The 288,358-nt window shown below is 40.3% G+C and overlaps 7 protein-coding genes, 1 non-coding gene and 2 pseudogenes across 23 annotated transcripts in view; 4 read left to right on the top strand and 6 right to left on the bottom strand.

The window, feature by feature from the left end:
* Nucleotides 1-32,305, bottom strand: part of LTN1 (listerin E3 ubiquitin protein ligase 1) — a 64,229-nt gene extending 31,924 nt beyond the window's left edge. The window contains 12 exon segments of the mRNA XM_025381042.1: nt 4,691-4,732; nt 5,198-6,004; nt 8,309-8,444; nt 9,374-9,564; nt 10,130-10,303; nt 19,574-19,754; nt 21,078-21,130; nt 24,125-24,355; nt 25,565-25,663; nt 26,154-26,357; nt 32,125-32,283; nt 32,285-32,305. Of these exon segments, the coding sequence (XP_025236827.1) occupies nt 4,691-4,732; nt 5,198-6,004; nt 8,309-8,444; nt 9,374-9,564; nt 10,130-10,303; nt 19,574-19,754; nt 21,078-21,130; nt 24,125-24,355; nt 25,565-25,663; nt 26,154-26,357; nt 32,125-32,283; nt 32,285-32,305 (2,298 nt within the window).
* A 4,370-nt stretch (nt 32,306-36,675) lies between these two features.
* On the bottom strand, nt 36,676-37,244 carry LOC112620074 (ubiquitin-40S ribosomal protein S27a). The gene has a single exon (XM_025378112.1). It carries the CDS (start codon nt 37,198-37,200, stop codon nt 36,730-36,732), a length of 471 nt encoding a protein of 156 aa, XP_025233897.1. The 5' UTR covers nt 37,201-37,244; the 3' UTR covers nt 36,676-36,729.
* Nucleotides 37,245-39,485: 2,241 nt separating this feature from the next.
* LOC112621577 lies at nt 39,486-43,525 on the bottom strand (annotated as a pseudogene). Its single transcript, XR_003118749.1, has 2 exons — nt 43,253-43,525; nt 39,486-39,951 (listed from the first exon to the last, which is right to left on the bottom strand). The product of XR_003118749.1 is annotated as a 60S ribosomal protein L23 pseudogene (transcript).
* A 3,291-nt stretch (nt 43,526-46,816) lies between these two features.
* On the bottom strand, nt 46,817-54,275 carry RWDD2B (RWD domain containing 2B). Of its 3 annotated transcripts, XM_025378111.1 has the most exons (6): nt 54,113-54,258; nt 52,008-52,106; nt 49,450-49,676; nt 49,295-49,362; nt 48,817-49,179; nt 46,817-47,715 (listed from the first exon to the last, which is right to left on the bottom strand). In XM_025378111.1, exons 3-6 carry the CDS (start codon nt 49,654-49,656, stop codon nt 47,481-47,483), a joined length of 873 nt encoding a protein of 290 aa, XP_025233896.1. In that variant the 5' UTR covers nt 49,657-49,676; nt 52,008-52,106; nt 54,113-54,258; the 3' UTR covers nt 46,817-47,480. The 3 variants fall into 3 exon arrangements, with proteins under 3 accessions (XP_025233896.1, XP_025233894.1, XP_025233895.1); XM_025378109.1 differs by lacking the exon at nt 52,008-52,106 and having other exon boundaries at nt 54,113-54,275; XM_025378110.1 differs by lacking the exons at nt 52,008-52,106; nt 54,113-54,258 and adding an exon at nt 49,754-49,874.
* Nucleotides 54,276-60,506: 6,231 nt separating this feature from the next.
* Nucleotides 60,507-91,958, top strand: USP16 (ubiquitin specific peptidase 16). Of its 5 annotated transcripts, none has more exons than XM_025378100.1 (19): nt 60,507-60,667; nt 61,604-61,666; nt 63,732-63,833; nt 66,461-66,639; nt 70,672-70,775; nt 72,103-72,206; nt 73,097-73,284; nt 74,151-74,246; nt 75,150-75,280; nt 75,910-75,997; nt 77,369-77,447; nt 78,774-78,865; nt 79,226-79,282; nt 80,497-80,673; nt 83,745-84,408; nt 85,811-85,905; nt 87,137-87,223; nt 91,276-91,432; nt 91,540-91,958. In XM_025378100.1, the coding sequence occupies exons 3-19, from the start codon at nt 63,773-63,775 to the stop codon at nt 91,659-91,661; spliced, it is 2,481 nt and encodes an 826-aa protein (XP_025233885.1). In that variant the 5' UTR covers nt 60,507-60,667; nt 61,604-61,666; nt 63,732-63,772; the 3' UTR covers nt 91,662-91,958. The 5 variants fall into 5 exon arrangements, with proteins under 5 accessions (XP_025233885.1, XP_025233887.1, XP_025233884.1 ...); XM_025378101.1 differs by lacking the exon at nt 61,604-61,666 and adding an exon at nt 62,397-62,494 and having other exon boundaries at nt 60,521-60,667; XM_025378102.1 differs by lacking the exon at nt 61,604-61,666 and having other exon boundaries at nt 73,100-73,284.
* Nucleotides 91,959-93,420: 1,462 nt separating this feature from the next.
* Nucleotides 93,421-110,948, bottom strand: CCT8 (chaperonin containing TCP1 subunit 8). 4 transcript variants are annotated; one of them, XM_025378105.1, is made up of 16 exons: nt 110,401-110,948; nt 109,096-109,131; nt 107,165-107,255; nt 106,356-106,435; nt 104,471-104,620; nt 103,790-103,970; nt 103,616-103,677; nt 101,873-102,010; nt 100,331-100,509; nt 99,466-99,532; nt 99,304-99,391; nt 99,102-99,217; nt 98,473-98,544; nt 98,230-98,394; nt 97,523-97,642; nt 93,421-93,643 (listed from the first exon to the last, which is right to left on the bottom strand). In XM_025378105.1, exons 2-16 carry the CDS (start codon nt 109,096-109,098, stop codon nt 93,566-93,568), a joined length of 1,590 nt encoding a protein of 529 aa, XP_025233890.1. In that variant the 5' UTR covers nt 109,099-109,131; nt 110,401-110,948; the 3' UTR covers nt 93,421-93,565. The 4 variants fall into 4 exon arrangements, with proteins under 4 accessions (XP_025233890.1, XP_025233891.1, XP_025233889.1 ...); XM_025378106.1 differs by lacking the exon at nt 109,096-109,131 and having other exon boundaries at nt 110,657-110,948; XM_025378104.1 differs by lacking the exon at nt 109,096-109,131 and having other exon boundaries at nt 110,682-110,948.
* Nucleotides 110,949-131,270: 20,322 nt separating this feature from the next.
* On the top strand, nt 131,271-216,331 carry MAP3K7CL (MAP3K7 C-terminal like). 6 transcript variants are annotated; one of them, XM_025379733.1, is made up of 7 exons: nt 131,271-131,610; nt 147,966-148,109; nt 171,417-171,545; nt 173,927-174,035; nt 189,443-189,504; nt 200,258-200,373; nt 215,160-216,331. In XM_025379733.1, the coding sequence occupies exons 4-7, from the start codon at nt 173,966-173,968 to the stop codon at nt 215,338-215,340; spliced, it is 429 nt and encodes a 142-aa protein (XP_025235518.1). In that variant the 5' UTR covers nt 131,271-131,610; nt 147,966-148,109; nt 171,417-171,545; nt 173,927-173,965; the 3' UTR covers nt 215,341-216,331. The 6 variants fall into 6 exon arrangements, with proteins under 6 accessions (XP_025235518.1, XP_025235520.1, XP_025235523.1 ...); XM_025379735.1 differs by lacking the exon at nt 147,966-148,109 and having other exon boundaries at nt 131,511-131,610; XM_025379734.1 differs by lacking the exons at nt 131,271-131,610; nt 147,966-148,109 and adding an exon at nt 171,265-171,289.
* Nucleotides 216,332-220,859: 4,528 nt separating this feature from the next.
* LOC112622013 lies at nt 220,860-221,071 on the bottom strand. The gene has a single exon (XR_003118915.1). It is a non-coding gene; the product is annotated as a small nucleolar RNA U3 (small nucleolar RNA).
* Nucleotides 221,072-233,840: 12,769 nt separating this feature from the next.
* The window catches only part of BACH1 (BTB domain and CNC homolog 1), a 150,174-nt gene continuing 95,656 nt past the window's right edge, over nt 233,841-288,358 (top strand). The window contains exon 1 of the mRNA XM_025379732.1: nt 233,841-234,631. The gene's annotated coding sequence lies outside the window, so the exon portion shown is untranslated. The remainder of the gene's footprint in view (nt 234,632-288,358) is intronic.
* LOC112621574 lies at nt 261,565-262,551 on the top strand (annotated as a pseudogene).

The raw sequence follows: 288,358 nt of genomic DNA, 5'->3' as shown, positions 1-288,358 counted from the left end.
AGTTCCTTGAGAGTAGAGACTGTCTTAAACTTCTTTGATACCTGCTATCAACACTGTAGATATGTTCAATGAATCATGAATCAACTTTGAAGATAGATTTATAAATGCTCTATAAATTTTTGTTCATTAATTTTGCTAAAATTAAAGAACAATTAATGTATAATAATGGTAAATGACTTCAGTATGAACAATGGGATTTATTTCCCCAAATTCTCTGATAGAGTTACTAGGGCCAGATATCTGACAGCAACTTATTTTCATGAGGTGGGGAAGCAAGAAAACAAACTGTAAATCCACCCCTAAAGCATGCTGATCCATGTTCCCAGAGCTGCTTTTGCTTTAAGGGCTGAGAAGAAAGGAATTTGCAACTTGGTTCATTTCAAAGCAATCTGGAAGAAAAAAAAAAATCCAAGTGCAGATTGGGTAGTGCTTGGAAAACTTTATCCTTTTATTTAAAAATTGTAGGTAACCAGAGCTTATATTTTAGTCCAAGCTTTATCACTAACTAGCCTACAACCTTGGACAAATCTTTTAATAAACGTGGGCCTATCTCCTAATTTGAAAGTTGGAAAGATTAACTTAGAAAATCTCTAAGGTCCTTTTATGGTTCCAAAACTCAAATCTGTTTTTTAATTGATTGTTTTTTTAAAAGATGACTTTAAGACCAGCCTGACCAACCAACACGGTGAAATCTTGTCTCTACTAAAAATTCAAAAATTAGCTGGGCATGGTGGCAGGTGCCTATAATCCTAGCTACTCAGGAGGCTGAGGCAGAAGAATCGCTTGAACCTGGGAGGCAGAAGCTGCAGTAAGCCGAGACCGTGAAATTGCACTCCAGCCTGCTGGGCAACAGAGCGAGACTCTGTCTCAAAAAAGATGATTTTAAGACTCTGCTCATAAAGTATTAAGGTTCCATAAAACAAGAAAAACTTTAGAATTTAGATGGCTGTGATACCTGCTTTCCCAGTGTAGTTTGCCAAGTAAAACCAATCTATTCTGCAGAATCCTGGTAAACAAAATAAACTTCTGAATAAAATGCCTCTCGAGTTAGCAAGATAAAAAGTTCAACATAATGTACAGGCATACCTCATTTTATTGGGCTTATATTTATTGTGCTTTGTAAATGCTGCAATTTTAAAACTTGAAGATTTGTGGCAACCCTGCATTGAGCAAGTTTATTAGCACCATTTAACAACAATATATGCTCATTTTGTGTCTCTGTGTCATATTTTGGTAATTCGCACAATATTTCAAACTTTTCATTATTATATCTGTTACAGTGATCTGCAATTAGTGACTTTTCATGTTACGATTGTAATGTTTGGGGGTGCCACAAACCACTGCCATGTAAGAGGGCAAACTTAATTAACAAATGTCGTGTGTGTGTTCTGACTGCCCTGCTGACTGACCGTTACCTAATCTCTCTTCTCTGTCCTTGGGCCTCCCTATTCCCTTAGACATGACAATGCTGAAATTGGGCCAATTAATAACACTACAATGGCCTCTAAATGTTCAAGTGGAAAGAAGAGTCACACATCTCTCACTTTAAATCAAAAGCTGGAAATGATGAAGCTTAGCAAGGACGGCACGTTGCAAGCCAAGAGAGGTGGAAAGCTGGCCTCTTGTGTCAAACAGCCAAGTGGTGAATGCAAAGGAAAAGTTATTGAAGGAAATTAAAAGCGCCACTCCTGTGAGCCCAAGAGTAACAGAAAGTCACACAGACTTACTGCTGATATGGACAAAGTTTTAGTGGTCCAGACAGAAGATCAAACAAGCCACAACATTCTCTTAAGCCAAAACCTAATCCAGAGCAAGGCCCTAATTCTCTTTAATTCTATGAAGGCTGAGAGGTGAGGAAGCTGCAAAAGAAAAGTCTGACGCTAGCAAAGGGTGGTTCATGAGGTTTAAAGGAAGAAACCATCTCCACAATACAAAAGTACAAGGTGAAGCAGCAAGTGCTGATGTAGAAGCTGCAGCATGTTATACAGAAGATCTAGCCAAGATCAATAATGAAGGTGGCTACACTGAACAGATTTTCAGTGGAGGTAAAACAGTCACATATTAGAAGAAGATGCCATCTAGGACTCTCATAGCTAGCAAAAAGTCAATGCCTGGCTTCCAAGTTTCAAAGAACAGGCTGACTCTTGTTAGGGGCTAATACAGCTGGTAACTTTAAGTTGAAGCCAATGCTCATTTCTCATTTTAAAAATCCTAGGGCTCTTAAGCTTATGCTAAATCTACTTTGCCTGTGCTCTGTAAGTGGAATAACAAGGACTAAATTACGGCACATGTTTATAGTGTGGTTGATTGAATATCTTAAGCCCACTGTGGGAAAAACGAAGGAAAAAAAGAAAGAAAAAATCCTTTCAAAGTATTACTGCTCATTGACAATGCACCTGGTTAACCCAAGACCGCTGATAGAGATGTACAAGGAAATTAATGTTGTTTTCATGCCTGCTAACACAACATCCATTCTGTAGCCCATGCATCAAAGAGTAATTTTAACTTTCAAGTCTTATTAATAAGAAATACATTTCATTAAGCTGTAGCAGCCATAGACAGTGATTCCTCTGATGGATCTGGGCAAAGTCCATTGAAAACCTTCTGGAAAAAACTCACCATTTTAGATGTCATTAAGACATTCATGAACCATGGGAAAAGTCTAAAACAGTAACATTAATAGGAGTTGAGAAGTTGATTCCAACCCTCATGGATGACTTTGGGAGGTTCAAGACTTTAGGAAGTAACTGCAGATGTGGAGGAAAGAGGCAAAGAACTAGAATGAGACATGAAGCCTGAAGGTGTGACTGAAATGCTGTAATCTCATAATAAAATGTGGATGGATGAGGAGTTCCCTCTTACAGATAAGAAAGTGGTTTCCTGAGGTGGAATCTACTCCTGGTGAAAAAGCATGAACATCGTTGACATGACCACAAAGGATTTAGAATATTACATAAACTTAGATAATACAGCAGTAGCAGGGTTTGAAAGGATTGACTCCAATTCTGAAAGAAGTTCTTCTTTGGGTAAAATGCTATCAAACAGCATCATATGCTTCAGAGAAATCTTTCATGAAAGGAAGAGTCAATCAATGCAGTAAACTGCACTGTTGTCCTTATTTTAAGAAATTGCCACAGCCACTCCAGCCTTCAGATACCACCACCCTGGTCAGTCAGCAGCCATGAACATCGAGGCAAGACTCTCCATCAGCAAAATGATTACAACTCGCTGAAGGCTTAGATGATCATTAGCACTGTTTAGCAATAAAGTAATTTTAAATTAAGATATGTACATTGGTTTTCAGATATAATGTTATTGCACACTTAATAGACTATAGTGTACACGTAACTTTTATATGCACTGGCAATCCAAAATATTTGTGTAACTTGCTTTATTGCTGCGGTCTGGAACTGAACTTACGACGTCTCTGAGATATGCCAGTATGAACATATCTAATGAAAGCTGCCTAGCTGTAAGGAGATGAGGAGGCTAGTGAGTCATGGAAGCGCAGGCAGCAAACACTGGCTAGGAACTTCCAATCACTGCTCAGGAAGAGGATATTCTTCCACACAGATGTGAGTATTTGCACTTCATGGCAGGTACATTCCTAAGTTGGAAATGGATACATTAGTCTACTCTTATCAAATTATTTACACCCCCTGCTCTGATTCAAGGCTTATCAAGGAGCCTTCTGATAATTTAGCTCTTCATGTAACTTGGCTACAGGGAGAGAAGGCACTAGATAAACTAAGGCAAATAGTGTGCCTGATAAGTCATATTCCTCATTGAAAAATAATAAATATTCTGTATTTATTTTGTAAAAATAAAACCATGGGGAAAATGGGGAGTTCCTGTTTAATGGATACAGGGTTTCAGTTTTGCAAGACGAATTAAGTTATGGAAACTGCACAACAATATAAATATACTTGATGCTACTGAACTGTACATTTAGAAATGGTTAAGATGGTAAATTTCATGCTATGTGTTTTTTTACTACAATTTAAAAAATAGAAAAAAACTTGCAAATTGGAGTTAGCTATGAAAACAGAAAAATAATTTGAAAATGCTTTAAAAAGGAGTACGAATTTTAGGTAGCTAGTCATAACATCTCTACAGCTGGAAAAGTGTTAGTTACAACATTTACATCCTCATTAGGAAAGAATACTTAAGCTATTTTGAAAATTTGTAAATGGTTTGTGTTCTTTCATTTCTTTTCATTATTCTTACCACTAATTTTCTTAGTCAGTGGCAATCATACAAAGACTGGAAGATTTTTATTTACCTACATAGTGTTCCAGAGTAGAGAAAACTTAATTTTCTCATGTGTTCTAGCCAAAGCTAGAACCACCAATCCATTTCTACAGTATAAAAAGTAACTAGGATAAGAGCAGAAAGTTGTAGCCTTAATTAAAAGATAACAAAATGTTTAAATCTGCCTTTGTTACCTTCTAGGAAAGAAACACTGGATTTTCTAGAGCCTGTTCATTTTTCCCTAATATTACTAACCAGAAAAATAATACTACAGGAAAGGAAAAGAACACATATCTTCCCACATTATAGGAAGAAAGGTACAATAATGAGGGAGTTCTCTAACACAGAACCTGACTGATCGTATTTATTGTGTGAATAGGACTATGGTTATAATATTTCTATTCCCATAAGTACAAAAAAAAAAAAATCCCTAAGATACCTTTTCAATAATCTTAAGAAGAGAATTCCATTTCAGGTCCACCTGAAAAAAGAAAAAGAGTTAGAAACAATCTGCTAGAACAACTTTTTGTTTGAGATGGGGTTTTGCTATGTTGCCCAGGCTAGTCTAGAACTCCTGGGCTCAAGCCAATTGTCTCACCTCAACCTCCTGAGTAGCTGGGACTATAGGCATGCACCAACATGCCCAGCTAAAACTTTTAAAAAGTAAATGAAGTACCCATGAAACCAATACAAAACTAAAATGTTCTTATCCAACCTTTTAAATGTATAGATTAAAAGAATTCACCTTTTAATTACAAGTATTTGTTATCCTGATACTGCTGAACATCTACCCAGCAGCCTTAGATACTTCCCAAATCATGATCAAAAATATACTGCTTGTCCTAAAATTGACACTCCCAGTGAAGAAACAACCAGAAAACAATATGCAGGCTCATTCTACTCATCTATTATTAAAATAGTTTGAAAAGATATACAACAGGAATACCTTGGTTAGATCATCCAAGACTTTTTTTCTTTCCATATCATTGTCACAGCACCGGAGAGCACTGTACAAAATGTCCACCAGGAACCCAAAATCCTTCCTTTGATCTTCATTTAGCCAGCCTATCAGTTTCTGGTATAAAAACTGCACCGCAGGATTTTTTTGTGCAAGTTTGGCTATTTCAAGAGGTTTGGCTTGGACAATACTCTGTTTTTCATCACCAAGTAGCATTTTAAATACTCGGCTTGAAGAAAAGGAGTCAAGCAGAGTAGAAAGAAACCTTAGATGTTGCTCTGACTTTTGTTCATTGACATAATTGATACTTATATCTGCGAGTTTACAGACTAAGTCTTCCAAAGGTTTTTTCCTTAGCGGAGACAAAAGGCCTGAAGAATTATGAGTGAGAGAAGGTTCACTTGTTAATTCCCAGCCTTCAGTGTTCTCTCCTGAAGATACACATTTTTCATTCTCCTTATTGCTTTCAGGTATCTCATCAGCAAATCTAACCTTACCATTTCTTTTTTTATTTGACTTCAATGAGCTATTCGGCTTCTGAAGCACCTGTAATAGGTTAGATACACCCAAAACCGACTCAACATCAGCTTCTGGCTCATTGATTTTCACGACACAGATCTCTGACAGTCTTTCCCAGAAATGTATCAGTACGTTCTCCAAGTTGTGAGCTGTTTTTTCATCTTTTTCCGTGTCTGCTTTGGCTTCCCAGGAACTTAGAGTTTCTGCTAAATGGTTAAATAGCTGCCCATGTTGCAACCCTGGGTCTTTGAGAACTGCATCAATAAAAGGGATCAACTGAAAGAAAAGGTATAGTATCATAAAATATATATTTGGTCTTCAACCCCATCTCCTGATACATAGCTCTAAAATCCTTGAATCTCCAAAGTGTTATCATTTTGTAAGCTAATGGGTTGACTGATGGCTGGCAGCACCTATACAGCAGGATGGGGGCTGATCACCAGAAAGACCAAGGCAGGATTAAAGGATTAGAACTTTCAATACCTCCCCAACCTCCAAGGATACAAGGGCAGCTAAAGGTTAAGCTGATCACCAGTGGCAATTACTTAATCATTCATGTCTAGTAATGAAGCCTCCATAAAAATGCAAGAAAGACAGCATTCAGGGAGCTCCCAGATAGCTGAACTTGTGGAGCTTCCTGAAGGGTAGCGCACCCAAGGAGGGTGTGGAAGTTCTTCGCCCCTTCCCGTATCTCACCCTGTGCATTTCTTCATCTGTATCCTTTGTAATATCATTTATAATAAACCGGTAAATTGTTTCTCTGAGTTCTGTGAGCCAGTCTAGCAAATTAAGCAAACCCCAGGAGGGGGTCATGGGATCCCTGATTAAGATGTATAGCCGGTTGGTCAGAAGCTCAGGTAAAACAGCCTGGGGCTTGCGATTGGCATCAGAAGTGGGGAGCGGTCTTGTGGGACTGAGTCCTAAGCCAGTGAGATCTGACACTATCTCCAGGTAGAGAGTCAGAATTGAATTGAAGAACACAGCTGGTGTCTGCTGCAGAACTGACTGCTTGCTGGGTGGGGAGAAATCCCCACATATTTGGTCACAGAAGTCTTCTGTGTTGATTACTATGGTGTGAGAGTAGAGGAAAAACTGTGTTTTTTCCACTCACAGAAGGTACAAAATAGAGAAGTTCAATTTTCAAGAGAAATAAAATTTAAACAAAGTGTTTGTAAAATACTATAAAATTTCATATTTAATAAATGAAAAACATAAATTTTCCCCTAGAACTCTGAAAAAGTTAACCTGAAGATCTCTTTCATATCATAAAAGAGCTGAATGATTTCATCTCAATTATTCCTTTTTCGTGATAAAACTGACTGGGATTCTTGGTCATTAACAATCTAATTTTCTTTGCATCTTCTGGACTTAAGTGTTTTGCTTTTCTGCCTTAACTACAGGTAAATCTAAGATGTGAGACTATAAGCCAATATGAAAGATACCTAGAACCCACAGAGTGTGGTATCCTATTTCCTAAATTACACAAATAAGGGTAGTTAGAGAAATCCTAGGATCTGGACTTCTAAAATCTCATTAATCTCCTACTGTAAAGAACCATATTCCATAACCTTCGCTCATCTCTGGTTCTAAAAGCCAAGCCAAACTTTCACAAAGCATAATTTGAGTATTTTAGAATTAACAAGATGATTGCTTCATGATTTATTTAAACTTACTACAAAAGATCATAAATAGCATCTTCAAAATTCTGCTTTGCATTACATCTTTTTTTTTTTTTTGAGATGGAGTTTCGCTCGTTGCCCAGACTAGAGTGCAATGGCACGATTTTGGCTCACTGCAACCTCCACCTCCCAGGTTCAAGCAATTATCCAGCCTCCTGAGTAGCTGGGATTACAGGCATGCACCACCACGCCCGGCTAATTTTGCATTTTTAGTAGAGATGGGGTTTCTCCATGTTGGTCAGGCTGGTCTTAAAGCCCCAACCTCAAGTGATCCACCCACCTCGGCCTCCCGAAGTGCTGGGATTACAGGCGTGAGCCACAATGCCCAGCCTGCATTACATCTTTCTAAAACAGGGTTTTTACAGGCTGGGCGCAATGGCTCACACCTGTAATTCCAGCACTTTGTGAGGCCGAGGCGGGTGGATCACCTGAGGTCAGGAGTTCTCGACCAGTCTGACCAACATGGTGAAACACCATCTCTACTAAAAATACAAAAATTAGCTGGGTGTAGTGGCAGTTACCTGTAGTCCCAGCTACTTGGGAAGCTGAGGCAGGAGAATTGTTTGAACCCAGGAGGCAGAGGTTGCAGTGAGCCGAGATCATGCCATTGTACTCCAGCCTGGGCAACAAAGAGCGAAACTCCCATCTCAAAAAAAAAAAAAAAAAAAAAATAGGGTTTCTGCATCCAGACACTGATTAGTTTCTTAGGGATCATACTATGCTAGCAACTGAGAGTATGGAATTTTTACTTCTCTGGTCAGAAATACACATTACTCAATTGGTAAATTATAAAAATAAAATTTTTACAAGGAAGGCTTATTACTGAAAATGGCAACAAGACACAATGAGGTTGATCCTATATAATCAGTATGCAAAGACACTGATGACTTTTACTAGATACCTGATCATTGATGAGCATCTGTTCAATTTCTTCCTCACCTAAGTTTTGCTGCATTATAAAACGTAAGCATTCAAAAAAAGCAGATATTACTGCCAAGGACTCTGAAGAGCTGGTTTTAGTTCTCTCTGTTGACAGCCTAAGAAATAATTAATAACTGGATTACTCTTTTGTGAAGAAGAAATAAGAACTCAGAATTATCAAAATAAAGACCTCAAAAAGGCATCATGACAGAAGAAACATTTTTAAAGCAGTTTCTTAAACTACAAATTAAATACCAATGAAAATACATATAGCCCAATGAGAATAGGAACTTAAAAAACTTTGAAAAAGTTTTGCAAAAAATTATCAGTAAAAAATAAGAGAATATTTCCTTTTTCTTCTTCTTCTTCTTCTTTTTTTTTTTTTTTAAGAAATAGGGTCTTACTATCTTGACCAGACTGGTCTTGAATTCCTGGCCTCAAGCAATCCTCCCACTTCGGCTTGTGCTAGCACCACACCCAGCCGAGATATTAATTTTCTATTCATGGAACCAATCCACTTGCAAATTCAAGATAACTTATTAACCAAATAAAGATAATAGTGTAGTAAAAAAATTTGTAATCATTAATAAAATCATGTATCTTCTAAGTTCAACAAATGTACTGAAATGGTTTTTTTAAGTGTGAATTTAAACATCTATAGTAGTTAAATTTGTGGAAGTTTTAAAAATTTCACTGGCTAATTTTCTGCATTTAGGCATTTATATTTATCAATATAAAAAATAAAAAATGGCTACATGTCTCTGTGGTGCAGTTGGTTAGCGCATTCTGCTATTTAAAAAATGGCTAATTTGAAAAACAGCCTAGTTGACCTATTTCTAACTAGGAGCTTTACCATATAACTTTCTGCTGTGTACTACTACGGAAGTCTTGAACGTACTCAAGAAAAAAATACCAACTGTAATTCTCTGAAAACTTTAAAAGTATTTAATGAATAGTAAAACAACTTGGAGAAATTTAAGAAAGAAAATAATGAATATAAAACCAGGAAAATCTGTTTTAAAAATCAAAAATTTAAATTTCTTACCCAGCAACTAGAGACGTGAGGAAATTTTTGAAAAAATCCAACTTTGGATTTGTGATGGACTGAGGGAGCCTGCTGATGAATGGCAGAAGGTAAGGATATATGACAGTAGCTAGACCCCGACCACCTTCACGAATCACAGTTGATAGCTTGGGAAACACACTCTTTTTTGCATTTACATGAAGCCAACAGTCCTAACCAAAGAAAAGATTATAGTAGTAATTAGACATCATAAACATACTTTTCTCAAAAGAGAAAACATATAGGCTCTCAAAAAGAAAAACCCAGTATTTTACCTAAAAAAAGCTAAAATCTCTCACCACCATTAAAAACTAAAACTGAAATTATAAATGTATTACATATAATGATCATATATTTAACATGCATACAAGACACTATTGATTAGAAATAATTATTTAACTTCTATTTCTATAAAAGTTGCTAAAAGGGACAATTATATTTCAATCTTAATTATATTTCATTCTAAATATAAAATTCAGATATGGTGACTGCACTAGGCCACATAAGGTTTAAAGAAATAATACTGGCTAAACAAAATAAAATAAAAACTCTTTGCCATTTTTAGTCACTTTAAGATTTATGCCAAGTTTAGATTATTTTATTTCCAAGAAAGCATTTTCCCAATAAGTTTTAGATATTCTTATCTCATAGGTTTCGGTCATATGATACCCAAGGGTTCTAAAATGCAACTAAAAGACAAGTATTCCTCAGTGTACTAAATGTGCCTCTCTTACATACCTCAATAGTTGTAAGTGTATAGAGTACAGCTTCCCAGAGAGCTGGGCAGACAATTGGGTCACTGTCATCAATGCTAAGTAGAACCGATGGGCTCACTTTGGATGCTTCCTCTTTCATCAGCTGTGGAATGCGCTGGCACAATGCAGAAACTAACTCAAAATAAGCTGAGCGAATCTAAAAGAAAGCAAAGCTGAATTAAATTAAAACCTAGTAAAACTTGATAAGATTTTTAATGTATAGTAATAGATTATTCACACTAACCCTCCCATTAAGAAAACTAAAATAGCTAGAAAAAATACTTTTTAAAATCTTAGAGTATGAAATGGCTGAAAAGGCATAAGGAATTACCAAGGCAAAAGTGAAGGCTGAAAGAATTAATTCAACTTTCTCTTTCTTTGACTGACGCAAACACAAATCCTCTTTAGTAGCAGAAGCCTTCATTTGGGGCCTCCATTATAGCCAAACAAACAGAAAATAAGACACCATGAGCCACAATCAGGATAAATAAAAGATCTGAGACTTTAAATCTTAGAATGATCAGTCACAAATTTTATAATATGATGCTTATTACATTTAAAGGAACAAAAGTTTTTTAAAACTTGTAGGAAAAAGGATCCTGGTAAAAACAGAGCAGATCTGAAAAAGATCAAGCACAATTACTAAACTAAAAATAATTAAAATTTAAAGCTCAACTCATAGTTTAAGAACAGTGCAATGGTCTGAATGTCTCCCTCCAAAATTAATATGTTGAAACTTAATCACCAGTGTGATAGTATTAAGCAGCGAGGACTTTAGGAGATGATTAAGTCTTGAGAGCACTACCCTCATGAATAGGATCAGAGTGCCCTTATAAAAGGGTATGAGAGACCATGTTTACTCCTTCTGCCATGTGAGGACACAGCAAAAAGCAGCCATCTTTGAAACAGAGAAAGCAACCCTCACCAGACACTGAATCTGCTGGCACCTTGATCTTGCAATGTCCAGCCTATAGAACCGTGAGAAATAAATTTTTATTATTTACAAATTACTCAGTCTAAGGTACAGTTCATCCCTTGGTACCTGCAGGGGATTGGTTCAAGGACACCCCACCCTCCCACCCCCACACATATGCCAAATTCCCAGGAATTATATAAAATGTCCCTGACATCAAATGGCGTAATACAGTCGGCCCTCCATAGCCACAGGTTCCTCATCTACAGTTGATTGAATCCACATATGCAGAACCTGCAGATATGGAGGACTGACTGTATTTTGTTAAAGTAGCCTGAATGGACTAAGGCAGCTGGAGGTTAGATACAAATAAGAGAGAATCAGTGAACTAGAAGACTAAGCAAAAGAAATTATCCACAAAGCAGCATGGAGAGACAAAAAAACGAAAAACAACAAAGAAAACAGACATAGAGGATACAGTGAGGTTTAATATCTATTTAATCAGAATCCCAAAACAAGAGAAGAATGAGGCAAAGGAAAAAGATAATAGCTGAGAATTTTACAGAGCCAATGAAATATACCAACTCAAAGATTCAAAAAGCCCAACAAATCCCAAGCAGGATACATAAAGGAAATCCACACAAAGACACATTATGGTGCAAATGGAAAAACACAAGGAGAAAAACTTAAAAGTAGCCCAAAAGGAAAGATAAACTACCTTCAAAAGAAGGACAATAAGACTGATAGTTAATTTTGACAGCAATAATTTAATCAGAAGACATGGAATGGTATCTTCAACACAAAAATAACTACCAACATACAATCCTGTACTCAGCAAATATGTCTTTCAAGAATGAGGGTGAAGGCCAGGCATAGTGGATCATGTCTGTAATCCCAGAACTTTGGGAGGTTGAGATGGGCAGATCACTTGAGGCCAGGAGTTCAAGACCGGGCTGGCCAACAAAGCAAAACCCCATCTCTACTAAAAATACAAAAATTAGCCAGGCATGGTGGCACATGCTTGTAATCCCAGGATTTGGGAGGCTGAGGCACAAAAATTACTTGAATCTGGAAGGCGGAGGTTGCAATGAGCCAAGATTGTACCACTGCACTCCAGCCTGGGTGACAAAGCGAGACTCCGTCTCAAAAAAAAATAATAATAAAAAAAAAAGAATGAGGGCGAAATAAAAACACCTTCTGACACAAAGCAACAAATATATAGGCAAATCTAAACAAAAATTGAGAGTATAATATTTTGTGAGATTTAAAAATATACACATATTTAACCCCACAAAATATTTTATGTATATTTTATATAAAATATTACCAAATCAAAGTTAGCAAAGTATTTTCAAAGACATGACATTTACAAAGACAGCAAACTTCTAGCTATGCTGAAAAACTTTGATCATAAAACATCAGAAAAATCAAGAAAATTTTGCTTTGCTTTTCAAGCACTCATTCATGAAAGAAACAAAAACCATAAGGACTGAGCAGACTGTAAAACATTATTCTAGAATGCAAAAGACCTAAGATAACCAAAAGAATTTTGAAAAAGAACAAAGTTGGAAGTTTTCAACACAGTATAAAACATTAATAATCGAGTGCATGGTATTGGGTGTAAGGATAGATATACAGATCAATGGAGCAGAACAGAGTCTAAAATTAAAGTTGTACATATACGGTCAAGTGAATTCTGACAAAGGTGTCAGAATAAGGATGGGATAGTCTTTCACCAACTGAATACTACATAACCAAACACTTAATTTTGACTCTCACCTTCAGTTTATATGCAAAAAATAACTCTAAATCCACTACATGAAGCTAACCTATAAAACTTCTAAAATAAAACACAGAAAATCTTTGCAAACTTAGGCAAAGATTTCTTAGATAAGACATCAATCTAGTAACTGGCCATTCAAATAATAAAAATAAAAAATAAGACATCAAATGCACAACCATAAAAAAAAAAAAGATCAATTAAACTTCATCGAAATCAAAACATCTACTCTTCAAAAACATGAATGAAATTAAAAGGCAAGCCACATACTGGAAGAAAGCATTCATCCTACTTTTATCTGACAAATACTTCTACTCAGGATAAATACAGCACACTTGCAACTCAAAAATAACCAAACTGCAATTTTAAAATGGACAAAAAAATATGGATGAGTAAGAGCCCAATATATCAATCCTCCTAAAAGGAGGCTCTGTGGATAAAACACACACAAAAAAACAACTACCTGAGGGCTCTGGAGACTGAAATACAGATGCATTTTAGAAGAGAATCAAACTGGGAGTAAGTGATCCATGTAGATTGAGATCCCAATTTTGGCAGCCTTGCCCACACGTGGCTGTGGTCACCATCACAAAGGCACAGGACCAGCTACAACTTCAGTTGAAAGACTGACATCTTTCTGGCCAGAGGAACTAGAAGAACCAGGAAAGAAGGCCAGGATAACACGGGACGATGCAGGAAAGTGATGGGGGACTCTACAAAGGAGAAGACCACAGAAGGGAACCTCTATATTCTGTATTTTAACAGCCTAAATCTACAGCTTATCTCTGAACTATGCATGTGCACTCCACCATGCCCAGCTAATTTTTAAATTTTTTTTAGAGATATGAGTCTAACTATGTTGCACAGGCTGGTCTTGAACTCCTGGCCTCAAGTAAACTAGAAGCAGCTTAAAGCTAAAACAAGAAATGAACTGAGAGCTAAGCCATTTCCCACCACAGGCATAATGGTTTGGAATGGGTCTAATCGAGTTAACTACCTGCTAACAAAAACAATACCCTTTGGATAAATATAAAATAATCCAGTCTCTAAAACATAACATTCACAATGTCCAGTATACAATCTTAAATTACTCAACATACCAAGAGCCAGAAAAATGTGGTCTCATCACAAGGGATAAGACAGTTAGTTAACTGATGCAACCCCAATATGACCCAGATGTTATCAGACATGGATTTTAAAAAGCTATTAAAACTATACTCAATAAAGTAAAGGAAAATACGATGAGGATCAATGGGGAAAACATAGACAATTTCATCTAAGAAACAGAAAATATAAAAAACCAAGTAGAAGTTCTTGAAATAAAAAATAAGCAAAAGATTAAAACAGACACCTCCAAAAAAAGATATACAATTGGCCCATAAACACATTAAAAGATGTTCAACATCATTAGTCATCAGGGAAATGCAAAGTAAAACCACAATGAGAAACCTCTATTCCAGAGGTCAGTAAACATCTTCTACAAAGAGACAGAAATATATTAGGGTTTGTCGGCCATGTTGTCACTGTTGCAACTACTTACCTCTGCTTTGTAGAAGAAGTAAAGGAGCCATAGATAATACATAAAACTATCTACAAAAATAGATGTTTCCCTCGTGTCCATGGGGATGGGGATGAAAAAAACAAAAACAGATATGCCAGATTTGACACACGAGCTATTGCAATCCCTGATCTCATACCCAGGAGAATGACCTAAACTAAAACGGCTGGCAATATGAAACATGAGGATATGGAGCAACTAAAAATCTCACACACTGCTGGTAAGAGTACTACAACTTTAGAAAACATCTTGGTAGCTTCCTATAAAGATATACTTACCATATGACATATCAATTCCCCTCCTTACTCAAGAAAGATAAAAACATATGTTCACATGAAAACTATATTAAACTAAATAATAAAATGGACTGATATATGCAACAACATGAATGAACCTTAAAACATTACACTAAGCAAAAGAAGCTACATAGACAGTAATGTCTAGCTCCATTTATATGAAAGCATAGAAAAGACAAACCTAATCTGTAGTGATGGAAGGCAAATCAATGACTGCCTCGGATAAAGGCAGAGGATGACTTGGATGGACAAAAGGAACGCATTTTGGGTAAAAAAAGAAAGTTCTATTTCTTTATTGTAGTGGTTATATGGGTATATATACATGTAGATGGGTGTATACATCTGTCAAAACCTAACTGTAAAAACGGCTGCATTTTACAGGATTGTGTGCAAATTATACTTCAATAAAGTCGATTTTTTTAGAATTATTGTAGGATATTTTTAAGTACCCAAATAAATTGAGAGGCTGGGCATGGTGGCTCACACCTGTATTCCCAGCACTTTGGGAGGCCAAGGCTGGTGGATCATTTGAGGTCAGGAGTTCAAGATCAGTTTGTCAACACAGTGAGACCCTGTCTCTACTAAAAGTACAAAAATTAGCCGGGCATGGTGGCACATGCTTGTAATTCCAGCTACTTGGGAGGCTGAGGCAGGAGAATCACTTGAACCCAGGAGGCAGAGGTTGCAGTGAGCCAAGATCACACCACGGCACTCCAGCATGGGCAACAGAGTGAGACTGTCTCAAAAAAAAAAATAAAAAAATAAAAATTGAAAGAGATGAGAAGTTCATGGATAGGAAGACTCAATAACATAAAGAAAGCAAGTCTCTCCATATTGGTCTATAAATTGAGTACAACCCCAATTAAAAATCTAGTTAGACTTTTTTTAGAAATTCAATAAATGTACTGGAATTTGTTTTGTTAAGACAGGATCTCACTCTATTGCCTAGGCTGGAGTGCAGTGGCAGCACAATCAAAGCTCACTGCAGCCTCAATCTCCCAGGCCCAAGTGATCCTACCACGACAACTTCCCAAGTACTTAGGACTACCAGCACTCCCCACTGTGCCCAGCTAATTTTTTTACATTTTGTAGATGGAGTCTATGTTGTGCAGGTTGGTCTCAAACTCCTGGCCTCAAGTCATCCTCCCGCCTTGGCCTCCCAAAGGTCTGGAATTACAGGCGTGAGCCACCACTTCCAGCCCAACTTTACTGAAAATTTTATGAAAGAATAAAGTTCTGGCCAGGCACAGTGGCTCATACATGTTATAATCCCAGCACTTTGGGAGGCCAAGGCAGGTGGATCACCTGAGGTCAGGAGTTTGCGACCAGCCTGGCCAAAATGGCGAAACCCTGTCTTTATTAAAAATACAAAAATTAGCTGGGCGTGGTGGCGGGTGCCTGTAATCCCAGCTACTTGAGAGGCTGAGGCAGGAGAATCGCTTGAACCCAGGAGGCGGAGGTTGCAGTGAGCTGAGATCGTGCCACTGCATTCCAGCCTGGGCAACAAAGTGAAACTCCATCTCAAAAAAAAAGAACACAACCCAAAAAATGTGACTAACTTGGGCAGGTATTAGGACATATCACAAGGCCAGGCGCAGTGGCTCATGCCTGTAATCCCATTTGGGAGGCTGAGGTGGGCAGATCACCTGAGGTCAGGAGTTCGAGACCAACCTGACCAACATGGTGAAACTCCATTTCTAGTAAAAATACAAAAATTATCTAGGCATGGTGGCAGGTGCCTCTAATCCCAGCTACTTGGGAGGCTGAGGCAGGAGAACGACTTGAACCTGGGAGGTGGAGGTTCCAGTGAGTCAAGATTGTGCCACTATACTCCAGCCCGACTAACCGAGTAAAACTCCGTCTCAAGAAAACAGCCTGGCCAACAGGCCAAAACCCGTCTCTACTGAAAATACAAAAATTAGTCAGGCAAGGTGGCGGGCACCTATAACCCCAGCTACTTGGGAGGCTGAGGCAGGAGAATGGCTTGAACCTGGGAGGCAGAGGTTGCAGTGAGCTGAGATCATGCCACTGCACTCCAGCCTGGGTGACAGAGTAAGACTCTGTCTCAAAAAAAAAAAAAAAGACATATCATAATGTCATACTGACAGTGGCACCAGTATAAGAAGAAACAGAGACCAATGCATAAGAACATAGTTTAGAGGCAAATTTCTGAATGTATGATTTTTTTTTTTTTAAATAGGTTCTTGCTCTTCCCCAGGCTGGAGTGCACAATCAAGGCTCGTTACAGCCTTGACTTCCTGGGATCAAGTGATCCTCCTGCCTCAGTCTCTGAGTAGCTGGTACAATAGGAGTATGCCGCCACACCTGGCTAACTTTTTAATTATTTTTTTGTAGAGACAGGATCTTGTCATGTTGTCCAGGCTGGTTTGGAACTCCTGGGCTCAAGTGATCCACCTGCCTTGGCCTCCCAAAGTTCTGGGATTACTGGCATAAGCTACCGTGCCCAGCAATATCTAAGAACTTAATGTCTTGTAATGACATGACCACAGATGAACAGGGAATAAACAGTTTACTAGGTAATGTTAGGAAAACTGACTCACCATATATGAAGAAAAATTTCATACTTAACACCAAATGAAAAGGTAGATTACTGATGAAGTAAAGATTTTATTAGAAAGGTAAAACTGCAATATAAAGCCTACAACTATAAAGCTAAAAAAATTAAAAATATAAGAATATCTTTATGACTTAAAGGTGGGAATAGCCTTCATAAGGCAAAAATCAGTGACTTTGATCACATCAAAATTAAGATTTGTTTCTGACATAAGACACATGGCAGAGGTGACAGAATGGGAGCTTTTTTGCATTGCCTAAAAATGACAAAAGATAATCTGTCATGAGATTGGAATTTTTAAAAAAGACAAAAAGACTAATATTTAGATTATAAAAGGAACTCCTGCATAAAAAGAAAAAGAGAACTCCAAAAACGAAAAATGAACAAGAAACCCAAAAATGAAAACACGCTAAAAACTCTTGAAGAGATGCAAAATCACCAATAAGGAAAGTAATTCCAATTAAAGAGAGGTATCACCTGAATTCCTATTAGGCTAATGAAAAATTAAGCAGCTGAATGCTGCCTAGTAAAGGCTAGAAGATAAGATTATGCAGTATAGGAGTCATCATGTATTGATGGTTGAGTCTAGAGTAATGCAGCCATTCAGGAGAGCAATCTGGCACTATTTTAGGAAATTAGGTATGCACACACTTTACTGACTCAGCAATTCCGACAGTTTCTTAAGATCCAAGGACACATGAATGAAGATGTTCACTGTTGCATTACTTGTGAAGGCAAAGAGTTGGAGGCAATCAGGATCAATCACTGGAGGAATGGGCAGGCTGAACACATAGGTACGTGCAAACTTCTGAATACTACGAGGCAGGTAGAAGTCATGGATCAGTTGGACATATAGGAACATGAGGGATCGTTTTTTAAAAGCAATAAATAAAAATAAATGGAAAAAAATATAACACAGTACTATTTATGTGAATTAAAAACTCAAGCACACACAAAAGCACATTTTTCAAAAATACAGTCAATCGTCACAAATCCCGTATTTGCCAATTCACCTACTTGCTAAAATGTATTTGTAACCCCAAAATCAAAACTTGCAGTGTCTTAGGCCGGGTGTGGTGGCCCACGCCTGTAATCCCAGCACTTTGGGGGGCCAAGGTAGGTGGATCATCTGAGGTCAGGAGTTTGAGACCAGCCTGGCCAACAAGGTGAAACTCCGTCTCTACTAAAAATATTAAAAAATTAGCCAGGCATGGTGGCGGGCGCCTGTAATCCCAGCTACTTGGGAGGCTGAAGCAGGAGAATCACTTGAACCCAGGAGGCGGAGGTTGCAGTGAGCCTAGATTGCACCATTGTACTCCAGCCTGGGTGACAAGAGCGAAACTCTGTCTGGAAAAACAAAAACAACAACAAAAACTTGCAGTGTCTTGTAGTCATTTGTGGACAAGCATAGAATGGCAAAAAATCTGAGTCACCCACGTGCACATTCCCAGCTGAGGTTGAACAAGGCAACATTCCCTTATTTCAGTTCTCATACTGTAAAAAAGTGTCCTTTTCACAGTATTTTCTCAAATTTTTGTGCTTTTGATTGGTGATTTCATGTTTTAAATGGCCTCCAAGCAGCAGCACTGAAGTGCTGTCTATTGTATCTAAGCACAAGAATGCTGTGATGTGCCTTCCAAAGAAAATATGTGTTAGATATGCTTTATCCAGGCATGAGTTTTAGTGCTCTTGGCCGTGAGTTCAATGATAATGAATCAATAACAGCTATGAAAAAAGGTGTCTTTAAACAGAAACACACATAAAACAAGGTTACGTACTGGTTATATTCGTTATCAACTGACAAAAATGCTGTGAATAGAGGGTCACAAGAACCTAACCCTGTATTTGCCGTAAGGGCAATGCCTCAGTATTCACTAAGTCAGTATTCATGATGAGTTTATAGAACGTAACTACTACAAAGGATGAGAATCAACTGCACAAACAAAAGCACATATATTAAACATAGTAGAGCAGTCAGCCAGTGAAAGTAGAGAATGGAGAGATGGACAAAAGGGAAAAAATAAATACATTAAATAAGAAGAGACTTGCACACACCAATTTTAAGGTGCTATGAACAAAGGAGTATGGTAATTCATACTGATAATTCTGAATCTGAGGCCCAAACTAAATAAAAAAGTAAAAACAGAGTAACACTCTAGTAAGAGAAGTAATTCAGTAAATGAATGGCCTACCACAGAGATGTGCTTGCAGAGTTCTAAATATAAACAATAAACATAAAACATAAACTAAGAAGATGGGGCTAAGGAATCAGAGAAATGTCTTAAGATAAAAAAGATTAATATACCTGAGGTACGCTGTGTTTTCCATACTTCCAAAACTTATTCTGTGATAAAAGAGACTTAAATTTCTCCTCCAGAGAATCAAGTTCATTATCAGGTAAAAGGCAAAGCAATTTCTTTAATGCCAATAAGGAACAAGTTACAACCCGGTAGAATTTAGCTTCTCTTTCTTCCTCTGGAACAGTTCTTGATATAAAACAAAATAAATATATTAAAAAATTTAGAATAAGCCAAACTATATATCTGGTAGTTCCATTTTAAAACATTTTATCATTAAGTATGTACCAAAGTTGCTTTATTTCTATCTTCTATTTCCCCTGTGCTAATGACCCTCAAAATGTAAACATACAAAGAAATTTAATTGGCCGGGCGCGGTGGCTCAAGCCTGTAATCCCAGCACTTTGGGAGGCCGAGACGGGCGGATCACGAGGTCAGGAGATCGAGACCATCCTGGCTAACATGGTGAAACCCCGTCTCTACTAAAAATACAAAAAAAACTAGCCGGGCGTGGTGGCGGGCGCCTGTAGTCCCAGCTACTCGGAGGCTGAGGCAGGAGAATGGCGTGAACCTGGGAGGCGGAGCTTGCAGTGAGCCGAGATCGCGCCACTGCACTCCAGCCTGGGTGACACAGCGCGAGACTCCGTCTCAAAAAAAAAAAAAAAAAAAAAAAGAAATTTAATCACATACTTTACTACTAATACAAAGTGAAAGCAGATGAAAAGCCAAGGCTTGCGGTAAGTGAGAAAGTATACTGTTCTTAGTAGCATGTACAAGGGTGATCCCAGGGAATGGACATCAAGCCATCTAAGACTATTTTCCCTCAAGGACTCTTAAAACTTTAAATAGAATATAAAAGTAAACAAAATACTTTACTACTCTTTCAACAGAACTATTTATATTCTTCAACTATGTTCAACCAGACCTTAAACTACTTCCTCTTACAACTGTCAAAAAGTAAATGCAGGAAACATATACAAATATCTCTTTCTAATACAACCAAATGTGTAGCTCCCAGATAATTCAAGTTAAATAGCAGGACAGCTTGCAAGTAAAAGCACTTAATACAGCATCTCACATATAGCATTATATTATTTTCATCTCTACATATATTATTCCTTCTTTTTAAAAATGTCACATTGGGCCGGGTCCAGTGGCTCATGCTTGTAATCCCAACACTTTGGGAGGCCAAGGCGGGCAAATCACTTGAGGTCACAAGTACGAGACTAGCCTGACCAACATGGTAAAACCCCGACTCTATGAAAAATACAAAAAAATTAGCGAGGTGCAGTGATGCATGCCTATAATCCCAGCTACTCGGGAGACTGAGGCATGAGAATCACTTGAACCCAGAAGATGGAGGTTGCAGTGAGCTGAGACTGAATCACTGCAATGCAGCCTGGGTGACAGGGTGAGACTCTGTCTCAAAAAAAAAGTCACATTGAAATCATCTGATTACTTATGAGTGAAATAAATCCTTAACATGAGTTACAATGAAATAAAACAACTTACTGCGGGTCACTGAGTGTATCGGGTGTTTCTTTTATAAGATGATCCTGCAGCACCTACAAAGGGGGTAAAATACCAAAGCCTTTGGTTTTATTGAATTGTCAATGGTGAACAGACAGAGCCTAGTTAAATAAAATCCATTTTAAAAATCCCCATAAACCTCATCTTACCTAAGAGAAGAATCAAATAGCAAAACTGAAAGGTATGAATTTTACCAATTTTTCTTTCCCTATCAATTCCCAAGGTTAGCTGCTGTTGGAATAAAAAGGATAGATATTTCTTCCCCACGCAACTATAAATACTCCTGACCACTTGTTCCTCCAATTATCTTGCACACAGCAATGAAGTGAATGTGAATCTGGGAGAGAAATTAGGCTCTGCTTTCCTCTCCCCTCTTTCTGTAAGCCTGCTTGCCCACAAAGAACGCCGTACATTGTGCGCTGCTCCATCACAGAGGAAGGTATGAGGTTTTCAAATGTGGAGAAGTCTGTTTCCTCCTGGGATGTAACGCAAGGGAGTCCACTGTTCCAGGAACTGCTTTATCAGCATAAATAAGTGCAGTAACAATAACTAACACTTACTGAGCTTTTGCATGTGCCAGGTATAGCTTTGAGCACATTTTAGGCATTAACTAAATTAATCCTCTTAACTCCATGAAGTACAAGTTAATTCCTGCTTTATAGATTACAAAATGAAGGCACAGAAACTTGCCCAAGGTCACACACCTAGTTGCTAGCTGATGGCAGAGTGGGACTAGAACTAACGGTGTGACCCAGAGCCCATGTCTTACAGACAGTATGATATACTATCTATAATGCTGACATTTTTATTTTCATTTGCCTAACTCCTCTCTAATACATGGGTTTGGAACTTGAGACAGTTCAACGCCAATAGCCATAATGAACTGTGACATAGCCAACTAAAGGGAAACTAAAATGGAAGAAATAACCCATATGTTGAACAATCAGTTATCCATCCATGACAAAGCCAAGAACAAATTTATTTTTTAAAGCCCATGAAGAGCCAAATTAGTTGTCTCAAAATTCATTTCCTAAAGCTCTTAGTGTCCAAACTCATGACACTTCACTCTTGTAACATTTATGACTTGGCATTTTAAATCAACCAATGATTCTTAAGTTACAGATGGGTTAGAGAACTCCATTTGAGCATATTATTAAAGCTACAAACCATCTCCCTAGAAAAATACACTTGGTACACCTGAGAAATGAAGAATGGAAAAACCTAAATGGAGTACTAGAATTAAGTAATGTGTCGGGAGGCTGGAAGTGGTGGTTCACGTCTGTAATCCCAGCACTTTGGGAGGCCGAGGCGGGTGGATCACGAGGTCAGGAGTTCGAGACCAGCCTGGCCAACGTAGTGAAACCCCGTCTCTACTAAAAATACAAAAATCAGTCGGGCATGGTGGTGGGCGCCTGTAATCCCAGCTACTCAGGAGGCTAAGGCAGGGCAGGAGAATCACTTGAATCCGGGAGGCAGAGGTTGCAGTGAGCCAAGATTGCACCATTGCACTCCAACCTGGGTAGCAGAGAGACTCCATCTCAAAAAAAAAAAAAAAAAAGTAACATGTTGGGGGATGCTGGGTGAAGAGATTAGATAGGTAAGCAGGGACCTGATCATGCAGAGCCTTGTATGTCAAGACAAGAAATCTGAACTTAAATTGTAATGGAGAGCCACAGGGAGGACGGCTAATTGAAAGAAAAAAGGAGAGCAGGGAGAGAGGGTCAGATGGACATGTTTAAGTAGGGTTATACACAGGGTGTTGTGGAAACATAGGAGTACTAAATAAGGGAATAAATGCAAGCAAAGATTTAAAAATTATCAATTCTCTCCTCACTCCTACTTCATCTGCTTTTATTTCTCAATGTAATTCTAACAACTTTGTTGTCTGGTTTTTCTAGTGCATATACCGGGAATAGCAAATGAAGGGGGAAGAAATGAAACACTACTAGAAACGGACACACTGAAAGCCACAAACAGGTATGGCTGATAACTTTTTATGAGAAAGTTATGGCAAAAGCATTGGCCCAGTGTGGAGAAACTTCATCTGATAATGGGAGTATAAATTTACTTGGCCTTGAAGGGCCATTTATCATTATCTATAAAAATTTTTAATGTTCTTATCCTTTGGCCCAACATATGCTTACTAGAAGTTTTAGTAAGTATTACTCCCACAAAGGTATGAAGAGATCTACTTAAAAATGTTTACTGAAGTAGCATTTGTTATGATAAAAATTGGAAAAAAAATCCAAATGTACTTTAATATAAAAAGAGTTAAATAAACTATAGTACATCCATGTATATTAATACCAGAGATCCAATAAAAAGACACTAAGGTAGATCTGTATATATATATTGATCATGGAAACACGAGAGAAAGTAATTTTAGATTTTTAGATATGTTATTTGTTTAGATTATATAAAACATGTCTACTTTTTAAAAATGTAATTAAGACTTCAAAATTAAAATGGAAAATTTAAATACTGTAGAAAGATCCAATCCAAAATGTTAATTTTGTTAAAGATCCAAAATGGTCAATTTTACTAAACAGAATTTTAAAACGGCAATCTTCAGTTGGAAATATTTATTTTATTTTATTTTATTTTATTTTCATTATTTTTTTTGAGATGGAGTCTCGCTCTGTCACCCAGGCTGGATGGAGTGCAGTGGCACGATCTTGGCTCACTACAAGCTCCGCCTCCTGGGTTCACACCATTCTCCTGCCTCAGCCTCCCAAGTAGCTGGGACTACAACCACCACGCCTGGCTAATTTTTTTGTATTTTTAGTAAAGACAGGGTTTCACCATGTTAACCAGGATGGTCTCAATCTCTTGACCTCGTGATCCTCCTGCCTCAGCCTCCCAAAGTGCTGGGATTACAGGCGTGAGCCACTGCGCTCAGCCTTCAGTTGGAAATATTATACTTACTCATTCCCCTACAATCCCAAGTAAAAAAGCTGTCATTATGCTTATAACCGTTAAATACTTAAAATAAAAAAAAAAAAAAGATTCAGAATAATTCCAGAACTTACACTTGTAATTTCATCCTTACAAAATGCTATGGCTTCAGGTTGCTTGCTTGGAGGAAAAGCCGCTTCAAATGCATCTTTTGCTGCAAACGCAGCCGGTGTATAAGTATCACATTGAGCCATTAGCCAATATCCCATTAAACTTTTTAAGTAGGGAGCCAACTGTTTCTTTACTTTAAGGATAAGTTTTTCAAAAGCTTGTTGTGTGGCTTCTCGGACCCGACGGTCATGATCCTATTAAAAATATAAATGTGATTTAAAATAGCTCTAGCCCATAAAAACAATCACAGACACTTCTGGATATGCTATAATGACCCATTACCAAGAATTCACCTATGCATTAAGCTAAACTGAAATCATTTTTTTAAATCAATAACTTCGAGGTTTTTAAATCAGAAACTATATAAAATAATTTATTAATTTTTCTTTCTCCCCTTCTCCCAATGAGACAGGATTGTATTCAAGACAGATTCAAAGTTGGGCCTTGAGGCCGAGCCTGGTGGTTCACGCCTATAATCCCAGTACTTTCGGTGGCCGAGGCAGGTGGATTATTTGCAATCAGGAGTTCAAGACCAGCCTGGCCAACATGGTGAAACCCTGTCCCTACTTAAAATACAAAAAATTAGCAGGGCATGGTGGCACACACCTGTAATCCCAGCTACTCAAGAGCCTGAGGCAGGAGAATCACTTGAACCCAGGAGACAAGGTTGCAGTGAACAGAGATCGCGCCACTGCACTCCAGCCTGAGTTACAGAATGAGACTCCATCTCAATTAAAAAAAAAAAAAAAGGTTGGGTCTTGAATAATTAAGCAACTCACTCTCATTCTTCTGCAGCAAATATACAAGGAATAAAATCATCATCAAAATTTATTAAAACTGGAAAGCACCAGGGTAATTCTCTAGTAACAATCTAATTTCTGAAAACAGACTTCCTAAATGTTCTTCTTAACCTGACACAATCCAATCTTTTTTTTTTTTTTAAAGATGTTGTATTTGCTCTATTGTCCAGGCTGGAGTGCAGTGGTTCAATCTTGGCTCACTGCAACCTCCGCCCCCAGGTTCAAGCGATTCTTCTGCCTCAGCCTCCCAAGTAGCTGGGATTACAGGCATCCACCACCACACTCGGCTAATTTTTGTATTTTTAGTAGAGACAGGGTTTCACCATGTTGGCCAGGCTGGTCTCGAACTCCTGACCTCAAGTGATCTGCCCATCTTAGCCTCCCAAAGTGCTGGGATTACACACATGAGCCACCATACCAGGCCCCAACCTCTTTTTTTATATCCACGCTCTTCTGAAGTGTTAACAATTCAATCTGCAAAACAATGCTGACATAACATTTAATAACCCTCACCAAAAAATCAACATTATAAATTTGAGAGTGTCCATGACTCCAGCCAAAAAATATACAACAGAAATAAACTAGCAAAGTTTTAATACTTACAAGTGAAATTTTGCAAAAAATTCTTGGCCAATATGGAAGAACTCCTTTCACAGTTTCTGTGTCTCTCTCTGTACACATGGTTCCAAATTCCTGCATAGCCTAAAAGTAAGTCATTATTAACATCATTAGGATTAACAACCATAATACTGGCTATTAATTATTCTGTTCCGGAAGCTTTGTCTATTTATGTAATAGGAGAATACACTATTTCTGTTTATGCCATATGAGACTAGTTTGAAGAGCTCCTTCACAGACTACTATGGTAGAAACTCTTCAGTTGTTTTTTAAGAAATAAAACATCTACAAACAAAAAAAACCTCATTTAAAGTTACAAGGTCAAAGTTACATTTCCTAACGGGAAAAATTATACAGCCAAAATTCTAAAGCAGTTTAAAAAAGTTCAGTGTAACAAACTAATTTACTACCTAGAAAATAAATATCAACTAAGTTTAAGACTGTGTGACAGAAAAAACTACAATTATAAAAGAACTTAGCAATTGTTCATTTTTCTTTACATAAAACATGCTAATGACTTTTGTTTTAGCAAAGGGATTTTCTTGATAATTTTTATGAAAACAAGAAAACTTGCTTTTAATTTTGTGGTGACATCTTTCTTTGAAAGCTTCCGCAGCACCATTCGGAAATCAGAATCTACAAGACTGTCAATTTCTTCAGCTCCTTGAATAGCAGGAACATAGCCTAGGTCACTCTGAGATGTTCCAAAACCAATAAATCCAGGCACTGTTCCCTGTTCTTTGGCAAGGAGTTCTGCAGCTCGGCCACTGTTTGACGGCTGATAAGAAAATTACGGAGGAAAAAAGTCAGAGTCCAGAAAGGGTTCAAAACTTAACTTTATAATTCCTTGGCTATTCCCATGGTCAGAATGAGCTTTTATTTTATTTTTTCCTAGCCTAAAATTTCATCTATTGCAAAATTCCCCAAAGATTAATGGTTTTGTTCCCAAGAATCCATCAATACTGATCCTAGAAATTATTCCGTTTCCTAAACATTAGAATGTTTTGTAAACCATAGATACAATCCATTAGTGGCTCATGATATCAATATAATGGACCGTGACAGAATTTTAAAGAAATTGACTAAAACTTTTAAAATCAGAATGTATCACATGTGGCAAAATTTTCATAAATGCTGCTTTATGAATTTTTTTATTTCCAACTTTCATATAAATAGTATGTATACACATATGTATACTATGTAAAGATATAAAATTAACTCATAAATAGAACCCATCCTTTCATTCACCCATTAATTGAACAAATATTTATTAAGCAATCACAATGGCCCAGGTCTAATGATAGCTGCCTCTAGACTGGGAGTTCCTTGAGGGTGGACACACTCATTTCCATATACTCCAAAGCCTAGCCTAACCTCTTTGGGCTAAAATTACATTATTACAACCATAAAAATCAATACAACGGTCAATCTATAATACAGACTCCTTTGTTTTCAATCACAGTCAGTGCTTTGTTTGACTGATACACAATATAGTAGTCTTCTACTAAAAGGAGGTTAGTTGATACAGAGAAAGAAAATATTTGAACTGCTGAAAGAAATTAACTTACTGTCAGCTAAACAGAAAATGCTTCAGTTTGACCACCAAGCTGACATCACAACCCATCTAAACTCATCTATTTCTTATTTCTCTATAAGGATGCTTGCCAATGGTTATCCAAATGTGTGATTCAAATTGCTCATACCAGCCAGGCAAGGTGGCTCATGCCTGTAATCCCAACACTTTGGAAGGCCAAGGCGGGTGGGATCACTTGAGCCCTGGAGTTCAAAACCAGCCTAGGCGATATGGCAAAACCCTGTCTCTACTAAAAACACAAAAATTAGCCAGGCGTGGTAGCGTGTGCCTGTAATCCCAGCACTCAGGAGGCTGAGTCATGAGAATCGCTTGAACCCGGAGACTGAGGTTGCAGTGAGCCAAGATCGTGCCACTGCACTCCACCAAGGGCAACAGAGCAAGACTCTGTCTCAAAAAAAAAAAAAGAGCTGGGCGCGGTGGCTCAAGCCTGTAATCCCAGCACTTTGGGAGGCCGAGATGGGCGGATCACGAGGTCAGGAGATCAAGACCATCCTGGCTAACACAGTGAAACCCCGTCTCTACTAAAAAAATACAAAAAACTAGCCGGGCGAGGTGGCGGGCGCCTGTAGTCCCAGCTACTCCGGAGGCTGAGGCAGGAGAATGGCGTAAACCCGGGAGGTGGAGCTTGCAGTGAGCTGAGATCCGGCCACTGCACTCCAGCCTGGGCAACAGAGCGAGACTCCGTCTCAAAAAAAAAAAAAAAAAAAAAAAATTGCTAATACCTAGCAAAAGTGTGTTTGGAAAACTCACTTGACAAGGAATAATCTGGTCTACTTCCTAAACTGAATTGAGTGAACAAGAAAGAAAATGATGGCCTGCATTACATTTTTTTTCAATCTGTAGCATTTAAGACTAATTCCAAAAAAGGTTCTCTATTTTTTATTTAAAGTGAAAGTAAGTTTACTAAGAAAATAGGTCAGGCATGGTAGTTCATGCCTGTAATCCCAGCACTTTGGGAGGCAGAGGAGGGTAGATCACCTGAGGTCAGGAGTTCAAGACCAGCCTGGCCAACATGGTGAAACCCCGTGTCTACTAAAAATACAATCAGGCGTAGTGGCACATGCCTTTAATCCCAGCTACTTGGGAGGCTGAGGCAGGAGAATTGGTTGAACCCGGGAGGCAGAGGTTGCAGTGAGTCGAGATCGCACCATTGCACTCCAGCCTCAGCAAAAAGAATGAAACTCCATTTAAAAAAAAAAGAAAAGAATAAAAGAATGGCTACTCCATAGGCAAAGCAGCTGTTCTCTATTTTTTCAGTTTATTAAAACGAATTAATTATTCAATTCACCTTTTTCAATATTGGTACATGAATAAAGAGTCACAAAGGAAGTAGTCAGTGAATTATAATTCTAAAAACTAAATATGATGACTCTAGGATATCAGAATTTTCTACAGTCTCATGTGTAAACAGTTTTATTACAAAACACAATAAAAAACTAATTATTGCTAAAATCTAAAGGAGTTGAGGCTGAAATAACAGAATTAAAAGTGATAACTAGGGGCAAAAGAGAAGGTATCAAATTTCCAGTCTCCAATTTAAGTAACTTGTTACTTTTAAATGCACTTTTTTAAATGTCTACTTTAAATTTAAAATATAGTTACTCTTATGATCTTTGTATGTTAAAAGCTACACCCATAGTTCAATAAAAATTAAGAAACAATTCTATTTATGGCACTTTTTTTTTTTTTTGGACTATGCCTACTTTTGTCTACATTCTTTCATGCCTACCTTCTGGAGGTATTTGTGGTGGCAATCCTGAGTCTACAGTTTAAAGACCAAACCAAGGAAGACTTACAAGATCTTTCACCATCTAACCTCAACTTTTCCCAGTCTTATCTCCTGCCGCTCTTTCCTTCCCTTGCCCCACTTCCTTCTCCCTTCTCCAAATTATGCTGTTATCATTCATGCCCTAGTACCAAATCAAATTCGAAGTTCTCTGAGGCAGGGCATGGTGGCTCATACCTGTAATCCCAGCACTTTGGGAGGCTGAGCAGACAGTTGGGCGGATCACTTCAGGCCAGGAGTTCGAGACCAGTCTAGCCAACATGGCAAAACCCTGTCTCTACTAAAAATACAAAAAATTAGCCGGGTGTGATGGTACACACCTGTAATCCCAGCTACTTGAGAGGCTGAGGCAAGAAAATTGCTTGAACCTGGGAAGTGGAGGTTGCAGTGATCCGAGACACTGTCTCAAAAAAAAAAAAGTTATCTATGTGATGGCCTTTCGCAATTCGATCTTTATATAATCTTTTCTCTCTACCTGAAAACTCTTCCTTTCTTTTCATTGCCTGACAAACTCCTACTCATCTTTCAAACTCATGTTTGCAACACTTGCCTTCCTCCAGTCTCTTCCATTCTCCCACATTCTTTCTTCTAATACCTGCATCATAATTCTTTAATATATTATAATATTTGCTTACATATGTGTCTGTATCATCAAACTAATAGTTCAAGAACAGCAGACATCTGTCTATTATCTCTGAACACCTGAAATCCAGTATCAAAGTCTTCTACTGAAGACTTTGCCACATTAAAGTTAACATTCCAACTCCACAACTTCCTGGCTACATGAGCTTAGGCAAGCTAATTTCTCTAAACCTCAGTTTCATCACACTTAAAATGAGATATGAGTAATTAATTCATTACTTGGATTGTTTTCATAATTAAGCATAAGTTTTTAAATCACCATCGTAATAACTGATTCCAGCAAGAATCAAAGGGTGCTCAAACCATTAGGTGAAAGTTTGTGGAAGAACAGGACATTTCACAGTTTCAAACTAACATATTATTTGTTATTGGCCAATGGAAAAAGATAACTTTATAACGGACAACACCTTAACCAAGTAATTAAACAAATACCACCAATAAGGGGACAAATGGGTACGAAGTGCCCCGGTGTGATGCACTGAGAAAGTCTCATCATCTATGAAGAATTCCTTCTAAAAATTGTTTAGCCTGAATCTAATCATAAGGAAACAACTAGATGAATCTGAATTAATCAAACAAATGGCCCAGGCTCTTCCAAATGTTGTTAAAAAAGACACTCCTCTCCCCGCTTAAACAGTACTGAGAAACTGTCCAGATCAAAGAAACCCAAATGGTAACTAAATGGAATGAGTGATCCTTGACTGGATCTCAAATGTTAAAATGGTTTATCTTTTTTAAAAAAAAGTACCAGCCTGGGCAACATGGCGAAACTGTCCCTACAAAAAATACAAAAATTAGCTAGCCATGATGGTCTGTGCCTGTAGTCCTAGCTACTGGAAAGGCTAAGCTACGAGGATCACTTGAACCCGAGAGGCGGAGATTGCAGTGAGCCCAGTTCACGCCTCTGCACTCCAGCCTGGGTAACACAGCGAGACTCCGTCCTGAAAAAAAAAAAAATTAGCCAGGAGTCATAGCTATTAAGGAGGCTGAGGTGGGAGGATCGATCTCTTGGGCCCAAGAAGTTGACACTGCAGTGGGCCGTGATCATACCACCGCACTCCAGGTTTGGAGACAGAGCGACCCTGTCTTACAAAAAAAAAAAAGAAAAGAAAAAAGAGAACATTATTGGGATAACTACAGAAGTCTAAATACAAGGCTGTATCCTGGATTACAGTATTACACAAAAGTCAAAGTTTCTGCATGCTATAACCATTATTATAATTGCTGCAGGCTAGAAAAATGGCATTGTTTTTAGAAGATACATGCTGATGTATTTAGGAGTTAAGAGTCCCGACTTCTGCAGCTAACTCTCATACAGTTCAGCAAAATACATAAATTAACAGAAAGAAAGCAAATGCAACCAAGTATTAGCAACTGGTGAATCTAGGTAGAGTATACGGGATGTCACTCTAACATTCTCGCAACTTTTCCTCGTAAGAACTTTTCAAATATAAAACATTGAGAAAATTTAAATAAAAAATATTAAATGAGGATGCAAGTAAAGTGCTTAGCACAGTAACACAATAGGTTGCTATAATTGCTAATACTGTTATTATCTTCCAAAACAGATTAAGTGACAGATCTAAGAAAATGTGACATTGAAATCACTAGAAATAACTATATCAGAAACAGGAAAAAAAGCATTCTCATAAAATTGGACTGTGCTATAATAAATCCAACACCATAAAAAAATACCATTACAAAACCCCTCATCGTGTAGTTTTACACGAATCCACTTTAAGGTCGTCTTTAAACAAGTACTTAGTGAGCGCCTATCAGGTGCCAGTCTCTGTTCTAGGCTCCGAGGATAAAAACATTTACTTTCAAAATACTTACATCTTAGTGAACTAAGACAATAAATGTCATAAATACAATGGAGTTTAAAACAAAGTAGGAAGAACAGGGAGTGCGGAAGGGCTGCAAGAGTAAAGTTTGGAGCCTCCTAACTGAAGAGCATTGGGAGCCGGCCAGGTAAGGTCAAGGCACAGTGAAGAGATCAGTGTGGCTGGATGAAGTAAGCCAAGAGGAGGGAGTTGAAGATGGGACTGCAGATGGAAAGGGGTAACAGGCAGTCCAGAAACCAAATATACCATCCTAAGAGCTTTAGCTTAGAAGAAGCCCAAAGGAGAGGCACAATCAGCGGTAACGTCCACAGTGGGTTCACTTTAACATCCTCCCAACTCTCCTTCTTCCTAGCGCCGCCCTCCCCCAACCAAGCCTCTACCTCGGCCAGATCACCTTCCAGTGAACCTGACACATTATCATTTCTTCATGAATATTGTGGGTGTGTGCTCGGATGGAGACAGCTCTGGCATGGTACATCTTTTCTCTCACGATTCCCCAATCTGCTCAGAGATAACCCAAACCACCCTCAGGGACGCACACACAACAGAGAGGTCACACTCGACACGCAAAAGCACGCCTCCCCACAGCGGCGCTCCACACACCCTCCAGCAACGCGGTGGGCGGTGCCAGCCGCCTCGAAGCGAGGCTCCCGGGTCGACCGAGCCACCCCCCACTCACCCTCAGGTTCCCTTTAGTTCGCTGCTTGTTCTTCCCGCCCATGGTCGCGGTTGCAGCTGTATTCTGAGCACTCAGACCCCGGTTGACTCGTCCGGGACACAACTTCCGGCCTCTGGCGCCGGAAGAGGACTCCCTGTAATAACTTCCCCCGGGCCCTTTTTCCGCCACCCACCCTGTCCATTTGCTGCCCCACTTCCGCTCCCGCCTCCCGCTGTGTCCCTGACCATCCGCCGCCGGAGACGTCACAGTTAAAGCCACGCCTTTCTGAGTGATGTCATTCCTGGCCAATAGCAAGCCAAGCATTGGACCGGTGGCGCCAAATCCTGTCTTCCCCGCTTCCAGAAGCTAGGTTTGTTCCTTGCTTAGCGGGTAGAAAACTGGCATGAACCACCAGAGGGGCAGTTCACATAAGGGTAGCAATAGAATGTTATGGTAGAGGCTGTGGGAAGATGGGAATGTGTTAGACTTCCAACATGATGCAATCATCAGTATCACCTGGGCGTTTGTTACAAAAGGCCAACTCGGGCCCCTTGGAACTCCTGAATCAGATCCTGAATTTTGACGGTATTCCCAAGTCTTGTTAAAATTTGATTACTGCTCTAGGCAATATTCTCTGTAAATCTACCCCCCGTCCCCTTTTATTCATATTGAAACTGTTATGTGCAGTTTAAAAGAGTATAATGTGGGAGTCTCTATTAAAATTTGAAATGTACGAATCCTGTGACCTAGTGATTGTACGACTCAGAATCGCACTAGAGAAACAAGTAAATGTATGCTGGTTATTGTTTCTTGTCCACGCAGTCACCCTTTTATACTCACTCCATGTTACTGGGGCGCTTCTGCTAGACTTCACCAACAGGGCGAACTAGAGGGAAACAAAGGCAAGAGGAAGAAGGGACTTGCTCCATTCTGTGAGCATCATGCCAGCAGCAGCTGCCTTTTACCGTGGCAGGAGCAATTGCTTTAGCCAGCAGGTGGTTTTAATCTCCATCCTTTTTCCAACAATCACAAATCAGCCTTATTGCCCCCCTTACCGATCACAGCAGCAGTCAGTGCTCTCCTCGGAGATCTGAATTCTACCTTCTTGGAACCCCTCCCTTGAGCTCCTGAGATAGCCAGTGTTTGAGCCACCTCCTCAGGAGTTTGAGCCCCAACACCGTGGGATCCCTTCTTTGAGCTCCAGAGATCCGGCAACAGCCAGCCATCACCCTCTCTACATTCTTCATAGGCCTGAACTAAGGTGTTCAGGGCCCTCCTCCCAGCTTTTAGGTTCTGATGACTCCAACCACTTCTTTTGTTCCATCCTTTCCTAGCTCTAAGAATGGTAGCTGCTACCTCCAGTGATTACCTGTTACCTTTTATAATTCCTTTTGACCAATTTCCCATATTGAAATATTTCTCAGTAACTAATGTGATTTCTGTTTTCCCGACTGGACCCTAATTTTAAAATGCACACAAAAGCCGGGTGTAGAGGCTCACGGGTGTAATCCCAGCACTTTGGGAGGCCGAGGCAGGTGGATCACCTGATGTCAGGTGTTCGAGACCAGCCTGGCCAACATGGCAAAACCCCGTCTCTATTAAAAATACAAAAATTAGCTGGGCCTGATGGCAGGCACCTGTAATCCCAGCTATTTGGGAGGCTGAGGCACAAGAATCTCTCGAACCCGGGAGGCGAATGTTGCAGTGAGCTGAGATTGTGCCACTGCACTCCAGCCTGGGTGACAGAGCAGACTATCTCAAAAAAAAAAAAAAAAAAAAGTCACACAAAGAGATGGATGTTCACAAAAACTTTATAATAGGAAGATAATTGTAAGCAACCTATGCTTATATATTGGAGAATGGCTAAATAAATTATATGTATTCAATAGGCTATTAGGCAGCATTTAAGAAGAATTAGGTTTACCTGTACATATATAGGAAGAATTATAAGACACATTCTTAAGTAAAAAGCAAATACCAAGTAATATATACAGTATGATATCATTTGTGTTTTTAAAACCCACAACACAATAATATATATGTATTTATGCATATATATATTATATAAATACAGAGAATAGGCCGAGTGTGGTGGCTCACGTCTGTAATCGCAGCACTTGGGGAGGCTGAGGTGGGTGGATTACATCAGGAGTTCAAGACCAGCCTGGCCAACATGGTGAAACCCTGTCACAACTAAAATACAAAAATTAGCTGGGCATAGTGGCAGGCGGCTCTAATCCCAGCTACTAGGGAGGCTGAGGCAGGAGAATTGCTTGAACCCAGGAGATAGAGGTTACAGTGAGCCAAGATCGCGCCTCTGCACTTCAGCCTGGGCAACAAAGTGAGATTCCATCTCAAATAATAATAACAATAATACAGAGAATAAAGATCTGCAAGAAAACATACCAGTCTGATCATTGTAGTTAATTTTTGTGGGAAAAAGTGGCAAGAAAAGAGATCAGGGTTATGAGTTACAGTCAAAAGAAATTAAGCCTTATCTGTAAGATTTTATTTTATACAAGGACAACATATTCCTGTATTAATTATATAATTAAAAATCAACTCAGGCTGGGCAAGATGACTGATGCCTATAATCCCAGCACTTTGGGAGGCCAAGGTGGGTGGATCACCTGAGGTCAGGAGTTCAAGACCAGCCTGGCCAACATGGTGAAACCCAGTCTCTACCAAAAATACAAAAACTAGCTAGGCACGATGGTGTGCACCTGTAATCCCAGCTACTCGGGAGGCTGAGGCAGGAGAATCACTTGAACTCAAGAGGTAGAGGTTGTACTGAGCTGAGGTCACACTACTGCACTTCAGCCTGAGCAACAAAGCAAGACACTGTCTCAAAAGAAAAAAAGAAAAAAGAAATGTCAATACTTTTAAGGCCAAGATTAGAAACTCTTCAGAAATCAGGATGGGAGTTAAAAAAAAAAAAAAAAGGCCGGGCGCGGTGGCTCACGCCTGTAATCCCAGCACTTTGGGAGGCCGAGGCGGGCGGATCACAAGGTCAGGAGATCGAGACCACAGTGAAACCCCGTCTCTACTAAAAATACAAAAAATGAGCTGGGCGCGGTGGCGGGCGCCTGTAGTCCCAGCTACTCGGGAGGCTGAGGCAGGAGAATGGCGTGAACCCGGGAGGCGGAGCTTGCAGTGAGCCAGGATCGCGCCACTGCACTCCAGCCTGGGCGACGGAGCAAGACTCTGTCTAAAAAAAAAAAAAAAAAAAAAAAAAAAGATTTGAAACTCTCCCTTCTTCATTCATGATTATTAATATTATAAATTATTGTTTTCACAGATTAAGAGTTATACAACAGAATTATAGCCTTTTTTCCCTAAGTAAATATTGGGTATGACTTACAGATGCCTGATGTTAGAATAATCTTATCCATCCAGACAAGTTTCTGAGGAGGAAAATCAGACATCAAGCACTTAAAAATATATTTCCACATTCTATTTTATTTATTTATTGACCCTCCATACCCAAGTACATTTGAAAAACATCACCATATCCTGTGGCTTTAAAAAATGGCACCGTTGGCTGAAATTCACATGACCTCCTGAGTCCAATCACATCAAATGTTTTTTTCTCAAAATTGAAAATTTTCTTTGCTCTTCTATTTTATCAAGCGTGCCACCAAAAAGAATGTCTTCTTGATGGTGAATTAAAATTTTCTTCCAGGTTATTTGTCTGAGTTGGAAAATAATTTTTTTTTTAATTTTTTGAGATGGAGTCTTGCTGTGTCGCCCAGGCTGGACTGCAGTGGCACGTTCTCAGCTCACTGCAAGCTCCGCCTCCCAGGGTCACGCCATTTTCCTGCCTCAGCCTCCCAAGTAGCTGGGACTACAGGCGCCCGCCACTACGCCTGGCTGATTTTTTGTATTTTTTAGTAGAGACGGGGTTTCACCATGTTAGCCAGGATGGTCTCCATCTCCTGACCTCGTGATCCGCCCACCTTGGCCTCCCAAAGTACTGGGAATTACAGGTGTAAGCCACCGCACCCAGAGGAAAATAAATTTTCAGAGTAGACATTTTAAAAGTAAGATGTGTGGCCGGGCACGATGGCTCAAGCCTGTAATCCCAGCACTTTGGGAGGCCGAGATGGGTGGATCACGAGGTCAGGAGATGGAGACCATCCTGGCTAACACGGTGAAACTCTGTCTCTACTAAAAAATACAAAAAAAAACTAGCCGGGCGAGGTGGCGGGCGCCTGTAGTCCCAGCTACTCAGGAGGCTGTGGCAGGAGAATGGTGGGAACCCGGGAGGCGGAGCTTGCAGTGAGCTGAGATTGCGCCACTGCACTCCAGCCTGGGCGACAGAGCAAGACTCCGTCTCAAAAAAATAAATAAAATAAAATAATAAAAATTAAAAAATAAAAGTAAGATGTGTTCAGAAATATTAAAAGTAGTTTGATTTTTAACCCACCAATGCTAATAAAATAGAAATCTATTTTTATTTCATACAAATACATTTTATTGCCCAATATTATCCAGTTCATATCTCATTCCAGACTCATCTATTTTGTCCTCATTTCCCTCATAAGTTTGGAAGAGTGGAAATGGCTGAACTTCTTTTTTTTTTTTTTTTTTTTTTTTTTAGTTCGTGTCTTTTATTAACTCATACAGTTACTTGTCTTCTGGCTTGTTGAAGCAATAAGTCAGACAACATTTGCCACAATAATGTCTGTCAAAGTGGCTTGCCATAAACACCCCAGCACCACATTCATCAGATGGGCACTCTCGACGAAGGCGACTAATTTTGCCATTCTCATCCACCTTATAATATTTCAGGACAGCCAGCTTAACCTTCTTTCTCTTGTGCTTATTCTTCTTGGGAGTGGTGTAAGACTTCTTCTTCCTTTTCTTAGCACCACCACGAAGTCTCAACACAAGATGAAGAGTAGACTCCTTTTGAATATTGTAGTCAGACAAAGTACGTCCATCTTCCAGTTGCTTGCCAGCAAAGATCAGTCTTTGCTGATCAGGAGGAATTCCTTCCTTATCCTGGATCTTGGCCTTTACATTTTCTATCGTATCCGAGGGTTCAACCTCGAGGGTGATGGTCTTCCCCGTAAGGGTTTTCACGAAAATCTGCATTTTTGTGGCGGCTCCACCGCAGATGGCGGATCGAAAAGATGGCTGAACTTCTTAATCTATCAGTTTCAGGAAAGGAGACCCCAGATTTGTGATGGTTGGGTTGTCACTCTCAATGGGACTTTAACCACAAAACTTCTGGGAAAGTCCCTTTTTATGGGACTCAAAACATAAGCTAAGATGATGAGTCATATTTTGGAATCAAACTATATCTCAGAAACCATCTAGTGGCTTTAGAAATCAATGTAACATTTATCAAACACTTTCCAAGCTCTTGACCTATTAAGAGCCTATGTCTAGAAACAGCTAAGCAACTGGCGTAAGCTCCACAATAACAGTCCTAGAACCAAAAGGCACTGACTCTCAGTCCATTGTTGCCATTACAATGGAAAAATCACTTTTGGCTCCATGGCCTGAACGTATAATCACTTGCTTTCCCATCTATTACAACCTCAGTTTGTACTAAACAGGCTGCATAGTACAGAAAAAGGAAAGAAAATTAAAAAGCAAACCTAATCCACAGAATTGTTCACATATGCTCTGTAAGCCTTCCATGCAAATGACACCAGGTTTCCCACCATGCTACACCCAGATAGGAAAAGCTCCTTTGCTAGTTCCACAATATTCTTTCTTTTTTGTCAGCTAGACCTCCACAGCCTGGTGAGAATGAGATCTGTGTGTTGTGCTGTACTTTCTTTGGAGATAGAAGTTGTGGGATCCCTGCTGATATATTCAGAGGCATGTTCTGTAACCCATCCTCTAGCATTCAGTGTACAGACTTCACCACAACAATCACTCTGCAAGTGCACACTCAAATCTGTGTTCAGTAGGGTCTGCTGGGATTGTTTTAAGGACTGTGACCTGATAAGAACATATTGCTTTCTTAGGTCCTTCAAAAAACACACACAAGTCATTTTTATATACCAAAAAATATAGGTAGGACTGGGCAGAGAACTTCCAACACACTTGACAGTAATTTCTGGTAGAGCTTCATGATATTTAAAAGGGAATGCAGAAGTCAGAGAAAGTGTTACCTGAAAATATAGCAGAATACTCAATAATTTTTCCTCTACACATAATAGATTTGCTTTTTTAAAAACTGCAAAAGAAAGTACCATAGCTATATGTGACATCTCCTGGTTTATAGTCACAGGAAACTTTTGAAGATCTCAGCTCCATGGTCCCCTTTTCAATACAATCTTTCAATTCTTCTGTAGCCACCTTGTCATTCACAGTGAACTCTTTCTAACTGGAGAACATACTAGTCAGAGTTCTAACTCAGACAATCTCAGTCATTCTGTGATAATTCACAAGTTCCTTTCCTTCCTTCCTCCCTCCCTTCCTTCCTTCCTTCCTTCCTTCCTTCCTTCCTTCCTTCCTTCCTTCCTTCCTTCCTTCCTTCCTTCCCTCCTTCCTTCCTTCCTTTCTCCCTCTCTCTCTCTCTCTTTTTTAAGACAGTTTCACTCTTTTTGCCCAGGCTGGAATGAAGTGGGGTGATCTCAGCTCACTCCAACCACCCCCACCCCCAGCACAGGTTGAAGTGATGCTTCTGCCTCAGCCTCCTGTGTAGCTGGGATTATAGGTGCTTGCCACCATGCCCGGCTAATTTTTGTATTTTTAGTAGAGACAGGGTTTCGCCATGTTGGCCAGGCTGGTCTCGAACTCCTGGTCTCAGGTGATCCACTTGCCTCGGCCTTCCAAAGTGCTACAATTACAGGTGTTAGCCACTGTGCCCAGCTATAATTCACAAGTTTCTAGAGAGGCAAGGGCAAGAGAATTCATACCCACAAACTTGAGAGAACCCAATGGGATAGATATATGGCTACTTCCAGCCATATGGCTACTTCCAGCCTGGGAAACACAGCATGGTGGCAGGCATGGTGGCACATGCCTGTGGTCCCAGCTACTCAGGGAGGCTGAGGCAGGAGGATCATTTGAGCCCGGGAGGTCATGGCTGCAGTGAACCGTGATCATACCACTGCACTCCCACCTGGGCGACAGAGTGAGACCCTGTTTCAGAAAAAAAAATAAAGAAATGTGGCTGCTAGAGAAAATGTATCTGATTACCAAAATTAATCACGGATAGGATTTCCCCTTTATTCTACTTTCAGATATACTTTACCAAGATAAGAAATATAGTGAAATCCAGTGACAGTCATAAAAAATGCTGATAAAACTCAGCATTAATTAATCTTTATTAAACTTGGTGGTACTTTACCTTCAACTGTTATTAAGATGTATTTTTTGCGGGGGGGACAAATACTTTTTAATGGCTTTTTTTAACGGCTTTAAAGTTTTTCTTTTTCTTTCTTTTTTTTTTTTTTTTTAATATACTGGAGAATCACGCAATGCACAATCAGGGGCCACAAGTCTGCACTCTCCTTTGCTACTGGTCCTGTAATGGCAGAACCTTTCATTTCACCTTTATTACTCACTATGACCCCTGCATTATCTCTGAAATAAACACACCATCTTTTCTCCGGTATGACTTTCATTGTCGAATGACTGCTGCTGGATGTACCATTTTTCTGAGCTCTGGTTTGCCTTTCTTGACTGTGGCCATCACCATGTCACCGACACCAGCAGTGGAAAGTCTGTTCAGCCATCCCTTGATCTCCTTCACGGAGATGATATACAGGTTTTTGGCTCCTGTGTTATCAGCACAGTTGATCACAGCTCCTACTGGAAGACCCAAAGAAATCCGGAATTTCACACCAGAGGACCTACCACGTCCTCGCTTTGACATCTTGAACACTGGAAAGAAGGAAAAAAGTATTTTCAAATTTTTTAAAGCAAACTTCGTATTTAAATAGCAGCAACACTACATAGGTAGTATATGCCAGGAGAGCATTTGTTTGTCAACTGGGATCCCTAGAGAGTCAATTGAGAAAACAAGATATAATAGTTTGCTAACATTACAAAATAAATGTACAATAAGAATAATTTCAGTATATATCGGCTATAACTCACCACAATTTAACACGAGATTTGGGTGGGGACAAATATCCAAACTATATTAGAGGGATTTAAAAGAAAAGAAGATCGGCTGGGCGTGGTAGCTCAAGCCTGTAACCCCAGCACTTTGGGAGGCCGAGACGGGCGGATCACGAGGTCAGGAGATCGAGACCATCCTGGCGAACACAGTGAAACCCCATCTCTACTAAAAAATACAAAAAAACTAGCCAGGCGAGGTGGCAGGTGCCTGTAGTCCCAGCTACTCAGGAGGCTGAGGCAGGAGAATGGCGTAAACCCGGGAGGCAGAGCTTGCAGTGAGCTGAGATCCAGTCACTGCACTCCAGCCTGGGCGACAGAGCGAGACTCTGTCTCAAAAAAAAAAAAAAAAAAAAAAGAAAATAACCATAATAGTACTAGAGGAATATATAGGTGGATTTCCAGTTCAAAATAGAATCTACTAGCAGCCTCTCCCAAATTCACACACACACACAAACACACACACACACACACACAAATTGATGAAAACATTGAAGAAGACAGAAACAGCATGACTAAAACTAAAACTGATAAAAAACAGATTTTCAGAATCTAGAAGGAAACTGTAATACTGAGTCTGGACTCAGGAAGTCAAGAAGGCAGGAAGGAGATACAGGTACATGTATATATATTTCCCTACCACATAAAACTGTGTAATTTCTTGCTGGTCTAACCCCTACTCCCATCTGCCCTACAAAGCCCTTCCTTCCCACATATTCTTTGGAATTGTAGCTCCGTGATTAGCCAGTATTCACCCTCAACACTTGTTCACAGGTTGGCTAATGACAGTGCTTCCACAGCAGCATCTCATGAGTACTGTTTATCATTTAAAATCCCACCTACCTCAGGGGTCTGCAGATAAGAATAGGATCCTCTTTGCTTCTACTTTCCTTAAAACAATAAATCATTATTTTCAGGCTGCTGTCAACAGAATACACCTTCTGACATCTGTCCTCTTACCAGCCTCCTGGTCATACCCTTGTAGTCTCTAAACACTTAACACTTGGCTCTCCACCCTCATTCCAAACATCATCCTGGACAGTCTTTTTAAAGTCCTGATTAGGTTCATGTGGCATACCTGTCCACTGCTTGGCCGCTCAGTTATAAAAATCTTCATCTCTCATATCCTTTTCCTCTATTCAACTTCATCTGCCACTCCACAGTCACATCCTGATATTACTACTTACATTTTCCCAATTTCACCCCACTCTTGGGTCACGATCCCCTCTTGCCAGATTCCTCATTTAACTGTTTCCACCTAGACATTCTTCAAGGAAATCTTGACCTTGCATTGGCCCTTATATTTTCTCCCTAACACTAAAGACTCTTTTCTCTTTACTCCCTTCATTGTTCACTTTAGATTTCATGATCTTTTATATCAGTCACTCTCTTGCCAATACCACAAAGTCTCTTGTACATCTGCTCCTTCAGCCTATTCATCTGGAGAAACCAAACACTACACAAAGCCAATTATTTGTTTTCAGCTTTTTTTTTTTTCCAGAGAAAAGTTGAACACTGCCTGGAAAACTAACAATGTAGTCAACAGAAGCTTTAGACCACTAAGAATTAATGATCCCACACCTTAGTTGTGTCTTCATTACAGCCCAACAAATGTACCACACTTCTGTAATTTTCTAGGACTCCCAGTAATTATTTGAACACTTCTTCAAAACTCTGACCATTCTACCTTCCTCCTTGACTTCAACAGATGAGTTTTCCTCCAATTTCACAGGACAAGATAATCAGATTATAATCCTTATCTTTCCAACAGCAAACATATAAATTGGACTGATGATTATTATACACCGTTTAACTTAAATGGTTGTTAAAATAGTAAAATTCTCTGATACCCTCTGAAATGTTCTTTCATTGCCCTTGCCATTTCCCTAGGACTTCTCTGACCTTCCCCTGATTCCTGACTAAAGTGTTAATTGTTAATTTATCAGTCTTCCAAAACCCCATTCCAGCCCTAGACATGTGGCTAGTCCAATGGATGGTGATCAGGTCATGTTGGTTGTTAACTACGTTGAATATCATCCCTTCCCATGAACTTTCCTTGCATCTTCAACTATAGTCCTCCATAATTCTGCTAAAAAAAGAAGTATTAAAAGACGGGGGTGGGGGGGGGGGAATGAATGCACAAGGCTAGTCATTGCTGCACCATTTCTTTTCTTTTTCTTTCTTTTCTTTCTTCTTTTTTTTTTTGACAAGGAGTCTCGCTCTGTCACCCAGGCTTCAGTTCAGTGGTGTGAGCTCAGCTCACTGCAACCTCCGCCTTCCGGGTTCAAGCGATTCTCCTGCCTCAGCCTCCTGATTAGCTGGTATTACAGGCGCCTACCACCACACCTGGCTAATTTTTTGTATTTTTAGTAGAGGCAGGGTTTCACCATGTTGGCCAGGCTGGTCTCGAACTCCTGACTTCAGGTGATCCACCCACGTTGGCCTCCCAAAGTGGTGAGATTACAGGCGTGAGCTACCACACCCGGCCTAATTTTTTTATTTTTTAAATTTTAATTAATTAATTTATTATTATTATTATTATTATTATTATGAGATGGAGTCTAGTTCTGTCGCCCAGGCTAGAGTGCAGCGGCGCGATCTCCGCTCACGGCTCCGCCTCGCGGATTCACACCATTCTCCTGCCTCAGCCTCCGGAGTAGCTGGGATTACAGGCGTGAGCTACCACGCCCGGCCCTAATTTTTTTTTTTTTCTTTTTAAAGAAAACCCCACATATACACACATGCAAAAATAGGATACTAGAAAATAAAATGTAAAATCAAAATTTAATATTGTCTTTTTGGACATGGGATTGTGGGTGACTTTAAAATCCAGCTATTTCTACTCTTCCTAGGATATATATTATGTGTAATCATATATGTAATACATATGTTTAATACGTTATATATGACATATAAATAATATATATAATTTGTTGGCGGGAGGAACGAGGGAGAGCAGGTTTTCAAAATCCGAAAAGCCAAATGCTCCAGTGGGGAAAAAAGCCTCGATTTCCGTAATTCCCTGGTTAAAATCGAGGAACACCTTGGACTTCGAAGGCACTACCTGGGTCCCAGGGTGCACCATTCCTCTAATTCCCCGGTTGCAGCAACATCTGGGAAGTCCCGAGAATGGGAATCGATGCCTCTTTTTCCGAAGATAGTAAGCGTCAACAACAAAAAATAAAAAGTCCAACTCGGCCCCAAAGCAGCATCTGGCTGGCCTGCGAGATGCCCACTCAGCAGGCGAGTCCGCAGCTTAGGACTCAAGCCCGGGTTCGGAAGCTATCGCCGAGATCCGAAAGGCAGCGCTCGCAGCTGCAGTGACCCGACCCGCCCATAAGTCCTGGAGCTCACAGAATCCCGGAAACCCACGCCTAGTGCTTCCGGGCCACGTCGACCCAGGAAGGCGCACGCGCGGAGTACGCGGAGCTTCTCTCCGCGCTCTTAGGCTGCCTGTGGGGCCTGCGAGTGCTCGGGAGCTGCAGGGGTCACAAGAGAAAGCCTAGCTGTCGATGACAGCCCCAGAGCGCCTGGGAGCCTTGCGATACCCGGGTGTCTGTAGGCAGCCAGCAGACACTTCCACGCTGATCTGGAATCTTCCCTCGCCCGGCTCTGCCCCTCACAGGGATGGCAAAGGACTTTACGACCTACATCCCTTCCCCGCTCTGATGGCTTCAGATGGGCAGATTGTGTTTAAGTGGAATGCTTGTGGTGCCCCTTTGCTGAGTTTTTATGGACTCAGTTTTCTCAAGTAGTTCTAATAATCGCTGGGGGTAGGGAGGTGGGGCGGGAACGTAATTTCTGCGTCTGCCCTTTCCTTTAAACCTTGGCTGCATTGTCGCTTTTATGGAATTTCACCAATGGTCTGTTATTTTTTAGTTTCCCTGATACACATCTTTCTTTTTTTTTTTTTTTTTTTTTTGAGACGGAGTCTCGCTCTGGCGCCCAGGCTGGAGTGCAGTGGCCGGATCTCAGCTCACTGCAAGCTCCGCCTCCCGGGTTCACGCCATTCTCCTGCCTCAGCCTCCCGAGTAGCTGGGACTACAGGCGCCTGCCACCTCGCCCGGCTAGTTTATTTTTGTATTTTTTAGTAGAGACGGGGTTTCACCGTGTTAGCCAGGATGGTCTCGATCTCCCGACCTCGTGATCCGCCCGTCTCGGCCTCCCAAAGTGCTGGGATTACAGGCTTGAGCCACCGCGCCCGGCCAACATCTTTCTTAATAACAAAATAAAGAGCACTTTGGGAGGCGAAGGCGGACGGATTACCTGAGGTCCGGAGTTCAAGACCAGCCTGGCTAACATGGTGAAACCCCCATCTCTACTAAAAAACAAAAAATTAGCCGGGTGCAGTGGTGCGCGCCTGTAATCCCATCTACTCGGGAGGCTGAGGCAGAATTGCTTGAACCTGGGAGGCAGAGGTTGCGGTGAGCCGAGATCACGCCACTGCACTCACACTCCAGCCTGGGCTACAGAGCGAGACTTCGTCTTCAAACAAACAAAAACAAAATAAAACAAAGCATGTGGCCAATATTCCCTGCCAGTACTTGTTTTCTTTAGAAAATGTAACTTTTGAACATAATTTGACTTGAAACGGTTTCTTTTCAGGATTTATCATTTTTTATAGGTGATTCCAGTTCAAAATAGTTATTACATTAATATGTTGATAAATCGTCATTGCTGAACAAATTTTTTTATGTGCAATCATACAGAACATTTTATATTTAAGGATGTTTATATATCAAGTATATAATCATTGGTAGAAACTGGGCAGGGCGCGGTGGCTCACGCCTGTAATTCCAGCACTTTGAGAGGCTGAGGCAGGTGGATCATCTGAGGTCAAGAGTTCAAGACCAGCATGGCCAACATAGTCAATCCCCGTCTCTACTAAAAATCCAAAAAGTAGCAAGCGTGGTAGCACGCACCTGTAATCTCGGCTACTTGGGAGAACGAGGTGGGAGAATCACTTGAACCCCAGGCGGCGGAGGTTGCAGTAAGCCAGGATTGCGCTACTGCACTCCAGCCAGGGTGACAGATCCAGACAAGTTTGTCTCCAGAAAAAAAAAAAAAAAAAAAAATAGAAATCTAAGAAAGCTATATTGCTTATACTCTTAACATTTCTAACATTTCACTACATTTATCCATTCTCAAAGGAACTTTCTCATCACAAGATTGGAAAATCTGTACTTCCCTGGCTCAGTATGACTTAATCATAAATGTCTAAATTTGACTGATGTCCCAGGAAAGAAAACTTGTAAAACTACTCTGTTGCATTCTATGTGTTTATGTGACATTTGAGATCTGCATATTATGCATAGCAATCTGGTTTTTAATATAATGTACAGAGACTGAAAAAGTTTTAGCGGTTTAGCTGCCACTTTAGCTGCTTAAAGTAATATATGCATCATCTGCCCCCTTTGGTGGTAGGAATGTCAGATTCCATTCTCTGTAGGGTATTTCATACAAATCTGTTAGTCACTGGAGGAATCAGAAACTAGACACACAACTGGTCCATCTGGCTGTCTGGTGGCAGCAGAGGAACTGGGATTTCCAGGGCAACTGACAGGGCAATAGGAATGGGCAGCAGGGAGGAAATCTGGGGAGGTACATAAGGTTTAGGTCCAATACAAGCACTGTGCTTTAAATACCATTCTGACCCTCATTTATGTTTAATAACCTTTATATTTAAGATCTATCCACATTGCCTTCTTCCATTTTATTCCTTCAGATTTCTACATTGTATTACATAATATATGCTATATTTCACTTACTGATTCATTTTGTGATAAGCATAGTTTGCCTCCAACTTTTTACTAACTTAATGCATTGTTTCTCACCCCAACTCCATTCCTCAACCAAGTCTGACTGGTCAAGAAATATCCAACACCTGGAATCAACCTGCGTGCTAGCAAATTAATAAATAATAAATGCTTTTGGAACCAATTTATGGAAGTCCTCAAAAACTGGGTGGTGTGTTTAATGGTAGGTCAAAATTTGGCAAAAAGAAATATACAGAGAGCCATTTCCAGAACAAAAAAATGTCAGAATACAATTTGCCAAACAAATCTTCTAAATTACTAATTTGATGAATTGTTGACGCTTGTTAAAAATGTTTAAGCCCTACTCGTGCCTCAGCCTTGTCTGAGGCAAGCCCAGGAACAGGGGCAGAGTGTGAGTATACAAAACGAGACGAACTGCAAACTCCACTTCAGAAAAACTTCACCTACTTATGTATCAAAAGGCTGGGGTAAATGCAAAACTAAAGCTCTGAAAAACTCTATTTGACAAACTAGCTTTCAACTGCTAGTAAAAAGCCTAGAAATTGGCTGGGCGTGGTGGCTCATGCCTGTAATCCCAGCACATTGGGAGGCCGAGGCGGGCGATCACCTGAGGTCAGGAGTTCGAGACCAGCCTGGCCAACATGGTGAAACCCCGTCTCTACTAAAAACACAAAAATTAGCCAGGCATGGTGGCAGGCCCCTGTAATCTCAGCTACTCAGGAGGCCGAGGCAGGAGAATCGCTTGAACTTGGGAGGTGGAGGTTGCAGTGAGCCGAGATCGCACCATTGCACTCCAGCCTGGGTGACAGAGCAAGACTCCGTCTATTAAAAAAAAAAAAAAAGCCTAGAAATTAAACAAAACCGGTTTTATTTCATAAGACGTCTAGAGATAGGCAGCGGCTGGTGTTGGGTCAGCAGCTCAACAATGTGGCAACTGGCATCTTCGTGGTTCTCTTAGTCCTTCCTTCTGTCATAGTTCAAGTAACTCCTCCAGCTCCAGCCATCACTTTGGCATTTATAAAAGTAAGAGGGGGAGGAGGTGGCCTAGCTGCATATGTTTCTTTAATCAGAAAGCAAAAGTTTTCCCAGATTCCCAAGGCCAAAGCTGTGTCCTGAGGCCACTGAGAGTTGTTAGTTGCAACAGAGGCTGAAAGGGGAGCAATTAGCTTTTCTGGGTTCTTTAGTGAAGGCAGGTAAGGGAGAAGGGGGTTGGGAATGGCTAGCAAATTGGAGCACCAACATCACCTTTGTGGATCATTTCTTTTTCAAAATGGGCAGCTGATATGTGAAGAAATATCTAACAATTTTAAGGTTGTAATTTAAAACTCAGTTCTGCTTTCAATCATGACATTTTTAACAGATGCATTTCAGCTATACTATTTTTTTCTTGTCCCCCACTCCCCAACATTCTAGAATGGAACTAAAATAAAATTACTTACTTAATCTTTCAAGAAAAAGTGGGAAAAAAAAATCAAAAGGCCAACAGTGACAAGATACTTTCAACTACTCTTACTGTCATTGTCCTTCTACACCAAAAAACATCTGGAAAACATCCCCACATCCTTTGGCATTTAAGAACTGATAGAGCTGACCAAAGTCCATGTGGTTTCCCCTGGCTCCATTAACACTGAACACTTTTTCTTCAAAAATGGAAAATTTCCTTTGTCTTTCCATTTCATCATTTGTACCATCAAAAGGAATGTCTTCTCGATGGCGGATTAAAATTCTCTTCCAGTTTAATTTTCTGAGTCTGAAAAGAAATTTCCAAAGTAAACATTTTCAAAATGTATAGAGCACATAAAACAGAAGTTATAAAACAGACTTATCAATGCCTTTCCCTAGAAGTAGTCTACTTTTAAAAATTTTTATAACTTTTGTTTATTTAGTAGAGACAGGTCTTGCTATGTTGCTCATGTTGGTTTCAAACTCCTGGCTGCAATTGATATGCTGCCTCAGCCACCCACAGTGCTGGGATTACAGGTGTGAGTCATCACACCCCACCCAAGAAATCTACTTTTATCTCAGAGGGATTTATTTTAATCAAATATGATTCTGGTCATTATCCCATCCCCAAACTCATTTGTTACCCTTCCTACGGCCTTGTATCAGTAGTTTAGAAATGTAGGAATTACTGAATCCCAAACTATTAATGGATCTTCTCAGAAATTCATTTAGGATATCAATAGAGAAATGAGAAGACTAGTGGCAATTCTAGTGCTTCTAGAAAGCCCCTTACTTCATAGGGCATACAGTTTGCAGCATCACTAAGATAAGGGAAGGATCAGATCCATGGAAGTGGATGGGGTCATAGTGTCTTGGGCAGGAGCTCAATTCATTCAGCGTATATTTACAGAATGTCTCCTACGTGCACTTGTCAGGTGAGGGGGAAAATGCTGACTACATGCGATTTCTGCCATATCCATCAACTTGAGATTGAATCCCCATAAAGATACAACCCCCGGGACATACTTATCTCCACATCTCTAATAGTCATGTGTTGCTTAACAATGGGGATACACTCTGAGAAATATATCTTCAGGTTATTTTGTCATTGTACCACCACGATAGAGTGTACTTACACAAACCTAGGTGGTACTTTTTTGTCTTTATATTTTTTCATATAGAAAAGCAAATGTCCCAGCACGATTACTGAATATCACTCTGATATTCAATAGTGGGAAGATCAAGTGCCATGTATCAGGTTTGTATATGTGCTCCATTATAATCCTATGGCACCACTGTTTTATGTGTGGTCCACTGTTGAGCAAAACATTACTAGGCAGCACATGGCTGTATCTTGTTTACTATTAAAATTTTTGACATGACTTCACATACATATGTGAAAGCAAACCTTGACCAGAATTCTTCACAGGCACTTTGTGGGCCTTCCACACAAACAACACCAGGTTTTCCAGGCATGCTAAACCCAGACAGGGAAAGCTCCTTTGCCCACTCTAGAATATTCTTTCTTTTGCATTTGTTGTAGATATGATGGCTGTAGATCCAGAGTCTCGTGAAGATGAGGTCAACTGACTGGACTGTGCTTCCTGTGGGGGGTGAAGATGAAGTATCTCTGCTGACATAGCCAGACGCGTGTTCTCTAACCCACTCCGTGGCATTCAGTATACAAACATCTCCATGACAATGTTTTTGCAGGAATGCAGTCAGATCTGTGTTCAGCTGAGTCTGCTGGGATCTACTCAATATTACTGATCTAACAGAAAAGATATAAGAAAACAATTGGCTGGGAACAGAAAACAAATTCAAGAGTTGCTTTTATTCTCAGATTAATTTGACCTCCAAAGTTGGCCAGAACTTCTGTAACGTACCTGACAGTAATTTCAGGCAGAACTGCTGGGTATTTAAAAGGAAGAATACAGGCCAGAGAAAACATCGCCTGATTAAAGAGAAGAAGAAAAAGTGCACTAACCAATGTTTTAAGTCTCAACATGTTTCAATCCTTCCAAAAGCAAAACTGAATTACCATTGCTTCCTCAGATACATCCAGGTTCATATTGATAGTAAAGTAAACTTTTGAAGATCGCCCCTCCATTGTCTTCTTTTCAATACAATCTTTCAGTTCTGCTACAGCCAGTTGGTCATTTACTATGAGCTCATTCTCACCAGGGAACATACTGGCTAGCAGGTCTAACTCAGCAAGCTGGGCCTCCGCCTGCTCTATCTCAATCATTTTTGGACATGTGTAAGTTTCTAAGGAGGTAAAGACAAGAGAGACAATTTACATATGCAATCTTAGAAGAAATGAACACATCAACAAGGGTACTTACTAAAATTGTATTTGATTTCTTCGTAAATTGTACAATTTAATGAGTCTCTTCCCCATCACTCTACTTTCAGATATAATATACTAAGTCCTTTGCTAAGACCAGCCTGGGCAACATACTGAGACCATCTATAAAAAAAAAACACAAAAAACTTTTAATAGTAAGTAGACACCACATTATTCTGTGTCTAGATAGTTGAGCAGACATTTTGAGCTACCATAAATGGGCAATTTCATCAAAGTAAACCAATTATGTAGTCAAAAAGCTGTATCAATAATGTAGCCAGAAGAGAGGACATAACTGGTTACAATGGAAACCTAGAATGTACAGAATAAGTCAGAGAGTTTGATTATCCGAATGGTCAGTTTCTTAAGTAAATATTGTTTATTAGTTTTTTTTTGAGACAAGGTCTAGCTCTGTCACCCCAGCTGGAGTGCAGTGGCATGATCCCCGCTCACTGCAACCTCAACCTCCCACGCCCAAGCAATCCTCCCACCTCAGACTTCTGAGTAGCTAGGACCATAGGTATGCACTGCCACGCCTGGCTTCATTTTTTATTTGTAGAAACAAGGTCTTGCTATGTTGCTCAGCCTGGTCTCAACCTCCTGGGCTCAAGCAATCCTCCTGTCTTGGCCTCCCCAAGTGCTAGCATTACAGGTATGAGCCGATGAGCCACTGTGCATGGCATTTATTAGTTTTCCCTATTTTTTTTTTTTTTTGAGACAGAGTCTCGCTCTGTCGCCCAGGCTGGAGTTTAGTGGCACGATCTCGGCTCACTGCAAGCTCCGCCTCCCGGGTTCATGCCATTCTCCTGCCTCAGCCTCCCGAGTAGCTGGGACTACAGGTGCCCGCCACCACGCCCAGCTAATTTTTTGTATTTAATAGAGATGGAGTTTCACCATGGTGGTCAGGCTGGTCTCAAACACCCGACCTCAGGTGATTCACCTGCCCCCTCGGCCTCCGAAAGTGCTGGGATTATAGGTGTGAGCCACCTCACCTGGCCTCATGACAATGTTTTCTTTGCTAACCACTGACTTCGTATAATGTTATATCCCACTTTTGTAACTTGATATCATAACAAACATTTGGTGGTGGTGTGTTTTTGTTTTTTGGTTTTTTTTGAGACAGAGTCTCGCTCTGTCGCCTAAGCTGGAGTGCAGTGGCACCATATCCGCTCACTGCAAATTCTGCGTCCCAGGTACACGCCATTCTCCTGCCTCAGCCTCCCAAGTAGCTGGGACTACAGGTGCCCGCCACCACGGCCAGCTATTTTTTTTTTTATTTTTTGTAGAGACGGGGTTTCACCATGTTAGCCAGGATGGTTGAGATCTCCTGACTTCGTGATCCGCCCACCTCCACCTCCCAAAGTGCTGGAATTACAGGCATGAGCCACCACACCCAGCCCTTTTTTTTTTTTTTTTTTTTTAACAAAATCCTCATACATACTTAAAATCCCTGGACTTATTGGAATTCCATAGACGTATTTGCTAGTCTGTTTTGGAGTTGAGAAACACAGAAAACAACTTCTTGGGTGGTTATTAGAGGAAGTGCATTTACTTTGTTTTTTGTTGGAGTGGCTCTGTTACCAGTGTTTGGATTCTATTACCAGATTGCCAAGGTGCAACTCCAGGCTCTGCCACTTACCAACTGCACGACCTTAGGCAAGTGGCTTAATTTATCTGTGCTTTAGTCTCCCCAACTCCGTAACTGGGATGAGAGGGTTGCTGTGATGATTAGATGAGAATTTGTGGAAAGTGCCTGGCCACAGAGTAAATTTTATGTGTGCTTGCTGCTATTATTATTAATTTAAAAACCTTTTTTTTTTTTTTTGAGACAAGGTCTAGCTCTGTTACCCAGGCCAGAGTGCAGAGTTGGTTCACTACAACCTCTGCTTTCTGGGTTTTTTAGTAGAGATGGGGTTTTACCACATTGGCCAGGCTGGTCTCGAACTCTTGCCCTTGTGATCCACCCGCCTTGGCCTCCCAAAGTGCTGGGATTACAGGCATGAGCCACGGTGTCGGGCCGCTTATTACTATTATTATTATTGGTCATCATTTCTTTTTTTGTTTGTTTTTGAGACGTAGTCTTGCTCTGTCACCCAGGCCGGAGTGCAGTGGCACGATCTCAGCTCACTGCAAGCTCCGCCTCCTGGGTTCACGCCATTCTCCTGGCTCAGCCTCCCAAGTAGCTGGAACTACAGGTGCCCGCTACCATGCCCGGCTAATTTTTTGTAGTTTTGGTAGAGATGGGGTTTCACTGTGTTAGCCAGGATGGTCTCGATCTCCTTTACCTTGTGATCCACCCGTCTCGGCATCCCAAAGTGCTGGGATTACAGGCGTGAGCCACCAAGCCCGGCCTGGTCATCATTTCAACAAATGTTTCTAAAACACTTACGTTCAAGCATTGGCACTAAGATAACAATGAATGAAAGTAATAAAACAACTCTACTGGTGGGAGGATACCATGACATCAAAAACAAATTTATATGCCCAGCCCAGGTGCGGTGGCTCACGCCTGTAATCACAGCACTTCGGGAGGATGAGATGGGCGGATTACCTGAGGTCAGGAGTTTGAGACCAGCCTGGCCAACATGATGAAACCCCATCTCTACTAAAAATGCAAAAATTAGCCAGGTGTGGTCGCACACGCCTGTAGTCCCAGCTACTAGGGAGGCTGAGGCAGGAGAATCACTTGAACTGGGGAGGCAGAGGTTGCAGTGAGCTAAGATCATACTACTGCACTCCAGCCTGGGCAACATGTGAGACTGTTTCAAAAAAAACAAAAAAGAATTTTTATATCCAGTAAATAACTGCTGTGAAGAAACCTGAAGAAAACAAGGACAAGGGAAACAATAAGGCAGCAGGGGGGTGAGACTGCACAAGGGGTCGTCAGGAAAGGCCTTTCTCCTAAGGTGACTGTAGGGAAGAGACTTTAAGGAACTGAAAAAGCATGCCATGTGTTTTTCTTGGCCAAGAGTGTTCGAGGGAAAGTGAACAGCATGTTCAAATGCCTTGAGGTAGGAGGGTGCTAGAGCAGCTGGCCAGCGCACAGTGAGCTGGGGACAGGGGGAATGAAAGAGTTTAGTAAGGAAAGGTGGGGCAGTTTATGTTGGGACTAGTAAAGCATGGCCAGAATTTTGAATTTTATCCCGACTGATACGTAAGAGCTACAAGAGAGGTTTGACTTACGAAGATCCCCACACTTGCTGTTACGGAGAAAAGTGAAAGGAAAAGTGGGGTAACCAGATAGACACCGCAATAACTAGGGAGAGAGGATGGTGGCTTGGATAGGATTATAGTGGTCAAGTTGGTAAACTTCAGGTTCTGGATACATGGAGAGAACAGAGGCAACAGGATTTACAGATGAATTACATGAGACACGGAAGAATGACTCCAAGGCTTTAAGCTACTGAAAGTATGGATGTGCCATTTATTTGGACGGTGTGGTCATGGAGAGCTTCAGGAGAGCTTCATGGAGAGCTGAAGTAATGAAGCGCCTACTAAGACACCTGTTAAATAGAGATGTCTAGCATGCAGTTAGATATACAGTTTCGGAGTCTACGAGAGACTGAGCTACAGATATAATTTTGGGAGTCAACACTTATTTGGAGCTATATATTTGTTTAAAGTCTCCCAGGGAGTGAGCAAAGTCGGGAGAGGGTCCTATCGAATTGCAGGTAGCAAAGATGAAATGGAATAGCGAAGAAGTACGGGACGGAGGGACTCTTGAATGGATAACTACGCGAGTGATGTCACAGGTCATTTATCTGCCAAATTATTTTCGCTTAAGAGATTTCAGTCCTTCCAAAAAACCCTCAAGATAATTTTATGACGCAAGATTTCAGCGAATGCTGTAAGGAAATAGACTGTAGCCGGGCGCAGTGACTCACGCTTGTAATCCCAGCACTTTGGGAGAAAGGGGGATTGCTTAAGCCCAATTGTTCAAGACCAGCCTGGCTAACACAGGGAGACCTCGCCTTTACTATTATTTAAAAATATATATATATATTTAAGAGAACGTAGACTGGAACTTGATATTTCTGAGTGCAATAATATCTTTTCCTTGCAGATTTTTTTTTTTTTTTTTGAAAAACAGAGCACAGTACCCCGCGACCCAAGCCACGAAGCTCTCAGGAAGAATGCCCAGCACGCAGCCACCCTCGCACCCTGATTGCCCTCGGGGCGAGGTCGCCGGCTGGAGCGGGGCTACTGAAGCCGGGAAGCAATGCCGAGGTCCAAACCGACCGATGGGCGCCTGCAGTGAGGGGAAGCGGGCAGCCATGCCGGGAACGTTCCCACCGCCCGGCGCTGCAGCGTGGGAAACCCCCGTGGCGCTCGCCACTGGCGCTGAGGCGAGACTAACCTTGAGTCGCGGCCCCCTCACTGCTGTAACCCGGGTTCCATGGCTGCATGGACAGCTCAATTTTCACCGGAAGGAAACCTCAAAATTCTAGTATACTGCAACCCAAAACTCACAAACCGCCTCACCTAGCGGCCTATCAGAAAAAACAAGGCGCACGGCGCATGCGTGCGCAGGGCCGCGGCCGGAAGCTAGAGCTGGCCTGTCGGGCGCCGGGTCCGCCAGTGTTTGTGTACGCAGCTGGAACGACTAAGGGAATGCTTTGTCCCTGCTAGGTACTTCTCAGTCGCAGAGTTTTCTTCCTCTTCTTCTCCTTTTTTTTTTTTTTTTTTGAGACGGAGTCTCGCTCTGTCCCCCAAGCTGGAGTGCAGTGGCGCGATCTCGGCTCACAGCAGCCTTCACCTCCCGGGTTCGGGTTCAAGCGGTTCTCCTGCCTCGGCCTCCCGAGTAGCAAGGATTACAGGCGCCCACCACCATGCCCAGATAATTTTTGTATTTTTTAGTAGAGACGGGGGTTTCACCATGTTGGCCAGGCTGGTCTCGAACTCCTGACCTCAGGCGATCCGCCACCCCTGGCCTCCCAAAGTGCTGGGATTACAGGCCTGAGCCACCGCGCCCGGCTGGAGTTTTTCTTCTTAATAACTCTCCATGCCAACCCCGTTGTCATTTCCCAGCGGCTGCCACTGTCAGTCTATATAGTGGGCACTTTTCAGGGACAAAGAATTGGTCCGTTAATGCTCCTCAAACTCGAACGTGCCTAGGAATAGTTCGGGAATCCTGTTGAAATGCAGATCAAGATTCGGTAGGTAGGGGCGGGGGTCCAAACTTTGCATTTCTAGTATCTTCCCACACAGTGGTGATCCTCCTTGTCCCTGAATCATGGAGGAGGAGGGCAATTAGGGAGATCTGAGCCTGGATGCATGGTGGCCTTAGCTATCTTAGGTGTTCTCGCCCATTAACCAAGCCGGGAGGAACCGTGTGAATGCATATTTTTCCCTCTTAATAAAAGGGTAGTTTGAAGGAGATGCTGACAGGAGGGTAATTGGAAATGTTTTTCTTCCCAATCCAACTATATGGAATACACCTTATAATATTTATTTTAGAAGTGTCATAGATACGATTTGTAAACACTGACATATAGCAATACTAACTATCACTGCTAGCTCTCCCGCCCCGACCCCTGCCGCTTTTTTTTTTAAACAAAAAGACGACAGTATGTATTGTAGGTGTTCATAAACTACATCTTCTGCATGGTGTTTCATGAGCATTTTTCAATGTCATAATTTATTTTTTTCCTCCAACATTTATTATGAAAAAATTCAAGTGTAAAGCAAAGTCGAGAGAATTTTACAGTGGAGCAGATCTCAAGAGAAGGGGAAGGACGGATTTCCCCTCTATTTAGCAGTGTCTGAAGACATTTTGGGTTGTCACAACTGGAAGGATGCTATTGGCATGGAGTAGGTAGAGCCCAGGGATGCTCCTCAACTTCCTACAATGAACAGGACATCCCCTGACAATAACAAATTTGCTGGTTCAAAATGCTGATAGTGTTGAGGTTGAAAAACACTGACCTGGAGAGTATAGAATTTTACTCTACCAGCTTTGTCACATATCTCATCAATCCATCTGTTTTCATACATTTCAAAGTAAACTGCAGACAGTAGCTTCTAAGTATCTCTAATGTACATCATTCAAATTAGTTTTTGTTTTGTTTTGTTTTGTTTTTGAGACGGAGTCTCGCTCTGTCGCCCAGGCTGGAGTGCAGTGGCGCCATCCCAGCTCACTGCAACCTCTGCCTCCTGGGTTCACGCCATTCTCCTGCCTCAGCCTCCCAAGTAGCTGGGACTACAGGCGCCCGCCACCACGCCCAGCTAATTTTTTGTATTTTTAGTAGAGACAGGGTTTCACGGTGTTAGCCAAGATGGTCTCGATCTCCTGACCTCATGATCCACCCACCTCGGCCTCCCAAAGTGCTGAGATTACAGGCATGAGCCACCACGCCCGGCCCAAATTAAGGATTTTAAAGGTAAAAATGAAATGTATACCTTAAATACACATGAGTTTTTAAATGCATACACCTATGGAACTCAAGCCATATTAACATATAGAACATTACCATCACCCCATAAAGTTCTTTCATGCCCTTTCTTAGTCCCCACCCAGTTCTCCCCAAAGGTAACCACTGTTCTGATTTTTTTTCCCCACCATATTTATTTTTCTTGTTCTAGAACTTCAAATGGTTGGAGTCATGCAATATTTTTGTGTAAGGGTTCTTTCACTCAGGGAAATATTTTCATCTGTTATCATGTGTATCAGTTTCTTTTGATTGCTCAGTAGTATTCCATCATATGAATATACCAGTTCCATTCTTGTTTTGATAGAAACCTGGGCTATCTTCAGTTTCTTGGCTATTATAAATAAAGCAGCTGCGAACATTCTTGTACAGCACTTTATTTCTCATGACTATTTCTTTTCAATCAATATTTATCGAGCACTTACTATATTCCAGGCACTTCCAGGTACTAATTATAGCCATGAACAACACAAAGATGTTGCATCTCTCAAAGACCTTATATTTGCACATTTCTGTGTATGGATGAAGAGGGCTAAACATAAAGGTAAAAATAAAAGAAAATTATGGGCCGGGCACAGTGGCTCACACCTGTAATCCCAGCACTTTGGGAGGCCAAGGCAGGCAGCTCACTTGAGGTTGGGAGTTCGAGACCAGCCTGACCAACATGGAGAAACCCTGTCTCTACTAAAAATACAAAACTTAGCTGGACATGGTGGCACATGCCTGTAATCCCAACTACTGGGGAGGCTGAGGCAGGAGAATCGCTTGAACCCGGGACGCAGAGGTTGCTGTGAACCGAGATCACACCATTGCACTCCAGCCTGGGCATCAAGAGCAAAACTCAGTCTCAAAAAAAAAGAAAAGGCCGGGCGCGGTGGCTCAAGCCTGTAATCCCAGCACTTTGGGAGGCCGAGACGGGCGGATCATGAGGTCAGGAGATCGAGACCATCCTGGCTAACACGGTGAAACCCCGTCTCTATTAAGAAATACAAAAAACTAGCCGGGCGAGGTGGCGGGCGCCTGTAGTCCCAGCTACTCGGGAGGCTGAGGCCGGAGAATGGCATGAACCCGGGAGGCGGAGCTTGCAGTGAGCTGGGATGGCGCCACTGCACTCCAGCCTGGGCGACAGAGCGAGACTCCGTCTCAAAAAAAAAAAAAAAAAAGAAAAGAAAAGAAAATTATGGCCAGGCATAATAGCTCATGCCTATAATCCCAGCACTTTGGGAGACCAAGGAGGATCACTTGAGCCCAGGGTTTGAGACCAGTTTGGGCAATAGAGAGAGACCCCTGTCTCTACAAAAAATACAAAAATTAGCCAGATGTGGGGTCCTGTGCCTATAGGCCTGTAGTCCCAGCTACTCAGGAGGCTGAGGTAGGAGAATTGCTTGAGCCTGGGAGACTGAGGCTACAGTGAGCTGTAACTGCACTACTGCACTCCAGCCTGGGCAACAGAGTGAGACTCTGTTTAAAAAAAAAAAAAAGAAAATTACCAGATAGTGGATAATTGCTGGACAGAGAAGTAAAGTAAGGTGATGTGAGTGATCAGATGACTGTGTTACCTAGATTGCCCTGTAACTGGAAGGAAGTGACTTTTAAGGCATGTATAGAGGCTGGATGCGGTGACTCACACCTGGAATCCTAGTGCTTTGGGAGACTGAGGCTGGAGTATCGCTTGAGGTCAGGAGTTTGAGACCAGCCTGGGTAGCAAGCTTTTGCAGAGACACGGTGACTTCAAAAAATCAAAAAGTTAGCTGATGGGGTGGCACACACTTGCAGTACCAGCTACGGGAGGCTGAGGCGTGAGGATCACTTGAGCACAGGAATTCAAGGTTTTGGTGAACTATGATTGTACTTTAGTCTGGGCTACAAAGCCAGACCCTGTCTCTAAAATAAGTAAATTAAAAATAAGGTGTGAACAGAATGACAATAAGATACCAACCCCGGAAGATGAAGGGGAAGAGCCTTTCAGACAGGAAGCACATGGTACAATGACCTTAAGGCTCTGTTTTAAAATGGGTGGGGGCAAAAAGCCTGCATTTCTGGAGCTTGGAGAATAAAGCTTTAAAAAATTATCTCATCCCACTCCTTTCTTGCATGAGAGCTGGAGCCTATGCCCTACCACACATCCGTGGATATGCCCAGGATTTGACTTGAGCCTTGGAACTTTGCATAATAGCTGCTACTAACTTTTTGAGATAATACATTCGTGGGGGCTCAGTCCTGCCTCATCTAAATCACCAGAGACCAAACAAGGACGAGCCCAATATCTCTTGGACTTTAATGTCATAATGTTGTCAGAATAAAGTGAAAGATGAAACTAAGCTGGGCGCGGTGGCTTACACCTGTAATTCAGCACTTTGGGAGGCTGAGGCAGGTGGATCACTTGAGGCCAGGAGTTCAAGACCAGCCTGGCCAACATGCTGAAACCCCACCTCTACCAAAAACTACAAACGTTAGCTGGGTGCGGTGGGGTGGCATGTGCCTGTAATCCCAGCCACTCAGGAGGCAGAGGCAGGAGAATGGCTTCAACCCGGAAGGTGGAGGTTGCAGTGAGCTGAGATAGTGCCACTGTACTCCAGCCTGGGCAGCAGAGTGCAAGCCAGTCTCAAAACAAAAGAAAACAAACAAACAAACAAATTTATCTCAGCAGTAAAAAGCAAGAGAGCTAGTTTTCCCCCAAATGTAACCAAACGTTACTCTGGTGGTTAGTATGCCACCATCTTAAACTCCTTTCATCTGATTAGTAACAATACACATTTATTTTATGACCAATTTTTTTTTATGGTGAATTACCTGTTTACATTCTTTGGCTATTTTTCTATAGATATCTGCAAGCCCCCCACCCTCGCACCCTTGGTAGGGATTACTATTTTCTCTACTAAACTAAGACTCCAGGGCAGAGAGGCCTATGTTTAATTCATTTGAGGGAAGGCTTGGCACAAAGTGTACCCTTACATATTTTCTTTTTTTGAGACAGAGTTTCACTCTTGTTGCCCACTCAACTCTTGTTGAGTGCAATGGAGTGATCTCGGCTCACTGCAACCTCTGCTTCCAGAGTTCAAGCGACTCTCCTCCCTTAGCCTCCCGAGTAGCTGGGATTACAGGCGCTCGCCGCCATGCCCGACTAATTTTTTGTATTTTTAGTAGAGACGGGACTTCACCATGTTGGCCAGGCTGGTCTCGAACTCCTGACCTCCGGTCATCCACCCGCCTCGGCCTCCCAGTGTTGGGATTACAGGCATGAGCCACCGCGCCCGGCCTCGCACTTACAAATTTTCAAAGAATGAACAGTAAATATTTGAAAATTCCCTCCTCTCCCGCAATTTATGTTTGACACCGTCGTTCAGTTCTGCTTTAAAAATTCACTCTCGGCCGGGCGCGGTGGCTCTAGCCTGTAATCCCAGCACTTTGGGAGGCCGAGACGGGCGGATCATGAGGTCAGGAGATCGAGACCATCCTGGCTAACACGGTGAAACCCCCCCCAACACGGTGAAACCCCGTCTCTATTAAATACAAAAAAACTAGCCGGGCGAGGTGGCGGGCGCCTGTAGTCCCAGCTACTTGGGAGGCTGAGGCCGGAGAATGGCGTGAACCCGGGAGGCGGAGCTTGCAGTGAGCTGAGATCCGGCCACTGCACTCCAGCCTGGGTGACAGAGCGAGACTCCGTCTCAAAAAAAAAAAAAAAAAAAAAAAAATTCACTCTCGCGGCCAGACGCGGTGGCTCACGCCTGTAATCCCAGCACTTTGGGAGGCCGAGAAGGGCGGATCACAAGGTCAGGAGTTCCAGACCAGCCTGGCCAATATGACGAAACCCCGGCTCCACTAAACATACAAAAGTTAGCCGGGTGTAGTGGCGTGCGCCTGTAGTCCCAGCTACTCGGAAGGCTGAGGCAGAAGAATGCCCTCCAGGCTGGGCGACAGAGGGATATTCCGTCTCAAAAAAAAAAAAAAAAAAAATTAACTCGCTGCGTTTTTTATTCTGACATGGCACAGGAAGGTAAATTCAAGACAACTCACGTACTCAGTTTTAGAAGTCGAGAGGACAGAATTATGGAAACAGAAATTTAAGCGCTCCCCTTGTTAGTCTCCAAATGTAATGTGTTCCAGAAAGGTAACCATCTGGGGAACTCCAAGGCTCAGACCACCACCAGATGCCCACACTTCAGAGGCATTTATATAACTTCATGGTTATGTCAGAGACCAGAAAACCCATTGACAACCAAACCCCTAAGCCCGAACTTCCGGCGCAAGCCGCACGCAGGCGCAGATTTACTAGCGTCAGAGCCCATGGTCAAGAGAGGTGGGGGTGGGGAGGTGGTGGCCTAGCCACTTCCCATAATGCCGCGTTCCGGAAGTTGTTGCTTTCCAGGGGTCACTCTGGCTTCTGCTCCGTCGCTCTCAATTCGTCACCAGGAGGAAGACGGAGCTGGCTGCCCAGCCCAAAGGCCCATGAGGGGATGCAGTTATGGGCTCTGTCGCCGTGGGTGAGTTCTGGTCGCAGTGCCTGGCAGTCGTCGCTCGCCTGACTTCCTGCGCTGGGAGAGCCCCTGTTTTCCGCCCCAACTTCGTTCTCTTCTTGAAGGCCCCACTCTTTAAGCACGTAACCCGGCTACTTCCGGTACTGCGATCTCATTGGCTGCGTGTCTTGTCAGTTCCAGAAGCTGGCCAATGAGATGCTGCTGCTGGCGCCCTTCTCGACCCCGTGGACCCCGGGGTTCCCCGGTGGGATCGGAGCAGTTAGAAGAGGAGGAGAGGGGAGGTGTGGCAGGCGCCGAGCAAGTGGGTGGGTGGCGCGTGGCAGGGACTACCCTATGGGTTGGGGCTGGGTTTGCAGCCGTGTTCTTACTGCTGGTAGGAAAAGCAGGATCTGTCACCTATCCAGTTGACTACACCTAGGAGAGGACTGATCTACGCAAAACTTGAAAGCCACGTTAAGACCTGCTGACAAAGTTTTCCACACGCTTACATTTTTAATGGAACCGAGTAGGCAGGGGATGACTGGGAGGGCAGAGAGAGAAGAGACTTGGAATAATATGAGAGCCGGCAACACTATCTTTGATTTAGATTTTGTACGGAGCCCTGCAAAGAGTCATTTCACTAGGACGCTAATACTCATCCGATGACACTACTTGAAAAGTGTAGTAAGCTTATTGATGTTTTAGAGCTGATGGAAGTCACAGTATTCTCTCCTCGTGACTCATTAGTTGCCTTTACAGTTGTCAGAAATTTACTGGGGCTCTTTCCGCAGCACTGGAGTGACGCCTCTATGTCCTCTGCCTGCAGCAATTAACAATTCGTCTTTCAAGTTTCCTATGGAGTCTTGAGCTGCTGCAATCCTAAAACCGGATTTACTAGTGCTGTCTGTCTTCACTGCTGCAGACTTCTGACTTCTTATTCTTCACTCTTTTCTTTTTCACCAGAACTTGTTTGCTTCATTCTTATGTACCTACCTTTGCACCTTGTAATCATCCTTTATGCCTCAGGTACTATTCTATTTTTCTATTTAAATGCAAGAAGTATTTCTTCAGGACCTGCTATGTACTAACATTATGCTAGATATTATAGGCAGTTCCAAAGCTATGCCTGAAACCATTTATTTTTCTAAGAACTTTAGGTTCTGCTTAGAGAAATAAGATAAACCCAGAAAAAAATTTAAGAAATTCACTAGAATATCTGATAAGGGGACAAGATGACTGGAGCATACCATAAATACTGGAGAAGTTCAGTGGAGAGGTTAATTTAGAGTAGAATGATTGTCTAAGGCTTCCTTGAAATGGAGAGCTTGCAAGATTGGTAAGATTTAGATAGATAGAACATTACGGCTAGAAATCAAAGACATCAAGGCGCGGAGGGTACAAAGTGCTTTGGAGTGGAGTACAAGAGACAGACTTGGCCAGGCACGGTGGCTCACGTCTTTAATCCCAGCACTTTGGGAGGCCGAGGCGGGCAGATCACGAGGTCAGGAGTTCAGACCAGCCTGGCCCAGAGTTCAAACCCCCGTCTCTACTAAAAACACAAAAATTAGGCGGGCGTGGTGGTGGGCTCTGTAATCGTAGCTATTCGGGAGTCTGAGGTAGAAGCAGCATTTGAACCTGGGCGGCAGAGCAAGACTCTGTCTCAAAAAAAACCAAAAAGAGACTGACTTGATTGGCAGGTAAAAAGTGGTGGTCTTGAAACCCAAACATCTGCGTTTTACCTTTTTTTTTTTTGTAGAGATAGAGTGTCGCTTTTTTGTTGCCCAGGCTAGTCTTGTACTTCTGGCCTCAAGCGATCCTCCCACCTCGACCTCCGAAAATGTTGGGATTATAGGCGCGAGCCACCGCATCCAGACAACACCTGCCTTTTAGCTCATTTTTGTTACCCTGTGTGATCTTTCACCATTTTTTTTCCTGAGTTTTCTCCTTGAGTGAAATGTCTCTGTTTAAAGTGTTGTTATGGAAATCCGATGTGATAATGTTTGTGAAAGGACTTTGAAGATCAAAAGTACTATATAATTATAATTTTAGTGGGTTTTTTGTTGTTGTTTTTGTTGTCGAGGCATAATAGAGAGTCAGGATTAGCTGAGCACATTGGGGCCAAATTTATAAAGGCCTATGGTCCCTATTTATAAAGGCTAAAGTTTAGGGAGTGTGGTCTGGGAAACTGTTAAATGCTTTCAATCAAGAGAATGATATAATAAAAATGGCATAACTGGAAGATGAATGTAGTACTGAACTCCCACCCCGATTAGAGTGAGTTGGATTCAAAGCAAGAACTTGGGTGCTATATTTTGTATTTATTTCTAAAATCTATAATTCTAGATAGGTAGACCTGTATGTACTTTCAGCACTTTTCTTGTTTTCTAAGTTTGAATTGTTGACTAAAAAGGTGAAGATGTGATGTGCAGCTAGATTTGTCATAGCCTTCCAAAGTGGTTTTGGCAATAATGTAATAATGTAAATAGTCAAGAATGCAGTTGTAATCAATTTCCATTTAGCTGATATGCATAGGAAATCCTGGTGTGGAAAATGCACAACAGTGTATCACTTTTTGTATTTAGCTTTGAAGCTGTTTTGGAAAATTTCTAACTCCCTTCAGGAGGTTGTTGTCCGAATTATTTTTAATTTTTATTAGAGAAAGTATCAATTTAATTTGCATAGACTGCAGAGCTAAGAAAGATAGCTTAGAAGGAAAGGAAATCAGTTTTCTGATTAAAGTGCCACCATTATTTCACATGTACGTAGTGAGAAGTCAGCTTCCTAAGAGTATCAAGTTCTGAGACTGTTCAAGACCTGTGTAAGAAGACCAGGGTTCTCTCCTGACCTTTTACATGTATTGAAAACCTCTTAAGCTTGCTAAGAATCAGTTTCCTACACTGTGAAAAACAGGGGAGATAACTATTCTATCTACTTGAGTTCCTATTGAAAATTAGATGATTGTATGTGATTGGTCTTTATAAATTACAGTGTGATAGACACGCATAATATATATGGCTTCATTATTTTACTGTCTCCTAGAGAAATATAAGACATTCTTTTTTGTTCAAGCTAACTTTATCTTGTTTTCTAGATTATTATTTTGTGTCAGTAAGTAATCCATAAAGTGCCAACATGGGAAAGAAACGGACAAAGGGAAAAACTGTTCCAATCGATGATTCCTCTGAAACTTTAGGTATATTTCATTGACTGAATCTTTAATGTTTATATCTCTAAATGAATATGTTTTAAAATATGAAAATGGTATAAAACTGTACATTATTGTTATCTGCATTTTAATGTAATGTTTATAATCTATATGTCATTTAACAGTCTTCTACTTTTTTTTTTTTTTTTTTTTTGAGAAAGAGTCTCACTCTGTCACCCAGGCTGGAGTGCAGTGGTGCAATCTTAGCTCACCGCAACCTCCGCCTCCCAGGTTCAAACGATTCTCTTGTGCCTCAGCCTCCGAGTAACTGGGATTACAGACATATCCCACCACAGCCAGCTAATTTTTTTTTTTTTTAAATAGAGACGATGTTTCCGTATGTTGGTCAGGCTGGTCTTGAACTCCTGGCCTCAAGTGATCCGCCTGCCTCGGCCTCCAAAAGTGCTGGGACTACACATGAGAGTCACTGTGCCCAACCTTCTACAACATTTTTTTTTTTTTTTTTTTTTTTTCTGAGATGGAGTCTGGGTCTGTTGCCCAGACTGGAGTGCGGTAGCATGATCTCAGCTCACTGCAGCCTCTGCCTCGCGGGTTCAAGTGATTCTCCTGTCTCAGCCTCATGAGTAGTTGGGATTACTGGTGTGTTCCACCACACCCAGCTAATTTTTGTATTTTTAGTAGAGATGGGGTTTCACCATGTTAGCCAGGCTGATCTTGAACTCCTGACCTCAAGTGATCCACTTGCCTCAGCCTCTCAAAGTTCTGGAATTACGGGCATGAGCCACCGTACCAGACCTTCAACAACATTTTTAATGGCATATTATTGCATTGACCAAAGATCATGGGTATTTCATAATTTATTTAGATAATTTTCTACTGTTACAGATTTAGGTAATCTTTAACTTTTTAGTATTATGAATGGCTCAGTAGTAAACAACTTTATAGCTAAATCTCTGTGTATATTTAAATATTTTCCTAATACACATATATAATTTTTTAATAGAAGGGTATCAACATCTTCAAGGCTCTTTTGATTCTGTTGCTAAATTGCCATCCAGGAATGTTTTACTAATTTCCAGGCCCCCTAGCAGCATAGAAAAGTGCCCATTTCCCTGAACCTTCATCAGCACTGGTTAGTATCATCTGTAAAAATCTGTGCTGATTTGATAGTTGAAAAAGGGTACCTTCTTTTTCCAGTTTGTATTTCTTTGAGGACTGAGATTTGGTAGTTTTTCCACATGATCTCAGTTGCATTTATATTTCTTTTCTTGGTGCAAGATCATTGGACATAAAGCTAATTATGCCACTTGACTAGTTTCTAAACCTCCAATGTTCCTGAAACGACTCAGCACTTTAGAGTGATTTGCAAAGCTCTTTACTTATCTTGGCCCCAACAGAGTTTTCAGCCTCAGGTTCAACTGCTCATTTTTACACATTGTGTAACTCCATCATCTGGGGAGACAGCATGCACTTTTACATGTTTTTGTTCTTGGCATTGGCATTTTCAGATTGCCCTTCACTCCCTGAGGTCACAGTTTAAAGTGTGAGCCGTGAAGTCAGAAAGATTTGAGTCTAAATTCTGGCCTAGATACTCAGTAGTTATGTGGGCAGTAAATCTTAGTTTTCTCATTTGTCATTGGGAATAATACTGTCTTCTAGGGTGATTGTAAGGATTAAATGAGATAATGTATGCAAAACATTTAACAAAGTTCATAGAACATATTTAATTAATATCAGCAATTTTTATTACTATTATTATCTTCTAGGATTGCACAGATATTACCTCCCCTGTGACACTTTTGGTGACTTTAGCCTTCTCTTCTTTTGCTGCTACACCATGTTTCAGAGATTTTTATACATTAATTTATTTAGCTGCCTTTCCTTCCGGAATGTGAGCTACTCAAAGGAAAGAGCTGTGACTTGGTCAATTTTGGGCTCCTGAGCGTCTAGCACAGTGCCTGCCCTGTAGTAGGTGTACCATTGACTGAATGAAGGATGTTTTCTACAAATCTTTTTTTTTTTTTTTTTTTTTTTGAGACAGAGTCTCGCGCTGTGTCACCCAGGCTGGAGTGCAGTGGCGCGATCTCGGCTCACTGCAAGCTCCGCCTCTCAGGTTCACGCCATTCTCCTGCCTCAGCCTCCGAGTAGCTGGGACTACAGGCGCCCGCCACCACGCCCGGCTAGTTTTTTGTATTTTTAGTAGAGACGGGGTTTCACCATGTTAGCCAGGATGGTCTCGATCTCCTGACCTCGTGATCCACCCGCCTCGGCCTCCCAAAGTGCTGGGATTACAGGCTTGAGCCACCGCGCCCGGCCTACAAATCTTTAAAGATAAAGAGAATCATAAATATGATAAAGGTCCTTAATTTAAAGGGAATAGCCAAATAAATTGAAATGAATTTGTAGTGGGGGCAGTGGTGGTTATATTTAGGACTTTAAGAAAGCAAAACTTCACAAATTTGTATCAAATCTGTTTCTCACATATTCATCTCGTATTATTCAAACATCAAACAATTTTAAGTTCAGAATATCTAACAGTTACTTTACAGAGTAAATTTCATTTTTGAAATGTGAATCAAGGTTAAGTTTTGAGATTAACTGAAGAAAGTGATTTTTGACCTTATATATTCCTTCTCTATTATTTGTTTTAATAGAACCTATGTGCAGACACATTAGAAAAGGATTGGAACAAGGTAACTTGAAAAAGGCTTTAGTGAATGTGGAATGGAATATTTGCCAAGACTGTAAGACTGACAATAAAGTGAAAGATAAAGCTGAAGAAGAAACAGAAGAAAAGCCTTCAGTTTGGTTATGTCTTAAATGTGGCCATCAGGTATGCTTACTTTTAAGATCAATATGAGATTTTAGAAAACTCTTTGAACTTACTTCAGAAGGTATTACTTGGAAGTACAGTATGGGTAAAAGGATACTAGTAACATAGATCGTGTTCTCTGGGGAACCAGTTCTGAGTCTAAAGTGTGTGTATAGGTGGTAGAGTGTTCTCTGGTACCACACCAGTAGAAGTAAGGGAAGCAAGATTAAGCACAGGGAGAAGTTGAATGAAGAGGCAGTGGCAATGGCGTCTCAGCCAATCCCACAGTGATCTCTGCCTGAATTGAGGCAAGGAGCTAGACCTTTCTATCTGTGTATAGACCAGTCACTGGATATGGCCTGTCCCTAGAGCAGGAAGTAACCTTGGGCAAGGCAGCTCCCTTTTGTTGAGACCAATTCCTGGGGGTGGATGGACTAGACTGTGAGCTCTCAGCCGGCCACATTCTCAGCACCTGGGGGAATGAGTAGTACCTTGATCTTTGGGAGTGAGGGCATGTCTGGCTGGCACATCATAGTGTCTGCTCTGGCAGCTCACAGTTACTACCGGGGTACTAAAGTCAGGGCCTCTCAGTTACCCTTAGTGGTGGCAAGTTAAGCTTATATGTTAGGAAATTGGGCTGCTAGGCAGTAGTCATGAAGTCATAAGGCTTCAAGATGAGGCAGATAGCCAGTTGTTTTGTTTTGTTTTGTTTTTTTGAGATGGGGTCTTACTCTGTCACCCAGGCTGGAGTGCAGTGGTGCAATCTTGGCTCATGGCAGCCTCTACTTCCCAGGTTCAAGCAGCTTTCCTGCCTCAGTCTCCAGGTAGCTGGAATTACAGGTGTGCGCCACCACGCCCGGCTGATTTTTGTATTTTTAGTAGAGACGGGGTTTTGCCGTGTTGGCCAGGCTGGTCTCAAACTCCTGATTTCAAGTGATCCACTAACTTTGGCTTGCTCAAAGTGCTAGGAATACAGGCGTGAGCCACTGCGCCCAGTCAGGATTTTTTTTTTTTTCATTACATGTTTTCGAGTTGAAAATCTTATTGAGGTTATAGATCCATGTGCAGATCTAATAAATAATACAGAGAAATCCCTATGCATTTTGCTCAGATGGTAACATTTTACAAAATGAGTATAATATCACAACCAGGATATTGAGATTGATACAACACACCAGTCTCAATCAGATCTCCTGAGTTTGACTTCTCTTTTGTGCATGTGTATGTGTACATGTGTATTACATTCGGTACACTTTTGTCACCTGTGTAGATTATTCACCACCAAGTCATGATACTAAATAGTTGAACATCACAGGGATCGCTCATACCCACCTCCCTACTGCCACCACTCTCTCCAGCCCCTGGCAACCACCATTCTATTCTGTATTTCTGAATTTAGTCACTTCATCAGAAAGGTTATATATATATTCCTACATACAGTGTGCAACATTTTGGGATTGGCTTTTTCTTTTTTCTTTTTTCGAGACAGGGCCTCACTCTCTCACCCAGGCTGGAGTTCAGTGATATAATCATGGCTCACGGCAGCCTTCACCTCCCAGGCTCAAGTGATCCTCCCATCTCAGCCTCCCGAGTGCAGGGACTACACCTGCATGCCACTACTCATGGCTAATTTTTGTAGTTTTTGTAGAGATGTGGTTTCGGTATACTGCCCAGGCTGGTCTTAAACTCCTGGACTCAAGTGATCCGCCCACCTGGGCCTCCCAAAGTGCTAAGATGATAGGTGTGAGCCACAATGCCCAGCCAGGATTGGCTTTTTCACTCAGCATAATCACCTGAAGATTTATCAAAAAGCTGTGTCTATCAAGTTTATTCTTTTTTTAATCACCGAATGTATTTTATGGTATATATGTACCACAGCTTGTTTTTACTGTTTACCTGTCGAATGACAACATCTGGGCTGATCCCATTTTTTGGTGATTAAATAAAGCCGCTATTAACATTTGTGTACAGGTTTTTATGTGAACTTAGATTTCATTTCTCTAGGATAAATGTGCAAGAGTGCACTTGCTGGGTCCTATGGCAATTTAATGTTTAGTTTTTTAAGAAACTGCCAAACCATTTTTTCACAGTGACACTACTTTTTGTATTCTTACTAGCACTGTATGAATGATTCACTTTTTCTTCATTTTTGCCAGCATTTACAATTGTCACAGTTTTTTATTTTAGCCGTTGTGAGAGTTGTATACTGATATTTCATTGTGGTCAGTTAAAAAAATCTGTATGTTAGAAAAGAATGTTGTTTACTTGTATTTGAAAGGTTTAATTGTAACCTTTTAAATACATATAGTGAGTATGAATATACTTTGCTATTTCAATTTTTTGGAATATATTTTGTGTTACAAAGTTTACTTGCTACCTTTTTAATTCATAAGAGTAAGACAAGTCAGTATTAAGTTTTTTCCCACGAGATACTTTTGGCACTGTTAGCTAATGATTCTTAACTCTTGTGTCAAGACAACTGTATGTTTCAGATGTTCTCAAATGATGTTGTAATTTTCAAAAATAATATCAAATGTTAATTCATTTATTTTGGAATTAAATATTGAGTGGGATAAATTAAGCCAATAGTGTTTGGTATCATAGTTAAGGAATTAGAAACTACCAATGTATATTCCTTCTCCAGAGTATATATCTCGCTGCAGTGGAAACAGGACCGGTTGTTGTACTGTGGTCCAAAAGTTGATAGATTGGTTCCAGTAGATACACAGTGAAGGTATGTTTCTTAGCAGTGATCTGACTAGCTGGAAGCAGGAGTTTTGGTCATGTTCTTTCATGAATAAGCCTATACATCTTCTAGGTAAAAGTCTCCCATTTGCTTGTTTAAATAGTGCTTTTTGACCACCTCCTGTGTTCTAGAATATTTGATAATATATTAAGTCTATTGCTTTGAGCCTTTGGGATTTATAGTTCAGGGGTGAATGGATATAAATATCAGTAACGTTAGTACAAGGTAGAAAATAAGGAATGCCACTAGGAATTTACACCATGTTTTATAGAATTTGTTTAAAGGAAGGAGACAGTATTTTCTCATCTGGAAGATAAGTATAGGCTTCTGGGAGGAGGTGGCTTTTGAGCAAGATCTTCAAGAGTCAGTGGGATTTTGTTAGGTAGCAGTGTTCATAAAGGATTCTGGATAAATAGAATAATGTGAACAAAATTGCATAGTTGTGAAAAGTGCTGAGTGTGTTTTTAGCTAGTCATTGGTATGTGAATAAGAGAATGTGGGAGTTAACACTGGAGAGATGTGTTGGGGTCAGAGAATGTCAGGTTTGTTTATTAGGGGTTTAAGAGAGCAATTCATAATTTTTGAATTGTGTATGAACAGAGCTTTGTTTAAGGAACATTAAACTGAAAAAATATGCGTGTGAAGGAGGAGGCTAAGGTTAGGGGAATGTTTAGGAGACTGTTAAGGAATCCAAACCAGACTTCATGAGTGACTGCATTAGTGTGGTTTAATTTGGGTCGGAAAGTTGGAGAGGAAGAGTACTTTGAATGCATGGTTTTCTTTTTTTTTTTTTTTTTATTTTGAGATAGTGTTTTCGCTCTTGTTGCCCAGGCTGGAGTGCAGTGGTATGATATTGGCTCACTGCAACCTCTGCCTCCTAGGTTCAAGCAATTCTCCTGTCTCAGCCTCCTAATTAGCTGGGATTACAGATGTGTGCCACCATGCCTGGCTAATTTTTGTATTTTTAGTAGAGACAGGGTTTCACCATGTTGGTCAGGCTGGTCTCGAACTCCTGACCTCAGGTGATCCCCCGACCTCAGCCCCCCAAAATACTGGGATTACAGGTATGAGCCACCGCGCCCAGCAAGTGCATGGTTTTCTAAATACTTTTTGATTTAAATGTTCTCAGTTGCCTGTGCATATTTAAGTTTTAACAAAATACTGATTCTGGAGTCTAACATTTTCTTTTCAAGATTGTTAAGAGTGGCAGAGTTTCATGAGCCACTTCCTTGTTTATGATAGATTTTGCATTCTCCCCTCCTGCTGAATTTTTATGACCTTGAGGTTTATGATTATGATTTTTTTAGGGCTGTGGCAGAAATTCTCAGGAGCAGCATGCCTTGAAGCACTATCTCACACCAAGATCTGAACCTCACTGTCTGGTTCTTAGTTTGGACAACTGGAGTGTATGGTGAGTTTCAGTTCCTCTGCCGGTTGGGTGGAAATTATTTGAAATACTGGAGAATAGAAATGTTTAAATATGTTTAAGAAGAAAACAATTTAAAATTTTTGTAGTATGTTTTAAAATACCATCACTTTCACAAAGCTAAGAATGTGGTGTTATCAGAAGCTTCTACTTGGACGTTTGCACAAACAGAAAAATTGTAACATAGAAGACTTAAGAATCTTTACCCCTTCGTTTTTCTCACTTGTGATATTATAAGGCATATAGTGGAGATAGGGACGCTAAGAACAAATTTCAGATAAACAAGATTGTAATAAAATTTTGGCTATTAATTTGCGTGAAAATAAATATCAGGCTTGTATGTTACAGATGCTGCATCGTAACATCATTAAAACAGATTTTTACCTCTTAAAAATCATTTTCACAGTAGTCTTCACTGAATGACATCTTTTTTTTTTTTTTTTTTTGGGATGGAATCTCTTTCTGTCGCCCAGGCTGGAGTGCAGTGGCGCCATCTCAGCTCACCGCAACCTCTGCCTCCCGGGTTCAAGCAATTATCCTGCCTCAGCCTCCCGAGTAGCTGGGACTATAGGCATGTACCACCATGCCCAGCTAATTTTTGTATTTTTAGTAGAGACAGGGTTTCACCATGTTGGTCAGGCTGGTCTCAAACTCCTAACCTTGTGATGCTCTCGTGATTCGCATGCCTCGGCCTCCCAAAGTGCTGGAATTACAGGCATGAGCCACTGTGCCTAGCTTGAATGACATCTTGCAGTTGTAAGTGTTGTTACTTTTGTCTGGCTAACGCAGTGAAACCCCATCTCTACTAAAAATATCAAAAAAAAAATTAGCCGGGCGTGGTGGTGGGCACCTGTAGACCCAGCTATTCAGGAGACTGAAGCAGGAGGGTGGCATGAACCCGGGAGGCAGAGCTTGCAGTGAACGTAGATGGTGCCACTGCACTCCAGCCTGGGCGACAGAGCGAGACTCTGTCTCAAAAAACAAAAAAGAAGTTGTTATTTTTGTTAGTGTAGTTCTGTATTTTAAAATATATGTAGAAAAATCTTTTGACTTCGATGTTATAACCAGTAAAGTAAAATATTTGGGGTATTTCATCGTACTACTTACATGCAGCTGTAATTCTGGCAAATGTTGTTAATAATAAACCAGAGTAAATATGCACTGTCTTCTTCAGGAAAACAGAATTTTTATGTTCAGTTTCTTTAGTAGAATAAGTTGACATTACACACTTTGGATTCCAGGAATTATTATTTATCTCCCCCTTTTTAGTTGTCAGTTTGTCATTTTTCTTTCTGTGATTTTTGGGACACAGGTGTTACATATGTGATAATGAGGTCCAGTATTGTAGTTCAAACCAATTGGGTCAAGTGGTTGATTATGTTAGAAAACAAGCCGGCATTACAACTCCAAAGCCAGGTAAAATAATTTGTTTCTTTAATATATACCAAATGTTGATTTGTGTATCTGCTGATACTTAGATTTGTTATACTACCTAGTGTTACATACAGCTGAGTAACATTAGTTATGGTTGATTTCAAACTATGAAACTTTTTAGTTTCAGGTATTAGAAGGGATGTAATAAATGGTCTAGTCAGATGTGATGAAGGCCATAGACTAAGGTAATGACCAATAGGCCTGTTCCCATAACCCTAGCCAGGCTTACTATAGACCTGCCTTACACTGTTCTTACTGTCGTAATTTTGTAATAGCAAGATTTCTGTCTGTTTGCTGGGATAACATAAAAGTAAAGCATTTGTGATTCCTTCTAATGGTCAGATATTTCTTAGGCTCTTTCCATGCGTAATTAAATTAATTGACTGATATACAGCATTTGCTTTAAGCATGTTTTTTAAGTTTTTATTGTCACAAGTATCTTTGTCAGAGCCAGAATTACTTGTTTTTTACTTTAGGATTGATTTTTGACCCAAGGAATTCATTAAAAAATGTATTTTATGTCCACGTTCTTGATTGTTTTATATTCTTAATTTCACAAGGTAAGATGTGTTCATTTGTAAAGAATTTTTATGCAGTAAAAAAGGGAGATTTATACCAAAGCACATACTGTTTGGTTTCATTTGTCAAACTGTTGCTTACTTTAGGTCTGAGTATTTGTTGTTTATTGGGTTTTTTTTTTTTTTGCATGGCAATTTACCTGCATTTATTTAAAATCAAATGGGTGGGTGGGTAGGAAATAATGTCTTTAGGTAAACTCACAGACTCTAATACTGTTTCCCAAGTATACGTCTGTGTTCGATATGACCGTATTACACATTTTGCTAAATGTTTTCTTCTTCTTTTTTTTAAAGCAGAGAAAGATAATGGAAATATTGAACTTGAAAATAAAAAATTAGAAAAAGAGAGTAAAAATGAACAAGAGAGAGAAAAGAAGGAAAACATGGCTAAAGAGAATCCTCCCATGAATTCTCCTTCCCAGATAACTGTGAAAGGACTCAGTAATTTGGGAAACACGTGTTTCTTCAATGCAGTTATGCAGGTACATTGTCATTTTTTTCCCTTTAAAAAAAAAACACGTCCTTTTCCTTATAGAATCTGCTACTTAATTCCCCCCTAAGTAATTTATTTCTATGTATCCAAAGAAAACTTTTTTTTTTTTTTTTTTTTTGAGACAGGGTCTCACTCTGTCACTCAGCTGGAGTGCAGTGGCACGATCTCGGTTCACTGCAGCCTCTGCTTCTTGGGCTCAAGCAATCCTCCTACCTCAGCCTCCAGAGTAACTAGGACTATAGGCATGCGCCACCACTCCCAGCTAGTTTTTGTATCTTGTAGAGATGGGGTTTCGCCATGTTGCCTAGGCTAGTCTTGAACTTCTGGGCTCAAGCAGTCCACCCACTTTGGCCACCCAAAATGTTTAGATTACAGGCATGAGCCAACTCGCCTGGCCAAAGAAAACTTAAGGAAAGTTTTATTACGTAACAGTAAGACAGTTTGGTGAGCGCTCGGGTGCAGTGGGTTTGAAACAAATATTGCTGCTTCTTTCATGGAGCTTGCACTTGGGTGGTGGAAACACAGGATAACCTCGTACAGAAGCAAATATGTAGCTACAGGTGATGGTAAGTGGTTGTGAGAGAATCATGGTAGAGGATTGGGGATAGCTACTTCTGATTGGGTGGTAGGAGAATGCCCCACTGAGGTGATGAATAAGTTCAGAAATGAAGTAGTTATGACCCAAATAGAGTTGGGAGAGAAGCGTCTGTAACTTTTCATTTTCCGAGTACAGATACAGTAGAGATTTTAGTGTTGGTCATGATTTTCTTTTTTGATAGAATAGATACTTACGAAGTGTTTAAGTTGATTTGCCTTTAAATAATTTTTCTCTTTTTTTTTCACTCTACATGCTAGAACTTGTCACAAACACCAGTGCTTAGAGAACTATTAAAAGAAGTGAAAATGTCTGGAACAATTGTAAAAATTGAACCACCTGATTTGGCATTAACAGTATGTTCTTTAAACTTTTCTAATCTGTAACTTTCCTCTCTGAATGTCTGTTTTCTAAATTATTTTAAATAATTGGCACTCATGTCCACCGTTTTCGTTTTGTTTTAGTTTAGGCTACTAAGTTAAACAGTTTCAGGCTAATAGAAGTTTTAAGGAGCCTTTACATCTGTTTGCTCTGTGTGTGCTCTGATTTTCTGTGCTCGAGTGTTAAGCTTCCTTCTTGGGAACGTGTATATGTTTGTGAAGCCTTAGGCTTACCTTATTATTTTTAACATCTTTAAGGTGACTTAAGAGCTGTGTAATCAAATAAATATTGCTTTATCCATTTTTATTATTTACATTTTGCTTTGGCTCTTTCAATTCTTAGGTAGTAAGTGTTCCGGATAATCTAAAACTAAAATAGTAGAGCTGAATTCTGCATAAGACAGTCTGTGACCAAACAGTTTCTGTATCTTTTGATGTACATTTTTTTTTTTTTTTTTTTTTTTGAGACGGAGTCTCGCGCTGTGTCACCCAGGCTGGAGTGCAGTGGCACGATCTCGGCTCACTGCAAGCTCCGCCTCCCAGGTTCACGCCATTCTCCTGCCTCAGCCTCCGAGTAGCTGGGACTACAGGCGCCCGCCACCTCGCCCGGCTAGTTTTTTGTATTTTTAGTAGAGACGGGGTTTCACCATGTTAGCCAAGATGGTCTCGATCTCCTGACCTCGTGATCCACCCGCCTCGGCCTCCCAAAGTGCTGGGATTACAGGCTTGAGCCACCGCGCCCGGCCTGATGTACATTTTAAACTTAAATGGGGCAGTTCTGTCAGGAACATTGACAGTGTATGTTAACTAATTAGATTTTAGTAAAGTCAATGATTCCAAAATTTGACTGAAGAAAGTAATTTCTTTTCCCATATTCAGGAACCGTTAGAAATAAACCTTGAGCCTCCAGGCCCTCTTACTTTAGCCATGAGCCAGTTTCTTAATGAGATGCAAGAGACCAAAAAGGGGATTGTGACACCTAAAGAACTCTTTTCTCAGGTCTGTAAAAAGTGAGTATCCACTTTGATTGTGCTTTCAGTGCCTCAGATGCCGAGAAATCATATTAATATAAAAATATAAAAATATTAATAGCATTACATTTAGTCAACCCTCTGTATACAAAACGCATAGTTTTTTTTCATTTGGATTTTAAAATATATTTTATGTGATAGTTATATCTCCCAAGGGTGTTAATGGACTAAACAGAAATTTGTAGAAACTAGAACTCCCTGGCCAGTTGCGGTGGCTCACGCCTGTAATCCCAGCATTTTGGGAGGGTGAGGCGGGCGGATCACAAGGTCAGGAGATCAAGACCATCCTGGCTAACACAGTGAAACCCTGTCTCTACTAAAAATACAAAAAATTACCTGGGTGTGGTGGCGGGTGCCTGTAGTCCTAGCTACTCGGGAAGCTGAGGCGGGAGAATGGCGTGAACCCGGGAGTTGGAACTTGCAGTGAGCCGAGATTGCCCCACTGCACTCCAGCCTGGGCAACAGAGCGAGACTCCGTCTCAAAAAAAAAAAAAAGAAAAGAAACTAGAACTCTCTGAGATTTGGAATATGATCCTAAGATTTTCTAAAAATAGCTTCAGATCTTAGTAGACTGAAGATTGCTTTTCTGTCTTTTTGTTTTTCTCCAGAGCAGTGCGGTTTAAAGGCTATCAGCAGCAAGACAGCCAGGAGCTGCTTCGCTATTTATTGGATGGGATGAGAGCAGAAGAACACCAAGTTAGCATGTTACGACCATTGTATTTTATAATCTTATCTTCATAAGCTGTCTGTCTCATTTGATATCTTATGAGTTAAAACAATGAAAGCTAGATATTAAGGCCATGATACTTTTAAATTTTTTCTTACACCAGCTTTTTAAACTAGTATGTTTTCACCATTAGAATGAATCCAGAGAGCCGGGCGCGGTGGCTCAAGCCTGTAATCCCAGCACTTTGGGAGGCCGAGGCGGGCGGATCACGAGGTCAGGAGATCGAGACCATCCTGGCTAACATGGTGAAACCCCGTCTCTACTAAAAATACAAAAAAAAAACTAGCCGGGCGTGGTGGCGGGCGCCTGTAGTCCCAGCTACTCGGAGGCTGAGGCAGGAGAATGGCCTGAACCTGGGAGGCGGAGCTTGCAGTGAGCCGAGATCGCGCCACTGCACTCCAGCCTGGGTGACACAGCGCGAGACTCCGTCTCAAAAAAAAAAAAAAAAAAAAAAAAAAAAGAATGAATCCAGAGAATTAGCAGTGATTCTCTTTCTCATGATGGCTTAAGTTTAGTTGATGTTTACAGCATTAATGTTCTTTAAAGGTTCTGTTGTACTAACCTATGAGAAGAGCTGCCAAATATTGGAAAATGTTTCTCCCAAAATAGTTCCCAGGTGCAGCATACCCTTACTCTTATTCTGAGTCTGATTTAACACTGTTTTTTGAATCTAGAAAGTATTTTCATTTTGTAGGAGTCAGGGAACATTTGTTGCATTTTAAAATTTTTGTGATTTGCCAGGATATAAAATAATGTATTTGGGGATATGAATTAATGAGTACTCATAATAGTGATAATAACTAATATTTATTTTGCACTTATTTTATGCCAATCACTGTTTTCAGTGTTTTGTATTAATTCCCTTACTTCGTTCTCACAAAGTTTCTGCGAGGTGGATACTGTGATTTTTTTCCTATTCCATAGATAGAGAATCTAGGCTGTGAAGAAGTTCAGTACATAGTTTAAGGTCCCCCAGAAATAATGGAGCTGGGCTTTAAGCACTGGAGTCAGCCCCTGTGGCCCTCACGTAATCATTCTGCTTGTAGGACAAGCTATTTCAGTTTCTTTTCAAAGGAGGCAGGCATGTTCTGATAAGCTGTGGTTTGAAAAGGTTTAAGATCTTGAAATGATAAGATAATACCTTTATTCAATGGTTAGTGATGGCTTTGCAGCATAATTCCTTTTTAGGTCCTTGAATTAATTTTGAAAATGTGATTTTGGAATTATTTAGTAAAAATGGGGAGCTGTATCCTGATCACTTTCTTGACTTGATTACATATTTTCTAAGGAAAATAAAATTTAAAATTTAATAGTATATATATTCATTTTATTACTTTTAGAGAGTGAGTAAAGGAATACTTAAAGCATTTGGTAATTCTACTGAAAAATTGGATGAAGAACTAAAAAATAAAGTTAAAGGTAATGTCTGACTTTTTGAACTAAAACACTATAGTTGAAATCCTCTGTATCTTAGGACAAGATTGCTGGCACATGTATTTCCAAGTCCACAATTATTAATGTATAATTTCTCTTTATCAACATTGATTAGTAAAAATTATTCAGTATTCCAAAAGTGGACAATTTTAACCTGTGGTGTATTCTTTTTATGTATTAAAGATAGAGCTAAGATGAATTACAGTTTTACTTTTCAAAAGCTTTAAATTATAATTAGCAGTAATATATGAATTGTATTTGTTACTGTGAGTTGTCAGTAGTTGGTATTAATCATGGAGCCAACTTAGTTCTTATTATGTGGCATGTAAAGATTTAGGACAGATCTGCCCAGTAGAACTTCCTGTGTTGATGGAACTCTTCTGTATCTTTGCTGTCCCGTATAGAAGCAACTAGGCACGTGTGTCGCCTGAAATGTGACTGGTGAAACTGAGGAACTACATTTTTATTTTTATTTAATTGTAATTAAATTTACATAGCCACAAGTGACTAAGGGCTACTGTATTATAAAGCACAGATTTGAATCAACTAATAGCAACTCTTTGCCTCCTTGGTGCCCTTTAGAGCCTGGCCAGTAATGAAGAGAATTATCCCAGCTGGCATTTTCTGTCGTAAAAGTGTGATTCTGCATAAATTGTCATTTGAATAATGTTTATAGGCTTCACGTATTTGGAAAATTGGCTGACCAAGTAGTAAAATTAGGGCTTTTAGTTAGATTAAACTTATCAAGATTATTTCTAGAAACAGGAAAATAAAAGGAAGATTTTGTTTGAAACATTTTCCTGAGGTTTTTCTTTTGTTTTTAAAATATAACAGGAGTTCGGTCTTAAGAGTTCACAAAAGAAGTTACATGCATTTTCTCTCCCAGTTTGCTACTGTGGTATCTTTTATCAGTCTTGAATGTTAGAATGTTAGAGCTAAAACTAAGGAGCTAGACTGTTACTCAGCTTAGTCCGAGCTGTTCATTTTATACTAACAGAGAGAGAGACATAGAAGTCTCACTGACTTGCACAGTTTACTGCCCACTGACTAGGTCTTGGATAAGGACTTTTTTGTCTTATTCCTAAAAGGTGATTGTGTTCAATTATGTTATGCTCAGAGGTGGAATTTATAATACTGACTTCTATCACATAAAAATGAAATAATGGTGATTATGAATGGAGGAAGAAGTCTGTGGGACAGGAAATTTAAAATAAAATTTTAGAGTTAGATAGGTAAGTAGTTTTAGTTTTTCTTATTTAATTAATTATATAAAGGTAATTGGTAATTGATAAATTTTTTTTTTCTCCTTAGACTATGAGAAGAAAAAATCAATACCAAGTTTTGTTGACCGCATCTTTGGTGGTGAACTAACTAGTACGATCATGTGTGATCAATGCAGAACTGTAAGTAGATGTGATGTGTACTGGGTTTATTCACTAATATTCATAGAGTAGTTTATCTATTGTTTATTTCAAAAATAGAAATCTCTACCTTCATAGGATATCTTTTTAAACTATTCAGATGTGCATGGTTCTTTGTGGGAAATGTCAGCACTCCTTAATTCTTGAAGAAGTTAAACATTTTGATTTATTTTCCCCAACCCAAAGTCCTCAGTGTTGTGTAATTTTTCATTTCAAATTTTCTTAAGCCTTTGTTTATTTTAAAACCCTCCCCCTACCCCCCATCCCACAGGGCAGGGAGTAGCTTACTATGTAACATTTACAGTATTTACATTTTTACATTGTCTTTTTTGATTGGTTAAGGTCTCCTTGGTTCATGAATCTTTCCTTGATTTGTCTCTCCCAGTTTTAGATGATCAGGTAAGACTATTGAGTTTATTTTATTCAAGTAGATTTATTTTCCTGTAAGATTTTACTGGGGGAAGCCCTGTTACTCTTTTTAAGTTTGTATATTACTGGCACATGCAGAAATTTTTCTTAATTTGAGGTAGAATAATTTTTAGGATTTGAATAAAGAACAGGGTAACTACTTTTAAAAACAAGGATGAGGGGCTGGGCGCAGTGGCTCAAGCCTGTAATCCCAGCACTTTGGGAGGCCGAGACGGGCGGATCACGAGTTCAGGAGATCGAGACCATCCTGGCTAACACGGTGAAACCCCGTCTCTACTAAAATACAAAAAAAATTAGCCGGGCGAGGTGGCGGGCGCCTGTACTCCCAGCTACTCGGGAGGCTGAGGCAGGAGAATGGCGTGAACCTGGGAGGCGGGGCTTGCAGTGAGCTGAGATCCGGCCACTGCACTCCAGCCTGGGCAACAGAGCCAGACTCCGTCTCAAAAATAAAATAAAATAAAATAAAATAAATAAAAACAAGGATGAGGAAAAGACGATGTATTCAGAATTCTGTACAAGTAATTACTTTGATTGGTTTCCATACAGGGAAGTGTTTTCCTTGTATTAAAATTAATACTTATTTTTGTTATTTAAGACTAACCACGAATCCCTTGCACACCTAAGTTCATAAATGTTAAAGAGTATTATTTCATTTTAATTTGGTTCCTTTTAAGTAGTAGTAGGAAAAAAGAGATGTTATGAGTATTGGATAAATCATTATTCAACTTCGTATGAATTATGAGACCTTTGGCTTGTTACTTGGCAATTAGTCTCACCAAACTTTATTTTCTCTTTTTCTAAAACTGTCATATGCATGCAAAGAAAGAAAAGAATAAAAAAGAATACACTGTGGTGACTTATGTAAGTCACTTAGAAAATGTATTTGGAAATGGACATATTTACAGTGTGACACAGCATGTATCTAATAAAATTCGTTGTATTTCTATTACACTTGCATGTGGCATTGCCTTTTGCTGTTTTGTTGGTTTGCTTGTTTTCTCATTATGTGAAGATTGCTTTCTAGTATATGAGATGAATGAATTTTGTCTCGTCTATTTTCAAATATTGTGGAAAATAAAACCAGTATATAATAGAAGTAGAAAAATATTTACATAGCACGGATTTTTTTCACCAAACGGTAGTTGTAAAATTTTGTTTTTGACCTATGTTATCTATATTTTAAGAGTGGTAAGAAAAGTGTCAATGACAAAAATCTGAAAAAGACAATGGAGGATGAAGATCAAGATAGTGAGGAAGAAAAAGATAACGACAGTTACATAAAAGAGAGAAGTGATATTCCTTCTGGAACAAGTAAGCACTTACAGAAAAAAGCAAAGAAACAAGCCAAAAAGCAAGCCAAGGTGGGTAATTAGTAGGAAAATCATATGCTTCTAATTTTATATTTTGAACTATTGAGTGTGTAGTCTGAATGACGTTGGTTAGACATGTCTGTTATTTTAGATACAGCGCTTTCATTTGGCAGTTGCAGAATTTAGCTCATTTAGTATTCTCTGCAGGGAAATTGCTTTGAGTATATGTGAAGAAAACGTGCTTTTTTAAAAAAATCCTGCATTGCTTGTAACAAGTATTTGTAGTAAATTTAGTTAACTTAATTTTTTGAGTTAGTATATTGATGCTCACAAATTTAAAAATTTATAAAGATAAACAATAAATCCCCCTTCCACCAGTGTTTTTTTCTCCCCCCTGCCACCAAGACGGAGTCTTGCTATCACCCAGGCCAGAGTGCAGTGGCACGATCTGTGCTCACTGCAACCTCTATCTCCCAGGTTCAAGCAATTCTCGTGCCTCAGCCTCCTGAGCAGTCAGGACTACAGGCGCATGCCACCAATCATAGCTAATTTTTATATTTTTAGTAGAGACAGGGTTTCACCATTATTGGCCAGGCTGGTCTCAAACTCCTGACCTCAAGTGATCCGCCCGCCTCGGCCTCCCAAAGTGCTGGGATTACAGGCATGAGCCATTGCACCCTGCCGACCACCACTTTCCTTTTATGACAAAGATAAACATTTTCGTTTCTTCTTACATATCCTTCTGGAGTTTCTTTTGGAAAATATGAGCAAATACAAATATGCAGTCTTGGTTTTCTCCCCCCTTTCTTACCATACACACCATTCTGGATTGTATTGTTTGTTTATACTTAGATTCTTGGAGTCCTTTCCATTTTAGTATATAAAACTTGTTCATTTTTTTTTTTTCTTTTTTGAGATGGAGTCTCACTTTGTCTCGCTTTGTCGCCCAGGCTGGAGTGCACATGGCGAGATCTTGAACTGCCTCCCAGGTTCAAGTAATTCTCCTGCCTCAGCCTCTCAAGTAGCTGGGATTACAGGCATGTGCCACCATGTCTGGCTAATTTTTGTATTTTTAGTAAAGACAGGTTTTGACATGTTCGTCAGGCTGGTCTCTAACTCCTGACCTCAGATAACCTGCCCACTTCAGCCTCCCAAAATGCTGGGATTACAATGTGAGACTCCGTTCCTGGCCCATTCTTTCTTTCTTTCTTTTTTTTTTTTTCCCACAGTTACATGATTCTGTTTTATGGATGTGCCATAATTCATTTAGCCATTTCTCTACTGATTTAGGTTGTTTCTAGTCTTTTGCTGTAATGGTCAATGCTCTAGTGAATAACCCTACACATATGTCAACTGTAGGGTAAATTTTGAGAAGAGAGATTGCATTTGTAGTTTTGGTTGATACTAATTGTCCTTCACAAAGGTTGCTCCTGACCTTTGACAGCTGTGTGTTATCAAACTTCCAGATTTTGATTGGTGTGTTAGATGGGAAATATTATCTCAATGCAGTTTTATTTTGCATTTATTTTAATATAAATTAAGCATATTTTTATGTTTCAGAGCCATTTGTGTTTCATTTTCTTTGAAGTTTTTGCTTGTATTCCTTTCTCATTTTTTATTCATGTGTTCCTCTGTTTTTACGGAAACATCAGAAAATGTTTGGGTCCCATCCTTTTGGCTGCCCTTCGTTCTTCTGGTATTACAGAGTAGCCTCACGCGGGTTGTTCTTTCAGTTACAACCAGAAATGCTAACCCCTTTGCGTTTTTAGGCATTTCAGTAACAGGAATCTTGATGAAATGCCTTCTTTTCTTCTCTGTTTGGAAGTAGGTTGCAAGTGGCAAGAGTGATTTAAAGGGAAAAGTTCTTTACTCTCTCCTGTAAGTGCGGCTACCTTGCTTCTTTGTTAACTTCAGGCCATTTTTTTCTCAGAATACTTTTGTCCATTCCTCTGACCAATCTGCCCTGTACTTGTACATCCTTGAGTTTTCTTTCAGTTTTTTTTTTTTTTTTTTTTTAATCTCAGTGAAACCTTGACCCAATAACTCATATGGATACGTTTATTTCTGTTAGGTGTGTAGTCAGACCCACCATATGGTATAACATTTGACTGCCTGGGTTTAACAGTCTTATTACTCTGCCTGGATTACTTCTCTTAGCAGAGAGACCATGTCTTGCATATTTTATTTCTGCAATAGGGTGCTTTTTTGATGGTTGGTGATGGTTTATACCTGATTTCATTTAAATAACTTTTTCTTTCTTTTTTTTTGGGAAGAGTCACTCTGTTGCCCAGGCTGGAGTACAGTGGTGTGGTCTCGGCTCACTGCAACCCCACCTCCCATGTTCGAGCGATTCTCTTTTCTCAGTCTCCTGAGTAGCTGGGACAACAGGCACGCACCACCCATGCATGCATTACAGGCACGCCTGGCTAATTTTTGTATTTTTAGTAGAGATGGGGTTTCACCATGTAGGCCAGGCTGGTTTCAAACTCCTCACCTCAAGTGAGACGCCCTCTTCAGCCTCCCAAAGTGTTGGGATTACAGGTGTGAGCCACTGCACCTGGCCTAAATAACTTTTCTTCATAATTTATTTATTTATTTTTTTGAGACAGAGTCTTGCTCTGCCACCCAGGCTGGAGTACGGTGTGCATGATCATAGCTCACAGTAACCTTGAACTCCTGGGCTCAAGTGATCCTCCCGCCTCAACCTGCTGAGTAGCTGGGACTACAGGTGCACACCAACGTGCCCAGCTAATTTTTATTTTTATTTTTTTTTAGAGATGGGGTCTCAGTATGTTGCCCAGGCTTGTCCCAAACTCCTCAAGTGGTCTCTTGTGATCCTTTTGCTTTGGCCTTCCACAGTGCTAGGATTACAGGTGTTAGCCACCATGCCCAGCCAGTTTCTTCACAATTTATTCGATCCTTGGTAGTAAAGGAACTTTTTAGGATCAGATTGTGAGAGTGAACTCTTCCTTAGGAAATTATTTTTGATCGACCAGCAACAAAACTGGATATAGTACATGTGTGTGCTTTCTCTTTCTTCCTTTGTCTCTCTTCTTCCTTTTCTCCCTCTCTTTCTTTTTTTTTCTTTCTTTCTTTTTTAATACCTTATACTTTTTACCCAGAACCAACGAAGACAACAAAAAATTCAAGGAAAAGTTCTTCATTTAAATGATATTTGTACTATTGACCATCCTGAAGATAATGAATATGAAGCTGAAATGTCACTTCAAGGAGAAGTAAATATTAAATCCAACCATATTTCACAAGAGGGTGTTATGCATAAAGAATATTGTGTCAACCAGAAAGATTTGAATGGCCAAGAAAAAATGATAGAAAGTGTAACTGACAATCAAAAATCCACAGAGGAAGTCGATATGAAAAATATCAACATGGATAATGATCTGGAGGTTTTAACATCTTCTCCCACTGAATGTACTAGGAATTTAAATGGTGCCTACCTAACGGAAGCGAGCAATGGAGAAGTGGACATTTCCAATGGTTTCAAAAACCTAAATTTGAATGCTGCTCTTCATCCTGATGAAATAAATATAGAGATTCTGAATGACAGTCATACTCCTGGAACAAAGGTGTATGAGGTTGTAAATGAAGATCCAGAAACTGCTTTCTGTACTCTTGCAAACAGGGAAGTTTTCAATACTGATGAGTGTTCAATCCAACATTGTTTATATCAGTTCACCCGTAACGAGAAACTTCGAGATGCGAATAAACTGCTTTGTGAAGTATGCACACGGAGACAGTGTAATGGACCAAAGGCAAATATGAAAGGTACGTTAATGCTCTCACTGTAAGTAAAATTAATATTCAGGGACAGATTTTGCCCTGCATAGGTAGAGTGCTCCTATTCTAATTGTATCGGGATTTGGATGGCATGAATAAGTGCCCTCTTCTGTGTAAATATTTTAATAGAAGGATGGAAGAAGTAGGACTTTATTGAAGTGGCTAATACACTATGACATCCCAGCAGCAGTTAAATGGGACAGTTTTCTCCCTGACATCTCTCCCTGTGGGTAAATTATCCCCTTGGAATACAGTCACCACAGCATCCTGACACACAGTGGCTATTTTTTACTACCCTTACCTCCTTTGCACCCAGTATGCCACATTTGAATTTATCAACGAACTAATGTGACATGCCCAGTGCAAAGCACTGGGAAGACAGTGCTTTCTTACAGTCTTCCTCAAATGGGAAAAAGAAACATACTGACAATTTCCATTATCTCCCCACTGCCTTTTTTTTTTTTGAGTTTGGGTAAATAGGATGTGGAGGGGCCATGGATTCCTAAGGATTTTTACTAGAATTGTTGAAACATTTTAAAATTGTAAGTAAAATTTTATTTATTTATATGTAGAGACAAAAAGGCTGTTTTTGTGTGTGTGTGTATGTGTATATATAAATCTTATATGTGTGTATGTGTATATATATCAGCTCAGAGACCATACATATATATGTGTGTGTGGTGTGTGTGTGTGTGTGTGTGTGTATATATATGTATTTTTTTTTTTTGAGACAGAGTCTTGCCCTGTCTCCCAGGCTAAAGTGCAGTGGCCAATCTCAGCTCACTGCAGTCTCTGCCTCCCGGGTTCAAGAGATTCTCATGCCTCAGCCTCCCAAGTAGCTGGAACTACAGGCGCCCACCACCACACCTGGCTAATTTTCGTATTTTTAGTAGAGATAGGGTTTCGCCACATTGGCCAGCCTGGTCTTGAACTCCTAACCTCAAGTGATTTGCCCGCCTAGGTCTCCCAAAGTCTTGGGATTACAGGCGTGAGCCATCGCACCCAGTCTAAAAAATATTTTTTATAGGTGAACATTTGCAAATTATTTGATATGATGGAATATACTAAATTTGAACCTCATTAACCAAAATATTGTGTCTCTCCACAGTAATTCCACTTTTTTCTTTGATTGTAATCATTCTCAGTTATTACAGTATTTTGATTTCATCAGTAAGAATTTATGGACATTTTTATCTCGTATAAGTACTTATGAAATATCTTTGATTTTGCCTCTTACTCCACAAATTCTACAGTGTTTGTTATCTGGTCCTTCATAGAAAAAGTTTACTGATCCTTGCTTTAGATGTTTGAAATGATTTTATAGCAAACCTGAATGCTGTAGGGGTCCAAAATGATTTTCACCCTGTTAAAAATTTCTTCTTTTCTTTAGGTGAAAGGAAGCATGTTTATACCAATGCCAAAAAGCAGATGCTAATTTCTCTTGCTCCTCCTGTTCTTACTCTTCATTTAAAGAGATTTCAGCAGGTACTCCTTGTTACCCAAAATTTGTTTTAAATATGTAACACCTATTTTGTTTATTACCTATTTTATTCAGTACTGTCTCAACATATTACTATGTTTCTTTGGTTTTCTGTTGTTTCCCAACTCTAATGTCAATGAAGTCAGAAAGGGAAAAAAATAGGGGCTAGGCAGAGGCGCATGTGAAGGTGGAGGCACAATCTCCTCAGATTTCCTAGAATTCATGTTCTTCTTTTTAGTAAGATTGGCATCTTACTTTTATTTCAGGTTAAATAAAATAAAAGACTGGTGTATTACATATATCTCATGCTTAGGAATATTAGCTTATCTTTTCTGTTTTGTGTGTGGCATCTTATTTTTATGGACCCTTGATGAAAAGACAGTGGTGCCTCGGATTGTCATCATTTTGGTGACCTTGTCTTTTCTGGAAAACTTTTGCCATAGCTGTATAACTTCTAAACTGTGTTCCAAATTCCGAAAGTACTTTCAGTATCTTCAGAACGTTTTTCCCCTTGTGGTTGGTATGGGCTTGAGTAATTGGGTGGGCCTTTATTAGCAATTCACTAAGCTTGGTTCGAGCATGAGGCTGAGAGTGCATGTTTCACAGAAAAGTATTATGCTATCGCTGAGTTTTAAGCACTCAGAACCTCTGGTCTAATCTGGCATTTCTGGATGGCTGAAGCAGAAACATTGAGAATTTTCTCACAAGAACAGTTTTTTTTCTTTTTCTTCTTTTTGAAACAGTCTTGTTCTGTCATCCAGGCTGGTATGCAATGACACGATCATGGCTCACTGAAGCTTTGACCTCCCGGTCTCAAGCAATCCTCCCCCCTCAGCCTCTATCGTAGGTGGCTACCACCATGTCCAGCTAATTTTTTAATTTTCTTGTAGAGGCAGAGTCTCACTGTGTTGCTCAGGCTGGTCTCGAACTCCGGGGCTCAAGTGATCCTCCTGCCTCAGCTTCCCAAAGTGCTGGGATTACAGGCATGTGCCATCGTGCCCAGCTGGGAATAGCTTTCTTAATGTGTTGGTGTGTGTTTTTTGTGTGATACATGTGCACTTAGCAAAAGCAAACCAACTTGGAACCAGTTAGTGGTCAGAAAGAATTGAGTCTCCAAAGAAAATTGAACTAGGACTTAATGTTGATATTCTTTTGGACATCAGAGGGGACTTTGGTTTACTTAACCTGTATTGCTTTTCCAGGAAAATAAGTCAATCTGTTATACTTCTCTTTTAGGCTGGCTTTAACCTACGCAAAGTTAACAAACACATAAAGTTTCCGGAAATCTTAGATTTGGCTCCTTTTTGCACCCTTAAATGTAAGGTAAGTGAAAGTGGTCTTTTTCAGGAAAGTCCTTTAAAGTCAAATCATAGCTTACTTACCTAATGCTCCAGTAGCAACTCACTTAAGTATGAAGTTGATAACAGTTACTGAGTAGAGTGGGTCTTTGATCATTGTACCTTTATAATTTGAAGATTAGTGATGAATCATTTTGAAGAATGGGTTATTTCAGTTCAACGTTTAGAATCCCCTTTATTATGGCACACATTGTCTTGTGAGCTGAAGGCATAAAACGAAAGGTGAGCACATCTATTAATGAATAATCTCAGTTTAATGTGGTTGAATATTAAGGCTGGTGAACATAGATCAGCGGTGGTATACACTTAACCCAGCCTGTTGATGGTTCAGGAATGGCTTTTTAAAGTAAACCGTGCCTCAACTATATTTAAAGAAGGAGTAAAAGTATGATGAATCAAGATGAAATGAGTTTTGCAGGCAGAAAGAACAGCAGGAGTAAAGGCAACAGGGTAAAATAGGATGGTGAGTGCCAGAGACTGGTAATGTATGTAGTTCTAGAGCTTACAGTACAAGGTATGGGGGAGTTGAGAAATGAAGCCAGAGAAGTGAGATAGGTATGAAGGTTTGGAGGGTTCCCATGGTGTGGAACTTGGACTTCATTAGGTATACAGTGGGGAGCCCTGAGGAGTTTAAAGCATTGGGTGGCATGGTCAGATCTGCATATGACATAGGTTACTTACTGACATATGGAGGCTGGATTTTAGGAGGGAAAGACTAGAGGTGGGGAAATGAGTTAGGTGGCTGTTGCATTAATTCAGCCAGTAGTTGATGAGGGCTTAAAGTTGGGCAGGAGATGGGGTGATAGAAAGACTACTTTAGGAGGTAGAATTAACCAGACTTAATGACTGATTGGCACTGGAAGGTGAGGCAGATGCCTTTTGTAAATGGATGCTGAGGGTGTCAGAGAAAGGGTTGAGGATGATTCCTGAGGCCTGGCTTGACGGATGGGAGTGCTGTAAATTGAGGTAGGAAATATAGGGAGAAAAGCAGGTAGAAAAAGGATAATAACTTGAGTGTTAGATACATTTGAGTGTCAGATATCTTTGAGAAATTAATGTGCTTAGTCTAGAAAACATTTGGATATACATATCTGAGACCTGCAGCAGAGAGGTTAGGACGGGCCCAGGGCAAAGATTTAGAAATCAGTACATATGTGGTGGTTTAAAATATGAGAAGATGGGATCCCTTGTGTATAGTGTCCGAAGAGAGAAAGAGAAGATGGCCAATGACAGGACCCTCCTAAGTATCTGAGTGGAATAGGCAGGGGTAGAAAGTGAGGACGCCACAAACGATCTCAAAGAATCTCCATGTTGAAGAATTTGGGGCTGGGCGTGATGGCGCACACCTGTAATGCCAACACTTTGGGAGGCCAAGGCAGTTGACTCACTTGAGGTCAGGAGTTCGAGACCAGCCTGGCCAACATGGTGAAACCCTGTCTCTACTGCAAATGTAAAAATTAGCCAGGCATGGTGGTGTGCACCTGTAATCCCAGCTACTCGGGAGGCTGAGGCAGGAGAATCTCTGGAACCCGGGAGGCAGAGCTGCAGTGAGCTGAGATTGCATCACTGCACTCCTGCCTAGGTGACAGAGCAAGAAACTCTCAAAAAAAAAAAAAAAAAAGGCTGGGCCAGTAGCTGTGAAGGGCATAATGGAAGAGGCAGCTAAGGACAATTTATAAGATTATAGTCACATTGAGGACTATGACAACGTACATGATCATATGTTATAGTTTTGTTTCTTAGCAGTAGCGGCTGTCTGGGTTTGGGGGATGGCAGGTACATTATAGGATTCAGGGTGAGGTTTTGTGATGAATTGGATATGGTGGCAAAGCTGGTGGTGAGTATTGGGAGGATATCATTTGTAAGTGATACAGTGGTTGAAGTTCCCAAATTTTAATGTGTATGTAGGAATCATACCTACAAATTTTGATTCTGTAGGTCTGGCATGGGATCAAAAATTCTGCATCTTTTTTTTTTTCTTCGAGACGGAGTCTCGCTCTGTCGCCCAGGCTGGAGTGCAGTGGCCGGATCTCAGCTCACTGCAAGCTCCGCCTCCCGGGTTCATGCCATTCTCCTGCCTCAGCCTCCCAAGCAGCTGGGACTACAGGTGCCCACCACCTCGCCCAGCTAGTTTTTTTTGTATTTTTTAGTAGAGACGGGGTTTCACTGGGTTAGCCAGGATGGTCTCAATCTCCTGACCTCGTGATCCGCCCGCCTCAGCCTCCCAAAGTGCTGAGATTACAGGCTTGAGCCACCGCGTCCGGCCTAAATTCTGCATCTTTACTATAAACTCTCAGGTGATGCTGATACTAGCTGTTCATGGACCACAGTTTGAATAGTGATGGTCTAGACTACATATGGGGAATTGCATTAGTCAGTTTCCATGCTGCTGATAAAGATATACCCAAGACTGGGCAATTTACAAAAGAAAGAGGTTTATTGGACTTACAGTTCCACATGGCTGGGGAGGCCTCACAATCATGACGGAAGGCAAGGAGGAGCAAGTCACTCTTACGTGGATGGCAGCAGGCAAAGCAAGAGCATGTGCAGGGAAACTCCCTCTTATGAAACCATCAGATCTTGTGAGGCTTATTCATTATCAAGAATAAGCATGGGGAAGACCTGCTCCCATGATTCAGTTACCTCCCAACAGGTCCCCCCCCACATGTGGGAATTATGGGAGCTACAACTGAAGATGAGATTTAGGTGGGGACACAGCCAAACCATATCAGGAATGAAGCCAGAAGTCTTCATAAGCAAGGAGAATATGAGCATTGGAGATCCTGTTAGGTTAAAGAGTACAGAATAGGTGAGATGAGAGTTGAATAAATAGAAGACTTGTAGACTAAGACTAAAAATAAGATTTATGTCCCTTGAGCTTAGGACTTTGAGACCAACCTGGGCAATATGCTGAAACCCCGTCTCTACAAAAATTAATTTAGCAGGTCATGGTGGTGTGCACCTGTAGTCCCAGCTATTCCAGAGGCTGAGGCGGGAGGATCACTTGAGCCCAGGAGGCAGAGGTTGCATTGAGCCGAGATCACACCACTGCACTACAGCCTGCGTGATAGAGTGAGACCCTGTCTCAAAAAGGATTTTATGAAGTTGAAGGATCACTTGAGCCCAGGAGGCAGAGGTTGCATTGAGCCGATATCATACCACTGCACTCCAGTCTGGGTGACAGAGTGAGACCCTGTCTCAAAAAAAATTTTATGAAGTTGAACAGTTCTGAGTGATGACAAGCCTAGACTTTAGTCCTGGTTGTGGCTGGCTAAAATGGAATGGCATTTAAAGTCCTGTGAGGATCATAGATGGACGGAGAAGTACTAAGTTCTTCAGTGAATATGGAGGCACAGATTGGGAAGCTGAGTATAGAGACAGTACTACTGAAGGGCAGTGATGCATGTTACGAACTTTTTACATGAGAACATAAATAGTTGTCTGAAAAGTGGCTCCTGGCCCAGAGAATGCCTGTTCCTATTGCCAGCCCTATGGCATATGGAGTCCTGAAAGAATAAGCAAACTGCACTCTCTAGTGGGGAAAGTGAACACTTGAGAGGTTGAATGTGCTGCTCACCAACTCCCTTGGGGACATTTAAAGATGTAAGGGGTAATTTTTGGCACAATCTAAAATGCTGTCCTGTTCCTGTTCAGGGCTTGTCTTTTAAACAGGGTATTCAGGGTTGTTAATAGCTAGGGTTGTTAAGGTATTCTGGAATTATCCTCAGGCTTCTAAAGAAACTGGCAAGTTGAATTAACTTATTTGGTATCTGAGCCAGGTAACTGCATCAAGTGGCCTATGGCTTACGGCTTTTCTAGCAGGGGAACGATGGTAAATTTATAAAACCGGAAGTGTCTCAGGCTGAGAAGAGGTATGGAGAAGACTAGACTCAGGAGTGATTTCCGCACTCTCAAAGTAATGGTTAAAGACCCTTTGCATGGTGTAAACTTGCCTTGCCAATGACATCTGTGTAAACGGAACTAGAACTAACTTTTGGATTCTACTCATTTTTAAAGAATGTTGCAGAAGAAAATACAAGGGTACTCTATTCCTTATATGGAGTTGTTGAACACAGTGGTACTATGAGGTCGGGGCATTACACTGCCTATGCCAAGGCAAGAACTGCAAATAGTCATCTCTCTAATCTTGTTCTTCACGGTGATATTCCACAAGGTAAGATGTCTTGAAAAATTCAGGCACTCAGCAGATTATGGCAAAACCAAAAAGTAACCAACTTGAATCTTTCCATTTATGTTTGATTTTTCATCTCCTCTTGACAGATTTTGAAATGGAATCAAAAGGGCAGTGGTTTCACATCAGCGACACACATGTGCAAGCTGTGCCTACAACTAAAGTACTAAACTCACAAGCATACCTCCTATTTTATGAGAGAATACTGTAATAGTATCAAAAGTACTTTTTCTGGAAACACGTTTACGGCTTTTATAATGGCTGAAATAACAATAAAAAAGTAAAGACTAATTAAAATCATGTTCACTTAACATTAAATACATGCCAGAAGAAATCATGTTTATTTAAATATTGAAGGGAAAAATACCTAAAAATTTACAAAGGTTTTGTATTGTCATGGTGGTTTTAATTCCTGCTTTGTTTCTGGAAAGCAAATCCTGAATTACTTAAGTCCTCTGTGTTTAATGTCTGGGTGATGGATCACAACACATCAATAAACTGACTTACCTAAAATCTTGTTTTATTACTGAGGAGATTTTAACTTCTACTGACTCACTCTACTAGGTAACACTTTAAAAAATGTTTCATCAGATGGGCTAATGAAGCTTCATTACAAGTCTGTTCATTTTATAAGAATCTATACTGACAGCAGAATATAAATGCGAGGAATGTTTCTTTGTAATCCTGATGCCAGTGTGCATAAGCTGGGGTACATAAGGCCTTACTCTGTATTTGCTCTGTGCCAGTGGTCAGCTGATCTGGGACAGATGTAAGACAAACCAGTCTCACTCCTATGAGTATAATTGGGTACCAAACCCCTTAATACCAGCATACCAGAGAAAGCCTGCGAACTGTCCCAAGTCAGCCAGTGTTTGAGTTACATGCAATGCAAAGAGCTTAGGGACACCAAGCCTCTCTTAACTTCTTGAAAGGTTCTATATGAGGATGACTTCGACATACAATGAACACTTCTAACCTGCTGTGGCAGTAATGAGAGTTGTATCATTCCTAGCACCTGTTGAGTTTATGTAAGACCCAGTCAGTCATATTGCTTCTAAAATCTCTTGGAAAGAATACTAAAAACAGGCTGGCATGGTGGCTTATGCTTGTAATAGCACTCTGGGAGGTCAAGGCAGTAGAAACCTGGAGCCGGGAGTTTGAGACCAGCCTGGGTAACACACACAGTGAGACCCTTTTCAGGAGGCTGAGATGGGTGGATTGCCTGAGCCCAAGAGCGGAGGTTGCAGTCAGCTGAGCTTTCACCACTGCACTCCAGCCTGTGCGACAGAGCAACACCCTGTCTCAAGGAAAAATACATACACACACAATTTCAAACAGTATTGAGGACCTTATATAACCAACATGTATAGTAGCACATGTCCTATAAAATTCAGTGTAATTATTTATAATAATTTATTTATAATGTTCTTGGCTTTTTCAACACTCCTTACTGATTGTAACAAAATAGGATCTGCTTTATGAAAACTGACTTAATTTTGTACATGTCAGGAGATCTATTTTCAGTTACAAGCATTTTTTGGTACTTTGCTAAGTAGAGTGTCTTCCATTCAACAAATTATTAATTGCTATTGAAACAAGTCACCTTGAGTAAGGCATTCCAGAGCTGTGACAAAAACACTCTGGAAATCTAGTCCAGGTGTTGACAGACCTTTCCTGTAGAGGGCCAGATAGTAAATATTTTAGGCTTTGTAGGCCCATTTGGTCTCTGTTAAAAATACTTAACTCTGCCACTCCCTTGTTAGAAAGCAACTGCAGACAATATGTAATGGTATGAGCATGGCTGTTTTCCAATAACTTACTTACACAGGCAGTGGACCAGATATACATGGGTAATAGGCCTCTACTTATATAAGTGACTTGCCTTAAGTCCCACAGCTGATGTGATTAACAAGGTTGAGAGGAACACAAGTCATTTAGAGCCAATAACCGTGGTCATTAGACAATAAGGCTTTGACAGTAACAATGTTTATTATAACATCCAGCCAAGAATACAAACACAAAATACCTCTTAATTTAAGAATAAGAAAACATCAGGCGATTCTTAGAGTACTACTACAAATACAGCCTTCACCTACAGTAAAAATTAAGCCAATTTCAATCATTTTGGTCATCATCCCAGTCTTTCTTCCCACTTGGAGGCTTGGGCCCACCAGCTGGTTTTGCCATGATGATCTGCATAAAAAAGAATCACACAAAAGTATGCTTATAAACTCAACCTTTAGAATGAAAAGAATGCTTCTACTAGCATGATTTAAGATTAAGCAGTCTTCTTGATATAATTATGTACTGCATATAAAACACTATAGCAGTTTGCTAGCTCCCTTGTTAGAAATTCAATTGTAATCTTTCAGCAGCATGAGGTTTACTGCTTTTGTGGATAACTGCAACAAGATCCACACAGATTAGTGAATATTCCAAGACATGCACTTCAATAACTCAAAAAGCTGAAAGTGAAAATATGTGCATGCATCACTAGTGTAAGTCGGTCAGTCAGTTTGGCACCTGATTTGCTATTTATATGTGAGATTCATCTTGCCAACCATCTCTGTCCCAATTTCCTTGCGGTTTAGGAGCTTTAGGTCCACCTGCCAGCTTTGCCATTATAATCTAAAGTAGTTGATACATAAATATAAACAAAGTTTAACACTGAAATTTTCTAAAACCTATAAATGAGAACCATTCAAGCATCCAGTTTTCATAAACAAAAATCTAAGCCCTTAGTTCCCAACTTAAAAAAAAGTGCCACAAACCTCACCTTACTTTATCTAAAATAAATGGGTTTTAGTTTTTTTTTTTTTTTTTGAGACAGAGTCTTGCTCTGTTGCCCAAGCTAGAGAGTGCAGTGGCGCAATCTCACCTCAATGCAACCTCTGCCTCCTGGGTTCAAGCAATTCTCCTGCCTCAGCCTCCCAAGTAACTGAGATTACAGGTGCCTGCCACCATGCCCGGCTAATTTTTTATTTTTAATACAGATGGGGTTTCACCATGTTGGCCAGGCTGGTCTCAAACTCCTGCATGATCCACCCGCCTTGGCCTCCCAAAGTATTGGGATTACAGGCCTGAGCCACTGTGCTCGGCCAGAAAACATCTTAATTACCATCTGCAAACATAAGCTGTGTACAGTGGCTCAGGCCTGTAATCCTAACACTTTGGGAGGCCAAGGTTTGAGGCCAGGAGTTTGAGACCAGCCTCGGCAACAAAGAGACCTAGTCTACAAAAACTAAAAAAAAATATGTAAAATATATACACATATATATACACATATAAAATCAGCCAACCGTGACAGCACCTGCCTACAGTCCCAGCTATTCAGGATGCTAAGGCAGGAGAATCACTGGAACTCAGGATTTTGAGGTTGTGGTAAGCTTATTATGATTGTGCCACTGTACTCCAACCTGGGTGATAGAGTAAGATAAGACCTTATCACAACAACAACAACAACAACAACAACAAAGATACCTAAACCTGAAATTCTCAGAGTAACACGTTACTGATTGAGGGTAATTTCAGAAATTTCAGATTGAATTAAAGGCATTAAGCGTAATTTTAGAACCTAAGTGCACCATGATTTTAAAAAGTAACTAAAAGCCAGGTGTGGTGGCTTACACCTGTAATCCCAGCACTTTGGGCAGCTGAGGTGGGCGGATCACGAGGTCAAGAGATCGACATCATCCTGGCCAACATGGTGAAACCCCATCTCTACTAAAATAACAAAAAAAATTAGGTGGGCGTGGTGGCATGCGCCTGTAGTCCCAGCTACTCGGGAGGCTGAGGCAGGAGAATCGCTTGAACCAGGGAGGCGGAGGTTGCAGTGAGCTGAGATCACGCCACTGCACTCCAGCCTGGCAACAGAGCAAGACTCCATCTCAAAATAATAAATAAAAAAAAAATAAATAAAATAACTAAAACAAGTAGTTCACAAATTTTAGTGGGCACCATAATCAGACAGAGTGCTCATTAAAACAGACTGCTAGGCCTCTTCCAGCATTTCTGATATCAGTGGGTCTGTAGTGACATCCGAGAATCTGTATTTCTTCTTTTTTTTGAGACGGAGTCTTGCTCTGTTGCCCAGGCTGGAGTGCAGTGGCGCCATCTATGCTTACTGCAAGCTTTGCCTCCCAGGTTCACGCCATTCTCCTGCCTCAGTCTCCCAAGTAGCTGGGACTACAGGCATCTGCCACCACACCCAGCTAATTTTTTGTTTTTTTAGTAGAGATGGGGTTTCACCATGTTAGCCAGGATGGTCTCGATCTCCTGACCTCGTGATCCGACTGCCTTGGCCTCCCAAAGTGCTGGGATTACAGGCGTCAGCCATCGTGCCCGGCCTCCGAGAATCTATATTTCTTATTTATTTTTAGTTTTTTAAAAGATGGAGTATCACTCTGTCAACCAGGCTGGAGTGCCATGATCTAATCATAGCTCATTGCAGCCTTCAACTCCCAGGCTCAAGTGATCCTCCTACCTCAGCCTCCTGCATAACTGGGATTACAGGTGTGAGCCACCATACCTGGCTGAGAATCTGTCATTCTAACAAGTTCTCAGGTGATGTTGATGCTATTTTGGGACCATACTTTGAGAACTAGTGAAACAGACATTCGAACAAAGATTAATCCAGCCCGTACTACACTATCCAATGCTTAAAGCTTGATGTGCAATTCCTTTTCTAGAATATATACTATACAAATTGAGGTTCATTATACTATACACTATATACACAAACTGGTTAGTATAGTTGGATGGGTTCTTTAGATACATACTTTACACAGAGTGCAAAGACTGGGGGGAACAGATCAACCAACAACTTCCCCTACCATAAGATAAAGCAGAGTTCCTAGTTTAAAGCCAAAATTCAAAGTGCCTTTGTGACCAAGGGTGGTTGTTGTCTTGTTTGGATAACTGACATTCAGTTCCTAACTAACGCAGTTGGAATTTTTGCATACCTTATGCTGCAGTCTACTTAGCTTCTTCCGTCCCTGCTATTTTTGGTTTCCCCTTTTATTCTTAGCCACATTCTAATTTCTAGAAAATATTTCCTTAGGTCTCTATTTATTTAAAAACTTAAACATATTCTTCCATTGAAAACCACCTAATAAGCTGATAGAAAAAACCCTGTTAATCTGGTACCCAAACATCTAGTTTCTGCTTATTTCCAGTGACTTGAAACTAAATATCCAGTTCTTTTTGGTCATCTCTTGCTATCATAGTTCTTCTAATAAATCTGTTATAATTAAAACCAACTGGTCCTTACTGTACTTAAAAGTTGAATTGTCTTTCCACTGATTTCTACTTAGGACTTACTCCAACTTTAATATGACATGACTTTTACCTAATGGATTTATACTGTCCCTCTAGCAAATTAAAATTTTCTATTAAGTACTTATAAATAGTCATTGCTTATTAATTACTTCTGGAATTTTGTGGGGAAATGTATTAAGTTTGCCAGAAAATGCCTTTTGGAAAAATAATTATGATTTCAGGTTTATTTCTATATATGGAACAGTCTACCACAGTTCAAAAAAAAGTAGAAATATGATTTTTAAACACCTTTAACATCTTTTAGTACCTCAAGCTATAATTTGTCATAGCAGAAAAAATTTTCAATGCCCAGTCCTCTTATCTGCAGACAGCTAGAGACTCCATTTTCCTTCAAGTTGGTGGTCTGCAATGTCTGCTCGAGGGCTTTATGGTCCTTCCAAATTCCATGTTTATACATTAAATTTACTCTCTAAATTATTTGTACAAAGGGGTTCTAAGGCTAAAAAGTTTGAAAGTTATATTTAAATTACATTTGTTCCACTGATTCCAACTTAAAATGGCAAAGGATTCTTTCAGTGGAAAGATGTCCATTTTAAATTAGTTGTAATATATTCAATACAATTTATAATAGAAGAAAAAAAATCGGAGGGGGGCACATAGTGTCTCTAATATGTGAGGAGTGAGGACTAAGAATCCTTTGAATTAGAACTATGCTATGTTCTAGTTCTAGGAAAATATACTATTAAACCATATGCAAATGAGTATTTTTAAAGATCAAAATTTCACTTTGCTCACCTGATCCACTCTAAGTACAGTGACTGCAGCATTAGTAGCGAGTTTGATAGCCCAATATTTTCCCAGGTAAGTATCTAGAATACCAGCTTCCAACATGTCCTTTACAGCAGGGACTTCAGCCTGTCAACACACAATTTTCATCCTTTCATTTAAAATCCTCTTATGTGAAAATGTTTATACCTAACAAAAAGCCCCACACAGCTCCTTAAATAGTAATGGAAAGTAACCAAGCACAGTACTACCTTACAGAGTCATCCTTTAGTATGTGAGGATTGGTTCCAGGACCCCCAAGGATGCCAAAATCCGTGGATGCTCAAATCCATTATATAAAATGGCATGGTGTTTGGATATCTATGCGCATCCTCGTATATACTTTAAATCGTCTCCAGATTAAATTATATAACAGTGTAAATAGTTGTTATACTGTATTTTTAAATGTCTTTAGTTTTTCCAAATATTTCAATCTGTGGTTGGTTGAATCAGTGGCTACAGAACTGGGCTGATTACACACTACAGAACAGAAGGCTATCAATAAAACAAGGAAAATGAAACATTCCTCCATCAGACAGACTATGTAGAAACTAAGAAAATAATCTGCTCCCAAATCAGAACACTGTTTCTCGTTGATACTTCTTTTAAACTCACACTATTTTTAGGTTGTGCATTCCCCAAATAAAGCAATTTAAGTTCAGTGTTTTTTCAAATACCTCAATATCTAATCCAACATTTTTATTTCCTTCTTGATGTACTGCATAAAGTTTAGAGATTACTTCATTGGCCTTAACTCCAGAGTTTTCTGCCAGTGCGCGGGGAATAGCTTCAAATGCCTCAGCAAACTTCTTAATAGCGTACTGTTCAAGTCCAGGACATGTCTACAAGAAAAATGTGTTAATTATTGCCTTTTATTCAAGCAATGGAAAGAAAGTCAATTTATACAGAAAAAGCTGTACCTCTCCGTATGATGTGATCTGTTTGGCTAATTCAATTTCTGTTGCTCCACCTCCAGGTACAAGACGTTTATCCTGTACGTAGTCCCCCCACCAAAAAAAAAAAAAAACACACAAAAATTCACTAAAAAGCAGTTCGCAGTTTTCTCATCTTTTCACATTCCAGTAACCCCACCAAACAGGAGTTTTTTTATCAGTCATTGTTACTCAAACACATATTACAAATTTGGTAAAAGTGAGTGGGTGGGGCAGATTTTCTTAGTGCACAGTGTCTGGTGTATGAAAAGGACCAAAGTGAAGAATGGGAATAGCACCGTATCATTTTTGCATATCCATAGATATAGCACTAAGAACTGCTTTAGCGACTCAAAGTACATTACAATGGAAAACTACCATAAACAATGTTTTTAAAAGCTCTGCGTTGCTGTTAACTCCTCTGTGCAATCCTTTTTGGAAACTATCATATTCAATAGCAGTGGACACTTAGGTAAAAACAAAAACAGGTGCTTCATTGCATATAAACCACTCATTCTGAAGTACTCGTGATGTGCATGAGTCTGCCAACTGTACTTTTAAGAACATAACAAAGTACTCAGACCTTACAAACTACTAAGATTATTGCTAATACTGACCCTTGTAAGAACTTTGAAAGTATTAACACCATCGTCTACTGCCCTTTCTATGTCATCCATCAGATTGTCTGTAGAGCCTCGAAGTACTATGGTAGAAATGGCGCCATCTTCCTTTTCTATCAAAAAATTAAATATTTATTTGGTGATTAAATACAAGAAGCTAAAGCCCTGCACTTAAACATGTTTTACCATTCCTACATACCATGCTTAAAAACCACCACCTGAGTATCTCCAACTTCTGAGAGGCAAACACTGTCACAATGTCCCATTTCTTCAAGGACAGGAGGTGTCTGTAAGAAAGTGACTGTTGTAATAAAAATTCCATCATGTTCAACTATCTTTTAGTGTTTTCCAAAATACATACCAATCTAGGAAGAGCTGTAGCACCAACTGTTTTACACAGTCTTCGGAGATCCCATTTTGAGTTTAGCCTTTAAAAAACACAAAGACCTTAATAAAAGTTTTAATCCATTTGATTTTAATTTCAGATAGCATATAAACTTCAAATTAAAGAGGAACCTGTATACCAGCCCCCACGTCACATTCTTTTGACACTGGATTTTAACTCAGAACACGTCTGGATTGCAATGAACACTGAGGCCAGGAAGCTGCTGACTCTGAGTGAATCCAGCTGGCCAATAGTACCACATCTTAAGTCTGTGTTGTATGGCATTGTTCTAGAATTGCTCGAATGGAAATCACATTAGGATGCCAGTGGTTTATAGTTCTAAAACACCAGGGAAACCCTTACAAAACTCAACAGCATATAGAAAATTTTTGCTTTACTTTGTGCAATCAATGTTCTGTGAACAGGAGTGATTTATTTTGCACATTTTATTAGGTACTAGGGATGGTGGTAGGTAGAAATGGGTAAGTTGTCTAGTGTGCACCATAAATGTGTTCATGGATTAAAAGGGATCTTCCTGACTCCACACTCTGATGGGCAATGCACCAAGCTTGTGTCTAGTCTCTTGGACAAGTTGTTCCTTTTGCCTGGAATGCTTTTCCCTCTTCAGATATCTGGTAATTGGTTCTTCAAGCTCTCAGCTTCAATTTATGTTTTCTCAGAGGTGTTTCCTGACCCCTCCCCAAACTAAGTCCTTCTGCTATTTGACCTAATACCTATACTTTTCCTTTATTAACAGTCGTCGTGGTCTATTTTGTTTAGTGTTTTCACCACCAAAAAAAACATTTATGACATAGGTAAAAAGAATTCGGCTTTCTCTTACCTCACTAACATGATATTATATTTGTTTGCATAATGAAGAGCCATGTCTGCCACTTTGCCACCTGTTACTACGACATTTGCACCAGTATCAGCAATAGCTTTGACTTGTGCATCCATGAGATTTTCTTCTCCCTTACTAAAATTCATCAATTCTTCAGCAGTCTTTATCAACACTGTTCCCTGGCAAAACAAGTAAACATTCCCTTTAAAATCATTTCACTACACTGGTGTTCAAAGTTGTAAGATAACAGTTTACTGAATAAATAATTTTAAGGTTTGGCTAAAAAAAAAAAATTGAAGATAAATGTGCATATATTATGAAGCAGCAGAATACTAAATGCTTCTAGAACCTTCTAGATGCATCTGCTTTTGATAAGTACTTAGGTGGAAAAGTACTTCTAGTTATTTCTTTTTGAGACACAGTCTTACTCTGTCGCCATACTGGTGTGCAGTGGCAGGATCTCGGCTCACCGCAACCTCTGACTCCCTGGTTCAAGCGATTCTCCTGCCTCAGCCTCACGAGTAGCTGGGCTTACAGGCAAGCACCTCCATGCCTAGCTAATTTTTGTATTTTTAGTAGAGACAGGGTTTCACCATGTTGGCCAGGATGGTCTCAATCTCCTGACCTCGTGATTTGCCTGCCTTGGCCTGTGCTGGGATTATAGGCGTGAGCCACCGTGCCCAGCTGAGCAGCACTTTTATTTTAAATATGTCAGATAGGTGTCCTGGTGTTTGTCTTTTGACAAAGGTTAACTAGTATTAGCAAAACAACATTGTGGTTCTCAAACTTTTTCTAAAATGTGGACTTGGCGAGGCCGAGGTAGGTGGCTCATTTGCGGTCAGGAGTTGGAGACCAGTCTGGCCAACATGGTGAAACTGTCTCTACTGAAAGTACAGAAATTAGCCAGAGATCACTTGAACCCAGGAGGCAGAGGTTGCAGTGAGCCAAGATCATACCAATTCACTCCAGCCTGGGTGACAAAGCAAGACTCTGTCTCAAAAAAAAAAAAAAAAAAAGAATAAAATAAAATAAAATAAAATGTGGACCAAAAGACCACACCCAGCTCATGCTACAAAATTTAAAAACTGTCAACAACTTGGATTTCAAGAATTCTAGAGATGAAGTCAGTCACTATTGACTGTAAACACAAACTTCAAACTTTTTAACATGTATTTTTAGAAACATACCTACCATTTTCAAATTACATTAGCTTATCTTGTTTCAGGATGCTACAGAATGTCAACTTTATTTAAAGAGCACACAAAGTACTCGCATTCTCATATTCTTTCACTTGCTGAATTTATAAGCTGTACTAGAAGGGCTGTGTGTTAGATTATAAATAATATGGCCACCATCTTTATATTTCAAGTTTAATGTTCAGTAGTTGAATTAGATATTCAAAGAACATAAATCTGGCATAAAAAATAGGTAAGATCCTGCAATGTTCAGTTTTTTAAGAAGTACTTACTGGTTTAAGAGCTAACTTAAACAATATGAAAGTGCAACCCCAATTATTACTTTTAAGGTTTGAAGTCTACATACCTTAGTTTCTGTTATCGTGCCATCAAAAGGACAAGAGTACACTGCTATTTTTGCATCTTTGACAGATGTTACATCACCTTCGGTTTCCTTCTTAAAAACCATGCCATGCAATACTGAAGAGGAACTGATACCAGAGCCCTAAGGAATTGAATACCAAAACCATCAGTGATCTCATGAAAATAACATTACGGTCAAACTGTTGATTCTCCATATACCAAAAATCTCCCTTTCTAAAATAAAGTCATAAACCAAGACAGTGACTCCTGGGATAAGGGGTGGGGTGGTGGACATAAAGCACGCCCTTCTGCTCTAGTCAGAAATCACTGAGGGAATGAGCTACTGTTAGAGAGGAGAGGTCCGTCAGCGTACTGGGAAGAACCAAAGGCAGAGAACTGCTCTTAGCCATTCAGTTACCTAGTACTTGGTGCCAATATACTAGCCACAGCTGTCAGTACTGCGAATACAACACAGAACAAGGCAAAGATTCTGTCCTCACAAGGTTACAATTTAATGGGGAAAGCTGGCAGTACGTGGAGGGAGACAGCAAACATAGAACACATGAGGATCTTCAGGGAAAGCATATGTACTTATGTTAAGCTAAATTCACATTAACAATCAGAATGCCAAATGTGCAAAACCAAAACCACTCCACTGATAGGTTTTACTCGATCAAGCACATTTTATAAAAAATAAACTTTAATATTTCAATACTAACATTAAAGTGTGAATGCTATCATTGAAGAGGGATAGGGCAATTTCCACCCCACTCAAAATGGTCTTCTAAGCTTATTATAATTCAGAGTATTATGAAGAACACAAAAAAATTAGTATTTTGGGCTGGGCATGGTGGCTCACACCCGTAATCTCAGCACTTTGGAAGGCCAAGGTGGGCGGATCATGAGGTCAGGAGTTCGAGACCAGCCAGGCCAACACGGCGAAAACTCTGCCTCTACTAAAAAACACAAAAATTAGCTGGGCTTGGTGACTCACACCTATAATCCCAGCTACTCGGGAGGTTGAGGCAGGAGAATCGCTTGAAACTGGGAGGCGGGGGTTGCAGTGAGCCAAGGTCGCGGCACTGCACTCCAACCTGGGCGACAGAGCCAGACTATCTCAAAAAAAAAAAAAAATTAGCATTTTGTTTATACATTGTTCCTAAACCCACAAGACATCACAGAAAATGACTTCATAAGGAGATAGTATGTCAATATCCTTTTAAACTTAAATAGGTAGTAGTAGTATTACAACTTAGCAATATCAAAATGTTATAAAATAATGCCTCGAAGGCCAGGCACAGTGGCTGACGCCTGTTAATCCCAGCACTTTGGGAGGCCGAGGCGGGCGGATCACCTGAGGTTGGGACTTCGAGACCAGCCTCGCCAACATGGAGAAACCCCGTCTCTACTAAAAATACAAAATTAGCCAGTGTGGTGGCGCATGCCTGTAATCCCAGCTACTTGGGAGACTGAGACTGGAGAATCGCTTGAACCAAGAGGCAGAGGTTGTGGTGAGCCGAGATCGCGCCATTACACTCCAGCCTGGGCAACAAGAGCAAGACTCCATCTCAAAAAATAAAATAAATAAATAAAAAATAATAATGCTTCGAAAAAAGTCCTAAGTGTCCAAAATCATGAAGTAACATTTAGGTTTTGATGAACACAATTTTTTTTTTTTTGCACAAAAAACAAAAACAACACAAAAAAACTGATCTAGATATGTAGCATTAATGCATTTTCTACTTACCAGAATTTTACAGACTCTGATGTTATCAACATTGAAATGGCCGGAATCAGGAAAAATAGATACTGTTAAGAAATGAGACATATCAAAAGATTATTTTGGGACAACAGAGAAAATACCTAGTCATGTTAAAGACATTTTTATTTTGGATCTTTTCATTTACTGATATTTACTTACCGCATGCCTGAGCAATAAGCTTGGCCAGAAATACTTCATTACCATATTGTTTACTCATTATGGAGGTACGAAGTAGAGATGAGACTTCATCAACATCTCGAAGGTTTTTTGCAGAACAACATACCAAATTAGGAAGAATCTCATGAGCTTTTCTGCAGGCTATTTCATAACCTTCTATGACCTGAAATATAAACAACAACATTTCCTATTCTAACATGACTTAAAGTAGCTTACTTAGGTAACCGAATGCATACGGATGTTTATTTTTGATATAAAATGACAAAGAATATACTTTGGAATAATACATATAGTAGACTCTACTAGTTATGAATGGAGGCTTAGATGACAGCCCAAATTTGAATCTTAACCCTACCTAACTCACTAGCTATGAGATCTTGGGCAAGATTTTTCTAATTTTAATCTCTTTTCTCATCTAAAATAAAGTGGGAAAAAAGAAAAAGAAAAAATAGATAAAATGGGATTATAAGGCCTCAATAATAGGGTTTTTGTGAGACTAAAATGATACTGCATGTGAAGCATATGTACTATAACGGCTGCTGGTACAGAGAAACTGCTCAGTACATGTTAGCTACTACTATAATAATGATTTTAGTTTATGTTTTAAGCAGGTGTACATGTAAGCAAAAATTAAGTAGGAGTAAATTATAAATGAACACTTGCCTCTGAAACTGACAGGCCAATCCTCAGAAGTTCTTCAGCTAACTCCAGGAGAGCTCCAGCAAATACCAGAACAAAGTTTGTGCCATCTCCAACTTCTTGCTCTTGCATATGAGAAGCCATTACAATCATTTTTGCAGCAGGATGCTGTACCTAGTAGGAAAGGTAATATCAAGTTAAACATCTGATTCTTAAAGCAACATAAAATTGTTCATTTCCATTTCTTAGACTCCAATTTTCCTGTAGATTAGGTAACTCCATTTGATCACACCGCTATACGCTACTTATAGTGTGGTCACAAGAAAAAATCCAAGTCCCTTTATGCCGATCAGCACAAATGTATCACTATAAATAAGAATTTCAAAGTGCATCCTCTTATGATGGCCTGTACATACAGTGCCACACATATGGTTCAGCATATCATTATATCTCACTAAATTAAAAAACAAAGTAATTACAACCACCAAACCTAAATATTTTTTAAAAATCCTTCAGGAGAACTAAAATAGATACCACTTAACTGGGTCATGAGTCTCAGTATCTATTTTACCATATATGCTTGTTCTAAGGGCTATCATTTGTGATTTAAAGAAAGGGGGGAGTATAAAAGTTTTCTTAAAATGTAACATAATTTTACGTGGATTTTATTCTTAAGATTTAATTTTAGATACCTTTACAGAAACAAGCCAAGGAGTAAGAACTGAAAGCAGGGAGTAAACTATAAAAGTCAGCCCTGTGATTTTATTATTTTGACAGTATCACCACTATACTTTAATAACTCCTGATGTTAACTCCCGAGATCATCAGTGTGCAACATTAACATTCACAATGACAAATCCTTGTACAAGTGTTTCGTGGAGTTAAAATTTAACTTTAAACTTAAAAAAAATTATATATATACATATATATACACACACACACATATATATATATGTATATATATTTTTAAGTTGGAGTCTTGCTCTGTTGCCCAGACTGGAGTGCAGTGGCGTGATCTTGGCTCACTGCAACCTCGGCCTCCCAGGTTCAAGCGATTCTTCAGCCCCAGCCTCCTGAGTAGCTGGAATTACAGGTGTGCACCACCACGCCCGGCTAATTTTTTTTTCTGTATTTTTAGTAGAGATGGGGTTTCACCATGTTGTCCAGGCTAGTCTAGAACTCCTGACCTCAGGCGATCTGCCTGCCTCGACCTCCCAAAGTGGTGGGATTACAGGCGTGAGCTACCGCGTCCAGCCAAAAATATTTTAAGAGGTTAGAGAAATGCTGATTCTTCTATAGTTTCATTTAAAACAAAAGATTAAGTTCTAGCGCTTTCAAGGGCTAAGCTGCAGGAAAATTCCCTGAGGCTGAATATGTTATCCTTTAATTACAAGGCGGGAATGAGGAATGGCTCTCTCTGCCTGTTCAGGTGCCAGATCTTCCTTACAACCCTGCTGGCAGGCAGTATCTATTTTACAGACTCTAATAGCAAAACTGGAGCTGAACAAAGTAGATTGCCATAAACTGACTGTTTTTATTTTCATAAAACCAAGTGGTTGGATCTTTTTAAAAACCACTGTTTTATGTATACGTTTTTGCATTGTGGAATAATTCACTTCAGAGTCACTCTATCGAATGAAGATAATGGTAATCAATTTCATATCCCAATTAGCAATGTATCACAACCAATCCCTCCACAAATTAATAACTTAAGAAATTTTTAAGATTTCAGTGGTTACAATGTTCAATCTAAAGAGGACTCTCTATAATTAGAACAACCTGTATAATAAATTTTCAAGTTGGAAAAACAGTCCCTTATCCAATCTGAAATAAGAGATTTCTTCTAGTTAAAGTCTACTTAATTTTGATGTCACCAAAATATTTCTTGACTTTTAAAGAAACAACTTACTTCTAGTTCTCTTAAAATAGTCGCTGCATCATTTGTCACAAACAACTTCTCCAAGTGGTTGATAACCATTTTGTTCATTCCTCAAAAGTAACAGTTAAAAAAAGAAAAAGAAAGCCATTATTAATCAAATCCTAACCCAAATACCCACGAAAATCTAGTAAAAAAATATAAATTTGTATATTTAAAAAATAGCTTTGTAAGAAAACACATACTATCTATTCTTCAAGTTTATCTTATAGCCCCATGGGCATTCTCTGACCGCAGACCCATATTCTTTCTTTCCTTTTTAATGTCCTACAATATGTAACATGCCAAATCTCACATTTTTGCCAATTTCTGTCTTCTCTTGCAACATGATTGTCATGCAACAAGTGCTCAACAGATGTTAATATGTAAAAAGGCCAAAATAATCTATTTAGTATATTTAGTTGTATGTTTATTCCATGAAACTGTATCAATTAAATTTAATTGGCGGTAGAAGGCAAGAAGAAGGAGGGAATTTTCTTCCTTAAACTATGTCACTTTTATATTCAGTGTTTGTCACAATGAACATTAGGTACTATCTTACTAGTCAAAGTGTTATAATTTTTCTACCCTCTCAACAGGATAAAAAGCAATATATTGATCCCTATTTTTCTAGAGATCTGAGTTGATTGAAACTTAGAAATAACTAAAAACTTGAACTGTTAATTGAGCTATCAAATTAACTTCCAAAGCCATACTATAACATCCTCAGAACAAGTTTGAAAGAAGAGGTAGTACACAAAATTCTACTACTGTATCTTTACAAATATTAATTTAGAAATTACCATTTGGTCCATATGCTGTACGAGTGGTTTGGGCAAGCTCCTTGCAAGCTTGTATATTTCTATACACAGCCTCTTCTAATCCTGAAAAGTGCTGTTAAAACAAACAAACAAAAAACCCCGCTAATTAGACAGGACAGTGAAACAAGAATTTTCACACAGAAGATATCTTCGCTTATATCTTGCTTCTAATAAAGAGGGAGCATAGCTGAGGTATTCAGCACAAGAGGGCTGGTTACAAATCTTAGCTTGCTGGCTCTTTTTTAATTTGGGCAATTTTCTTAATATTTCTTCATTATAAAATGAGGTAATTATAATAGTACCTACCTCATAGGATTGTTGAGACAATCAAACAAGATTTATGTAAAACACGGCATTTGATATTCATAAAAGATGCATACATTTCCTCTCTAGCTGAATGAATAAAAGTATAACATTTTGGGGGACTGCAGGTACCTACTTACACATCAAATCGTAAGACTTACAATTTTTTTATTAAAAGTAGTGAAAAGTACAGGGAACCATGCTAAGGCTAATTAGAGAATGGGAATGAGGTACTTCAAGTCGAATACCTTTCCAGAGTTTATTGGTATTTTCTAATGTTGAAATGTGGAATATTTTTCTCATTGTGTTAGAATCTGGGCTTTTGTAAAGCCAGAAGTTCTTTAAGTATGTGCCACTGAAGTGTTTAGGGACTGAAGTACCCAGACTGTTGAATACTTTTTTTGAATTGCAACATTATCCCAATGTATACGTATTGAAAAAGTGAACTGTTCACAGTACTAAAAACTCTCACAAATTCCACACTAGATTTTTTAGAGTTGAGGTTTACTTGGGTCCTCAGATATATTTCACTAATCTACAGTGCATGAGAACATTTCTTTAGAGCTGTGCTGCCCAATACAGTAGCCACTAGCTACATGGGGCTAGTGAAAGCAATTAAAATAAATTTTCAAGTAATTAAAATTTAAAAATTCAGTTCCTCAATTGCAGGAGCCACACACAGTTCAAATGCCCAGTAGCTACATGTGGCTTGTGAATATCACATTGGACAGGCTGATACAGCATATGTCCAACACTGCAAAAAGTTCTATTACACAGTACTGCTTTACAATACAAGCCATGATTTTGTGATCCAAAACCAAGGTTAATAGCTGTTACATTTTTTTGAGAGAGAGAGAGTCTCTATCGCTCAGGCTGGAGTGCGGTGGCACGATCTCAGCTCACTGCAACCTGGGCTTCCCAGTTCAAGCAATTCTGGAGGCTCAGCCTCCTGAGAAGCTGGGACTAGAGGCGCGCGCCACCACACGAGGCTAAGTTTTTTTGTATTTTACCCCTGCCAATAGCCACTACTCTAAAAGCATCTTCAGCAATAAGAACTGTATTCCAGCAATAACACTTAAGTCTGAACTCCTGGCTTCCACTCTTCCTTCTTCCCCTCACTCCCCATTCTGTGAGAAACTACCATCTGATCAGATCCCATCATTCCCATACTTAAGACCTTCAAGGCCGGGCGCGGTGGCTCACGCCTGTAATCCCAGCACTTTGGGAGGCCTAGGCGAGCGGATCACGAGGTCAGGAGTTTGAGACCAGGCTGGCCAACATAGTGAACCCTTGTCTCTACTAAAAATACACAAAAAATTAGCCAGGTGTGCGCCTGTAATCCCAGCTACTCCGGAGGCTGAGGCAGGAGAATCGCGTGAACCCGGCAGGCGGAGGGTGGAGAGAGCGCCACTGCATCCCAGCCTGGGCGACAGAACGCAACCTCGTCTCAAAAAACAAAACAAAACAAAACAAAACCCCACAAACAACAAAAAAACCCCTTCAATAGTTTCCCATCCCGCTTAGGATAAAATGCAAATCCCTCTTCAGGGAAACAAGGCCCTACATATCCTGGCCCGTGTATCCTTGTATAGCTCCTCCTCTAAATTTACCATTTTCTTTTCTTTGGTAAGCTTCAGCCCTATAACCTGTTTTCTGTTTTTTGTTTTTTTTTTTGAAGAAGAAGAAGAAAAAAAACAGGTTCAAATCATTCCTTCCTCAGGGTCTTTGTACTAGTTAACTACACCTAAATACGAGGTGGGGGGAAACAGCCCAGGCTCAGGGGCTTCTCTCACTAAGCACGGAACTAAGAGTTCTTTCCTAAATATCTAAGTGTTCTGTCTATTCCTGATCCTTCTTTTAGAGATATTTTAACCTCCTGTCATCCTCTACTATAGTACAGTTTCTTTCATCATTATTTGGAATTCTCCTTTTATTTAATCATTATATCTGCCTTAGAAGCACATAAACTCTACAAGAAGTGGGACTTGTGTCTTTCACTGCAGTTCCTTCAGTACCTATTTATTGAATGAAATAGCTCAGTGTTCTGTAAAAATCTACTAGCATTGGAAATACAAATAATGTTTTGTGATACACGAGTTTTCCAAAACTGTATTAGTGAAAAAAACCCAAATTGGAAGCTAATATCTCAGCCTGATTTTTTTAAGGAAATCAGCCCATATTATTTTCAAAAGACGATGCCACCAACATTTACATTAAACCCTGACATTTACTTACTATAATGACATTATTTGAAAAGTGAATGCTACAAACATGAACCTAGTTCTATTAAACTGTTAATGCTCCCTGTACCTCGCATAACCTTAAATTCGACCACACTGATCTATTTCTTGAATTAACAAAATCTGGAGGACATACAGAGGAACCCAATTTGAATAGCACAAGAGACAAATTTATCAACAGTGCAGTAAGATATTTTTTAAAACTATGCTACTGAAATAACGTTCAAGACAAAGCCATTAAACAAAACAGTGTCATCTGTATCACTTATCCTGCAGATTACACGGTCAGAACTCAAAGACACCACCCTCTTGGTCCAATCTCCATAATTTAAAGATCAAGAAAACAAAACCCAAGAGAGTTAGGTTTTAGATTAAGCCAGCTAACATAAGTTGGGACTGGAACTCATCTGGCTACAACGCATGGCTTCTGTCAACCAAGCTGAAAGCCCTGTTTCTCACTGGGAAGGAAGCAACCACGACTCGGCCCTTTTTCCCACACTCTCTTCTCTGGATCGCCTAGTTCTCCTTCTTCCCCATCCTATAACTTGCGAGCTATGTGTCAATCGGCGTCGCAGTTCCCAAGACAATTTCACCTACGTTATTCAATTTCACCCTCACAACCCCTTTTAAGCGTGACAGGCCTTAGCCCCATTTATGGATGGAGGCAAAACGCACGCGCGGCTTCACGTCCGTCCACCTTCAAGGTGTACAATGTCGATCGTGCCGCCGACCCCTCAGCCTTCTCCCGGTCGCGGAAGAAGAGAAGTGCCTGCAGGCCCCGGGACACCTGGAAGGCCGAGTCCTTCCAAGATCACCTCCCTTTCTGGAATCTTCTCTTCCCCCGGCCGCTGTGCCAGGGCAGCACGCTCAGCCCGTTAGTAGGCCCTCCTACTTCGCCGCGGCCGCCGCAGCCCTATGCTGACTCTCCCACCTCATTCCTTTCCTTCAGCCCTTACTTTCGCTCCCTCCTTGAGCATCTGGGCAAAGCCCGGAGCCTTGGGAACGTGAAGCGCCATGGCCAGGCTGCAGGGAGCCGTTCACGCGACCACTCGGAAGAAAGCGGAGGAAGCAAGGAGCACGCACAGCCTTCTGGGAAAGCAGCGTGCTGCTGTGTCTCGTTCTTCAGCGCTCTCCAGTTAGCCCGCCCTTTCCCCGCCGCCAGAGGTGAAGCATCGCGAGAAGAGCAACTTCTGTGACCAGAACCAAGCTGACGATCCCCGATCGGGTCGATCGATAGGGCGGGCCCAGGGAGCGCCTCGGGTTTCCGGCTCACGCACGCGCAGACGGCCCAAGCCGTGGGCGCTTCATCCAGTCTGTCCTCCCTGATCGGACTCAGTAGTCGCGGTGTTAGATTTTTGCGGTTTTTGATGTGGAAGGCACACATCCTTAGCTTAATTTCCACGTAATCTTCCAGACCCAGCCACCAACATCAGGGCAGGGGTGTGTGTGTGTTTTTTTTTTCCCCGAGGCAGAGCATCTGCCCCATCCCCCAAAATTGCCTTTGGGCGTGCGCTCTGTGTTGGGCACCATAAGAAGCGCTGGGAATGCGCATGATAATTAAAGTCGTCACCAAGGGTAGCGTAGCACACATCAAATGCTCACGTGTGCCAGGTTCTGTGTGATCTGCTTTACATGCGCCAGGTTCTGTATGATCCGCTTTCCATGGAGTATCTCTGTTAATGGTCAATCTTAAAAATTAATGAATTGTCGATTAAAATAGCATTTAGTTTTCCTTCTACAAAATGGAGACAATACCATTTGATTTTTAATGGTATTGTTTCCATTTTATGGAAGGGAAACTGAAGTTCACAAACGGTAAATAATTTTCCCAAGATCACAGAGCTAGTAAATATTACAGCTAGAATTCCTACCCAGGTCAGACTGATTGCAAAATGTATACATTTTATATAAATATATCTGATTTATATATAAATTTATAGATAAATATAAATCCCTTCGGCTTGGTGGCATGCACCTGTAGTCTCAGCTGCTCAGGAGGCTAAGGTTGGAGGATCTGCTTGAGCCTGGGAGGTTGAGGCTGCAGTGAACTGAGATCATGCCACTGCACTCCAGCCTGGGCAACAGAGTGAGGCCCTGTCTCAAAAAAAAATCTTTTTTTGCAAAAATGTAAATGCCACTGATATGGTTTGGATTTGTGTCCCTGCCCAAATATGATGTGGAATTATAATCCCCAGTGTTGGAGGTGTGGCCTGGTGGGAGGTGATTTGATCAAGGGGGCGAACGTCCCCCTTGCTGTTCTTGTGATAGTGAGTGAGTTCTCATGAGACCTAGTTGTTTAAAAGCGTGTGGCACCTCCCTACTCTGTCTCTTCCTCCTCCTCCAGCCTTGTAGGACTTTCCGGCTTCCCCTTCACCTTCCACCTTGATTGTAAGCTTCCCGAGGCTTCCCCAGCCATGCTTCCTGTATCGCCTGTGGAACTGTGAGCCAATTAAACCTGTTTTCTTTATAAATTACCCACTCTCAAGTAGTTCTTTATAGCGATTAGAGAACGGACTAATACAGCCACCTTTTTCATTCTTGGAAAATAGGGATAGTTTTAATAAAATCATACATATTATTGTGTGATAGGGTTATTGTTATTTTTTAAATAATGTTTACAAATTTATCAGTTTTAATTTCTCATACAGCAAATATTGATACCTATAACCCACATAAACCAAAGGCCTTTGGGGAAGTCAATACTTTTTTTAGGAGTCTAAAGGTGTTCTGAGACTAGTACGTTAGAGAACTACTACAATGATCAGGCCGGAACAACAGAACGATCCAAGATTTTTCCCTCGATTAGCTAAGAAATAAATAAAAGCACATTCCTCTGACTCAGAGATAATGTTGCTTATAAAAATAGCTAACACAAAATAAAACTGGAAGGAGCTAAAATGACACCTGATTAATTTTATTAATTAAAAATGGAGGAATCAAATCTTGAGAAAATGTATAACTAGACCATGGAAAATAGAACTTGAGGAAAAAGCCATTGATGGATCAAATTTTTGTTGAAAATTTATAGTAAAAAATTGATCTTTAATTTTAACAAATAGGAAATGGGAAGAATTAAAATCAATTTAAATCTGTATGGTAATTTATCAATGAATGAAATGGACTTAACTGCTAAGAATACTTTCTAGATGAAAATTAGAAACTTTATATAATTTGGATTAAACTGCATTCATAATGATAGAGTCAAAACAAGGGCCAAATATTCGCTGAGTCCAAAAGGTCAAATATTCCTTGCCCAGAAAAGAAACACAAATATTTAAAGTGACTTCGAGGCCTGGGTTCTGGTCCTTGTTTATCTCACTGGTATCTTCTCCATTTTGGCATTAATGTCCTGTATTCTGGCCCCAGTACCTGGAATAGTTCATGCTGTCTGCTTTACCACTTCTGCCTCAGGGTCTTTACCTCTGCTGTTCTTCCTACCTAAAATGCTCTTCTCTTCCCTTTTGGCTGAGTTAATTCTACCTCAGTATGCAGACACTTTCATTAGAACGTCTTTGATGACTCCCAAGACATTCCCTGTTTGTCATTCTCATAGCTTCTGTGTTTCTCCTTCATAGCACTTAACACAGTTGTAATGATGGAATTACTTGTCTTCTTTCTCCACCAGCAGGTAGATGCTGAATCACCAGCACTTATAGTGTAATTAGACAATGCACAGAGTAAGGATTCAATAAATAGTCGTCAAATGAACTACTGGGTGACCAAATGGGTATCCAGAAGAGGAGATCGAAAAATTGAGGTGCTGTGGTCTCAATGTTTGTGTCACTCCAAAATTCGTATGTTAAAATCCTAAGCCCCGAAATGATGGTATTACATAGGGCCTTTTGGGAGATGATTAGTTCATTAGGTCTCCCCCCTTATAAAAGATTAGTGCCCTTATGAAAGATGCCCAAGGGAGCTTAATTTGCCTTTCCACCATGTGATGACACAGCTAGAAGGTGCTATCTATGAACCAGGAAGCAGGCCCTCACCAGTCTCTGTATCTGCTAGCACCTTGATCTTGGACTTCCAGCCTCCAGAACTGTGAGTAACACATTTCTCTTGTTTCTAAGCCACCTAGTTTATGGTATTTTGTTATACCACCCCAAACAGATTAAGACATGGGAGGCATGGTCTGTATTCTTCCCATCCAGACGTATATAAAGTAAAACCAGAGAACAACACAAAGCAATCGAGAGGATTTTTCCTCCAGAGTTTGCAAAAGGCCAAGGAGACTGCAGGTTTCTGTTATATTGATTCAAAAGCCTGAGATCCTCATGTTAGGTGCCGACTGAAAACATGGCCTCCAGCCTCCAGGAGAGCTAAAAGCCATGAGGATTGGGGATTGGGGATGTCTGAGCCATCTTAGGATTCTGATAAGGACTCAGTTCACTGTTTGTTTCTAGTTACTTTGTTTCAATTTTTTCTTTTTTTTCATTTTTTATTTGTTTGCCTTAAAGTTTTCACCCCTGTACATCAGAATTGTTTAACGTTTTTGGCTTGTCTGTGTGTTTTGATTTTTTTTGTATTATTATTTAATTTTCCCAACTCCCATTAAATCCTTAACCTCCTGACTTTTCTTTTTCTTCCTCCATTTGTATTGTTTACTTCATGTTACTATATCATCTTATGTTTCAATATTTTTCTTTTGTTTGGCTTTGGAGTCTATGACTCATTTTGTGTTGGCTCATTATTTTGCTTCAGGATTTTTTTCTTGTTGTTAAAATCTTTTAATATTCCTTTATAAATTTAAATTTTTTCTCTTTTAATCAAATTTATTTGGGTTTAAGAGGGCATAATAATTTATACCCGTATTCCTTTTCTGATCTTGGAAACAACCAAGAAAATACTTAGAGGGGTCAGGAGGCTGGAATTCAGAGTCTCGCTGGACTATGGAGAACGTGGCTTAGGGTGAAAGCACAGGCATACTATGCATCATTGCTGCTTTGCACTGAATTCAGAGAAGGACGGACTTTAAATGGTTTAACTCCATGTAATCAAGAAAGGTAGCCCCATGTTAATCCCGTACCAGTGAGGTAACTTCCAATGTGGGTCAGAAGGAGTGGATTGAGAGGCTGAGAATTGGGGGGAACCAAAAGAGTAAGACTAAACAACACTCTCCTCTCAATATAATTGTTACTATTGTTAATCTCCCTGTAAACCTCCCTCCCACTCTTCTGCCTTTTATCTGTGGAGTGGGGATGAGGTTGAGGGGAGACTGGGCCTAGGACTACCATGTTGGTCCCACAGCTCCACTTAGCTTCTGTCAAGCACACATGAGACAAGGCATGGCCAAGATAAAGTCCTGACTGATTCAACTGGTGAAGATACAAGGACACTTTTTAAGAATCAGACAATTTGTTAGTCATATAGATGACGAAAGGAAGACTAGCCAAATGTGCCAACTCCTTGAGGTCATTGTTCTGCTCATCAAAAAGAATGACACTGAAACCAAAGCAACTTGCAGATTGCAATGCAAGTTGGGTAATACAGCTCGGTGGTTTTATATTCTGCCATTCTATTAAGAGAGGGTGAAGCAGGAAGACCCGTGTCTCATCAGAACACTGGAGGTGATGAGAAACTGCTTCACGACAGCTTCCCAGGTGAGATCAGGAGGTGAAAGGAAGATGGTCTCGGAGAAGCTCTTTGCAGGCCTCCATCTTCTTGTGTTGCAGGTGGATCACAAGGCATTTGGACAAGACTCAGATTAGCTTGGGCCTTTGCCTGCATGCCCTTTGTGGATACACCAGGGCAGAGCCACTTCTTCCTGTCTCTTGGCACTGTTTCTCCTGTGGCCCTCCTCAGAGGGCTCACCCCCATGAAGATTCTTGTCTTCAGTGAGGCTCGTCTTGCACTTCCACAATTTTGGTGCTTACTCTTCCTGCCCATCCTTCTGAAGGTTCACATCTCTAGCTCCCTCCTGCAAGACATCTGATACCCTCTAGTTACCCATAATTATTTTCTGACTCCTACAGAATACTGGCTCCCTAAAATATCACTGGGACAATATGTTGATGAGACAAAGCTGAGTTTATTCTTACTGCAGTCATAGAGAACACTACCTTGACGGAGACTTAGTAGCAACTCAGTGAGGGGCAAAATTGGGATATTTAAGAGTTTTTAAAGTCTGGTTAAAGCAGGTCCTTCAATGCAGGGGCGTGGGTAGGTTTGTGTAAGGATCATGATATGGGATCGGTGGGCACAGCAAGGTAAAGATTTTGAAGCAAAAATTCAAAGAGTCTTGGTGTGTAAACCGTCACTTGATGCTTTTTATTAAAAGATAATGGATTTTTCAGGAAGTTTCTGGAATGAACAATAAAGTTACTTGCAGTTTTTATCCTTCTCTGCCATTGTTTCTGGGAATAAAGTTATGTTAATGAGGACACTGGAATAGTAAAGTCATGCCAATGTGGACCTCAAGTTTTGTGGGTGTAGATGGTTTCAGTTGTCATTCTGACACTTTTTCTGGTGATAGTCAAAGGGGATCTTCTCTAGGTGATTGAATCTCTTGTGGACTCAGTATCAGGGCTGGTGTCTTGGTCCAGACAGTCTGTACATTTCCTTTGTTCCAAATTCTCAGGTGGAAGGGCATGTCTGGATTCAGATGAGAGAGCTAGATGGAGGCTGAGCTCATAGAGATAGTTGCAGCATTTGCTGATATCAGTCTTTATGTCATAACCAACATGTCTATTCTGTATTAATAATTTCTGGTTGTTTAGGTAGAGGTTGTTTTCCTTCCAATGAACAAGATTCCTCTACTAGAATGTGGCATAGTTGGGGCCCTAAGATAAGGTTCCTAAACTACCTTATTTTAGAAACCTCAAGCAAAGTTACACTATCTATTTTAGATGTATTAATATTTTGACTGCAGGTATCTATAAATGCCAGATTTTAGGTTCCTCTTTTCCTAGTAATAGAAGAAAAAAATCTTTCACAGAGATAAAAATAGGCTAATTATGCTCTTTTTTTTTTTTTTTTCCCAAGCTTGTGGTGGGGAAAGGGATGATGGCTATCAAACTCTTTGTCTTAGTCAGCTCAGGCTGCCATAACAAAATACCACAGACTGGGTGGCTTAAATAACAGACATTTGTTTTCTCCTAGTTCTGGAGGCTAGAAAGTCTACGATCAAGGTCCCAGGCCTCTTCTCTTAGCTTATAGGCAGACATCATCTCACTGTGTGCTCTTATGGCCTCGTTGTGGGTACATGACAGGAGATAGAGCAACTCTTTGATGTCTCTTCTTATAAGGACATTAACCTTATGGTATTAGGACTTCACCCTTATGAACTTGTTTAACCTTAATTGCTTCCTTGTAGGCCCTACCTCCAAATGTAGCCAAGTTAGGGGGTTAGGGCTTCAATATATGAATTTATTTATTTTTTTTTATTTTTTGAGACAGAGTCTCTTGTCACCCAGGCTGGAGTGCAGTGGCATGATCTAGGCTCACTGCAACCTCTGCTTCCATGCCTCGGACTCCCAAGTAGCTGGGATTACAGGGAGACTAATTTTAGTATTTTTAGTAGAGATGAGGTTTCGCCATGTTGCCTCGGCTGGTCTCAAACTCCTGACCTTAAGCGGTCCACCTGCCTTGGCCTCCCAAAGTGCTGGGATTACAGGCGTGAGCCGCTGCGCCTGGCCCAATATGTGAATTTTGGGGGATAAAATTCAGTTTATAACATTCTGTATTCTTATGAAAATTTTTTTTGTTCCTATTAATTTCACTAATAAATCAATCAGATGAGATTTGCCTCGGTGCACATATTTCCGTATCAGACCACCCACTCTCTGCCTAGGTATTGGGTCACAATCCTGTGATCTTTGGACTTTCAACTGTTCTATTAATCCCCATAGGAGGATGAAACATTTACATTTCCAGCTTGGTAAAGAACCAATGGATACCTGCCTGAAACCACTGAGAGAAAGATTCCCATGAGCCACTTCTATGAGCATCACAGGGAAGTGTTGAATGGCACATTTCCCACCAACCTCATTTGCGTATATAGTCTGCTCAATCTGAATAAGTTACATGTGAAATAAACTTGGATATAATTTTTCTCTGTTCTGTGAGCTTTAGTGTGTAGGTTAGGCTCTTTGAGGTTGGAAGGAAAGGAAATCTACATGCTGAGACTATTAAAGAGTTTGGTTTATTAAGAATTACAGAAAAGTAAGAAAGAACAAAACTGTCCTGGAAGTCAGATGACATTTTGTGTCTATCACCATAGATTGAATGGCTCTGACCTACCATTCTCATACCTTAGCTTGTCTGGTTTTATGCTGTTTACCAAGGTGGTTTCTGCATCTCTTCATCTCTGTCAACTGCGGATCTCTTTTTTTTCCTATGTCTTAGCTTTGACTTGCTTCCTTTTCTCTTTGGGTCTCTCAGCTTCCCCATACGTCTCTCCACCCCCCGCCCAAGGAAGGTCTCTACTAGTTTCACATTCAGACATCCCAAGAGGGAGCATCTGATTGGTTCAGTTTATTGCTTTGCCACAAAAAGCCCCCAGGTTCTGCTAAATTTTCAAGTCAAGCAACTTCAGAAAATACAAGTTTCCATGGTTGCTTTGGCCTAAGCAAGAATTGGTGGTGCACTCAATGGCAAATGGGGGCCAGGGTCATCTGGGTCATCTGTAACCTTGGTGTGAGTATGCTCTGTGGCTGTTTTGTTCCTACGTGGGCTCTGTGTGTGGCCCACATTCAGAGTTTCAAGAATAGTCCAGTCAATCTACTTGAGGCTGTACTACAGTGAGTATCTCCCTTAAAGCCTCTCCAGGTTAGGGCAAAGTCACAAGAAATGAAATGTATTATAATCACTCCCTGTTTATTACCATTCTAAGAGGGAAGATCTTGAACTGGATGAAAGTGATTGATTCTTTTCTTAAATGTTGGTTTAGCTGTCCTGGTGTCTTTTGTGCCTAGGTGTGATTGAGCTGGTTAGATTAATGGGAATGAGAAGGGTGAAATGGAGTGAGATGCATTTAAATCCTGTTGGTGATACCTTAGATATCTAGAGATGAAATCTTTATTTCAGGTGACTTAAGAGAGAAGGTTCTCTTGAGCTTTTATGAATCAACTATTGATGAACTAAAACTGTGTTTATCAGTCTTTCAGTAAAGATAGAGGTTACTGTCATAGTTCCCCTGATCAGTGTGCTAGACTGGCACACATGGGGTCTTGTACTGCAAGGCTGGAAAGCAGAAACTGTGTTTCTTGGGTTCTGTTGCAGTTATGGCTGTGGATACAAATAAGCCTCCACCAATTAGATACCTTCATGCCAGGATTGGAAGGTGGTAGGAAAACAAAGTCTATTTTCATGCTGCTTTGACATTTCTGCCATAAGCCCCCATGGCTGCTGTGGTTTCAACAAGAATTCCTGGTGCATTCATGGATGTCCAGGGACCAGGGTCTTTTGTAACCTTGGTGTAAAGAATGTGATGAGATGATGCATTTTTGGCACCTCTTTGCCAAAAATACACTTTGCTCTCCAGGCTTACAGATGTGCAAGGGCAGCCGTGGGGCTGGCGACAGCTTCGTAATCCTGGCTTCCCGCTTTCTGGGTCACAGTCCTGGTGGTGTGTTCTTGATCTCAGTCCATCCAGTGGCATTGTTTGATTCCTCCTACCTTGCTGGTCATTCGTAGTGTAGCTCCCAAGGTGAGTCACTTTGTTACATCTGGGACCTATTCTTGGAAGCCCATTTTAGAGCTTGCTTCTCCAGCCCATCAAGAGTTTTTTGAAGGATCTGATTCCTGTATTAAAGCCCTTCTGCTTGAGTGGTTTTGTTTCCTACATGCTGTATGACATAATTCCTGTGTTTATGATTGTTACAAAGCTAAAAACAGCCACGGCCAGGCTTGTGAGCTCACATTGGAAATGAAATTCAGAAGTCATTCAGAATCTTATCAAATTCAGGTTTTACCCTTGATTTAAAAATATTTTACTTTTTAAAATTAATTTTAAATTAATTACATTTATTAAATAAATTAAATTTAACTGCCCAGACCTGGCAGTTAGAACTGAGTATCAGGAATGGTTTTAAGACAAACTTGAGGAGGAAGGTTGAAGTAGTCACAATATCTAGAAATACAAGAGGGCCTCTTTTCTCAGGCTTATACTTTGAGATAAATTTCCTCTTTTTAGTACATGCAGGGAACATTTCATTTCATAGTTTTGCTGATTGAAAAGGCCAAATTATATAAATTACTTGGAGGAGGTTTTCTGCTATTAAAATTGTTTGTGGTCTGTTAGTATCTGGCCTTCCCAACTTGGTTCTGATGGACCAAAATATAGTATATTTCCCATCTCTCCCTTTGTAAAGAAAGGTAAATTTACTCTTTTTTAAAATTATGAATTCATCAGTTTGCTGGTTATTCTTTTTTTGTATTTTAGCCAGTTTCCCACCACAGATTGCAAGTTTGGGCTTCTCAGACCATTGTTCTATGCAAGAGGCAGGCTTTCGGCAAGGTTCTTCCACATCAAATTATTTTTCCTTTCTGTATATTTTGTGCAGAAATCTTTCAATAACAAGATAAGATTGCAGCTTTTATTGATCTTTACTCAATATTTGATTCTGTGCATAGGAACCAGTTGTAGGCGAGCCTGCCTAAGTACAATATTGAACCCAGTCCTGATTCTTATATAGAATTTGCATCTTAACACCGGTGCAAAGACCTGGGTTTGGAAGAACAGTCTCCTGATAAGTTAAATGATTATTTCAAAATGAATAAAACAGGGATGTTTTGAGTACCTTGTTTCTTTTTGTTTCATAATATAATATTACTTTTGGATGAACTAACTGAATCTGTCCCTCTTTCCACTGAGAGTAAAAATAATAAGTATTATCTACTAATATTTTTAAGTTCCATAGATGACTCTAGCAGCTCTTGGTCCTATTTCCTAATATTACATGAAGAAATGGCTTAAGTTCAGGCACTGCATTAGTTAGCGATTGTTGTGTAACAAACCACTCCAAATCTCAGTGGCTTAAAACAACAGCTACTTATTATTTCTCCCATGCCTAGGACTGGTTGGGCGGTTTGGCTGATCTGACCAAGCTTTACTGTATTAGGCAGGGATTGCTTATGTATCTGCAGTCAGCTGGTGGGTGGGCTTGGGGCTGGGGAGCAGTGTTGGCAGGCTTGGAAGTCTCAGCTGGAACAATTCAGCTGTGCCTCATGTGATCTCAGCCTCCAGTAGGTTACCTGGGCTTGCTCTCATGAAAGTAAAAGGAGCCAAGGGAGCAAGCAGAAATGTGTAAGCACCTTGTTAAATTTGCTACTAGCCCATTGGCTGAAGTAGGTCACGTGGCCACACCCAGGCTCAGTGTGGCAGGGCAGTATCAAAGACTGTAGATACATGGAGGCATGTAAGTTGAGGACAATAGTGCAGTCAATCTACTACGGCCACTCTAAAACCCCAGTCCCTGTTTTTGGCAAGAGTTTTCCAACGTTCATTTACTTTGTGTTCAACAACTTAATTCAACAAGTTTCTTAAGAAAATACTGGGATCGGCCGGGCGTGGTGGCTCACGCCTGTAATCCCAGCACTTTGGGAGGCCGAGGCGGGCGGATCATGAGGTCAGGAGATGGAGACCATCCTGGCTAACTCGGCAAAACCCCGTCTCTACTTAAAATACAAAAAAATTAGCCGGGTGTGGTGGCGGGCACCTCTAGTCCCAGCTGCTTGGGAGGCTGAGGCAGGAGAATGGCGGGAACCCGGGAGGCAGAGCTTGTAGTGAACCGAGATCGCGCCACTGCACTCCAGTCTGGGTGACAGAGCAAGACTCCATCTCAAAAAGAAAAAAAAAGAAAATATTGGAATCAATTTACCTTGCAGGATTCACTAGAAAGCAATATTGCTTAAATTAAGGTGTCATTTTGATGTTTTACTGAGCTTGTTTTTTTCTTGAGCCACCACAGCTGGTGACTATTAATATCTGTATTGAAAAAGCTCTGGCTAAACATTAGTGTCATCACTCTTTGTGTCATAGAACGTTGGTGTCTTACTTTCCCATTTAATTATATTTTGAAATGAATTCAGAAATGTTTGGAGGGCATGATATTGGTCCTTTCTAATGGTACTTGGGTGTTTGCCTTGCGCGGTACCTCAGTTTTCTTTGCCTTACTCTATTACACAGAAGTCTGCACCCTGGACTCTAGTTTGAGAAGATAATTTCTAACCATTCTTTATCCAATCCTTCTCAAATGCCTAATTGCAAAAATTTATGTTTGAGCAAAATTCCCTCAATGCCATGCAGTACATTCTCATTTAGATAATTAATTTTGCCCTTGGATGAAGCCAGACCGTTAAAATTTTAGTCCTTTGGAGAACTGAGTTTGATAAATTGCGTTTTGGTATCATACCATTGTCTTATAATAAGGAAAATTAAAAGGAAAGGCCAACTATCATAGACTGTTATCTCTACTCGATGCCTGTTTTTAATGGCTGTCAATCATTTCATTACATGGTATCCTTTTTATATGACCTGTGGGAAAAATTTATCCCAGCGTTCAACCTGGTTTTTATTTTATGGCCGCTATGAATCTTCCACTGTTTTTGTTTCTTTAACTGCTGGAAACTTAGAGCCGAATGTGTAACCCATCTCTACCAACTCTATGGGGCTCTGGTGCAACATTTCTGTCTACTACTCTTAACATTTGGTTTTACTCTTTTCCTGATTGTTCTTTCTTTTTTGCTCAGACTATCTCAACTTAAAAAAATCCTTAGTGATCTTATTTGTTTTTATAAGCCACGTCAAGTTATTTATGGAACCAGCTGGGGTGTGTGTGTGTGTGTGTGTGTGTGTATGTAATATATATAATATATAATATTACATCTCTGTGTATGTAACACATACGTCTCTGTTTTACTCATTCTGAAATAATCATTTAATATTATAACATATAATATATAATTATATATAACATGTATATACACATGTATAATATGTATATATTTTATATGATACATAATAGATGTAATGTAATTATATATTATATGTATATATACATGTATAATATGTATATTTTGTTTTCCAAAATTGCTAGTTTACGAATTCAGAGATCCTTTGGGATGACTAAAAGGATTAGTAGTTTCACTTTAGAATGATTTTGTTTTTTACTTAGAAGGAAGAATTTATAATTTGTGGCTTAAACTAGAAACACTACCACATCATAAGCAGCACAACACTAAAGCATAAAAAGCAATCTTGAGACCTTTTTACATTACTATATATAGATTCTATTAAAAATAATAATGGGAACTAGAGGGTCATTGTAGAATATTTTTTCTTAAGGTCTGCACACTAATTGATTCATATAAGATGGTCCCTGATTTCTTTTAGGTACTTAGCCCATGAGCCAGTATTTATTTTTGTAGTGGGATTAGTAAGGATGCTTGATGGTTCAAATGCGTATCAGCCATCATCATTCTCACTTGCCCTGTTCTTAATGTTTTGGCTATTTTTATTACAATGATTTCCTCTGGGATTTTCATTAGGGTCAGTCATTAGCCTCAGGGGAATAAAATCAAGAAAGGATCTATGTGTCTATTTATGTAGCAGTCTGCTAGGGAAATTACATTTTCTCATTGCTATTTGATTAGGTTGTTTTCTTTCTCACCAGATATTCAGACTCTTCTGACTCCATGCCAAATGCACCACCGAGGTGAAAGTTAAATCATGTCAGGAATCTCAATGAAGAAGGAGGGTAATGGTTACCAAAAATCCCTTCCAAAAGATCTTTTCATTCCCTGACATCATCACACAGCGATTTTTGACAACTTAGGCAAACATAGTCTAAGAGCAATTAGAAATTAACTTTCTGAGATGAATAAGAAAGTTTATTTAGGAAATGGAAGTGAGAAATGAGAAGTAGAAGAGAATATGTTTAGGAAATGTAATAATACACAGTGACTTATCTCAAGATGATTCTCAAACTTTGCCAAAAATTCACAAAGGAAAAAAACAGTCAGCAAGGAAAATGCCTGTATCTAAGCCCATATTTTCTCTCATTTGAGGTATGGAATAATTCTTTTTTTTTTTTTTTTTTTTTTGAAATGGAGTATCACTCTGTCGCCCAGGCTGGAGTGCAGTGGTGTGATCTCAGCTCACTGCAGCCTCTTCCTCCCAGGTTCACGCCATTCTCCTGCCTCAGACTCCTGAGTAGCTGGGACTACAGGCGCCTGCCACCACCTACGGCTAATTTTTGTATTTTTAGTAGGGACAGGGTCTCACCATGTTAGCCAGGATGGTCTCCATCTCCTGACCTCATGATCCGCCCGCCTCGGCCTCCCAAAGAGCTGGGATTACAGGCATGAGCCACCGTGCCCAGCCGAGGTATGGAAAAACTCTTAAGCTCTTCCTGGGGTCCTCTGGACTGAGAATTGTTGTAAAGTGATACTGCTCAGGTTCGTAAGTTTTATAATCTTGTTTCTCACACAGAGCAAATGTGAATGGGGTGGGAATGCTCAAGCCAAGAGCAGTCAAACCTGCTAATAGTAGCAAAAGCGACAGCTAGACCAACAAGGGCTTGACATGCTTCAAGGAGAGTTGCTCACCAGAACTTGAGAAACGTAACTGAAGCTTTTAGGCGAAACCACTGCATTGCATGTAGCCACGTATTACGCTTAAAGTGATCATTGGCTATGAATAAACAAAATAAAGATCCCTGCGCCTTATTTAAGTGGTCGTTGGGCATTAAAAGTGCATTTAAATTCTATCAAAAATGTTTCAAAATTTACTAATATCTTTTGGTTCTTGTTGGGGTGAACTTTGTTTGTCTGCAAAATTCATTTGTGTAGAAAACCTCATTCTCCCCAATATTATGTGTGAATGAAATATTACTGTATTTAACATTAATTGAATGCCAATGGCATGGTTAGTATGTTGTTTGAAGGAATGTTGTGATGGCTTTGATGCAGAATCATAACTCTCTATCCCCCGCAGGTGAAAGACAACTTGAGTGGTTAAATTACTGTCTTGCCAAGCGACTAGATGGTTTCAGCTGATTGCACTTTTAGAAGTTATGTGGAATGAGGCAGCAGATCTTAAGTTATGTCCGCCTTCCCCCAACCCCTTCCTATAAAACTGTCGACTATAATCCTGTTTTCAGTGAAAACAGGGTGGGAAAAATGTAGGAAAGAAGCAGAGAGAAATGGACCTTGGAAGTCTCAGCTAACCATTACTGTTGGCAATCTGTGGGAGGTCGGCAGTCTATTTGTTAAAGTGCTGATTGAAACTCTGGGACACCGGTTCTTTCCCTTAATACAAAACCAATTTTGAGCCAAGTCATTTAAGACCTTTTGAAAACTGATTCTAAAATAGCAGGTGATATCCTGTGGAAAAAATAAACCATGATTTAGTAAACTAAATGATCCATGGAGTAAGGACTGCTTTATTTGGTGTTCTTAGAGAAAGAGCAGGCACAGATGATAAAACATGGCCAGGAAAAATCCTTGGCACATCTATGTGAGTTCCAGCTTGAAATGACCTTCTCGAGGTTCACAGCCCCGTGTTTGCTGCCCACCAGCTCTGGAAAATGGGTGGAAGGAGTCCCACCCAGCTTGGAAAACAGAAAGTTTGCTTACCTGATGATGCTCTGGGGGAAATTAAGGAATGTTGGTGTCATTTCATAGTGACCACAGCATTGAGTATTGCTCCTTCAGATTCATTTTGCTGTAGGCTGATCAACATTTCACTTCAGTAATGAACAGTGCTGGCCTAAGATTTTACTTCAGTTACATTGATAATAAAGCTCATGGTGGAAATGATAATGATGACAAGAAATATAGTAAAGCCTGCCCCACAATAGTGAGAATTTGGCCAGGTGGTGATTGGCAATAGACTCCTATCCTCTGCTCAGGCCGTGTTCTTTCTTCATTAATCTTGCAATAACTTGGCCCTGAGTTTTAAAATAATACATATTTTGGACTTCACATATTGTGTGTTAGGGTTTTATCATATATCAACAGTGATTATAATGACGTCCCCCTTTCCTAAGTATTCACTCTGCACATTGTGCTGAGCGCTTTATACATGTTATCTCAGTCTTCACGACCATCCTGATGAAAGTCCTCTAATGCCTTTGAACTGTACTTAAAATAAAAACCAAACTCTAAACCAGTTCCTCTAAGGAGTGGCCTGATCTAGCCCCTGCCTACTTCATGTCCTGTGTCTTTTCCACTCGCTCTGCCCCAGCCACACTACCTTCTTTTTGTTCTTGTGACATGCCACACTCATTCTCTCTGTTGGATTTTTTCACCAGCTTTTCCTTCTGCCTGGACCTCTCTTCTCCCAGACCTTGGTGTGGATGACACCTCCTTGTCATTCAGGCCCCAGATTGAATCTCATCTCCCTAGAGAGGGTTTCCTTGACAACTCTGTCTTCAGGAACTTCCTCCATATTCCTTTTACATCACCCTATTTCATTTTTATCCTAAGAGCTAATACTTCCTAAACATTTTCACATTAATTAATTTAAAAAACTCTCTATCTCTGCCAATTTGGATGCAATCTTCCTGAGAATTTGGACCAAATATGTTCTTTAATTATGTTCCCAGTTCTCAGAACAGTGCTTGGCACATGTTAAGTATTCAATAAATGAATGAACCCCAGTTTTTGGATGAAGAAGCTAAAGAACAGAGAGGTTAAGCTATGTCTTAGGTAATATATCTCCTAAATGGTTTATGCAGGATTTAACTGTAAATCTAATGCTCATTTTCTTTTTCTTTTTTTTTTTTGAAATGGAGTCTTGCTCTGTCTCCCAGGCTGAAGTGCAGTGGTGTGATCTCAGCTCACTGCAAGCTCCACCTCCAGAGTTCAAAGGATTCTCCTGCCTCAGCCTCCCCAGTAGCTGGGACCACAGGCGCCCACCACCACGCCTGGCTAATTTTTGTGTTTTTAGTAGGGACGGGGTTTCACTGAGTTAGCCAGAATGTTCTGGATCTCCTGACCTCATGATCCACCTGCCTCGGCCTCCCAAAGTACTGAGATTACAGGCGTGAGCCACCATGCCCAGCCGTGCTCATTTTAATGATCATGCTATATAATACTATGAGATTTCTATACATCACAACTGGAGTCACATAAAGATTATAGCTGAAAACTAAATTTAGCTTCCCAAAGAGGAAATTCCGATTGTATTTTAATCTACTCACTAAGTTAAGTGAGTAAGAGCTTCTTCATTGAATCACTGTGCATTAGATAGGGACCATATTTCTCAAAAGCTCCAAATTTTATGTCTCTGCACTCAAGAGAGAGCAGAGCTGCAAAAACATTTCACTTGTGTTCTCATAACTCTGATCAAGACAGATGCTTTTATTTTTTTCCAGCATTTTAACTATGAGAGGTGAAGCTTTGGTAGGCACACAATTTAGGCTGTTATATATATTCTGGATTAAAAAGTTTAAATGTAAGCATAAGAAAAAGCAAATAATAAATGCTGTCACCTTTTTTTGTGTTTTCCTGCAAGTGTTTATTTTAAAATATATAATCTGACAAAAACACAAGTTTACAGATTGCATTACATTTTCGCACTGTTTTGAATTATGTGTAAGCAATAAATATAATTTCTGGGTTATTCCAAATTCCCTTTCATAAGCTCTCCTTAAGTTATTTCACATACTGCAAAGTTTAATTTCACCATGCTAGTTTTGTTTAATAGGTTAAAAGGAATTAAATTGGTCTTAAAATAAATTATGCTGTGAATAATAAAAATGCTAATAGGAAATATATTCCATAACACTAGTGCCATATTTCTTAAGGCTATTGAAGCCTGGTTAGCATTACAGGCAGTCTTAACCTATAGATGCCTAATCTATGAAATGAGTGTTGGTGACACAGGAAAGTGTGTGTGCGTGTGTGTGTGTTGAAGAAAGCAGAGGGAATTCACCTTTTGGGTGTTGCTTTCTCTGATGATGATATTAATTTTTCTTTGTTCTCCAGTTCAGAAATCTTGGGATGTGACTGTACCAGTGAGTTAGCGTCCTTGTTTTGCACTAAAGAGTGCTAACGAGATACTGGCCGGGAGCGGTGGCTCATGCCTGTAATCCCAGCACTTTGGGAGGCCGAGGTGGGTGGATCACGAGGTCAGGAGTTCGAGACCAGCCTGGCCACATGGTGAAACCCTGTCTCTATTAAAAATACAAAAATTAGCCGGGCGTGGTGGCGGGCACCTGTAGTCCCAGCTACCTGGGAGACTGAGGCAGGAGAATCACTTGTACCCGGGAGGCAGAGGTTGCAGTGAGCTAAGATTGTACCACTATACTCTAGCCTGGTGACAGAGCAAGAATCCGTCTCAAAAAAAAAAGACACTAGTCTTGGGGTTGTCTGGCATGAATCTCCCAGAGGTAACCCTCATCTCTAAATCAAGAAACTGGGGGAAGACTGCTCGTACCACCTGGAGAAAGAAGGATAATCTCCTGAGAGCCCAAATGGGGCCTTATATTTGTCTTTTTCCATAAAAATACTGTTATATATTACTATTTGATAAAGTAAAAATAATGATGTCATTATTATCTATCTCAGATACATTATAGGTTAATATGTGTTTGTGTCCTTGTGAACTGGCCCAGAAAAAATGAGAAAAAGATTTCTCATTCCAAACAACTAAAATATAAACTGCCTTTGGGAAGGTAACCCTTTCCTAAGTTAGGCGCTGCTTATAATCACATACTTGACACCATTAAGTTTGTGACTGGTGATGTTTGTGGCCTTGTTATCTCTTTACTTTATCTGCCAGACTGAATTTAGAAACATGAATGAAGCATTAACCTCATAAAGAAACTGTACCGAAATCAACAGCATAAATCTCTAGGCTGAGTTTGGCCTTTTGCCATCTGTCTTTATATAGGATTTCCAAAAAAGATGTGTCTAAGCTGTTCAAAGAGTGAAAGCAAGAAAAAAGAGGAAAGAAGGAAGGAAGGAAGGAAGGAAGGAAGGGATAGAGGAAGGGAGGGAAGAAGGAAGGAGGGAAGGATGAGAGGGAGGGAGGGGGAAGAAAAGAAGAAAGGGAGGGAGTAAAGAGAAAAAGAAGGAGGAAAGACAGGAAGGAGGGAAAGAAGGCAGAAGGGAAGGAAAAAAGAAAGGGTTGACATAACCTAATAATAATTTTTATACTATCCGACCCATTTCCTTGCCTTTATTTTCATCATTATTGAATCAATGATGACAGCAGTAGATGCAGTAATGTGAATTGTAACTCATCCATTCATTTATTCATTCTGCAGTATTTTTTACAGAACTTCACTGTTCAATATTGCTATATTACTAAGTAACCTGCAGAGGGTGCACTTTCCTTATTTTTATGTCTTTCTACCTGCTTGTGACCAAAAGAGGGCCCCGTGTTTTATATGATTAAAAGAGATTATTCAGGCCGGGCGCGGTGGCTCAAGCCTGTAATCCCAGCACTTTGGGAGGCCGAGACGGGCGGATCACGAGGTCAGGAGATCGAGACCATCCTGGCTAACACGGTGAAACCCCGTCTCTACTAAAAATACAAAAAAACTTAGCCGAGCGTGGCGGCGGGCGCCTGTAGTCCCAGCTACTCGGGAGGCTGAGGCAGGAGAATGGCGTGAACCCGGGAGGCGGAGCTTGCAGTGAGCTGAGATCCGGCCACTGCACTCCAGCCTGGGTGACAGAGCGAGACTCCGTCTCAAAAAAAAAAAAAAAAAAAAAAAGATTATTCAGTGAAAGAGGTGAGGAAGGCGCAACTTCTGTTTTCTTTCTTCTACCAAATGTTACAAAATGAAATACGTAAAAGGCATAGGGAATGCAATCTCGATTAGCTTCTTTGTTAATAGAAAAATCAATTTTGTGACTTTCTTTGCATGGAACAAGGATCATCAAGCCTGTGGCCTTCTTCACTTTTTTTTTTTTTTTTTTAATTGCTACATCCCCGGGACTTCCTTTTTTTCTTGCTCTTTATGTATGTATGTTCTTATTTTTCCTCTCTATACTGCATTGGTCAATAGAAATATAATGCAAGCCATATATGTAATTTAAAATTGCTTAACAGTCACATTAAAAAACTAAAAAGGAGGTAAAATTCATTTAAAAATGTTTTATTTACTCCAACTTACCAATTTTATCATTTTACCATATAATCAATATAAACACATTATTGAATATTTTACTTTTTTTGGTACCAAATCTTTGAAATCTGCTGTGAATTTTGTATTTACAGCACATCTCAGCTTGAACTGGTCACATTTTAAGCTGTGAATAGACACATGGTACCAGTGGCTACTGTGCTGGACAAAACATCTATATACCTTCCTTTTTCATTCACAGTTTGTCCATCCCTAACCAAACTAGTAGAAAACAGTGTATTACAAAATGGTGCTGTTTACTCAGAAAATCTTTATGACTAATTATCCACCAATTTGAATCATGCAGGAAACATGAGACATGGCCTGTGTTCCTTATCAGAGACTGTCATTTACCAGTTTTGAGATTTTAAAAAATAGAATGTTTTTAGCTAGTTGATTTTTAAGTCACTCTGGCTCCCTCCATCACAAAATGAAGTATAGCTCTTAATAAAAGTCCTTCAATTTTATTTTCCTGAGTTTACATTTTCTTTTCTTTCTTTCTCTTTTTTTTTTTTTTTCCAAGATAGCCCCTTGCTCTGTCACCCAGGCTGGAGTGCAGTGGTGCAATCATGGCTTACTGCAGCCTGCAGCCCTGACCGCCTGGGCCCAGGTGATTGTCCCACCTCAGCCTCTCAAGTAGCTGGGAACACAGGCATGCACCACCACATCCAGCTAAGTCTCTCTTTCTTCCTTCCTTCCTTCCTTCCTTCCTTCCTTCCTTCCTTCCTTCCTTCCTTCCTTTCTTTCTTTCTTTCTTTCTTTCTTTCTTTCTTTCTTTCTTTCTTTCTTTCTTTCTTTCTTTCTTTTTCCTTCTTTCTTTCTTTCCTTCCTTCCTTTCTTCCTTCCTTCCTTCCTTCCTTCTTTCTTTCTTTCCTTCTTTCTTTCTTTCTTTTCTTTCTCTAGCTATTTTGACCAGGTTGGTCTCAAACACCTGGCCTCAAGTAATCCTCCTGCCTTGGCTTCTTGAAGTGCTTGGATTACAGGTATCAGCCACTGCACCTGGCCTGTCCATTCTCAAATACATATTAGTAACTCACATCTACTGAGTACTTCCTATGTACCAGGTACTATGTATTGTTTTTACATATAATTCCATTTAATATTCACAAAAGTCCTTTTGAGTTAAATACTGTTGTTATCACCTGTGTTTTAAAGATGAAGAAACTAGCATGGGGAGGGCTAGGGGAGTTGTCTAACATGATCCAGCTAGAACACTGCAGAGCTGGGATTGCAAGCTGGGCCTGGATGACTCCAAATCCTGCCTTCTGTAATTTTATGCCTGGTGTCTCCCAAGTGGGGAGTATATTAAATGCAAATTTCAGATGTTGGTAAAGGGTAGAATTCTAGAAGTGGTACAAATCCTAGAGTTCTTGTAATCAGCTCTCTTTGTTTTTATAAGAAAAATCTGAGGCAGAGTGAGGTTGAGTGGTTTCTTTGTTGAACATCCAGGACTGGAACCCAGGATTCTGAGTCCAAGCCCAGTGCTCTTTCCCCTGATGAGAAACGTTTCCAGATTTAAACTCCAGTTTATAGGTCCATTAACAACCCTCTCTAAAGAGGAGGCAAGAGGTTTCAAGTTCTCAGGGAAAAAAAGAACTGACATCAAAAGGTCTGTATGGGGTCATTTGTCTCATCATGACTTTGATTTGGCCTTGATCTTTATTTAGTATGTCAGTTTTATGCTCTGCAACAAGTTTGGCCATGTTGGAGGACCATCCAAAGGTCAGCAAGTTGGCTACTGGCGATTGGATGCTCACTGTGAAGCCAAAGTCTATTACTGTGCCCGTGGAAATCCCCAGCTCACCTCTGGGTGAGTATTCCATCCACGTTCTGGAAGTCTCAGGCTCTGAAGGCTTTTTACACACTGCTCCATGGGAGCCTAAGGCTGGTTGAGCAGCACCTCATTCTGCAGGGATCCTGGTCAGAGGAGGACAGCGGCTCTACGATGTGCTGGGTGTTCTTCTTCTATCTCCTTCAGCCAGTGTGCTAGGATTGTGATTTCACTTTCTCACCAGGCAGGGGCTGCAGTTTACAGGAGAAAGACTATTCCTGAATTTGTCTGATTGTGCTGTTTTTTTACTCCTCTTAACTGATTACAAATCTCTCCAACATCTCTGACTGAGGCTCACTATTGACTTTTTTGTTTTTGTTTTTGAGAAGGAGTCTCGCTCTGTCACCCAGGCTGGAGTGCAGTGGCACGATCTCAGCTCTCTGCAACCTTCACCTCCTGGGTTCAAGCGATTCTCCTGCCTCAGCCTCCTGAGTAGCTGGGATTACAGGCATGCACCATCATGCCCAGCTATGTTTTGTATTTTTAGTAGAGATGGGGTTTCACCATGTTGGCCAGGCTAGTCTCAAACTCCTGACTTCAAGTGATCCGCCCGCCTCCTCCTCCCAAAATGCTGGGACTACAGGCGTGAGCCCCTGCACCCAGCTGACTATCATAAGACTTCTATTTCCAAATAATAGCTCACATAATAACTTGTGTAAATATCTATAGATAGGCTTCCCTTATTTTGGATGCACAATCCGTTTTTCATATTGAATAATCTGTTAGAGTATCCCTACAACTATTATTTCTCAGCTAATACTGAATTTTTTCCAAGAGCAATAATATTGTTAAAGACTAGAAATAACCCCTCCATAACTCATTTAATAAGGTAATTCTCTTTATGAAAAAGAAAGACCTAAGTTTAAGTTCCCTCTCTGCCACTTAGCAGGCAGTAACCTTGGTCATATCAAGTAACTTGTATGAATGTCAGTTTCCTTACCACTAAGATGAGAATGATGATAATCACCCTCCTTCTAGGATTACTGTGGGGAACAAATGACCTATATGTGAAAGTGCTTTGTAAACTGTAAACTATTTAGAGGTTAGTTTATGTCACATTGTCATGTATCTGTGAATACTTAAGTGCATGTATGTTATCATTTTTGTGTGTTTTTATGTTATGTTTTAGGCTTGGACCAATCTAGGTCATAGTTATTACTCGAGGGCAGTGGTTCTCAACTGGGGGCAATTTTGTCCCCCAGGGGATATTTGGCAATGGCTGGAGATATTTTGGGGTGTCACAACCAGGGATATGGTACAAGAATCTAGTAGCTAGAGGCCAGAGGCTTGTCTAAACATCCCACAATCCACAGAACAGCTTCCCGCAACAACAATTATCTGGCCTCAAATGTCCATAGTGCTGAATTTGAGAAACCCCGCTACAGAGCAGTGGGTTCTCAAATGTTAGAATCTGTCAGAGTCACCCAGGGGAAGTATCAAAACACAGATGGCTGGACTCCATCCCGACATTTTCTGATTCAGAAAGTCTAGGGTGGGGCCCAAGAATTTGAAGTTTTAGGAAGTTCCCAGGTGATGCTAATGTTGCTGGTCCAGACATTGCCCTTTGAGAACCATTTCTGGAGACAAATCCTTCAATACGCACGGGTCGCTTTGATAGACTACTTTGCTTAGCCTACTGAGCAAAGTAGTATCTTATTAAATGGTGCAAAATTTATATCAACTAGTTGAGAAGTTTGACTCTAGGCCAAAATCCTTTGTGTGATCCATGTGTGATTTGAGATAATGACAAGGCTTTGCCTGGCAAGCTCCATGGAAGGAAGAAGCTGCCCTTCCCACAGCAGACTCAGTGCACAGCCAGTGCCTTACAGTTTCCTCTAGGGAGTTGCATTCAAGGATTCAGGCGGGTATCTTTCTTCTCACACCTGTAATCCCAGCACTTTGGGAGGCCGAGGCGGGAGCATTGCTTGAGCCCAGGAGTTCAAGACCAGCCTGGGCAACGTGGCAAAACCCCATCTCTACCAAAAATACAAATACATGCACCTGCAGTCCCAGCTACTTGGGAGGCTGATGTGGGAGGATGGTTTGAGCCTGGGAGGCAGAGGTTGCAGTGAGCTGAGATTTTGCCACTGTACTCCAGCCTGGGTGATAGAGCCAGACCCTGTCTCAAAAATGAAAGGAAAGGGAAGGGGAGGGGAATGGAGCAGAGGAGAGGGGAGGGGAGGGGAAGGGAAGGTTAGGCTCATACATTAAATAAAAAAAAAAAATTCAGTTCCACCACCCCTCCCTCACACCCCTGCACTGCATGTGTGCATGTCTGTATGCCTAGCCCAGGTGTCTCTATTCAGAGGCTGCCTGTTGGGGGCCTTGGCTGAGGCACTTTCCTCCACTTTGACTCCGCACCTTTCTACTCCTAGCCCTTTCCCCTTTCCCAGCCTGTGGGCTATAAAGAGGCAGGAGCCTTTCGTGTGGGGCCTGGGCTCATTTTTCTTGTCTGTTCTCCACGTCATCTGATCCTCACCTAGAGCTGTTCCATGGGGATAAGGGGAACGTGGGGGAGCTGGAGGCGTCCTCTTTTGCCTCTTGCCCACACTGTTGTAGTAGAGAAGAAAGGTCTGATTGTTACTCTCAGTTTGGCTCATAGAATTAACTGACCACCTCAACATCTGATTCCTCAAAAGCTGGTATTAAGTATTTTCCTTCACCTGCAGTCTCCCAACCTATGTGCTGTGAATACAAATGGTATGGCACAAAAACATCTGCTGTGACTGACTATTCCAGAGCAGTGGTTGAGAACTGTACATGGTGTTATCTGGGGATCTTGTTAAAATGTTTCTAATTCTATAGGTTCTGGGATGGGGCTTGAGATTCTGCATGTCTGAAAAGCTCCTGGAGGGATATTGATTTTACTGGTCCAGGGACCACACTTTGAGTAGCAAGACTAAAGTGTCAAGGAATTAACGATTTCATTAAAAGAATTAGAATTAATATACAGAGAAACACAAAGCAATTAGGGCAATGCCACTTGATAGTATCAGCAGTTTCAAAGAGGAAAAATAAGGTGATTTTGAAACAGTGGTACTTAACCCTGGCTGCAACTGAGAAGCTTATTATTTATTTTTTGTGTGAAAAATATTTTTAGAAGTAGATGTTTATAGTGAGAAGTAGGCTGGATTAAGAGTTGAAAGTCATATTTTCAGCCTGGTAATTGGCCTTCTGAGCTGTGGAATCTTAGGAAATTTAGTGTCTACCAGCTTAGTTCTGCTAGGAAGTAGGGTTGAAAATGTATACTAGGCCAGGCGTGGTGGCTCACACCTGTAATCCCAGCACTTTGGGAGGCCGAGGCTGGTGGATCACGAGGTCAGGAGTTCAAGACCACCCTGGCCAATATGGTGAAACCCTGTCTCTACTAAAAATACAAAAATTAGCCTGGTGTGGTGGCAGGCGTCTGTAGTCCCAGCTACTCGGGAGGCTAAGGCGGGAGAATTGCTTGAACCAGGAAGTGGAGGTTGCAGTGAGCCGAGATCACACCACTGCACTCCAGCCTGGGTGACAGAGCAAGACTCTGTCTCAACAACAAAAAAAGAAAAAAAAAAAAAAAGAAAATGTATACTAAGTTTTGAAAATATATTAACGATATGCATAGAAAACACCATTCATGTATTCCTTAGGTGTGTACTTTGGGCCAAGCACTATTCTAGGTGCTGGTGAATATATCAGTGAATAAGACAGATGCAGTTCCCTGATCTCACAAAGCTCAGAGTCTAGTGGTAAAGAGAAACATCAAAGAGGCAATAATAATAACTACGGTGAGGTTGATGATAGGGAAAGCACAAAGTGCACAAAGAGTTTATAGCTGGTGAATGACCTACATCTAAAAGTCAGGTAGGCCCTCCTTAAGACAGTAATGTTTCAGCTGAGATCTGAAGCCTGTGGCTCCAGGCAGAGGGATGATATATTCCAAGGCCCAGGCATGAAAGAGCACAGTGACCAGAGAGTATTCAAGTATGGCTGAGCATGGAGAGTGAAGGGGAGCATGGCTATGAGTTTGGAGAGGCACTATATTCAACCGGACACATTTGATTACAGATGCCAGAAGCCGACTCATAGAAGCTTATGTATAAAAGGGAAATTGTTAGTTTACTGAACTGGGAAGTCCATTGGGTGGAGCTGGCCTCAGGCAAAGAAATGAAATCATCCGATCATCTCTTTGCTCTCTTCCTCTCTTCTACTTCCCTCCATGCGCGGCTCTTATTCTTCCCCATTTCAGGAGTGCTTCCTTCATATGGTTGGGAAATGGCAGAGGATGATTACAGATAGCTCAAGGTTTACAGCAACCCAGTTTAGCAACTGAAAAGAAAAAAGGTCACCTTTCTTTCAGAATAGGTATAAAATCTCGGCTAAGAACTCTGATAGGAACTTGGAAGGGCACCACGTTTAATCCCAGGCTAACGATTGTGGCTGGGGGATGAGAGGAGTATTGTGATTGGCTGTCCCACCAAAATCACAAGTAGGGGTAAAGGATACTACCTTCGGGGGAAAGGAGTTGCAGTTATCAGGAAAAGAGGGACACATAATACTGGGCAGGCAGAACCCAAAAGTATTCACTCAGAGTATCTAGTAGGAATTTGGAGGGAGTATGCATACTATGGTAAGCATGGTTTTTCCTAACTGCAGCATAGATGGTAAGTTTAGTTTTGAAGACACTGATGAAATATCTATAAACTATAGGGTAGCAGATAGATATTTAGAACTTATTATCTGAAGGAAAATAAGAAGAGAGGGGAAGAAAAGAGAAAAGAGCTTTTATAAATTAAAAATATTACTATTGTTCATAAAACATAGGAGGTAGAACAAAATGAAAATTTATTTTAAATTTTATTTTTGTCACTGCAATTCCCCTTACGTCAACCTTGATATGCCTTTTAAATATCTAAGGTGTAATGACTACTTCAGTTCCTAGGCTAATAGATAGTCAGATTTGCTACATAGTCTTCCTTATAAGTTTTTTTTTTTTAATGAGTCATTTCCCCTGTAGACATTATGGTCAAATAACACGATATGTAGTTATCATAGCAATTGATTTCACATAAATTAGGCCAAGGAGCAACATAATGAAAACGTGCAAAGATACAATTTATATGATGTTTTTAATTGGTCAAAAATGGCTTACTGATTAATGGTATAATATTGGGATTAATAGAAGTAGAAAGAATGTTGATTTCTCCCCCCCCACCCAGATTTTAGCTCAATTAACATAAACTGGTTGAACAGTTAAGGTTGGACAACATCATAAAAAATGTATGTGGGAGCAAACTGTACATTCTATAAACCGTTGTGTCTGTATCATTTGAAGGAATTATAGGGAAAAAAATCTAGGTTGTATATTACCTAGATTTGCACTGTCTAATATGATAGCTATATGACTTTGAATTAATTATAATGAAATAAAATTAAAAATTTAGTTTCTTGGTCATACTAGCTATACTTCAAGTGCCAAGAGGCACAGGAGGCTCATGTCTACCATATTAGACAACAACCATCTAGGACATTTCCATTATCACAAAAAGTTCTGTTGGAGAGCAGCAATCTACACAGCACCAATGAGTCAGTCCTCTTTCTTTGGAATGAAATAAGCTAAATAAAATTTTTCAGAGGGATTTTTCTCTCCATGTGCTCCACAGTGAGCACGGTCAACTCTATCTTTAAGATACATCCCAAATCTCCTCACTTCTCTTTTTTTCTACTGTTACTCTCTGAGCCTGAGCCATTTTTATCTCCCATCTGGACTTCAATAGTCTCCTGACTCACCTCTCTATTTCCATTCTTTCAATTTATATATGATCTCCATGGAGCAGTTAGAATGACTTTTTTTAAAAACATATACTGGTTTTAAATTTCTTGAGGAAAAAAAAGGAATGTGAAAGAAGGACACAATATTTTTTGAATTTCTATTATTTGCGCCACTGTGCACCGTTCTTTCAAAAAAGTGATCTTCTTTAATCCTTACAATAATAAAGGAAAAGGAAGGTATTATCATTCCTTTTTGCAAAGGTGGAAATTAAGACTCAGAGAGGGCAAATAACTAGCCTGTGTTCACCTAGGCAGTAAGTGGCAAACCCTTTGAAGAAATGAATGGATGATTAAACAGCCAAGTCCTAAGCTTTCAACGAGTCTACCTCGCCAAACATTATTAAGCACCGAAGGAGATTTGTTACTGGGCTTCTTTCCTTTGAGGAAGAGAGAAATTCATTGTCTTTCTCTACCTTATCTGCTCATTTATCTGGACTTTGCCTCCTCAGTTATGAGTATAGCAGTCCCCTCAGGGTGAAGTTGAAGGTCTCTATTCTTTTAATTCTGAAAGGTGCCAAAGTGGCAGGTAGAGTTTTGACCCCATATGGAAAGGGTCTCCTCCCAACCAAGTTCGGCTTGGTATTCCACGATTTAAGGCAGTAGTTCACTCATTTTTAGATCTGAGGCACAGTTTAAAATACTAGCTTTCTTTTCTTTCTTTCTTTCTTTTTTTTTTTTGAGACAGGGCCTGCTCTTTCGCCCAGGCTGGAGTCACGGCTCATGGCAGCTTCGACTTTCTGGGCTCAGGCAATCCTCCTACCCCAGCTTCCCAGGTAGCGGGGACTACATGTGTGCACCACTGTACCCAGTTACCAGCTAATTTTTTTTTTTTTTTTTGTAGAGACGGGATCTTGCCATGTTGCCCAAGCTGGTCTTGAGCTTCCGGGTTCAAGCCATTTTCCCACTTTAGTCTCCCAAAGTGCTGAGATTACAGGCATGAGCCACTGCACCCAGCTAAAATACTAGATTTTGAAAGCGTTTAAAGGAGTTGAAAGATTCAAAACAGCTCACACACAAAAAGCCAGTATAATAATAACAAATTATAATAAAATAGAACATCTCAATATATATGAGTACAGCCACGGTTATCGTGGTTGTTATTACGCCCTTTCCCTGCTTTGCTCCACATGTTCCATCTGCCTGGCCTCACTGTATTTAAGAGTCTTTGTACTGAGTTATAGCTAAAGTATGTTGTATTCCTTTTACTACGTTTATTGCTGCTGGAAGGCTCTCTGTGAAGATATTGCAACGTAACAGTTGGTCAGAGTAGATTAGAAACCTCTTCTTCCTTTCCTCTTAAGAAACAGATCTCCATCTTCTGTGACAGACTAATTAAAAAAAAAAAAAAAAGAAATGGATCTCCTCCTCCCACCTTTATCCTCTGAGTGGCATCCCCAGGATTAATAGGAAGCTGTCAGCATCAGCCACGTATGCCCTGGAGAGTCACTAGCCTCGCTGGTTTTCTGCATGGCCGCATTTCTTCATCTCAGTTGAGTAATCTTCAAATCCTTGTTTCCCCACTCCACATTTTTTAGTATAAATATCATTTCAATTTGCTTGTTGGGCTGTGGATAAAGCAGAGGAGGGGTATGAAATTTTAGAAAAATAGAGATGAATACTTTGTTTCAGTCCCTAATTTTACTGATGAGGAAACTGACTACCAAGAGGTTGCAGTAACTTGCCCAAAGTCATACAGCTAGTTAGAGTGTGGATTTCAGAGCTACACTGGATTTAAATTCCAGTGCTGTCATTTACTAGCTGTTTTGAATTTGGGAAAGTCGTGTAAATATTCCGAGTCTCCGTTTTCTCTGTAAAATGAAGTTGATAGTAGTTAGATCACAGAGTTGTTGGTTATTGCAATCGATTAAGCCTCACCTGGAAGAATGTAGTAGTTATCTATTACCGTGTTACAGATAACCCCAACATTAGCAGCTTAAAACCGCAAACTTTTTTTTTTTTGAGACGGAGTCTCTTGCTCTTGTCGCCCTTGGGGGAGTGCAGTGGCGCGATCTCGGCTCACTGCCAAGTTCCGCCTCCCGGGTTCACGCCATTCCCGAGTAGCTGGGACTACAGGCGCCTGTCACCACGCTCGGCTAATTTTTTGTATTTTTAGTAGAGACGGGGTTTCACCGCGTAGCCAGGATGGTCTCGATCTCCTGACCTCGTGATCTGCCCGCCTCGGCCTCCCAAAGTGCTGGGATTACAGGCGTGAACCACCACGCCCGGCCGCGAACATTTTTTATCTCACGATTTCTGTGGGTCAGGAATCTGGGTGTGGCTTAGCTGGATACCTCAGGCCCAGGATCTACTACAAAGCTGCGTGATAGGTCATGCAAAATGCCATTTACGTGGGTGTGAAAAGTAAGAGGTGGAATCATTGGGGACCATTTTCCAGGCTGCCTAGCACAGAGTATCTGCTCCATAATGATTGATTTGGGATTAGATGCTGGGTCAAGTGGTAATGTCACCAAAACAGATTATTGCATCAGTGTTCACCTGAAAGCTCTGTTCTCAGCCTGGTCTCATTTAACATTTTTGTTGTTTTTTGAGATGGAGTCTCGCGCTGTCGCCCACGCTGGAGTGCAGTGGCGCGATCTCGGCTCACTGCAAGCTCCGCCTCCCGGGTTCCCGCCATTCTCCTGCCTCAGCCTCCCGAGTAGCTGGGACCACAGGCGCCCACCACCACGCCCGGCTAATTTTTTGTATTTTTAGTAGACACTGGGTTTCACCGTGTTAGCCAGGATGGTCTGGATCTCCAGACCTCGTGATCCGCTCACCTCGGCCTCCCAAAGTGCTGGGATTACAGGCTTGAGCCACCGCGCCCGGCCACATTTCACATTTTTATCAGTGACTTAGATGATGATATAAAACGATAGTCTCTAATATTTCTTGATTATGTGTCAGTAAAAACTTCTAAGTGTTCACGTCAAATACATATATTTATTTATAAGTTAATACATATGCCAGTGTTAATCTATTAACTAATAGTGAGGCTTACTTTCATTCCTGCTTTAGATCTAAAAAGTTACAAATAGAAGTTCCATTATTTTTTCATCTGAACCCCAAAGGATTCTTATATACTCTCTGGGTGTGCAAAACCCACCAACAGAGAAAGTGACTGAGAGATAGAGAATGTGGTGGATGTCACAGTCAGGATCTAAAGAAAGTACCAAGATTGGGGCTGAATCATGTAAACAATCAACATCCCAGGGGCATTGCTGGCACATGAATCACATTGTGGGGATTTCTGCAGAGGCGCCCTCTCTGGGCAGAAGAAAGACAAAGATTAGCTGGGCACAGTGGCTCACGCCTGTAATCCCAGCACTTTGGGAGGCCGAGGCGGGTGGATCATGAGGTCAGGGCTTTGAGACCAGCCTGACCAACATGGTGAAACCCCATCTCTACTAAAAATACAAAAATTAGCTGGGTGTGGCGGCAGGCGCCAGTAATCCCAGCTACTCAGGAGGCTGAGGCAGGAGAATTACTTGAACCTGGGAGGCAGAGGTTGCAGTGAGCCAAGATGTCGCCACTGCACTCCAGCCTGGGCGGCAGAGCGAGACTCCATCTCAAAAAAAAAAAAAAAAAAAAAGAGAAAGACAAAGATTATCTCCTTCTTTTGGGAACAAAGTGTGGTGAGCTGAGTGCAGGTTGGATTTTAGTCACTTCTCATCTGTGCCTCTGCTTGTGCAGTGCACAAAAGGTACAATGATCCATGGCAGACCTGTGGCTTCCCATTAACAAAGAGGCTGTTTTTTGGAATTTCAAGTCAGTTGACTTAACCAAGGCTCAAGAAACAGAAAAATTAAGTATATGGTGGAAACAAGCCTCAGAAATAAGGCTAAATCTCAGCTTTTTAAGACATAGATCACACATTTGGTCAAGACATCAAGACTGACTTTATTCTCTCTCTCTCTTTTTTTTTTTTTTTTTTTAAGAGACAGGGTCTTGCTATGTTGCCCAGGCTGGTCTGGTACTCCTGAGCTCAAGAGATACTCCCTACTCGGCCTCTCAAAGTACTGGGATTATAGCCCTGAGCCACTGTGCCTGGCTGAAATTGAATTGATTCTATGACCTTCTTGTTTTCATCTTTTTAGCCCCAAAAGCGGGGAGACTAAGTTCCCTTTTTTAAAGTGTGGACTGGATAAATGACTCAGTTCTAAAGAATAAGATATGACAGAATATGTATGAGTCAGTCATAAAATGCCTCATGGCTTCTTTCTTATTCTCTCTTGGATTATATACTCTGGCGGAATCTGCCATGTGGTGAGGGCATTCAAGCAGCCCTATAGAGGGGTCCATGTAATGAGGAACTGAGGTCACCTGCTAACAGCCATAGAAGTGAGTCATCTTAGAAGCAGATCCTCTAGCCTTGGTCAAGCCTTCAGAGGACTGCTGCCCCCAGCTAACAGATCTATTGCAACTGCAGGACAGACTCTGAGCCAGAACCACCTAGCTAAGCTGCTCCCAGATTCTTGACCCATAGAAACTGTGAGAGGTAATAGGTATTTGTTATTTTAAGCCAGGGGTTGGCAAAGTACTGCTCCAAGGCCAAATCCAGTCTGCAGCCTGTTTTTGTAAATAACGTTTTATTGGAACAAAGCCATGTCTGTTGGTTTATATAGTGTCTATGGCTACTTTCCTATTACAACAGCACAGTTGAGTAATTGTGATAGTAGCTACGTGACCGACAAAGCTGAAAATGTTTACCATTTGGCCGTATGTTACAGAAGGAAGTTTGTGGCTGGGCACGGTGGCTCACATCTGTAATCCCAGCACTTTGGGAGGCTGAGGCAGGTGGATCACGGGAGCCCAGAAGTTCCAGACCAGCCTGGGCAACATGATAAGACCCATCTCTACAGAAAAAATTAAAAATTGCAACCAGATGCAGTGGCTCATGCCTGTAATCCCAGCACTTTGGGAGGCCAAAGCAGGCAGATCACTTGAGGTCAGGAGTTCGAGACCAGCCTGGCCAACGTGATGAAACCCTTAATCTCTACTAAAAGTACAGAAGAATTAGCCAGGCGTGGTGGCATGCTCCTGTAGTCCAAGCTACTTGGGAGGCTGAGGCAGGAGAGTTGCTTGAACCTGGGAGGCGGAGGTTATAGTGAGCCGGGATCGTGCCACTGCACTGCAGCCTGGGTGACAGAGTGAGACTTTGTCTCAAAAAAAAAAAAAAAAAAAAAAAAAATTAGCCAGGCATGGTGGTATGCACCTGTAGTCCCAGCTACTCAGGGAGGCTAAGGTGGGAGGATCACTTGAGCCCAGAAGGTTGAGGCTGCAGTGAGCCAAGCTGTGATTGCTCCACTGCACTCCAGCCAGGGTGACAGACTGAGACCCTGTCTCAAAACTAAACTAAACGGAAATAAAAAGTTTGGCAATTCCTGTTTTAAGCTTTTGGGGTAATTTTTTTTCTCCTTGCACAGCAGTACATATTTAATATGGAGGAAACTGACAATGGTTTAATTTGTGTTGAGAGCACCAAGTAACACAAACTCTTGCCATGATGTTGTTTACTTTTTCCCCTTCTTGATACATATTTGTTTTGTTGTAGTTTGTGTGTTTTTTGTTTGGTTGGGTTTTTGCAAATCAGTATCAGGCCTTGTGTCCTATGAGGCTCTGCTGCTCAAAAGGTGGTCCTTGGTCCCAGCAGCATCAGCACCAGCACAGACAACCCTCTAAAAACAACACACATTTTTTTTCCTCAGGGTTTTTTTCTGTTCTCATTTCAAAACTATTCTCCATTTCTCCTCTCAGCAAGAGCTGTGGTTTACATGTGAACTACTGCTGTCTCTGCAGAAAAAAAGTCACTTTCCCTGCCTTGAAAAGAGTTGACTTCTCATCCCATAGTTCGTGGCCTGGGTTGGTGATGCCTGCAGTAGTTGTTTCATTTCCAGTTGCATGGTGGGCAGAACAATAAGCAAATCCTCCACGTGGAGGCAAGCTTTGCTGTTTTCAATTCTGCGCTAACCAGCCTTACGCACATGCCGTGAATTTGAGAACCTCTTTTGCCGAAGCCGGGAAAGCTTGTCTGGATTAGAAAAGTCCTCCATAGAAACCTGACACTGTCCTGAGCTGGAGTATTTGGAATCACACACAGGAAAGGCTGCGTGTTTGCTGACCTGCCTGAACGGCAGAATGTGTGTGCGGTTGTCTCCAGTTACAGCACTCCAGGAAGCATCACCCCAAAAGTGCGCTTGCTATGAACCGCAGCGTGTCCTTCGGCTAATCCTCATTAGCTGAGGTGGATTCTCTTTCTACATGTACCCTCTTTTCGAAATGGTATCCTTCCTGCGGTCTTTTCATGCCTTGGCCTAAGACTCTGGACACACAGGCCAGCTTTGTCCCCACCAGATCCATTCGATAGTTTTTCATGAATCACCAGCTCTCCTGGAGAAACGCAGGGTTCTAATTATTGAAGAACCATGCATAGGGAACTGGAGATAAGCCACGGGTAAGAGTTTCTTAAGAAGGGAAGAAAGTCTCATTGGAAGCCCCCGAACATTCAAATGACAGGAACTATCTGATTTCCACCCGAGAATCCAGCTCTGAGTTAGTGGAGGGACCGAATCACTGATCACTGATCATTTTCTGGGCAGTTCCTCATTTTTTGCTTTCCATCTACAATGACCCCATCACTGGAAGTGGAGCTTGCCCTGGGAAATGCTATATTGAAGGAAGACCTTGCTCTCTGATCTTTCTCAGTCCTCCTACAGGTGATCGTTCATTCTCTTCCTCCCCTTTCGCATGCCATGCTGATGATTAACCTTCAACAGATCTGATTCTGCCCTGCCTTCATCCTGTTCCTCATTCCCCTGAGCCTCTCGAGCTCTGAACTGAAAACCAAGATGATAAGAATGAGGTCTTTGGCCTCGGGGAGGAGCTTTCTGCTTAGTTATCCAGTTATACCTATAAAGGAATAATCCTAGTACTGTGTGATTAATGATCTAAAGGACATTCAAGAGCTATGGGATCCTTGAGGAAGGAGCATGTAATTATTTATCTAGAGAAGTGGGATGGGGGCAAGAGATTCTAGGCAGTAGGAAAAAACATACCAGATAGAGGCACAGGGCCATGAAACCATATGGAGAAGAGCTTATAAGCAGTTTCTTCAGAGAAACGGTCTTTTCATAAATCTCATCCTAGAAGCTCTGTGTGGAAGGGCCAGTGGGGGAGGAGGGACAGTGACATTCAAGAGCATTTTAAATATCCTCCCCACATTGCATGGGACTAAGGTGGGTCCTGTCTGGAGTTGCTGCTTGGATAGAAAAAAATGCATGTGGTCCTGTACTCTGACTGTTGGAAGAGGGCTACATAGAGGGAGACAGAAAAAAGTTCTACTCCTTATGAATTCTTTTTCTTAAAATGTTGCTGAAGGTAGCTCTACAAAATTAAGCCCTGGCCAGGTCTTGCATGGTTCCTGGCCTTTTCTTCGCAAAATTGAGACCCCATGAACCTCCCTGTCTTCTCATCTGTAGGCTCACACTAATCCCCAGGCTCTAAGATCAAGCCAGACTGGGGTATAAGTAACCTATATGGAATTTCCACACGAATCAGGAAAAGACATCTTCTGTGTGGTCCAGGGCATGGTAAGGATAAGGCTCCTTTGAGAGTACTAAGAAAACAGCACTTTTTTTTTTTTTTGAGACGGAGTGTTGCTCTATCGCCTAGGCTGGAGTGCAGCAGCATGATCTCAGCTCATCACAACCTCTGCCTCCCGGGTTCAAGCTATTCTGCCTCAGCCTCTGGAGTAGCTGGGACTACAGGCATGCACCACCACACCCGGCTAATTTTGTATTTTTAGTAGAGACAGAATTTCACATGTTGGCCAGGCTGGTCTCGAACCCCTGACCTCAGGTGATCTGCCCAAAAAAGGCAGCACTTCTGAAGAAAGAGGCACCTACTTCTTTAGGAAGATGGAATCCGCTAATGGGTTATGGCTTGGAGAGCATTGCTGAGCTGGGTTTTATCCCCATCCACTTCTCTCAGTCTGGGGCCCTTGCACTGATCACAATCTGTACAACCATGTGTGGCAGCTCGGGAACATGACCTCTGGGCAGAGAGTTTTAAGGATCAGACATGAGTTCAGTATTGCAAGGTTTAGAATTGAGTCACTGCTGCCACTAGTCCCTCTCTGGCCTGATGTCCCAGCTCTGAGCAGTGGGCTTTATCTCTGCGTCCCAGACTAGTTTCTGCCTTGTTGTGGTTCTGAGCACAGAGCATCATGTGGCCAAGCTGTTGGAGCAGACCTCTGCCCTGCTCTCCACCCCGAGCTCCATCATGAAAACTCGTCTATTCTGCCAGTCCTTTAAGCACAGGATCTTGCCCTGATAGCTTTGTCCAATTCTGTCCAAGATGCAATTCTGTCCAATTCTTTTGTTGGGGAAGAAAGAAGGCAGGCCTGTGTAGAGCTTTAGGGCTGACTGCTAAGAGAAGAAAGGTGGCTGGCATTCAAAGCCTGGGGTGTATTAAAGTCTGACTTAGGCCAGGTGCCGTGGCTCACGCCTGTAATCTCAGAACTTTGGGAGGCCAAGGCGGGTGGATCATGAGGTCAGGAGTTCAAGACCAACCTGGCCAAGATGGTGAATCCCCGTCTCTACTAAAAATACAAAAATTAGCCAGGCATGGTAGCGGACGCCTGTAGTCCCAGCTACTCGGGAGGCTGAGGCAGAGAATTGCCTGAACCCAGGAGGCGAAGGTTGCAGTGAGCCAAGATCTCGCCGCTGCACTCTAGCCTGGGTGACAAAGCGAGACTCCATCTAAAAGAAAGAAAGAAAGAAAGAAAAAGTCTGACTTATAAAGAAAATTGATCTAAGATGGAGGATGAACTCTCAGGAACAGAAAGCAACAGTATAGAGACTGCTGGCAGCCCACCCAAGAGTGATTTCCCTTTTGTGTTCTTATTTTGTTTCGGTAGGAAAAGTGGTGTAAGTGAATCATGATAATCCTATTTCTTTCTGTAATGATTTAGGGTAGGCCTGTGCCCTAGTTATAGGGAAGTCTAATGAGAGCTTCTGGGAAAGATTTTCTTCCCTCGCCACCCCCACCTGCCTTTGGAAGTTGTCACGTGGGGATGTGATACCTGGAGCTGCAGCAGCCACGTTGAGACCATGAGCAAACAAAGTTATGAAAAAATAGGGACACTAAAACAAAATGTTGACTTTATTGAACTGCTACATTAATCAATCCTGTCTCTGGACTTCTTGTTATGTGAGAGGACAAATGTCCATTGGTTAAACTATTGTTGTTGAGTATTCTATTAATGGTTAGTGAAAATAACTGATATGGAAATTATTGTTTGCTAGGCATTGTGCTGCAACTTCATAATATTCATGACAACTCTATGCAATATATATTCCTGTTATCTCTCTTTTTGTATATGAATAAACTGAAGTTCAGAAATGTAAAGTATTTTGCCCAAAAACATTGCAAGGAACATACTTGTTTACATATATTTTGATAAATGGGATTATTTTATTGAGTTAATTTCTTAGGAGAGAAACTACAAGCTTAAAGAGTATGCATGTTGTTATTGATTAAATGTCTGTCTCCCCCCAGAATTCATATGTTGAAGTTCTTACCCTCATTGTAACTGTATTTTGAGACAAGGTCTTTAAGACCTAATTAAATAAAGCTGTAAGAGTGGGGTCCTGATCAGATAGGATTAGTGTCCTTGTAAGAAGAGATACCAGATAGCCCCATCTCCATGCGCACATAAAAAAGAGGTCATGTGAGGACATAGCAAGAAGGTGGTTGTCTGCAAGCTACGAAGAGGGCCCTCACCAGGAATGGAATCAGCTAGCACCGTGATCTTGGACTTCCCAGCCTAGAACTGTGAGAAATAAATAAATTCCTGTTGTTTAAGCCCTCTAATCTATAGTATTTTCTTGTGGCAGCCTAAGCTGACTAAAAGACTTTTGATACCTACTGCCAAATTGTCCTCCAGAAACATTATACCAGTGGCACTCCCACCAGTAGCATATAAAAAATACATATTTCCCTGTGCTTATACCAGTACTGAATGTAACCTTAGAGGAACTGAATTTAAATTGCAGTATACCTTACAACATTGGGTATGCTTGGACAAACCACTCCCCTCTCTGAGCCCCAGTATCCTCATTTGTCAAATTAGCATCATGATAATCCCTGTCTTGTTGGTGCCATCTCAAAGCGCTGTTGGGAGTTCCAATGAGATGAAGTATGAGAAGATGTTTTGCAACTGTAAAGGAAAACATAAGTATTGGTGGTGGTGTTATTCATCTCACTGCCTCAGTAGAATAAACTGTAGAATGTTTAGGAGGTCAAATGAAACAGTCAAAAATAATTTTGCAGTGTTCAGTCAACTCCAACGGTGTGAAAATTAGTCAAACTGAGAAATGCATGAATGCTTTGGTTACAGCCTCGAAGGTCAACTTGAATCCAAATTCAATGTCGGCTGGACCCAAGTAATGTTCTGATTCTAGAAAAGTAGCTCCAAAGAGTCTATGCACTTCCCTTTCCTCATTGCAGAATTATCTTCCCACTAGGTTGACATTCTTAACCTTCCTGGATCCTATCAGAGAAACCTCATTCATCATTTCATTTCCAAATTATGAAGACCATCTGGGCCTGAGTGGAGATGCTTGTTTCTTCCTCTTCCCTAATGCCCTTTCCACCAGTGTGGACTGCAGGTATGGACACAGGGCAGGATGGGTAAGTGTTAAGTGCTATGAGCTCCGAGGAAGAAGAAATTCCGTGTGTACAACCAGATAGTGCATATGTGGGTAATGCTTATTTTATGCCCATTTAATTAATGCCATGATCACTATTGCTTCTAGTAATTAATTTGATTTTCATTAGTAGTGGAAAAATAGACCAACTCCTTGAAATCAGAGAGAGCTTTAAAAAATGCTCAGCCAGGAGGTGTTAAGTATTTCACTAAGTGTGAAACTTCTGGCAAAACCCCCATCTCAGCATTCAATTGTCTTTGTTAAGAGTTGTTGACATAGATACAGGAATAACTTTTGACCAGCAATTCCATAAGTATTTTACTCTACTGAAATCCATTTTTTGATTTATAAACTGCACATTTAATGTAAATAGCACATTATTCCCCCTGTCACAGAGCTGATATAGTAATGATTGTCTATAAGTGATGATTATTCCGCATTTAGGGTTCTCTGCATGATCTCGGCTCACTGTAACCTTATACAAACCTTATACAAACAGTTATATCTCGAGCTGACCCTAGGCAAAATTATAAAATGGTCTAATAAATTATCTTTTACTTATATCTTATGTTCTGCTTCTTCTTCTTCTTCTTTTTTTTTAAATAGTGTAGACTCCCAGGAGTGGGATTTCTGGGTCAAAAGGTATGTCAAATTTGTCTTCTATTATTGTCCGATTGTTCTCCAAGAAGACATTAATCTAGCAATCTAGCAATGTGTAGTAAGTTTCTCCTGCAAACCCGCCAACAAGAGATGCTATCTATCTTTAGAAGGTTATGAGTACAATGCTGTATAAAGTGATATGATACTGTGTACTTACTTGCATTTCTTTGACTATTAGTAAATTTGAGCATATTTTTACTTCAAGCCTTGTAAAACTTTTTTTTTTTTTTTTTGAGACGGAGTCTGGCTCTGTCGCCCAGGCTGGAGTACAGTGGCCGGATCTCAGCTCACTGCAAGCTCCGCCTCCCAGGTTCACGCCATTCTCCTGCCTCAGCCTCCCAAGTAGCTGGGACTACAGGCGCCCGCCACCTTGCCCGGCTAATTTTTTGTACTTTTTAGTAGAGACGGGGTTTCACTGGGTTAGCCAGGATGGTCTCGATCTCCTGACCTCATGATCCACCCGTCTCAGCCTCCCAAAGTGCTGGGATTACAGGCTTGAGCCACCGCGCCCGGCCGCCTTGTAAAACTTTTAACCGTTCAAGTTTTTTCTTTTACTATCTTCCATTACATCATACAGTAACCAGCCATTTTACTTTAAACACAAAATTAATCTATTTTCCATAAATAAAAAACACATCCACTATCATAACATATATTCATATTTCTTTGCCACTGTATCCCTCCATCACTCACATCAATTACAATTTTGACTAAAGTCATTATCTTTGAGGTACATCTACTTTTTCACTTTCTGGAATTTCTATATTCAGATGCTTGGGGGACTAATGATCTAAAGTTCTTATCATCCTGTTGCTCCATTTTTTATCTCTGTATCTTTTTTTTTTTTTTTTGAGACAAGGTCTCTGTTGCCCAGGCTGCAGTGCAGTGGCATGATCTCAGCTCACTGCAACCTCCACCTCCCCAGTTCAAGTGATCCTCTTGCCTCAGTCTCCCCAGTAGCTGGGATTACAGGTGTGTGCCCCTAGGCCCAGCTAATTCTTGTATTTTTAGTACAGATGGAATTTTGCCATGTTGGCCAGGCTAGTCTCAAACTCCTGACCTCAAATGATCCACTCCCCCTCAGTCTCCCAGAGTGCTGGGATTACAGGCATGAGCCACCACGCTCGGCCATCTCTGTACCTTTTTGTTCTATTTGCTAGTAGCTCCTAAACTTCATGTCCCACCCCTTCTATTGAAGTTTTAGTTTCTGCTTTCATGTTCTTAATTGTGAAGAACTTCTTTTTGTTCTCTGAATATTTCTTTTAAAAATGCTATTCTATTCTTATTTCATGGATGCAGTATCTTAAATCTGAATGTGTATATTTTAAAAAGAGTTCTCTTACTCTCAGCAGTCTCTCTAATTGCTGTTTTTGGTCCCTGTCTTCCATGTGAGAAACGTTCCTTGGGGGCCGGGGGCCGTGGCTCACGCCTGTAATCCCAGCACTTTGGGAGGCCGAGGCGGGCGGATCATGAGGCCAGGAGATCAAGACCATCCTGGCTAACATGGTGAGACCCCGTCTCTACTAAAAATACAAAAACTTAGCCGGGCGTGGTGGCGGGCACCTGTAGTCCCAGCTACTCGGGAGGCTGAGGCAGGGGAATCGCTTGAACCCGGAAGTTGGAGGTTGCAGTGAGCTGAGACCACACCACTACACTCCAGCCTGAGGGACAGAGTGAGGCTCCTTCTCAAAACAAAAACAAAACAAACAAACAAAAAACACAAAACACAAACAAAAAACGTTCCTTGGATGTCTCGTCATCCTTAGTTGTCTGTTCTTATTTAAGAGTGGGGAGCTAAGAGGCTGGCTGGTGTTCTGGGTGTGTTAGGTGGGCTTGTGGAGTGCAGAGTGACCGCACTGTTCAGATTTGTGAGGAGCTCTATTCCCTACCCCTCCACTGTCCCCCTTCCCACCGCACCACATCCACATGTTTAGATCTATCTTCTTGTCCAAGTCCCCTGAGAAGAGTCTTCAGTCTCTTGCCTGGAGGGTAAGAGCTTGACTGTTTGAATTGTGGATGTTGAGAAGGACTGGAAATCTACGTGTTTTCACTTAATCCCATTTAAGTCCAGGCTGGTGTAGGGAGACAGCCTTTCTTCCCCCTTCCCCAAAGAATAAAGCCTAACTCTGGGGTGAGGAAAGGAGTGTGGAGTAGAAAGGGACTGAAGAGTCTGACTGTGTCTTACACAGATTTCAACCCATCCTTATTTTAGTTTCTCACTTTGCCCCCACTTCCAGAGGTACCTAGTGCCTCCCATTCCTGAGCTTTTGGAGAATACTGTGTTGCAAATCAAGCTGATTCTTCACCTTTCCCATGGATGACTTAAACCGTCTGATGTGCTAAGCCAGCTCTCATTCTTATGCCTGTCCAGACCCCGACTTTGTGTTGCCTCCTCTCCAATTCTCCATGTCCTTAAAGCTCTGTCTTCTTTCATTGCAAAATCTTTTGTTAGGTCTGGTGCAGTGGCTCACACCTGTAATCCCAGCACTTTGGGAGGCTGAGGCGGGAGGATCACCTGAGGTCAGGAGATCGAGACCATCCTGGTCAACATGGTGAAACCCCATCTCTACTAAAATACAAAAAATTAGCCAGGCGTGGTGGCAGGCGCCTGTAGTCCCAGCTACTCGGGAGGCTGAGGCAGGGGAATCACTTGAACCCATGAGGCAGAGGTTGCAGTGAGCTGAGATCATGCCACTGCACTCCAACCTGGTGACAGAGCAAGACTGTCTCAGAAAAATAAAATAAAATAAAATAAAACATAAAAAAACTTTCATTATAGTTTTTGGAAGGATTGAAATTACATGCACTCTTCAATCCTTATAGCAGCAAATTTTTCTTTATCATTTTGTTTTATGTGTCTTCCTTGCAATTAGTATTAACCTAGGATTTTTTTTAAAACCCAGTCTCTGCTTTGTAGTTTAATGATTGATGTATTAGATTTTTTCATATATCTTTATATTTGCTACTTATTTTATACATTTTTATATGCTATTTTCTTTTTCCCTTTGGTAGGTTTGATCAAGTTCAATTGGTTTCTTTTCCCTTGATAATTACTATATTTTTCCATTCTGTGTTCCCTTCTTGTCTCTCATAATTACATAGACATTTCTTTATGATTTTTGAAAACAAGATTCCAATGATTTCCGTAATCCAGATGTCCTTTAAGCTTCATGCTTTCTCCCTCCGTCAGAATACATTTCCTCGTTCTTCCGCCTTCCCTCCCAGCAAACGAGGCCTTTGGAACTTTTTTTTTTTGAGACGGAGTCTCTCTCTGTCTCTCAGGCTAGAGTGCAGTGGCGGAATCTCAGCTCATGGCAACCTCCGCCTCCCAGGCTCAAGCGATTCTCCTGCCTCAGCGTCCCAAATAACTGGGACTACAGGCGCCCCCACCACGCCTGGCCAATTTTTTGTATTTTTAGTAGAGACAGGGTTTCATCGTGTTAGCCAGGATGGTCTCTATCTCTTGACCTCGTGATCCACCCGCCTCAGCCTCCCAAAGTGCTGGGATTACAGGCGTGAGTCACCGCGCCCGGCTGACCTTTGGAACTTTTATGCTACATCTTTCTCACCCCTACATTCGACTCTCATCTCCAATACCTCGACAAAATAGTTGAGAGCATTCGATCCTGTACTCCCATTAGAATTTCTTCTTCTGGGATGCTTCTTCTTTAAGGGTTCCTATTTGAAAATAATCCTTGGATAGTGTGTTTAGAAACGTTGTATCTGGAACCAGACTGCTTGGATTTGAATCCTGACTCTGCCATTTCCTAATTTTGTGACTATGGATCAGTTATTTAATCACTCTGTGCCCCCGTTTTCACCTTGGGGAAATGGAGTTAACACTAGTACCATCTTCATAGAATTTTTATTTATTTATTTGTTTGTTTATTTATTTATTTATTTTTGAGACAGGGTCTCACTCGTATGATCACGGCTCACTGAAGCCTCAATCTTCTGGGCTCAAGTGATCCTCCCACTTCAGCCTCCCAAGTAGCTGGGACTACAGGTACACACTACCACACCCAGATAATTTTTTGTAATTTTTATAGAGACAGGGTTTTACCATGTTGCCCAAGCTGGTCTCAAACTCCTGGGCTCAAATGATCTGGCTGCCTTGGCCTCCCAAAGTGCTGGGATTATAGGTGCAAGCCACCACACCTGGCCCCTGACAGCAATTTTGTGAGAGTTAAATTAGTCACTTTATGAAAAATATTTAAAACAGTACTTAGTTCACAGTTCAATAAGTGTTAACTTATTAACATTTAAAAACACATTCATAAATATTATATCATTATTCTATGATATATTATTAAGATATATTTATGTGTCTCTGTGCATATATATTATCTATTGATGTATCCATCTATCTGTATCTTTTTTTTTTTTTTGAGATGGAGTTTTGCTCTTGTTGCCCAGGCTGGAGTGCAATGGCGCAGTCTCGGCTCACCGCAGCCTCTGCCTCCCAGGTTCAAGCAATTCTCCTGCCTCAGCCTCCCCTGTAGCGGGGATTACAGGTGTGCCACAAAGCCCAGCTAATTTTTGTAGTTTGGTAGAGATGGGATTTCACCATGTTGGTCAGGGTGGTCTTGATCTCCTGACCTCAGGTGATGATCCGCCCACCTTGGTCACCACACCTGGCCATATAATGCCTACTTAAGCATCAGTTGCTGGCCTGTTCAGTGTTGCTTACATGGCTCTGGTCTGCACTGGGCAAGGGCGTTTGGCAATGAGGAAGGAGTGTGCTTGGTTTAGAATAGCAGCTTCTGTGGTTCTTTTTAGAGGCATCATTTCTGCCCAAATCTGGGGTGCCTTTTCATTGATCTACATTTGGGAGTTAACTCAAATAAAAGGAGAGTTTTATTCTAATTAATTTAATTTAATTAATTTATTTATTTATTTTTGAGAGAGTCTTGCTGTGTTGCCCAGGCTGGAGTGCAGTGGCACAATCTCAGCTTTTTGCCACCTCTACTTCCTGGGTTCAAGAGATTCTCACGTCTCAGCCTCCCAAGTAGCTGGGACTACAGGCGTGCACTACCATGCCTAGCTAAATTTTGTATTATTAGTAGACAGGGTTTCACCATGTTGACCAGGCTGGTCTCGAACTCTTGGTCAAAATTGATCTGCCTGCCTTGGCCTCCCAAAGTGCTGGGATTATAGGTGTGTGCCACTGCGCCAGGCCTTATTTTGTTTTTATATTTATTTATTTATTTATTTATTTATTTATTTATTTATTTATTTTTGAGACAGGGTCTTGCTCTGCCACCCAGGCTGGAGGGCAGTGGTGCAGTCATGGCTCACTGCAACCTCGGCCTCCCGAACTCAATTGATCCTCCCACCTCAGCCTCTCAAGTAGCTGAGGCTACTCAGGTAGCTGAGTCTACAGGTGTGAGCCACCACACCTTGCTAAGCTGTGTATTTTTTGTGGAGACAGGTTCTTGCTATGTTGCCCAGGCTGGTCTCAAACTTCTGGGCTCAAAAGATCCACCTGCCTTGGCTTCCCAAAGTGCTGGGATTACAGGCATGAGCCACTGCAGCCGGCTATGATTTTTAAAATTCTAAAGCAGAGTGTAGATGGGACCCTAAATGATGGCAAATAATAATAATAATAAACTCTCAGAGACTGTATGGTGTAGACCAGGCCCTGGATTAATGGGAATGTCTACATTCCATCCCCTTGAGCTCAAATATTCTAGTCAAAGTGAGTCACCCAAGGTTACTTTCGATAGAAGGCGGGTGTGGAAAGACTTGGACAAGAAAATCTAGGAGCCACAGGAGGCCAGATGCTTCTCTCTACAGGAGACTTGACCTGTGACACAGAGCCCTGAGGAAATCTTGACTGTTTTCTTTAGTATTTGATCCTCAGCTGATGCAAGCCATTTATTTATGTTTGCCCATTGGACAGCAGGGGGATTGGGCTGTTTTCACATCTATAAAAGGCAGTGCAGAGTGCTTCCTTTGATGTGTCCCGCCTCTGCTGTGGCCTCACCATGCCGGGCTAACTTGGTCTTCCCCATGTAGGGCTCTGGATCCCACTCCTAAAAACTCTAATTTGAGGATCAGAGTCTGAAATAGCCCAAAAGGTATCCTGTTTAGCTTGTCATTTAAATAGCTAAGCCCCTGCCACGACCATTTAAAACCATCTCACCTTTCATTTAGCTAAGCAGTTCTTTTTTCAAATTTGGCTTGTTTGTGTTTTTCTCTATTCACTGCAATTCTGCATCTATAAAAAGCATTGATGGAAGGAGGAACGAGTGAAATCAACATGCTTTTTAGTAGAGGGCCTTCGTTGGAATTGCAGAAATATCAGGGAACTTAGCAATAAAGGCCTCCAGAGTTATCCCTCAGTGCAGGGGGCCAGAGTGGTCACAGCCATGGCCTGGATGTGAAACTTGACTTAAAAAATGACTAGCTTTTTGACCTTAGGTAGGTTATTTGACCTCCCTTTACCTCCATTTCCCCATCTGTAAAACTGGGGTGATAATAGTTCTTGCCTCATAGGTGGGACTGGTTACATAGCTTCCAGAGACTCTTGTTTGAATTTCAATGAAATGAAAATGCTAGGCCCCTTGTTCAGCTTTCAAGATGGCAGCAGCATAACATCAAACCAAGTGTGGGACCCCTCTGAGCGTGGGCCCTGTGACACTTGCCAGGACGCTGGCCCTGCTCACAGGATCATTGTGAGAACTAAATTAATTATTGTATTTAAAGCCCTTAATGTACTGCCTGGCACATATGCAATCTATATAAACATTAATGAAATCTAAAAAATGACAGAGGAGTAATCTGGGAAGCAGAGAAATTGTTACTAGCTCAGAGTATAACACAGTGAATTGGTGGTAAAGGAAGCCTTGGATTCCATCTGTTCCATGGCTTTCTGCGTAGTTTATTTACGTATACTCTAGTGGTTTCTTCAGTGAAGCTCTTCCATTCAATCAGCATTTTTGAATGCTTTTCTGTATCCCATGTGCAACAGTAAACAGTGGCAATGGGTAGTTCATGAGTTTTGTTTTTATTTGTTATTTCTTTGTATTTCCAGTGCTGTAGCAGGCTAGAATAAATCTTAAGCTATACTAACTCTGTCACTGAACAAGCCATGAGATTCTTACCTTATTAAGTCACATGAATTTAGAAGAGTCAAGTAAATGACATTCGGGATCTTGGTATCAACACATGAAGAAAACTTGTAAGTACAAATATGTAAAAAATATAAATGTAAATATAAATGATGGATGAGCTTTCTTGTGTAAAATCAGAGGATGATTTAGATGATCTGAAAGAAGTCTTCTAGCTCTAACATTAGTAACAGAATCACATGAGCCTCCATTCTTTCCTACTGCCCATGTAGCCACAAATGGAAATATCTCGTTAAAATGACTACTTTTTTTGTTCCTAATGTGTCCTTAAAGAAAATTATTAAAAATATCTCAGGTCAATGGCAGATAAAATTTTCCTAAAGTCTTCCTTTAAGAAACCCAAAGAGAGTACAAACTTCTGTCTGTATTCTGATTCATCTTCGGTTACTTTTTCTTGATAAACAGGGAATGTCATTCTTGTTCATTCTGAATTTCAGAATCTAAATTTGGAAAAAGAATACTAAAAGCATGCTAATTAGGCTCTTCAAAGAGTTCTTTAAAAATTTGAATATATAAATAATTTTATCATTCAGGGTGTGAATCAGCTATAGTTAGTCCGAAAAGCTTTTTAAAGCAATATACTTTTTCATGTTCAGGAATGATTTCCTGACATATAAATAACTTCCATTTTCATGGTACTCAGGCCATAAAGGGCCCTGCAGAACACACTTGTCTAATTTGAATTGTTCAGATTAATTTGGCAACCTGTGAAATATCACTTTGATCCTAATATTGTCATGCTCACCTTAAGTAAGGCTTTTTGTGGTTTAATAATGCATACTCTTATTTCAGACACAAAAGCATCTGTGAAATCTGTCTTAACTATCAATATATTTCTTCTATTTGACATAATTTAATTTAATTAATGTAAATTATAAGATCCTAAAATCTCAAAAGAAGATAATCTCCTGTCCTTCACTAGAATTTTTCTGTTCCAGGAAAATGTCATATTCTATTTGTGGACTCTTCTAGGAAATCTTCATTCCCATTTAGCTGGAGCGGCGATGGAAAGCTATTCCTTCTCTGATGGACTTAACAATGCTATTTCTGTGTCTCATTTGTGAGGCTGGGCAGCCATTCATTTGTGGTTAATACTGTAATTCTTAAAATGTATTTTTAAGAAGTGGATAGAAATATCTGATGCTCCATTTTAGTCTGAATGCTATCACCACTGAAGAACACACAAAACTGTCAGCAAAATGCTGTTTGTATTGGACAACTCCTATGAATTGAAAGTAGCTAAGCTAAAAAAAGGAAAATTGACAGGTGTCTTATTAGGCCCCAGCGATTAGTCATTTTTGTGTGTGCACAAGTAATTGACACTCACTTCTAAACAAGGATTGTGCATTTGCATGCTTTCAGGAAGAAGTCCTGCTGGGTGATTTTAATCTACTATTTTAGGATGTGATGGCTTAATTTGAAAGATGTTTTTATGAACAAAACATGATCTCTTTCTTGTGACTTTTCTGAATGTCCTCAGGTTTCACAGTGTGATCAGGGACTGAATGGATTTTACTCGGGTACCAAATATCTCATGACTAAATGGGTTTGGCAGTAAAATTGAGGGTTGTGTTGGTAACTGCCTTCCACAGGGAGAGGAAGAGATTATCTTTATTCTGCTCTTTTCTCGACTACTGCTGTAAAATGTATTTTTGGTTGGTTACAAACCAGTTGACTCTGTACAGAATCAAAACCAGAGAAGAAATTCTGTGGATAATTATTTTTTTATTCAGGGGCTGGCTCCACCTACTAAAATTAAGGAATTTAGAATTATAGGAAACTTTAGAGAGTATTAATTTAATTTGATTTTTTAAATTAAAAAAAATTTTTTTGAGACGGAGTCTTGCACTGTCGCCCAGGCTGGAATGCAGTGGCATGATCTCAGATCACTGCAACCTCCGCCTCCCGGGTTCACGCCATTCTCCTGCCTCAGCCTCCCGAGTAGCTGGGATTACAGGCGCCCGCCATCACACCTGGCTAATTTTTTGTGTTTTTAGTAGAGATGGGGTTTCACCGTGTTAGCCAGGATGGTCTCGACCTCCTAACTTTAGGATCCGCCCACCTCAGCTTCCCAAAGTGCTGGGATTACAGGCGTGAGCCACTGCGCCTGGCCACCTCACACAGCTTTTAAAATCCCCTTTATTATCTGTAGCCACTCGGCTGTGGCCTGAAGAATGTATGTTCCCCCACCTCCCACCAGCAAAACAATAGCCTGTGGTAAACTATGAGCATGCGTGTTCTTATTACATGCCTTTTGGGGGCAAGGATGCCTCGATTCACTTGGCCATACCTGTGGGTTTGGGATATTGATTCTTCACAAAAACAGATCTAAAGTTAAAAGGTTAACTTGGACCTGGTCTGGCAGTAGACAAAACTACAGATATTGCCAAACTAAACCAGGATGTCTAAACTTTTCTTTTCCTTTTTTTGAAATAGAGTCTCTCTGTGTTGCTCAGGCTGGAGTGCAGTGGTGCGATCTTGGCTCACTGCAACATCTGCCTCCCGGGTTCAAGCGATTCTCCTGCCTCAATCCCCTGAGTAGCTGGGATTACAGGTGTGCACCCCCACACTTGGCTAATTTTTGTATTTTTAGTAGAGACAGTGTTTCACCAAGTGGACCAGGCTGGTCTTGAACTCCTCACCTCAGGTGATCTGCCTGCCCTGGCCTCCCAAAGTGTCTTAATTTTTCTCCATGTGTCTTAACTTTTCTCTATGTTTCCCTGATTTTATGGGTTCCTTCACTATTAGGCATTTGCATCCCAGGTTCAATTTAGTTCCAGAAATATTTATTGAGGCCCTGCTAAGGGCAAGGCACTGAACATGTGTCTTTGATTGAATTAGGGGTGACAGTGGGGTGGGTAAATGGAAGCAACACAATGTGGTACTCAGTGCGTTAGCAGGAGAATGATCAAAGGGTTTTGGGAGGACAGGGGTTGAAATGACTACACAGAGGAGGTGACAGGAGTGAGGGCCTTGATCTGTGAAGGCACAAAGTTGACAACGTGGCCATAGTATCGAAAACACTGAGAGAAGTTCAGTGTGACCCCATTGTAGGGAGGGTGGGAGCATGAGATGGGTATGGAGGAAAGGAGGACAAATTATGAAGGGCTTTGGATGCCAAACTAAAGACGTGATTCTTTAGGCAAGAGTGAGCCAACAAATGGATCTTTAAACCTTTTAATTTTTGTTTAGGTTTTGCATGCACATATGTTAAAGAGTCAAATAGTTCTGCAAGATTTATTACAAAAAACCCAAGAGGGTTCAGCCCTCCTTCTTCCTGTTTTCCCCATTCCAGAGGTAAACATTGTCTAGATGATGGTGCTGGTCTTTACCTCCCACTTCTATGACATGTGTTTGCATGACTATTTCTTGCTTTTTCCAGTCTCGGCCATTATCTACTGGCTTCTCCCCATGCAGGCTGAGGATCTGGCTCTCTCCCTGCATCCCCACACCACCGCACACACAAACACCCTTTCTATGCCACCTCCTTTCCACAGTGTAATTTTTGTTAGATCAACATTCAATATTGACAATATGAGGCTGCTGTAAATGTATTCACAGCTGAGGCAAATAGTCAACAGTGGTTATTTTTACTTTGCAGTACAGTTTCAGCCCTGTCCCTGGAGGGCAGGCTAAATTTTTTGTTTGTTTGTTTGCTTACCTTTTTATTCCATGTACTCATCACTGATTCAATCCTAAAGGTCTTTGGGCTTCTGCCAGTTGCCTAAATGTCTTCTCAATATGGCATCAATCAAGTAGTCTAACCATTTCCTATTCCTAATGGAGCCATTCCTGTGGCTTTCAGACCTGCTTCTGTGAGGTCTGGCACACAGGGTCACTGTGATTCCCTTTTATTGCCGTCCCGAAGGGCCATTTTACCCAGTGTGGTGTTGGGCCTTTGTGTTTCCTGTGTTCCAGGCTTTCTCTTTCCTTGTTTACACCAGTAGCTTTTTGAAAAATGCGCATGGGATATAAAAATTTTGTTGAAGACCTTAATCCTAAAACTTTTTTTTTTTTTTGAGATGGAAGTTTCACTCTTGTTGCCCAGGCTGGAGTGCAGTGACGTGATCTCGGCTCACTGCAACCTCCGCCTTATGGGTTCAAGGGATTCTCCGGCCTCAGCCTTTTAAGTAGCTGGGATCACAGGCACCTGCCATCCCTGGCTAATTTTTTTGTATTTTTAATAGAGATGGGGTTTCACCATGTTGGCCAGGCTGGTCTTGAACTTCTGACCTTAGGTCATCCACTCGCCTCGGAATCCCAGAGTGCTGGGATTACAGGCATGCGCCACCATGCCTGGACTTTAATCTTAAAACTTGATTGATAGTTTGGTCAGATACGGAACTTTAGGTTGGAAATACTTTTTCCTTTAGCATATTGAAGATTAGTTCCATTTCCTACTGGTTTCCAGCATTGTTATGGAGAAATATGAAAACATTTCTGGTAACTGATTTTTTTATGAGATCTTATGTTTTTCCTCCTTGGAAGCTTGATCTTTTGTTTCCAGTTTGGGGAATTTTCTTTTTTTTTTTTTTTTTTGAGATGGAGTCTCCCAATCTATTAGTATCTTTGTGTCTTTGTTTATTTGTGTATTTGTATCGTTGTGTATTTGTATCTTTGGCACCAATGAAAAGGTATCTCCTACAAAGGCAATTTGAGCCACATACCATAAACAGGATTTTGGTGTGTCAATGAAGAGATTTAATTTTGGCAAACAAATTGGCTCTTACACTTTATGAGCTCTGGAACTTTGGGCAAATCATTGAAACTTTGTAAGTCTCAGTTCCTGTATAAAGCAGGAATTACAGTAGCTATCTTAAAGGGGTGTTTTGTGCATTAAATTACAACATGGGTATGAAAAGGGCTTAGCTGAGTGTCTGGCACATAGTATTTGCCCCACATAATTCATTTCTCGTCACCTTAAAATGAGAATATTTCATGGGACTTTGACGTATTCTACTCATGAAGGTATTAGCATAGAATGTTTGAGTCTTCTTTCTTTCTCTTTCTTTCTTTCTCTTTCTTTCTTTCTTTTCTTCCTTCCTTTTCTTTTCCCTTCCTTCCTTCCTTTTCTTTTCCCTTCCTTCCTTCCCTCCCTCCCTCCCTTTCTTTCTTTCTCTCTCTCTCTTTCTTTCTTTCTCTTTCTTTCTTTTTCTTTCTTTCTTTTCTTTCTTTCTCTCTCTCTCTCCCCCTCTCTCTCTCTTTCCCTCTTTTCCTCCCTTCCTTCCTTCCTTCCTTCCTTCCTTTTCTTTCTTTAATCAATTTGAGAAATAGGCTGGGCATAATGGCTCATGCCTGTAATCCCAGCACTTTGGGAGGCCAAGGTGGGTGGATTGCTTTAGCCCAGGAGTTCGAGACCAGCCTGGGCAACATGGTGAAACCCCATTTCTACAAAAAATACAAAAATTAGCTGGGCATGGTGACATACACCTGTAGTTCCGGCTACTTGGGAGTCTGAGGTGGGAAAATCACTTGAGCCTGGGAGGTTGAGGCATTAGTGAGCTGTGATTGTGCCACTGCACTTCAGCCTGAGCAACAGAAGTGCAGCAACAGAGTCAGACCCTGTATCAAAATATATATATATATATATATATTTTTTTTTTTTGGGCAAATCATTGAAACTTTATAAGTCTCAGTTAGTTCCTATGTAAATTCAGTAGCTATCATATATATATGAGGAATAATGCCTTCCCTACCCAACTTCATTCATGAGCCCCTATTGCAGGCTTCACCTGTTCAAGTACTACCCATTATCTACGGTGAGGGAAATGGCACTCCTGTTTGGGCAATGACTGTCTTCCCTGGGAATTCTGAGGGAAAAGGTCTTCTCTTCATGGGTTGGTAAAGCTGGTAGGACATAAATGTAGGCAGCTGGTGGCCAACTCATGGGAAAACTCCATCTGAGAATGAAGCTAATGTAAAGAAAGCTGACCATGAAGTGGAGTAAGTTAGTTCCCTATCACTATCAGTTGTGCCTTTGGGTAAATCAATGTCTAAAAAAAATAGGCCCCTGGATTTCCTAGTTTTGTGAACCAATAATTACCTGTTGGTATTCAAGCTAATGTTAAGTTGGTTCTTGACTCCTGCAACTAAAAGAATATAGGTTCATTCAGAGCTAAACTTCTTTTTTCTTTTCTCACATTCACATGGGAGGTTTGTTGGCATTTGGTCCTTTCTTGCAGTAGGAGGGTTTCCAAGTAAAGACATAAACCGAAAAGATAGTGAACCAGATCTTTAATAAGCCATGCAGTTCAGTGTTTGGGATTTTTAGAAATACTTCAATGAGTTTGCTTTATAATTTCAGTAAATATATGACCTTAACACTGAAGCTTATTTGAGAAATGTCTGAAGCATACTTAGGCTACATCTCGTAGGCCTTCTGATTTTAAGAGGGTTGTGTTCATGGGTAAATGTAGCTGTGGTTGGGGAAAAAAAGAGAGACCAACATTTCCGAACACCAGGCACTCAGCACTTTCCTCACAATGTGTTCTTGCTGCATGAAGACCAAGGATGTCACAGGCACCAGTCAAATTTAAGTTGCAAAGCAGGCCACAGAGGGAAAGTCCTACGAGCACTCAGTCATCAGCATGGGGAGGAGGAACTCAAACCAAATGTACACTACAGAATGTGTCCCATGTTCACGTTTGTGCACCTGTTTTGTTTCTGGAACGTGCTCCCTCATGTTAAATTTATGTAGTTGAGTTGTAAAACAGCAAATCTTCCTTGACGCCTTAGCGGGACTTGTGAAAGGGGTGGCTTGTTTACTTAGCCCACAGCATTCAACCCCTCATGGGACAGGGAGCATGCAGGTAAGTGGGTACAGGGGCCAGGATGAGTGCTTCTGGGTGTCAGCAGGAGCAGAATTTTGTGCGGCTCTGTGGCAGCATCTGGGGGCGCACCCATGACCCCTGGAGCCCTAGAGGGCATGTGTTACACTGCAGTCTTAGCTTTGCTATGCACGGGTGACTTAAGTGTTTAACAGCTCAATGTGACAGCCCTCTGTATCCTGAGCTCTCATTCAGTGTTCAGGAAGAATCACGTTGTATGAACGAATTGAAGATGATAAATGTGGGTGATTTTCTTGCCAATGAAACTGGCTCTTAGTGGAATAGAGAGCTGGAAAGGGGATGGAGTGGGAAGGTGGTCTTCCCCCGGAGTTTGGCCATCCACTGCTGAACTCTTCTTTGAGGTCCCACCATCAAGCCGTCCCTCTTAAGTTAAGCTGCTTTTCACTGACGTCCAGCTGCTGCTTCTTTTCTCTACTTCTCTGCCACTCTGCTGCCAGCGGAGGCTGGGGTTTTTCTGGGTACAGGATGGGGTACAGGGCAGGCCAGGGTGATTTTGGAAAAGGCAACATTCAAGTAGGAAAAGAGGAATGCGTGTTCTTACTTTGGGCCATGGGTCCAGGCTTGAGGGTGGCACCCTCACTGGGGACTGCCCTCTTCTACCCAGTATTTTCCTGCCTCCTGTCCTTATCAATTGTATTTTAAATTTGTCACTTCATTTGAATTTAAATTATAAAATTGGTTTATAAGAGCTTTGTAGATTTGATTTTATAAGAGTTTTATAAAAAGATTATATATAGTTTTATGCTTATACTTAAGTAATGTTATTTTCAAAATGAAGTCAATACTGGAGAATATTTTATCTTTTTTTTTTTTTTTTTTTTTGAAATAGAGTTTTGCTCTTGTTGCCCAGGCTGGAGTGCAATGGCGTGATCTTGGCTCACTGCAACCTCTGCCTCCCGGGTACAAGCGATTCCCCTGCCTCAGCCTCTGGAGCAGCTGGGATTACAGGTGCCCACCACCATGCCTGGCTAGTTTTGTATATTTTTAATAAAGATGAGGTTTCACTATGTTGGCCAGGCTGGTCTCAAATTCCTGACCTCAGGTGACCCACGTGCCTTGGCCTCCCAAAGTCCTGGGATTACAGGTGTGAGCCACCACACCTGACCGATCTTTTAAATAAATGTTATTCACTGTCTTTGAAGTAGTCCTGCAAAAATAAAAAATACAAAAAAATAGTCACATCTGAATCTGACCAAGTTTCTAGATCCAATGGCTAATTTATGATGGACAAAGATAACAGAGAAGCATATTAAAAAACGTTATAGAGGTTGCAACTTTGGGAGCTCTATAGTTTCTTTAACAAATAAATTTGCAAAAAAAGAGGGAGGAAGAGTAATTATAGATTTATAAATATAAAAACTTAGCAGTCCATCATGTGTCCAGACTTTGGATCTTGATTAAACATTTAAAAATTAATGGAGAAAACAATTGAAAATGTTTGTGATAAAACTGGAGGTTTGAATGCTGTCTGATGATGGGTAATGTTGGGGAATTATTGTGGTGGTGGTGGTTGGTGTGATGGTGCTATTTGGTTGTGTTAAAGAAGAGAGTGCACTTCCTTTTTGGAGTACACACTGGGATATTTACAGATGATGAGAAATTTATGTTTTCCTTAGGATGACATCAAGAAGGTAAAGTAAATCTATCTATACTATAATAACAAGCTTTAAAATTTGGTGCTGTTAGCCTTTCTAGGTTATATTCTTGGAAAAGATATAAATACTAAAATATAAGATAAACATTATTTTCTCATACAGTCAAAAATATTAAAGGAAATTTATTCTTTCTCCAAGAGTCTGCTGTCTAGGTATTTATAGAAAAAGGAACACAAGCCAGGAGCAGTGGCTCACACCTATAATCCCAGCACTTTGGGAGGCTGAGGTGGGTGGATCATGAGGTCAGGAGTTCAAGACCCACCTGGTGAAGGTGGTGAAACCCCATCTCTACTAAAAAATACACAAATTAGCCGGGTGTGGTGGCGGGCACCTGTAATCCCAGCTACTCAGGAGGCTGAGGCAGGAGAATCACTTGAACCTAGGAGGCGGAAGTTGTGGTGAGCCAATATCGCACCACTGCACTCTAGCCTGGGCAACAGAGCGAGACTCCGTCTCAAACAACAAACAAACAAACAAACAAACACATATGTCACATTTAATTAACTTTATATGGTAAACTGAAATAGTATAAAACCATTTAAGTTTTTATGAATAAAATATTTGATAAAAGATTAATCCATTTAGATAAATAGATAGCTAAATCAAGTTAAAAAGGCAAAACAGTGGCTACACACACATCACGTTATTCCCATCTGGGGAAACCCTGAGTTAGTCCATGCTTGCTTGCTGGCTATACAAATCAAGGGTCCAAAAACTCTGGGCATCAGGTAAAATCTGTCTCACAGCCTGTTTTGGTATGGCCCAGGAGCTAAGAATGGTTTTAATATTTTAAAATATTTGACAAATATCAAAAGGAGAATAATCTTTGGTGACATTTGGAAATCATATGAAATTCTAATATCAGTGTCTGTAGTTTTACTGGAATACAGCTATGCACATTTATTTACTGATTTTGTAAATAAAGTTTTATTGGAGTCACCCATCATTTGCATATAGTCTATGGCTACTTTCAACTTAGAACAGCAGAGATGAGTAATTGTAACAGAAAGTGTATGGCCTGAAAAACCTAAAATATTTATCTCCTGGCCCTCTACAAAAAAAGTTTGTTAACCTTGATGAAAAAACTGAGTCCTGGAGGTATGAAGTGTCCGATCTAAACTTCCACAGCTTTTGAAGGCAGCATCACCATGCAAACCTAGGTCTTCTAAATCTAGGTATCCTTTGGGTGTGGTTTTTTTCCTATGTTTTTGCCCCTTGAAAAAATGATTTCTATTTACATAGTGCCTGTTTTATTTCTGGCATTGTTGCACATACTTGTATTATTCTTTTAATTGTCATAACAACCTGTAGGACAGGTACTATAATTATCCCCCATTTTATATGTGGGGAAGTTGTGGCATATAATTTATTAAGGAATTTAACCAAAGACCTATATGAGTAAGAGACAGAGCTGGGTTGGGGACCCAGGTGGCCTGACTTAAATGTTGCACACTGCTCTGTCTCCTTCAGTAAGGGAACCACAAAGCTAGTGAAAGAGAAACCATTGAGTGGTTCAGTGGCTCTAACCCCTGTCATTCCTCTTTTGAGCTTTGGGGGCACAATGATACAGAGTTGATCATTCTGCTATCTTAAGCCTGAAGTGAACTTGGATTAGGAAAAGCGGCTCCCAGTTACCCTTAAAATCAAAGACTGTGACAGTATATGATCAGAAATCCTTACACTAGAAACATACAATTTTTATTTGTCAATTAAAATAGAAAGAAGTTCCTGGGGGAGGTGCTGTCTTGTTTTTGTCATTGAGCCTTGATCCTTGCTTTGTGGTTTTTCATTGCATTGCCCTACAAGAAGGTTTGAGAAGGAGTAACAACATTACTGCAAGTTAGCACTGCAAGAAGGCTTCTTTGGGAACCTGGGAAACCTTACCTGACGTTTCACTGGGGTCAGGAGCAGAGGAACAGGCTCCTCCAAAGAACAACGGCACAAGACTAGCTCACAATATGCAACAGGTCCCTGTGGCACTTTCTCACCGTGGCCTGCACATGCAGTCTCATGAACCAATTGGAAGAGGTGTTTATTCACTGTTTTTTTTCCAAACAGACGTATCAGTGCTTTATAGAAAAGCAGGGTTAATACGTAACTTTGGGACTTTTGCTTTACTAACTGAGAAATCTGACAAAATTTTTTTTTATGGGGATGGAGTTGGGAAGAATGAATTGAAGAAAGTGGCAGCAAAAGAAGAGTTACTTTTCTCCCAGAGACTCTGCCCGTGCCATACAGCACTGTGCGGGGAGCTGCGCCTTGGCTGTCCAATGGACGTTCAATCAGGGTAAGGCTGTCCACTGGATGTTCAATCAGGGTAAGGCTGTCCACTGGATGTTCAATCAGGATAAGGCTGTCCAATGGACGTTCAATCAGGGTAAGGCTGTCCACTGGATGTTCAATCAGGAGGGGTTGGCAAATTATAGTCTGCAGGCCAAATCCAGGCTGCTCTCTCTTTGTAAATAAAATGTTTTTGGAACACAGCCATGTACATTTGTTTCCTGTTTTTGTCAATAAAGTCAGAGCCCATCCATTCCTATACATGTTGTCTATGGCCGCCTTTATGCTACAGAGGCAGAGATGAGTAGTTGTGACAGAGATCCTTAAGACCTCACAAGTGTAAAATATTTCTTTCTTTTTTTCTTTTTTTTTTTTTTTTTTTTTGAGATGGAGTTTTGCTCTTGTTGCCCTGGCTGGAGTACAATGGTGCGGTCTCGGCTCACTCCAACCTCCACCTCCCGGGTTCAAGTGATTCTCCTGCCTCAGCCTCTGGAGTAGCTGGGATTACAGGCGCCTGCCACCATGCCTCGCTAATTTTTGTATTTTTAGTAGAGATGGGGTCTTACCATGTTGGCCAGGCTGGTCTCAAATTCCTGACCTTAGGTGATCCACCCGCCTCGGCCTCCCAAAATGCTGGGATTACAGATGTGAGCCACCACGCCTGGCTCACAAGTGTAAAATATTTCTAATATGGCCCTTTAGGGAAGAATTTTGCTGACTTCTGGATATAATGGAAGACTGATTTGCCATCATGGAATATTTCTTTGTTGGAGACTACCGGCTGCATATGTCACATAGCAATACAGAGCTGACTTTATAATGTTGGGGAAAATGTCTTCTCAACTATTCTCTAAATGCTATGAATAGCCATTAAAGTTTCTTTTTTAAAATTTGCAGAATGAGAGTCTACCCAGACTACTGAGTCACTATGGCAAAGCCTGGGAATGGGTATTTTTTAAAGGCACCTAGTAATCAGGTACTTTGGAGAAACACTAGCCTGGAACACACCAAGCCTTCACAACATACATATTGAGTTGTACTGAGAAATCGGTATTACATAATTGTGACAATAGTCTGTGGTAGGAGTGTATTACTGATCATAATTCAGAAGCAAGGCTAGAGCTCAGTATGTGAAAAACTCTTTGAATATTATTGAGAATAACTTTCCAAATAACTGTAAAAATACATTTGTTGCTGAAAAGAATAAAATAAAAATTATACATTATTGCCACCCCCAAGAAACATACTGTTAATCTGTTTATATATTGATGCAGAAACACATCCTTTCTGGATTGAATTTATATAATTCTATTAAATTCTTAAAATACCATGTAGTTATTTTGGGTTTAGTTATGGGAAGGGATTTCACTTGGATTTCAGATTTGTTACTCTCTTGAAAGTGTTTGGATAAAGAGCCAAGAAACACATCGTTGCTCATATGGGAACAGAGGAGCTGGTAAATATTAATTGTGACTATGAAAACCTTGAATTTATGTTATCAGATTCAGAAAGAGAACATTTAGACAATTTAGACATATTCTTTTTGTTCCTTTCTCATTGTTGTCAAATTATCTTTTAATGAAATCTTTGTCTTTGTAGCCCTTTACCAACTGGGCATCTACCACACCTCTCTTGATGTCATTTTTAATGTCATGAGGATGTAGCTGTCAATGCTGCAGCTCGCACAGTGGGCAATTCCAAGGTTCACTTTAATGATTCCAGAGAGTTCTGTGGATAAAGATCTATGCTGTGTTGGTCAGGAGCTGTTGACAGTATCATAGAAGGCAGTATTTCCATTGTGTTTAACATGTAACTGTCTCTTTCTATCTCTGTATGGTTCCTTGAGAGCCTGATGGTCAGTGCAGAAAAGGAAGGTGCTACTTCATCCCTATCCATTCTAACTGTCAGTTTCACTAGAATTCGGCCACTTCCAGTCACCAATTGCTTTGGCAATGTCAGTGTCACCACAAGCTTTTCTGAAGGCAGACCCGGGGGGCCAATTTGAGAGACAGCACAGATGTGGTATCTGCTTTCCCATCAGCACACATAAGATGCAGAACTTTTATTTTCTTGGGGTGGAACTTGGGTGTCATGATAAAGATGGCTGGTGTCAGATGAACCTGGATGCTGGACCACTGAAGAAAGTGATACTTTTGTCTCCTCCAAACAAAAGCTGAGAGTCGGACTTATTCTTAACTGAAAATTTCAATTAAAATTTTTTTTTTGAGACGGAATCTCACTCTGTCGCCCAGGCTGGAGTGCAGTAGGGCGCAATCTCGGCTCACTGCAAGCTCCGCCTCCCCGGTTCACGCCATTCTCTTGTCTCAGCCTCCCAAGTAACTGGGATTACAGGCACCCGCCACCATGCCCAGCTAATTTTTTGTATTTTTAGTAGAGACTGAGTTTCACCGTGTTAGCTTGGATGGTCTCGATCTCCTGACCTCGTGATCTGCCTGCCTCGGCCTTCCAAAGTGCTGGGATTACAGGCGTGAGCCACCACGCCCGGCCAATTAAATCTTTGATATAGAGTGCATCCTGGTGTAGTGGAAGCAGCTTGAACTAATAATTAGAAAATCTGGATTGTATCTGGGTTCTTAATTCTCTTATGGTCATTCATCCTCAAGCCTGTTATTTGAATTGTCTGTGCTTCAGTTTGCTCATCTGTCAAATTGGGATGGCAATACTGACCATGACTATTGTGTAGGATCTTCTGGAAGATTAAAATGAGATCGTGAATAAGAAATTCACTTTGATAAATTATAATACATTAGTAAGTTTTATTATAACATAAAATAATATTAAAACAGTAATATTAATTCCTGAAAAGAATAATCTTATATGTGAATGTTTTAATTATCTGAGTCTATACAGCTGTATTGTTTATATATCGTAACAAATTAGCCTTCCATTCATTAGATTAAGAAAACCTGCTGAGTCCTTTTACTACTGTATTTAATACCTTTTGAGCAGTTTTAGATTTACAGAAAAAAACAGAGTGAAATGTACGTAATTCCCATGTATTTCCTCATCTCTCTAACCCCTAATTAACATCTTTGCTACAATTAGTGAACCAATATTGATACATTATTATTCATTATTAGTCCATAGTTTGCATTAGGGTTCACTCTGTGTTGTACATTCTATGAGTTTTGACAATTGTGTAATGACGTGTATCTACCATTACAGTCTCATACAGAATAGTTTCATTGCCCTAAAAATCCCCAAGCTCCACCTATTTATCCTTCCTTTTTCTCTTCCTGAATCCCTGGCAACCACTGATCTTTTTACAGTATCTACAATTTTGCCTTTTCTAGAATGTCATGTTGTTGGAATTATACAGCATGTAGCCTTTTAAGATTAGCTTCTTTCATTTAGTAATATGCACTTAAGATACTTCCATATCTTTTTGTGGCTTGATAGTTTTTCTTTTTATCCCTGAATGATATTCCATTGTCAGGATATGCCAGGATTTATTTACCTGTTGAAGAACAACTTGGTTGCTTCTAAGTTTTGGCAATTATGGATAAACCTGCTATAAACATCTGTATGCGGGCTTTGGGGAAATAACAAGGAGTGTGATTTGTGAGTCACGTGGTAAAAGCATGTTTGCTTTTGTAAGAAGCTGCCCAACTGTTTACCAAAGTGGGATGTACTCTTATGTTTTCATTCCCACCAGCATGGAATGAAAGTTCCTGTTGCTCCATAGCCTCACCAACATTTGATGTTGTCAGTATTTTGAATTTGGGTTATTCTAATAGGTGTATAGTGGTATTTCATTGTTGTCTTAGTTTGCAATTCCCTAATGACATATGCTGTTGATCATCTTTTCATATGCTTACTTGCCATCTGTATATTTTCTGTAGTGAGATATCTTTCAGATCTTTTGCCCATTTTTTGATTGAGTTGTTTTTCTGTTGTTGAATTTTAAGAGTTCATTGTATATTTTGGATGCCAGTCCTTCATCTGATATGTGTTTCGCAGATTTTCTTCCAGTCTGTGGCTGTCTTTGCCTTCTCCTAATATTTATTTTACTTATTTAACCTCAAAATCACAATCCAATTATTTTTAAGTACCAATGACATCCAGGTTTACAGTTTTTAAAAAGGTTGACAAATCCTAATGCTCCATTCTTATTTACCATTGACTCCTTTTGTGGTTGGTTGCATTTGAAGAATGAATCAAGTCATCAAGCCCAACACGGGCTCAACCTCAAACCTCACATTCTTAACCAGGATCATCGCTGCTATCATCTGAGAGTCAGCTTGTGGCCTGTCCAAGTTGGCTGGGTCTGGCTGAGCTGATTGGAGCGGCCGACATTTTTGCTGACTGGAGTCATGCTATCTTTGCCAGTTTGCTGGAATAGACACAGACACTGATTGGGTCACGCTGAAGACATTCCTGTCTTGTGAAGCAAGTCTGTTTGTATTTTAAGTTTGCCAGGACTAATGAATTAAAACATTTGGACTCTCCACAACTTGCTGTTTATCAATGCCTCTGACAGGAGGAGGGTTTTCTTTTGCTCTTGCTTTTTCTAGAAACATGACAACATCCTGGCTGTTAGAGAGGCAAGGAAAGGAGAGAGGGGTTGTGGAGGGAAGCAGAAGGGAAGGGAAGGGAGGTCCCGTGGGACGCTGGGGTCTGGGGCAGAGCAGGTAGCAGCGTGCTGCCCTGACAGCTGTCTCCACTCCTCAGATTGTCAGTGGCTGCTATGCAGCAGGTGCAGCCTGGTCTCTCACTGAGTCTCTACTCCACAAAGGCAACGACTGGCCAAGGCAGTGGCTGGCTCTGGGTTACACAAGTGCAGACACTCAACTAAGTGAGGTAAGCCAACAGGTGTGAAAACTGAACTAAATGCTCGGATCACCAGCAACTTAACCAAAGCTCTGTTACAGCTTGTAGCCGAGAGAAGGAACCTGTGGTTCATTTCCCCAGACGGTGTGATGAAAAGGCAAGTTGGTGTAGGGGTTCTTGTGGTCAATGTTGTGTGGAACTCAAAGTCTACTCAGTCTTGCCACCATCCTTTCACAGGTAGACAGATGTTCTCCATTGAGCAGACGGGAGGGACTCTAATTAGCTGTGTTTATTAATTCCATTTCCTGTAGCTGGAAACCATACCAGAGGACTATTTACAAAATCCTTGAGGTAAATTTCTACCTCTTGTGCTTGATTTCTTGGTGCGGGAAAGTGTTGGGAGATTTAGCCTAAAGAGGAGTACAACTTTCCATCTTTAGATGTTATGCTAAAGTGATTCGGTGATTGTACAACACATAACAGTAAAACTTTTCTTTTTAGCTAAAATGTTAAGGGAATTTTAATGGTTTCTTCTGCTGAATTTGAGATAATCCATGCCATTCCCTAAGTGGCTAACAAAATGCTTGATTCTAAGCAGATAAGACTGGACAGAAGAGTGGCAGAGTTAAGATAAAACAAATCCTGAATCAAATAACAGATATTTTATATTACCCTTTTTTAAAATTAGATGTTTCATGTTACTATTTCTTTCTAACTTAGAATTACATGATATGGACAGTGGAGAGCTTTTTGGTGCATTGCTACTTGTAGTGCTAAATAAATGGGTCAAATTATGATTCTAACTAGATGATAAACAGTTGCTGGTTTTTCTCCAAAGCTATACTAGGGTTTTAGTATAAGCCTGATCTTTTTTCATATGCTGGGTAAGATGATTCCATATGTATGTATGTCTAAATATACATGTATATATATATGTATTGGCTTTGGCTCTATAAATACTTTTAAAAACAAAATTCAGTGTTCTGGACACTATTTTTAGATAGAGGAAAGTTATGGGAAAAAGTCAGAAACCGTGCTGTGAGAAAATGTCCTGCTAAGCATTTCCCAGAATCTCTTTAAGGATGGCTAAAGAGATTATTTATACTTTGCCATTTTTAGAGATATTTCCCTTAAAATATCATTCAGGTTTTTTGGTTTACTGTCTACATGAGAAGGAAAGTAGAGGGTTTAGGGGAGGCAGGACTAAAAATAGAAAAGTTAAATATATGTTTTTAAATAACAGAGATATCATGTATTTGTAACTATCTTTTCCTAGTTCCCTGTAGACATCAAATTATCAAATATCTTGGTTAAAATATATTTGGGCTAAATTCTCTGATTATAATCAGAAATATTCATGTGTTTTTGCCTATTCCATTTTATCTGCAGGATTTTTTTTCCCTTCATTCTACCTTAGTTAATTAATTAAATGATGATTTGATAGATGGAGTAGAATATCTATAGGATATTTTTGAGTCTTGTCTTTTGCTTTTATAGATTAAGATGTGCAACCTTAGAAATGTTTGATAGACTTACAGGTAATCAGATATTTAAAGCACATGATATTCGTAATATAACAGATATTTTAAAGTGGCTTTTGGTATTCTTTATTTACTTATTTTTTTTTTAGACAAGTCTCACTCTGTCGCCCAGGCAGGAGTGCAGTGGTGTGATCTCGGTTAACTGCAACCTCTGCCTGCTGGGTTCAACCGATTTTCTTGCCTCAACCTCCCAAGTAGCTGGGATTACAGCTGCCTGCCACCACACCCCACTAATTTTTATATTTTTAGTAGAGACGGGGTTTCCTCATGTTGGCCAAGTGAGTCTTGAACTCCTGACCTCAAGTGATCCTCCCGCCTCGGCCTCCCAAAGTGTTGGGATTACAGGCGTGAGACACCACACCCAGCGACTTTTGGTATTCTTTAAATGATTCCATGAAACTCATTCTTTACCACCCTCAGATTAATAATTCAGATTTAATTTGGGCTTTTGAACATGAAAAGCTAGTCTAATTTGAAGCCATCTGATACCTTATTAAGACTATATCTCTTTTTATCCTCCTCAGTTGAAAGTAAAATACTTTATATGACCTTCATGGGGCAGGATTGAACTGGTCAGTATGAAAGGATTCTGAGCAAGTAAGGCAGGTAGAGATATTTCCAATATTTCATTCATTCTAGATGTATATTGCAAAAGCAATTTTTTCTTGAGCCAAGAAAAAAAAAAGATTTAAATGGGGCAGGCAAATACTTTTGACGTAGAAAAAGAAAGCTCAAAACTAGGAGTATCTTTAGAATAAGCAGATAATGCTTACTAAGCTTAATAACTTCACCTGTAATTTCCAAGGGCCTCTGAGTATTTAGGGGGATGATGCTGGATAAAGTGACAATGGCTCTCTCTTGCTGTCACAGCTGGAAGACCCAGGAGAAGGCAGAGGCTCAGGTGCCCACATGATCAGCACAGCCAGGGTACCTGCCGACAAGCCTGTACGCATCGCCTTTAGCCTCAATGACGCCTCAGGTATACTCTGCTCTGGAAGAAGCGTTATCTCCCTTGTACCCCACCTTTCCAGCATCTTTTCCAATACCACGCCTCTGTGGGAAATTTAAAGTTGCATGCTCGCATGACCTGATGATGGGGAATGTGATATTTCATCATGCGTCGTTAGATGGTGGCTTCCAGAAATGCCTCTAGTGATGCTTTCCTCCATCTTGAATCCTTGGGTCATTTAAACTCATTTTTTTTCTCCTCCCTCCTCATTCTAGCTTTCTTTTGGAATAAAATTCATTGAGCTATAACAATTTCTAACAATAGCAAAGTGTGTTATTAAAACTGCATGAGGAAACATTTATTAGGAGCTGGCAGTTGGTTAGGTAATATGAAAATATCACTGTTCCGTTTCCAGCAACATTTGCTGAAGCCTAAGTTTGAAATGCTGGTTTCTCACTGGTGCTCCCACACTTCTGGCTAAATCAACAGACTTCAGCAGGAATGATGAATGGGACAGGTGAGGAGGAGCCTCTCTAAATAGTAAGGTCTGAGGTGAAACTGCCATTCTTAGAGCCCTTCGTCATGGCTCCCCTCAGTGACCTCTTAACACACATATTGAATTGCACCACTTTTGAACAAAGGACCTCATGTGGCGGGAGGTCACAGTGCTCAGGAAAGGAAGGCTTGGCTCTCTTCCACTGGCGCCCACCATTGCTCTTAGCTTAATGTCATCTGCTAAAATCACATGCTTAAACAACATTACCATTTAAACTTTGGGTCTTTTGAGGACTCTGTCTCTCTCTCTGTTCCTATAACGCCCATATAGGGATGATGCTTTAAAAAGTAGTGATTGGCCCAGCACGGTGGCTAACGACTGTAATCCCAGCACTTTGGGAGGCCAAGGCAGGAGGATCCCTTGAGCCCAGGATTTTTGAGACTAGCCTGGGCAACACAGGGAGACCTCATTTCTATTTAAAAAAAGTAATAATTGAAAAGGGACAGGATCACTCCAAAATAATGCAAAGTAAGGAGCTCTGTGAAATCTGATGTCACACAACCATTGCAGGCTTGGGGTTACTATGCCAGGCGACACATTTAACCTGGTGTTTCCTAGACTGTTAGCCTCCAATGGAGATGTATTCCATAGTAGGAAGAGGTGAAGGCTTGACTCTTCATAATCTATTTTTCTAAACGTCTTTCCATGATCTGCCGTTATACTGTGTCCCCACTCAGGGTCACTCTGAAAGACAGTGGTAAGAAGAAATCCTCCCAACAGGCAAATCAATCTACCCCAACATAGAAATGACAACTGCCATTAACTATACTTCTCTGTCATAATAAGCATTCACCTATATTATCTCTCATCCTTAGAACAACCATGCTGCCGGGCACAGTGGCTCACGCCTATAATCCCAGCACTTTGGGAGGTCGAGGTAGGTGGATCACGAGGTCAGGAGATCAAGACCATCCTGGCTAACATGGTGAAACCCTGTCTCTACTAAAATTACAAAAAAAATTAGCTGGGCATGGTGGCGGGCACCTGTAGTCCCAGCTACTCGGGAAGCTGAGGCAGGAGAATGGTGTGAACCCGGGAGGTGGAGCTTGCAGTGAGCGGAGATCATGCCACTGCACTCCAGCCTGGGTGACAGAGCAGGACTCCGTCTCAAAAACAAACAAAACAAAACAAAACAAAACAAAAAGAAACGTGCAACGTAGGCATTAGTATTAGTATTCCTTATGTACAGAGACAGAGATTGCCGCCCAGAGACCACACTGTAAGTAATGGAGTTATGTTCTGAACTCAGGGCCCTAGGCTTGAAGTCTGAACTTTCTCTGTTTTTCCATGCTGCTTCTCCAAAAGGAAAAATGAAAGCCCTTTCTGTTTTTATGCATTTCATGAACGCAAGATTTCAAGGAATAGTCAGTGCTTTTCATGGCATCTTGAGTGGCTAGCTCTCAAGACACATGCATGCAAGCCCAAAATCCAGAGGGAAGGAAAATGTATAATTTCCTTTCTTTTTCGGTCATGCTGCATGTGAGCAGAACAAGCCCTGTTACAATCAACAGCCTCACAAAGAAAATTTCAGTATATAAAGCTTATTTATCTCAAGCAGTATTATTACATTATAATTTTGGACCAAATGTACTGTTCCCTTGTCAACATTGTAACAAAACTTAATTTATTTACAGAAAAGAGCCATGGAGAGGTGAAATCTCCATCTTTGGTTTGCCTGAACAACCTTTCTTGAAGTACGAGATGTACAACTTGCAATTAATTTGTCACCATTGTTGGAACTCTCTTGGTCTCTGAGTAGGAGCTCGCAGATGTTTCTCATCCATCAATTTATATTGGTTTGTTCCAGTCTCTTTCTCTTCTCTTTCAAATGACTCCAGAATGCCCACTTTCAAAATTCATGGTTTTTAATAGGTAGCCTCCAGAAGGGATTATAATTTATTTTAAATAATTCCTACCCTCAAACCCCACCAAAAGATGCTTATGAAAAAAACTCCCCAAATTAAGTATTTTAATCTTATGGTCAGTGTGTCCCCATATCTCTAGAAAGGGCACCTACCTGGAGAACCTAGGGCAGGAGCTGAGGTTCAGTGTTTCTCAACCTTGCCTGATTAAAATCATCACCTGAGAGCACTCATTGAAAACACATGTTCTAAGGCCCCCACTCCTATATATTCTGATTCAGGAGACCCATTATTGTTGTAAGAAAGAAAAGAAAACCCCCTCCTATGTTTTATGCATATCACAAATGCAAGATTTCAAAGAATAGTCAGGGCCAAGGACTCTGTATTCTTGCACATACATGTGGCTCTGAGTGCCCAAAAAGATGCTTTGCAGATATTTGGGACACTCCCTTTGAATTCTTGAATAAGGAACATGTGGAGTGTCACACAGGAAAACACTTGCCATCAAGCGAGCTGTGCATGCCTTTTGAATTCCAGTGCATGTGGCCTGCAAACCACACATTTAGGGGGAAACAAAGGAAAACCCCCTAGACTTTCATAGTAAATGAGGGCACTAGGTGGACTTTTTGGGAGTGATTCTATATTGTTGGATTTATTGTTGATGAATAAGCAGAGTCCATGAGAAAAGGAGACATCTTTGCTTGTGAATATTGACATGTTCATTTCTTTCTTTTCTTTTTTTTTTTGTTTTTTTTTTGTTTTTGAGAGAGAGTCTCTGTCGCCCAGGCTGGCATGCAGTGGTGTGATATTGGCTCACTGCGACCTCTGCCTCCCTGAGGCGATTCTCCTGCCTCAGCCTCCCGAGTAGCTGGGATTACACGCACCCACCACCACGCCTGCCTAATTTTTGTATTTTCAGTAGAGATGGGGTTTCACCACATTGGCCAGGCTGGTCTCAAACTCTTGACCTCAGTCGATCTGCCCGCCTCAGCCTCCCGAAGTGCTGGGATTATAGGCGTGAGCCACTGCGCCCGGCCCAACATGTTGATTTCTGATAAGCCTAGTCTAGTGCTCATTTCATCTGGTCATTTCAGGACTATATATTCCTGAGATGATTTAGTGTAGAGGTTAAGGACATAGGCTTTACAGCCAGAGAGGCATGATTTCTAGACCTACCTCCAACACTATTTGTATGATCATTCCACCTTGCTGAAATTCAGTTTCCTATAAGATGGGAATAGTAGTATTAATTCACAGGGTTGTAATAAGAAGCCAATGACACCTTATAGGTAAGGTATTTAGCAGAGTGCTTGATACAAATTAAGCATTCAACTTATCCCTGAAATTATAACTGACTGTGGAGTATCAAGGGAAATGTATACCACTGAGTAGTTGTGTCTCACCTACATCTCACACTTCTGCTTGACATCAAGGTAGATTTTATAGCATTATTGACTGGCAGTTATTTGGGGACTAGTTATGCAGTTAGTAGATTGTTCATGTCCTATTTTTCCTCTGGTCAATTGGCTGAATTTATTTGGTTTCAGTGTTTCCAGCACTCTGCCAAAGGTGAGTGGGATGTGCAAAAGAGAACAGTATGACCTCCCATGGGCTTTGGAAGGCAGAGGTGTTTGGAGAAAAGTCTGTGTCACCCAGAGCAGTTAGTAATAGCTTCTTGGAAGAGTTGATAGTCAAACTGGGCTTGAGGGCAGGTAGAGTATAGAAGAGCAGTACAGGACAGATGCCATTCCTGGGTACTAGATACAAAAAAGGGGGCTACATATCTTGTAACCAGTTTTCTTTCTTTTCCCTCTAAACAGAAAGCAGGAGCAAAACTTAAGAGTCAGGAAGAACATGGTGTGTTCAAAAAAGACTAAAACTAGTCGTTTGGAGCAGAGGTCTGAACTGTGGAAGAGTAACATGTCTACGTGCCCTGCTTGAGCCGGGCATTGTTTTAGATACTTACATAGGGTACCTGTTTAGATAGCAATAGACTAGGGTTACCAAGTCAATCTTCAAAGTTCAGCAAAAGGGTTTGGACTTGATCAAAAGTGATGAAATGTCAAAAGTCCTTAGAAAAGGGAATAATATGATGAAAATGGTAAATGTTTGGTGGAATAGTCTGGAATGTGGAGAGATGGGAGAATGGAAGAGGCTTTTTATAATGGTACCAAGTGATGAGAGCCTGCATTAGATACTGTAATGGGATGACTGAATTCAGAGTCCATTTTGAAAGAAGGGTTGAAAGGACTTGGTGACAGACTGGCCCTGGTAGATGAGGAGTTGGTCATTGTTCAGTGATAGCAGAATGAGCCATAAGACTTTGAATAGAACATGGACCTCCAGGGGTCCTTAAATAAAGGAAGCAAGGTTTTGGAGCATATATATATATATGGCTAGTCAAGTATATATATATTTTATATATATATATTTTATATATATATATATTAGTTTTTAAAGTAATACTTAGCTAATGGTAATTTCCAGAGGCAGTGATGCCTGTCTTTAATGAGCTAATGATATTAATGATAATCAGTATGATTTCTAAACTGGGAACTTCAAAGAGTTAAAACTTCCTAAACTGGAAACTTCATGGAATTAATTCTCTTAATAGAAAAAAGTGCAGAAGAAAAATATGAATCCTACCTCTTGGGTTATTCAAGAATCACTGGCCCTTCTCCAGCTAGAGGGAATTTAGAGTTGGACAGACATTAGGATTTCTTGTTAATTATTTGAGACTTTTCTTCATCTTCAGCTAAGCTAAAATCTGTCATGCTCCTTGTAAATTTAGACCCTGGCTTTGGAATTCTCTCTATCTTTTGCACTTTTTAGAGCAGTTTTTTGTTTTATTTAGAAAGAGTCAAGAATACTAGTATCAGCTCAAGCTGGTAGCTTTTAATATTTTGTTTTTAAAATTCTTTCTGGCCAGGCACGGTGGCTCATGCCTATAATCCCAACACTTTGGGAAGCTGAGCCAGGAGGATCACTTGAGGCCAGGGAAGACCAGCCTGGGCAACATAATGAGACCTATTTCTGTAAAAAAATAAAAAAATAAGCTGGGCGTGGTGGTGCATGTCTGTAGTCCCAACTACCGGGACACTTGCTTGAGTCTTGGGGATTGAGGCTGCAATGAGCCATGATTCCACCACTGCACTCCAGCCTGGGTGACATAGCAAGACCCTATCTCAAAAACAATTCTTTCAGGCTATTAGAAATTTTTTATATCTGGATATGAATTAATTGTATGACATTTAGTTTTTTTTCTTTTTTTGAGACGGAGTCTCGCTCTGTCGCCCAGGCTGGAGTGCAGTGGCCGGATCTTGGCTCACTGCAAGCTCCACCTCCCGAGTTCACGCCATTCTCCTGGCTCAGCCTCCTGAGTAGCTGGGACTACAGGCGCCCGCCACCACGCCCGGCTAGGTTTTTTTTTTTTGTATTTTTTAGTAGAGACGGGGTTTCACCGTGTTAGCCAGGATGGTCTCGATCTCCTGACCTTGTGATCTGCCTGTCTCGGCCTCCCAAACTGCTGGGATTACAGGCTTGAGCCACTGCGCCCGGCCTTTTTTTTTTTTTAATCCAGAACCTATACCATTGGTGTCTCTTTTAAATAATACAATTTTCTCCTCAAATATCAGGATGTTTTGTGTGGTAAGGAGAATTACATGGAGTGGTTGCAATAGCTACCTTTGAATCTAATGCAACAAGTTGGGTGTTATGTGAAATCTTTTTGTGTACACTCCTAAAACTGGCTCTCAGCAAAATTGCGGTGCAGGTGAAGTGTCTTTTTATTTATTGTTATTTTTTAATGCTAGTCAAGTAAAGCACTGAGAGAAAAGAAGGAACAAAGAAATCTGTAGCTGGTTGTGATTAATTAATTGTAAACACCATTGTACTCGGACCAGCCACCAAGTGTCTTTTGTCGCTGTCCTCTTCCTTCAACCTTTTCCACCTTCAGTATTATTCTCCTTGTCCGCCTCAGGATCCTAAGGGTTTCTAGTACTTTCTTCTCTCCATACTTTTAATCATTGTTCTCTGGAATGACTCTAGAAAACCTCATCCACGCTAAGCTATAAATGAATATTGAGTTTACCATTTTCTCCTCTCTTCTTTTTTTTTTGAGATGGAGTCTCACTCTGTCACCCAGGCTGGAGTGCAGTGGTGTGATCTTGGTTCACTGCAACCTTCACCTCCTGGGTTCAAGCCACTCTCCTGCCTCAGCCTCCTGAGTAGCTGGGATAACAGGCGCCCGCTACCACATCCAGCTAATTTTTGTATTTTTAATAGACATGGGATTTCCCCATGTTGGCCAGTCTGGTCTCAAACTCCTGACCTCAGGTGACCGCCCACCTTGGCCTCCCAAAGTGCTGGACTTACAGGCGTGAGCCACGGCACCCAGGCCCCCTCTCTGGCTTTTTTTTTTTTTTTCCATATTCACAGGGAACTCTGTAGGAAGTTAAGGGGTAAAGTTCCCACTAGGATTTTAGACACCAGGAACCAGGAATTTGCAGGAAACCGAGGCTCAGACAGTCACTCTGAACTCTCTCGAATCACCTTCTGTCCCAACATGAGCTTACTTTAAAGCTGTCTCAGCATGCAGTGACAACATTCAGTCAAAAGTGCCTTAAGGGCAGGGTGGAAGGTGGGTGTCTCCTATATTTACATTTCTGATGGCGCGCAGAGTTGAGAACTATAGTAGAAACGTAATTATGAAACACTTATGAAATCAGTAATGCACTATCTGTAACCACTTGGGGTTCATTATCCTGGTGTCTGATGAAAAGTCTGAGATCCTATGGGATTTATTGGTTGGAATGTATTACTTAAAGTTGTGAAGAAAGGCCAGAAAGGAAGTGAATGTTTACTGAATACTTAGGAGTAGTGCTTTTACTGGCATCTTCTCATCAATTTAATATTGGCTGCAGCCCCACAGGAAGGTGCTATTCCACTCGCTGTCACAGAAGTGGAAATGAATGTTTGCTAAGTGAGATGAAGTGACTTGCTTCAAATCATGTAATTAATAAATAGAAGGAGGGTTCAAAGCCAGGTCCTCAGGACTGTTACTTAATTGCCCATTTAGAGGCAGAGTTCATGTTATGAGAGAAAGCTCAAAGCTTCCTGACAACGAATAGCTTCCCAAGGGCCATGGGGTTGATGGAGGAAGGTTACTTCTGGTATGTTGTGGTAGGAGAGAAGAAAAAAAGGAGTAAATTTTATTTGGTGGTGTGCTAAAGGATAAATATACTTCCAGTAGGTTCTTGTTTGTTTGCTTATTTATTTCTTTATTTAGGCACGGTCTCACTCTGTTGCCCAGGCTGGAGTGCAGTGGTGCAGTCTTGGCTCACTGCAGCCTCAACCTCCTGGTCTCAAGCTATCCTCCCACTTCAGCCTCCCAAGTAGCTAGGACTGCAGGCATGCACCACGATACCCAGTTTCTTGTTTATTTTTGGTCGAGACAGCATCTCACTATGTTGCTCAGGCTAGGCTTGGACTCCTGAGTTCAAGCAATCCACTCATGTCGGCCTCCCAAAGTGCTGAGATAACAGGCATAAGCCACTGAACCTGGCCCCGATAAGCTCTTCTTGAGGCAGGTGCTTTTCAGACAGTGAGTATGTTATAACCTAAGCCAGTCAAAATATTCTAACAACAGGATAAATCAATGACATTCACAAAATGATAGCTACAATAATTGTGAATAGGTGTTTCCAAGAAACATAAAATTTGTCCTTGGCTGGGCGCGGTGGCTCACGCTTGTAATCCCAGCACTTTGGGAGGCGGAGGTGGGGGGATCATGAGGTCAGGAGATGGAGACCATCCTGGCTAACATGGTGAAACCCCATATCTACTAAAAATACAAAAAATTAGCTGGGCATGGTGGCAGGTGCCTGTAGTCCCAGCTACTCGGGAGGCTGAGGCAGGAGGATTGCTTGAACCCAGGAGGCGGAGGTTGCAGGGAGCCGAAATCGCATCACTGCACTCCAGCCTGGGTGACAGAGTGAGACTCTGTCTCAAAAAAAAAAAAAAGAAATTGTCCTTAACTAAATCAAGTCTCTTTTTGCTGAGCAAAACCAGTCTACTGATGCATGGTCTTATTAGTCTGACAATTTTAGGTCCTGGTTAAGATACCATCATGTTTATTAATTTATAAAGAACTGAAAATCTGCTTTGCCATACCAAATCTCTACCTTTATCCATATCTGCGTTAATATTCACATTCATCTCTGTAGCTATACTTGTAATTTTATGGGTCCTGAAAATCCGATGTATATTAAAGGATTCACATCTCTAGCGTTTAATAAGCAGGAAGCAAAGTTTTAAAAAGCTTTTGATGTGTCTTAAAACTATGTGATACTCTAACAAGGACTTAGGTATCTAGAAATTAAACTTTTTGGATATATTAGGAATGTGCATTGGTTACCTTTTGTCACATATTTTATTCCTAAAAATAAAATATTAATTTATATTTAGATTTAAAATGACAGTACTCAAAGACCTTTCATGCATAAATTTTTTTTTTACAGTCTTTCATATGAAAAGTGTTTGTAAGTAAATTCTTTTTTTTTGAGACAAGGTTCTTACTCTGTCACTGAGGCTCAAGTGTAGTAGCATGACCTCTGCTCACTGCATCCTTCACCTCCCATTCTCAAGCAATCGTCCTGCCTCAGCCTCTCAAGTAGCTGGGACTTCAGGTGTGTGCCACCACGCCTGGCTAATTGTTTTGTATTTTTTATAGAGATGGGGTTTTGCCGTGTTACCTAGGCTGGTCTCAAACTCTTGAACTGGAGCAATCCTCTCACCTCAGCCTCCCAAAGTGCTGGAATTACAGGCATGAGCCACTGTGCCTAGACAGGAGATCCTTAAATTCACATTTAAATGAAGAGAGTAAATCCGCAAGACCTGAGGTTATAGCTGCATCAGGGAAATCTCCCTTAAGTGGCAGAGGGAGAACTCAGTAATTAGAGTCAGTGACCTTAACCCTGTGTGTTGCCTTTATATTATTCAGATGATGAAGAATAATAATTTCCCATCTCCTGCCACTACTCACATATCTACACACACAGCTGCCCTGTCTCCACATTACCCCTTTGGTCAGGTTGATGGTGAAAAAGAATGAAAAGTGAACTTAATTATATTAAGCATTCATTATTATTACTGGTTATTTTCTGGGTGCTGGGCTTTAGGATAGTGATTGACATACACATTCCTTTATCAATAGCAAGTTTCAGAGACAGGTAATACCCTTGCCATTTTGCAGAGCAGGAAACTGAGTCTCAAGAAGATTATGCCAATTGTTTACATTCACCAATTAAAAAGTGGCCAACCTGAGATTCAAATTCAAGTCTGTGTCCTACTGAACATTGTACTGACCTGCTGTGTTCTTAGTGGTTAGGAGCCTTCGTAGGCAAACAGTTCCCAGGAAAGTTTCTGTATGAGCCTCAGCACTTAAGCCACTACCCAGATTCACCTGCCTTGTAAGTGTCAGTTTGTCCCTGGTGACCTGCAGGACAATTTACAGGACACCAGCACTCAGAGATCATACTGCAGGTAGAATTAACTTCATAATTTACAGGGCATGGTGCAAAATGAAAATTCAGCGTTCCTCATTCAAAAATTATTAAGAAATTCAAGACACTCTAGCAGAGTATTAAATTAAGCGTGGGGCCCATCTGGAGGGAGGGCTCTGTGTGATCACATAGGTCCAGTGCCCATGAAGCCAGCTGTAACTGCAAGAAATGTCAACAAATTCAGTGGATCCTGGGCAAGGCTTCCCCTTGTGTTCTGCTTGGGGAGTGCAGTGGGCTTGGGAATGTCCTCTGGGCATGGCTTCCCCTCTCCTGAGGTCTTCTCCATGTGGCAGCCTAAACACTTTTTAACAAGGATTTAGGGCTTCTCAACTTACACCCCAGTTATGTCTACAATGGTGAGCACAGTGGGAAGGAGAGATGATTGACTGCAAAACACAGTGAAGATGTTGTTTAGAACAGTGTTCTCAAAACCCAGTCTGGCTTTGATGAAGTTTTCACCCCTCTGATATAAAGAAAGAAAGAAGGGTACGACAGTGAGGTGTTTTGGGTATATGTTTATTTTCATCTGTAAAGCTAAATATAATGGCCACTCCTTTACTCTATGATTGCCTTATGATTTTGGTGTTGAAATGTTCTCTCTATCATAAAGGGATACTAATGATATTCGGTGGTCATTTTTGAATCATCTTCACTAGCCAAAGAAATAGTTGGATGCTCTTAAGATGTAATTCCCAATATTTTAGGGATTTTTTTTTTTTTTTTTTTTTTTGACATGGAGTCTAGCTCTGTTGCCCAGGCTGGAGTGCAGGGGCTTGATCTTGGCTCACTGCAACCTCCGGTTCTCACTGCAGCCTCCTGGGTTCAAGTGATTCTCCTGTCTCAGCCTCCCGAGTAGCTGGGACTACAGGGACACACCACCATGCCAGGGTGATTTTTGAATTTTTAGTGGAGATGGACTTTCACTGTGTTGGCCAGGCTGGTCTCGAACTCCTGACCTGAAGTGATCCTCCTGCCTGGGCCTCTCAAAGTGCTAGGATTACAAGTATGAGTCACTGTGCCTGGCCAGAATATTTTAGGGAAAATTTTACTGGTTCATGAAATACAAGTCTGAGAACCTGTGGACTAGTAAGTGCAGAAAAGCGGAGTGGGATGGTGGAAAGAGCCCAGGGCTGGGGGACACCCCTTAATCTTACATGGCCACGAATCACAGAGTCTTGGGTAGCTTCTTTCCCTTTTTGGGGTCCTTGTGTTTAGCTCTACTCTGAGGGGGCTGGACCAGACGGTTGCCTAGTCCTTTCCAGTTTCAATATTCTCTGCTAACTGATTGCTAGCTCTCATTGCTAAATAACAGGGAGGATTTGGATTACAGACCCAATGTGTCCTATTTGTTCAAGTTATGGAGAAACACAGAGAAGACAATTGAAGGGAATCTACAAACAAAAGAATCCTGAAACCAACACAACAGCTGCTCAATAGATGTTGAAAAGAGCCCATCGTCAAATGTACCATGGTACATCACAACGGTTGGGTGGTCAATAGGAAAGTTCTATCTTAAGGACATTGGCTTCGTCACATTGTATTTGCCAAACAAGCAGTGAACATCTGTTTATATAAAAAATTTTCCTCTTCTCTCCTTTATATTTCATCCTTTAAAAACTTTCTTAGGATACATTTTGCTTGGTCTGGTAAGTCTACAGTGCCATTTTGAAGAGGAAGCCTTCAAATTACTTCCTTAATGCATTAAAAATATGATAAAGTGATTTGCTCATTTTGCATAAGTCTCAGCCCCAGTCTTGCACAATAAATATTTGGTAAATAGATTTTAATAAAAGTATACTCGTGCTGTGATTTTGTCCCATTATAAACATATCTAGCAACTATTTTCTTTTGAAAAAAGCTAAATTTGCTGGAGGGTCTCTTGTACAGCTACTGTACAGTCTACTTTATGCTTCTGGAATTGTCAAAACAAACTTAACTGCTGTCAGGAACTCCGATCCGGTATCACTGTCAAAATGTTTTACAACGATTCAGCCAAATGTTTTTGGAACAGCTGTGCTACTAGTCAGCCTGAGTCATTTTCCTTCTTTCCTTTTGGCCCAATCCAGTGATTCATCATCCTGCTTTTAGAATATTTGCCTATTTTTAAAACCAGTCAAAGAAGGCAGCCACTGTTTAAAAGTAAACACACCACACATCAACTTGGGGCAGCTTTGTAAGCAGCTTCGCAAGCCCTGAAATTTCTGGCTGCTAGGGATGCCAGCTAAACCAGATGGCATCAAACAGTGAAATACAGGCCTGGCTTTCAGACTTGGTAGGCTTCGTACATCTGTCTTTGGTCTTCTTGTTTCCGCTGCTATTTCCTGCTTGGGTTAATCCAGCTTGATCCATTCTTTAACAAAAGCCTTACTTTTTATTTTGCTCGACTCTCTAAAACATCCATATGTATGTTGATTTCTATGTTAATCAATTAGACTTTTATTTCAACTCAAGGAGTCCAATTTGAAGCTACTTTATTTATCTGTAAAATTATCAGTATGGTCACATATGTTTGACTGGACATGGTGTGACTATAAATAAGGATGTAGATTTCCACAGTGGGCCTCATTAATTCTGTTGATACCAGGTGTTTGCTATTTACATTACTGTAGTAAAGTAAATGAAGAATTTTTTTTTTTTTTTTTTAAATAGTTAAGCAGGAAGGAGTGTGACTTCACAGGAGGCAAGGCGGATTAAGTCTCAGGAAGCCTTGAGGTTCATTGCTGGCTGTCTTCTAGAATTCTAGACTGTCTTAGCTGCTCTCATACTTTGCAGAAGTGGTTTCTCCTTCCAACAAGTGCCTGCTTGTCTATGATTATTAGGGTTGGGATGCACAAGTAGAATATGTTCCCATTTACCTTTGCCAAATCATTCTGGCCTTGGACCCAGTGAGCTAAAATGATTGTGATGTCTAGGTTATTAAACTTGTACTGCAGTGAATGTAAATACAGTTAAGACCAAAATCAGTTTCACAAAGCATAGGTTTTATAATGAAGCCTACCTCTAAAGGGTCAGTGGTGACAAGTGCATTATTTCTGCCTTTTGTCCAATTCTTTGCAAATGTTGGGGTGGATTTAACAAGGCACAGTAATGGGCAGAATTTATCACTTCTAGTCTAAGTAGAGCATTCAAAGGGCCTGGGGACTGAATCCCAATTCCTCTGAAGACTGTCTTCTAACCTGCAGCAAGGGGCTTGGGAAATTTCTCAGTTTCTGCTTGTTCTGTGAGCTAAAGTTAAGTGATATCACTGAATCTGAGGACAGCCATTGTCTAGCATAGGTGCAGATACAAAACAGATTCAAATGTGGTGGTGCACTGTCATTATTTTAAACTACTTTTATATGGAAGTATTGTTATACTACTCTTGACTAAAATATACCAGAGACTATTAAGTGATATGACCCTTGAGGGCTTTGGTCAAAGTGAATACCGTGCTTGTTTAAATTATCTTTCTGGTGATTATCTTCGATGCCTTCAATGCCTTAGATGCCAGAAATGCCTTGTGTACTACATTTTATTCTGGACTGTACTATCAGCGCATTGGGAGAGGATACTTGTTTCTGTGTTGTGTGTGGCCCATACCACTCCCTGTAGTTCAAAAAGAACATCAGCCAGTTTTTAATCAAGAAATTTGGTGATGACTATGAAAACATAAAAACTATTATCTTTTCTTGCTTTATTATAATTTAAAATAGCTTTGGTTTTTAAATCATTTTTTCACCTTATATTTTGCATACATACCGTATATGTACAGTATATGTAGATGTATGTGTACTGTATATGTGTATGTACACTGTATATGTATATATGCATATGTACTATGTATATGTACTGTATATGTATGTGTACTATATGTATAAGTGTACTGTATATATAGTATATGCACTGTATCTGTACTGTATATGTATCTGCACTGTATATGTGTACTGTGTGTATGTACTGTATATGTATATGTACTGTACTGCACATATGTATATGTACTGCATATGTATCCATACTGTATCTGTATGTGTACTGTGTATATCTTACTGTACCTGTACTGTACATATATGTATACTGTATATGTATCTGTACTGTCTCTATTATATATATGTGTACTGTATGTGTATATGTATGTGTACCATGTATGTATGTATCTGTACTGTATCTGTATGTGTACTGTATATAACTGTATGTGTATTGTACATATGTGTACTGTATATGTATCTGTACTGTATCTCTATTATATGTGTATGTGTACTATATCTGTATTGTATATGTGTACTGTATATGTATCTGTATTGTACCTGTACTGTATGTATATGTGTACTCTGTATGTATCTGTACTGTATCTCTATTACATATGCATGTGTATGTGTATCTGTATTGTATGTGTATGTGTACTGTATATGTATCTACTGTACCTGTACTGTATGTATATGTGTACTCTGTATGTATCTGTACTGTATCTCTATTATATATGCATGTGTATGTGTATCTGTATTGTATGTGTATGTGTACTGTATATGTATCTGTATGTGTATCTGTACTGTATGTATATGTGTACTGTATATATACTGGGGTAGGGATTGGAAATGAGTGGCCAATGAACCCTTAGAGCCGGAGAGTACCTGGAGATACCAGAGGTTCTGCTTTCTAGCACCAAGGCTGGGTCAGCACTATGTTCTTGAAGAGATTTGGGGATGACTTGGATATTCTGACCTATATTTTGTTCAGATTTCCTCAAATGCTTCTTAGAACTTTATCTTCCGATCCAGCAACAGCTGCTTATTGCCAACCAGTCAACGTAAGCATGAGTTAGGAGGTCTTTTGGGACTCTCTGGGCTCTGGTGCTCTCTAACAAAGCTGTGAATTCTGTCGCAGGGTAGGAGTGCTGCCTGGTGTATTGGAAAGAAATGCCCCATTTGGGTTGCTGCCTGTTTCTCACTGTAACCCAGAACGAGTTTCTGGTTAACTGCCTGTTAGTGTGGTTTGTGGTAGGAGCAGACAGCAATACTGTCACAGCTTGCGGTACTTGGAGTCATTCAGAGCAGAACGAACGCCTCTACTTTTCACTAACATGTTCTCCTGTCCCATTAAAGTCCTTCTGGCCACCTCATTAGCACCTTATTAAAGCATTTTGTTTCATATCATATTTTTTGGTTTTGGCCAATGTAAGAGTATTGAAAGACAAGCAGTCCTTCTTAATTGGAGAGCTACCAGCCTGGACATTTGAGGATTCTGATATTTGCTTGCAAAATTTTGTTCGGGCCAACTAAGCTCTCCACGCATCTGTGTGTACAGAAAACGAGCAAAATTGTCCTTTACACTCTGTCTGTCCCCAACTGAAGTGATGAAAATGACTGAAACAGTGTACACTGATGGTCTAACTATGGGGGAGTCCAAGGACGGCCCCAACAGGGCACCTCTCCTACAAGAAAGAGCTCCATAGTGAAGAATCATTTCATGTTCTTGTTTCAGATGATACACCCCCTGAAGACTCCACTCCTTTGGAATTTCCAGAATTAGACCAGCAGCTACAGGTAAGGATTTTTCTAAAGTCTCTCTTCTTTCCTCCTTAGTGTCATAAAGTATAGCGAGCTGGGCAGAGAGTGGCCTGACTAGGGGAGACTGACTTGGACACAGAATGTGGGGCTTTGAAGTCATCAAGGATTACATTTCTAGAGCTCCAAAGTCAGGCTGAAGCCCTCATGGAATGCCCCTGTCTGGTTATCTGGCTATGGCACCAGGACATCAAGTGCTTATAGTGTAAATTGCCTCCTATTTTTAAGGAGTTCTGGAGCCTGGGAAAAGGACGGGTCCGTGCTCTACTTTGGTATGGCTGTCTCTATACCATTGCAGTTTTGGCTGTGTTTGGGGTTAGTGGTTTAGTGATAAACTCCGCAGAGAAAACTTACCATGTTTGCCAAGACTTTGGAATAACCTTCCTTTCTCCGTTCCCTGCCCCTTCCCCAGTTCTCTGACAACTTTTAATGGAATATAATTATTTTAACTTAAACCTTCTGAAACTTGACTTGTTGGACCCATGAAAAATTATTTTGTATATGTAGTTTCTGAGTGATCTGTCGAAAGATATTTTAATACACCAGAATTATTTGAAAGGAGCTCATTTATCACATTTTAATTTTCTTTAGATTATCTGTGGTGATTCCAGGCAAAAATGGCTTTCGGAAGAGGTTCTGTCTAAAATACCTGGATACTGGCCTTGGGCCAGCCATTGACTTGAATACTTAACTTTGTAGTCACATTTGGACAAGTCCAGTAGGGGTCTTGAATCCTGTACACAGACATTTCTTGGTCACCACTTTTTTCTCCTAAATATTGATTTTGAAAGCCTTTAGAAGGGATTTGTAACCTCCAGTTCCCAACAGGCCCTGACATACCCTATTATCTTACACACAGCAGCTTTTCCCATTTGTGGGTGTGCCTTGTGTCCTAAGGTCATTTGAGTTTGGGATTCTTATTCCTGGACAGTCCTCAACGGAGGTGGAAGAAGAACCAAGAATGAGCCCTTCCACAAGCCAAGATAGTGTTCCCTTTTGTTTGCTTCTGTTCTTACCTCAGTACACAGGCACTGTGTTAAAAACCTGGGTCAGGTTTGAAAAGCTGGTGTTCTACTGCCAGGGTGCTCTCTAAAAACCAACTGAGGGCGACTCAGGTGTGACCTGGCCGCTTGGAGGAGTCCTCATTCTCACCTTTGCAGCAGTCCTGGGTATTGTCTCAGCTTTCCAACAGAAAGCTGCTCAACAAAGCAGTATAGCTATGTAGGTATTACTGAAAATAGTATAGGAGATTGGAGGGTTACGCTGATCACCACACAGCTGTCAAAAGAGCTCTGTCATCCCTAAAATCTCCTCTCTAGCTATTAGCCATCATGTCTCCTTTTTTTCTGTCCTCCATGCAGGGTTCTCAACCCAGCTCTCCTGGCTTCTAATATCTAATTATGGTCTCTCCTCCCCTGCCCCCACCAATATCTCTTCTTTTCAGCATGAAGAAGAACAATTCAGACCTCCCTCTGCCTTTCCTTTGAGACAGAGTCTCCCCCTGTCACCTAGGCTGGAGTACAGTGGGGTGATCTCAGCTCACGGCAAACTCCACCTCCTGAGTTCAAGCGATTCTCCCATCTCAGCCTCCCTAGTAGCTGGAATTACAGGCGTGTGCCACCACACCTGGCTAATTTTTGTATTTTTAGTAGAGATGGGATTTTGCCATGTTGGCCAGACTGGTCTCAAACTCCTGACCTCAAGCAATCCGCCCGCCTCAGCCTCCCAAAGTGCTGGGATTGCAGGCGTGAGCCACCGCGCCTGGCCTGCATTTTCTTCTGATGTGCTCACATTGCAAATGATGGTTCTTGCTTAGGTTCTGTTCTCACACAGGGGCTGTCTATGTGCTACTGGTGGTGTAATTGGGATTGCCATTGAAAGTAATGCCATTGGCCAGGTGCCGTGCGTCACGCCTGTAATCCCAGCACTTTGGGAGGCTGAGGCAGGTGGATAAGACCAACCTGGTCAATATGGTGAAACCCCATCTCTACTAAAAATACAAAAATTAGCCAGGTGTGGTGGCACGCGCCTATAGTCACAGCTACTAGGGAGGCTGAGGCAGGAGAATCACTTGAAACTGGGAGGCGGAGGTTGCAGTGAGCTGAAGGTTGCTGTGAGCCAAAATTATACCACTGCACTCCAGCCTGGGCAACAGAGCAAGACTCCGTCTCAAAAAAATAAAAAAGAAAGTAATGGCAAAAACTACAACTTCTTTTACACCAACCTAGTAGCTATTTTTTCCCCTAGTCACATTTTTTTCCTCTTTATTCTATGGTCACATCAAAGCTATTTTATTATCATAGAAATTAGGTGAAAATAAGGAGTAAACATGTTTTGGAAATAAAACACTAAAAGCATATTCAGGTTCTTGTTCTCTCCTCAAATTATAGATCATTAATTCTACTTTTTTTGTGTTGGAACAAAATTTTTTCCTTTGGGAACTTTAATGGTCTTCTCTGGCTCATGGATCATTCTCCACAAGACTCACAGTAGCCCTGGCAATTATCCAGATAATTTTTTCTGTTAAAGCATTGCCAGGTCCATTTGAATTTTATAGCTTTAATTCCACTTGACATATATTAGAAATTAAGTCTATTTAATTATTTTACTCCAATGAAACTATTTCATCTTCATTGATCTTTAATGAATTAGGCAGTTGAGAGGGTAGTTTCTGGCTCAGGGTTTTGATTTTTTTCCCCTTAAAGTATGATAGTGCTTTATCTCTTTGTGAATGGAGAGAGCGTTACCAGCAATACAACTAAACACATTTCAGTAAGTGCTTGTTTGTTGAGTGAAGGATAGGAGTGAGTGTTACAAACATTTACCAGTTGTCAAGGCATTTGGGTAGGGTTGCCTCTGTCTAGAGCTGTTGCCTGTTATCTTTATTCTGTACTCCAGGGCGTGAGTGACTAAAGAGCAAGGCGGTGATGGTTGGGAGGAGAAATCTAACAGAAAATGACATCTGAAAGCAAATGTTTATTTCTATGCTTAGCATAAGCATATACATTTAAGCCTTCTGTAGCAGGAAGTCTCTGTATTGAAAGCAATGCAAATGCTTCATGTACAAAAGGAACAATCTATTACATGGAGCGGGCCACCTTTACAGTCAGTCTCGTGTGCTTTCATCACACAGTAATGGCTCTTGGAATTTTGTCGACTATCATCATCCACTATGGAAGAGTAAAAGTTGGGTTACAAAGGCATATGAAGTGCTTTGTGGTTGCAACTATATGCTTAAGAACGAACTGAGTCTTCATGACCTCTATCAGAGATTTAAACATTTTCTTGGTGGAAAATAAATGATGCCAGGTATTGCCAGCCCCATTCTCTGCAAAACCTCGGATTTAAATCCCACCAAAGCACACTGAGTACCTATTAGGCGAGGGATGTTTCCCTACATATGATCTCATTTGATCCTTACAATAATTAGTAAACTATTATGTCTCCGCTTTACAGATGAGAAACTTGAGGCCAAATTTTGGTTTAAATACATTTACTATTCCCTTCTTTCCCTTACGCTTTTTAAGGAACATACAGGCTGCTTAAATTACTTTGATAGGTGGAAACTTTTTTTGTTTGTTTGTTTCTGTTTTGCAAGGTTGCCATAATGTTGTTATAGAATAACCTTGTAAAATCTGTTCTGACTTTCTGATATCCATTACACATGCGTCGGTAGTTTATAAAATGCTGCTATAAAATAGCTATTTGGTAGATACTCGATCACTAATTTGACCCCCAGCATTTTTTCTGTTGTTTTGCCAAGAATGTGGACATGTTTGAGCATGTAATTCGCAGTGCTGCTATTTTCACAGAAGCCAAAAAAAGCCTTGTGCAAGAATAGCAGTGACAAACATTTCTCTTGATGTCTCTATTAATGCAAAATATTGAGCAAGAGAGCGCAGGAGAAGGTAGGTGTTAAAATGAACATCTCTTTATAATGTTCATTTGTGGGCCTTAGGCCTCCATCCAGGGGTAGGTGGAAGGTCAATTCTATTTGTGCAGATTCCTTTCTTGGGACTAGATTTCTAAATTTCCCATGGCCATCAGGGACAGTATTTGAGTAGAGCTAGTGTAGATGATACAGTCAGAAGAAAGGAGGCCCAATTCTATGTCCATTTCTAAGAATGAATGAAAAATCACTATTCTCTTTCGTTTTTATTTTTTGAGACAAAGTCTTGCTCTGTCACCCAGGCTGGAGTGCAGTGGCATGATCATGGCTCACTGCAGCCTCGACCTCCCTGAGCTCAGGTGATCCTCCCACCCCAGCCTCCTGAGTAGCTGGGACCACAGGTGCATGCCACTACACCTGGCTAATTTTTGTATTTTTCATAGAGATAGGGTTTTGCCATGTTGCCCAGACTAGTCTCAAACTCCTGGGCTCAAGGGATCTACCCACCTCAGGCTCCCAAAGTGCTGAGATTACAGATGTGAACCAACGCACCTAGCCATTACTTTTCTTCAGGTCTCAGCTTCTTTCTGTTTGACCTGTCTCTCTCTGTTCTAAAAGATGGTGGAATCCTTTCATGGTCCCAGGGTTTGGGTCAAGACCAAGCCTGTCTTACTGCTTAAGCATGTTATGTTTTTGGAACCATGATTTAACTTACACATGATCCAAAACTATGCTACAACGTGGTCTTAACTGCATTGGAATGAGAAATATGTTCTATTGTCAGGTAGAGGACATGATGACTAGTAGATTGTAATTAAAAACATCCTAATGAGAATGACAATGACCAAAGCATGGGCATTAGCATTGGGTTGGCCTGGATTTGGATCTCAGCTAAATTTGTGATTTCCGGCTTGTTATTTACTCTCTTGAAAGCTCACTTCTCAACTGCAAAGTGGAGATAACAATATCAATCTCACATTGTTGTGGGAATTAAATATGGTAATGAGTAGATCTAGCACAGACCTTGACAAAATCATTGCTCAATTAATGTGAATTTCATTCTCTGGTGAAATTATTTATTGAATGAAGTACTTAAGAATAAGTAATTTATTTTTATTCATGTAAAATGAAATAAAAGCATCTCCTTGGGATTTTAAGTTAGGGATAGAAGTTCTGATACCCTCTTCTTTTCATTAAGCCAAGGTGCTTTGAAAACAATATGACTTTTTTTAACCAAATTGAGCAATAGCTTCAATCCCTCCTTAAAGTCCTCCTATCTAATCTGACAGTGACAGGTGTCTCTGTGGTACACACTGAACTAACAGAGTCTGATAAGTCCAGAAACTGATGTCACCTCCACAAATAAACAATTTCGTAGCTTCAGTTGTGTACCATAATATCCTGTTATCCGAGCAGCCTCTCCGGAAACTTCTGTTAGGTTTTGCATCAATATATCGCTTGACATCTGGGAAATGAAAATGATAGAAAATGAAGAAGTCTAGCCTTCCAGGATTCTGCTACACTGGTCTTTAACATCCATCTGGAAATGTGGTTAGGCTGTATTCTCATAGAAAGCACCAGACATAGCCGACATTTTCTGTCATACACACATTGAAAAGTATCTTATACTGCAATTTTTCTTTGACTGCTGTGCCCACACAGAAAACATATATAGATATGTTGGAGCTTTTCAATAATGCTTTTAATTTTTTTGTTTGTTTGTTTGTTTTGAGAAGCTCAGTTGTCATTTGGGTATGGCTTGTTCAAAAAGTTTGCTACTCTTGTGTTCTTTCTCCTTTTGATATTATGTCAACAGAAATGACGTAAATATACTTTACTCCAATGTAACATGATATATAAGTTCTGTAGTATAATTGATAGTGCTTAACGTGTACTGTAATGTAGATACTATATAAATGTCAGTTCTTAAAATATTTAAAGTTCTAAGATAATAGAGTTCTTAAATATCGAAATCAGCATGGACTGTGTTTTTCCTCTCAGTTTTAACAAACGATGCTTGTTAATTGTAAGACATTACAATGTAATGTAAATTTAAATCAGACACCCCCATCTTTCCCCAAAGTAGGTAACCCTGAGAATCAAGGAATAAATACAAAGACTGTTCAGCGAGTGTAGAATGTTTAGCTTCCTAAATATCTCTTCTGTGTGGGAAGCTGGGATAGGAAAATTAAATTCTTACATTTTTGAAGAGGATGGGGCCAGTAGCATTCGCAGAAGCCAAGTAGAAAACGGAAACGCCTGAGCCGGCTTTGCTCCTAGCCCAGGGTGGCTTGGCTGCGTCCTTCCCCATGGGGCCTGTTTCACGGAGTGTAATCCACTTCGGGAGGAGCTTGCTATGAACCGGCGGCTCAGGCAGAGAGCAGAATAGCACCTTGTGGCTCAAGCCGGCATTCTTGGAACGGGACCCTGCGGTTTCTCTCTTACTTCATCTTGTTAAATCGGTCCTGATAATTGGGGCGGATACCAGAGATAGTAGCAGCTCCTTCACACTGCACTGCCATGAAATATTAAGCCCTTGCGAGTTCCATCCTCAGGCGGCAGCGGGAGGAGGCGGAGATGGAGGAAAAGCGGGTGAGGAGGAAGTATCTCCTCCTGGGCTGTGACCTCACCCTAGCCCCAATCTGTGTCTTGGAAACATGTGTTTCAAAGTTGGCTTGAGGCACTGTTAGGAGAATGTCTTAATTTCACCTCCTTAGAACTGGCTGTGTTGTTTAGTAAACCAGATACGATGGCAGGGAGTGCATCTGAAAAGCTGCTGCTGTGACCACACAGAATTTGTGCTCCAGTACATCAGTGGTATCTTTTTCTTCAACTTGTCAACTGAACTATTTTTTGATTCCTTTTCTTTGAAGTGCAATATTTCATTCTTTAAGCAGGAAGGTGGTCTAAGTGTATCCAAAATGGGAGGATGTAGCATCATTATGCAGAAAATAACAAGGGAATTTTTTTCCTCTGGATCTGAAAAAAAAATTATTTAACAACATTAAGAGTTTATTTATCGTACATCCGTTCCCAGCATGGGCTTAGAACTATGAAAATCTCTCTGACAAGAACAGTCAAAATCAAGCAATGAGAACTGAAATAGTGTCACTTTTATTCCAAGAAGTTAATAGATGTTTTTTCATCTAGTTACCCACAGGTATTCTTTTAAGTTATTTTTCAGTTTTTAATTTGAGCATGTGTTACATAAACCCACGTAGAGTCAATTAATTCATGAGTGCCAGTGTTCTACATGTCGTGTTACTTAAGCGTACTGGTCCTCCATTTTTAAACTGAAAACCTGATTCTTGAATTCTAGGAATCGATTTCCTCAGGCAGAAGTTTATGTTTGATTAATATTGTTGGCCATATATTGTCTCTTATTTTGAGGGATTACCTCTCAAAAGGTAAGGTAAGAGAGGATTGCCCTCAGTCAGGACCTGATGATACAACACACATACACACATTATATCACAAAGCAATGAGAGTTACTCTGTCCCCCACAGAACAACACATCAGATTATTCTACAGTGCCACTTTTGATATTAGGTATAAAACCTGACTATCTTGATACTTGTATTCACTAGCCTGGTGGGACGAGAACCATATATATTTAAGCAAATTCTTTGGTCAGTTTCCTGGGCTGGGGTAAATGGCTAATGATGTCAACTGCCTTCTAAGAACAGTGGATTCTGTTGACCCAAGAGCACTTTGATTTGCCAAACAATGGCAATAATATCCATTATTATTTGGCTGCTGGAATATCCAATATCCTAGCAGCAAAAAACGTGTTTGGGGTTACCAGTGAATGGCTTGAGATTATAAAGGGGTGAGAAATTTGAAGTCCTCTGGGGAGAAATTTGGGAAAGTGAGGAAGATTGACTACAAGTGGAGTCAGATTCTCCTAGGTAACCCTGGCAGCACTGCTTAGAAGACGATGGGCTAGAGACAGCAGAAAGGTTTAATGAAATAATTTTTTGCATTAATTTTTTTCTTATTATGGGTAAAAATGCATATGATAAAATTTATCATCTTAACCATTTCTAAGTGTACAGTTTGGTAGTGTTGAGTATGTTCACATTGTTGTGCAACCAATCTCCAGAACTTTTTCATCTTGCAAAATAGAAAGTCTGTTCCCATTAAACAACAATTCCTTATTTCCCTCTTCCTCTGGCAACTAATGAGAGAATTTTACAATGTTTTGGTGGGTTATGCAATATAACCTTCCTCTTTGCTTAAAAAAGAGAAATCGATATTACTCTTTAATGTTTTCATACAAACCGGGAGCATTTGAAGTGTTGCTGAGTTATATGTCAAGTTAAAGGCTTCGTTTTCAGGATCCAGAGGCTGAAATGACCCCTGGAATCTTTGTACTCTCTGAAAACTGGATACAAAGTATTATAGGCTTATTCTTTTTTGATTGTCCCTTCTTTATGATGGGAAGTCTTGAAAATATTATTATGTATAGATAGCATGATCGTGCTGCTGAAAGCACATGTATCTTGAAATATGTATCATTACATACCGTTAGTGGCACAATCACACTACCTACAGATAATAACATCTTTGAATTTCCTACAATTAAGAGGTGCCAATAATAAAAAAAGAACAAATGACAACATTTCCCACTTAGTGAAAAGCATTACAGGTGGCAAGCTGGGGGTGAGGAAGGGAAGGCCTCTGTCTTCTTAAGAAAGTTATTAATGTACTTTTCAGTTTTCCTTTTAAATTATAGCAGCAAAAGACATACCTCCCTTTACATGGCTATTCTCTATGTTCTCTTAAAGCTGTGAATCCTTCATGCAGAGTTCTAGAACTTTTTGGCTGTCACATAGTTAACTGTACTGAATTCATGGTTCAGGTACCTACATGTACTGAGCTCTTGTTTCAACTGAGTATAGCCCCGTGTGGTGTTTGTAAGGACAGGATCTGATGTGTAGTCTTAGGACCTTCCAGGAGACAAATCCTTTAACAGGGCACAGATGATTTAACAGCTTGGCTATGGTGCCCAGAATAAATTGCTTTCATTCCCCTTACTGTTATACCTGGTAAGTTGCCAGTGTAACAGGTGAAAATTGATGAGTGGGTAGCGATTTCTGGGGCACAGACTGGAGGAGCCAGGAGTTCTGAATTCCTTTGGCAACAGCTTTATCTCATGGGGAGAGTTATACTGTAGTACTACTGTGCATTATTTTTCAATTTAATCCCGTATAGAAAGGGATAATGGTTCCAACAGGCTGAGTTTATCCTGTGAATGTGTTCATGGGCAGTAGAGAAAGATGCTGCCTAATATGATTACTATTAGATTTTCCATGAACTAGGATGTAACAGATGTTCCAGGTGAAGGTAAATTTGATCAAAATCTATTTAGAATTTTATTTCCTTTAAACATCTCTACTCAGAGCCTCATGATAAATAGGGAAGGTCATCTTATCTATCAATCAGACAGTAAAGTTTATTGAATTTCTATTATATCGTGGGAAGGATCACTAAATATGACACCCACAGAAATCTGTGTCCTTGAAGAATATAATGAGAGGAACAAATAGTAAAAACTTCATTAGTTCTCAATTTCCTTATATAAAATTAGTGACAATATGACCTTGTCAGATACTACATATATATATATATGTGTGTGTGTGTGTATATATATATACACACACACATACATATACATACACCATTTTGAAGAAAGGATAAGATTGAAGAACCTATTTCACAATAAACTGATATTTCTCAGATTTTATATACATTTTTTTTCTACATATAATTGAAAAGGGTGATTTAAAAAACTCTTAACTAGTATTCCTAATAGTAGTACTTTTTTTTTTTCCTTTTGGGATGGAGTCTTACTCTGTCACCCAGGCTGGATGCAGTGGCATGATCTCGGCTCACTGCAACCTCCACCTCCTGGGTTCAAGCAATTCTCCTGCCTCAGTCTCCCAAGTAGCTGGGACTACAGGTGCATGCCGCCATGCCTGGCTAATTTTTGTATTTTTAGTAGAGATCGGTTTTCATCATGTTGGCCAGGCTGGTCTTGAACACCTGGCCTCAAGCAATCCACCTGGCCTAAAAGTAGTACTTTTAATCACGCATTGCTAAACAAGAAATTAGAATAATACACTTGGGGGAAACTCGTTCTTTAAAAATAATTCCTAGAAGTAGGGTTTTCACCATGTTGCAGTCAGAAAGGTTTGCCGCGCTGGCCTTTGTTTCTTCCATGGATGGGAGAAAAAGAGAGACATGAATCTTACACGGATGGTTTTTTTTTTTTAGGGGGAGGGAGATCTGGCCTTTCTTAGAGGTTTGTTAATCCTTGCAAGCATTATTTCTGGCTCAGCATCTTTCTTTAGGTCAGATGCATTTCTCAGAAGAGAGCTTTTCTTCTCTACTCTGCAAGATGAGATTATACCTCCTGACTACAGGAACAGAAAGCAAGGGGTAATTGAACAGACAACTGAACTGTTTCCCCACCACTGCTCTTCTCTAAAGCAGAGTCTAAGATTTCCAGGGAGTGCTGTAGAATCCTTGAGAGACTTATTTTTACTCCATCACGTGGCAGGTAACTGACACGTAATGGATTTCAGGGCTCTGGCTTAGGCCAGAGATGTCCATGAATGACACTGGGAGACGAATGTGGGGACTATCTGTCCACCTCTCTATTTTCAGTCAAATAGAATCAGCTGAACTCTGTTGAATGGTGACTAACAATGCTGTTCTCATGTTAAAAAAAAAAAAAAAGAAAGAAAAAACCTTCCTTTAAAGAACATCAGCAGAGCAAAATGGTTGGTAATTTATCCTGATGCAAAGAAATGGACTAATTTCTTCTTGTTGTTTGTGAAGCCCCTGCCACCTTGTCATGACTCCGCGGAATCCATGGAGGTGTTCAAACAGCACTGCCAAATAGCAGAAGAATACCATGAGGTCAAAAAGGAAATCGCCCTGCTTGAGCAAAGAAAGTAAGTACCTACCCCCACCCCCCACACTCTACATCTGAGTAGGTCCTGCCTACTGGGCAAGGACCAAGGGCGGTGGGCAGGGGACAGGCTGAGTGTGAGGATGAGACGGAGGCAAGGGGATTATAGCAATGATTCAAGTGGTGCTATTGGAGATTAAGTGCTTTACTTTATGGAGTAGCAAAAGGAATACCAGGAATGCTTCCTACTCAAAACTTAAATTTTTAAATAAGAAATATTATTTCGGGAGATTAAAAATGCCAAAATACCACCCAAAACCACACTATGTTTTCCGTAAATGTGCCCAGAGGCCGCAGAACACTGTGGCTTGGTGTCAATTTTAATTTCTGCTTAAATGATGGTGTTCCCACATCACGCGAAGAAGCCACTGGGACAGCTCTTCGAAATGACGTAATTGTATTAGTTGACTGACTACATTTTATAGTTGGGTAAGTTTTTATCTTGATAGCTTTTATTACTATTACAGTTCTGCGGTAGGGAATTATACCGTTCTATTAATTCAAGCACTCTGATTTTACTCACTCATAACTGTTTGTTTCCGAATCCTTCTTTTTAACTGCACTTGATTCCGCCAGTGCCTAACCCAGTGAATCCCATTCTTTTATACTTGCAAAGCGTCAGAGTAGACACCTTGCCTTCACAGTACTGGCTGGTTGGGATTTCCCATTTATTAATGAGATATTTTGATTACTAGGATCTTTTGATTAGATCTCCTTTTGATTACATCTCCTACTAGGTGGTAAGTGCCATAAAACACAGGTAGTCAGGTGTTGTCACCATCAGATTCCTGGAGCCTGGTATGATATGTGGCACCTAGAGGCTGAGTAAATTATTGTTGAATGTGTGAAACAGAACACAAACATATTGTGATTGTTTATTTCTTATATATCACCTGTCACCCCAATAAAAGGAGGGGGAGAAGAAATAAACATGCTACCATGCTCAGCTAATTAAAAAATATTTTGTGGGGGCCAGGCACAGAGGTCCACACCCGTAATCCCAGCACTTTGGGAGGCTGAGGCAGGTAGATCACTTGAGGTCACGAATTCGAGACCAGCCTGGCCAACGTGGTGAAACCCTGTCTCTACTAAAAATACAAAAATTAGCCAGGCATGGTGGCGGGCACCTGTAATCCCAGCTACTCGGGAAACTGAGGCAAGAGAATTACTTGAACCTGGGAGGCAGAGATTGCAGTAAGCTGAGATCACGTGCCAGTATACTTCAGCCTGGGCAACAGAGTGAGACTCTTATCTCAAAAAAAATTTTTTTTTTTTTTTTAATAGATGGGATCTTGTTATCTTGCCCAGGCTTGTCTCAAACTTCTGGCCTCAAGCAGTCCTTCCACCTTGGCCTCCCAAAGTGCTGGGATTACAGAGTCAATATCAGCAATAAAGGGCTGCTAAGATGAATTGTTAAATTAGGAAATATGGTTATATCTTATATTTATAAATACATGAGCTTGGTTTTCCAAGGTTATTAATGATTATTATTTTCATTAATATAGATATGAAATTTCATAAAAGAATTGATGATTATTAATAATGTGACCAGTATTGAAGTCAAAGGAAGACTTATATGATCAATAGCCTGTAAATAAATGTATCTTCTGGTGCGTGTATGTGAAGTGTGGTGGTATAATAAAAATACACACACACACACACACGAAATTTAATTTTTACAAGAAAGCGAATGAAATATATTCTGTGTTGAGAAGTTTGTGAAATCCTTAGAATTTTTGAGACTCCCAGAATGGTGGTCAGACAGTATAGCATGATGGTGGACAGTATGGGTTTTGGAGCCAGACTTCTGTAAGACCTCAGTTAGTACCTTACAAACCCTTCCTTCCTTCCTTGCTTTGCCATGCTTCAAACATAAAATCATATCTAAACTTTCGGCTATAGGGGATTAAAAGATGTTTATTAGGAGGTCACAAATAAAACTTTTCTCTCCTATGTCTGACTATTTTCTTTTTGTTCTAAGAGTTTTGATAAAGTTGCTTGGAATACTCAGATTGCATGGTAGCACATGGTTGGAGTCCTACAAAAAATTTCATGAAGGAATTGAAGATTATTAATCACGTGACCTGTATTGAAGTCAAAGAAGACTAGTTGTATGACAAATAGCCTGTAAACGTATCTTCTGGTGTGTGTATGTGTGTGAAGTGTGGTGGTATGATAGAAAAATCTCCAGTAATTATGTCTCTATTTGTAAACTCTTCAGACTGAAGGTACTGGAGGACTTTGTTATTTAAATTAAATTTATGTGTAGCTTTTTTTCTTTTTTTGGAAATGCAATACTCATCCCCTAAATTACATGCTCTGTAAGTTTTTTTATGTTGCATTAAAAAAAATATGGTAGGACCAGACGCGGTGACTCACACCTGTAATCCCAGCACTTTGGGAGGCTGAGGCAGGTAGATCACCTGACGTCAGGAGTTCGAGACCAGCCTGGCCAACATGGCAAAACCCTGTCTCTACTAAAAATACAAAAGTTAGCCCAGTGTGGTGGCAGGTGCATGTAATCCCAGCTACTTGGGAGGCTGAGGCAGGAGAATCACCTGAACCCAGGAGGTGGAGGTTACAGTGAGCTGAGATTGCAACATTGCACTCCAGCCTGGGCAGTAAGAGCAAAACTCCATCTCAAAAAAAAAAAAAAAGATATGGTAGGATAATGACATGAGAGTGACTCCTATCTAATGTTTGAAACACATCCTTGCTGTTTGCATTGAAAGCAATGATAACTCTGGGTACCACTACAACAATATTAAAATGAAAAAAGGGACCAGGAACAGAGGCTCACACCTGTAATCCCAGCACTTTGGGAGGCAAGGCAGGCGGATCACCTGAGGTCAGGAGTTCGAGACCAGCCTGGCCAACATGGTGAAACCCCATCTCTACTAAAAATACCAAAAAATTAGTTGAAAGTGGTAGGTAGCACACGCCTGTAATCCCAGCCACTCAGGAAGCTGAGTCACGAGAATTGCTTGAATCCAGTAGGCGGAGGTTGCGGTGAGCTGCTTGAACCCAGTAGGCGGAGGTTGCAGTGAGCAGAGATCATGCCACTGCATTCCAGCCTGGGTGACGGAGTGAGACTCTGTCTCAAAAAAATAAAAGTAAAAAATAAAAAATGAAAAGTCAACTTCTAGAAATAACATGGCTAGCAGGCTAGTGGAGGTATTTTATACAAACTTCCAGACCACACACAAGTGGGCCAGACCCCCTCGTTAATTACTGATATGCCTGTGTGTGTTTCTGTAGAACTCATCTTGTTCCCTTCCCCAAAGTACTTGAAGTTTCTCCCTAAATAATTGGCTAGATATAGGGCCAAGGCCAAATTCTTTCATTATATATATTTTTTCTTTTTCATAAAGTTTCTAGTTCCTTTTTCTTCATTCTCACTTCTACCATTTGGGCTTGGGACTTATTACTTGAGATCTCGGTTGATGCAATATTGTAACTAGTTTCCCTGCCTAGGGTTTCTTGTTGCTAGAAAATGACAGCCAGTTCTGGGCATAGATTTCAAGACCTACCTGGGGATGCCTTGGAACCTCTGTAGAACTTCCAATCTCATATCTCAACTTCAGCTACATTGGCCTCCTCACTTCTCCCGGGGCAGGAGGTGGGTCCTCCAGTCACTAAGCCCCTGTTCACACCAAGCTCTTGGCCTAACCTACCAGGGCTCTTTCTTCCTTTTTTTGTTTTTTTTTGAGACAAAGGCTTGCCCTGTCACCCAGGCTGGAGTGCAGTGCTGCAATCATAGCTCACTGCAGCCTCAACCTCCTGAGCTCAAGCAACTCTCCTACCTCAGCCTTCTGAATAGCTGGGACCACAGGCGCATGCAAGCATGCCCAGTTAATTAAAAATTTTTTTTAAAGAGATGGTGTCTTGCTATGTTGCCCAGGCTGGTCTCAAACTCCTGACCTACAGCAATCCTTCCACCTCAGCCACCCAAAGTGCTGGTATTACAGAGTCAATATCAGCAATGAAGGACTGCTAGGAGGAAAATTGCTCGAACCCGGGAGGTGGAGGTTGCAGTGAGCCTAGATCACACCATTGCACTCCAGCCCAGGCGACAGTGTGAGACTCCATCTCAAAAAAACAAAAAAAACAAAAAAAAACCAAAAAAAAACAGCTAGGATAAATTGTTAAATTGGGAAATATGGTAATATCTTATATTTATAAATACAAGAGCTTGGTTTTCCTAGGATTATTAATGATTGTTATTTTTGTTAAGACTTTACTGAGGCCGGGCGCGGTGGCTCAAGCCTGTAATCCTAGCACTTTGGGAGGCCGAGACGGGTGGATCACAAGGTCAGGAGATCGAGACCATCCTGGCTAACCCAGTGAAACCCCGTCTCTACTAAAAAATACAAAAAACTAGCCGGGCGAGGTGGCGGGCCCCTGTAGTCCCAGCTACTCGGGAGGCTGAGGCAGGAGAATGGCGTAAACCCGGGAGGCGGAGCTTGCAGTGAGCTGAGATCCGGCCACTGCACTCCCGCCTGGGCGACAGAGCGAGACTCCGTCTCAAAAAAAAAAAAAAAAAAAAGACTTTACTGAAGTGGAAATTCATTTTCAGACAGATCTTTTCCTGAACAGTCTTTATTTTCAAGCAAGATATATTGGGCCAAATGAATTTCACCCAAGTAGTTAGCTCTCCATTTTTTGATGATTCTGTTGAGAATTTCTTTCCTATCATTTCATAAAGTGTAGCTGATTGTGTTGCCTCTACCTTGGCTGGCATAAGCTAGATGCAAAGAGACGCTAACTAAGGTATTTTAAGAGAGAGTTTTTCTTTATTGGAGTCATTCAGACACTGCTTAAGGTTTGAACTCCAAACTGAACTTCTCTCTCATCTCCAGAGGAGGTCTCCCTGGATCCAGTTTGAGAGAATTTGAAGAGGCATGATGAGAAGAGTTGCTGAAACTGTTATTTTAAATCATATCTGTTGGATGGAGAAAGAGAGTCAAACATTTTCTAGGATTATAAACTCAGCATTGGCTGAATCCAATTTAAAGAATGACTTCTGGCTTGTGACCAATGATGTATGAGAGGTTTGTTATATTTTTACTGATTTTTTTTCTTCTCAGTGTAAAAAAAGATGGGAAAGACTTTCTTGAAAGCTTTGAAAAATTACCAGGAATTCTGATATCTTTAAAGAACTGCATCATTTTAATCTAATTATTTCGAGGCCTTTTGCATGTGAAGAGACATTTTAATATAATTGCATATATACTAACATGGAATGTATAAAATGATTTTTTTTCTGTAAATATTATAAGCATTTTTCTACAACATACATAGCTTTTTGTGTATGTAATATGAAACTCATCGAAGTGAGATATAGACATTTTATGGCTTTTGAAATCTATCACCAAATTTAGAAAAAAAATTAAAAAATGAAATTTATTACCAAATTGTTTGACAGAAAAATTTTAAAGTATATTATTAAACTACAATCAACTGTAAAGTTTGCTTTGTTCCAGATAAAGCATTTTATCTTGTCCAGTAGAGAAACCACTTATTTATTTATTTTTTTTTTGGTATGAAATATTGTATTGGGTACTTTGGTGTTTAGAAGATTAACTTAAATGTCAGAAAAAGAGACAGACTCTCAGAAAAGTCAGATTGAAGAATGTTTTATGTATTCATTTTGATTTTTTTTATCGATATGTTTTTGGGGCACAGGTGGTGATTGGTTACATGAGTAAGTTCTTTAGTGATGATTTCTGAGATTTTGGTGCACCTGCCACCCAATGTGTAGTCTTTTATTCCTCACCCCTCTCCCACCCTTTCCCGAGTCCCTAAAGTCAATTGTATCATCCTTATGTCTTTGCATCCTCATGTTATGTATTTTTTATAAACTATTTTATTTTATTTTATTTTTCTGAGACAGTCTTGCTCAGTCTCCCAGGCTGGAGTGCAGTGGTGCCATCTTGGCTCACTGCAACCTCTGCCTCCCAGGTTCAAGCGATCCTCCCACCTCAGCCCCCTGAGTAGCTAGGATTACAGGTGTGTGTCCCATCTCTGGGCTAATTTTTATATTTTTAGTAGAGTCAGGGTTTCACCATGTTGGCCAGGCTGCTCTCAAACTCCTGGCCTCAAGTGATCAGCCTCCTAAAGTGCTGGAATTAGAGGCGTGAGCCATGCACCTGGCCAGTTTTATTTTGTTTTTAATTGACACGTAGTACTTGTACTTAGTTATGGGGTCGAGTGTAATGTTTTCATACATTGTGTAATGATCAAACCAGTGTGATTAGCATATTCATCACCTCGAACATTTGTCATTTCTTTGTGATGAGAACATTCAAAATCTTCTCTTTTAGCTGTTTTGAAGTGTACATCATTGTTAACTACAGTCACCCTACTGTACAGGAGAATATCAGACGTTATTCCTCCTGTTTAACTGTAACTGTGTACCCATTGAATAACCCCATCCCATGCCCCTCTCCCTACCACCCTCCCCAGCCTCTGGTAATCACTATTCTACTCTCTACATCAATGAGATCAGATCAACTTTTTAAGATTCCACATAGAAGTGAGATCGTGTGGTCTTTGTCCTTCTGTGCCTGGCTTATTTCATTTAACATAATGTCCTCCAGGTTCATCCATGTTGTTGCAAATGACAAGATTTCATTTTTTAAAATGGCTGAATAGTATTCCATTGTATAGATATATCACATTAAAAAAATCTATTCTTCTACTGATGGACACTTGGACACTTAGGTTGATCCTATATCCTGGCTATTACAATTCGGTGGTTTTCAGTATATTCACAAAGTTGTGCAACCATCACCAACTTTACAACATTTCCTTCACTGCAGAAATAAATCTGGCACCCTTTGGCAGTTACTCCCCATTGACCCTTGATTTCTGGACTTTGGCAAACAATAATCTACTTTCTGTCTCTATGGATTTGCTTATTCTGGACATTTCATACAAATGGAATCATATAATATGCAATCTTTTGGGATTGGCTTTTTTCACTTAGCATAATGTTTTTAAGGTTCACCCACATTGTATCATGCATCAGTACTTTATTCTTTTATTGCTGAATAATATTCCATTGTATGAATATACAATATTTTATTCTTTTATAGGCTAATGGACATTTAATGGGTTGGTTTGCACTTCTTGGCTATCGTGAATAATGCTGCTATGAACCTTTGTGTGCAATTTTTGAGGTAGACATATGTTTTCAATTCTCTTGAATAGGTTCCTAGCAGTAGAATTGTTGGCTTATATGATAACTCCATGTGTAACCTTTTGAGAAACTGCCAGACTGTTTTCAAAGGGGTTGACATTTTATATTCTTGCCAGCAGTGTATCAAGGTTCCAATTTTTCCACATCTTTGCCAACACTTCCTGTGCCTTTTAGATTCTAGCCATCTCTAGTGGGTGTGAAACAATGTGCCATTGTGGTTTGATTTACAGTTGTCTGATGGCTAATGATGTTGCACGGGTTCTCCTGTGCTTCATTGGCCGTTTCTATGTCTTCTTGGAGAAATAACTCTAAAGATCTTTTGCCTGTTTTTTAATTTGGTTGTCTTTTTGTTTCTGAGGTGAAAAATGTTACGTAATTTTAGTGTGTTCAGGCAAAATGTTAGAAAGGGGTTTTCATATGAGGCCATCAAAATCAATGTGTGACTTATATTCTCATGTCTTTTTAAAAAGTATAAAATGATGATTGGGGAGTAACAGCTCATCTAGGGGAACATATCAGGATGGGGCAAAAGGGTGCATATGTAATTTGCAAAGGCATAAACTAAAATTAGTGCAATTTTGATTTGTTTTTTGTCATGATATTTATCTGAGATTTCTAATAACAGGAGATTTTAACTTTTTAAAAAATGTTTAACCAGAAGCATTTATTTCTTAAGGATATTCCCAAAGGCAGAAGCTTTTAAAGTGTATTCTGAGGAGTCCCTCACAGATTCAGGAGGGAGAGCGTGTCAGGCAGGGGACTGTACCCAGATCAACCAGAGAAGGACCAATTTTATCTGTTTTATTTGCATCCCTTCAGGGTGTGACTTTCTTTGAAAAAGGATTCCACAGGAAGGTGACACTGAAAACCAAACCTCACTTTTATATACCTAAGATATTTTTCTTAAATATTTACTCAGCCTCCAGAAATTACATTTTCATTATCATAAATATAAGGTACATGGAGATATTTCTCCACGAGTGTTTGCAGGATATATAGTAATGTGGAGACAAGTTCTATCTTCTCTTTCCTACGACGTCTGATACGAGTAAGATGCCTTCTGGGTAAGATATGAGATTTGAGTTCATTTTCCAGCTGTGGAGATGCGCTTCCCAAGACTGACCAAGAATAGAAGACGGTGGCTGGCTTGTAACAGACTTTCAATAAATACTTGCTGAGCAAATGAGTAGAAGAGTAAAGGACCACCTCAGTTCTTTACTTTGTTTATGGAGACAGAGATGTAGCCAAAGGTATTCTTTCATTTTAGTATTTAGTTTTTTGTGAAATTTCAATATCCCAGATGCCATCAGGCTGTGAGATTACGCTTTCTGTTAATGCCCCAATCATAATGATTTGGGTATTTTACACCGCATAATTACGTGCAGCCCAGTCATTTAATGGGTATTTCATTCCCAAGGATTTCTACACCTGATTTTCTGCCCGAAACTATATTAAACTTATGCCTAGTGTTCCATTATTGGAACACTAAATGTGCGAGTCATTTATATCTTACTGCTCAAGGTCATTGCCAAGGTCTGATTTTTCCAATTCAAAAAATTGCAACCTTAGGCATTAGGTGCGTTAAAAGGGACAGCGTATTTACTCTTCTCAGTGAGAGCTCCTTTAAGTAGGTTTCCCTTGCTGAGGAAAGAGGCTTCAATCCAATGTCTGGGGAAGCAGAGTGAGGAGACCTTTTGCCGTCCACTTTCTTCCTGTCCCAGGATTAATTCTTTTTAGGGTGATTGATAGTGGGAATCTCCATTTCCTTTAGAGCGGTGGTTCTTCACCGGGAAATTCTCCACACCTGCCCCACCCTACATTGGCAATACTTAGAGATATTTTTGGCTGGAATGACTGGGGGTGAGGGTGGGTTTGCTATTGACATCTAGTGAGTAGAGGCTAAGGTTACTGCTAGACTTCCTACAATGCCAGTGTATACGTAGTGCCCAACAACAAAGAATTGCCTGGCCCACAATGTCAGTTGTACCAAGGATGAGAAATCCTGCTTTGGAGCAAGTCTGACTTCCTCCTGCAAGGGTGCCTATTGCCCTTTGCTTCCCAATAGATATTAGTACATTTGTTCATGCATTAAGCATTTGTGTGGCTTCAACAACATAGTCTAGACTGAGCTTTGGAAATCTCAGTTCAATATCATTTATTATTCCTCCACCTGGATAAAATGAAGGTCGACTTTGGCATCCTTTCTGTCATCTTGAGGCACTGACTCCTTCTCTCCTGTGTATGAATGCTTTTACTTGGACATAAATCTCTCAAGATCCACCAACAGTACAGTCTAAATCCCTATTTAAAAATAAAATTCTCCCTATGATAAAGATATTTTATTATATTATTGCCCCAAATTCTTGAGCTCACTGGGGCCAAACTGTCTAGAATTTTGCCTTTCCCAAATAAAAGTCCTTAGTTGACTTTGACAGTGCCAAGATCCCTAGCAGTGGTCTCCTTAGCACAGAGAAATATTTCTTCCAGTGATGAATCCACATCTCAGACTCCTGCAACATAAAGAATCTCCTTAATTTTGGAATTAATTTCCACAAAGTTTGAAAGTTTTCTTAACCAATTCACTTGGACTTTCTCTTCCCCTGTTTGTTTTAGCAACTAAAAACCTTTCCAGGCATGTGGCTTAGGATGGGGACAACAGATGAACTGTGGTGAACTCCAAAGTTATGACCTTTTAGGCTATTGAATGGCATCATGTGGAAAGCTATGTTACAGATTCGTGGCTGCAGAAATACGGTCTCTCTAACTATTGTCTTCTACCCCCATATTACATTACATTCAAGGAAACGATACAAATAGAACCAATACATCAAAGGCAGAACCACATTCTAGCCTATAATAAATATTGATTTGTTCTTCAGATCATCTATTTATAAGATTGTTTTTGTAGCTTGATGTGCCGAGGTTTAATTATGAATTGCTAATGGATGAGCATAAATATGTCTATATAAATAGGTCCTGGACAGGAAGCAACAGACGTTGTGACAGTTTTCATTGGATGTCTGTATAATTGCTTATCAAATACATGAAACTAATTTGGAAACATATCCACTGAGTCTTCTGGGTTCCAGTAAAGAAGAAATTATTATTGACTTTCTCCAATGCAAGAAGATCAGACCAGACAATTTAGACTATTCTTTCAAATTGTAAAAATCTATGATTTTGTGATTTATTACCTCCGTCAGTCAAAATTAATGACAGGTAGCTTCAGGAGTTTTACATGAGGTTAGATAGGAGCCAGGGAAATAGCCATTGTTATCCCCATTAGCACCACCTCCCAGACCGTGATTTGAAAGCAAAACTCTATCTCCACCTAAATCATTTATACGACACAAGCAATTTGAAGGGAAAAATAGAACCGGAATAGATGATCTGTTTGATGGATAGGGGATTTAAAGCATGTCTCTCTCTCTCTTTTTTCTTTTTCTTTTTCTTTTTTTTGAGATGGAGTCTCACTCTGTTGCCCAGGCAGGAGTACAGCGATGCGATCTCGGCTCACTGCATCTCCACCTCCCAGGTTCCAGCGATTCTCCTACCTCAGCCTCCCGAGTAGCTGGAATTACAGGCACACACCACCATGCCTGGCTAATTTTTGTATTTTCATTAGACACAGGGTTTCACCATGTTGGCCAGGCTGGTCTCAAACTCCTGACCTCAAGTGATCCACCCGCCTCGGCCTCTCAAAGTGCTGGGATTACAGGTGTGAGCCTCTGAGCCTGGCCTCTTTTTTTTTTTTTTTTAAATAGGTTTTACTCATTAATGTTTTAAAAATAATTACATGAGGAATTTTACTAATCAATATTTAATTATTGACATTTACTACCTAAGCTATGCTTAGGGACACAAAACTAAACATTTAATCAGAAGATAGGCTTGATTTCTGGCTCTTTCTTATTAGCTGTGTGACTTTTTCCATTAAATGGAACACTTTCAGTTTCTATTTCCTCATTTTTAAAACATAAATTACTGTATTTATCTCTGAGTTACATTTTTCTTCAATTATTTATTCAGTAAGTATTTATTGCGAGCCTATTCTATTCTAAATAGTGTGGAAGATTTAAAAATCAGTAAGAGCCCGAAGGAACTTTGTTTATATGTGTATCAGTGATGTACATTATCTTCCAGTTTTCCCTGATTGGACACTTTCTAATGTCTGGTTTTGCTCAGTGGACACCAAAGTGGGTATCCAAGGCAGGCCACTGGGCGCAGGAAGAAAATACTAGAACTTTTGTCCTTATTTACTCCTTGTCTTTTTTTCAGGATAACTGCATTTTGATAGTTTCAAACCTAGAGAAAAATTGCAAAAGTAGTATAAAGAACTCCTGGCTGGGCACAGTGGCTCACGCCTATAAACCCAGTACTTTGGGAGGCTGAGGCAGGCAGATCACCTGAGGTCAGGACCAGCCCAGCCAACGTGGTAAAACCCCGTCTATACTAAAAATACAAAAATGAGCCAAGCGTGGTGGCACACACCTGCGGTCCCAGCTACTTGGGAGGCTGAGGCAGGAGAATCGCTTGATCCCAGGAGGCAGAGGTTGCAGTGAGCCGAGATCACACCACTGCACTCCGGCCTGGGTGACAGACCTAGACTCCATCTCAAAAAAAAAGAAACAAAAACAGAACAAAACAAAAAAACACATTCCCATATATCCTTTACTGGATTCAACAGTTACTAAAACTTTCCCCAGTTGTGCCTTATTCTTCCTCATGACAGTACTGGGGTTTCCTTTCTTTCTCTCTCCCTGTCTCTCATATACACACACACGCATATATACATATGTGTATGTATACATGTGTGCAAATACATATATGTATGCGTATGCATATATGTGTGTATATACATATGCGTACTTACACACACCATCATGTTCCACATTGCCCTAAACACTTCAATAAGTATATTCTGAAACAATAGCATTCTCTCTTTTAACCATGGTATAATAATTAAAATCAAGAAATTTAGCATTGATACAGTATTATTATGTAATTCACAGTTCATATTCAAATTACATCAGTTTCCCAATAATGTTCTTCAAAACTTTTTTTTCAGTTCAGAATAGCACATTGCCTGTCTTGTCATTTGTTTTTGGTTTCTTTAAATACGGAGGAGTTCTTAACATTTTTTAAGATACAGGTTAGCAATTTTGTAGAATTTCCCTGAATTTAATTTTGTCTGTATGATTAGATATAGATTGTACATTTTTGGCAGGAATACCACAGAAATGATGTGTGTTTCACAGTGCGTGTGATATCCATTATCTCATGACTAGCAGTGTCAACTTTGGTCATTTGATGAAAGTGGCCTTCCATTTTTTGTCACTGATTTCACTTTTCAATTAAGTAATTTGTGGGATACGCTGAGGTTATGTAAATATTTTGTTCCTCATCAGACTTTCACCCCCTAGGTTTAGCATCCAGTCTTATCCTGTTATATATCCATATTTGGGTATGCTTTATAATGTATGTAATATATTGGCAGGTATATAATTTATGAATGAATATGCAGATATATGTAGAAGTAGTCTGGGTTTGTGTTCAATTTTTTTTTTTAACTAATAGTATTCTATAATAAAACATGTTTGGAAACCCAATTGAATGAGATGGTCAGGCTGTTTTCTAGCTCTGGATTATTGAAACATTACAGGCTGTGTTTTGATGAGCAACCCCCACTGCCCCTTGTTCCCAGTGGCCACAGGCCTATTTCCAATATAAACTTGAATATTATTGCTTTTCGGGAATGTATGTACTTTCCTTTCTTCTTTTCATATTATGTTGTGTCAGATCAGTATCTGATCAGTGGAAGAAGGAAGAGGAGAGGCTTTTAGAAATGTGGCCAACTGTAGTGATGAAAGAATGTAAGGAAGATAGTATTTGCATGTATTTTATGCTAAGGCAATGTTATTACTACTTTAAAACAAGGGTTCAAAACCATTTCCTAGGAACACAACCGTAAAACCTCAGGAGCTTTGCAGGGTAGGGGGAGCCTAGGAGGAGAAGGCTTGGGACTGAGACTGGTGGCAGTGTGTCCCAAGCTTTGGTCATTTGGGTACAACTTCTGTGAATGATCATGAAGTAACTTCCAGATACTTCCACATCTACATTATTATTGACTCCAACTTTTTTTGTGAGTCATCTTTACGTAGATCTTCTTCTAATTAGCCTCCTTTTAGGGCATAAGATCTTTGAAGTCATGGGTTAGATGTGTTGGTTTGTATTTAAAAATACACATTTATTTAATTTAATTCAAAAATCTAATAAAGCTTTCAGTACAACCTACAGTCATCTAACGTTAACACCAGCAGTGCAAAACCTTCCCTTTGGAAAACCCATCTAGAAAACTCTGTGTCTGAACATTTACCAACTGTTTTTTGCCCTACAGAGGAGGAAGAAATATGAGGCAAAGGAGAATTCAGTTAGATTTTGTCTAGGTTAGGATTACCTGACCTCCATACGGGAGACAGACCTGGTATCCTTTGGGTTGTCATGTTTATTAAATCTACACACGGACTGAAGATCTTTAACTCATTACTTTGCTTATTTATTTACTTTTTTGAGACAGGATCTCACTCTTTTGCCCAGGCTGGAGTATAGTGGCACAATTATAGCTCACTGCAGCCTCAACCTCCCAGGCTCAAGTGATCCTCCTGCCACAGCCTCCCGAGTAGCTGGAACTACGGTTGTCAGCCATCATACCCAGCTGATTTCCTAATTTTTTGTAGAGACGGTGTCTCGCTATGTTGCCAAGGATGGTCTCAAACTCCGGGACTCAAGCAATCCGTCTGCCTAGGTCTCTCAAAGTGCTGGGATTACAGACATGAACCGCTGTGCCCAGCCTTTTAGTTCCTTTTTGTGTGTATTTACATCAATGAATTATTTACAAATATTAACTAAGAACTGAGTTTCTTTAAAGTGTTGTCATTACAGTTTTCCTAGAGTACCTTCAGCCTGCTTCCTCAATTTTAGAGTCAGGCCAGCATCAAATGTGGACACATTGGTTTGTTAATTTGGGCTGCAACATGTGTGTAAGGATTAGGGAAAGACATAGGAGGTAATATCTACAAGGACAGAGTTGGGATTCTGTAGTTCAAAGTAGTCTATTGGAGATTTGTTCAACTCCGATATAGGAAACAAAGGAAGATAACAACGAATTTGGGGGACAAAGACTCAGCCGGGAGAAAACTATAGTTGTCCTCCCTATGGGACAATAGGCAGCATCTTAAATTATGAAAAATTATACACAGATTTTTTTCTAAATTATTATTTTTACAATTTTTTTTGTATTCTTAAAATGATCATGTTTTTGACTATTAACCTATAGGACTTTTGGTGTATAGTTAGTATTTTGGAAGTGTCTAGTAGAGATGCTAGAATAAATGGGACATAAAACTTGCAAAGCTGGACAAATGAAAGTCGTTGGAGGCAAGTAGAGATGGGAAACAATTCAGAAGAACAGAATGAATCATTCTACTTCCGTCATGCTATTACTGAGTAATTTAATTTGTTTGCGTTGAATTCTGTGCTTCTTCCTGCCTTGTACCCTGAATCTTCAGGAAGGAGCTCATTGCCAAGTTGGATCAGGCGGAAAAGGAGAAGGTGGATGCTGCTGAGCTGGTTCGGGAATTCGAGGCTCTGACGGAGGAGAATCGGACGTTGAGGTTGGCCCAGTCTCAATGTGTGGAACAACTGGAGAAACTTCGAATACAGTATCAGAAGAGGCAGGGCTCATCCTAACTTTCAATTTTTCAGTGTGAGCATACGAGGTTGATGACTGCCCTGTGCTGGCCAAAAGATTTTTATTTTAAACGAATAATGAGTCAGATCTATTGCTTCTCTGTATTACCCACATGGCAACTGTCTATGATGAATTTACTGCTTGCCAGCTTCTAGCTTGAGAGAAGGGATATTTTAAATGAGATCATTAATGTGAAACTATTACCAGTACATGTTTTTGGAGATCAGAATTCTTTTCCAAAGATACATATTTTTTTCTTTTTTAGGAAGATATGATCATGCCGTACAACAGGGTAGAAAACGATAAAAATAGAATATTGACTGACCCAGCTAAGCATCATGGGCTGAGCAGAGTTAAGCCACGCAACAAACCCGTAACATGTTCACTGTAGTTTCACATGTGAATTTTTAAAATTTCATGCCTTTAATATTTCAAATATGCTCAAATTTAAACTCTCAGAAACTTCTCTGCATGTATTTATATTCACCAGAGTATAAGCTTTTATACTCTGATTTTTATTCTTCAATGATTGATTGTACTAAGAATAAATGGTCACATATCCTAAAAGCTTCTTCGTGAAATTATTAGCAGAAACTGTGTTTGTAACCAAAGCACATTTGCCAATGCTAACTAGCTGTTGTAATAATAGACAGATAAGGTTGCATTTGCTTCATGCCATGTGACCTTACAGTAAACATCTCTGCCTTTGCCTGTGTGTGTTCTGGGGGGAGGGGGGACATGGAAAAAGATTGTTTGGACATTATTTGGGTGAGTGCCCATGAAAACATCAGTGAACTTGTAACTATTGTTTTGGATTTAAGGAGATGTTTTAGATCAGTAACAGCTAATAGGAATATGCGAGTAAATTCAGAATTAAAACGATTTCTCCTTGTTCTACCTATCACCACATTTTCTCAAATTGAATTCTTTGTTTTATGTCCATTTCTATTCATGTAACTTCTTTTTCATTAAACATGGATCAAAACTGACGGTTTCTTGTTTGCTCTTTTCTTCACCTCCTTTGTGCTAGATGTTGGGATGACCTAGCCCTGGTCCGAAACTGGTTCTTAGCTGTATTTGCATATACCAAAAAAAAGAAGCGAAGTTCCATTTCTTCCTTCCTTCCTTCCTTCCCTCCGTCCCTCCCTCCCTCCCTCCCTCCGTCCGTCCCTCCCTCCCTCCCTTCCTTCCTTCCTTCCTTCCTTCCTTCCTTCCTTCCTTCCTTCCTTCCTTCCTTCNCCTCCCTCCCTTCCTTCCTTCCTTCCTTCCTTCCTTCCTTCCTTCCTTCCTTCCTTCTTTCTTTTCATTCTTTTCTTTCTTTCTTTCATGGAGTCTCGCTCTGTTGCCCAGGCTGGAATGCAGTGGCAAGATCTCAGCTCACTGCAACCTCTGCCTCCCAGGTTCAAGCGATTCTCCTGCCTCAGCCTCCCAATTAGCTGGGATTATGGGTGCCCGCCACCACGCCTGGCTAATTTTTGTATTTGTGGTAGAGATGGGGTTTCACGATGTTGGCCAGGCTGGTCTCGAACTCCTGATCTTGGATGATCTGCCCACCTCGGCCTCCCAAAGTGTTGGGACTCCAGGCGTGAGCCACCGTACCTGGCCTAAAGTCCCATTTCTTAGAAAGACTGTGATTTCTCATATAAATAACTCAGAGCTTCAATACTGAATGTGATGCATTTGTATCTTGCGATACTTGCCCAAAAAACAGAAAAAAGGAATAATTCATTAAAACAGGATGACCTCAGATAAACCAGTGGTTTTCAGACGAGGTGATTTTGCCCCCAGGGGACCTTTGACAGTGTCTGGAAAAAAGTTTTTGTTGCCAGAGCTAGCATGAGGGGGTGCTACCGGTATCTAGAGGACCGAGTCCAGGATACTGCTAACCATCCTGCCCAGAACAGCACCTGCAACAAAGAGTTGTACACCTCAATGTGACAATAGTGCTGAGATTGATGTGCTCTGGGATAGACAAGTCTCGGGACAGTTTGGTCAAATGTGAAGGGAGGCACGGTGCAGGGCCACAAGTTTTTTGCCACGTGGTGCAGAGCTGGGAGGCCCTTATGCATGTTGTTCTTCAATTTCCTCATTTGTGAAATGAAGCTTTTTGATAGACCTCAAAGTTTTCAGGTTATGTGAGCCTATTCACCCTTATGCTGCTTTAACATTTGACCAAAGGTGTTGTTCTGGAAGAACCTGCTGTTTCAGTAACCTGCCTCTTCTTTTTAGTATAACGCTAATAAACACCAGTATAAGGGAGGATTTGTTCACTAAGTTAATACAAATACAAAGTTAGCAGAATGGGAGGAAGAAAGGTAAATTACTCATCTTTAACATAAGATTAGTTTTTGGACGCTGCTCATCTGAAGACAGTTGCATATATTTACAGAATTCAAGCAGTCACAGTCCCTTCTAGAAAATGGGAAGCCGGGAAATATGGCTCCAAAATCTCTTTGCTTTACCAGAATGAAAATAGTTTAACAAAGTAAAAATATTTGAGCACAACTATTATTACATTAAGGAGTCACTGATAGTTTTCTTATTTTTGCTGGTGTTAGCTTGCCTTTTTACTGTTTCCAAAAGATATATGTTTGTGACTCAAAAGCAAGCATTTCCCTAGGTGTATATATTTTAAGCAGATTTTTATTCATTGGAACATGAAAATATCATCTGCTTTTGTAGCATGTCAGAGAAATCTTATGTCAGAAGGTGGAATTTCTTATGTTATCTGTCTTTTTTTTTCATTAATTTGACAAATTTCCACTAATCTTATTTACCAGTGCATATTATCTATATAATGCAGACCATTTAAGAATTTTCTATCTTCAATTATATTTGCGATATTCTTGCTATTAGCAATAATGACAATATTATAGAGCATAAAAATGAGCACAGAAGTATTATGGTGTTAGTAGTAGTATAGTATTAGGATGAAGGTGCTTGCTTTAGAGATAGAATTAAGAGAAAATGTAACTCACATTATGTTCTGTAATCGCTCTACTAAAGAATTTGCCATTTATGGGCCATTTCTTTTGTGTAGACATGAAAAGAATGTGGCTACACGTAGCTAGAAAATTTATGACCTTTGGTATGGGCAGGGCATGTATCTCTATCTCATCCTGGTACCTGGGTTTGAGTGTATGATTAACTCAGTGCAAGTAAGGAACTAAATAAAAGAGATGTGGAACTGAAATTCGATTCAACAAAAATTTATTGTACACTTAGCTAGTGTGGGGCAGAGCAACAGCAATAGAAGATGTAAAAATGACAAAGATGATGTGGTCCTAGCACATTTAGGGATGGATTGCACCAGACAGAGAATAGAGGCACAGGCAACTGATAGAAGGCTAATAGAAAAGCATGTGCAAGGCAAGTCTAAGAGCAGCAGCAATTGAAAGGGAGTAACAGACTAAGAGGGATGGGAAAGACATAAGGGAAAGTAGGCTCCGCAGGGCTTCGGATGGATTGCACGTGTGATTGAGGCAAGGAAGAGGAAGAGAAAGAACGGCCCCCTTCTGTGCCAGACTATACTAGGTGCTTTGTACAGGCTGTATTATTTTAACCACCCGAGAGACAGCTGTGATTATTCCTTTTCTCCAAAACTGGAAACTAATGTATAATTTGTAGAAAGTTCTCAGAGCTGGGATTCAAGTGCAAAGTTTCATTCATTCATTAATTCATATAGTCAATATTTATTGAATGTCCACACTCTGCCAGGCATCCTGGAAGATACCAGGGACACAAAAGTGAACACTAGAAACAAGGGTTCTATTGGGTTCTCAAGGAACCCTTAGTCTAGCAAGCGAGGTAGCTATTTATCTAAATACCCAAATGGGGTAGTTTTAAAACATATCAAAAAATTCCCATAAGAGGTAGAACCTCATTTCTCTCCCCTTTAATGTCAGTTGGACTTAAAGACATGTTTTTGACAAATGGAGTAAAGCAGCAGTGACAACATGTGACTTCTGAGTCCAGGTCATGAAAGACATTGGAGCTTCCTTCCCACCTGCTCTCTCTTGGATCACTTGCCCTGGGGTGAGCCCGCTGCCATGGAGAAGCCCACAGGGTAAGGAACTGACACCTTCGGCCAACAGCCACATAAGTGAACTTGGAAGGAGACCTGCCAGTCCCAGGCAAGACTTCAAACGTGCAGTCTGGCTGACATCTTGAGTGCAGCCTCATGAAAGTCTCTGAGTCAGAACCACCCAGCTAAACTGCCCCTGGTTCCCGATTCTCAGGAACTTTGAGGCAATACTACTGGTTTTAAGCTGCTAAGTTTGGGGTGATTTGTTTTGCAGCAAGAGATAATGAAGACAACCACATAAGTGAGATAAGTGACAAAATGTAGTTGATGAATGCACCTTAAAAACAGAATCTTGCTGGGCGCAGTGGCTCACATCTGTAATCCCAGCACTTTGGGAGGCTGAGGCAGGTGGATCACCTGAGGTCAGGAGTTCAAGACCAGCCTGGCCAACATGGTGAAACCCTGTCTCTACTAAATATACAAAAATTAGCCGGGCGTGGTGGTGGGCCTGTAATCCCAGCTACTTGGGAGGCTGAGGCAGAATCAGTTGAACCCGGGAGGCAGAGGTTGCAGTGAGCCGAGATCACGCCATTGCACTCCAGCCTGGGCAAAAACAGTGAAACTTCATCTCAAACAAACAAACAAACAAACACGGAATCTTACTGAGATGAGGGAGTCTGGGATGGCTTCTTAATGTAGTGTCTACTGAGCTAAGATCTAATGGATGAGTAAGAACTAAAGAGGCAAAGAAGGCAGGTGGAGGAAGACAATGTAGACAGAGTGAAAACACGTGCAAAGGCCCTGGGGCATGCTCAGAGACCTGAAGGAAGGCCAGGATGGCTGAGCATGAAGTGGTAGGGAGAATGTAGTATAAGGTACAGTTGTAGAATAGGGCAAGAACTTGAAGATCACATTAAGAATGTTGGCCTAAAAGCAAAGAGAAGCCATTGGAGAATTTTAAGCATATTACAGGGGTAACATGTTTTTTGATAGGATAGCATGTTTTAAGAGTTTTCTGGCTGGGCACAGTGGCTCACACCTGTAATCCCAGCACTTCATGAGGCCAAGGTGCACAGATCACCTGAGGTCAGGAGTTTGAGACCAGCCTGGCCAATATGGTGAAACCTCATCTCTACTAAAAAAAATGTAGCCGGGCATGGTGGTGTGCCTGTAATTCCAGCTACTTGGGAGACTGAGATGGGAGAATCACTTGAACCCAGGAGGTGGAGGTTGCAGTGAGTCGAGATCACGCCGCTGCACTTCAGCCTGGGCAGGACAGAGTAAGACTCAGTCTCAAAAGGAAAAAAAAAAAAAAGGGTTTTCTAAGTTACCTAACTTAAGTTGATTAGAGTGCTATCTAGGGTTATTCATACTATACATATTTGGGTAGACCGATAGTAGAAAGATGATAGGGTTGTTTAAATGGGGTTGTTACACACATTTTACTTGCGATGTCCTCAATGGTTGTTATTATTTTGTATTACAAGAAGGGAACCCCCTCAGACTGCATCCTCTCTCTCTTACTTTCCCAGAGGAAGAGCGAAACGGTTCTCAATGGCAAATGGAGTTGCAGTGAAGCAGCACCCAGAGCCAGTGTCAGCCTCCGGAGAGCGCCGCGCGGCCGCCTGTGGTTTCTGGTGTTCCACATGTTCAGGGAAACTTCTGTAGCAGTGGGCTATAGAAATGATCCCTGCAAGCATTGTCTTTGTAAGGTCATTTTAATGACTATTTTTCTCCTCAGGAAATAGGTAAGCCCTCAGCAGTATCAAATAGCTTGGCAGAATAAAAGGCAGATTGAGTCGGCCTCCGCTGTGACCATTAACATATTTAATTGGGTGACACCAAATAATCCTGCTTTTTATGAAAATGTCTACAATCCGTCTTGTTTTTTACCGCTTTAGAGCTGACAAACTCCATATGGGAACAGAATACTCTTAAACAGAACTCTTAAAACCGTATTTTTCACCTCTCCGTTTTATTTATTTATTTATCTATCTATTGAGACAGGGCCTTGCTCTGTCACCCAGGCTGGAATGCAGTCGTGTGATCCCGGTTCTCTGCAGCCTCGACCTCCTGGGCTCTAGCTATCCTCCCAAGTAGCTCAGATTGCAGGAATGCACCACCAGGCCCAGTTATTTTAAAAAATATTTTGTAAAGATGGGGGTCTCACTTTGTTGGCCCAGGCTGGTCTTGAACTCCTGGGCTCAAGCAATCCTCCCACCTTATCCTTCCAAAGTGCTGGAATTATAGGCATGAGCCACCACACCTGGCCTATCATTATTATTTTTTTATTTTTTATTTTTTTAATTTGAGATGGAGTCTCCCTCTGTCGCGCAGGCTGGAGTGCAATGGCACGTTCTCAGCTCACTGCAACCTCCCCCTCCCGGGTTCAAGCAATTCTCCTGCCTCAGCCTCCCGAGTAGCTGGGATTACAGACACACACCACCATGCCCAGTTAGTTTGTTGTAGTTTTAGTGGAGACGGGGTTTCTCCATGTTGGTCAGTCTGGTCTTGGACTCCCCACCTCTGGTGATCCGCTCGCCTCGGCCTCCCAAAGTGCTGGGATTACAAGCATGAGCCATCGCGCCCAGCGCCTCTTATTTTTAAAGAATGAGAATAATCGGAGCTGGGAATGCAGCTCGCATCAAACATGAACATAGAAAAGGAAATGTACAAAGTGAGAGATGAAATCACTCACAAAGCAGATAGCATGAACTTCTAGATTCCCTGAATACCCTTCCAGTTCTAATCTCCTATGTTTTAATTCACTGGGAATATATTCCTTAATTTCTCATAATTACAAACAAATCCTCCTTAGAAGAAAAATTCATGCTTAAGAGAGTATTCAGTTCCAGTGTTAAAATCGTATCTTTTCATTTTTCTCTGAAACTTGGAAAATGTCTCTGCTCGGTCGTTTGTGTGTACTTCTCAGGCAGTGCTGAAGACAGAGATAAAAGGGGCGGTGCTGACACGTAGATGACTAGGGCTGTGACAAGGACCATGCGCTGATGATCTGAGTCACACAAACTGGAAAACAAAGTTTTTCCCTAAGGAGATGGACTTTTAAAAACTTCTTATTGGCTGCTTTTGGATTAAGGCGTTTAGGACCAGCCTTATGAGCAGAAGGACTCAGTGTGTATGAAGGAGAAACCAAGCTTTTCTACAGCAAAAGAGGAGGAATTTGCTTTTGCAAAATATTTTACTGTTGTATCTGTCACTGAACATGTCTGGGCAGTGACTGTTCTCTCAGGTCTGAGTCCTGAAAAGTGGAAGGGAAAGAGATTGTAGGACAAGGTGAAATGATACACGAAACAGCATTTCCCCCAGCTTCTTCTTTGCCTGCACATTTCTCATAAATGGAGTAAATGCTGAACAAGCTGACTTTCTCCCATCATTCCTGTAAATAAGGATATGACTCACAGACCTTGCAATCTCTAAAATGCCATAGATACTACAGTGATTTGATTATTTAAAAATAGCTGGGAAAATAACAGCAAGAAATTGGTCCTGGGTAAGTTAGGATGGATTCTTTTTTGTTTGTTTCTGTTTATCATTTAAATGGTTATTGTATCTCACCCTAAGTATTCTGACAACATCTAGTTTGCCAAATAAATCTTAGGGATTTGTGAGTGCTGGAAACTAACAGTATGAACGTGCTGGTCAGATCTCAGATCCCAGGCAAAGAAACCCAAAAAACGAGAAACAAAAGACAGCAAGACACAAGGCTCACCATAGAGTCACTGTGATCTGCGGGCAAATACGGATTTGGTTATATGATCTCCTTTTCTATAAAGTAGAGAGAGGTAAGTGTCAACAGCACTTAAGTATGCTGACTCCCACCTCCAAATAACACAAGTGCTGGTAATAACAATAGTTTATATTAAGCCTACTGAATGGCTTTTGTTGATCTTTAAGTAGCCTATCTAGAAATGGGAATCGAACGACCTCTTTATTATTAGTCAAGTGTTAAAACTCCCCAAGTAGGACTGTTTGTCAAAACTAGGTGTGAGTTTGAGATTCAGGATTAAGGTTCAAGTAGGGAATCTCCATTTACCCTGCATCTCAGTCTTACGCTGTATTAGTCAGGATCTTGGGAGGAAAGAGGAGCACCCTTAAGAAGGGGTGATAAAAAGAGAAAGTAATGAAGGGATTATTATAAAGTTAGAGGAAGAGTTAAGGGAAATAAGAAGGGTTGATGAGGTCCTTGGGGTGACTACTTCAGGAATTCTTCCCTAGGCTTTCAAGGGCAAGCAAAGGACCACTGACATCCTCACAAACTTGTATTTTGGTGAGGGAGCTGGGCCACAGCTGACCTAGGGCTTAGCAGAAAATTTCTCTCTCCTTCTGTCCTTCCATCCTCTCCTGGTGGCTCCCACTGGCCAAGCCCAAGTACAAACCAGAGAACAAGGGAGCTTGGTTGCTGGGGTCCATACAACCAGTCTTTCAGAGTACAGAGCAGAGTGAAAGGGTGGAGAATGGATCTGCAGGGGAACATGGATAGTGTTGGGTACAGACCATGAACAAACGAAAGAGATGGAAATGCTTCAGAAAAGAAAGCAGGATGGCCAGGTCGGTGACTTTTTTTTTTTTGGAGATGGAGTCTTTCTCTGTCACCCAGGTTGGAATGCACTGGCGCAGTGGTGGCTCACTGCAACCTCCTGGGTCCAAGCAATTCTCCTGCCTTAGCCTCCCTAGTAGCTGGGATTACAGGCGTGCACCATCACGCCCAGATAATTTTTTGTATTTTTTTCTAGTAGAGATGGGGTTTCACCATGTTGGCCAGGCTGGTCTTGAACTCCTGACCTCAGATGATCCACCCACCTCGACCTCCCAAAGTGTTGGGATTACAGGTGTGAACGACCGCACCTGGCCAGGCCTGTGATGTTAATAATGGGATCTTGTCTAGTAAAGCCCCATTAAATGTCTGGAAATCTGAATCAGAAGGACTAGCAACTGTTTGTCCCTAGGAATGGATCAAAGGTAGGTCCTATGGATATGGCTTGTCTGTCCCCACCAAAACTCATGTTGAAATTCGATCATGAATATGGTGGTGTTGAGAGGCGGGGCCTAGTGGGAGGTGTTTGGGCCAGGGGCATGGCCTTATGAATAATGCAGTTTTCTAGGTAGTGGGTTCTTGCTCTCATGAGACTGCATTAGTTCTTGTGGGAATGGATTAGTTCCCTAAAGTGTGAGTTATTATAAAGCAAGGTTCCTGTTCTTGTTTGATCCTCTCTCTTCTCACTTGTCTGCTTCCCCTTTGACCTTCTCTGTCCTGCAATGTTACGACACAGAAGAACACTCTCACCAGAAGCCATGGCCATACTTTTGAACTTCCCACCCTGTAGAACCGTGGACTAAATACACTTCTTTCCTTTGTAAATTACCCAGTCTCATGTATTCTATCATAGCAGGACAAAATGGACTAAGGCAGTAGGGTTGCCAGAGAAAAGACAGGCACCCAGTTAAAATTGAATTTCAGAAGTTAGACAAACTTTTTTTTTTAGTATAAGTATATCCCATGCAATATTTGGGATATAAAGAACAACAATTCTTTAAGTATAATTATATCCCAAATATTGCTCAGGATATACTTATGCTTAAAGAGTTGTTCATTTGAAATTCAGTTTTAACTGGGCAACCTGTATTTTTATAGATACGGTAATTCCTTCTCACTAAAGATATTAGAATTAGAATTTGAATATGGTATAGCATTTCTGAAACCTTGTTCTTTCAACACAAATGTTTGAAGTGTTAAGTATTTCCAAACAAACAAACAAAGATAAACACTGTTTCATAGTCAAAGAAGTTTTAAAAACACTGGATTAAAAGAAAGTCAAATAGTTCTCACAGCTTTAGGATTTCTCCTGGGACTTAATGCTAACATGCATTGTGACAACAATAATAGTGTTTCTCCTTGCTTTATTTAAAAACCATCACAACAAAGAAACGGCCCAATATTCTGTTTCACTGTGACCATAAGTTTCCATTGAAATGCAGTTTAAATTTTAAAAAGTCATTTTGGTGTCAATCATGTTAAAGTGAAATTTTACTATTACTTCATAATCTGGCTTTAAGACTAAATTTATATTTGTAAAGATGTTTTAAAGCTCTCTGTAAATGTTTGTAAAGTAATAGCATTGTATTTAATAAGCTATTACATTGTTCACTTGATACTGGTTTTGCTTAGCTTAATATGAAGAATCAATTAAAACCAAATTATCATCTAAGCAGGGACAATCCTAGATTATTCAGAGAGAAAAATGAGGATAAAAACATTAGCTCTGTCTGCTTCTCAAGGTTATTTTTGGCAAGAAATGAAGTAATGTTGTGAAAGACTGTGCAAATACTACCGTGAGGATACAAATTACCCTCCCTGTAGAGTTGATGGGCTTTTCACAATTTTCTCCCTTTCTGGTCATAGGTATTTTATCTAATTTATTGTGCAGTCTGTAATTCCACCCTGTTGTGTGCAGTGGGGGGTGAAAGGGAGTTACATGAGTTAGGATTAGAATTACTTGTGACGGACAAAAACCTGCCAAATAATGGTGACTTAAACAAGGTGGAAGTTTCCTTTTCTCTCATGCAAAAGACTGGGATGTGTAGTCCTGGGCTGAAATAGAGGCTCTTCTCCATAAAATCTCCAGGGCCTCAAGCTTCTTTGCCGTGATTGAGCAATGTTCCTTAATCTCATGGTCCAAGATGGCGGCATATATGTTCCAGGCAACTGGAGGAGGAAGGAACAAAGAAGGGGCTGAAGCAGTGGGGTGGCTGTCTGTCTTGGAAGCTGGCACAAGATACTTTCAGTTACATGCTTGAAATGGTTAATTTTATGTATTAACTTGACCAGGCCGCAGGATGCCCAGATTTTTGGTCAACCAGTATTCTGCATGTGTCTGTGAGAGTATTTTTAGATGCGAATAACAATTGAATTGGCAGACTGAGAAAAGCATATTTTACATCCTAATGTGAGTGGGCCTCATCCAGTCTACTGAAGACCTGAAGAGAACAAAAGGTTGACCCTCCTACAAGTAAGAGAGAACTCTTCCTGCCTGACTGCCTTGACCCTGTGACATGGACTCTTCCTTGCCTTCTGTCCCAAACTAAAATACTGGTCTCCTCCTGGATCTTGCGCCTGCTGGTCTTTGCATTGGAACTACACCATGGCTCTTCTAGGTCTCCTGCTTGCTGGCTGCAGATTTTGGTACTTGTCAGCCTTCATAATCTCATGAGTCAATTCCTTGTTATATATTGATAACTATCTATCTATCTATCTATCTATCTACCTACCTACCTACCTACCTACCTATCTATCTAATCTATCTATCTATATCAGTCAGTCATCAGTCACCTCTCTATCTGTTGGTTCTGTTTCTCTGGACAACACTGACTAACACAATCCTATTGTCTGGACCTTAGTATGGAAGAAAGAGTGAGTATACAGGGTGAAATGTATGGGAGTGGAGCTAAAAGACTTTGCTGCAGGAGTGGAGTTCAAGTCATTCAGGGCAGTTGTGAGTCAGCAGTAATGCTGGTGCAGTATTTTATTTCAGGAGCTGATCAAGAGTATTGTCATTTTAGCAGTTTAGGTCTTCCATTTATCAAATTGAGTATAGTGCCTTCCTCTGTCCTCTCAGATGAAAGCTTATGAAAGATACTAATCATTTCCAAATTCCTTCATTTTTACTATCTATCCAGATTATTTTAAATACAATATCTCTATAAATAGCACTTTGTCCATTGATACATGTTTGTGTTTATATGATTGTGTGTGTGTGCGCGCGCACATGCGCAAAACATGGAAACAGGCTATTTGGTCTACCTTAATCCCTGGAGTAATGGTGATTACTTTTGTACAGCAAGTAATAAACTCCCAAATTGTTGGCATTTCCTTTTTCTTATACTAGACAGAGTCAAGGGTGAAGGATGATAAAGAAAAGTTTTGACAATAGTGCCAAATTACCTTCCTCAGCTCCTAGATTGGGGATTTTCAGTCTAGTGGTAATGTCACTGTAATATAAGAGGTCTAGTCCTTGATTTCAGAAGCAGCTATCCAAGCTCTTATAAGAACTGATGATAGGAACTTGCCTCTCTTCTCAAGTTCTGTACAAGAACCGCTTATCCAAAGCTCTTGATGGTTATTGCTCAGCCATCTCTTGCCAACTGTTCTTTCCATGTGCAGGGAGAGCATGGGAGTATGGAGCCTCAGTCTGGTTTGCTATTGTTAGGACATCAAAGTAATCATTAGGTAGAAAGTTGAATAAACATTTACTTTTGACTTTTAATTGGTTACTAAACTTAAGAAAGTTTTACTTAGCAGCAAGACCAACTACATAATTTGTGGGGCCCAGTGCAATGTGAAAATTTGGGGTCCTTTGTTTCAAAAAATATTAAGAATCTCAAGATAGTGACAGAGCTTTAAGGCCAATTCAGGGTCCTCCTGAGTGCAGGACTCTGTGTAACTGCACAGGTAACAGAGCTAGGATGCAGATGCTGCTCAACATCATACATTTAGTACTTTGATGTCCCTGAATTCCTTACAAAACTGTTACTTCCTCCCCTCCCCACCCGAGTCCCCAACTCTTCTGTTTTTTTCCAAAACTTTACTTATGTACAACACTATGAAACATGACAGGGTCTGATGAGAAAGAATTAATTGGCTTTAACCTAAGTCTTTTTCATTTTTATTTCTGAATATCAGCACTCACAGCCCCTTTCCCTATTTTCTGACTTAACCTAATACAACCCCATATCATACAAAGCTTCATAGTCCTGTATATGCATGTGGTGAACATTTGTGTGGCTATTTGCAGCCAATGGATTAGTATCAATAAATTGAGAGTATTCTTCAAAGATCCTAAGATTGAATATGAAAAAATGACCTGTAAGAATTAAGTCATTCACATGTAGCACAGATGAACTAATTACCAAGGGAGATGGTATATATCTGGATCGTAAAAGATTTATAAGGCAAATTAAAGGCATGTATTCGAATCAAAGTACCTTCTGATTGCTTTATTTCCTGCATTACTCTATTATCAGTGTCAGGGTTCTCCAGAGAAACAAAATCAATAGGATGTATATAAATTTCCTACATGGAATATGGTTTGGTTATGTAGGAAATGCAGAAGGATGAGTGAGTGGAATTACATGTGAGGAACTGGCTCCCATGATTATGAAAGTGAGCAAGTTCAAAGATCTGGAGGTGAGTCAGCAAGCCTGGCTAGAGACCCACGCTGGCAGGCTCAAGACCGAGGAGGAGCTGATGTCCCAATTTGAAGGTAGCCAGGCAGCCAGAATTCTTTCTTACTTAGGGGACAGTAGTCTTTTTGTTTTATTCAGGCCTTCAAATGATTGGATGAGGCCCGCCCACACTGGAAAGGGCAATCTGTTTTATTCAGTCTGCCTGTTAAAATGCCAATCTCACTCAACAATACCCCCAAGAAACACTCACAATGTTTGACCAAATACCTGGCGACCCCGTGGCCCAGTCAAGTTGACACATGAAATTAAGATATCACAGATCTCCTGTTGTTACAACTCTGTAGAGCACTTAAAATTTCTGGTTTCATACTTGGTACAGAAAGTTAGCTACTGTTCATCGTTTGTTTAATTCTACACCTGGCCATAACTTAAGATTAATTAGAACAAAGTTTAATTAGAACGAAAGATTTAATTAGATGTAAATTCTTGCATTAGGTGGTTGCTTCATGCTAGGCACAGGTTAGGACTGCAAAGATGACTACAAATGACTGATTACTACAAAGGACATTGTAGTATTTTTATTTTTATTATTTTTTTGAAATGGAGTTTTGCTCTTTTGCCCCGGCTGGAGTGCAATGGCGCGATCTTGGCTCACTGCAACCTCCGCCTCCTGGTTCAAGTGAGTTTCCTCTCTCAGCTTCCCTAGTAGCTGGGATTACAGGCACTCACCACCGTGCCCAGCTATTATTTTGTATTTTTAGCAGAGACAGGGTTTCAACATATTGGTCAGGCTGGTCTTGAACTCCTGACCTCAGGTGATCCACCTGCCTCAGCCCACCAAAGTGTTGGGATTACAGGCGTGAGCCAGTGCCCCTGGCAGGACATTGGTTTAGAAGCAACTTTTTAAAGTGGATTTCACCTGAGAGTTTCTTCCTATACTTTTAGTCCTTCTTGTCAGAGATGTGATTTATTTTCTCTTGTGATTGCACTTTTAAAGTTGGAAGCCTATGAATGCCATCAGCACTACTATGTGGAATATGGTTTGGTCATGTAGGAAATGCAGAAGACTGAGTGAGTGGAATTACACAAGAGTGGATCAGAAAGCAGCAATGGTCATAGACATCAGCCTCAGTGAGGCAACAGGAGTTGGAAGGAGTAAACTGAGGAAAAAATCAGAAGAATACTGGATGGAGCAGACAGAGTGAGACTGAATAGGAGAAGGGTGAGGTGGGCCCAGACAGCTGGTCACATTCAGCTCTAAATTCTTGAAGAAGTAGTTTAGACTACACCACGGATGGGGGATAAAAACCAGCCTAGAGCTTAGAGAACGTAGATGTGGCAAGGGAAATAAGAACTGTCATTGGTGAATTCCTTGAGAAAAAAATGTGAAGAAGAGGCTTGTGGCCTCAAAGACATTGCATGCATGAGTCAGAACAAGCTTGAGCTAAAAGGAAGATTTGATTAATGAATCAAATATTAATGCCACATTTTCTATTTCAAGTGTTTTTTTCCCAACTATTCTGTGTGGAATGTCTTCGCTCTCTGCCATCACCTTATTATTAATAACTCCTGTTAACTCTTAGGTCTCCGTCTTGCTGTTACTTCCTCCCCAGAAGTCTCCTTTAACCCCTAAAGACTGGGCTTGGTGCTTTTCCCCTGTGTTCTCATGTCACCCTACTCTAGAACTTATGTCACTGATTTAAATTGCTTTCTGGCCAGGCGCGGTGGCTGACACCTGTAATCCCAGCACTTTAGGAGGCCGACGCGGGCGGATCACGAGGTCAGGAGTTCGAGACCAGCCTGATCAACATGGTGAAACCCCGTCTCTACTTAAAATACAAAAATTAGCCGGGCATGATGGTGGGGGCCTGTAGTTCCAGCTACTTGGGAGGCTGAGGCAGGAGAATTGCTTGAACCCAGGAGGCGGAGGTTGCAGCAAGCCAAGATCGCGCCATTGCACTGCAGCCTGGGCGACAGAGTGAGGCTCCATAAAACGAAATTGCTTTCTGACATGTCTGTTTTCCTGAATGAGTTGGGAGCTCCTTCATGACAATAGCTGTTTCTTGTTTAAAGTCATATCCCCAGAAACTACAAGCTTAGTAGATATTTGCTACGTGAAAGAGAGAATGAAAGAATGAATGAGGACTTGATTCCTGTACTCCCAACAACATTTAAGACACTGAGCTGAGTATTCGGTAAGAGGGCATCACAAAGGGTGAGGTAGAGGTTGTGGTGAAACCAAAAAATTGAACACTGTTCCTGGCTTCAGAGAACGTGTAGTCTAGTAACAATTGTGAATGACGGTGTAATACAAGACATGTGACATAATAGAGTACTACAACACAAGACAAGAGAATAGGATTGCCATATTTAGCAAATAAAAATACAGGATGCCCAGTTAAATTTGAATTTCAGGCAGAACACACAACAAATAGTATGTATATATCTCATGGACTATTTGGGAGATACTAATACTAAAAAAATATTCATTGCTTATTAAAATTCAAATTTGATTGGATATCCTGTATTTTATCAACCCTGAATGAGAAGAACTGGGGCCGTAAGAGATTGCTTTTGTTTTTGTGTTTTCATTTTTTCAGGGATAGAATGGAGGTATTAGAGAAAGATAAATGGTTTGGGAAATGTTTTCTGGAAAAGATAGAAACTGAGTTGAGTTGCAAAGATCACAAGACAAAATGTGAGGAGGTGCAGTTCTGGTAGGAGAAACCTCAAATGGAAAGGTGAGACTGTGGCAGGATCAGAGACTGGCTGATGTCTGGTTTGGCCAGAGTGTGAAAGGGTGGTGAGAAACCCAACTAGAGGGTTGGGCAGGGCTTGGTGACTCCATATGTTCCAAAGCCTCAGTCTCCTGGGCACCCTGCCCCCTTTGCCTTGGCCACACTTTGTGAACAAGCAGAACTAGATCTTTCTGCCTGGGCCAACATTTTATCCTTACCTAGTTAATTAGGCTTGAACGTTAGTCTCTCTCTGGAAATAGTGAAGGAGAAACACCAGGAGCATTTTGCAAGGGTCATACATTGCTCAATGTTTGCATTTTTTAAAAAAACACTGGTGTCAAAACAGCATGTCTAGCGAAGTTGAGGGAAAAGTGAAAACTAATGATGACTTATCAAAACAAGATGTGATGGTGTGGGAAATGTTATTAACTTCTACGGCATTTGTAATTTTCATCTTTCTCTTCTGTTATAACATATGTTTAGCATTATATAGTAAATATGGAATAAAACAGATATAAATAGCTTATTTGTAATCTAAGAAGAGGGGGAAATGTTTATATAATAAAGTTGGGCACCTACTGTGTTCCAGGTGGCAACATATGTTATTTCTCTTAATTTTCACAACAATACTATAATACTATGGTATATACCATGATGATTTTAATGTGCCTCTTGCTGAATTTCACAATGTTTATTTGCTCATCTATGATCACTCAACTAGCAATTGGTTATTTTGAAATTCAAATCTGGTTTGACTTCAACATCTATTTTGTTTCCATTTACCACACCTATAGATAGGTACTCACAGATAAACAATAGTTATGATGCAGTTATGGCAGATTCACTGTGGGAACAGACAGGAGGGAGCATCTAATTCGGTCTTGTGGACATCAAGGGTGGCTTTGGAAGGAGATGATGCTTGAGTGGTGATTGATGAAAATGATCGCATTTTCTAATAAGGTTAATAACAGGCAATGCATGAAACATATTCACAAGTAAGAGAAATATTAATAGTTTGTAAAACACACGTATTTCATCCTAATAAGCCCTCATTAGGTTTCTGTAACCTTTTATTAAATGTTCCACACTAATCACATTGATAACAAACAAATTTTTTTTTTTTTTTTTTTGAGACAGAGTTTTGCCCTTGTTGCCCAGGCTGGAGTGCAATGGCACCATCTTGGCTCACAGCAACCTCTGCCTCCTGGGTTCAAGCGATTCTCCTGCCTCAGCCTCCTGAGTAGCGGGGATTATAGGTATGCACCACCACGCCCAGCTAATTTTGTATTTTTAGTAGAGACGGGGTTTCTCCATGTTGGTCAGGCTTGTCTCGAACTCCTGACCTCAGGTGATCCACCCACCTCGGCCTCCCAAAGTGCTGGGATTATAGGCGTGAGCCACCGCACCCGGCCAACAAACACAAATTCTTATACTTGCTACCACAAACATCATTAGTCATATTTATTAAATGGTGATTATTTATTAAATTAAATTAAATAATTAAATCTTCATTAAATCATTAAAACCTTCAGCTACTTACATGATTATAGTTTGGTGCTGTTTTTGCCAAAACACTACACATTCACATAGAAATACGTCTAAAACTTTTTTTATCATTCTATAAACTACATGAATGGTTATACAGTTGAATTGACTAAATTCCTCCCACATAATTATTTCAATTACATAAAATATTACTTACATAACTGGAATGGTATTATAGCTATAAAATACTAAAGTCTGTAATTACATAAAATTAAATTCAGTCAAAAGAAAGGCCTAAAATTTTAGCAACATACTCTCTAGAGAAAAGCTGCTGAACAGTTGTGTTCCTATAATTTTTAAAATACAATTGTAAAAATAAAAACTAAAAACTAAAATTTTCAAAATTTTGCTGTCTCAAAAGACATTAGTCAAATTTTAATAAAAACATTGAAGAGTTTGTTTTGCATACACTCTGATGAGGTGAACTAATATTATCCTCTTTTAAACCAAATTTTGTTGGCAAGTCTTCTCTCCAAGAAGCCCCCTAAACAGATCTCACTTTCCTTTTGGTAATGCTTACTTACGAAGTGTTAGCAACTTACTTGTATTGTTACAGGTAGTTAGATCGGCATAAGTGGGGCAGGAGAGGGCTCTTCCCCCACCCACTAGGAATGTCCGGGGATGGTTTGACAATTATCACACTGACTCTCTAGCAATGATAATTCAGCAGCCAGTGCCAGGGAGGCACAAGCTCCTGATGATCCACAGTTGTTAACATTAAAGTGTTAATTGAATGCAGATGCCAGGGAAAGCAGCTTCCTGGGCCTGTACACAAAGAGACAAGTTGGCGGAGTATGACCTTCCGGGGACACTCCACCAGAAAAAAAGGAAGGCAGGATCAGAAGGGCCTGGATACAACTTCCTAAACTCCCTGTGCGCTCAGTTCCCAGCCGTAAGGAGGCCACTGCGCATGCGGGAAGCCCACCCTAAGGGAAGAATTACGGGAAAGAGGCAAGCCTGTAAAGCTCTAGGATCAAGGTTAAAGCTCTCTTTTTGACCTTCAGGCACCTTCTTGGGTCTTTTACAAGTGAACTTTCTTTTCTGTTTTAAAGACTTTTAAATGAACTTCCACTTCTGTGCCGAAACTTGCCTTGGGTCTATTTCTCTGCTTTATGCCCCTCAGTCGAATTCTTTCTTCTCTGGAGGCAAGAATTGAAGTTGCTGCAGACGCCTATGGATTCACCACCAGTAAATCGGAGTAACCACTGGGAACAACAGGTTGCCTTAGAAGCTTGGCAGGTTGTTTTTGTTTTTTTGTTTTTGTTTTTTTGTTTTTGATACGGGGGTCTCACTTTGTCACCCAGGCTGGAGTGCAGTGGTGCAATCTCGGCTGTCTGCAACCTCTGCCTCCCGGGCTCAAGTGATCCTCCCACCTCAGCCTCCCGAGTACCTGGGACTGCAGGCGTGCACCACCACACTCGGCTAATTTTTATTTTTATTTTGTATTTTTGGTAGAGTTGGGGTTTCACCATGTTCCCAGCTGGTCTTGAACTCTTGAGGTGAAGCAATCCACCCACCTCAGCCTCCCACAGTGCTGAGATTACAGACGTCAGCCATCGTGCCTAGGCTTGCAAGTCGTTTTTGGCTGAACAGAAAAAGCTATTCAAAAATGTCCAGGACTCTGTTATTTACTCAGCAAGCTCACAAAGCCATCTTTGATTGACTGATTCTTTGACAATGACTATATGGATGACACAGGAAGGATGCAATTCTGGCCTTGGAGAGAAAACTTGCAAGGAAAGGAACATGTTTGAATTTCGGATGTGTTCCTCAATGAATCATGTAAGTTTGCTGTTTATATTCATTAAAGAATATGTTTTAAATGAGGATAAAATTACAACTTTCATGCAATATAAAATAAACAGGTGTCAAAGATTTTATTTAACACAGGAATTAATACGGTGATAAATAGATGTTGCAAGGAGTTCAAAAGAGAACCACACATTTATGGTCAAATAAGGAATGTGAAATGCATTTACAAACACATGCAAAACTGGCAAAACTGGTCAATATCCACACAAACCCAATTTGCATTTTCATGGACAGAGATTATTTGCATTCCAATCAATTTTCTCCAACGTAACTTCTGTGTCTAAAGAGTTGTGAAATAGACCAGTCAGAGGCAAACAAAGGCACAGATAACCCAGATGGATGAGTGAGACAAAGTCTTTCACCCTTTTTCTCTACATGTTCTTTCTCTATCAGGGTGATTTTGGTGCATCTGGCACCTTTTTAATGATTAATAAATCAAGATCCAGAAATTAGTGAATAAAATTAAGTACTGGGGGCTGTAGGGGGAAACATTTCTCTCTACTCTGCATATCTTTTAGCTGGGGCAGATTCCTGCAACAAAAGACTGATTAACGAGGGAAAAACCAATGTTTCATAACATGTATATCTTCTGTATACCTGGGAGAAACTTAGAGAAATGAGCAAATCTCAAAGACATGGCTTGGAATTCAGGTTTAAATTCTATCTTCCACTGAAACAAAGACAGAAGGGTGAGGGGAAGGCCATTTATGGTGAGATGCCCAGGAGAACACAGTAAGCAAAGGTAAAGTTTGTTATGCAGATCTAAATTGGTACCTTCTCCACTGAGTCTCTGATGATTTAGTCATCCTTCTCATCCTGGTACAGAGAGGAAGACACTTACAAATGGAGATTTCCTTTACAGATATAAATTTTTCTCACATAAGGGTAACTTTTACTCTGTTTTCAGAGCTTCTCCTGTGTCTGCAGTTTCTCAAAATCATCAGTTCAAAATAATCTTTATGCCAAACAGACATATTTTTATCTCCTACAGGTCAAAGATTCAAGAGTTTGGCAATGAAATTCATTTTGGATAATAACATAAAAATCCAGGTTTCTTTTGAGGGCATGGCATTAACTAATTACAATTTGACACAAAAACGGTACTGTCATTCTATTTTCTGTACATGGTCCATGAAATACAATATAAGCATTTGGAATGATTTGGGTAAATTATCCAACTACCAGCAATCTCTTTATAACTCACAGATACCCCTCTATAATAATCACAATGATAATAACAGCAATAATAATAAAAACTGTGACACCTGAGTCTTTTTTTTATCCCTTAACAGATGCCAGACACTGGGCTAGATGTTTTAACTATAATTTCTTAAATTTAATTTTCATAATACCATATACGGTGGATATAATTATGCTAATTTGTGAAATAACAATTCATGTCTTTCTTCCTCTCAGCCCCTCTTTTCAATAAGAAAAAAAAAATTTAAGCAAACAAGTTTCACTGAATGATCTCAATTATAGTATTTCAAAAGCATGGTTCAGGGAACTAAACAGCTGTCCTTCTTTGGCTATGGTTTCCTCAATAACTTGACTTCTTTCCCCTCAGTTTGAAAAGTTATATATAGCTTTATGTAATCACTGATGTTCGATTTCTGTGAAATGCTTTAAAAAGCTCACAAGGTATAAAACTCTCATGTATTCCCCTTTTTATAAGTGGAAAGACTTGAAGAGGACTTGAGTCCTTTGCTTTTACAGAGTTAGGGTCTAGAACTGTTGATTTCTAGTCGTTCAGAGAGAAAACATCTGAAAGAGTCGTGCAATGAAATCACAAAGCAAACATTGTTTGGGGAACTAAGATAGTATCTAGACTACCCACACTGAAAAACTAATTTATGTCTACACTTATTTTCTTCTTTGCACTCCTCTCTCTTCTTTCTTCTTCTTTGTCTTTGTTCGCTTTATCCACTTCATATGCTGCAAGAGTCATTTAGTACCTGACTACACAAAAAGAAATGTGCTGAATTTGACTTTCTTTTTTGCATACACTAGGGAACTAATGTTAGTGTATGTTGCATTATTTTATAAATGACTTTTTTTTTGGCTGTCCTATAGTTAGAGTTCTAAACTCTCGTTCTCTTGCTGTGCGTTTTTATTTCCCCGCTTTGCATTGTGGCAAAAAGAAAGCAAAAAGCCATCACGACACTAGAGGCATCCTCTAAATAAAGACGGCTTTCCCCAGGTCGGACTGTGACTTTCCCCCACCCCACTAATGGAAGGGGTTAGAAAAAGGAAGTAGCATGAGTCATTGCTATTGCCACACCCTCAGGAAAACCCCTGCTCCATCTTCCTCTTGTGCTACGATGACTCTTTCTAGCCAAGGTCCTGGGTCACAGGAGCGAAGTTTTCAAAACATACTCACCGGTTTCTGGAGGAATGCAGCGTTGATTTGATTGACAACGACAAGAATAGAAACAAGGTTAGATACCAAAAAATAAAAAATTATTTGACTGAAAAACAGAAGAATGGGTCTGATCCAAACATTCATTTATGAGCTGGTTGTTTGAAAGTGAAACCGTTTCCATTTTTTACGTATACATCCTCGATGATTGTTAGGACTGCTAGACTATCCACTCAAGCATATCCTACACCCAAATGGCTGAGGTGTGTGTAATATTGTTTCTGTGGGGAAGGTTCAGCTGACTTTCCTGTTTGGTTACCAGGGACATGTTTTCCCATCCTTCACCAGGGTTCTAACAGCTGGTGGAGTGATGTTCCTTTAGCCATTTGGCTGGGCAATGAGAATAGGACTTCTGGAGAGAAAAATACTTGCTGCAGAGATAAGTCTGGGAAGGAAGAGGGGAAAACCCTGATTTCTGTTGTGGAGGAGAGAAGGTGATTTTGATATGGGCAGAAGACAGGGAAATACTGGGTAGAAGAGGGTGGTTCCCCGGCAAAGTCCCCACCCTCAAGCCTGGAGACCCATGGCCCTAAGTGGGAACAGGCATTACGTGCCCCAAAAGTTGCCTTTTGGCTCACTGTGCCCCCCTATCCTGTACCCATATAAACCCTGAACCCCAGGCTCCAGAAGCAGATGAGCAGATGAGGAGACAAGCAGACAAACAGCACAACAGAGAAAGACAGAAGAGAAGGAACATCTGAACACTGAGAGGAGCTCAGCTGGGGGTGGTTAGAGGGGAGTTCGGCTGCTGGACAGCCAAACTGCAGGAAAGATCATCTTCCCAGTCCATCCCCCTCCCAGCTCCCCATCCATCCTGCTGAGAGCCACCTCCATCACTCAATAAAACCCCACATTCATCCTTCAAGCCCATGTGTCACCTGATTCTTCTGGGATGCTGAGCAAGAGCTCAGATACAGAAAGCTGCCATACTGGTCCTCTGTCCTTGCAGAAAGGGGCCGCAGGGACGCACCCCTAGATACTACCGGGCGGCTGGAGCCCAAATTACTCGCTCCGGCTCCTACACCTGTCAGTCTGTGTGTTTCCCTTCCCATCAGGGTTTTGAGCAGTGGTGTTGACTGAACAGGCGAGCCACACCTCTGTTGCATGTCCTGCAAGGGGAATCAGGAAACTTTCCCGTTTCAATTTCCAGCAACTGCCTGGGTCATTCCTATCACCAGGGATGGGAAAACAGAGGAGAGGCAGGGGAAAATGTGGAGCAGTGGGAAGTGATGGTCTTGGTGAGGAACAGAATGAAAAGTCATACCTCCTAGGAGAGTGAGGACTGGTTGCTGTCCTCACTTGTGGGTGTCAAGTGGTGTCGCATTGTGATTTTTATTTGTATTTCCCTAATGACTAATGATGAGCATTTTTTTATGTACTCATTGGCCATTTGGACATATTTGAAGAAATGTCTATCAAATTCTTTATTTCTTAATTGGGTTGTCTTTTTATTGTTGATCTCTAAGAGTTCTTCATATATTCTGCATTGTGTGTTCAGTCTTTTATTACATATATGATTTGCAAATATATTTTTCCCATTCTTCGGTTGTCTTTTTGTTTTATTGATTATGTCCTTAGAAATGGGGTTTTTAAGCCAGGTGCGGTGGGTCACACCTGTAATCTCAGCACTTTGGGAGGCCGAGGCGGGTGGATCATGAGGTCAGGTGATCGAGACCATCCTGGCTAACACAGTGAAACCCCGTCTCTACTAAAAATACAAAAAAATTAGCCGGGCGTGGTAGGCGCCTGTAGTCCCAGCTACTCGGGAGGCTGAGGCAGGAGAATGGCATGAACCCAGGGGAGCGGAGCTTGCAGTGAGCAGACATTATGCCACTGCACTCTAGCCTGGGCAACAAAGCAAGACTCTGTCTCAAAAAACAAAAACAAACAAACAGACAAAAGAAATGGGGTTTTAAATTTCTATGAAATCCAATTTATCTACTTTTTCTTTTGTTGTTTATACATTTGGTGTTATATCTGTGTATTAGTCTCTTTTCATACCACTGATAAAGACATACCCATGACCGGGCATGGTAGCTTGCACCTATAATCCCAGCACTTTGGGAGGCCAAGGGTGTATGAATCATTTGAGGTCAGGAGTTCAAGACCAGCTTGACCTAGATGGTGAAACCCCATCTCTACTAAAAATACACACAAACACGCAAAATTAGCTGGACATTGTGGCGCATGCCTGTAATCCCAGTTACTTGGAAGGCTGAGCCAGGAGAATAGCCTGAACCCAGGAGGTGGAGGTTGTAGTGAGCTGAGATTGCACCACTGCATTCCAGCCTGGGCAACAGAGCTAGACTCCATCTCAAAAAACAAACAAAAACAAAAGCAAAAGCAAAACAAAACAAAACAAAAAAGACATACCTGAGACCTGGCAATTTACAAAAGAAAGAGGTTTATTGGACTCAAAAGTTCCGTGTGGCTAGGGAGGCCTTACAATTATTGTAGAAGGTGAAAGTCACATCTCACATGGTGGCAGACAAGAGAAGAGTGAGAGCCAAGCAAAAGGGGTTTCCAAGCAAAAGGGGTTTCCCCTTATAGAATCATCAGCTCTCATGAGACTTATTCACTACTGTGAGAACAGTATGGGGGAAACTCCCCCCATGATTCAGTTGTCTCCCACTGGGTCCCTCCCACAACACAACGGAATTATGGGAGCTGCAATTCAAGATGAGATTTGGCTGGCGACACAGCCAAACAGTATCAGTCTGTAAACCAAAAATAAAATTCTAAGCCCTTCAACCATCTGAACGAATCCCTCCTCTTGGCCAAGGGCATTCCAAAGTTAACCTGAAAAACTAGTTCAGGGCATGATGGGAAGGGAGAGTCAGAAGTGCCTCATTATATCCTCTTCCCTTTTGGAATTCAGGAAAAGCCTTCCAGCATTAACATCAACACAGACCTTAAGTCTTATAAGAAACATTTACAATCTATTCTCTCTGAAGCCTCCTAACTGGAGGTTTCATCTGCAAGATAAAACTGGTTTCCACAACCCCTTATCTTAACCTAGACATTCCATTCTATTGATTTCAGGTCTTTAGATAATAACTTAACTCTTTCAACCAATTGCCAATCAGAAAATCTTTAAAATCTACCTGTGAGCTGGAAGCCCCACTTCAAGTTGTCCTACCTTTCTAGATGGAAACAATGTGCATCTTACATGTATTGATTGATATATTATGTCTCCCTAAAATGTATAAAAGCAAGCTGTACTCGACCACCTTGAGCACATGCCATCAGGACCTCCTGAGGCTGTGTCATAGGTGCATCCTTAACCTTGGCAAAATCAACTTCCTCAATTGATTGAGACCTGTCTCAGGTACCTTTGGATTCACAAATCTAAGAAACCATTGCCTAACCCAATGTCATGAAGATTTACTCTTATGCTTTCTGCTAAGACTTTTTTTTTGAGACAGAGTCTCACTCTGTCACCCAGGCTGGAGTGCAGTGGCACCGTGTTGGCTCACTGGAACTTCCATCTCCTGAGTTCAAGCAATTCCCCTGCCTCAGCCTATTGCGTAGTTGGGATTACAGGTGCCCACCACCACGCCTGGCTAGTTTTTATATTTTTAGTAAAGAAGGGGTTTCACCATGTTGGCCAGGCTGGTCTTGAACTCCTGACCTTAGGTGATCCACTCGCCTTGGCTTCCCAAAGTGTTGGGATTACAGGCGTGAACCACTGCTCCCGGCCTCTTCTAAGACTTTTATAGTTTTACCTGTTGTATTTAGGTCTATGGCTGACGTTGATAGTTTTACCGCTTATGTTTAGGTCTATGAATTTTTGTATATGGTGTGAAGTAGGGCTTACTTTATTCTTTTGCATATGGATATTTAGTTGTCCCAGCACCATTTGTTGAAAAGACTACTGTTTCTTCATTAAATTTTCTTGACATCTTTGCTGAAAAATAATTTGACCTATAAATGTAAGAGTTTATTTCTGAATCCAATTCTATTCTGTTGATCTATATGTCTATACTTATGCCAGTACTACATTGTCTTAATCACGGCAGTTTTGTAATAAGTTTTGAAACTGATAAGCCTAAGTCCTACAATTCAAGGTTGTTTTGGTTATTGTGGTTCCTTTGAGTTTTCATACAAATTTTAGGATTGGCTTGTCAATTTCTGAAAATACATAGCTGAGATTTTGAGAAGTACTGAGTTGAGTATGTGGATTAATTTGTGAAATATTGCCACCTTAACACAAGTAAGTCTTCTCATCCATGAACATGAGATATCTTCCCATTTATTTAGATCTTCTTTAATTTCTTTCAATCATCTTTTACAGATTTTCACTGTACAAGTCTTTTACTTTAAAAAAATTACTCCCGAGCTTTTCTTTTATACTTTTGCAAACAAAATTTTTTATTGTATTTTTTATTGTTTATGGCTATTTTATAGAAATAAAATTCATTTCCATATATTAATCTTGTGTTCTGCAACCTTATTATGCTTGTTTATTAGAATCTCATAGTTTTTTGGTAGATTTTCCTTAGGATTTTATTTATACAAGATTACATCATCTGCAAATAGAAATAATTTTACCTCTTCCTTTGTAATCTGTCAAGTCTGTGTTCTTTTTTATGTGCAGCCACTGAAGTGTCTGCCTGATCTGATTAGCAGTCAGCTAATTATTAGACAGAGATTTTCTTAAATGCTTTGAACTACTAAGTTTCCCAGTCTTTGCTGATGGGATATGTGTGTGCTTACCTTTTCTTTCTTTCTTTCTGCTTAGCTGCTCTGGCTAGACCTTCAATATGATGTTGACTAGAAGTGGTGAGAGCAGACATCCTTATCTTGTTGCTGAACTGTCTTTCACTATTAAACATGATGTTAGCTAGAGGTTTTTCATAGATGCCCTTTATTGGGTTGAGAAACTTCTCTTCTATGCTTAGTTTGCTGTGGGGGTGGGGGGTGGATTTCATCAATTGCTTTAAGAAAATCTATTGAGATGATTATGTGGGTTTATCTTTAATTCTACTAATATGGTATATTACACTGATAGTTTCTTATATTGAGCCAACCCTGCATTCCTGGGATAATCTTACTTAGTCATGGTGTATAATCCATTTTATATGTTGTTCATTATGGCCTGCTACACTTTTGTTGAGGATTTTTGCATCTATATTTATAAGATATATTAGTCTGTGTTTTTTTCTCTTTTCATATCTATATCTGATTATGGTATTACGGTGATATGGCCTCCATAGAATTAATTGGGAAATGCTCCTTTCTCTTCCACTTTTTCAGAAAAGTCTGTGAGTGATCTTCATTCTTTCTAAATTATTCAGTGGAATTCATCATTGAAATCACTTGAGCCTGGACTTTTTGTGATAAGTTTTTGGATTACTAATTCAATCTCTTTACTTAGTATAGGTCCATTTGGATATTCAGTTTCTTTTTGAGTCAGTTTTGGTAGTTTGTTTCTTTCTAGGAATTTGACTACGTCATCTGGGTTATTTAATTTGTTAACACACAATTGTTTGTAGTATTTTCTTATAATCCTTGTATTTCTTTAAACATTCTAATGTTGTTCTTTATCATTTCTGATTTTAGTAATTGGAGTGATTTGTATTTCTTATATGGCATGTCTGCTAGTGATGAATTATTTTAGTTTTTGTTTATCTGGGAATATCTTACTTTTTCCTTCATTTTTGAAAGACATTTTTGCTTAATATAGAATTCTCGGCTGATAATCTTTTTCTTTCAGCACTTTGAATATATTAACTCCCATTTCCTTCTGATCTCAATGGTTTCTGATGAAAAGCCAACAGTTAATCTTACTAAGAATCCTTTGTATATGGTAAGCCATTTCTCTCTTGCTGCTTTCAAGATTCTTGCTTTGTCTTTGTCTTTTTACAGTCAGATTGCAATGTAACTGACTGTGGATCTCTTTGAGTTTATCCTACTTGAATTTATTTAGATTCTTGACTATGTATATGTTTGACCAAATTTGGAAAATTGTTGGCCATTATTTTTTCAAATGATATTTCTGTCTTTTTTATCAATCTTTTCTCCTCTCGGACTGCCATATGTTGGTATACTTGATAGTGTCCCACAGGTTTCTGAAGCTTGTTATTATTTTTTTAAATCTTTTTTCTTTCTGGTCCTGGATAATCACAGTTGGTCTATCTTCAAGTTCACTGATTCTTTCTTCTATGAGTTCAAATTTGTTGTTAATCCTTTCTAGTGAATTTTAATTTCAGTTATACTTTTCAACTTCAGAATTTCTGTTCTCTTAAAACAATAATTTATATCTTTTTATAGATAGTTTTGTTTGAGGAGACATTGTTCTCACACTTTGCTTTAATTCTTAAATGTGATTTCCTTTAGTTCATTAGATGATTAAAAGTCATTGTTTATTGAGTACTCATGGACACACATATGGCAAAAATAGACACTGGGGACTACTAGAAGAGGAAGGGAGGGAGGGGGCAAGGGTTAAAAAAACAACTATTGGGTACTGTACTCACTATCTGGGTTACAGGAGCATTCATACCCCAAACCTCAGTGTCACACAGTATACCTATGCAACAAAATTGCACGTGTACCCATTGAATCTAAAATGAAACATCAAATTATAAAACAAAAAGCAAAATAAAAATCTTTGTTTGCTAAATCCAAAGTCTGGACTTTGTCAAGGAGAATTTACTGCTTGTTTTCTATTGCATGGGACATTCTTTGTGTGTGTGTGTGTGTCTGTTTTTGTTAAAAACTGGACATTTTAAATAATATGTCTACTTGGGAAATCAGATGCTCTCTTCTCCCCAAAGTTTGTTGTTATTGTTGCTATTTTTTCTTACTATTATTATTTTTTATTCATTTGTTTAGTGACTTTCCTGCACTAATTCTGTAAAGTCTATATTCTTCTTTCATATGCAGCCATTGAAGTCTCTGCCTGGTTAGATTGGTAGTCAGCTAACGATTAGACAGAGATTTCCTTACATTCCTTGAACCAATAAGTTTCGCAGTTTTGGGTGATGGGATACATGTGTGGGTTGGGGTATATCTTTAATATTCCTACAGGCAGTTTACAACTTTGCCTTAAGCTTTCTTCCTGTTTGTGTGGAATCTTAAGGTAAGACAGAGGTGAGGAATTAGGATCTTCTCAGGTCTTTCCTGTGCAGACACATAGCCCTGCACATGTGAGTGACCTTCTGTATTTGCAGGAATATGTGTTTGCTTTCCAAAGTCGTTTATCGACATCTTAATTTCTTGGTTGTTGTATTTTGGTCAGTTTCCTGTTAGTTCCAACCAGTAACATTGTCTCAGGCAGCTGCAATGTGAAATAATTGGCACCTTTTTTTTTTTTTTTTTTTAAACAAATGCCCTAGGGATAGGGCTGTTGGCACAGAGCAAATTCTGGGTTAGGTCAAACATAGAAAAGCCCCGAGAATGGATATTTTCAGTGAATTGCCACACAGGTCAAGTCTTAACAATTAAGAGATTTGGGGGAAGTTTTATATCCACATCCATTTGACCCTCTCCAGTGGCTGCCAGCCTGCTGGTTTTCATAGCTACCATAGTTGCGAGGCTGTTGGTTTTCAATGTTACCATGGCATTGGGGTAGGGGAGTGGGATTAGGTCAAGTTAAAATGCCACAAAACAGCTCACTGGTCTTACCAAGATTCAGCCATTTTTCCTGACTAAACACTCCTTGACATTTTGCAATCTTTTAGTTAACTTCCAGAATTCTGAAAAAGTTAATTTTGACAATTTGTGCCACTGATTTCATTACTTTTATGGATGAGCAGATTTTTGATGGTCCTTATTGTACCGTTCAAGAAGTACTCCCTTTTTTAGGATATTAAAAGATAAGTTTTTTAAAAAACATAAACCATGATACAAAAGTTATAAAAATAGTAAATGAACACACGCCAAAGACTTTATTTAACTCTTTATTTATTGTGAAGCATATTAAGATATTATACATTCAAAAGAGAATTAAATACACATACACACAGAGGGAATTGAGAATGCTGAAATCATTTTACAGGCATATTGGGTTAATACCTACAGCCCAATGATCAATTGTATTTCACAGGGCCCAATTCACTTTCATTTCTTCAGGCAAGCATCATTTGTGTTATTATCAGTTTCTGACAATATAGAGAGTAGTGAAGTAGCTGAAAGAGAGTAAAAGGCAAAGATACACTAGAAGGATAGATAGACAGAGTCTTGGTAATCTTTTTGACCACAGTAAAGTTTTCACAGTTTTTCCTGATAAGGGAATGGAGAGGAGAGTGTAGGGAGAAGCAGTATAACATTTTGAGACCCTGGACACGTGACTGAAACAGTGGAAAAGGACAGAGAAGAGTGCAGGGGTGTTCAAGGTAGCTGTTGCCGGCCTTGCCTTCAGTGATAAATTCTTCTCTATGCCCTGCTTCCTCATCTGTAAGGTAAAGATATGGAACAGCTGATTGCTAAGGCTCATCCCATTCCAGCTGTATTCAATTGTGGCCCTCAGACCTGCAGCATCAGTATCACCTGAGACTTGTTAGAAATGCAGCTCTTTAGGCCCCATCCTAGTTTTACTGAATCAGAAACTCCAGGGTAGATCCCAGCAAGCTCTCTAGGTGATTTTGATGCAGTTGAATTTTGAGAACCATTGCATACCAATTTTCTATGAGATGGAACTTTGATATTGATATGATATGGTTCAGCTGTGTTCCCACTCAACTCTCACCTTAAATTGTAAGAACCCCTGCCAGGTGCCAGGTGGAGATAGTTGAATCATAGGGCCAGTTTCCCCGCTACTGTACTTGCGGTAGTGAATAAGTCTCACGAGATCTGACGGTTTTATAAATGGGAGTTCCCCTGCACAAGCTGTCCTGCCTGTCGCCGTGTAAGATGTGACTTTGCTCCTCACTGGCCTTCCACCATGATTGTGAGACCTCCCTAGCCACGTGGAACCGTGAGTCAATTAAGCCTCTTTCCTTTATAAATTGCCCAGTGTCGTGTACCTCTTTATTAGCAGCGTGGGAATAGACTAATACAGATATCAAGGAAACTCATTAGCTGTCATGACAGCATATTTAGAATTTTCTCCTAAACTTTGAAAGCATCAGTTATTTCTGTGTGTAAAAGGAGAAAGTCAGTTTGGTTAACACTCTTTTTATTTTTTATATTAAAAAAGGAGTTCGGCCAGGAGCAGTGGCTCACGCCTGTAATCCCAGCACTTTGGGAGGCTGAGGAGGGTGGATCACGAGACCAGGAGATCGAGACCATCCTGGCTAACACGGTGAAACCCCGTGTCTACTAAAAATACAAAAAATTAGCCAGGCACGGTGGCGGGCGCCTGTAGTCCCAGCTACTCATGGCGTGAACCCGGGAGGTGGAGCTTGCAGTGAGCTGAGATCTGGCCACTGCACTCCAGCCTGGGCCACAGAGCAAGACTCCGTCTCAAAAAAAAATAAAATAGAAAAAAACCCGCAAAAAACAAAAAGGAGTTCATTTCTGCTTACTCAGAATTCATTATAGAGAGTAGCTTGTCATTGCTCTATGTCCATTTGTTGTAGGCAAAACCTCAATTCACAATTTATTTTAACAAAACCAGTCCAAAGAAAGGTCAGAGAGGTATGTTTTGTAGCTTTGAGTTTTATATATTTTATATAGTTAGAAACTTTTCTCCTAGTCATCATAGTGGGGAAGGGCGAGGTCAGACTTCCTAAGTCTTGTGCTGGAAAGTTTTTGGTCCTTCTCTTCACTCACAAAGGCAGTCATTACAGGACACTATGGGTTGTGCTCGGAAAACTTCTGTATCAACCTCAGTCTTGGGTTGGGCACTTCTCTGCTTGCTTATGATGAGCTATTCCGTTTGTTTGGTGCAAAGTAGACTGGTCCTGTTTGTCAATATCATTTTCTTACGGTTTACAGCTATGGTGCACCATTTAAAATGATGGTTTTCAATATCCTAATTGTATTATATGTCCTTTGTACATTCTCAGCATGATGCTTTTTCCAGCGTTTTCTACAGTAGCTGTTCTTTGCTCAACCCCATCTAATCGACTGGTGCAAAGGTGATCACTGTTTCTAACTGGATGCCCTGGCCAGCTTTGAAAACTCTCTTAGCAATGACTTATATTTAAGCATAGGTCACTGATTACATTGGTCAAAGTAGTATCTATGAAGTTAAGAACAATGAGACCTCAGAACTAGTAGTCAAAACCTCACTGTTCATGATGTAGGGAAGTTTCTCCAGCAGGTGTTAATCGGTTTACTACAAAGAAAGCATTATGTCTGTGGTCAAATCTCTCAAAGACTTCTGATGTACATTCCTATCAAATACTCTGAGAGTCTTATAGTAAAGAAACATCTAACTGTGTTTAACTCACATTTTCAAACTTACTTGAGCATGAAACATTTTTATCACTGGCATATCTAATCACATCCAGTTTGGGAAAGGCAAGTGTAGAACATTTGAGATGATCTTTAGAACTTGTTAAAAGGAGGATTTCTTAAAAATCCAGGAATGTGGTGCGATGCTGAGTCCTCAAAGCCTCCCTGTGTTTCCATAACATAGATAAAATAAGACTGGACATTTCACAGAATCCTGTTTTACTCATCTAGTGATCGAAAGAGGTAAATTATGTGAGGGACCGTCCTATGCAACAAAGGAGCAACACAAATGCGAGTTATTCAGTGATTATGGTAACCAAGTTGACTGCAGCTTTGTTACTCAAAATGTGGCCCATGAAAGCAGAGCATTGCAATCACCTGAGTACCTGTTAGAACTGCAGTCTCAGGCCCTAATCCAGACTCATTTTATCTAAAGCTGCATTGTAGCAAAATGTGATTCCTATGCAGGTTCAAGTCTGAAAAGCATTGATTGCAGCCTTTTGCATTCTTCCTCTTCCTGACATATCTTAAGCTCATTTCTTCTACCTCCTTTCTCTTGCTGCCTACCCCAACTGGAATTCTTTGCAATACTTCTCTTCCTGAAAATTCATAATCTTTACCATTCACTTCCATCGAAATTTTGTTCCTCTTTTCCTTCTCTGAATTCTAACATTATATGTGGTTTATTTTATGCCAATATTATGCCTGGACCTCGGAAATTTCTCAGAAGACCACAGTAAACTTTAGAAAAATTTTAAAATTCCATAAATTGTTCAACAGTTGTTTTCGTCTGTTTCCTGCTGTACCAAAATGGATAATTTATAAAGAAAAGTTTATTTAGATCATGGTTCCGGAGGTTAGGAAGTCCAAATGGCACTGGCATCTGGCAAGTGGCATCCCATGGTGGAAGGTGGGATTGAGCCCATGAGATAGAGACAGAAATAGGGGCCAAACTTAGGCTTTTATCAGAAGCCCACTCTTGTGATAATTGACCCACTTCCAATATACTGGCATTAATCCATTCATGACGGCAGAGCCATTATATTTTCTTTATAGTGTTAACTTCTTAAATAAAGGCTCCATCTTCCAATACCCTTGCAATGGCAATTAAATTTCAACATGAGTTTTTGTGGGGACATTCAAAACACAGGAACTGTCAATTAGTTTTCCAAAGTCAGTCTCTCTAGGTCTTTCTTTAGTTATAGGAAGGGACAGGGTATGGGGCTGGGTGTGTTAATAATCCCTTTCCATTTAATAAAGTTGCTAAGAGTTAAAAATCTAAGTTCTGCCTATACAAAAAATGACATTCATTATCACAATAGTTTAATTTCGGATGAGATTGGGCACGTGCAGAGTGGTGTGGCTGTAGACACAATAGTTTCAGATATCAGACTGTCAGAACCATACAGTGATAGCCGAAATAAGCACCGAAGACCCCATGTACAGTAGCAAAGACGCTTCCTTAACGGCGCCACTGCTCCAGGATGGGGTTGAGGTGTTGCTGGGGTTTGGTAGCCACATTGCTTGTAAAGACACTGTACCTGCTCCTTCCAGTCTCCCTAGGATAAAGTTGTAAGAATATCATAATGAGAAATTTTAGGCTACATATAGATTTTTCCACTGTAGGTAGATGAAATCGTGTATTCTGGTTAGACATTACATAAAACTTCTGAGATTTGAACATGCTTTCTTTAGACAAATGAATGTAATTTTTGATGATCTAATATTCTGCATGTTTCTGGAGGAAGCAGTTAAAGACAAATTTAAATTCTGACAAAGATTTATTCAACTTGTTCTTTGGTGGGAAAGGGGAGCTGAACGATAAAATTGCAATGATTCAAAACTCATAATATTCCTTGTTCCAAGTAAGTAATAAGTTTCTAGATAACAGAATTCAAAAAAAGTTCCTGTAAATTTTCCCTTCTTCAATACTGTCACAAATATCTATGCATGGCCAGTAAATAATGTAGCCTTAATACATTAAAAGATGAATCATGTAAAAGGGAAGTGAAAATGACAAATATGGGGAAAAATGTGATACAAAGAAGTGCATTATGTGTTTAGTCGAGAAACCATGAAAACTTCAGTGAAAAAACTAAGGGCATGAGGTCACTAACTCAACATTTTAAATCCCTCTGCTGAATTTTCATGGTTTGTAAGCAATCTGAAGGGCATTCAGGCTTCTAGGAAGAAGTTTTGCAACTTTGAATTGTTGCCTGTCTCTTGGCCTTAATACAGCAATTTAAAAATAAAGTATCAAGGGAACTCAGCCTGCCTCTAAATTGAGGATTAATATTCTGCCTTTACAAGCCTGTGACATCACATAGCTTCTTACTTTACAAAAGCTGAAATTCACTGAGCATTAAGATATTAAGAACCTAGTCATGCACAGAAAACATGAGTTATTTTCTAATTTCCCAAAGTGGCTGTGAAACTCCAGAACAGCGTTGTCCAAAACAACTTTCTGTAATAGGCTGGGCACAGTGGCTCATGCTTGTAATCCCAGCACTTTGGGAGGCCAAGATGGGTGGATCACCTGAGGTCAGGAGTTCGAGACCAGCCTGGCCAACATGGGGAAACCCTGTCTCTACTAAAAATACAGATATTAACTGGGGTTGGTGGTGTATCCCTGTAGTTCTAACTATTCGGGAGGCTGAAGCAGGAGAATCGCTTGAACTCAGGAGGCAGAGGTTGCAGTGAGCCAAGATTATGAAACTGCACTCCAGCCTGGGCAACAGAGTGAGACTGTCTCAAAAAAAAACAAAAAAAAAAACCAAAAAAAACCAACCTTTTCTGTAATGATGAACATTTTCTATGTATGTGCTGTCCAACGTGGTGGCCACTACCAAATGATGTTTATTTTTTTAAAACTTTAATTAATTAAAATTTAAGTTTAAATAGCTACATGTGGCTAAACATAAAATTTAAAGCATTATTTTTTATGTCTTAATACTATTTTCTAATTTATGTATATAGAAAAAAACCCTTTAATACCTTAGATGAGAACGAATTTTTAGTGCCATTTCTTAGAGATTATTTTCTCGGAAATAATGATGTAAGTGGTCCATTAGATGATGTTATATGAGTCATAGAAATGCTTGATATAAAGTCCAAAATATCCTCACACATGTGGTCTGTGAGGCAGGTTTCTACATAGAAAAAAGATGGAGGAAATTATGAGCACAGGGAAGGAGGTGAAATCATTGCTGGTGCCATACGTCTAGATCTTCTCTTTTCTTCTATTGTGATTTATGTTCTTTCTAAATGACTTTACTGAGCCCTTTGATTTATTTTGTGGTAAATAAAAAGATGAAATATTTTATCCTTTTCTGATGTTTAAAATCTGAAATTAGTCTAAATAAGGAGACCCATTTTTTTGAGGCACACGCTGCCTACCTGTCATCATACCACTGGCCAAGCCTTTAGATAATGAACTAGTACATGTGATAGCCTCCACAATACTCCCTTTGAGCTCTTTCTTTCTTTTTTAAATGTCTTGCTAATGGAGTTTCTTAAAACTATTTTTTCTTGAAGTATTTCCTTCAGGATTGGTTTATATACCACACAGGAAACCAGTTTCATTACTTGATAATTGTGCTTTGGTTATATAACCAATTTTTTGAATGGGCTGGACTTAGGAGGCCAAGTAGAAATCAGTCTCGTTCTTTCAAACCCCCTTTCGGATTTCTTTCATGTCTATGGATAAATTCATCTTAAAGATCCTATTTTCAGATATTAAACAGTCCAGCCCATGGGAAAACAATATTCACATGTAAAATAATGAAGTTGGATCTTTACTTAACATCATATATAAAAATTAACTCAAGGTGGATCAAAGATCCATATGTAAAACCTAAAATTATGTAAATCTTAGAAAAAACAGAGGGCAAAAGCTTCAAAACATTGGATTTGAAAATGATCTTTTGGTGGCTATTATACCTAAGGCAAAGGCTGTAAAAGGAGAAATAAACGAATTGGGCTTCATGAAAAAATTTTAAAATTGGACATCAAAGAAAATATCAACTGGCTAAAAAGACACCCCACGGAATGGGAGAAAACAATTGCACTCATAGAAGAGATTGATTAGTATCCAGAATATATAGAGAACTCCTAAAACTCAACAACAACAAATGACCTGATTCAAATGGGCAAAGAACTTGAATAGGCATTTCTTCAAAGAAGATATATAAATGGTCAATAAGCATGTGAAAAGATGTTGAACATTACCAGTCACTAGAGAGATGCAAATCAAAACTAAAAGGAGATATCACTCGAGTAAGTAAGCTATGTGATCAGATGACTGCTTATGAGCTTTGCTTAGCGACCTCATCTGATGGAGAGTCTCCTATAGCCTCTCCTTTAGGGGTTGCTTTGCCCTGTCAGGCAGATGCCTTCTATATGGTCCTTTCAAGTCTTCCCAACCTGGTTACCTTCCATAGTCTCCATTTAACCCCTAGAGCACTCAGCACCTGGCCTCAGACAGAGTCTGAGGGTGTAGGCAGCTTCTCTTCACTTTGCTTAGAAGGGAGCTCTAGCCAGCCTCTCATTAGACTTTGTCAGGTGAGAATCGGGCACCTGTCCTGTGTCCCTGTAAGTCCAGGAAACTCTAGTTCCTCTCAGGGCCCATGCTGTTGCTGAGGCCCAGAACCAGCACCAGCTGGCTAGGCGTGGGGGATGATGGGAAGGGTGTGGAAGTCTAAGCTGTCTTACTCCCTTCCTGCCAGACACCGCAATCTCTATAAGCAGTTATTCTGAAGACTCTCATTTGGCATGTACTATGGACTGAACGCGTGTCCCCCGCCCCACCTACATTCATATGCTGAAACTGTAATCTCCAAGATGATGGTATTAGGAGGTGGAGACTTTGGGAGGTAATTAGGTGGAGCCCTCATGATGGGACTGGTGCCCTTTTAAGAGACACGAGAGAGCTTGTTTCCTCTCTCTCCACCATGTGAGGACATAACCAAGAACTGACAGCCTGCACCTGGGTCTTGCACTTCCAGCCTCCAGAACTGGAAGAAATACATTTCTGTTGCTTAAGCCACTCAGCTGATGATATTTTAGCAGTCTGAACTAAGGCAATATAAGAATGGGAGAGAAGCGCTCCAGCTGTTCTCCCGGGGCGGGGGAACAAACATACAAATAAATCCCTATTAATCTTCGTACTCCTCCTGAATGGAAACTGAAGGAAGGTGAAGTAGATGAGGTTCAAGTCACCTCTTAGCAAATCATGCACAGATATTCTAACACTCTCTTTAGGTTTTGAAACATGGTACACCACGATAATTCCACCGAACTAATTGTCTCTGGTTGGAGAAATCTCAAAATTGTGAGGTACATGATTTAGAAAGAACAAGGAATATAAATACATTTAAAATATTTTTCCTAAACTCTCCGTACTAAAATGCAAAAAAAAAAAAAAAAAAAAATTCATCTTCTCTTAAGCATGAATCACCTCAGAATAGCCCATGATGCACACTAATATGTGGAAATACCTTCATGGGATTTAGATATATTTACATTTCAATTATAGAATTAAGATGATTTTGGAAAACAGATAAAGAGACATTGAAATGTGGAAAAGTTGATCTCTCATGCACTCATGCAAAAGAGTTGATCTCCTCTCTTTGGCAATATCCCACCTACCTTTCCCCGTAACCCTCTGCATTCTTGCTCTTGCCACACATGGAGGCATAGATACGTGCTCGCAGAAATACAGAAACACAGACACAGACACATAGACATATACACATACACACATACAGACACATATGTATACACACAGACACACATACACATCAGGCGCACACACACACACAGATACTTAGACACACCTGTGTATGGGAAAACAAGCCTTTAGTCTTTCCACTTCCTATTTGTCCTGTGATCCTTCTTCTATACCATATGCTCCATTTCAATCTTCCAATGCCATTTACCATGTTCTGGATCTCCCGTGCCTTGTATATCCTGACAACATTTGTGTGTCTTTCGTCCCAGGCCTTTGGGCTTTACTTTCTACTCACTGCCAAGAAAAATTCCCGATAGTGTTCTCGGTGGCGGAAAAAAAAAGACATTCTTATGTGATATCTCTCAGGCACCAAATGTACACCTAACAGGCAAGTGGCCTTTGGAAATTTACTGTGTGAATCCACAAGATTGCCTCTAATGCCCATAGAAGAGGTACTTAGGGAATGTCAGAACCTTCTTTGCTCTCTTCAGTTCACACCACATAGACAAGCTTATAAAGAATTCCTTCTAGGAGGTTATTTGACATCTATTGAATTAGTTTTGGGGGTTCAGCCAAAAATAAGGTAACGGAAACATTTTCACACCCTATTATATAGTAGATACTGTCCAGATTTAATATACGATGTTTCTACTATTTGCAAGTAGAATTATTTATCAGTAAGTCCTAAGTGGCTTTTTAAAAATGATGAGAGTTTCATGGAGACTAAAGCTTTCACACAAGTTTAATTTTGAAGTTTTTCATTATTTTCTTTGTCTTCATTAGTCTTTAAGCAGCAAGTTCTCATTGTAAACTAAACTATGCAAAGCGTGTAATATACAAGACACTCCTCCCACTCCCTTGCAGCCGGGGGCATCCATGAACTTAGTAAAGATTGTTTCAGCAGAAATGCAAAAAGAGTCAACTTTTGGCCTTAGGCTGCAAAAAAGTCCCTTGATTCCTCCCAATTTTTGTTCAGCACTTTCATTGGTTAATTCCTACTCATTAAAAAAAAATCACTTAATTGAGGTAAGACTGCTATACAAAAAGCCATACCTAATTAAAACGTACAACTTAATGAGTTTGGAGATTAGTATATACCCATGAAACCATCACCACAGTCTATGGCACAAACCTATTCATCACCTCCGAAAGTTTCCATCTATCCTCTTCATTTATTGTATTTTTGGTGATAAGAATCCTTAACATAAAATCTATTTAGTAGGTTTGTAAGTATACAATACAATATTGTTAGGTTATGCAACATAAAAAATACCACTCATTCTTTATCACTTGGCTCTGGTCTCATCTCTCCATAATACCTTTGCCAGTTTCTACTAAGTTCTCGTATTTTGACTTGATAGTGTTAATGCATACCCTTATCTCAGTACTTCATATGCACCTTGAAATTATCCATGTTACCTCTTAGTCCTTACAATGTTCTCGGAAGAAACTATGTCTTATTCATCTTTGTTACCCCTCTTCCAAACTGCCTGTTACATAGTAGGTGCTCAATATATTTTTATTGAATAGAGAGAAATAGGTAAGATTAGGATCTATTTCTGATCACATTTTACAGGCAAGAAAACTAACGCTATCCAGGAATGGGCAAACTATTTCAGTAAAGGGCCAGAGAGAAAATATTTTATGCTTTTTTGGCCATCTGGACTCTTTCACAATTACTTAACTCTGCTGTTGTAGCGGGACAGCAGCCATAGACAATCTGTAAATGACTGGGTGTGGCTGCGTTCCAATGAAACTTTATTTACAAAAACAGATGGCACACAGATTTGTGTCTAGGGTGCTAGTTTGCAGCTTCTCCTGTACTAAACTAAGAGTGATTTACTGACTTAGTTTCATATCTAGAGTGTATTTGTGTATGGCAGAACTCAGTCTTTTTACATAGTTGAATGATAGTATATTGTGGTGGAATAGTAATCTTCTCAATAGTTTGCTAGTGGTCTAAAGATCTGATGTTCAATCAAAGATGTGTAATTTACTACTAAGAGGAAGCAAGTTAAGCCTCTCTAATTCTAATATACTTGTGAGTGGGAAGATACAATGAATATCAGCTGTTCAACAAAATAGTGCATGCTTAAGAACAATCTGTTCCCCATGGTCTCCTAGGTCATCAAGAGAATGGACTCTTTAATGGACAAGAATTATGTGCTCAATAAAATGGTAATATTGGCTCTGCCTGTCAAAGGAAGTGTTCATTATTCACAGGTGTATATTTATCAGCCTCCTCCTGAGTTGATGCCTGTTTCCCCACCATTTCTTGGCATTAAAGACTTCCTCTGGTAGGTCTATCTCCTCACAGGGCTCCATGTGGTCCGGGCTGGATCTTTGAGTATATTGCTCTTCCCAAAAGGATGTAGGGGTGTTAGAGGATAGATTCCAAGATCTCCAAGGTCCCAAGCAGTCCTCAAATTTATTAGCTTTTATCTCCTTTCAAATGCATCTTTTCCATGCAAGCCCCTTCTGACTTGGAACGTTTTCTAAGTTTAAATTAGCTCTTTCTTCTCTGACCTCAAGTTGCTGGGGCACATATGGCAGGATTATCTTGGCTATTAATCTGTTCTCTGTGTAATTCCCTCTCCTTCTGTTTCTTACCTTCAGTGAACCCAGGGGCACCCGTAGACTAATTACACATTGATCTAAGCATTTCAGATGCTTGCTTGTAAGGACTACCTGAACCTGAGGCTGAGACCATGAGAAGATGGAAGGGGGGTGATTGGGATATGAGAGAAAAGTGTGGAGGCAACAGACTTTTCAGAGTGAAGCCAGGAAGTGGAAGGAGGGCCAGGAAGTGGAAGGAGGGCCAGGAAGTGGAAGGAGGGCCAGGAAGTGGAAGGAGTCAATGCCACACTGTGCTTGAAATCAACTTGCCCTCAGTGACTCAGTGCCTGTGGACAACATACCATCTAAAAGTGTTGGATCCTTATTTGTCCCCTGAACAGAAAGTAGGCTTCTTGGTTGCCTTGTCAGGGCAGAAAGCGTGAAAGAAAAACATGGTGTCCTGGCCTAGATGCAACTGATTGGAACAGCTGGGAATTTCCCTGTGCGATTGAACAACTCTGGACCTACCACTGCTGTTACACACTGCTTCACCTCTAATGGTTGTTATTTCTCATGGGTTAGTCTTGTTTTTAGTTACTATTTTATGAAGAAATTCCTTCCTCTCAAAGTGGATAGAATAAGATCAACCTCACGGAGTTATTGTGGGGATTAAATAAGAGGATGTGTGGGCCGGGCGCAGTGGGCTCATGTCTGTAATCCCAGTACTTTGGGAGGCTGAGGGGGTGGAGCCCTTGAGGTCAGGAGTTTGAGACCAGCCTGGCCAACATGGCGAAACCTCATCTCTACTAAAAATACAAAAATTAGCTGGGCATGGTGGTGCACACCAATAATCCCAGCTATTCAGGAGGCTAAGGCAGGGGAATCATTTGAACCTAGAAGGCAGAGGCTGCAGTGAGCCAAGATTGAGCCATTGCACTCCAGCCTGGGTAACAGAGTAAGACTGTCTCAAAAAAAAAAAAAAAAAAAGCATACATGAAATGCCTCTGCGGCCGGGCGCGGTGGCTCAAGCCTGTAATCCCAGCACTTTGGGAGGCCGAGACGGGTGGATCACGAGGTCAGGAGATCAAGACCATCCTGGCTAACACGGTGAAACCCCATCTCTACTAAAAAAAAATACCAAAAAACCTAGCCGGGCGAGGTGGCGGGCGCCTGTAGTCCCAGCTACTCGGGAGGCTGAGGCAGGAGAATGGCGTAAACCCGGGAGGCGGAGCTTGCAGTGAGCTGAGATCCGGCCACTGCACTCCAGCCTGGGCGACAGAGCCAGACTCCCTCTCAGAAAAAAAAAAAAAAAAAAAAGAAATGCCTCTGAAATTATTATGATAATCCAAAATAAAGAATTGTTATATGTTAAAAGCTCCCTGAGGATCAAGTTTTGGACTCCTCTCATTTCACATAATGACTCATATGACAGCATATCATCAAGATATGGTTTATGAGATTTTCCTGGAATTACATCGTATTGATGACACAGTTATGCATCTTTGCAATTACAAAATTCCTCCTACATTGAATGTTGTTATTCTCCCTTCATGATTCAGTTCAAATGCCTTCTCTGTAACGCCTTTGTCAACATCCCACTTCCTCCAGTCTCCCCACTGTTCTGCTCATAATTCTCCTATCCACATCACATTGTGTAATGATTGTTTATTTACATGTCTGATTATCCTGCTAGTTTGTGAGCACTTGGAGACGAGAAAACACACAACCCATATTTTATTCATGTCTGTATGCCCGACGTGTGCACCAGCTGACAGCATAAATGCTCCATGTATATTCAATATTTCCTAACTGTAAAGTTGAGAATAGCCCTTCAGCTTTGGGGTTTTGCTGATGTGCTCAGTGAAACCCAAGTTTGGAACTCTAATAAATATATTCGACTATTTCTTGGGCCTATAAATGCGGCTTGGAACTAAAGACATATGGTCTACTATAAAAATCTTCTGAATGGTCTCTATTCCTCTATTCATGTTTCCTTTCAATCATTCTCCAATTCCTGCCAAAGAGAATGTTCCAAAACAAATCTGTTTATTACTTTCTTAATTAAAAGTCTTCAAAGTCTTCCCCTTGCTAAGGGATTAAAATTTTTTTAGGATGGCATCCAAGACCTTACTTAACTTGATCCTTTTGGCCTTCCATGACTTATCTCTTGATGCATCTTCTCCATTCTCCCCTCAGTCCGCCACCAATACACACAACTACCCCATACCCCTGCACTTTTCCACCCCACCTACCTGCTTTATAGATGCTGAATTACAAGTAATTATCTAAATGGACCACACTGCAGGAACTTCTGTAGCCATTTTCCATCATCATCCTGTTCTTTCATTGTTGTTTCTATTTTCTTTTTTTATCTCCCTGATTTTTTAAACCATATTTTACAGTCAGGTGAATTCTCTACTTGTTAACATTTACTGACTCTCATGGTGGTAGAGATGGATTTTTTCCTAGTGTGCCTGTGTGTGGGTGAGTTTTGTTTTATTTGCTTATTTTATTGTGAGATCATTTTCAGCAGGGGTTGATTCGCTTCCCATTCCCAGGTAGTAGAAGTACCAGTTTTGCTAGTTTCCTAGTGGCTTTATGGGTCCTAGACAAACTCTATGTTAATGTCCCAACTTGGGATTTTGATAGCATGGGGACGATATAAATTGGAGCCTTACATGCTTGTGTGCCTTAGGTTTGGAATTCCTCATTTTTTCCCTACTGAGTCGCGAGTAGATGGCAAACTTCCTTGCTACTTCTCTAGGCTTTTGGGTGGAGTATTTCTAGTTTCCTTTTCACAGATGGGCCTGGTTAAATGTAAAGGTTTCAGCTCTAGCTCTCCACTTCACATCTCACGTGGGTCAGTGTCCTTACCCTCTTCCTGCCGGGACATGAAAACTCAGCTGTATTGCTAAGGAGGCCTGACAGCCCCGTGAGAGGCTGCTGCACCAGCTCCATTTCCTAGCATGTATTTAATTTCCCTCTTCCTTGCTTAAACCTATGGGTTTGTTTCCATTTTCTTTTTTCAAGCTCAACCATTTTTCCTTATGCTGTTTTATCTAGCACGTGGGAGAATTGGTGTCAGTGTAGTCTAATAGATTGTTGGAGGGCCTCTGTGTTACCTGCTGTGGTTATACCCATGTCCTCCTTTACATGGAACACTCTGTCGTCAAACCAACCAGACTGCAGGGCAACCTTGCTCATCTTTCATACTCAGCCAAGCATCCCCTTCTCTATTGAACTTTTTAAAACCTTTCTCCAGATTAGAATTAGTCTTTTCCTCACTGGTACTTCCACACACTGTTTAGTTTTAAACCATAAGACCCGTGACACTAGTGTGCTTACATTGTGTTCATGAGTCCTTTTTCCTTCCTGAAGATTATATTTTATCTTTGCGTCCTTAGGGTCCTGCACTTTGCAGGGTCCATAACAGGCATTTAATACAAGCCAAATAATGAATGAATGAGTGAATACATAAAATGGGTGGATAATAAGAAATACCATAATAGTAGGAATCATAGAATTTCACAGTTCCCCTGGGTCAGGCATGGTGGTATGCACCTGTAGTCCTTGCCACCCAGTAGGCTGAGGCAGGAGAATCACATGCATCCAGGAGTGCCAGCCCGGAATAAAGTGTGATTACGCCACTGCACTCCAGCCTGACAACAGAGTAAGACCCGAAAAAAAGAAAAGTTCCTCTCTCTCTGTCTTTGTGCTGTGTTTCTAGGCCACATCTATAAATTAATTAAGAAAGTCAAATTTAAACAAATATCCTGATAAGAAGTGAAATGTAAGATGTTTATTGAAACTAGCAGCAATCACATCTTGTGCCCCCCATGTGCCAGGCACATTAAATTCACAAATCTACTTTTTATAGCAACCTTTTGATGTAGGTGCTATGAATATTCTTTTTACACATGAGGGAATTGAGTCACCGAAAGGTTGAATAATTTGACCAAACTCAAAACTGGTCGAGCTAGGATTTGAGCTCAGGTAGTTTGGCTCTAGAGTCTGTATTTTTAACCATAATATTAGATAACCTATCAATACTAATGAAGGAGACAGATGGAAGTTTCTGGGTCCATTTTTTTAAAGCAATTATTTGTGAGTTTAAAGTAAATCATTATTTTCTAATGAATACTCAGGTTCTTCTTAGAACCCTGCCATGTGGGAAGATAAAAGTCTCACTCAGTAAAATACCTCTAAATTTAACTGATAGGTCTAAAAATCCTTCCAGAATTGAATCTAGATCTCAGATGTTGTTATTTAAACACCTTTCTTTCTGTTTTCCTTCCTTATTCACAGAAAAAAAAAAAAAAAACAAATACAGCCACCTCCTTCTGGTCTTCCTAGAAATATAAGTTGAAGCTTTATTAGAAATCATTTGGTATACACCCCTTTTCCTTAAAATCTGGAAAGCACCACCAATATTTTGAATTTATTTTATTTTATTTTATTTTTATTTTTGGGATGTAATCTCACTCTGTCACCCAGGCTGGAGTGCAGTGGCATGATTTTGGCCCACTGCAACCTCCACCTCTCAGGTTCAAGCAATTCTCTCACCTCAGCCTCCCAAGTAGCTGAGACTACAGGCGCCCACCACCATGCCCAGCTAATTTTTGTATTTTTAGTAGAGGCAAGGTTTCACCATGTTGGTCAGGGCAGTCTTGAACTCCTGACCTCAAGTGCTCTGCCTGCCTGGGTCTCCCTAAGTGCTGGGATTGCAGGCGTGAGCCACTGGGCCAGGCCATTTTGGATATACTGATACAAAGTCACCCTGCTCATTCATTCTCCTTATCACCAACCAAGAAGTAAGAATCAAGACATACTGGATGGAACAAAACAACAGGCTCCATCTGCCCAGTCGTTTTGACTGACATACCTTCTGCGGGTGGTAACCACAATGCTTATACTTGTGGATGCAGAGGCCCAGTGATTCCTGCATTGCAAATATGATCTCATCTCTTATCAAAGCTCCTGTATTGGAATTTTGTGGGGAAGTGATAATCTTCCCTGAATGTAAGAGTGGGCGAAAGAATCTCAAACCACAAGACTCATTGACCATGAGCAAAATGGGAATGTGTTTTTGGAGCAGCAGAAGCTTTTTACTTAGGATTATTAAAGAATATGCTAAAGAAAGATAAGCAACTTGAACGGTTACTAAATATACCAAGCATGCATGGGGCTGAGATATGTGGGGTTATGTGCAGCTGAACAAACAAAATGACTATTTCTGTAGGGACCCTGAGTGTGTGGCGCTTTGGGTTTGATGACGCATCATACTATTTAAGGAAAGCTGGAGATTTATCCTATCTGAGGTCCAGAATAGATTTTTCTCTTCAAGAGAAAATTAGTTTTTTAATGTTTGAATGGACTTTGAGTAAAATGTATCTGTCATGAAAATATCCAATAATTTACCATGCCACCAAGACGGCACAGCCTAAGAGCCATGCTGAGATCAGAAGAAAATTGATATAATTGTTAGAGTACAAAGGGCTTCATTTTTTCTTTTCCTTTTTGGCAATAAACTGACTCCATTACAGTGTTAGTGAGTTTCAGAAAACAGATGGTTATTGACATGAGATTACTTGTGAAGCATAGTGTAGATCATTCAGGTGAAAAAGATTGTGTTTTTTTCTTTTTAAGTCCAAAGTACTATATTTAGATCAATATTTAAACACATGGTAGAACTTATTAAAAGTAGCAAAACTGAAATGTTTGTCATTTAATGAATGATTGGCAACCTGCTTAAGGTATCTTAGCCACACAGGTATTTAAAAGGAAATTAGGGTCTCTGCTCCTCTGGTTTGACAGCCATATTTTCTCGTGCAGTGTCAGCCATGTCCCTGAGACACCATGGTGGAAGTGCAGGTCAGACTAAATGGATTTGGCCATATTGAGTGCCTGGTCACCAAGGCTGCTTTTAACTTTGGGAAGTAGTTATTGTTGTCATCAATGACCCTTTCATTGACCTCAACTACGTGCTCTGCATATTCCAGTATGATTCCATGGCATTGTCAAGGCTGAGAATGGGAAACTTGTCATCAGTGGAAATCTTATCACCATGTTCCTGGAGGAAGATCCCACCAAAAGCAAATGGGGTGATGCCAGTGCTCATTATATTGTGGAGCCCACTGGCATCTTACTCCCACTGCCATGGAGAAGGCTGGGGCGTACTGAGAGTGGGGAGTCTAAATGGTCATCATCTCTGCCCTCTCTGTTGATGACCCCATGTTCATGATGGGGGTGAACCATGAGAAGTTCAAAAACAGCCTCAAAGTCATCAGCAATGCCTCCTGTACCACCAACTTCTTTGCCCCCCTGGCCAAGGTCATCCATGCCAACTTTGGCATCATGGAGGGACTCGTGACCACAGTCCATGCCATCACTGCCACCTACAAGACCAGGGAATGGTCCCTCTGGGAAACAGTGGTGTGACAGCCATGGGACTCTCCAGAACATCATCTGTGCATCTATTGGTGCTGCATCTACGAAGCTGAACAAGAAGCTCACTGGCATGTCCTTCTGTGTCCCCACCACCAATGTGTCGATCATGGACCTGATCTTCTATCTGGAGAAACCTGCCAAATATGATTACATCAAGAAGGTGGTGATGCAAGCATTGGAGGGCCCCTTCAAGGGCCTCTTGGGCTATACTGAGCACCAGGCTCTCTCCTCCAACTTTAACAGTGACACTTATTCTTCCACTTTCCATGCTGGATCAGCATTGCGCCCAAGAACCACTTTGTCAAGCTCATATCCTGATATGACAATGAATTTGGCTACAGCAATAGGGTGGTAGGCCTCAAAGGAGTAAGGCACCCAGACTGCCAGCCCCAGTGAGGGCACGAGAGGGAAAAGAGAGGCCCTCAGCTGCTGGGGAGTCCGTGCCACACTCAGTCCCCCACCACAGTGAGAATCTCCTCTCCTCACTGGTTCCATGGCAAACACCCTGAAGTGGGAGGGGTCTAGGGAGCCCCACCTTGTATACCATCAATAAAGTCTCCTGTATCCAAAAAAAAAAAAAAAAAATACTGAAAGATAGTATTTAATAAAGAGTTAAGATGGTTTGTGCTCATATGTGAATCAGTATCAGGCAGCGGATTTATCATTTTGGAAATTAAGTTCCTTTGTAAAAAATATCTGCGTTGTTTGTGAGTTACTGGCACTTTCTTATAAAGCTTTTCTCAGATAACTGGGAAGCCTCTTTCAATTTTGTTGTGTTCTGTGGACAGCTTTCCACCCCAAAGACTGGAAAATCTCTTTTCTAACCATGGGAGAAAAACTGAAGCAGAAATAGCAAGAAATACAGGTACTTTGACAAAAGGATTTTCTCACCCCAGTGCTTTCTTACTGCCTGAAATTCTAGCAGTTACAATTCTTCAAGAGTCAGATACTTGTCACAATGTGATATGGCTTGGATCTGTGTCCCCACACGAATCTTATCTTGAATTATAATCTGAATTGTAATCCCCACGTGTTGAAGGAGGGAGCTAGTGGGAGATGATTGGATTATGGGGGTGCTTTCCACCATGCTGTACTCATGATAGTAAGTTCTCATGAGATCTGATGGTTTTATAAGTGGCAATATCCCCTGCGTGCTCATCTCTTTCCTGCTACCATGTAATACATATCTTGCTTCCACTTCCCCTTCCGCCATGATTGTAAGTTTCCCGAGGCCTTCCCAACCATGCAGAACTGTGAGTCAATTCAACCTCTTTTGTTTATAAATTACCCAGTCTCAGGTAGTGTCTTTGTAGCACTGTGAGAACGGACTAATATACAATGACTCAGAAAGAAAAAGACATCCTTTGACTTTGGAGGGATATATTTTTAGGGTGAGATGATATAAATGAGGATCTCACGGTATCAGGATAGTTGACCTCAGTTGACCGAAGAGCCTAAGCTGAAAAACAAAAATAGCTTATTTTTTAAAATAGCTAATGCTGTAGAGGAAAGCAGTAGGTAACTTGGAGAAAAGGCAGAGATAGCATGAACAGGGTCAAAATCTGGAGAAGCTCAAACCTCATATGGTAGATCATAATTGTAACATAATTGCTTATTTTATACCCTGAAAATTTTCAGTTCTAAATGAAATCTTGCTGGGTAAGAATATTTTTCAATGACTATTTTAAAGAAAAGCAATCTTGCCAGTTTTGTGGTATATGGTTATAAAAGAGTTAAAGAGCAAAACTTAAGTCATATTGTTAATACCGTGGCATAGAAAATAATCTTGTCCTTTGCCCATTTCTAAATTGGATTAATTTTACTAATATATTTTATTTAACCCAATATATATAAATATTTCATCATGTAATCAACATAATATGTTGATGAGATTTTTACCTTTTTATTCATTCATAATGTCTTCAAAATTCAGGATGTATTTTACACTCAGAATGAATCTCAGTTTGAACTGGTCACATTTCAAGTGCTCAGAAGCACAGATGTAGCTGTCATATTGAACAGTACACTGCAGATAGTTCTCGTTTATAGCTGGCCATTTGGCTTTGCAGAAGTCTGAGGTCCGCATGTTTTTTTTTTTTTTTTTTCTCCTTGTAGGTGATTAGCTTTCTGATACCTGAACAATTGTTTTTTCATTCTTATAATTCAATAACTTAACAAAGATATATATATAAATGTAAAGCATTCCATACTTAATTTTCATGTTTTTTCACTGTGCCAATTGAGTTCTCATTTCAGGACTGTTATTTATTTTGTGATACATCTTTGTAATACTTTTCTTATTCCACTGTTGAATTATTTTTTTCTTCTGAGACATCAATTAACATTTGTTGGGCTCTCTATTTTTGTCCTCCATATCTAGCAGTTTCTCTATGATTCTTTAAGCACCTCATGTTTATTTGCATTACTGTGTAATTATCACAATCTTTTTTCTAAATGTAAGTATATTGATTTTGTTTTCTGCTCTTTTGATCTTATTCATTTTTAACTTGTGATTTAAGCTTGCTTATTTTTGATGACATTATTTTGGTTCTTATTTTGTTTTCTAAGCGTAGTGTTTTCCTGTTTCATACTACAGCATTCTTTATATTCTAATTTTTGTGCTCTCATTTTTGTCAAATTCGAGTGGCTATTGTAAGCTTGTCCTATTACTCAAAGCCCTTTTGAAAATGTTCCTTCTTTACTGCAGTTGAGTCATATAAAAGAATAAACAACAAAAATATAAAAGATTTTTTTAAAAAAAGAAAACTAAAGAAAATGTTCCTTCTGTTTCTTGTTTGCATTAGTTTTTTTCTCCTTAAGATTAGGTTGTTTATTTGGTATCTAGCTAATGTTGGTCTTATAAAATAAAGTGGGAAGTGTTTCCTCCTCTTCTAAGGAAGAGGTTATGTGGAATTTGTGCTATTTCTTTTTTAAATGTTTGGTAGAACTGATTGGTGAAATAATTTGTCCAGGAGATATCTTTTACAGATGTTTTAAACTATCAATTCAATTTCTTTAATAGCTTTAGGACTACCCAGATTATCTATTTCATCTTAGGTAAGCTTTGGTATTTATTGATTTTGGAGAAATTGTTCCATTTTATCTCAGTTGTCAAATGTATGTGTATAGAGTTATTTGTAGCCTTTACATATTATCTTTTTTTCACATCCATGGGGTTTGTAGTCATGTATTCTTTCATTCCTGATCTTGGTAAATCAAGTCAGTCCTAAATAATAGAAATTTTCAGTTGATAGAATTCCAAGAAAATTAGATTTTATCTCAAAGTAATACAATAAGACCTCTAGATCTTGAAATCGATGTATCTCAAATTAATATGTTCAAAAGGAATTTCATCATCTGTCTTCCAATTCCTTTTCCTGTTACATATCATTCTTTTTCAAATGTCACTTATCCAAGACAAAAACTGGGGTACTTCACTACCCCCTTTCCTTAACCCCCAAACTGGTGCCTTAGTTTTGTAACTTTGCCTTTTTAATATCTCTAGGAGGCATTCCATTTTCTCCAACCTATCTGCACTGCACTGGTTCAGATTCCACTTACTTCTGTCCAGGATTATTTCAGAAACCTCTAAATGATTTTTCTGCCTTTGGCTTTAGCTTCCTTGTAAAATATTCTCTATGTTGTAACCAAGCCATATTTTAAAAGTATGATTCTAGGAATATTATCTTCCCCTCACTCTCATGAAAATCCTTTAGAGTTTGCCTTAGTCTTTTAGGCTGCTATAACAAAAAATCCATAAACTAGGTGGCTTATAAACAACAAACATTTGTTTCACACAGTTCTGGAGCCTGAGAAGTCGACGATCAAGATGACAGCACATTCAGTGTGCGGTGAGGGTCTGTTTCTGGTTCACAGAAGACGTCATCTAGCTGTGTCCTCACATGGTGGAAGGCTCAAGCTAGCTCTCTGAAGCATCTTTTACAAGGGCATTCATCCCATAATGAAGTCTCTACCCTCATGACCTAATCACTCCACAAAAGGTCACACTTCCTAATACCATCATGTTGGGGGTTAGGATTTCACCATATGAATTTTGGGGGAAACAAACAGCATAGCAGAGGCCTTCTGCAGTAGTTGAGATAGAGAATAAACTCCCAGGCACATTTGCTGTTACTGTTGTTTGTTTGTGATCAGACCCCTGCCAGTGTCTATTTTCACATCTTGCCACTCTCTTGTTTTTGTACTCCAGCCATACTGACCCATTGCGTTTATTTTACCAAGACTTTATTCATCTCTGTGCCTTTGCACAAATTGTTCTTTAGGCTCAGGGTATTCTCCCTTGTCACAGTTCCTCTCCTGAACAAGACATGCTTAAAAGATCCAAGAGTAAGCTCCTTTAGTGGCCTCTCTGACCTTCCTCATCTCAGTCCCCTGTGTACTCTCAAAATATCCTGTGTACACTGTTTGACACTTCTTATATTTTACTTGTCTAAGCCTGCTTCAGGCACAGACTGTATCTTTTTCATAATTATCTTGGTACATAGTACTCAATAATTATGGAGTGAAGATGAAATCTTCTGCATTAAGGGATATGATATTCCAACTGGAAAAGTTAAAAATTGTAATGTGAGAATAATATCTTCAATTAATTTTGTTTGATTGCATATTTTCATTTTGCCCTTATGGTAACTGTGAATTAACAGGAATCCTCAACTTAATAGAGAAACAAAATGAGGCTTGGGAGGGTTGATAATTTTCCCAAAGTAACTCAGCTAATAAGTGGCTGAACCAGGAGTCTGGTATGTGGTTGTCTTAATTTAAAGCTGTTTTCTTCCCACTCTAACATCAAGCTCAGTATTGGAGAATAAAGAGTAAGAGAACCTGAAGATATTTTAAATGTGCTCATACCCCCAGTATTAGGTAAATTACTTTTCAGGGTATAAAGGTCTCCTGGATGTGTTGTCAGAGACAGTAGGGAACTGCAGAGATGAAAGAAGCCTGGAAATGTGCAAATATTTAAAAAGTGTATCTGAGAAATCCTTTTCTCAGAATTTTTTATTAGCTAGATCATTGTTGCACATTTGGAATAGAAGATGGCAATCAATCAGGACTGACATATATTTCCTTCGAATAGATCAGGTAAAGTAAACTCTGATTTTCTTTCTATTCTAAGTTTCCTAGATTGTCTGATCACAATAAAGTAGCAGACAAAATGTTCACTTATTTGTTCTGGGACCACCCCTCCCCCACCCACCAGTTGTCATCATTGGGCCAAAATCCACATGGAATAAGATAAAGTAACCAACAAATTCAAATGAATTAGCAAGGACCGGTCTCAAGACTATCTACAAAAAGAATGGTCAGATCTCAACTCTAAGTCCTCAAAGGCTTCATCTTCCATGACCCAAGTGGGCGGCCTCCATCTCTATTATCATTGTATGGTGTCTACCGCATCCTATAATGTACTTATCCTTCCATGCACCCTGAACATTTCCACAATATCCTAGCAGAGTGAAGAGGTATCTTGCCTAGAAACATGGGAGTTTTCGAAGGGATAAGGGATAAGGATTTCTTCATTGTCATGACCTTTTGCACATGATTTGGTGGTGTGTCCCACTATCTGGGTCTTGTGGTTTCCTTACAGACAGTTTCTGCTGTTGTTTTTGTGGTTGGTTCCTCCTTTGGCCTTCTTATCCTTTAGATATCTGTGCAGTTCTTCTTTTTCTTCTTTCCGTAAAAGTAACAATAAACAGCACAAAGGAACCCCTGACAACATTTATTATTGTATTATACCTGAATAAAGCCTATTTTAATAATCTTATGAGCAAGATAAAAGCATGTGGGATGGCTACATTTGATGCTCCAGATGACTTTTTAAATAGTTGGACAATCACACAAAAAGGGCATAAACCAAGGGAGGTCAATCTTAAAAGAAGTTTCTTTAGTTCTTTTTTTCTTGGACTTCTGTGAAAAATGTTATCAGAGACTTGAATATAAACATAAAAGCCACATTTATCAAATTAAAAAATTTATAATGCAAAAAGCTACCAGCTTAGCCAAAAGAACTTTTTTTTTTTTTCCTTCTTCTAGTTGAAGATGAAAATTCTAAGTAATCTTACCAGGTCGGATAACTGGCTATGAAATGGCATGAAATATGTAAGTTACTATTGTCAGCTGGAAAACAGCAATTCTACAATGATAAGATATAAGATCTGAAGATCTTTGTGGCAGCAGCTTTTGTAAAAACAAAAATAAGACATAAATCAATTAATTATGAATTTCCTTTAAGACTGAAATACCATATGGTCCCCAAAAGCTGAGACAGTCACTGCAGATATTGAAGATCTGCATTCCATAAACTATGTGTTTTATCTCCAATGTTCAGCTCAATGTATTGTGCTTGGTAGATTCTTAATTATTATTTGTTCAGTAGCAATTATAATGATCAGGTCTTTGCAGGAGTATTAAAATTTGTCTGTTACACTTTAATGGTCAGTTGTTAATGTGGAGTGCACACAAATAATAATGATAGATCAGCAGGGAGGGTCTAAAAACCACATACTAGGAAGTCCAATGGAAGAATTAGGTGTGTACAGAAGAGAAGGTTAATAAGAGAGAGGCTATTTTATTATAATAGACTGTCTTATTCTGTCCCAAGGGAAGTATTCTGCTGTTATAGGGAGGAAGGTTTAAACTCAAGAAGAGCTCTCTATAATTAATAAAAGACAATGATATAGACTTGTATTAGTTTGTTTTCATACAGCTATAAAGAGCTACCTGAGACTGGGTAATTTATAAAGAAAGCAGTTTTAATTGACTTACACTTCCACATAGCTGGAGGGGCCTCAGGAAACTTATAATCATGGCAGAAGGTAAAGGAGAAGCAAGCACTTTCTTCACAAGGCAGCAGGAGAGAGAATAAGGTGGGAAGTGCCACACTTTAAACCATCAGATCTCGTGAGAACTCACTGTCATGAAAATAGCAGAGGGAAACCCACCCCCATGATCCAACCACTTCCCACCAGGTTCCTCTCCTGACACGTAGGGATTACAATTTGAGATGAGATTTGGGTTGGGGGGCACAGAGCCAAGCCATATCAGGACTATTGCATGACCAGATATTAGGCATGTTGTAGGGAACATTTCTGTCTATATATTTAGTGTAGTGATTTAGCTTGGATGGCCTTTCCAACTCAGATTCTATATTGGGTAGTAAGAGTTAGTCTACTTTTTTGTATAATAATAAATATCTGGGCTATATGCACTTTTTTCATTTTCAACAACATTACTAAAATACCTTTTCACAGATTAAGCCAAACAATGGGGTTTCTAATTCTTTCTTACTATATTACAGTTTTATTTTTTACAGTTTGTTAAGAGATCACTAGACAATTACATTACTAATATCCATTATTCTGTCAACATGTAGCTATCTCTGTTGGTTTTTAAAATGCTTGAATATTTTCTGAATTTAAGAAGTGATTTTACAGTATTCTCAAGTATTCAGATCATTATGATTATTTGCAAAACCAATCATATGTTTCTGTTTCTGTGTATTTTACAATTTTTTTTCATGATGTAAGTGAACACTGAGAATTAAGTTTTTTGGAAAATGCTCATTTTTATTAGACGGTGCCCAGAATATCTCAATAATGAAAAGTTGAGTATGTTGGAGTTAAACCAATTGCCTGCCCTCAATGCAGCGTTTATTTCAGCTTGCTAACAGCACCCGTCAGCAGTTTGCTATTCTGAGTGTTTACTACCACATCCCTGACATATTTTACCCTGGAATCCCAGGACTCTGTGTTTTCTGGCTATGCTCGGCCTCTCTGGCTTCTTCGCAGCTGCCTCTCCCTCATTCTCATCTTAACTGTGGCCACACCCAAAGGAAGGATTTGTAATTCTCTTCTTTGCAATTTTCTGCTTAGAGGTCTCCTCTGCTTCCATGCCTTAAATGGAGAAGCCCCAGTTCTTCACCCATGGCCCTGCCATCAATCTCCCAGCTCTGTGTGAAGGCTCTCCATCGAAATTAACAGGTCTAACATCCACCTCATCATGTTTCTCCTCACAAGAAGATTTTGGGATCTTCTCTGTTTCTGCTAGTGATTCAACCTTTCTCTCAGTCACTAAATCTCAGATATATTGTAACCACCCAATGGGTTCACCTTGCCTGCTACCTAGACAGAGTCTATCAAGACAGGGGAATTGCAATAGAGAAATAATAATTTACACAGAGCTGGCTGTGTGGGGGACCAGAGTTTCATTATTACTCAGTCTCCCTGAGCATTTGGGGATCAGAGTTTTGTTTGTTTGTTTTTGAGATGGAGTCTCGTTCTGTTGCCAGGCTGGAGTGCAGTGGCGCGATCTCAGCTCACTGCAACCTCTGCCTCCCTGGTTCAAGTGATTCTCCTGCCTCAGCCTCTCGAGTAGGTGGGACTACAGATGCCTGCCACCACGCCCAGCTCATTTTTCTATTTCTAGTAGAGACGGGGTTTCACCATGTTGGCCAGGATGGTCTCGATCTCTTGACCTTGTGACCCACCTGTCTCGACCTCCCAAAGTGCTTGGATTACAGGCTTGAGCCACTGGGCCTGGCCCAGAGTATTTAAGGATAATTTGGTGGGTGGGGGAAGGCCAGTGAATTGAGAGTGCTGACTGGCTGGGTGAGAGATGAAATCATGGCAAGTTGAAGCTGTCCTCTTGTGCTGTGTCAATTCCTGGGTGGGAGGCCACAAGATCAGATGAGCCAGTTCATCAGTCTGGGTGCTGCCAGCTGATCCATCAAAATGTCTGCAAAATATCTCAAGCACTAATCCTATGAGCAGTTTAGGGAGGGTCAGAATCCTGTAGCCTCCAGCTGCATAAGTCCTAAAACATAATTTCAAATCTCGTGGCTAATAGATCCTATAAAGACGGTTTAGTCCCCAGGCAAGAAGGAGGTTTGTTTTGGGAAAGGGCTGTTATGGTCTTTGTTGTAAACTATAAACTAAGTTCCTCCCAAAGTTAGTTCAACCTATGCCCAGGAAGGAATAAGGACAGCTTAAAGGTTAGAAGGAAGATGAAGTTGGTTATGTCAGATCTCTTTCACTGTCTCAGTCATAATTTTGCAAAGGCAGTTTCAATATCACAGTTCCTCTTCTCCCTTCTTGGGGAGGCAGTATCCCATAATTGTTAAGAGCACACCCTCTGATTCAAGCCATCTAGGTTCAAATCCTAGCCCTTCCCATCGCCAGTTGCTGAACTCGAACAAGTTGTTTAGCCTCTTCAAGTCCCATTTTTCATATCCGTAAAATGGAGATCGTAACAAACTGTAAATGTCAATGATGTCCACAGAGTTGGACCAAGTGTTATGAATCTGACAGCCAAAACTTCCAGACTGGCTGTGCCATTATTTCAGTTATTCTGACCTGGCTCTAATGCAATGTGGACGTCAACAAAGCATTAAAAGTGAGAGACAGATCAGTAAGCAACGTAAGCTTAATAAGAGTAAGCAACTCCCTAAGGGTGGAGTTTTAAATATGCACTAAAACTGTGGAGAAGCTAATATACTGTATTAGTTCACTAGGGCTGCCAGAATAAAGTGCCAGAAGGACGCTAGGTGACTTAGAAAATGAAAATTTGTTTTCTCACAGTTCTGGAGGCTGTGAATCTGAGATCACGGTGTCAGCAGGTTGACTTCTGAGGCCCCTCTCCCTGGCTTGTAGGTCTGTGACTTCAGATTGTCTTCCCTCTGGGTGCCTGTGTCCTAATCTTGTAAGGACACCAGTCAGATTACATTAGGACCCATGCCAATAACCTCATTTTACCTTAATTACCTCTTCAAAGGCTTTATGTCTGTGAAAGCAAACTAAATACAACCTGAGAAAGATTCCCTCCTTCTATATTTGAGTCCTTGTGGATGAACCGTAACCTAACTTAATAGGCAGACAAAACTGAAAACCTAACTTAGTAGTAGGCACCTGTAACAATAACTAAGTCCTGGCGAATTCCAGCAGCCATACTTCAACCATTCATATACTGCTTAGGGTTTAAACTGTGTTCAACTAAGGCAAACACCAACCTGTAACCAATCCAGCCATTCTCTACCTCACTTCCAAATTCTGTACGTCATTTCTCTCTCTCTTTTTTTTTTTTTTTTTTTTTTTGGTCTATAAATCATCTTCCACCACATGGCTGCGCTGGAGTCTTTGTGAATCTGCTGTGATTTGGGGGCTATCTGATTCGCGAAACGTTCGTTGCTCAACTAAACTCCTTTAAATTTAAATTGGCTAAAGTTTTTCTTTTATCATGTCCCAAAACAGGAACATTCTGAGGTACTAGAGGTTTGGAGTTGAACATATACATTTGGGGGAGGCTGCAGGAAGACAATGCAGCCCATAGCATATACCTACCTGAGGTCTTAACTGGTAAACAAACAAAAAACCAACCCAGTTATAGTTTTAAATTTGTTTCTGTTTTATTTCCCATGAGGTAGTCTGAAAGAACCTGGGGAATCCAGGTGCTTTTCAAAGCAGTACTTGTGTGGTGTTTCATCACTGCCTCTCAGGTGGCGGGAAATGAAACTCGGACGGGCCCATTTGGTTTCTATGATACTAGCTTTCCTCACCTTTCTTTGGGAGAGTGATTTTGAAACTACGGGCTAGAAAAGACTTTTGGATTATGTGTGAGCTATGCTCTCTCTCTCTGGCACTCCTACTACGCTTTGTGATTGTGAAAAGGAGTGATTCAAAAATCTAAGCTGTTAGAACTCTTAATTATTTTGAGCCATAAGGAAATGTGAATTATGGAGCCTCAGTCACAAGACAGGCAGTGTAAACTAGGTAGCTGTGAACTTTTTGTAGTATTTTTGATTGTCTGAATTGTCTTTTCCCTTACCTACATTATTTTGTAAAATGTTGTAAATGGTTGTAGGACGTGCGAGAGGTGTAGCTCGCCTGCTTGGTCGCCCCAAAGCTCAAATCCCAAGGGGGAAGCATGCAGACAGGCAGGTGCAGAGGCCAGCACAAGCACTTTTGGGTTCCTGTCCCACGGCAGAGTCTAGGGGTTGGCTCTCTGTGACTCCCGAAACCCATGTGGGCATGTGTTACAAAGCTCTTTCAGATTCGTTGTCTGCAGACAGCTTGTGTGTTAATCAGCTTAACGGACCCTCTGCGTTATTGTAAGGGCAGGCCCAGTGTGACAACTTCCTGTATCCCAAGCTCTTGTCCAGTGTCCTGAAAGAATCAGATCATACACGGGCTTGAAGGGTGAGTGCAAGGTTTTATGGAGTGGCTGTCTGTGAGATGGATGGGGAGCCAGAAGCTGGGTTGGAGTGGGAAGGTCATCTTTCCCTGGAGTCGGGCATCCAGTGGCCTAACTCTTCAGCCACCCCTGGCCGAGCTCCCCTAGGATTCCAGACATCCTTCCTTTTCTCACTTTCCCTGCCGCATTGTTCCACTATCACTGGTCTGCTGGTTCACTGGTCCACTGGTCTGCTGGTCTTGATGTCCAGCTTCTTGTGTGTGTGCCCTCTAAGGTCTTGGGTTTATGTGGGGGCAGGATGGGGGGCACATGGCAGGCCAAAAGGCAAAATTTGGCCCTGAAAACAGAAATGCCTGTCCTCCTTTAGGGCTGCGGGTCTTCAGGCTTGAGGGTGGGCCCTTTGCTGGGAACTGCCCTCTTCTACCCAGTATTTCCCTGTCTCCTGTCCATATCAGTGAAGGATGCCAGGGAAGACCCCTTCCCTCTTACTGTTGACCTTCATTATAGATTAACCTCTTTCTTCTCACACAAAAACTTGATGGCCATCTCAATGCCTCAAGATGGAATGCTAAGCACACTCTTCTAAAATGAAAAGGAAATGAAAACGAGCAATAAAGAAAAGAAAACAAGCTGCACAGAAAAGAAAACACACTGTAACTGATTAATTTGTTGTAACTCATAAACCAGCCCTGTATTGAAAATGTTGTAATCTTGTTACATTTCTTTGCTTTTTCCTATATAAAAGAGAATTTAGCTTTTAACTTCAGAGCACTACCCCCATTTCTCTGGGATGGAACATCCAGAAATGGCCATTCCCAGCTTTTTGCTTGAATAAACTCTCTAAAATTGGAATCTGACCCTTTTGATTATTTCAGGTTGACACGATCAGGAGTTGGCTATAAAGTCACTGTTCTGGCAAAGACTGAATTTCTGTCCTAATATCAATCCAACACCACTGTTGCCCCGATACATACTGCATTATTGTGGAAGGTTTAAAATCAACCTACTTAGTATTTTCCCTTTTGTAGAAGTGGGTTTTCATTACTTCAAGGATCAGGTTTATGGTCTGGGGTGGGGGCTCCAGGGATGTGGGGAGGGTGGCGTCACAAGGAATTTTCCTCCAAAATGAGTGTAAGCTCAAGTCCTCTCTTGTGTCTGCTTTGCCTTATTTTTCAGAGAAAGAACCCAAGTTGCATGCAATCGCACTTCCTATCTAGCTTCTCATTGTCTCTTAATTTTCAAACTTGTTTTCATCCCTATTAACAGCCAAGTCATAGAATCATTTTCAGAAGCATTTCAGGTGCTTCAGGATTTTTGAAACCCTTTAGCTCGCCTGGTTTGAGTGTGTCACAGGTTAGTAAACCCTCAAAGCTATGCTAAGGTCATGGTTATTGTGCGGTTTATGCCAAGAGAAACTGGTCATAGTCTACCCCAAGTAGCAATAACGGGGACCCTGAGGGGCAGTCGGGAGAAGTGACTAAATGAATCCAGCAAGCTCTAGAGAAACATTTCCTCTTGATAAGTTCACTATTTTGTGAAAGTCAAATGCAACCAAATGCCAGGGGGAAAGAACGTCTCCCACTGGTGTTTGATGATATTTGTAGAATTAAGTGAAATTGTGTTTCTGGTAGTTGAAAGTGTCTGTCTGTGATTTCATGTATTCTATTTTGCTGAATAGGTACTTAGGATCTGATTTGGGAGGAAATGAAAGCATGACCACTGGCAAGGGTCAGAAACAGCTATAGGCATTGGCATTGGCATTTTCTGTCTATGTCTAAGATCGTTTTGTCAATCTGGTATTTGGAAACAACTTTCAGTCTACCTGCAGGCATTTTAAATGAGTCCTTTGCCTTGTTTCTCATAGGAAAACTTAATTTAGCTGCATCCACACCAGGCAAGTTTTGTTTTCAGTATTTGTCAGTGTTTTTCTTAATCACTTCCCTCATCTTCCTTCCTCTCTGAGCCCCTCCTTTTCAACCTCCTGCAGTTCCCCACCCCAGCCCCTAATGGAGTGTGATGTATTATACTTACACTTTATGAAATTCTCATTAGGGAGGATCCTGACAATTGGCAATAATAGTTGACTTGCAGAATTCTCAAATAATGAAGTTTCAATGGCTTGTACATCACGTGGTTGACTTTCTTTCCTCCCACATGTGGATAATGTCCACACAACAGTATCTCATGCCCCTATTCTTTGTGAAAACGTGTGGAAAAGTCAACGTCTTAGGTGGATCAATTGTCAATAACAACAGTGTTGCAGATTCAGAAGCCCTTCCTGTTGTAGTCACACCTTCTCTCTGACTTTAGGGGCCCCTACAAAGTCCTTGTATGTATTTCAGAATAGGCTAGCATAGAGACTTAAAGAAGAGCTCTCAGCATCAGTCAGGAATTCATCAGTCAGGCCCTGAGCCCTCCCTCTGCCATACTGTCATTGACTTTGGCCTTAGGTGGGTCATTTTGCATCTCTGGGCTCAGTTTCCCCACCCTTAAAAGAAGACTGGCCTGTCAGGAGTTCTAGCGTCCTTGTGATAGGTCGTCCTTGTTGGACAATGCTTGTTTTGTTCCCATTAAGTTTTATGTGCCAGTGAGTTCCTTCTCATCCTTTTGTAGATTCTGTAAGACCCGGGGTGAGTCTAGCCAAAGAGTGAATCAAGCTGGGCTAGTCAAAGAATGAATCCTCTTTGCTCCTAAACTTCTGAACAATAACTCACTGCAGAGGCAGGAGGAACCACCTCTGATTAAGCCAGTGAGCATGTAGCTGGCTGTCCTTACGAGCCCCAGGCCCCACCACCAGATCTAAGCTTGCCAAGGAATGGGGTGTTCCTTCCATAGCTCTGCTTCAGATCTGCTTCCCAGCCCTGTCTGTCCTTCCTGGATTAGGCAGCAGCATTCTAGGAACAGATCCCCTTTGCTCAGCCATGCGTCGCTGCCTTCCAACTCACTTTCTGAATCTCACAGTTCTTGTCTCCTCCGTGCTGGTCCTGGCAAGACTGAATTTGTCAGGCCCTGTTGAGTTCCTGTGGCCTGGTGCATGTGGTTAGGACCTAGGTTGCTTTTGGCTTCTGTAGGTATTTTTAAGTACTTTTAATTGATTGGAAAAACATGCTAACTTTGAGTTTTAAAGTATTTGTAATTATACCCCCAAGGCCACTGACTTAGCAGTAGGGTTGTCAAAGAGCCATTAATAAGCAAATTAAAAGGAAGAGGTGGAGCCGTAAAAGCAGTTGCAGAACTAGAAGCCAAAAGAAGCACTTTCTGTTTAGTGACGCTAATAGCCCTGACTGTGTGTGGCTATTCCCTGGACTCCTGAGCTGCAGGACAAGTGAACTTACTATGTGTTCAAAGAAATGTTTGCTGTGGGGCAAGTATAAACCTATGCTGTGCCCCACTCCTTCAAGGCTGATCTATTTCATGGCTACTTCCAGAATTGTGGAACAGGTGACCTCCAGGATAACTATGGCTTATCTTACAGCAACATAGTTCATCTAGGATAGAAAATGGTACCTTTATCCCTGGTACCTTCTGACTACAGGTGACATAGTGCTTGAACCAATCCTATCTAATCTGTTTTAGCTTATTTTTAGAATAAAAGTCAAGCCTCTCATGGAATGGGATGCCCTTAGAGATGGAATGCTTATTTCAATGCAGTTGTGAGTTACTGCTTCATGGTGTCATATATATTAGTCAGTTTCACTGCAATAATATATAGTCTCCAAATCTCAGGGACTCACACCAACAAATTTTCATTTTCCACTTGCATTACATAGTGATGGTCGTGCATTGATTGCCACAATTCTGCTCCCAGTATCTTCTCTTTCCTGGAATCAGAAATATAGCCATGTATATTTGGGACCTGCTCTTTTTGTTTCCTAACTGCATTTTTGCACCCAGTAGCTGTCTGCACTCCATCCCCTTCCCTGTCCTCTTCCCAGCTTCTAGTAACCATCATTTTAGTCTTTACCTCCATGAGTTCAATTGTTTTGATTCCTAAGTCTCACATATGAGTGAGAACCTGTAAAATTTATCTTTCTGTGCCTGGCTTTGAGACTGCTGTTTCTGTGGCAGAGAGAAAAACAGAGAATTGGCTGGAAAATGTCATGCTTCAAAGTGTTTGCTTGAACTGGCACACTGTCACCTCTGCTTACATTTCATTGGCCCAGACACATCATGTTGCCAAGCCTGAAAACATGGCAGAGAAATATTCTCCACGTATGGAGAGGCACCGCAAGTCATTCGGAAATGGGTTGGATGTGTAATCACTTTCAGGGAAGAAAGCCAGTATGGGGAATAACAGTCCCATCGATCATCAGTTTCACATGCTAGACAGGTAACTTCATGAGAAAGGCCATGCTCTGGACAGAAGCCTCTGATCCATAAATCTGTCTTTCCTATCCTTGAGTGCTGTTATATAAGGAAGACAGGGGAGAATAGCTCTTTGATTTTTATATTTGGGAAGGCCTGCGCCAAGATTCCTTTTATGAGATGGGGTCTGTTTTTATTCTAACACCCTTGAGGTTCACTTATTCCTGCCTTAGACCATGTCTGCTCTTCTGCAAATTGCTCAATTTGTTTGGATTGATCTTTTGATTGCGGTTGATGGCTTTGGCGTTAATAAATGTTTTGCTCTTCTTTCAGCTGACTCTCAAATGTGCTCTTGCAGATGCAAAATCACTGTGGTTTGGCACCAGACCAGAAGATGTAGGAATCAGTATCAGCAGAGATCTGGCCTTCTTGGTCCCAGGCAGATTCAAGAAGTAGAGGATTATGGGAGAAGAGCCAGATGTAGGAATAAACGCATCTATTTCCTTGTTTTAAGAGGGACTATAAAAGTTAACATTTTTTTCTTCACTTTCCACAGGTGAATTTGTTTTTGGACCATTTTGCTGTTTTAGCAGTGTCTTTCTCATGGAACATATAGCTTAGATGGTGAAATTATTTTTCTTGACTTTTAGACTTTCTGGAAAGTCAAAGAGGATGGGTGTTTCTGATCTGCGACAACAATGAACTTTTTATAATAACTTGAAATAGGAAAAAGATCTGATTGCAGTATAGAATAATCAGAAAATTTCCTCCTCTTTGCAGAAATCAAAATTATTTCCAGCATATGTGAAACAATCTTTGCTAATAAAGTAATACAAACCCTCCAGTAATTATTTCTTTTTATTAGTTTGTTTGTAAAAGAATAGATATTTATAATACATAATGTCATTAAACTTTTTTCCATATGTACATGGTTATTGTCACCCAAAGCAGTGGTCTTTTATTGGAAAAAGAATTGCATGGGAACATCTGCTTAAACCCCTTCCCTTCACCATCCCGTTTTGCATTTGTCAGTTTCCTTGTCTGATCTCCTACAGGGACTTGAGATTTGAGAGAAGTTTAATTTCCAGCCGTTTTCTGTTCTCTCTCCACATTTTACACAGTGCCTTTTGTGGCATTTTTTGGTTTTGTTTTTGGGGTTTTTTTTTTTTGAGACAGAGTCTCCCTCTGTCACGCAGGCTGGAGTGTGGTGGTGCGATCTCAGCTCACTGCAACCTCTGCTTCCAGGGTTCAAGCAATTCTCCTACCTCAGCCTCCCAAGTTGCTGGGATTACAGGTGTCTGCCACCACCCCCAGCTAATTTTCGTATTTTTAGTAGAGACGAGGTTTTGCCATGTTGGCCGGGCTTGTCTCGAACTCCTGACCTCAAGTGATCTGCCCACCTTGGCCTCCCAAAGCAAAGGAAAGAAGGTTGGGAACTTGGGGCAGGCATTCCCCTATCTATTGCCTGGTCTGCATTTGTTGTTCTTTTCTTTTCTGGAACGAGACTGTATTTTGCTCATTCATTGGCTTAGTTATTCATTCTATTCAATACAAATGCCACAAAAGGCCAGGTGCGGTGGTTCACACCTGTAATCCTATCACTTTGGGATGTCAAGGTGGGCAGATCACTTTAGTGTCTTATTCTACTCCACCAGCAAAAGGAGTAGTGTCTTAGAATTAGGGTTTTACAATATAAATATATGTTTACAGCAACATACTTATAATGAGGGTGGTTTTCTCTTAAAAATAACTATGCTAACATACTTTATATAATTGCAATGAATTTGTTTTTCACTGTTTATAACTTCTTAAAAAATACACTGGGCATGAGAAAACCTATCCCAAAGCAGGAAAATCTTATATTAAACTGTAATTATGTCAGTTATGTCATGAAATCGTAAATGGTGGCTTTCTGTCAAAATGTGCTATATTTCCTTAGACATAAGATGATGAATGTTCAAGATAACTCACTGATATCTCTTTGTTAAGCTGACATATTTGGAAGAATTCCCAAATAATTTTCGTGGTCAGAGAGATTCTCATTATGCAAGCTACCCCTGAGCAAGAGGCTCTGGGGACTTTGCCCAACCTGTAACATTCAGATGAGTTGCTGATTGTTTAAGTAGCTAAATCATGTTAATCCTCTTTCCATGTATGGCAGCATTTATTTAAAATTATTTATTGAATGCTTTCTATGTGCCAGGCCCATTTCCAAGTACTGGAAATTCCTGGTGAACAAATCCTACACATATTACTACCCTTAGGGAGCTTACACTCTGGCATGAGGCCTCCAAACAACACATTCTGGCAAGTGAGGCTGGTAATTTTTAAGGATTAAAGAGCTCAGAGTTATCAGAGTGTTGACCGGGCGTGGTGGCTCATGCCTGTAATCCCAACACTCTGGGAGGCCGAGGTGCGCAGATCACCTGAGGTCTGGAGTTTGGTATAAGCCTGGCCAACGTGGTGAAACCTGGCCTCTATTAAAAATACAAATATCTGGGCGTGGTGGCGGGCCCCTGTAATCCCAGCTACTTGGGAGGTTAAGGCAGGAGAATGGCTTGAAGTCGGGAGGCAGAGGTTGCAGTGAGCTGAGATCTAGCCATTGCTCTCCAGCCTGGCTGATGGAGCGAGACTGTCTCAAAAAAAAAAAAAAAAATTATCAGAGTGTAGATTTATGTATTAAGCATCTTTCAAAAGACCTTACACACTTACAGTTTACATTATTAATGTACTACATTTCTTGACAAATAATTTATTGCTGTTTGTCTTCCAGTCCCCATTCTATAAGATATATATGCAAAGTCAGGAAACAAAATAAACTTTTCTTAAAACAGTATGTTATCTTCAAATAATATGCCTTCAGGTGAAGTGGGTTTGCTCTAGATTTAAAATAATGGGTGTAATTGCTGGTCTAGAAAAAAAAAACTTATAAAACATTATTGACTGTCCAAAAATTCTGACAGCATAGGAAACTTAGTATATTCATTATATTTTTGAAGGGGACTGGAAGTTGAAGAAATGCAGATTATATTTTTTGAAAATTATCTGAATCCATTTGTGTTGCTATAAAGGAATATCTGTGACTGGGTAATTTATAAAGGAAAGAGGTTTATTTGGCTCACACTTCTGTAGCCCATACAAGAAGCATGACACCAACATCTGAATCTGGTGAGGATCTCAGGCTGCTTTCACTCATGATGGAAGGTGAAGGGAAGCCAGTGTGTTCAGAAATCATTCAGCAAGAGAAGAGGCAAGAGAGGCAGGAGGCGCCAGGCTCTTTTCAACAATCAGCTCTCGCAGGAACTGATAGAGCAAGAACTCATTACCATAAGGATAGTACCAAGCCATTATTGAGAAATTCACTCCCATGGTCTAAACACCTCCCCTTAGGCCTCATCTCCAGCACTGGGGATCAAAGTTCAATGTGGGGTCTGGGGAGACAAACACCCAAACTGTAGCAAACATATAAGTGACACACTGTTGAAAGATGGATTTATCCTATGTTTTTCTTTTCTTTCTTTCTTTTTTTTTTTGAGAAGGAGCCTTGCTCTGTTGCCCACCAGTGGCATGATCTCGAATCACTGCAACCTCCACCTCCCAGGTTCAAGCAATTCTTCTACCTCAGCCTCCTGAGTAGCTGGGATTACAGGCGGGCACTGTATTGCAAAGCTAATTTTTGTATTTTTAGTAGAGATGGGGTTTCACCATGTTGGCCAGGCTGTTCACCCCAGTGACTCTCCCCTTAAACAATTGGCAGTTGTAGGAAGGAGCAAAAGATACACAATTGTGCGGCAAACAAGGGTAGTATCCCATTACTTGTTATTTAGGATTCCGTGGCATGTACTTATTCGTGAATAATTTACTCAAAAAAAAAAAAAATGGGAAGCTTCCAAATCTTGGCGATTACGTGTAGTGCTGCCGCGGGAACACGGGAGTGGATATCTCCTCGGTAAACTGACTTCCTTCCTTTTGGGTAAACACCTAGCAGTGGGATTGCTGGATCATGTTCTAGTTCTATTTTTAATTGTTTGAGGAGCTTCCATATTATTCTTGTACTGGCTATGGAGAATAATTTACATTCTAATTTAGTACTAATTTACATTCCCACCAACAGCATACAAGGGTTCCTTTTTCTCCACTTGAATAAGATCTAATATTTAATAGCACAACAGGGTGATTACAGCCAACAATAATTTATCGTGCATTTAAAAATAACTAAAAGAGTATAAATGAAATGTTTGTAACATAAATAAATGATAAATGCTTGAGGTGATGGATACTCGGTTTACCCTAATGTGATTATTACACATTGTATGCCTGTATCAAAATATCTCATGTACCCCATAAATATGTACACCTACTATATACCCATAATTTTTTAAAGTAAGCACTTTCAGGAAGGCTGCTTCTCAGACTTCACAAACATTGCATTTTTATACTTTCATGGTTGCAAAATATAAATCAGTTTTGTTAAAGGTGGTGTGTGAGAGAGTAGGAAGATGAGGTCCAGAAGATTTCATGTATTTTAACATGTTCCTCAGGAAGCTTCAAATGGATATCTGTAAATTTTAAGAAGCCACCCTAGGAGACCGCAAAATAAGTCTGTGGTCACCCGCTGCTCACAAACAGAGCGTGAGGCAGAGGGCACTGTTTGGATGCATCCTCTATCCAGCTGGAAAGCCAGAAATATTATTTTCGTAGTCAAATGATTAAAATAGTAATGGTTTATTTACTCTCCCCAAGCGTAGTTGGGAAATACATGAGGTTAAAATTTAGGCATCTGAGTTGATGTTTCTCCTCCTCCAACTATGAAGGTAAGTTGGTCTCTCCCTGTGCCCATCGTGGCAAGTGTCTGCCCAGGCCCTTGACCAGAGAGACAGGAAGCAATGATGACAGAGCCAGGCAAGCCCAGACCTCACATGAGCCTCCTCTGTAATTTTAGACAGTTCTGGAAACTGGACCATCAGCCTTAATTGCCTATGCCGGGAATCCTGTGCACACCAGGCCATATTTCTCAGCAGCTTGCCTGTGCCATGCCCCTAAAAAACAGCTCAGACCTGCTCCACAGGGACATTCATCTTGTCAGCTGAAGAGGGTGAGCTCATTTTAGGCACGTTGCTGTAAACAACTGAAAGATCCACTCTCCTAAGCATAGACCTGACTCAACTATGTCTCTGCAAATGGTCTCCCTTGTGCAACACAGCTGCACAGAGAAGCTACACACTTTCACCTTCCAGCAGATCTTGGTCAGATACATTGCAGTGAACTTCCCACTCTCTTCCCACTCTCTCCAAACTCGGTCACTGAAACCACAACCACCCCACCACTGTAACAAAAGAACCAATTTCAATGGTTCGACACCATTCCTAAACTGTCTCTCAGGCTGGAACAAATGAACAAGCTCCTTGTGCCATCAGCATTAATATTTGCAGTGTCAAGTGGGCATTGTATAGATTTTCCCCACTATCCACACATCAGATTGTGAGGTGGATAGAAGGGCGTGATGGCCGTTTGACAGATGAGAAAGCCAAGTTAAAATCAGTTGCCCAAAGTTATAGCTTACAGCGACAGAACTGGCCCGTGAATTCATTACCTTTTCATTCCACTACAGTATCAGTCAAATGTTAAAAACAAGCCCCAAAATATATTTCCATATATGTTTTATTTTCGTCCTGGGATTTTGAGCTGTCTTGTCAATATTAATTTACTTAAGTTTCAAAAGAATACTACTACTACTATTTTTTTTTTTTTTGAGATGGAGTCTCGCTCTGCCGCCCAGGCTGGAGTGCAGTGGCCAGATCTCAGCTCACTGCAAGCTCCACCTCCCGGGTTTACGCCACTCTCCTGCCTCAGCCTCCCGAGTAGCTGGGACTACAGGCGCCCACCACTTCGCCCGGCTAGTTTTTTGTATTTTTTAGTAGAGACGGGGTTTCACCAGATTAGCCAGGATGGTCTCGATCTCCTGACCTTGTGATCCGCCCGTCTCGGCCTCCCAAAGTGCTGGGATTACAGGCTCGAGCCACCGCGCCCGGCCTACTACTACTATTGAAGGTTCTATTACTACGTCTGAGTGACTGTATGCTAAAAGGTATGCTAAAATATGTTTTGAGAAGTGTTCAATGAATATGTCTAGAATTCATGATTTCTAACCAATTAAAATTTTGTATTCATGATAAATAGGTTAAGAAAGAGACAATATACCACATATTTTTATTTGATGCTTTTTAACAATTATGAAGAAAAAACTGATGAGAAAAAGTACAGATTATACTCTTAGATTTTTTTTCTTTTTCTTTTGTCTTGTTTTGTTTTGAGACAGGGTCTTGCTCTGTCTCCCAGGCTGTAGTGCCATCATGGCTCACTGCATGCAGCCTTCACCTTCTGGGCTCAAGTGATCCTCCCACCACAGCCTTCTGAGTAGCTGGGACTACAGGTGCGTGCCACTATGCCCGGCTAATTTTTAATTTTTTTGTGGAGGCGGGGTCTTGCTGTGTTGACTAGGCTGGTCTCAAACTCCTGGGATTACAGGCGTGAGCAACCACAACCAGCCCAGACTATAATCTTAAATACATTTTTCAAACATATGTTAAGAACTAGTTGTGTGCAGGCTACTTTGCTAAAGAGTATCTATTCATTGGAATGTTCAGTTTTGAGGAAATAGTTATTGTATAGGTTTATCAATGGCCATTATCTTGAGTAAACTAAAATATTTACATAAATGATCTTGAGAGGAGATTGACAACAAAGAGCCAGGTTATAGAGCAATCTTCTCTTGAACCTGGATTTGTTCGGATGAATGATTGTATAATGATGTCCAGTGGGAATTGTAGGATGTGACAGCTGTTTGACAGCCTGTCGATTTTACAAATGAAGCAACTGGAGCCAAGTGAAGTGATGTCTTGCTCAAGCTTCTAAGGATAAGCTGAGTCTGAAACCTAGATTTTCTTTTATTTTTCTTTATTTTACTTTTTACAGATTTAGGAGATACAAGTGCAATTATGTCACATCAATATAGTGTATGGTGGTGAAGTCTGAGCTTTTAGTGTAACCGTCACCTGAATTTTGTACATTGTACCCATTAAGTAATTTTCATCCCTCACCCCCTTCCCACACTTCCACCTTTCTGAGTCTGCAATGTCTACTATTCTTTATGTTCATGTATACACATCATTTAGGCCTCACTTATAAGTGAGAACATGCAGTATTTGACTTTGAGTTATTTCACTGAAGATAATAGACTCCAGTTCCATCCATGTTGCTGCAAAAGACATGATTTTATTCTTTTTTATGGCTGAATAGTATTCCATGCTGTGTGTGTGTGTAAACATATATATATATATATATATCACATTTTCTTTATCCGGTCATCCCTTGATGGACATATAGGTTGATTTCATATCCTTGATATTGTGACTAGTGCTTCCATAAACATACAAGTGCAAGTATCTTTTTGATACGATGATTTCAGATTTTCTGATAGTAAGCCATTTGCTGGTTTCAGCAAACCCTAGGTTCTCTTCTAAAGGAAAAATTTCTCCACCTGGCAGCTTTGCAAAATTTAATCAGGGAAATGAATCTGAGGTTGGCCACTCCCAAGGCTATGCTTCTGCAGAGAAGAACTTGGATGTGCTTCTGAGGGATATTTTTTCCCATCAAGAAATAACACAGGAAATTATAGTAACACATTTTAAATTTAAAATCGCATTTAAATTGATTATACAAGGTGAAAATGAAAATGGGAAATATTTCTTCACTTGTCTTAAGAATGTCCATATGAAGATTTCTCATACTTTAAAATTTTTATGATAAAGGTGAGGAAATGTAGCTAGTAAGCTTTGATTTGACCTCTGGTGACAAAGCGTATTTCACCATTTTCCAAACTGGGAAACTGGTTTATGTCCTAATTTCAATTCCTTATAACACTATATTTCTTGAGTTAATCGAAAATAAAAATTGTCCAATGTTATTTCATGCAGCATTCAATTACTATTTCCCATTGACTGTATAATGATTTTTGTTCACATATGGAAAATAGCAAAAAGTGGGATACATATTGTTTAATGATTTTTTTTTTTTTTCTAATAGAAATTTTTTTTCTTTTTTTTTGATGTGGAGTCTCACTCTGTTGCCCAGGCTGGAGTGCAGTGGTGCAATCTCGGCTTACTGCAGCCTCCGCCTCCTGGATTCAAGTGATTCTTGTGCCTCAGCCTCCCAAGTAGCTGGGATTGTAGGCATGTGCCGCCATGCTTGACTCATTTTTGTATTTCTGTGGTGACAGGGTTTCACCATGTGGCCCAGGCTGGTCTTGAACTCCTGACCTCAGGTGATCCACTGGCCTCGGCCTCCCAAAGTGCTAGATTACAGGTGTGAGCCACCAGGCCCGGCCGAACTTCTGTCTTTTGGTTACATGAACTTCTATTTTGAGTTTCCAGATAATTTAATTTTTATTTATCTTTAATTTTTAATTTTTATCTAGTATTTTAGTAACAGACATTAAGCTCCCTATTGCACGTCTCCTGTTTTCAGTCTATTCACTATTAGATACAGTGACACTGAATCTTCATTCATAAGAGGAAGAGCTTATTTCCTCATTTTTGTCATAGTTCCCAAAGTGCTTTTTTTGGATGATTTCATTTCTTCTTCCAAGAAGAAAATTGGTCAACCTTCCTTTAAAAGTTATATTGTACATCAAGTGTTCCAATGTTTCATTGAGTCATAAATAAGAAACAGAATTTATTATAACATAGCTTTCATTCTGTGTGGAGAGCTGTGTGGGTGGGTGTTAGCATTATTTATTTATTTATTTTTAAAAAGACAAACACTCCTTTATTCTCCTGTTCCAGATTCTAGAAATCTGGAGTTCCATCTGAGCTCCTAAAATCGTGTAATTTATGTCCATCTCTGCCTTCCTGATAAGAAGGCTATACGCAGAGATTTTTAGAACAAGACTTGTTCAGCTTGAGCTAGAACTAAAATTTTTATTTATTTTCACATTTAAAGTAAACTGTTCCAGCTTTCAAATTTGTTTTTCCTATAATCTGATTATTTGGTGAAGAATAAAAATAAGAAGCCAGAACTTTGTTTTTAAAAAGCATTAAGTAGGAGTATGTACTTTAAAAAAAATTCAGTAATGATTGATAGTGATATCTATTTTACTGTAGAGACGTTGAAGAGGTTTTAATATCTTACCGTATTAGATATTCTCAAATATTTTCAACTTTAAACCTTCAAAATTCATTCAGAAATTATTTACGTGTCTTCTTTATGATTATGATTCTGTATAAGAAATCATTTGAAAGAGAGTCCCACTTCTTTAAAACCATCACTTAGAAAACTTTATTTTTCCATTATAAAAGTACCACATTTTTATTAACAATATTCAGAACATATAAAAGACTTAAAACATACCAATAATCCCAGCTATACACAATCACTGTTGATGTGTGGTATTTCTTTTTCTTTTCTTAAACATTTTCTCCCCTCTATATGTTTTTATTTATTGATTGGTTAAACTTCAACTTTTATTTTAGATACAGGGGGTACATGTGCAGGTTTGTTACATGGCTATATTTCATCCAGGTAATAAGCATAGTACCTAATAGGTAGTTTTTCAATCCACACTCCCTCCCTCTCCATCTCTAGTAGTTCACAGTGTCTCTTTTTTCCATGTTTATGTCCATGTGTGCTCAATGTTTAGCTCCCACTTATAAGTGAAAGCATGTGGTATTTGGTTTTCTGTTCCTGCATTAGTTTGCTTAGGATTATGGCCTCCAATTCCATCCATGTTCCTGTGAAAGACGTGATGTCATTCTTTTTTATGGCTGCATAGTTTTCCATGGTATGTCAGTATTGCATTTTCTTTGTCTAATCCACCACTGGTGGGCATCTAGGTTGATTCCATGTCTTTGCTATTGTGAATAGTGTGGTGATGAACATATGAGTGCATGTGTCTTTTGCATATAATGATCTTATTTTCCTTTAGGTATATACCCAGTAATGGGATTGCTAGGTTGAACGGTAGCTCTGTTTGAAGTTCTTAGCGAAATCTCTGAACTGCTTTCTGCATTGGCTTAACTAGTTTTCAATTCCACCAATAGTGTATGTGTTCTTTTTTCTCTGCAGCCTTCCAATTTTCTGTTTTTTGACTTTTTAGTAATAGCCTTCTGACTGATGTGTGATGATATTTCATTGTGGTTTTGATTTGCATTTATCTGATGATCTGTGATGATGAGTATTTTTTTCATAGTTTGTTGGCTGTTCATCTTTTGAGAAGTATCTGTTCATCTCCTTTGCCAGTTTTTTAATGGAATTTTTTTCTTGTTGATTTAAGTTCCTAAACGATTTTGGATGTTAGACTTTTGCTGGATGCACAGTTAGCAAATATTTTCTCCCATTCTGTAGGGTGTCTGTTTACTTTACTGGTAGTTTCTTTTGCTTCCTTGTATATATATTTTTAAAACATTTTGATAATTATACTATATATGTATTTTTCCATGCCTTAATTTTATATGTAGTTTCCATAGAATTATTATGTCAGTAGTATATCTCTGGGAAAGAGACAGGTGCCCAGATGGTTTTTTAAAGATGCCTAGCTAATTATTTGAAAGTATGATTTGGACATGATTTGATTTGGCAATGGCATAATTCATAGAGCTTGTCATAATTAATTTAGAATGCTATCTTTATGATATACTAC

The sequence above is a fragment of the Theropithecus gelada genome, chromosome 3, assembly GCF_003255815.1.
Source record: "Theropithecus gelada isolate Dixy chromosome 3, Tgel_1.0, whole genome shotgun sequence".
In the NCBI taxonomy this organism is placed as follows: Eukaryota; Metazoa; Chordata; class Mammalia; order Primates; family Cercopithecidae; genus Theropithecus; species Theropithecus gelada.
Note: the sequence above shows the minus strand (reverse complement) of the source record. Positions and strands in the feature narration are given on the sequence as shown.

Bases quoted from the DNA above. Each gene is read 5' to 3' on its own strand.
- MAP3K7CL (XM_025379733.1), top strand. From the start codon at position 173,966: ATGATCAGCACAGCCAGGGTACCTGCCGACAAGCCTGTACGCATCGCC. The intron at 189,505-200,257 runs GTAAGGATTTTT...TTGTTTGTGAAG, and splicing joins AATTAGACCAGCAGCTACAG to CCCCTGCCACCTTGTCATGA. The intron at 200,374-215,159 runs GTAAGTACCTAC...CTGAATCTTCAG, and splicing joins GCCCTGCTTGAGCAAAGAAA to GAAGGAGCTCATTGCCAAGT.
- LOC112620074 (XM_025378112.1), bottom strand. From the start codon at position 37,200: ATGCAGATTTTCGTGAAAACCCTTACGGGGAAGACCATCACCCTCGAG.
- CCT8 (XM_025378104.1), bottom strand. From the start codon at position 110,741: ATGGCGCTTCACGTTCCCAAGGCTCCGGGCTTTGCCCAGATGCTCAAG. The intron at 107,256-110,681 runs GTAAGGGCTGAA...TTGTTTTAACAG, and splicing joins TGCTCAAGGAGGGAGCGAAA to CACTTTTCAGGATTAGAAGA. The intron at 93,644-97,522 runs GTGAGCAAAGTG...TTTTTTATGCAG, and splicing joins CTGTACTTAGAGTGGATCAG to ATCATCATGGCAAAACCAGC.
- RWDD2B (XM_025378109.1), bottom strand. From the start codon at position 54,161: ATGCAGCCATGGAACCCGGGTTACAGCAGTGAGGGGGCCGCGACTCAA. The intron at 49,677-54,112 runs GTTAGTCTCGCC...TTACCTCCTTAG, and splicing joins TGAGGGGGCCGCGACTCAAG to AAACTTACACATGTCCAAAA. The intron at 49,363-49,449 runs GTAATTCAGTTT...CTCTTTAATCAG, and splicing joins ATGTATCTGAGGAAGCAATG to GCGATGTTTTCTCTGGCCTG.
- USP16 (XM_025378099.1), top strand. From the start codon at position 63,773: ATGGGAAAGAAACGGACAAAGGGAAAAACTGTTCCAATCGATGATTCC. The intron at 87,224-91,275 runs GTAAGTGAAAGT...TCATTTTTAAAG, and splicing joins TTTGCACCCTTAAATGTAAG to AATGTTGCAGAAGAAAATAC. The intron at 91,433-91,539 runs GTAAGATGTCTT...TCCTCTTGACAG, and splicing joins TCACGGTGATATTCCACAAG to ATTTTGAAATGGAATCAAAA.